The sequence below is a fragment of the Maylandia zebra genome, linkage group LG7 (genome assembly GCF_041146795.1).
Source record: "Maylandia zebra isolate NMK-2024a linkage group LG7, Mzebra_GT3a, whole genome shotgun sequence".
NCBI classification, from domain to species: Eukaryota; Metazoa; Chordata; class Actinopteri; order Cichliformes; family Cichlidae; genus Maylandia; species Maylandia zebra.
Window position 1 is genome coordinate 9,138,869 of NC_135173.1, and position 286,252 is coordinate 9,425,120.

The 286,252-nt window shown below is 40.5% G+C and overlaps 14 protein-coding genes and 4 long non-coding RNA genes across 33 annotated transcripts in view; 10 read left to right on the forward strand and 8 right to left on the reverse strand.

Annotated features, from left to right (window-relative positions):
- Positions 1-1,298: 1,298 nt before the first annotated feature.
- LOC112435190 (uncharacterized) lies at positions 1,299-12,553 on the reverse strand. Of its 3 annotated transcripts, XM_076885684.1 has the most exons (13): positions 12,470-12,553; positions 11,582-11,660; positions 11,251-11,372; positions 10,562-11,153; positions 7,508-10,435; positions 7,319-7,412; positions 6,528-6,884; positions 6,315-6,432; positions 6,149-6,240; positions 5,931-6,045; positions 5,471-5,572; positions 5,053-5,164; positions 1,299-4,828 (listed from the first exon to the last, which is right to left on the reverse strand). In XM_076885684.1, exons 5-10 carry the CDS (start codon positions 7,609-7,611, stop codon positions 5,944-5,946), a joined length of 867 nt encoding a protein of 288 aa, XP_076741799.1. In that variant the 5' UTR covers positions 7,612-10,435; positions 10,562-11,153; positions 11,251-11,372; positions 11,582-11,660; positions 12,470-12,553; the 3' UTR covers positions 1,299-4,828; positions 5,053-5,164; positions 5,471-5,572; positions 5,931-5,943. The 3 variants fall into 3 exon arrangements, with proteins under 3 accessions (XP_076741799.1, XP_076741801.1, XP_076741800.1); XM_076885686.1 differs by having other exon boundaries at positions 5,471-5,568; positions 7,508-11,153; XM_076885685.1 differs by lacking the exon at positions 12,470-12,553 and adding an exon at positions 11,827-12,263 and having other exon boundaries at positions 7,508-11,153.
- An 11,180-nt stretch (positions 12,554-23,733) lies between these two features.
- LOC105940596 (uncharacterized) lies at positions 23,734-27,076 on the forward strand. Its single transcript, XR_013099297.1, has 2 exons — positions 23,734-24,034; positions 25,561-27,076. It is a non-coding gene; the product is annotated as an uncharacterized LOC105940596 (long non-coding RNA).
- Positions 27,077-27,620: 544 nt separating this feature from the next.
- Positions 27,621-29,021, reverse strand: LOC111500492 (uncharacterized). Its single transcript, XR_013099296.1, has 3 exons — positions 28,872-29,021; positions 28,683-28,776; positions 27,621-28,282 (listed from the first exon to the last, which is right to left on the reverse strand). It is a non-coding gene; the product is annotated as an uncharacterized LOC111500492 (long non-coding RNA).
- An 8,382-nt stretch (positions 29,022-37,403) lies between these two features.
- LOC112435191 (uncharacterized) lies at positions 37,404-40,620 on the reverse strand. 3 transcript variants are annotated; one of them, XR_013099650.1, is made up of 6 exons: positions 40,537-40,620; positions 39,662-39,740; positions 39,332-39,453; positions 39,166-39,234; positions 38,644-39,007; positions 37,404-38,517 (listed from the first exon to the last, which is right to left on the reverse strand). It is a non-coding gene; the product is annotated as an uncharacterized LOC112435191 (long non-coding RNA). The 3 variants fall into 3 exon arrangements; XR_013099649.1 differs by having other exon boundaries at positions 37,404-39,007; XR_013099651.1 differs by lacking the exon at positions 40,537-40,620 and adding an exon at positions 39,894-40,079 and having other exon boundaries at positions 37,404-39,007.
- Positions 40,621-59,604: 18,984 nt separating this feature from the next.
- On the forward strand, positions 59,605-87,760 carry polr3b (polymerase (RNA) III (DNA directed) polypeptide B). Its single transcript, XM_014407916.4, has 28 exons — positions 59,605-59,805; positions 60,064-60,096; positions 62,486-62,542; positions 62,631-62,695; positions 62,820-62,895; positions 63,284-63,384; positions 63,647-63,738; positions 66,914-67,031; positions 68,234-68,342; positions 69,033-69,155; positions 72,323-72,439; positions 72,529-72,663; positions 73,727-73,888; positions 75,145-75,345; positions 75,635-75,797; positions 77,300-77,453; positions 77,605-77,679; positions 77,941-78,039; positions 78,147-78,274; positions 79,296-79,505; positions 79,613-79,771; positions 81,495-81,612; positions 81,727-81,869; positions 84,898-85,001; positions 86,188-86,354; positions 86,866-86,979; positions 87,069-87,242; positions 87,412-87,760. The coding sequence occupies exons 1-28, from the start codon at positions 59,734-59,736 to the stop codon at positions 87,539-87,541; spliced, it is 3,399 nt and encodes a 1,132-aa protein (XP_014263402.1). The 5' UTR covers positions 59,605-59,733; the 3' UTR covers positions 87,542-87,760.
- A 136-nt stretch (positions 87,761-87,896) lies between these two features.
- rfx4 (regulatory factor X, 4) lies at positions 87,897-108,379 on the forward strand. Of its 3 annotated transcripts, none has more exons than XM_014407917.3 (18): positions 87,897-91,765; positions 93,774-93,860; positions 94,030-94,090; positions 96,607-96,730; positions 97,993-98,054; positions 99,111-99,324; positions 99,799-99,876; positions 99,982-100,145; positions 100,679-100,779; positions 100,888-100,946; positions 101,057-101,201; positions 101,487-101,581; positions 102,038-102,155; positions 103,072-103,191; positions 104,638-104,799; positions 104,902-105,061; positions 105,165-105,303; positions 107,101-108,379. In XM_014407917.3, the coding sequence occupies exons 1-18, from the start codon at positions 91,723-91,725 to the stop codon at positions 107,371-107,373; spliced, it is 2,205 nt and encodes a 734-aa protein (XP_014263403.1). In that variant the 5' UTR covers positions 87,897-91,722; the 3' UTR covers positions 107,374-108,379. The 3 variants fall into 3 exon arrangements, with proteins under 3 accessions (XP_014263403.1, XP_014263405.1, XP_012775030.2); XM_014407919.3 differs by having other exon boundaries at positions 104,941-105,061; XM_012919576.4 differs by having other exon boundaries at positions 104,641-104,799.
- A 2,317-nt stretch (positions 108,380-110,696) lies between these two features.
- ric8b (RIC8 guanine nucleotide exchange factor B) lies at positions 110,697-121,120 on the forward strand. Of its 2 annotated transcripts, none has more exons than XM_014407928.3 (10): positions 110,697-110,972; positions 111,369-111,416; positions 111,502-112,131; positions 114,134-114,228; positions 116,478-116,628; positions 116,901-116,999; positions 117,103-117,247; positions 117,387-117,531; positions 117,799-117,918; positions 119,641-121,120. In XM_014407928.3, exons 1-10 carry the CDS (start codon positions 110,889-110,891, stop codon positions 119,747-119,749), a joined length of 1,626 nt encoding a protein of 541 aa, XP_014263414.3. In that variant the 5' UTR covers positions 110,697-110,888; the 3' UTR covers positions 119,750-121,120. The 2 variants fall into 2 exon arrangements, with proteins under 2 accessions (XP_014263414.3, XP_004553452.3); XM_004553395.6 differs by having other exon boundaries at positions 110,699-110,972; positions 116,904-116,999.
- A 113-nt stretch (positions 121,121-121,233) lies between these two features.
- On the reverse strand, positions 121,234-133,788 carry si:dkey-103i16.6 (SIRT1 domain-containing protein). 2 transcript variants are annotated; one of them, XM_004553394.4, is made up of 8 exons: positions 133,505-133,788; positions 126,826-127,048; positions 124,100-124,318; positions 123,707-123,939; positions 122,414-122,514; positions 122,169-122,330; positions 121,866-122,078; positions 121,234-121,751 (listed from the first exon to the last, which is right to left on the reverse strand). In XM_004553394.4, exons 2-8 carry the CDS (start codon positions 127,038-127,040, stop codon positions 121,563-121,565), a joined length of 1,332 nt encoding a protein of 443 aa, XP_004553451.1. In that variant the 5' UTR covers positions 127,041-127,048; positions 133,505-133,788; the 3' UTR covers positions 121,234-121,562. The 2 variants fall into 2 exon arrangements, with proteins under 2 accessions (XP_004553451.1, XP_076741803.1); XM_076885688.1 differs by having other exon boundaries at positions 123,707-123,957.
- A 2,472-nt stretch (positions 133,789-136,260) lies between these two features.
- tmem263 (transmembrane protein 263) lies at positions 136,261-142,806 on the forward strand. 3 transcript variants are annotated; one of them, XM_012919677.4, is made up of 3 exons: positions 136,261-136,304; positions 137,766-137,836; positions 141,445-142,806. In XM_012919677.4, the coding sequence occupies exons 2-3, from the start codon at positions 137,770-137,772 to the stop codon at positions 141,738-141,740; spliced, it is 363 nt and encodes a 120-aa protein (XP_012775131.1). In that variant the 5' UTR covers positions 136,261-136,304; positions 137,766-137,769; the 3' UTR covers positions 141,741-142,806. The 3 variants fall into 3 exon arrangements, with proteins under 3 accessions (XP_012775131.1, XP_023008253.1, XP_023008254.1); XM_023152485.3 differs by lacking the exon at positions 136,261-136,304 and adding an exon at positions 136,332-136,511; XM_023152486.3 differs by lacking the exon at positions 136,261-136,304 and adding an exon at positions 136,535-136,868.
- A 1,547-nt stretch (positions 142,807-144,353) lies between these two features.
- LOC101470822 (zona pellucida sperm-binding protein 4-like) lies at positions 144,354-147,376 on the reverse strand. Its single transcript, XM_004553390.5, has 8 exons — positions 146,420-147,376; positions 146,042-146,226; positions 145,852-145,949; positions 145,613-145,773; positions 145,333-145,525; positions 144,876-145,038; positions 144,713-144,788; positions 144,354-144,632 (listed from the first exon to the last, which is right to left on the reverse strand). Exons 1-8 carry the CDS (start codon positions 147,357-147,359, stop codon positions 144,532-144,534), a joined length of 1,917 nt encoding a protein of 638 aa, XP_004553447.2. The 5' UTR covers positions 147,360-147,376; the 3' UTR covers positions 144,354-144,531.
- A 3,938-nt stretch (positions 147,377-151,314) lies between these two features.
- cax2 (cation/H+ exchanger protein 2) lies at positions 151,315-166,252 on the forward strand. Of its 2 annotated transcripts, none has more exons than XM_004553389.2 (20): positions 151,315-151,568; positions 154,217-154,369; positions 154,460-154,566; positions 154,659-154,773; positions 156,184-156,300; positions 156,378-156,439; positions 158,170-158,322; positions 158,534-158,725; positions 158,814-158,913; positions 158,992-159,133; positions 159,216-159,399; positions 159,698-159,797; positions 160,193-160,326; positions 160,419-160,450; positions 161,823-161,935; positions 162,058-162,203; positions 162,277-162,371; positions 162,450-162,528; positions 162,633-162,741; positions 164,925-166,252. In XM_004553389.2, the coding sequence occupies exons 1-20, from the start codon at positions 151,499-151,501 to the stop codon at positions 164,996-164,998; spliced, it is 2,277 nt and encodes a 758-aa protein (XP_004553446.2). In that variant the 5' UTR covers positions 151,315-151,498; the 3' UTR covers positions 164,999-166,252. The 2 variants fall into 2 exon arrangements, with proteins under 2 accessions (XP_004553446.2, XP_004553445.2); XM_004553388.2 differs by having other exon boundaries at positions 151,316-151,568; positions 161,823-161,968.
- Positions 166,253-166,318: 66 nt separating this feature from the next.
- Positions 166,319-173,114, reverse strand: LOC101470023 (kelch domain-containing protein 10). Its single transcript, XM_004553387.3, has 10 exons — positions 172,851-173,114; positions 171,832-171,924; positions 171,385-171,606; positions 169,568-169,722; positions 169,339-169,487; positions 169,135-169,219; positions 168,984-169,050; positions 168,852-168,899; positions 168,637-168,776; positions 166,319-168,548 (listed from the first exon to the last, which is right to left on the reverse strand). The coding sequence occupies exons 1-10, from the start codon at positions 172,933-172,935 to the stop codon at positions 168,339-168,341; spliced, it is 1,254 nt and encodes a 417-aa protein (XP_004553444.3). The 5' UTR covers positions 172,936-173,114; the 3' UTR covers positions 166,319-168,338.
- A 6,461-nt stretch (positions 173,115-179,575) lies between these two features.
- On the forward strand, positions 179,576-188,590 carry LOC101469740 (ubiquitin-conjugating enzyme E2 H). Its single transcript, XM_004553386.4, has 7 exons — positions 179,576-179,874; positions 183,227-183,303; positions 183,405-183,479; positions 183,582-183,621; positions 183,810-183,862; positions 185,707-185,835; positions 186,066-188,590. Exons 1-7 carry the CDS (start codon positions 179,822-179,824, stop codon positions 186,188-186,190), a joined length of 552 nt encoding a protein of 183 aa, XP_004553443.1. The 5' UTR covers positions 179,576-179,821; the 3' UTR covers positions 186,191-188,590.
- An 11,495-nt stretch (positions 188,591-200,085) lies between these two features.
- On the forward strand, positions 200,086-206,125 carry LOC106674753 (uncharacterized). The gene is made up of 2 exons (XR_001341623.3): positions 200,086-200,356; positions 203,210-206,125. It is a non-coding gene; the product is annotated as an uncharacterized LOC106674753 (long non-coding RNA).
- A 549-nt stretch (positions 206,126-206,674) lies between these two features.
- On the reverse strand, positions 206,675-222,732 carry LOC101469478 (S-adenosylhomocysteine hydrolase-like protein 1). Of its 2 annotated transcripts, none has more exons than XM_004553385.2 (17): positions 222,639-222,732; positions 214,842-214,938; positions 214,331-214,468; positions 214,063-214,163; positions 213,731-213,833; positions 213,546-213,640; positions 211,964-212,070; positions 211,761-211,877; positions 211,488-211,551; positions 211,312-211,400; positions 211,117-211,187; positions 210,901-210,995; positions 210,720-210,818; positions 210,223-210,291; positions 210,030-210,108; positions 209,184-209,304; positions 206,675-209,096 (listed from the first exon to the last, which is right to left on the reverse strand). In XM_004553385.2, exons 1-17 carry the CDS (start codon positions 222,711-222,713, stop codon positions 209,090-209,092), a joined length of 1,527 nt encoding a protein of 508 aa, XP_004553442.1. In that variant the 5' UTR covers positions 222,714-222,732; the 3' UTR covers positions 206,675-209,089. The 2 variants fall into 2 exon arrangements, with proteins under 2 accessions (XP_004553442.1, XP_076741804.1); XM_076885689.1 differs by lacking the exon at positions 222,639-222,732 and adding an exon at positions 215,183-215,300.
- A 4,363-nt stretch (positions 222,733-227,095) lies between these two features.
- LOC101469188 (muscarinic acetylcholine receptor M2) lies at positions 227,096-235,359 on the reverse strand. Its single transcript, XM_004553384.5, has 4 exons — positions 235,254-235,359; positions 230,602-230,824; positions 229,522-230,385; positions 227,096-228,100 (listed from the first exon to the last, which is right to left on the reverse strand). The coding sequence occupies exons 2-4, from the start codon at positions 230,791-230,793 to the stop codon at positions 227,777-227,779; spliced, it is 1,380 nt and encodes a 459-aa protein (XP_004553441.3). The 5' UTR covers positions 230,794-230,824; positions 235,254-235,359; the 3' UTR covers positions 227,096-227,776.
- An 11,447-nt stretch (positions 235,360-246,806) lies between these two features.
- Positions 246,807-259,147, forward strand: LOC101468881 (guanine nucleotide-binding protein G(i) subunit alpha-1). Of its 2 annotated transcripts, none has more exons than XM_076885690.1 (9): positions 246,807-247,304; positions 250,016-250,058; positions 251,973-252,114; positions 253,037-253,194; positions 253,329-253,457; positions 254,283-254,412; positions 254,496-254,649; positions 257,818-258,011; positions 258,123-259,147. In XM_076885690.1, exons 1-8 carry the CDS (start codon positions 247,187-247,189, stop codon positions 258,006-258,008), a joined length of 1,065 nt encoding a protein of 354 aa, XP_076741805.1. In that variant the 5' UTR covers positions 246,807-247,186; the 3' UTR covers positions 258,009-258,011; positions 258,123-259,147. The 2 variants fall into 2 exon arrangements, with proteins under 2 accessions (XP_076741805.1, XP_004553440.1); XM_004553383.5 differs by having other exon boundaries at positions 258,119-259,146.
- Positions 259,148-265,648: 6,501 nt separating this feature from the next.
- magi2b (membrane associated guanylate kinase, WW and PDZ domain containing 2b) overlaps positions 265,649-286,252 on the forward strand; it is an 87,991-nt gene continuing 67,387 nt past the window's right edge. For all 3 annotated transcript variants that reach the window (XM_004553379.5, XM_004553380.5, XM_012919665.5), the window contains exon 1: positions 265,649-266,313. In XM_004553379.5, the coding sequence (XP_004553436.1) occupies positions 266,016-266,313 (298 nt within the window). In that variant the 5' untranslated portion in view covers positions 265,649-266,015. The remainder of the gene's footprint in view (positions 266,314-286,252) is intronic.

The following is a 286,252-nucleotide window of genomic DNA, read 5'->3' on the forward strand; positions in this document are numbered from 1 at the left end:
GCGTGATGCTCTGCGAAGCGTCCTGTAGTAGAAACAATGGAAAACTATCCACATCTCTCATTTTCAGCGACTCGTTTGATTTCTGATGCAGTACGCTCATTTGGCCACACAGCGGCGCTGCTGACTTGTTAAATAGCTCAGCAGAAACATTTCAAATTATTTCATTCAGCATTCGTTTCGTGTCTCACTATGAAAAGGCCTCATGCGTGACCTCATCAGAAGCTCAAATGCCATTACAGCAGCCATAAGTGACGCCCATGTCAGGAGCGACAAGTTTCTGGTCACCTTCTGGTGTGCTGTATACAAAAGCCAGCCGGCCCTCATAGATCCAGTTAAAATTTTTATTTTATCTTAAAAGCTGGAGCTGCTTTTATTTGAACTCATTTATCACAAAAGAGAAAACACATTAATAGAGGAAAGGGGAGGACGAGTCACAGATATCCTCGGTCCTGCTATGTTTTCTGAAGCGTCTCATTCTGTGGCTTGGAGCCACTGCTGGATGAAACACGAGTCGACTTTTCAGGAATGGAAGAGAACCTGCTTTAATTTTGCAGCTGTAACTTGGAGTGTTTTACAACAATTTGCAAGCAGCTCCACAGCAACAGTCGGGCTCCCTGGCTGCATAAAAGTCACTTTTTTTTTTGCCTTTTTTAGGTTGTAATTTGTACTCACACTGCTGCTTGGCTAAAGTAGCAGCTAACAGAAAAGACACACACACACACATTTTGTTGCTGTTTCTCCCTCTCATGTTAACTTTGGGCAGAAAAAAACAGGCTATGTGGTCAATCAAATTTAACTTTCAGTTGATCTCCAGTGATTAACAAGGCAAAAAAAACTTTAGATAAAATGATCATAATGCAACATTTTGTTTTATTATGCTGTTAGTGGTTTATCTTTCAGTGCACCGTTTCCTAGCTGCACTTCCTGCCGGGCTGTAGAAGGTTTGCTATAGAAACTAATAGTGTCAGTTGAATTATGATTATGGTACAAAAATTCCCTTGTCAGAGGAAACTTTCAATAAATCTGACTTTTGTCCAACAAATTACTATTTTTCATCCATCTCACCCTATCTCTAGCATCCTCCCACATCACACCAACCCTCTGTCCTCCTTCATTCACAAACCTCCTCTGAGGTTGTCTTCTTTTACTCCTGCCTGGCAGCTCCATCTTCAACATCCTTTGACAATCCTTCCTCTGCACATGTACAAACAAGCTCAACTTTGCCTCTCTAACTTTGTCTCCAAACCGCTCAACCTGAGCTGTCAATTTACTTGCAACCTCCAGCTCCTACAGTGATGGTGATAACTTTAGTTTGATCTTTTCTTACAGGTACCAGAATAATAACATGATTTTCCATTGCAGATGTAACCATGATCATTCCATACACATTGCAGTTTGTTGCTTATTCTAGAGTTGTGCTCAAGGTAATTAAAGGTTAAAAGCTACAGCCAGCGCGAGTCTGGCTGATCTATGGAGGGCAAAGGCTTTGAGCTTGGAAGGCCGCACGCGCTTACACAGCACTTATAAGATGTTATTCTTGGTGATTTTGTGCTTAGTCATGTTTTAATATGTTTTAAGTAGAAGTAGCTGATCCAGCAATATTCATTTAATATTATATACTTGATTTAGAGCAATACACACTGATGGTCTTAACAAATGAAAGAGTCCTTGTAGCTGCCATGTTGTGTCTTAGCAGGGTACAGACGGTTCCAGGAGCAGTCAGCGTCTGCCCTCGGGAAGGAGACAATGTTTTTATTTATTTATTTATTTTTATATATATCCACAGATATATCCACAGATATATCCACAGATATATCCACAGTTCCTCCGCACACACGCGTTAGTTCCACAGCAAAATACACACAGGGGATTCTTTTGAAACTGCCACGGTTCAACGTTCCAGCGGTGAGCTGCTCAGTGCCACTGCCTTAAATAGCAGCTGGGGAAATCAGCCAGATCAGCAGCAGGTGGACACAATCACACAGGTGCGTGGGCCAAGAGCGAGAGCCCGTAACGAGCTCCACCCAGGCAGAGAGGAGGAGGAGAGACAAAGAAAACAAAAACTAACAACAACAAAACCAGGGGTCCGTTCTTCGTACCTCGCTCACTACATCCAAGATCAAATCATCGCGCTAACTTTGAGCTCGCTATTCTGGTTCTCCGAACACACCTGTTGTTGACGATTAGTATAGCTGGATGAAGTAATGTGAGATCACTGGGTGGCTTAACAGGGGCTACGCATCGATAGTAGAAACATTGATCGGCAACCCTCTGATTGGTCGGCGAAAATGTCGAAGGAGCGCGCTTGGTATTTCTCGGCAGCAGAGCAAGAACTCTTGATTGAGGGATTTCAGGAGTTTCAGAGTTTAATTAAAACTCAAGGGAACACTGCAAAGGCTGCAAAAGCAAGGAGGGCTTGCAGAAAGTTGCTGACAAATTAAACTTGTAAGTAATTTAATAATAATAATGATAATGGAGTGGATTGATATAGCGCTTTTCAAGGCACCCAAAGCGCTTTACAATGCCACTATTCATTCACTCTCACATTCACACACTGGTGGAAGCAGCTACGGTTGTAGCCACAGCTGCCCTGGGGCAGACTGACTGAAGCCAGGCTACCATATCGCGTCATCGGCCCCTCTGGCCAACACCAGTAGGCGGTAGGGTAAATTTATTATATTATATTATATTACATTATATCCTCTTTCACATTAGAGCCACGACAGGACCCACTAGAACATGGGAACAAATAAAAGTGAAATATAAGAATATTCTACAGAATGGTAATATTTATCACTTATATTGCTTTTAGTCTCTTGGAAAGAGACCCTGAAATAATCTGTTTGTTTGTTTATAACAGCAACCAAGAAAAGGGCAGAGCAAAAAAAGACAGGTGGTGGTCCTGCACCCCCTCGTCAACAAGTTGGTTAGGTAAATAATACCCTCACGGGAAAACCGATATCTCTCTATGAGCACACTGTCGCGCTGAGCTAAAGGATCCTGTCTATCCCGCAATATACGCTGAATTCTGAGGACTCTCCTTATCAATCTTGCACCTTCCGCAATGGGTTGCTCGCGTATACGGACAGGACATGGCTGCAACAGGCTTCCCAAATCCACCTTCACTTTTATAGCCGTGGTCTCCCATCTTGATTACACAAAGTAATTTGCAATTACTACTCTGAAATATGAATTACATCTGAAATAACCAAATACATGTAATAGAATAATTAATAGTACATTTCCCTTTTTTTAGGAAATGACCTGTATGTATCTGTATGGAATCAATAAAAAGGATCAAGTGCTGCATTATCTTTAGTTACATTGATGTTATTTATTTATGGAAAAACAGTGGTCAAATATCGCTGTTGCTTTCGTATACATGAAGCGGACATATCTGAGTGGCCGCGATCTAATCTTGTTTACATAAAGTAAACCTGCTCCCGAGCAGGTTTACGCTTACGGATCTGTTGCTATGACAGCAAGTCCCGGATGAGCTTCGGAGAACCGAACGATCCAAGATCACGCGAAATCGTCAACAATCTAATCCAGCTAACTTACTTAGCGAGGTACGAAGAACGGGCCCCTGTAGCCAGCGTGGGCCAACCAGAGAGACACGGGGACCGTGACAAGATCTTTCAGATAAGATGTGCCTACAATAAAAAACCCGTCAGCCTCCCCCACCAACAAATTGGCTGGAGAGGTGGTCAGAGACAAAGGAATGTCTTTGATCCTATAGTTTCAACTAAGATTTACAAATTTAAGTAGCACAATGACAACATTTAACAATTTGACTCCAACACAGTCTAAAAGAGCTTCATCTGCATCTGACAACAATATCAATATAACTCTTTGGAATTCTGTTTATGATCATCTGGAACTGAGAACATTTCGATACACAGACCATAATGTTCTAGACTTAGAAAAGGATATAGACCCAGAAAATAATTTCTTCTACAACATCAGCAATAACTGCTGCTGCTTCACCGATGAACAGTTTAATTATAAAAAGTGTAAGGAAGCAAATAAAGGTCCCTATATATATGAATAACAGAAATCCTTAAATATATATAATTTTGAGGACCCTGATTTTAAAAATTCAATGCGAAGATAAGTTTAGCCGCTTTTGGAAGAGGCGAACGTTTCAGTCCGATTGAGTGTTACAGACACCCGTGCACCCACGCGTCCTCGGATGAGCTGAATACTGATTCACGGAGCCGGGCCACGCAGTGACCACGGCGTGGCACATGACTTTAAATCAGAAGGCATGTGGATGTAAACGTCGTTACATGAAGAGCGTTTTAGGCACAACAGTTTCAGCTTTCAGGAGGATTATCGGCACCCGCTGCCACTTTGTGCTTAATGGACAAAAGGAGGGAACGATCAGGGTGGGGGGCTGGTGGCAGGCAGTGGAGGTATGTGGTCAGGTCAGCTGGGATCCTGTTGGAGGATTTATTAATACATTTTCAGGTCTTGCATCTTTTGATTCTGTCCACATTTTTTGGCAGTTCTTGGGATTCGTGCTGGGGTGGTTTGCTTCCCGCTCACTTGAAAGATCAAAGTCACACAGGAACTCGGAGCACTGAGGTGCAGCGCTCTGTCTGCGTCCATTTATTATTCGGTAAACGCCTTCCACCCACGCTTCAAGAAACATCTCCAGAGATGACAGAAGAGCGGGAACTGTCTGCAATCAGTCCTCAGTCCCAGATGTTCAGTTAGGCCACAGCCTGAGCGGCCTCGGGTACGAGGGAGGAGAAGAAGGTTTTGAAGAAAACCCAGGCCGTCCAGCTGCTGGTTCATCCTGCTGTCTGTCGGCGTGCTCACCTGCCTGAGGAGACACACACACACGTCACACATCAGCCTGCAGCACTTAATTCACCCACTACAGCAAACATCAGGGCCTGTGTGCAGGTTAGAGACTCGACCTGACCCTGGTCTCTCTGCTAGCTCATTTCAAAAACATTCAGTCTTTTCTCAGTGTGCAGCATTTAGCTGGAGTTTCATCAAATGTAGGGAAAAGTGGACAAGAGAGAAAAATGATGAGTTTCTTACTGGATTCAGGTTTGGGTTCCTGTTCTGGTTCTGCTGGTTCTCGGGGGGCTGCAGCTGGTTGGGTTCTGGGACCTGCACTCTCCTTCTGAAGGGAAACCAGCCGACGGTGTGTCTGGAAAACAAGGCAGGAAATTCAGGGGTTACAAGGAAAAGCTAACTATCTATAATCCTGAAAGAAGCTCCAAAGGTTTGTAACGTCACATCGTGGTTGGATCTTCCTGCACCGTGATGCCCACATAGAGCAGCCAGTATAATGTATATAGTTACATTTTAATCTACACTCATCAATTTGTTTGCTAGAACAAATCACATCCAGCTTAAACAAACCTGGATCTGATTTTATTCTGTTTACAAAGTAGCTGTACAAGCTGTACAAACTCAGCATCAAACGGTCCATTTCAAAGAAACTGGGACGTACCATTTTGTCTGTAAAGACTTTGTGTTCGCACTCTGATGATGACGACAAGCTCCTCTATTCGTGCCTGCAACGCTCCAAGGCTGCCATCAGTTTGATCACTTTCTAAGTGAGAGGAATATTAATCAGAACACAGGATGAGTAACAGTCACCAAACTACAGTGGACTCTGTAATCACTGACTTGATGACATTCATTATAAGACATCTGGAGCCTGCATGTGCTGCATTATCATTAGATAACAAGTATGTTGGTGTTCAGGTTTATAAAACCAACTAGTACGACATCATTTCAACCCAGGTTCTATCCAATTTGATGAAACGCAACAACTCTGCCATAAATTCTGCTTTTACAAGGCTTATTTTTCATTGTTTGTTGACACTGTCGTAATTCTACCTTAAGTTCTTTAATGAGGCCATGGTGGGTCCCGTTGTTATACACGAGTGCATTATATTGAGACTCACCTTCAGCCCATTTCTACACATCGGCCACCCATTGCTGCAGTGTGTCGTCTTCTACACCCAGCTCATTTCTGGTCGCATTCAGGCTCTCCACTTGTTCTCTAAGGATCCTTATGATCTAAGAATACATTAATAAATGTCATTCATATTGACATTAAAAGAGTACGGGTGTTTTTCCCCCATTACCCCACACATTAAAATGGTTTTTGAAAAGAAATCACCTTTAGATATCTCTGGCTCAAAGTGCAGCCCAGTTGTTCCACTTTCCTTTTGTTCCAGCCCAAAGCCAGGAGGGTCAGCATGTCTGTTCGCCCTGCATTTCAGTTAGTATACAAATAAGAATGAATGAGCAGGAGACTGAGTGGAATCTCACACACAGACACATACCTAATTTAGACATGTACTTCGTTGTGATGGCCGCCCTAGACAGGAAACTGTTTACTTGTTCCACCTCTTCTCCAACTGTTGAACCGGCCCCATCCTCAAACGCACCTCCCCATTTGATCTATAGAAAGGAGGTCACAATACATGACTGCTGAATTCATTCAACCTTATAACAAAATGTCTCAAACTAATCCAAAATTACAAGCTGCAGTATACCTCGCATTTCCAAGTGTGAGCCTTTGCATGCATGACGGAGAGAAAAGGACGCATTGACAAGAGGTTCCTCAGCTCAGGGCACTGCTGAGCCACCTTGGTTAAATAGGGGAAATATTTACAGGCCACATCGGAGCAAAGGAACGTAATATGTCCTGGGAAGCTAGCTGCCAACTTCCTCTGGAGAAAAAGAGGGTAAGCAAAGATCTCCCCTCGAAACATGTTCAATGCAGCTAAGAGGACTCCGTGGTGACAAACAGCTATTTCCACGCCCTCTTCATCCAACTTCCCAGTGGACTTTTTGGACGACTCCTTTGCTGCAGTCCAAGATGAAGATCCGCACAACCCTTTCCCTGGGACCTATACACCCAAAGATTTTAACATAAAAGACTCGGCATGATTAAGCCCTATCAGGGACAAACTTTTTAAAACAAATGCATAACAATTAGCTGAATTAGCCTTAAGTTACACGAGACCTCATATCTCCCCAGGACAGCACTGACAACACAAAATAAAAATCATGTTGTTGTTTTTTTTTTTTTAAATACACATGGTGACAAAATTAAGTACACATTAAGATAAAGTAAAGTAAACAGTATTACGACAACACTAAGAGAAAAATAAAATAAATATCCACCCATCCATATATGTACACACACACACACACACACACACACACACACACACACACACACACACACACACACACACACACGTATGTGTATATGGTTATGGCATTAACGTCATTTTAACAAGATTAACGCTAACAGCACTAATATACATGTGTATCTTACATGATTTGTGTGTCTCTGGATGTATTTCACAAACTCAGAATCTTCCTCATCTTTTTCAATGAAGACACCTTCAAAGTTCCCCTGCTCTGAAGTGCTGAACGAACACAGTGACAGTTGTTTGAAAAGAAACATTAAAATACATTTTTCTACAAATCCATATTTGACTTATGTACACAATGCATAACGTACCTTGCATTAGACTGAAAGCGATAAAGCTTGCGGTTTCCATCAACTGAGACGGCAAGCATGTCTGCAGTGCAGGCAGGGCAGCTAAAGCATGGCTCCTTGCACATCCTGTCCACCTCAAACTTTACAGCACTCCACTCCAAGAAACTTTTACTGAAGGCATCAGCTGATATTCGGCCAGTCTTTTACATAGAGGACATACAACAGAATATTCAAGGACAGTCATCATAAACATTGATTTACACAATTTCCTTAAACTTGGCAAATTTAGAAACTCACCCTTCCAAAATGGCTGTTCGTTCATCCAGCACTTTGACAAATGCCTTAAGTGACATCCCTGGTGCAGCCTTCTTAATGTCATAGAAAGACTGAAAGACATCCATTGAAAACAGGGTGCAGAAATTTAAGGTGCCAGGCCAATATCCACTACCCAGGATGTCCTTAACTGAGGGGGACCACATTAGGCCACAGCTGGTGCAGCTCACCACTGGCAGTGCAAGGTTATAACGGCCTTTAGAAAGGATCAGGATAAATTCAGTCATGGCTCAAAGCATTCATTTTTTTCATGTTGTTTTCAAATCGGTCTGGTAAATCCAAATGACCTTTGACAGGTGCCCACATATACTGCGGGCCGAGGGTAATTCAAACCAAGATAGCAATGCACAATTTGCAATAAAACCTCCAAACTAGGGCTGCCACAAACGATTATTTTGATAGTCGACTAGTCACCGATTATTTTTGCGATTAGTCGACTAATCAGATCATCATCCATTGGACGTAAAGCGTACAGCTTATTGCACCAGCAGCGTCTGCTCTTATATAACTATCATTAGCTTACAGCTTTAAGTGTTTAAGGTACGTGCTAACTAAAAATAAAGACAAGATGATAGTTTATTAAATTTTAATGAAATTAGCAGATTGTCTCGGTGGAGTTTAATAAACTCCTTGCTATCTAAAATATAACAGGACACCGGAGTAAATTCTCGAGCATCTCACATAGGGCTGGGTATCGTCACTGATTTCTAGAATCGATTCAATTCCGATTCACAAGGTCCCGAATCGATTCGATCCACGATTCGATTTAATTCGATTCTATTTAAATCTGGGAAATTTTGACAGTCAGAAATATTATAATTCAGATCAGTACATTTACATATTTTTGTATCAATAAAAAGGAAGCTGACACACGCAAGACTTTATCACAGGTGTGAGCGTCACAGCAGAGGCCTTTGTGTCAAAGTAGCTGAAGATAAAACAGAAAAACATGAAGGTGATTTTCCTGGCCTGGGATTTTATAAAAATATTCTGCAGTACATCAAAAACGAAAGAAAACCATTAATCAATATATGAACATTACCTCTGAAGTTACAGCGGTTTTATTAGAGACACGGTTAAGCGTTTTGCATTTTGAATAATTTTAAAAAGTTTAAATTTGTTCAGTATTGAACGGCAGAAATTAGGTTTTCTTTTCGGAAAATGTAAAAGGGAAAAAAAACAGCGGCTGACAGCGCTGTAAACAACAGTAGACTGGTGTGTAACAAGCAAGCCAATAATGAAGAAAGGGAAACTGTTCTTGAAGTACAGAGAGAGAGAGAGAGGGAGAGAGAGCTGCGCATCGCGGTGGAAGCAAAACAGTGAAAGTCAGAGTGAATTCATGACGATGTTTATGTAAAGCGTTTGGATCTTCTTTTGCTGCTGGTTCGGTCAATATTGTTTGGAGAGAGATCAAAATAACAGCTTTAGAATCGGCTCATTAAGGGCGTGAACACAAAGCGCGATTCAAAGAATCAGCGCGCTGTCGGCTTTCACCCCCACCGTGAGAAAGGCAACATCTAACTGATTCTGATCCGCGGGTCGTGCTGTGTGTTTAAGTCTATGTGCAGAATCCGTGTACCTGCTCTCATTTACTGTCTTAGCTGTTTGGTGGTTCTTGAAATTTTGTGAGATGTCACCAGAGATTCTGGCATTTCGGGCAAAATAAATTTATATTAAAAAAATCGATTCAGGATTTTAATGAATCGATTTTACGTTATCCAAGCCAGAATCGATTTTAATCGATGAATCGATTATAAAAACCCACCCCTAATCTCACACTTCTGATAATCAGCTGTCTGCTTGATGTTTATTCAGCTGTGTAAAAACTATAACTTTAATCTCAGCCAAACCGATTTACTCAGGAACAAATAAAATACTGAAAAAAGCCAAATAACATTTGGAAGTTATCCACCAAGTGACTTCTATATCATGTTTAACCTGAGTAGCGAAATTTGCCGGGAGTCCGGTGTTCTCACGGCTCTTGAGCCTAGCCCCCGGTTAGCTATCGAGCTAGTGGGTAACAGACGGCTCCGAAAACGTAGGAGCGCTTTTGAAAATATGTGGTGTCTTGATAAACTGAGCCGATATTTGAGGTTTACACAGCTACATTCTCGCCTGAAAATATGTTAAACGTTTATTTTGTGACCCAGAAAGAATAATAAGAGTAATATTAAAACTAACTAGCTGCCGCCATTGTTGGAAACTGAGCTGGGCCGCGCTATGAATTCTGGGACACAGCTTCTTCTTCTTCTTCTTCGGGGTTTAACGGCAGCTGGCATCCTTGTACATGCAGTGCTGCCATCTTCTGTTTCAGTCCGTTATTACACTCTTAAATCCTACTACTTATACCTGCGTCTTTTGGGATCTTACAAAGCTTCAAACGACGCGTCGACTATTAAATCAGTCGTCGACGATTTTGATAGTCGACGTAATCGTGACTAGTTGACTAATCGTGGCAGCCATACTCCAAACACATCTATTGTGTATGTAGTGTGTGACAAAAGGGCAACTTACCATTTATGGTTACAAGAGCCACAATTGCGCCGCGTGAAACCTCAACGTTACCTGCTGGGCAGTCACACACATGTTCTGGCCTTTGCACAGGCAACAGCCGAACTAACATTAAAACACACAATATATATATAAAAAGGAATTGGAAATTAACTGATACACAACAAATATACAATAACAGCACCCACTCATAGTACATAGCAAGAAATGCATAAGACTTAAAAACCGTACCTAAACTGTGATGAAGGCTGCAAAAACCCTCCTGTTACTGCCTCTCTGTTGTGCAGGACAAAGCGTGTGTGAACTGCAATATCACAGTCAGCACAAAGGAATGGGAGAGGCAGGCAGTCCAGACACCTCACAACTACTTGTTTGCCACACTGACACACACGGTGTGACTGTGGATCCAGAGTAGCTAACATATTATCTATAAGACAAGGCCTGGCCTCTTTCCACTTTTGCGAGGACACCATATTTCTGATCGCCCAGTGAGTAGCAGCTGACTCAGACGACGTCTCACAAGTCATGGCTGCGTCCTCTTCTCCATCCTCCAACAACTGAAGGAGCTCCTGACGAAGCACCTCAGTTCCATACACTAACAGAAAAAAAATAAAGGAAGAAACTCTTCCACAAAGTGAAAAACACTCTAGGCAGTATGTTTCTTAGGACTGCACAAAAGCCCTGCCTAACTCAACTATAACAACAAATATAAAAGTAAACAGAAATCACAACATATACAAGAAGGTAAAGTACCTTTTTGTTGGGTTGACACTGGCAACATAACTAGGTTCTTCACGTGGACATTGATGCTGCTCTCTGGACACTGGGAGGAAAAAAAGAGATTGAAGAATATTTACTTACTGAAATTCTTTGGTGAAAACAAGTTGTGAGATAAAATCATTGGTTGTGTGAACACTGACCACGTGGCATGCAACTAGTACATCGACTGGTTGATGGTCTTTGAGGAATAAAATCTCCCTGTCTGTCTGTCACGTGTTTTCCAGCGCACTGGTCTTGGCTGAGGTTCACTCTGTGCATCATTCTACGCAATTAACAAGGAAAAAAGGGAACACCTAAAATACAGTCCATAAAGCAAAGATTATCAAACATCTTAAGTTAACCAACTTAATTTGACAAACTTATATATACACATATATAAAAAAAAAATTCAAATAATATAACGTTTACTCCGTACAAAATATTAGACAAGCGTGTTCCCTCTTTAACAACTGTTTCCACTAAAAATATTACCTGCATATCTTGAAGGAGTTCGTCAGCAGCCTGAAGCTCTTCCTCCAGCTCGGGATCCTCTGAATCGCTCATTTTCAAGCTAAAGAGGAAAGAGATTTTTGCAGAACTCTGTGACATAAACGCATAACTAACGCAACTCAAATGATTTTCAGTCTTGGCGCTCCAGTTAACGTTAGCAATTAACGTTAGCATCATCAGTTTATAAAAAGCTAGCAGAACTCTAATGCAAAAACTGCTTTACGCACCATGTGAGGGTATTTTGCAGCACACAAGTCCTTTAACGTTTGTAATAGATTTAATCCATCATCGTTGGATTAAATGGCTAATGCTGCAGTAGCCACGTGTAGTCGTTACCTAGCAAGCATGCTGACGGTAGCTGTAGTCATTTTTAAATGCATTAAACCGTTTCGAGATCAGTCACCTCTGTTTGTTTGAAGCTTTTATGAAAAACAAACTTTGAAACACACATCAAGATCCATCCATCCATCCACCCATCCATCCGCTTCCGCTTATCCTTTTCAGGGTCGCGGGGGGCGCTGGAGCCTATCCCAGCTGACATAGGGCGAAAGGCGGGATACACCCTGGACAGGTCGCCAGTCTGTCGCAGGGCTAACACATAGGGACAGACAACCATTCACACTCACATTCACACCTAGTGGCAATTTGGATTATCCAATTAACCTATCCCCACAAGCTGCATGTCTTTGGACGGTGGGAGGAAGCCGGAGTACCCAGAGGGAACCCACGCAAACACGGGGAGAACTTGCAAACTCCACACAGAAAGACCCCAGCCTGATGGTGGAATTGAACTCAGGACCTTCTTGCTGTGCGGCAACAGTGCTAACCACCGTGCTGCCCTATTACTTTAAATATGTATTTTTTACATACCTGCATTAGAATCAATCAGTTCCGCCTCATTTTCTTATTCTTATAAATGGGTCTCTCCATTCTCCCATCATCCTTTGCTTACACAGGTTGCATCTGATTGGTTGGAGCCGAGCACATCCAAAACTAACAGGAGTGGTGGATGAATCTATAAATGTGTTTTACGTGTGAAATGAAAATAATAAACCTAACAAAGGATTATGTACGTTAAATCTGAGCACTTTCAGCTCGTGAATCAGTTTGGAAAACACTGTGTGATGGCCACAACATGAAGCGATTTTATTGTTGCATTATCAGTGATACTTTCATGTGTTTTTGTTGAGAAATGTTAACGATGTCCATTAAAAGAAAGCATTAAATTAGGGAGAAAAACCCGTTCGCGGAGAGGGTCCCCGGTTCTCCAGTTAGATTGTGCTTCACAGCGTCATGTTTCGCTGTGACGGGATTATTATTGGAGTAAATGGATGGCTGGAGCCTCTGCTCGAAGCGTCTCTGATCGCGCGAGCGGGTTCATATTGGAATGAATTGACAACCCACAGCGTCACATAAAAACGTGGAAGGATACCTTTAGCGTCAGCATGAGAAGTTAAGGGACGCGACAAATCATCATTATTTTACGTGTCGGGAGTGAGAACGGGTTGCTCCAAGCCACAGAATGAGACGCTTCAGAAAACATAGCAGGACCGAGGATATCTGTGACTCGTCCTCCCCTTTCCTCTATTAATGTGTTTTCTCTTTTGTGATAAATGAGTTCAAATAAAAGCAGCTCCAGCTTTTCAGATATTTTAAGATAAAATTAAAAATTTTAACTGGATCTATGAGGGCTGGCTTTTGTATACAGCACACCAGAAGGTGACCAGAAACTTGTCGCTCCTGACATGGGCGTCACTTATGGCTGCTGTAATGGCATTTGAGCTTCTGATGAGGTCACGCATGAGGCGTTTTCATAGTGAGACACGAAACGAATGCTGAATGAAATAATTTGAAATGTTTCTGCTGAGCTATTTAACAAGTCAGCAGCGCCGCTGTGTGGCCAAATGAGCGTACTGCATCAGAAATCAAACGAGTCGCTGAAAATGAGAGATGTGGATAGTTTTCCATTGTTTCTAATGCAGGACGCTTCGCAGAGCATCACGCACACAGACAGACAAACGTCTTTTTAAATAAATGATATTAAAAGGCTGACTGATGTTAATCAATGATGTAACAAAGTAAAAATACTCCATTACTGTACTCACAGAGTTACAGTATTCGAGGAGTCTCCTGAGAGCTTTGTTTTTACACCAAACGTCTGAAGTCAAACGTCTCCACTTTCTCCCCCCTCACATTTCCAAAATGAGCTTCTTACTTTAGGTTTAACACATTTGATATGAATCATTTATTTTGTGGCCACACACCGTCCTGATTTCAAAATGATTTCAGCGTAAAACGATCCTGCTGGTGAATCATCAACAGTGCTTATCACGCATGACTGATGTAGTAGAATAGAATTAGTAGAATTCATGCATCATTTAATGTATCAAATGAAGGATATGTTTGAAGAAAGAGTTTCTAACAGTGTCTTTTTGTTCCTTACAGTAGTTAACCGTGTAACTTTAATGTCTCAAACTTTAAACTTCCAAACCACCAGATTCTTTTAACATTAAACAAAATACTGTTTGTAAATATTAGCTTTTATTTCTCCATATAAAATGAAACAGAAGCTTTTCAGGTATCTTGGAGGCATTTGTGATGAGATGAAAAGATGTGGAAATCTGTTCAGCATGGCTTATTTCTGTGTATCCTCAAGTGGCAGACCCAAAACACGACCCACATTTTAGGATTAGGATTTCAGTTTATTGTCAACACACACGGGGTGGCTGTAGCTCAGGTGGTAGAGCAGATCATCTCTGACATTCACACAGAGTGTGTGTGAATGTTACTTAGAAAGCACCTAGAAAAATGTGCTTGTGCGAATGGGTGAATGCACAAGTTGTGTAAAGAACAGTAGAAAGAGTAGCTCTATAAGAACCAGTACATTTGCCGTTTACCATTTACATGTATAAATACAGATAAGGCCAGTATAAATGGTGGAATAATTGGGCTGTTTATATCACCCGCTGCAGTGCCTTGCGGTCAGCAGCCGATCAGTTCCCATGACAAAGTGGTCAGGATTCTACAGAGCATCCTGGTATTACCTCACCCTGTGAGGATTTTAATATGTCAGATTATATTCTTTTTTTTTATACATTTGTCAACAGAACACAAGTTTCCACTGAAATCACAGAAAACATACCTGACAGAATCCTTTGGTTGTTCCATATCCACCTGCACAGGAAACACTGGCAGGAAGACCAGGCCAGTGTTTCTTACAGACCTTTGGTTCAATGACAGACACGTCCACCACCGTCGGCTCATCAACAGGTTCGCCACCAGAAACACTTGATTTTCTTTTAGGTTTATTTCAGCACGTGGAGGCTGAATTGTTTGTACTCTGTGAACTAATCGAACGTTCACACACAACTGGAGACACAACATGAAGTAAAAAATAGAAACACATTTTCATGTAACCAACGGCTGTCAGAAGTCAAAGGTCATTTTTATTTGATGCTATTGCACTTAATTGTGTTTTATTTTCCCTCGAAATAACATCTGCCTTATCAATAACTTCGAGTGATCTGATCAATAAACACAAGTTTGAAAAAGTTTGTTTTTGGATGAACTTCATGAACAGGAAATCTAACTCACAACCGGTCACAGTGTGCAGCAGTGAGCACAAAGTCTTCAGTGATGAGGAATTCTCCACAGACATGTTGACCCTTGTTATTCTGAACTGATCCCATGTAGGGTATCGAGTTGTCCGGAGCTTTTGTTCCATGAATAATTCCTGTTGAAAACTCTGGTAAATTAAAAAAAAAAAAGAAGATGATAAAGTTAGTGTGCCGTTTACAGCCGTAAGATAAATCAGATATATTTGATGTTCACACTGATGCCTTGTAGACATGGTAGAAAACAAAGAAGAAACTTGTGAAGACAGTGCATGGTGCCAGCAGGAAACTCAAACTGTCCTTTACTCAGTAGAAAGACTTTTATACATCACGCGTCTTAGTTTGAAGGCTGGTCTATCGTTATCATCTCGACTTCCTGTCATGCCAACCTCTCTGCAGTGCAGGTTTGATGTACCATTATCTAATGTCAAAAGGGGGATGGTGCGTTACAAAGCAACGAGAGAGACAGAAAGGCAGCAGAGTTCAGGTAAGAGTTGGATTTTAAATACAGGGCTCTGTGTGCGGGCAGGCGGAGATGAGGATCCAAATGCAGGACTCAAACACAGAATTGTAACTCAAAACCTCAGCTTTATTGCTGGAGAAATTAAAACATGAACTGAACAAGGGTAGTGAACACGAAAATACTGAACACAGTATAAAACACAAAGGCATAATCCGACGGTACGATGCAGCACTGAGCAAGGGCAAACACAGGGCTAATATACACAGGGAAGTAATCAAGGAATGGAAAACAGGAGGGAGACACAGCTGGGAGAGATTGGGGCTAACGAGTCAGGGGATCGAAGCTGGACACACTGACATAAGACACAATCCTTCAAAATAAAACAGGAAACAATACACACTAAACTAAGACACGGACAGAGAGAGACAGACTAGACACTGAACTAAACCAGCAAAAACCATGAGAACACAAAACCTAAGAACTAATCCCTAAACAAGAATAACTAAAACATAGATTAATAATCATCATCATCATAACCAACAAAAGCACCACAAGAGAATAAGAAAACTATCCATAATGCAAAAACACACCAAAACATAACAACTCAAAATACTGGGTCAAACTGACCCAGAATCGTGACAGGTAAGGAGATGTCATTTCAGGACTTAAACCAGACTCTAAGAAATTGCTGTGTCTAATTTTGCGATGCTGCGAGTAACAAACTGTTTTCAGTTTGGAGGTTGAAGAGGAACTTTCCCTCGCCAGGCCTCGACAGCCGTCTGTGTTTATCTCATCTCAGTTTATCTCATGCAGCGCAGGGCTAAATTTAAAATTATTAAATACTTAAGACAATGTATATTCTTCTATGACAAAAAAATACAAGTGTTCATTTAAGCAAATAAACAGAGCCGTAAGAGATGTTTTTCAGAAACTGTTGTCTTTATTTTGATTTGCAACTAACAAATTTTTTAAAAATTTGTAGTTTTTGTTGTGCTCTCTATTATGTGAACCCCTCACCTAATTTGTTATGTTTTTTAACAAATTAAACCCCAACAATCAAATGATCCCCTGTGAGCAAGCACTAGGCACGGTGGAAAGGAAAAACTCCCTTTAAACAGGAAGAAACCTTTGACAGAACCAGGCTCAGGAAGGGGCAGCCATCTGTCGCGACTGGTTGGGGTGTGAGAGGCAAAAGAAAAGAAAAATGAGAGCACAAGTTAGCTAAATGTTGCTTATGTTGTCTGATATGAACAACGTATGGTTTTCTGGACTGTGGATGAAAAGCAGTCCATCATTACTAGTCTTTAAAAAGGGACTAATCGATCACCAAGGTGGCAATATGGCTCAACGAGGCCATAGACAGAGTTAAATAGGCAATCACTGTTAAGCACTGAAAAGCCCCAGTAACCTGCAGCTATAATAAGGCCTACTGCGGCAACACCTAAACCTATTTTAAGTAGGCGTTTGGCACCATGACGCCATGAACCACTAGTCGGAGCCACGTCAGGAGATGGTTCTGAGACAGCAGAATCAAGCTCCTCAGGTTGAAGACCAAGATTCTCCTGTGTCGGAACCACGTCAGGAGGTGGTTCCAAAGCAGGAAAAAAAAGCTCCTCGGGTTCAGGAGCAAAATTCTCCTGTGTCAGGACCACAGGTGGTTCCAAGGCAGGAAAAAAAAGCTCCTCGGGTTCAGGAGCAAAATTCTCCTGTGTCAGGACCACAGGTGGTTCCAAGGCAGGAAAAAAAAGCTCCTCAGGTTCAGGAGCAAAATTCTCCAGCTGCAGAGCCTCCAGAGATTCCACCTGTGACTGTTGTTCTTGGTACTCAAGAGGCTCTAAAGTTTTCTTGAGTTCGTCTCTCTCCCTTTCAATAAGTGACAACTGAGCAGCAATGCTGCTGTTCTGTCTAAGGAGATATTCTTCCTTTTCCAGAAAGTCACGGTGCATCATTTGAACGGTGTTAACCTGTTCCTGCAATTTAGCCTCCAGAGATTCCACCCTTGACTGTTTGTCATCCAGAGCCTGTCTCACCCGACGCTGAAGAACACATATTTCTTTTTTCAGCTCAATTATTTGTTCAGTCTTGTGATCTATTTCTCTATTCTGTTTTTCTATTATCCCTTCTTTTTTTGTTATTTTGTGGTGAGCTTCTCCCACTTGGTGCTCAAGTCTCTCTAACTCTGCCTTGACATCACGATGCATCGTACTAATTTGTTCTTGTATTTTCATTTGAAGGTCTCTATACGATATTTCTCTCTCCACTAACCCATATAGTTCGTTTGATTCCGCTGGAATCGCTCTGTCAGACTGTGAATTATTGACTATTTCTCGTGACATTTCTTTAAAAGCTTAATGCAACGTGTCGAAAGAAAAATACGTGTGCTTAATTATTTAACTTTAAAATAGTCCCTTTCTGAAAGGTTTCTGGTTTGCTAAACACAACTCGCTGTTTCTGAAAATGTTCCAAGTAAAACTGTGTTTGCAAAGGTGAAGAGGGGCTATTTATAGACTTTTGTGGCAGCGAATTTGACGTCAGCGCTCTTTGAGCCTTTGATCCTTTGTTTCATCACAGGATCACATGACAGCTGTGCGTAATTCTGCGCATACTCAGAGAATACCCATTGTGACGCACGGTTTTGTTTTGAATTTTTTTTAAATACCCTGAAAACACTCCAAACAGTGTTTCCAACTTAGCGATTTTGTCGCTATATTTAGGGAGTTTTCAAACCCCCCTTAGCGTCGTTTTTTTTCTTTTTCTAAAAAGCGACTTGCGACAAATCTGGCGGCTTTTTCTGGTGTTATTGGAGGCTTATTTATGACGACTTTTGACGTGAAAGCGCTTGTTGCTCTTACTCTCAACAAGCAGCGGGTGCTTCCGTGGGCACCTCGCTCGTGCCAAAGCGCTCACAGGCGGAGGATAGTCCTCCTCCAGCCGCTGTCAGGGCAGGAGATGTTCACGTGCGTCCAAACTGCAAATGAATCGCGCACGAGCAAAGCCGCCGCTCCCGCACTGACTGTAACGCAGTCAATTCTTCTTTTACTGTTATGCTGTTTTGTGGATCACAAGGTTTAAAACTACTTGTAAACACACACACATACAGTAACTCCACCCTAACCTGCAGCTGCAGCGCAAATAACAACGAAAATTGTTTGTAAACGTGTCCTGGAGTTTACAGGTGCAGACAGTGCAACAGCTTCCAGGTCATTTATTCTGCCAATATGGCAAGAAGGTAGTGATGGCCCGCTTGAAGCTGACGCTCCGGAGCGTGTGTCGAAAATTAAAAAAAACACACTGGACCCAGTGTGTTTTGGACCCACACTGGATCCAAAGTAACCCAAAGGGAAAGCTGAACTTGAACATATTTCATCCAACCACAGCTTCTGGCACACATGACGACTCATTTCAGCACGATGACACACGGCACAAAGTAACCCAAAGGGTTACTTTGGATATTTACAAGTCTGCTTTAACTCCAAATGATCAAAATTTAGATATCTATAAATTTCTAAGAGATCATAGTCATGTTTCTGCAGTCAAGCGACTAGTCTAAATTATGCGTGGTGACACTGCACTATTTTACAGAACCAGACTTCTAAAGGTCCAAACTAATCCTTTAACATTATATAGAAACATATGCACATTTACAAAAAACAACAAAAAGCAAAACAAAACAAATCGAGAACTCCAAGGAAGATCTCCTCTATTTTGTTCGCTAGCTGTCTAGCTTCACATGGTCACGTGTCGTGAGGGCAGCATAGTGAGGCTGCACTGACTTACAAAGCTTGCTCTACCCTAGGCAGTTCAAACACAGAACATGTCTTTGTACAAGCACAAGACACAGCAGTCGCTAAATAAACTAGAAAAGATTTGTCACCTGAACAGAGTTTGTGTGGATTCTATCAGTCATGTGTTAGCAGGGTGAACAGCAGTGGGCTGTGTTTATTCCTAGTGAGTCCAACTTCTTTACCAGCTTCTGGGGAAGTTAGGTTATATATTACCAGTAACTTTTCAGATCAAAAGGTGATAAAGTTCAGATTTCTTTTCACCATATCATTGATGAAACTTACTTTTTTTTTAAATTTGAGCATCAGGGACAAGGCTGTTAATTGTTAAGGTCAAGGTTAAGCATGTGAATGTACTCTGTGTGAACACTCGAGAGCAACAGAACATGATCTGGGATGCACTGAACAGGTTCCTGAAAACTGTGGAACAAACCAAAAATGCTTATAAATATGTGACCTGGAAGCTGTTGCACTGTCTGCACCTGTAAACTCCAGGACACGTTTACAAACAATTTTCGTTGTTATTTGCGCTGCAGCTGCAGGTTAGGGTGGAGTTACTGTATGTGTGTGTGTTTACAAGTAGTTTTAAACCTTGTGATCCACAAAACAGCATAACAGTAAAAGAAGAATTGACTGCGTTACAGTCAGTGCGGGAGCGGCGGCTTTGCTCGTGCGCGATTCATTTGCAGTTTGGACGCACGTGAACATCTCCTGCCCTGACAGCGGCTGGAGGAGGACTATCCTCCGCCTGTGAGTGCTTTGGCACGAGCGAGGTGCCCACGGCAGCACCCGCTGCTTGTTGAGAGTAAGAGCAACAAGCGCTTTCACGTCAAAAGTCGTCATAAATAAGCCTCCAATAACACCAGAAAAAGCCGCCAGATTTGTCGCAAGTCGCTTTTTAGAAAAAGAAAAAAAACGACGCTAAGGGGGGTTTGAAAACTCCCTAAATATAGCGACAAAATCGCTAAGTTGGAAACACTGTTTGGACTGTTTTCAGGGTATTTAAAAAAAAATTCAAAACAAAACCGTGCGTCACAATGGGTATTCTCTGAGTATGCGCAGAATTACGCACAGCTGTCATGTGATCCTGTGATCGAACAAAGGATCAAAGGCTCAAAGAGCGCTGACGTCAAATTCGCTGCCACAAAAGTCTATAAATAGCCCCTCTTCACCTTTGCAAACACAGTTTTACTTGGAACATTTTCAGAAACAGCGAGTTGTGTTTAGCAAACCAGAAACCTTTCAGAAAGGGACTATTTTAAAGTTAAATAATTAAGCACACGTATTTTTCTTTCGACACGTTGCATTAAGCTTTTAAAGAAATGTCACGAGAAATAGTCAATAATTCACAGTCTGACAGAGCGATTCCAGCGGAATCACAAAGACTATATGGGTTAGTGGAGAGAGAAATATCGGATAGAGACCTTCAAATGAAAATACAAGAACAAATTAGTACGATGCATCGTGATGTCAAGGAAGAGTTAGAGAGACTTGAGCACCAAGTGGGAGAAGCTCACCACAAAATAACAAAAAAAGAAGAGATAATAGAAAAACAGAATAGAGAAATAGATCACAAGACTGAACAAATAATTGAGCTGAAAAAAGAAATATGTGTTCTTCAGCGTCGGGTGAGACAGGCTCTGGATGAAAAACAGTCAAGGGTGGATTCTCTGGAGGCTAAATTGCAGGAACAGGTTAACACCGTTCAAATGATGCACCGTGACTTTCTGGAAAAGGAAGAATATCTCCTTAGACAGAACAGCAGCATTGCTGCTCAGTTGTCACTTATTGAAAGGGAGAGAGACGAACTCAAGAAAACTTTAGAGCCTCTTGAGTACCAAGAACAACAGTCACAGGTGGAATCTCTGGAGGCTCTGCAGCTGGAGAATTTTGCTCCTGAACCTGAGGAGCTTTTTTTTCCTGCCTTGGAACCACCTGTGGTCCTGACACAGGAGAATTTTGCTCCTGAACCCGAGGAGCTTTTTTTTCCTGCCTTGGAACCACCTGTGGTCCTGACACAGGAGAATTTTGCTCCTGAACCCGAGGAGCTTTTTTTTCCTGCTTTGGAACCACCTCCTGACGTGGTTCCGACACAGGAGAATCTTGGTCTTCAACCTGAGGAGCTTGATTCTGCTGTCTCAGAACCATCTCCTGACGTGGCTCCGACTAGTGGTTCATGGCGTCATGGTGCCAAACGCCTACTTAAAATAGGTTTAGGTGTTGCCGCAGTAGGCCTTATTATAGCTGCAGGTTACTGGGGCTTTTCAGTGCTTAACAGTGATTGCCTATTTAACTCTGTCTATGGCCTCGTTGAGCCATATTGCCACCTTGGTGATCGATTAGTCCCTTTTTAAAGACTAGTAATGATGGACTGCTTTTCATCCACAGTCCAGAAAACCATACGTTGTTCATATCAGACAACATAAGCAACATTTAGCTAACTTGTGCTCTCATTTTTCTTTTCTTTTGCCTCTCACCCCCCAACCAGTCGCGACAGATGGCTGCCCCTTCCTGAGCCTGGTTCTGTCAAAGGTTTCTTCCTGTTTAAAGGGAGTTTTTCCTTTCCACCGTGCCTAGTGCTTGCTCACAGGGGATCATTTGATTGTTGGGGTTTAATTTGTTAAAAAACATAACAAATTAGGTGAGGGGTTCACATAATAGAGAGCACAACAAAAACTACAAATTTTTAAAAAATTTGTTAGTTGCAAATCAAAATAAAGACAACAGTTTCTGAAAAACATCTCTTACGGGTCTGTTTATTTGCTTAAATGAATACTTGTATTTTTTGTCATAGAAGAATATACATTGTCTTAAGTATTTAATAATTTTAAATTTAGCCCTGCGCTGCATGAGATAAACTGAGATGAGATAAACACAGACGGCTGTCGAGGCCTGGCGAGGGAAAGTTCCTCTTCAACCTCCAAACTGAACCCAGTTTGTTACTCGCAGCATCGCAAAATTAGACACAGCAATTTCTTAGAGTCTGGTTTAAGTCCTGAAATGACATCTCCTTACCTGTCACGATTCTGGGTCAGTTTGACCCAGTATTTTGAGTTGTTATGTTTTGGTGTGTTTTTGCATTATGGATAGTTTTCTTATTCTCTTGTGGTGCTTTTGTTGGTTATGATGATGATGATGATGATTATTAATCTATGTTTTAGTTATTCTTGTTTAGGGATTAGTTCTTAGGTTTTGTGTTCTCATGTTTTTTGCTGGTTTAGTTCAGTGTCTAGTCTGTCTCTCTCTGTCCGTGTCTTAGTTTAGTGTGTATTGTTTCCTGTTTTATTTTGAAGGATTGTGTCTTATGTCAGTGTGTCCAGCTTCGATCCCCTGACTCGTTAGCCCCAATCTCTCCCAGCTGTGTCTCCCTCCTGTTTTCAATTCCCTGATTACTTCCTTGTGTATATTAGCCCTGTGTTTTCCATTGCTCAGTGTTGCGTCGTACAGGTTATACCTGTGTGTTTTTGTGTTCAGTACTTTCATGTTCAGTACCCTTGTTCAGTTCATGTTTTGTTTTCTCCAGCAATAAAGTTGAGGTTTTAAGTTACAATTTTGTGTTCGAGTCCTGCATTTGGATCCTCATCTCTGCCTGCCCGCACACAAAGCCCTGACATTTCCAGCATAGAAGCATTCACAGTCATTACACTGTATGTACACTATATTTTGAAAAAAAGAAGAAAAACAGAAAGCCAAATAAGAAATACTTCTAAGCAGTAGAAGGTTGTTGACAGTAGCAAGCTACAGGTCTCTCAATATCTTACTGTTTAACTTTTGTGTTAACTAGATTGACATTATTGAAGTCAAGGTTAAATTTTAGTAATGGTGGTTTCAAAAATAGTTTCAATGCACTGAAAGGTGATCCAGAAGTAGAAGAGTCATCAGTGAATAATGAAACTGGAGATGTCACTTCTAGAGCAGGACATCTGACTTAAGTCTAATGAACCACGTGCCATTCATTCTTCTTAAATATTTATCACAGTAGTTCATTAAAGAAAACCCGAGAGTGCGAGAGAGAGAGAATATGAACTTAAATTAAATAAATGACTCCAATAAGTAAGAAAGGAAACATTCTAAAGTCTCATTGTACTGTCGCCTCTGTCAGTGCGCCCTAGGGTGGCTGTGGCTACAATGTAGCTTGCCATCACCAGTGTGTGAATGTGTGTGTGAATGGGTGGATGACTGGATATGGAAAGCGCTTTGGGGTCCTTAGGGACTAGTAAAGCGCTATACAGATACAGGCCATTTACCATTTTTTGCATCGCACAGTTACTTTTTTTGTGACGCAATTGTGAGTAACTGTGCGTCACAATACAATATTATATGACGTAATTTTTAAAAAGTAGAACGATACAGTCCTTTTGAGTTACAGAGTCGGAACGCTTTTCTTGGTTCCGGTCGTACGGACGTTTTAGAGTGCAACACAAAGGAGTCACGCTTGCACGATATCAACACTGACAGTTGGTACAGGTTTTTGTGTGTTTGCTGTTAAGCAGTGGAGTAAACCATGGAGGTCCTGGGAGGACAGTTTAGCGACATAACCCCACTGGAGCTGGCGGCTCCTGTCAACACTGTAGCTGTGAGTATGAAGACCGGAAAGGACCGAAAGTCTAGCAGCACGAGCACAGAGATGCTAACGCTAGCGTGGAGGCTGTTAGCTCATAGAGATGCAGAGTGAAGGGGAACGTCCTGTGTCCCAGTTTGTTGTTTCTGATAGATATTGTTTCTAGTGTACAATTTGGAGAAAGTGCATAAGTATGGACACAGTTCGAATAGTTTTCGCGTTATGAATAAAAACGGACTTGTTGTTTATTTGCTCGTTTTCCCTTTTTAACAGGAAAAATGGAAGTTGTTACCAGCCTCTCACCCCCCCAACCAGTCGCGACACCCTCTCTGTACAGAGTTGTCATGTAGGAAATACTATTAGTAGATTGCTCTATTTTTCGCTTTATGTCTACTTTTTACTTGCTTTATTTCCACCTCTCAAAAATGTAACTTGTAACTTACCCACAGAACTTGTGAACTGTTCAGAAAATATAACCCACAGGATTTGAGAGAAAAGGGACCAGTAAGTGCAAAATGCAAACTTATTTCAGGCATTTCAGCTTTGTTCTTGCAGCACTTTCTAGAAGCACATATGTAGCCTAGGGTTGCTTACTGTGCCCATTCTTAGATGGGTCTTTAAACCACCGTAAAACTACACTCATACATGAAGAATACAAAACTCAAACGTCATTAAAAACCTAGAAAGGATATGATGCAAGGGACAAAAAGTTAAAAGGAGGGACATAAAGCAATAAACAGCAATAAACTCAAAGAAATCTTTTTGACTTTTGATCTTCACCTTCTTGCTGAGTGTTATAAGAGCACTGCTGCCTCTCATGTTTGTGCAGGACATCTGAAGCTACAGCCAGTGTTTGGCTTGCTTATCGTAGCACAGAGGAGGCCTCTACGTGCTAGTAGTGCTGATTTTCTAACACTGGAAAATAACTCAAAATGTTAGAAATATTCCAGTGTTAGAAAATCAGCACTGCTCAGTGTTAGCCATTGTTAATCTTCAAAACTGACTAGGTTACTTTTAAACATATAACACTGTCAAAAGTGTTACAGGTTTTTTTTTTTGGTTTTTTTTTTTTTTTTACAGCCACTAGGACACATTTCTCAATACTTAGGTCACTTTTGCAAAACTCTTCACACAACTCCTCTAACTGACCTTCAGCTTGGCAAAGCAGTTCATTTCACATTCAAAATGCACTACAACTACCAAAACACTTTATTCAGGTCTCAAATAAACTCATTCTTCCAGAACACTAGCAAAGGTTGACAGCCGACAAACACACTTTGTCACCCACAAAACAATGACCTAAAAAACACTAACAACATGTAGCATTACACAGTGTTTTCTTGTGTAAAACAAGGACACATCTCTGTTTATAATTTCAATATATGTTACTGGAATGAATCAGACATCATGTATTTATGTTTATGTATTTTTATTTTTTTGCACTAAGTAATCCCAAAATACAAGAATTTGTATACACACCATCCACTGATACACATACAATAGTAATGCTAATCTACTCGGTCTTCTCCATTTGGCCACAGGTTCTCATCCACATCACATCTTATGTCATCTAGGGCGATACACCTAGGAAAGAATCTCCTGGCATGCCTGATCCATCCCTGGCAATCTTCTGCTGATATTTCCAGGCATCCAGCATTCATTGCATCCAGGAGGGACATTTGATCATGTGGATGATGGTGGTAAAGCTTCCACCGCCATGAGGAAAAGAATTCCTCTATGGGGTTGAGGAATGGAGAGTAAGGTGGGAGGAAAAGAGACTCCATTCTGGGATGGGCTGCAAACCACTTGGTGACTGCACGGGAGTGATGAAATGCCACGTTGTCCCATACAATTATAAATGTTGGCTGATTCCTTCTCTCTGCATCCCTTTCCTCACCTAGCACAACCCGTCCATAGAGATCATGCAGGAACGCAAGGAGCCGTTCAGTGTTGTATGGCCCAATTAGTGGTCTGTGTAACAGCAGTCCATCGGTGGATATTGCTGCGCACATTGTGATGTTGGCACCCCTCTGGCCTGGGACAGTCACTGTGGCTCTCTTCCCAATCACATTCCTCCCTCGTCGCCGTGCTTTGGCCAAGTTGAAACCTGCCTCATCCACAAAGATGAAAATGTGGTGCGTTTGCCTGCCTTCAATCTCCATGACTCTCTAACATAAATCCACAAGGCAACATAAGCTGTTACAGTAGTAAATTTGTAAAAATTGTCTTTGTGTGTGTTTGGTTTTGTTCAAAAACAGATCTGTATTTTATTGTGATCTTACCTGGACATACTGGTTCCTGAGTTGCTTGACATGTTCAGAGTTCCTCTCAAAAGGCACAGTGTACAACTGTTTCATCCTGACCTGATGTTTTTTCTGGACTTTAGAAATTGTTGTTATGCTTACACTGTGAATATTTGCGAAAGTAACGTTGTCTGCCAAGACTCTGTCTAATTTCAGTGAGTTTTATCCCATTGTTTCTGATGACCATATCAACAATGGCAGTTTCCTGCACATCAGTGAACATCCGTCCTCTCCCTCCTATGTGAGGTAACTGTTGAGTCCTAAGCAGAAATGCAACAAAAATTACACAAAAGCTTATTTACTTCTGAAATGTGCAAATGCCCCTGCAGAATACAAGTTACCTGTTGGTTTGCCGGAAAACTCTAACAATAGATGCCACTGTAGAGCGTTGCAGATTTGGCTGCACTCTCTGACCAGCCTCTCTCATTGAGTGACCATGATTTACTACATGATCAATTACAGTAGCTCTGATCTCATCTGAGACTACAGCTCTTGATCTTCCTCTTATTCTTCTTCCACCACGCATACCTCGCCCCCTCCCAGCCACTCTTCTTCCTCTTTCAGCCACTTCTCCATTTCTGGCTGGGTCCATGTTTACATCACAAAACAAACCTATTCAGCAGTTGTCTCCTTTTGTAATGAAATTGAAGGCGTAACACCTGTGTAGATGTTCATCTACAATGAGAATCAGCTGTTGCTGGTTAAACTGCACTTTTAGATTTAAAATATGTTTCAATAAAATATTGCTGTTGAATTTTGCTGTCTTATTCAGTTTTGCATTATGTTATTGTTTTGACCATAAGTTTAAGTTTTGAAAACAGTATGTAAGTACATGCAAAATGTCCTGTACGTACAAAGATTTTTGGCAGTTGTGTCTGAGTGAGAAAATAATTCATGAAATTTGAGAGATGTAGTCATTGAATGCATTTTGTGCCAAAACAATGATAACTGATCCTCAGTTTAGCCCACATAGACTTCTGTTGTGCTCACTGTGTGAGGAGTTTTGCAAAAGTGACGTAAGTATTGAGAAATTTGTCCTAGCGGCTATAAAAAACTGTAATTTAACACTCAACAGTGTTGTATTTAACACTCAGAGGTGTGGACCCATATATAGACACTCTATAGTGTTAATTTAACACTGGAGATTTTGCTGTGTGCTTCCACAGCCAATTTAGAAACTTATTCTCATTCTCATGTTTGTGTGACCTGCTGCTCACCAAAAGGATCATAAAAGCAGGAAGCTTACCACACAAGAAACAGATCTGTCATGGCTACTGAATGGACTCACGCGCAGACAGTTCTTTCTCAGAGAACAAAAGGAGATTTATTTACAACAGGGATCACCTCAGTGCTATATATATGTACAGTGAGTTGGGAGGGGGGTCCAGCGCTCCAAGGAGAGAAGGAGGGGGGAAATCCACACACACGCTTCCTCTTCCACACAGTCACCGCCACAGCTCCTCCGCACACTCGCTCCAAAACTCCACACACGCTGCCACACCCGGGCAGGTAGTGATGGGTCGTTCTGTATCGAGGCTTCGGAGCGTGTGTCGAGTAATGGAGGGGGCGTTTCCGCGAAGCGCGTATCGAGGCTGCAGTATACCTCGCATTTCCAAGTGTGAGCCTTTGCATGCATGACGGAGAGAAAAGGACGCATTGACAAGAGGTTCCTCAGCTCAGGGCACTGCTGAGCCACCTTGGTTAAATAGGGGAAATATTTACAGGCCACATCAGAGCAAAGGAACGTAATATGTCCTGGGAAGCTAGCTGCCAACTTCCTCTGGAGAAAAAGAGGGTAAGCAAAGATCTCCCCTCGAAACATGTTCAATGCAGCTAAGAGGACTCCGTGGTGACAAACAGCTATTTCCACGCCCTCTTCATCCAACTTCCCAGTGGACTTTTTGGACGACTCCTTTGCTGCAGTCCAAGATGAAGATCCGCACAACCCTTTCCCTGGGACCTATACACCCAAAGATTTTAACATAAAAGACTCGGCATGATTAAGCCCTATCAGGGACAAACTTTTTAAAACAAATGCATAACAATTAGCTGAATTAGCCTTAAGTTACGCGAGACCTCATATCTCCCCAGGACAGCACTGACAACACAAAATAAAAATCATGTTGTTGTTTTTTTTTTTTTAAATACACATGGTGACAAAATTAAGTACACATTAAGATAAAGTAAAGCAAACAGTATTACGACAACACTAAGAGAAAAATAAAATAAATATCCACCCATCCATATATGTACACACACACACACACACACACACACACACGTATGTGTATATGGTTATGGCATTAACGTCATTTTAACAAGATTAACGCTAACAGCACTAATATACATGTGTATCTTACATGATTTGTGTGTCTCTGGATGTATTTCACAAACTCAGAATCTTCCTCATCTTTTTCAATGAAGACACCTTCAAAGTTCCCCTGCTCTGAAGTGCTGAACGAACACAGTGACAGTTGTTTGAAAAGAAACATTAAAATACATTTTTCTACAAATCCATATTTGACTTATGTACACAATGCATAACGTACCTTGCATTAGACTGAAAGCGATAAAGCTTGCGGTTTCCATCAACTGAGACGGCAAGCATGTCTGGAGTGCAGGCAGGGCAGCTAAAGCATGGCTCCTTGCACATCCTGTCCACCTCAAACTTTACAGCACTCCACTCCAAGAAACTTTTACTGAAGGCATCAGCTGATATTCGGCCAGTCTTTTACATAGAGGACATACAACAGAATATTCAAGGACAGTCATCATAAACATTGATTTACACAATTTCCTTAAACTTGGCAAATTTAGAAACTCACCCTTCCAAAATGGCTGTTCGTTCATCCAGCACTTTGACAAATGCCTTAAGTGACATCCCTGGTGCAGCCTTCTTAATGTCATTGTTACAGGAAAAATGATTCTATGTTTCTTTACCTTCTTTTAAATGTACAAAGATGCCTTTTGTCTGCCCTTTGCCTATGGTTAGATTAGTTTAGAATTATCTTTTTAGACTTTCTCAGCAAAGACATACTGTTTTGGGACATATTGTTTTAGATTGTTTTATCTCTCACAGCCTTCTCCCAGCTCTCTGCTGACGAGACTAGCGCCACATATGGAGTTGTTTATTTTATTTGTTTTGTATTTTCTTATCCTGTTCTCACTGTCTTTCCTATAAAAATTACCAAGCTACTGTGCATGGTGTGAGTTGTCCTTAGCAGCTCACCCGTGTACACGTTTGATAAAGAAAGTAACTTTGTCTCATTGTGTCTTTATTTCTCTTGGGTTTTTTACAGAGTTTTCCCCCAACATTTCTTGGTCCTTCGACAGCCGGATCGCCTCCATCGTGTCCCATCTCCGTGACCAGTCCACGTTGCTCGTCTGTCGACAGCCCACACACTAGGTGTGTGGTCAAAGACCAAGGGCGTTAAATTCGAGTCTTGGCCAACGTTCTTAGAAAGCGACCCACGGTGGTGGGGCCCGATCGAGGTGGACCAGACCCGGCGACACTGACCAGGTAGATACAGACACACTGACACAATCTTGCGTAAAATCGTATTTTAAATTCAGGGAATTTAAAATAGCGAAAGTAGCTCGTCGCGACTGGAAGCTCCCCACTTCTGTGGGTTTAAAGTAGCTCGTCGGCTGGTAGCTTGGAGCTCGTCGACTGGAAGCTCCCCACTCTTGTGGGTTAGGTTTGGAGCTCTGGGTAGCTCCCCCAGCTGGGTCAAGGGAATAAGTAGCTCGTCTACAGAAAGACTGGCAGCTCCCCTTATGATAAGGGTTCCGATCGCGCGAATAAGTGTGAATGTATGTGTGTGTATTGTTTTAATTAACGGAGCAAGCTGAATTTTCACGGTCCAATAAGAGACTGAGCTGCTCCTACTGTGTTTTTCTTTTACTGCTGTTCACTGACGTGCTGGTGAGTTGAGAGAACGGTCGAGTTCCGTCTCGTAAAGTTCACACCGCTTTTGGAAATAGTCCGAAAGTAGAAGGGCGTGTGAGCAACCACTCTCGTCTCTAATACCAGCGAAGGTGATAGCAGCTGTATTGTGTATATATTACTTAAACAAAAAATAAGTAAATACATAAATAAGATGGGTAAACAAGCAAGTGAAATTAAAACTCACTCCTGCTGACGAGCAGTGGTGAGAAAAGAAAAGTCCAGACGCCGGACAAAAACAGTGTCTGTAAACTGAGAGATTTAAGAAAACAAAATATAGACAGTCAGAAGAACAGAACTCAACTGCCAGTTTAGTAAAACCAGAAGACGAGACACTGTGCAGTTCCCACAATCCTTTTAGTAAACCATCACTCACTCCTGCAGCCGCATCTGCAGCAACACCCATATCAGGAAGAACATAATAATCCCTTATTAAGTGAAAACTAGAGATCACAGTAGTTTTGTAGTAATTTAAAAGGGTTGAAAACAGACCCCACTGAGTAGATATAAATATACAAAGTACGAAATAAAGATAAACAAAGGGAAAATTACAGTAGAAATTATCTTTAGAGTATTTGAAATTAATAATAGCAAGGATAACAACCTGTAAAGTGATATTAACAATGAAACACAGTTGGCATGATGACCATGCCCAGCATGTATAAAATGAATATAAAGCAAATAATTCACACGAAAATATTTTAATAAAATAAATAAGGTATATTAAGGCTGTGTCATTGTTCAGCCAAGGACAGTGTGTGAAAAGGTAACTGTCTCCACCCTGGGAAAAGGATGATTCTGCAGGTCATCTGAAGCCCTTGATGGATACAAAATAAAATATAAATAATATATTATAATAGAACTGCCTGGTCCGCCATGCAACAGAGAGAACAAATGTGACCGCAGATTGGATGAATTCTAAATTATCTGTTTGCTGAATAAGATGATCCTAACTAACAAATTGGCTCAGGAGTAGTATAATGGTACACACTGATAAAATATTATAATATGCTATTGCTGTTATATAAGACAAAGAGGATAATATTAACAATGACATAATATTAATATGAAGAGGCACCTTAATCGGTTATGATGTAAGGTGGATAACTGTTAAGCAGTAGTCTGCATCAAGCTTAAGGTTTGCTAAAACTCAGTGTAATGACATGTGAGATGAAGACAATACGGAGAATAACTAAACTAATGAAGTGCATAGAGGCACTTGACCAGCTTGAAACTTATCATCCTAGAATGACACATTGCTGAGATATAGAGCACACCTATAATAACAACCAATAAGCAAAACCCTGTAGACAACAGCTAAAACTACAGGATTGAGAAGCTGAATTAAATATGTAGACACTGCTAAGCTGATGAGCATGTTCCACATTTTCTTTTCTTTTTATTTATTTGTTTCTTTTAGAGCAGAAGCTGCTGTAACACACCCAAAGAAAGACTCTAGGTCTGACCAACCGTCTCAGTCGTGGGCAAAAAGATGTCAGTCAATAAAATTCTAAAAGATAATTTATTGACGAAAAATATATCAAGAGATAAAAGACAAAACAGTCCAGTGTCCCACTTATGAATTGTATAAAAACACACAGTCCCAAGGCCAGAGCCAGCTATGCCACACGGCCAAGTTACACTCCACATGTTGCCTTTAACAGGGTTAGAAGTTGTCCTTGGAGACCCACCACCCTGCAAGCATATAGTCAGTGGTCACTCAAGCCTCTGGAACTCTGCTGCCTTTAGGCTGTGGCATATAATAGGCCCTGGACTGTACAGAGAGACAAAACAACACAGCAGTGTTTGTAGTGTGGGCTATATGTAGACCAGTGTATCAGTGCAATCAAGTACACCTGCCTCTAATTAGTCCAACCCCATTCCAGCCATTGGCTCACCAAAATGTGACAAACACAAAACCACTCCCAACCCAGTGCAACTTCACACAATAATATAAAACTGAATTAACACAGGCACATTAGTCTACCATGTTACAAGCTGCATGCTATTAAAAGCCAACATATGCAGACTTCTGCCTTGTTCGGGTGGCAGCATTTTTCTTTTTCTTTTGTGTCCTGACACGTTTATGTTTTTTGTTTTTGTTTGATTATTTTGTTGGTTTTGGAAACGAATTTAAACGAACTTGTGACCATACTTGAGAATCACAGTGACACATAGTGATTAGGCATATGATTGAAAAATGCCTAGGTTTAGAGCTGTGAGCTATGAGCTGTGAGCAATGCAAAGTTAAATATATATATTTGTATAAATGGGAAACAACCCTAACTTGAAAGTTTGAAATGTGTGAGATCCATGCATTGTTTGAAGAACTAGAAATTATCTAAAACTGCCTTAAGTGAAAATGTAGAGTTGCATCTATTCTCCCAAACAAAAAAAACAAAAAACAAAAAAAGGGAGAAGAAGCATTCTGTAACTTAGAAATAAGGCTGACGTGTTGACAACAGACTAAAACACTAATTCGCAGGTGGCTATCAGGAACAGAGAGGCGAGCAAAGTCACAAACACCAAGGCTGCAGACAGCCACGCAGAAACAGCAGATAACATAGAGACAACGCCTGCTAGAACCGTGGAGAGGAAGGTCACTTCACACGAGATTGTTGCGCATGTGAAATACACAAAGATAAACAAATAACCATTTATATAGACAGCCAGTATGTTTTCTCTGCTGTGCATCATTTTGCAAAAAATCTGGAAAACCAGAGGAATGATTACACCAACTGGCAAACCAGCATGCCAACCTCTTACAACGCCTACTGACTCTTTCATTACTACAGGCAACAATTTTGCTGACAGAGCAGCAAAATAGGCGGCACAACAGGCAAACATCACATTGATGGCAGTAAACACACATCAGATTCCACTGGATGTGTTGAAAAATGAACAAAAAAGCAGCAAGCACAGCAGAGCAGGCAAAATGGCTAAAACACGGTGCAGTTCTGACAAACGACTTAATGATGTGTTATGGCAAGCCAGTGTTGCCAAAATTCCTCCACAAAATGGCGGCATTAGTGACTCATGGCTGTACGCATTTGTCAACGGGGGGACTGACCAGTATTGTCAACTCTCATTTCTACACTGTAAATTCTACACAATACTCTCATTTCTACACTGTAAATTCTACACTGTAAATTTTGAAACCTCAGCAAAACAATTTGTCAGAACATGCATGACGTGTCAAAAATATAATGCTCAGGGAAACCTGAGACCACACAATCCATATGGACTTTATTGAGCTAAATGAATGCCAAGGGTAAAAATACACCCTAGTGGTTATAGATGTATTCTCAAAGTGGCCAGAAATCTACCCAGTGAAAAAGGCAGATACAATTTCAGTAGCAAAATGTATGTCTAAGTTGTAGGAAAATAAAGAGATGATTGTAAATGACGAAGAATGTAATGATGTCTATCAAGTGTCTTGCAGATCACAGCCCGGTGACTGGGTTCTGATCAAAGTGCTCCAAAGGAAAAACTGGAGCTTGCAAAATAGCGGAACGACCATCTTGCATCCATCAGAGCCAGTAAGTGAAGCCATCTAAACACAGCTGACGGCAGGCTCGCCCACTTGTTGTGATCTCGCCCGGTGGAGGGGTCAGCTTTCCTGGCCGGGGGGTCTACTCGCGACAGGAGGGTGTGTTCCGTCGTCATGAGGTGGTGGCTCTTAACAACTGCAGTGGCCCTGACCATGGCCGGGCTCCTCACCTTTGCTTCCGTGAGGGACAACAAGTCACGTTATATGGAGAAAAGGCAGACACTGTATGACAAAGGAAAGTACACCAAGTTTCCCCATGGCTATGCCACTAATTTCTGGTGGCAGTTTATGAACACTACAGCTTACTTGAATAATAAAACTGACTGCTATGCAAATACATATGCACTTTCTGCCCACCGAGGAACGAGAGGAAGTGTATGGACTGTTCACTCAACGAAACCTGTGCCAGTAACACGACGCTGATGAGCCTCAACTGTCGCTCAAACTACAGCTACCGAATGCCACTACAAACAAAGACTCAGTACCAGACAGGATGTGCACGGACGGCACCCAGCAGTAGAGGAACCAGAGTTTTGGCTGACTGGTACTTCCTATGTGGCAACAAGGCTTATCTGTCACTCCCTGAAGGTTGGGGAGGTCTGTGCGCCCTGGTGGAATTATCAGATCACGTTTTCTTCATGCAAAGTGTTGCACATCACCCAAGCAGCCGGCAGAGACGTGAAGTGGACATCGCCTCCCCCAATTCTTTCGGCATTACAGTGGACACTGGAGTGCCAGGAGAGTTTCGCATCTGGGGAGGAGGAGTGAAATTCTTACAGAGCTTGATCCCCGGCATTGGAGTTGCCGAGGTGCGGGATCACGTGGAGATCAACCGATATGCTCTGCTACGACACATCAACTTGACTAAGACCCTGGGAACCGTCTTAGCAGGAGAGCAGCAGGCCATCAGAACGATGGTGCTGCAGAACAGACTGACTCTAGACCTGCTAACAGCATCACAAGGAGGAGTTTGCAAGCTGATCGGGGAAACATGTTGCACTTTTATCCCTGATGGATACAAAGCTGGAGGAGACATTTATGAAGCTTTGCAGAATTTGTCCATTCTGCAAAAATATGTCACTGACCACACATCTGGAGCAGCTACACCGCCATGTCTAAGAGTAATGATTTCAAAGATGATAACAACTACAATGACTGCTTATATTGCCGTGCCTGAAGAAGAACAACATCCCGTTGCAATTCTGTTAGAGGAGAACTTGTACTAGCTGCTAATAAATGATGTGGTGATTAAAAATGACTTGTCAAGTGATCATGCACTGATTAAAACATTAGTAGGTTATGCAAGTTTTCATGCTATTATTTTTTGAAGTCTTCAGTTTTAAACATAAAGTTTTCATTTTAAATATGAAGTTTTCATTATTTTACATATAAAGTTTTCAATTTAAGGTTTGCATCATTTTAAATATAAGGTTTTCATCCTTGTATTTTTTGAAGTTTTCATTTTAGTTTTCATCCTTTTATTTTTTGTAGTTTTAGTTTTATTATTTTTTCTTGTTTATTCCACTTGTTATTTCATTTACTATGTTTTTCTTTTTATTATTTTCTTTTGTTTTATTCTTTAGACCAAATGACTGCCATTTCTGCTATGCTGACATTTTGAAGATTTTGGAAATTAATAATTGCCTAACATACTTAATAAATAATTTTCATAGACAATTGTTGTATACATTTAAAATAAGTTAAACAGGGGGGAATGTTACAGGAAAAATGATTCTATGTTTCTTTACCTTCTTTTAAATGTACAAAGATGCCTTTTGTCTGCCCTTTGCCTATGGTTAGATTAGTTTAGAATTATCTTTTTAGACTTTCTCAGCAAAGACATACTGTTTTGGGACATATTGTTTTAGATTGTTTTATCTCTCACAGCCTTCTCCCAGCTCTCTGCTGACGAGACTAGCGCCACATATGGAGTTGTTTATTTTATTTGTTTTGTATTTTCTTATCCTGTTCTCACTGTCTTTCCTATAAAAATTACCAAGCCACTGTGCATGGTGTGAGTTGTCCTTAGCAGCTCACCCGTGTACATGTTTGATAAAGAAAGTAACTTTGTCTCATTGTGTCTTTATTTCTCCTGGGTTTTTTACAGAGTTTTCCCCCAACAGTCATAGAAAGACTGAAAGACATCCATTGAAAACAGGGTGCAGAAATTTAAGGTGCCAGGCCAATATCCACTACCCAGGATGTCCTTAACTGAGGGGGACCACATTAGGCCACAGCTGGTGCAGCTCACCACTGGCAGTGCAAGGTTATAACGGCCTTTAGAAAGGATCAGGATAAATTCAGTCATGGCTCAAAGCATTCATTTTTTTCATGTTGTTTTCAAATCGGTCTGGTAAATCCAAATGACCTTTGACAGGTGCCCACATATACTGCGGGCCGAGGGTAATTCAAACCAAGATAGCAATGCACAATTTGCAATAAAACCTCCAAACTAGGGCTGCCACAAACGATTATTTTGATAGTCGACTAGTCACCGATTATTTTTGCGATTAGTCGACTAATCAGATCATCATCCATTGGACGTACAGCTTATTGCACCAGCAGCGTCTGCTCTTATATAACTATCATTAGCTTACAGCTTTAAGTGTTTAAGGTACGTGCTAACTAAAAATAAAGACAAGATGATAGTTTATTAAATTTTAATGAAATTAGCAGATTGTCTCGGTGGAGTTTAATAAACTCCTTGCTATCTAAAATATAACAGGACACCGGAGTAAATTCTCGAGCATCTCACATAGGGCTGGGTATCGTCACTGATTTCTAGAATCGATTCAATTCCGATTCACAAGGTCCCGAATCGATTCGATCCACGATTCGATTTAATTCGATTTAATTCGATTCTATTTAAATCTGGGAAATTTTGACAGTCAGAAATATTATAATTCAGATCAGTACATTTACATATTTTTGTATCAATAAAAAGGAAGCTGACACACGCAAGACTTTATCACAGGTGTGAGCGTTACAGCAGAGGCCTTTGTGTCAAAGTAGCTGAAGATAAAACACAGAAAAACATGAAGGTGATTTTCCTGGCCTGGGATTTTATAAAAATATTCTGCAGTACATCAAAAACGAAAGAAAACCATTAATCAATATATGAACATTACCTCTGAAGTTACAGCGGTTTTATTAGAGACACGGTTAAGCGTTTTGCATTTTGAATAATTTTAAAAAGTTTAAATTTGTTCAGTATTGAACGGCAGAAATTAGGTTTTCTTTTCGGAAAATGTAAAAGGGAAAAAAAACAGCGGCTGACAGCGCTGTAAACAACAGTAGACTGGTGTGTAACAAGCAAGCCAATAATGAAGAAAGGGAAACTGTTCTTGAAGTACAGAGAGAGAGAGAGAGGGAGAGAGAGCTGCGCATCGCGGTGGAAGCAAAACAGTGAAAGTCAGAGTGAATTCATGACGATGTTTATGTAAAGCGTTTGGATCTTCTTTTGCTGCTGGTTCGGTCAATATTGTTTGGAGAGAGATCAAACTAACAGCTTTAGAATCGGCTCATTAAGGGCGTGAACACAAAGCGCGATTCAAAGAATCAGCGCGATGTCGGCTTTCACCCCCACCGTGAGAAAGGCAACATCTAACTGATTCTGATCCGCGGGTCGTGCTGTGTGTTTAAGTCTATGTGCAGAATCCGTGTACCTGCTCTCATTTACTGTCTTAGCTGTTTGGTGGTTCTTGAAATTTTGTGAGATGTCACCAGAGATTCTGGCATTTCGGGCAAAATAAATTTATATTAAAAAAATCGATTCAGGATTTTAATGAATCGATTTTACGTTATCCAAGCCAGAATCGATTTTAATCGATGAATCGATTATAAAAACCCACCCCTAATCTCACACTTCTGATAATCAGCTGTCTGCTTGATGTTTATTCAGCTGTGTAAAAACTATAACTTTAATCTCAGCCAAACCGATTTACTCAGGAACAAATAAAATACTGAAAAAAGCCAAATAACATTTAGAAGTTATCCACCAAGTGACTTCTATATCATGTTTAACCTGAGTAGCGAAATTTGCCGGGAGTCCGGTGTTCTCACGGCTCTTGAGCCTAGCCCCTGGTTAGCTATCGAGCTAGTGGGTAACAGACGGCTCCGAAAACGTAGGAGCGCTTTTGAAAATATGTGGTGTCTTGATAAACTGAGCAGATATTTGAGGTTTACACAGCTACATTCTCGCCTGAAAATATGTTAAACGTTTATTTTGTGACCCAGAAAGAATAATAAGAGTAATATTAAAACTAACTAGCTGCCGCCATTGTTGGAAACTGAGCTGGGCCGCGCTATGAATTCTGGGACACAGCTTCTTCTTCTTCTTCGGGGTTTAACGGCAGCTGGCATCCTTGTACATGCAGTGCTGCCATCTTCTGTTTCAGTCCGTTATTACACTCTTAAATCCTACTACTTATACCTGCGTCTTTTGGGATCTTACAAAGCTTCAAACGACGCGTCGACTATTAAATCAGTCGTCGACGATTTTGATAGTCGACGTAATCGTGACTAGTTGACTAATCGTGGCAGCCATACTCCAAACACATCTATTGTGTATGTAGTGTGTGACAAAAGGGCAACTTACCATTTATGGTTACAAGAGCCACAATTGCGCCGCGTGAAACCTCAACGTTACCTGCTGGGCAGTCACACACATGTTCTGGCCTTTGCACAGGCAACAGCCGAACTAACATTAAAACACACAATATATATATAAAAAGGAATTGGAAATTAACTGATACACAACAAATATACAATAACAGCACCCACTCATAGTACATAGCAAGAAATGCATAAGACTTAAAAACCGTACCTAAACTGTGATGAAGGCTGCAAAAACCCTCCTGTTACTGCCTCTCTGTTGTGCAGGACAAAGCGTGTGTGAACTGCAATATCACAGTCAGCACAAAGGAATGGGAGAGGCAGGCAGTCCAGACACCTCACAACTACTTGTTTGCCACACTGACACACACGGTGTGACTGTGGATCCAGAGTAGCTAACATATTATCTATAAGACAAGGCCTGGCCTCTTTCCACTTTTGCGAGGACACCATATTTCTGATCGCCCAGTGAGTAGCAGCTGACTCAGACGACGTCTCACAAGTCATGGCTGCGTCCTCTTCTCCATCCTCCAACAACTGAAGGAGCTCCTGACGAAGCACCTCAGTTCCATACACTAACAGAAAAAAAATAAAGGAAGAAACTCTTCCACAAAGTGAAAAACACTCTAGGCAGTATGTTTCTTAGGACTGCACAAAAGCCCTGCCTAACTCAACTATAACAACAAATATAAAAGTAAACAGAAATCACAACATATACAAGAAGGTAAAGTACCTTTTGTTGGGTTGACACTGGCAACATAACTAGGTTCTTCACGTGGACATTGATGCTGCTCTCTGGACACTGGGAGGAAAAAAAGAGATTGAAGAATATTTACTTACTGAAATTCTTTGGTGAAAACAAGTTGTGAGATAAAATCATTGGTTGTGTGAACACTGACCACGTGGCATGCAACTAGTACATCGACTGGTTGATGGTCTTTGAGGAATAAAATCTCCCTGTCTGTCTGTCACGTGTTTTCCAGCGCACTGGTCTTGGCTGAGGTTCACTCTGTGCATCATTCTACGCAATTAACAAGGAAAAAAGGGAACACCTAAAATACAGTCCATAAAGCAAAGATTATCAAACATCTTAAGTTAACCAACTTAATTTGACAAACTTATATATACACATATATAAAAAAAAATTCAAATAATATAACGTTTACTCCGTACAAAATATTAGACAAGCGTGTTCCCTCTTTAACAACTGTTTCCACTAAAAATATTACCTGCATATCTTGAAGGAGTTCGTCAGCAGCCTGAAGCTCTTCCTCCAGCTCGGGATCCTCTGAATCGCTCATTTTCAAGCTAAAGAGGAAAGAGATTTTTGCAGAACTCTGTGACATAAACGCATAACTAACGCAACTCAAATGATTTTCAGTCTTGGCGCTCCAGTTAACGTTAGCATCATCAGTTTATAAAAAGCTAGCAGAACTCTAATGCAAAAACTGCTTTACGCACCATGTGAGGGTATTTTGCAGCACACAAGTCCTTTAACGTTTGTAATAGATTTAATCCATCATCGTTGGATTAAATGGCTAATGCTGCAGTAGCCACGTGTAGTCGTTACCTAGCAAGCATGCTGACGGTAGCTGTAGTCATTTTTAAATGCATTAAACCGTTTCGAGATCAGTCACCTCTGTTTGTTTGAAGCTTTTATGAAAAACAAACTTTGAAACACACATCAAGAGCCATCTATCCATCCATCCATCCATCCGCTTCCGCTTATCCTTTTCAGGGTCGCGGGGGGCGCTGGAGCCTATCCCAGCTGACATAGGGCGAAAGGCGGGATACACCCTGGACAGGTCGCCAGTCTGTCGCAGGGCTAACACATAGGGACAGACAACCATTCACACTCACATTCACACCTAGTGGCAATTTGGAATATCCAATTAACCTATCCCCACAAGCTGCATGTCTTTGGACGGTGGGAGGAAGCCGGAGTACCCAGAGGGAACCCACGCAAACACGGGGAGAACTTGCAAACTCCACACAGAAAGACCCCAGCCTGATGGTGGAATTGAACTCAGGACCTTCTTGCTGTGCGGCAACAGTGCTAACCACCGTGCTGCCCTATTACTTTAAATATGTATTTTTTACATACCTGCATTAGAATCAATCAGTTCCGCCTCATTTTCTTATTCTTATAAATGGGTCTCTCCATTCTCCCATCATCCTTTGCTTACACAGGTTGCATCTGATTGGTTGGAGCCGAGCACATCCAAAACTAACAGGAGTGGTGGATGAATCTATAAATGTGTTTTACGTGTGAAATGAAAATAATAAACCTAACAAAGGATTATGTACGTTAAATCTGAGCACTTTCAGCTCGTGAATCAGTTTGGAAAACACTGTGTGATGGCCACAACATGAAGCGATTTTATTGTTGCATTATCAGTGATACTTTCATGTGTTTTTGTTGAGAAATGTTAACGATGTCCATTAAAAGAAAGCATTAAATTAGGGAGAAAAACCCGTTCGCGGAGAGGGTCCCCGGTTCTCCAGTTAGATTGTGCTTCACAGCGTCATGTTTCGCTGTGACGGGATTATTATTGGAGTAAATGGATGGCTGGAGCCTCTGCTCGAAGCGTCTCTGATCGCGCGAGCGGGTTCATATTGGAATGAATTGACAACCCACAGCGTCACATAAAAACGTGGAAGGATACCTTTAGCGTCAGCATGAGAAGTTAAGGGACGCGACAAATCATCATTATTTTACGTGTCGGGAGTGAGAACGGGTTGCTCCAAGCCACAGAATGAAACGCTTCAGAAAACATAGCAGGACCGAGGATATCTGTGACTCGTCCTCCCCTTTCCTCTATTAATGTGTTTTCTCTTTTGTGATAAATGAGTTCAAATAAAAGCAGCTCCAGCTTTTCAGATATTTTAAGATAAAATTAAAAATTTTAACTGGATCTATGAGGGCCGGCTGGCTTTTGTATACAGCACACCAGAAGGTGACCAGAAACTTGTCGCTCCTGACATGGGCGTCACTTATGGCTGCTGTAATGGCATTTGAGCTTCTGATGAGGTCACGCATGAGGCGTTTTCATAGTGAGACACGAAACGAATGCTGAATGAAATAATTTGAAATGTTTCTGCTGAGCTATTTAACAAGTCAGCAGCGCCGCTGTGTGGCCAAATGAGCGTACTGCATCAGAAATCAAACGAGTCGCTGAAAATGAGAGATGTGGATAGTTTTCCATTGTTTCTACTACAGGACGCTTCGCAGAGCATCACGCACACAGACAGACAAACGTCTTTTTAAATAAATGATATTAAAAGGCTGACTGATGTTAATCAATGATGTAACAAAGTAAAAATACTCCATTACTGTACTCACAGAGTTACAGTATTCGAGGAGTCTCCTGAGAGCTTTGTTTTTACACTAAACATCTGAAGTCAAACGTCTCCACTTTCTCCCCCCTCACATTTCCAAAATGAGCTTCTTACTTTAGGTTTAACACATTTGATATGAATCATTTATTTTGTGGCCACACACCGTCCTGATTTCAAAATGATTTCAGAGTAAAACGATCCTGCTGGTGAATCATCAACAGTGCTTATCACGCATGACTGATGTAGTAGAATAGAATTAGTAGAATTCATGCATCATTTAATGTATCAAATGAAGGATATGTTTGAAGAAAGAGTTTCTAACAGTGTCTTTTTGTTCCTTACAGTAGTTAACCGTGTAACTTTAATGTCTCAAACTTTAAACTTCCAAACCACCAGATTCTTTTAACATTAAACAAAATACTGTTTGTAAATATTAGCTTTTATTTCTCCATATAAAATGAAACAGAAGCTTTTCAGGTATCTTGGAGGCATTTGTGATGAGATGAAAAGATGTGGAAATCTGTTCAGCATGGCTTATTTCTGTGTATCCTCAAGTGGCAGACCCAAAACACGACCCACATTTTAGGATTAGGATTTCAGTTTATTGTCAACACACACGGGGTGGCTGTAGCTCAGGTGGTAGAGCAGATCATCTCTGACATTCACACAGAGTGTGTGTGAATGTTACTTAGAAAGCACCTAGAAAAATGTGCTTGTGCGAATGGGTGAATGCACAAGTTGTGTAAAGAACAGTAGAAAGAGTAGCTCTATAAGAACCAGTACATTTGCCGTTTACCATTTACATGTATAAATACAGATAAGGCCAGTATAAATGGTGGAATAATTGGGCTGTTTATATCACCCGCTGCAGTGCCTTGCGGTCAGCAGCCGATCAGTTCCCATGACAAAGTGGTCAGGATTCTACAGAGCATCCTGGTATTACCTCACCCTGTGAGGATTTTAATATGTCAGATTATATTCTTTTTTTTTATACATTTGTCAACAGAACACAAGTTTCCACTGAAATCACAGAAAACATACCTGACAGAATCCTTTGGTTGTTCCATATCCACCTGCACAGGAAACACTGGCAGGAAGACCAGGCCAGTGTTTCTTACAGACCTTTGGTTCGATGACAGACACGTCCACCACCGTCGGCTCATCAACAGGTTCGCCACCAGAAACACTTGATTTTCTTTTAGGTTTATTTCAGCACGTGGAGGCTGAATTGTTTGTACTCTGTGAACTAATCGAACGTTCACACACAACTGGAGACACAACATGAAGTAAAAAATAGAAACACATTTTCATGTAACCAACGGCTGTCAGAAGTCAAAGGTCATTTTTATTTGATGCTATTGCACTTAATTGTGTTTTATTTTCCCTCGAAATAACATCTGCCTTATCAATAACTTAGAGTGATCTGATCAATAAACACAAGTTTGAAAAAGTTTGTTTTTGGATGAACTTCATGAACAGGAAATCTAACTCACAACCGGTCACAGTGTGCAGCAGTGAGCACAAAGTCTTCAGTGATGAGGAATTCTCCACAGACATGTTGACCCTTGTTATTCTGAACTGATCCCATGTAGGGTATCGAGTTGTCCGGAGCTTTTGTTCCATGAATAATTCCTGTTGAAAACTCTGGTAAATTAAAAAAAAAAAGAAGATGATAAAGTTAGTGTGCCGTTTACAGCCGTAAGATAAATCAGATATATTTGATGTTCACACTGATGCCTTGTAGACATGGTAGAAAACAAAGAAGAAACTTGTGAAGACAGTGCATGGTGCCAGCAGGAAACTCAAACTGTCCTTTACTCAGTAGAAAGACTTTTATACATCACGCGTCTTAGTTTGAAGGCTGGTCTATCGTTATCATCTCGACTTCCTGTCATGCCAACCTCTCTGCAGTGCAGGTTTGATGTACCATTATCTAATGTCAAAAGGGGGATGGTGCGTTACAAAGCAGCGAGAGAGACAGAAAGGCAGCAGAGTTCAGGTAAGAGTTGGATTTTAAATACAGGGCTCTGTGTGCGGGCAGGCGGAGATGAGGATCCAAATGCAGGACTCAAACACAGAATTGTAACTCAAAACCTCAGCTTTATTGCTGGAGAAATTAAAACATGAACTGAACAAGGGTAGTGAACACGAAAATACTGAACACAGTATAAAACACACAGGCATAATCCGACGGTACGATGCAGCACTGAGCAAGGGCAAACACAGGGCTAATATACACAGGGAAGTAATCAGGGAATGGAAAACAGGAGGGAGACACAGCTGGGAGAGATTGGGGCTAACGAGTCAGGGGATCGAAGCTGGACACACTGACATAAGACACAATCCTTCAAAATAAAACAGGAAACAATACACACTAAACTAAGACACGGACAGAGAGAGACAGACTAGACACTGAACTAAACCAGCAAAAAACATGAGAACACAAAACCTAAGAACTAATCCCTAAACAAGAATAACTAAAACATAGATTAATAATCATCATCATCATAACCAACAAAAGCACCACAAGAGAATAAGAAAACTATCCATAATGCAAAAACACACCAAAACATAACAACTCAAAATACTGGGTCAAACTGACCCAGAATCGTGACAGGTAAGGAGATGTCATTTCAGGACTTAAACCAGACTCTAAGAAATTGCTGTGTCTAATTTTGCGATGCTGCGAGTAACAAACTGGGTTCAGTTTGGAGGTTGAAGAGGAACTTTCCCTCGCCAGGCCTCGACAGCCGTCTGTGTTTATCTCATCTCAGTTTATCTCATGCAGCGCAGGGCTAAATTTAAAATTATTAAATACTTAAGACAATGTATATTCTTCTATGACAAAAAAATACAAGTGTTCATTTAAGCAAATAAACAGAGCCGTAAGAGATGTTTTTCAGAAACTGTTGTCTTTATTTTGATTTGCAACTAACAAATTTTTTAAAAATTTGTAGTTTTTGTTGTGCTCTCTATTATGTGAACCCCTCACCTAATTTGTTATGTTTTTTAACAAATTAAACCCCAACAATCAAATGATCCCCTGTGAGCAAGCACTAGGCACGGTGGAAAGGAAAAACTCCCTTTAAACAGGAAGGAACCTTTGACAGAACCAGGCTCAGGAAGGGGCAGCCATCTGTCGCGACTGGTTGGGGTGTGAGAGGCAAAAGAAAAGAAAAATGAGAGCACAAGTTAGCTAAATGTTGCTTATGTTGTCTGATATGAACAACGTATGGTTTTCTGGACTGTGGATGAAAAGCAGTCCATCATTACTAGTCTTTAAAAAGGGACTAATCGATCACCAAGGTGGCAATATGGCTCAACAAGGCCATAGACAGAGTTAAATAGGCAATCACTGTTAAGCACTGAAAAGCCCCAGTAACCTGCAGCTATAATAAGGCCTACTGCGGCAACACCTAAACCTATTTTAAGTAGGCGTTTGGCACCATGACGCCATGAACCACTACTAGTCGGAGCCACGTCAGGAGATGGTTCTGAGACAGGAGAATCAAGCTCCTCAGGTTGAAGACCAAGATTCTCCTGTGTCGGAACCACGTCAGGAGGTGGTTCCAAAGCAGGAAAAAAAAGCTCCTCGGGTTCAGGAGCAAAATTCTCCTGTGTCAGGACCACAGGTGGTTCCAAGGCAGGAAAAAAAAGCTCCTCGGGTTCAGGAGCAAAATTCTCCTGTGTCAGGACCACAGGTGGTTCCAAGGCAGGAAAAAAAAGCTCCTCAGGTTCAGGAGCAAAATTCTCCAGCTGCAGAGCCTCCAGAGATTCCACCTGTGACTGTTGTTCTTGGTACTCAAGAGGCTCTAAGGTTTTCTTGAGTTCGTCTCTCTCCCTTTCAATAAGTGACAACTGAGCAGCAATGCTGCTGTTCTGTCTAAGGAGATATTCTTCCTTTTCCAGAAAGTCACGGTGCATCATTTGAACGGTGTTAACCTGTTCCTGCAATTTAGCCTCCAGAGAATCCACCCTTGACTGTTTTTCATCCAGAGCCTGTCTCACCCGACGCTGAAGAACACATATTTCTTTTTTCAGCTCAATTATTTGTTCAGTCTTGTGATCTATTTCTCTATTCTGTTTTTCTATTATCTCTTCTTTTTTTGTTATTTTGTGGTGAGCTTCTCCCACTTGGTGCTCAAGTCTCTCTAACTCTTCCTTGACATCACGATGCATCGTACTAATTTGTTCTTGTATTTTCATTTGAAGGTCTCTATCCGATATTTCTCTCTCCACTAACCCATATAGTCTTTGTGATTCCGCTGGAATCGCTCTGTCAGACTGTGAATTATTGACTATTTCTCGTGACATTTCTTTAAAAGCTTAATGCAACGTGTCGAAAGAAAAATACGTGTGCTTAATTATTTAACTTTAAAATAGTCCCTTTCTGAAAGGTTTCTGGTGTGCTAAACACAACTCGCTGTTTCTGAAAATGTTCCAAGTAAAACTGTGTTTGCAAAGGTGAAGAGGGGCTATTTATAGACTTTTGTGGCAGCGAATTTGACGTCAGCGCTCTTTGAGCCTTTGATCCTTTGTTTGGTCACAGGATCACATGACAGCTGTGCGTAATTCTGCGCATGCTCAGAGAATACCCATTGTGACGCACGGTTTTGTTTTGAATTTTTTTTAAATACCCTGAAAACAGTCCAAACAGTGTTTCCAACTTAGCGATTTTGTCGCTATATTTAGGGAGTTTTCAAACCCCCCTTAGCGTCGTTTTTTTTTTTTTTTTCTAAAAAGCGACTTGCGACAAATCTGGCGGCTTTTTCTGGTGTTATTGGAGGCTTATTTATGACGACTTTTGACGTGAAAGCGCTTGTTGCTCTTACTCTCAACAAGCAGCGGGTGCTGCCGTGGGCACCTCGCTCGTGCCAAAGCACTCACAGGCGGAGGATAGTCCTCCTCCAGCCGCTGTCAGGGCAGGAGATGTTCACGTGCGTCCAAACTGCAAATGAATCGCGCACGAGCAAAGCCGCCGCTCCCGCGCTGACTGTAACGCAGTCAATTCTTCTTTTACTGTTATGCTGTTTTGTGGATCACAAGGTTTAAAACTACTTGTAAACACACACACATACAGTAACTCCACCCTAACCTGCAGCTGCAGCGCAAATAACAACGAAAATTGTTTGTAAACGTGTCCTGGAGTTTACAGGTGCAGACAGTGCAACAGCTTCCAGGTCATTTATTCTGCCAATATGGCAAGAAGGTCATAACTGCTTCAAGCACTGTCTATATCAGGGGTAGGCAACGCCAGGCTTCGAGGGCCGGTGTCCTGCAGGCTTTAGATCTCACCCTGGGTCAACACACCTGAATCAAATGATTAGTTCATTACCAGCCCCCTGGAGAACTTCAAGACATGTTGAGGAGGTAATTTAGCCATTTGAATCAGCTGTGTTGGTTCAAGGACACATCTAAAACCTGCAGAACTCTGAGACAGGAGAGTCAAGCTCTTCACGTTGAGGACCAAGATTCTCCTGTGTCGGGACCACATCAGTAGATGGTTCTGAGACTGGAGAAACAAGCTCCTCAGGTTCAGGAGCACTACTATGACAATTTCCCACATGCCAAAGCAACGGAGGAATGTGCTTCATTTGAGCACAACACACAGGGAACCAGCAGTCAGTGATGGGCAATAGAGGAAGCCTGGAAGCAAGAAGCAATCCTGGACTACAATAGGCACAAATACAGCTTGGATAACCTAGAGAGGATGTCAGTCAGTACAGCCTTCCCTTGTTAGCAAGTAAAACCTGGTTCCGTTTTGTTTCCTTGCTTTCGTGAATGAGAATAAGTTTCTAAATTAGCGGGGCCTGTGGAAGCGCAGACCTAACAGAGTGTGCCATGTGTTGTGCTGTGTGTCACGTCACATGTGTATTCATACCTCACAGTGAATATAAACCACTAAGCCCACCAGCTAAATCCTGCAACCACACAGACCATACTGATGGATTACCACAGAGTAAAAATGGCTTGAGCAAGAAAGATCAGAACTCAGCCTAAACCTCCTGTGAATGAGACGAACTGTGTTTGACCTCCAGTGGGACAGATCATCTTAGAATTGTAGACATATTCTTGCTCTATGACAGATTCCCCGACTCATCTTCAGCCTGTTTCCAGCATTTCCTTTTCTGTTAGCTGCCACTTTAGCCAAGCAGCAGCGTGAGTACAAATTACAACCTAAAAAAGCCAAAAAATTGTGACCTGTTCTCAGTTTTCTACCACGGTCTATCCATCTCTTAAATCTTAATGTTGATTCAGAGGTTTGCCTCTTATCTTTATTTAATTTAATAACAGTACAGTACTTTGTTTTTGGTAAGCATTGTTCTTAAGGTAAATATGTAAAAATTGTGTGTGTTTCAGTTCTGTGTCTTGTGTACTGTTTGTTCGTACATGTGTCTTTCTTGCTACTGTTACATCCAAATTTCCCCTTGTGGGACAATTCAAGGATTATTCTATTCTATGTCATTTGTTCACAGCCTCTCCCAGTCAGAGCTTTTCTCCATGCTTGTCTTACTGCACATGATGTTATTAGCACAACCACTTTAAAGGTGATAATTTAGGACTTCATCAATAACACAGACAGCAATGTAGTTAAACATCTTACACTTCATTTTTATTAGCAATGAACTTAACCTACATACACATTGTATTTATCACTACCACTCATTACAATATTCATTGTTTGCTCAAATGTAATTAATACTTTCATTTTTCTAAAAATACCTCAAAACACAATTGTATGGAAGTAATAAAACACAAACAAATCAGTAAAATATGTATTTTACAAAATTGTGCTAGATAACATTCTGCAGTATTGCACAAACTCTTTCCAATGACAAGTAAAATATAAACTATTTTGACCACTTTTTTCCATTTGACTGCATAAAAATGAACATTTACAAAGAGTTATCTTATCTTATCTAACTGTTAATTTAGACTTCATCATTATGCAATGCATACCCTGCTGCATCTAAGCCCAAACCAGTAACCAGGCAGAAGTACAGAACAGTGTCCCTGGTAAATGAAGAGGAATCAAACGGGGCTTGCGTTTGTGTGTGTGTATTTGTGTTTTAATACATGGTGGTGAAGCATCTTTTTTAAGACCCAAAGGGTTACTTTGGATATTTACAAGTCTGCTTTAACTCCAAATGATCAAAATTTAGATATCTATAAATTTCTAAGAGATCATAGTCATGTTTCTGCAGTCAAGCGACTAGTCTAAATTATGCGTGGTGACACTGCACTATTTTACAGAACCAGACTTCTAAAGGTCCAAACTAATCCTTTAACATTATATAGAAACATATGCACATTTACAAAAAACAACAAAAAGCAAAACAAAACAAATCGAGAACTCCAAGGAAGATCTCCTCTATTTTGTTCGCTAGCTGTCTAGCTTCACATGGTCACGTGTCGTGAGGGCAGCATAGTGAGGCTGCACTGACTTACAAAGCTTGCTCTACCCTAGGCAGTTCAAACACAGAACATGTCTTTGTACAAGCACAAGACACAGCAGTCGCTAAATAAACTAGAAAAGATTTGTCACCTGAACAGAGTTTGTGTGGATTCTATCAGTCATGTGTTAGCAGGGTGAACAGCAGTGGGCTGTGTTTATTCCTAGTGAGTCCAACTTCTTTACCAGCTTCTGGGGAAGTTAGGTTATATATTACCAGTAACTTTTCAGATCAAAAGGTGATAAAGTTCAGATTTTTTTTCACCATATCATTGATGAAACTTACTTTTTTTTTTTTTTTTTAAATTTCAGCATCAGGGACAAGGCTGTTAATTGTTAAGGTCAAGGTTAAGCATGTGAATGTACTCTGTGTGAACACTCGAGAGCAACAGAACATGATCTGGGATGCACTGAACAGGTTCCTGAAAACTGTGGAACAAACCAAAAATGCTTATAAATATGTGACCTCATGCAGTGTGTGCACTTAACAAACAATGAAAATAGAGATTTTCCATTATTAAAATATGTAAAAGGACTCTGATGTGTGAGTGACGTCTGTTGTTATATCTTACACCGATTAGTTTTCTCTGAAATGTAAAAAGAAGAAACAAACATGTACTCCCCCTCCGTCTGCTCTCACCTATCATTTTAGTGATAAATATGTCTTGAATTCTCGAATTGACTCGTTAAATATTTAACCTAATTAAACCCTAAAAATGGAGTCATAAGACTTTTGTCCAAATGTTACCTGCAGTCACAACAACAGTCACCGGAAGGGGCTGAATACTGCAAAGACCCCACAGAACAATCAGACAATCCACTGTCAGTAAATGTGAGTAAATCTGTGATTCTGTGAGTAACACACTGGCTCCAGTTTGGAGGCTGAAGTGGAGCTCTCCCTCGCCAGGCCAGCAGCCGTCTGTGTCACAGTTAATCTCATGCAGTGCTGATTTAAAAACTCACATATTTGGACAATCTATAATCTTCTAACACAAAAACATACAAATGTTCATTGAAGTAAACACACAGAACAGTAGCAGATTTTTTTAAATGTGTTTTATTTATTTTCATTTGCTGCTAACTGCCTTGTTTTCATTTGTAGTTTTTGTAGTAGGAAGAACTACAAAATCTACAAATAAAAGTGCAGTTAACAAATGTAGTGCTCTCCACTATGTGAACCCCTCACCTGAATTTTTTTTAGGTTTTTCAGTTCAAGCCAATTAAATGAAATCTAAAAATTCAGCCCCAACAATCAAATGATCCCCTATGAGCAAGCACTCTGGCAACGGTGGAGAGGAAAAACTCCCTTTTAACAGGAAGAAACCTCTGGCAGAACCAGGCTCAGGGAGGGGCGGTCTTCTGCCATGACTGGTTGGGGGGTGAGGGGCAAAATAAAATCAAACATAAAGGAGAGCACAGCGTATTTATAAGATAAAGTTTTATAAAAATTTTATAAGATCAGATTATTATCAGGGGTGCACATAAGTGGTCCGCAGGTGCACATGCGATCTTGAGGAGATCTAAACAAACTCCTCCTCCAGAAAATCTTATGTACGCAAACACGCATTGCAAATTCTTATCTGGTGCGCGTCTTTTATTTTGACAGCGCATGCGGACCACTTATGTGCACCCCTGATAATAATCATGACCCCACAGAGCGGGACATTCACTCAGCCAAAGAGGTTTGAGATGGCCCAGCAAGCTGCAGGAACAACAATGGCCACTGTGGCAACACCCAAGCTTACTTTACACCACCAAGTATGGGTCTCCACAGTTTCCTTGAGTTCTGCATTGTCTTTTCTAAGCTGTGCGTTCTCCTGCATGAGTTTATCTACCTTACTTTGGACCTCGCACTTCCAGCCTTAGTGGTCTTTGAGTACGCGGCCCTTGAGGACTTTAAGGCTGCAGACCCTGAATTGGGATACAGCCCATATGTGATAGACAACAGGAAATTCGCATGATCTGAGCATGCGCAGAATGATCCACAGCGCTCCTTTGATCTTCTCAAACGATCACTGTGACGTCATATTCTTTGCCACTAGTGGCAAAGAATATGACGTCACAGTGTCCATAGTCTATAAATAAGAGCTCGTTTAACACAGTTTACTTTGGAGCATTTTCAGAAACCAGGAACCTTTCAAAAAGCTAATACACCGTGACACTGTGCGGTCAATTTAAAAAAAAATGGCAGAGGAAAGGTTAAATAATTTACGCTCTGTACCAAACATTGATCAGCATTTTAACAGACTGAGTGGTACAATGCAGACGTTGATTACAAAGGCTCAGATAAAGGAAGAGGGTCACCTTAAGGCGATAAGGAGCCTTCGTGCTGAGGTGTGCGAGGTCCAAAGTAAGGTAGATAAACTCATGCAGGAGAACGCACAGCTTAGAAAAGACAATGCAGAACTCAAGGAAACTGTGGAGACCCATACTTGGTGGTGTAAAGTAAGCTTGGGTGTTGCCACAGTGGCCATTGTTGTTCCTGCAGCTTGCTGGGCCATCTCAAACCTCTTTGGCTGAGTGAATGTCCCGCTCTGTGGGGTCATGATTATTATCAGGGGTGCACATAAGTGGTCCGCATGCGCTGTCAAAATAAAAGACGCGCACCAGATAAGAATTTGCAATGCGTGTTTGCGTACATAAGATTTTCTGGAGGAGGAGTTTGTTTAGATCTCCTCAAGATCGCATGTGCACCTGCGGACCACTTATGTGCACCCCTGATAATAATCTGATCTTATAAAATTTTTATAAAACTTTATCTTATAAATACGCTGTGCTCTCCTTTATGTTTGATTTTATTTTGCCCCTCACCCCCCAACCAGTCATGGCAGAAGACCGCCCCTCCCTGAGCCTGGTTCTGCCAGAGGTTTCTTCCTGTTAAAAGGGAGTTTTTCCTCTCCACCGTTGCCAGAGTGCTTGCTCATAGGGGATCATTTGATTGTTGGGGCTGAATTTTTAGATTTCATTTAATTGGCTTGAACTGAAAAACCTAAAAAAAATTCAGGTGAGGGGTTCACATAGTGGAGAGCACTACATTTGTTAACTGCACTTTTATTTGTAGATTTTGTAGTTCTTCCTACTACAAAAACTACAAATGAAAACAAGGCAGTTAGCAGCAAATGAAAATAAATAAAACACATTTAAAAAAATCTGCTACTGTTCTGTGTGTTTACTTCAATGAACATTTGTATGTTTTTGTGTTAGAAGATTATAGATTGTCCAAATATGTGAGTTTTTAAATCAGCACTGCATGAGATTAACTGTGACACAGACGGCTGCTGGCCTGGCGAGGGAGAGCTCCACTTCAGCCTCCAAACTGGAGCCAGTGTGTTACTCACAGAATCACAGATTTACTCACATTTACTGACAGTGGATTGTCTGATTGTTCTGTGGGGTCTTTGCAGTATTCAGCCCCTTCCGGTGACTGTTGTTGTGACTGCAGGTAACATTTGGACAAAAGTCTTATGACTCCATTTTTAGGGTTTAATTAGGTTAAATATTTAACGAGTCAATTCGAGAATTCAAGACATATTTATCACTAAAATGATAGGTGAGAGCAGACGGAGGGGGAGTACATGTTTGTTTCTTCTTTTTACATTTCAGAGAAAACTAATCGGTGTAAGATATAACAACAGACGTCACTCACACATCAGAGTCCTTTTACATATTTTAATAATGGAAAATCTCTATTTTCATTGTTTGTTAAGTGCACACACTGCATGAGGTCACATATTTATAAGCATTTTTGGTTTGTTCCACAGTTTTCAGGAACCTGTTCAGTGCATCCCAGATCATGTTCTGTTGCTCTCGAGTGTTCACACAGAGTACATTCACATGCTTAACCTTGACCTTAACAATTAACAGCCTTGTCCCTGATGCTGAAATTTAAAAAAAAAAAAAAAAAGTAAGTTTCATCAATGATATGGTGAAAAAAAATCTGAACTTTATCACCTTTTGATCTGAAAAGTTACTGGTAATATATAACCTAACTTCCCCAGAAGCTGGTAAAGAAGTTGGACTCACTAGGAATAAACACAGCCCACTGCTGTTCACCCTGCTAACACATGACTGATAGAATCCACACAAACTCTGTTCAGGTGACAAATCTTTTCTAGTTTATTTAGCGACTGCTGTGTCTTGTGCTTGTACAAAGACATGTTCTGTGTTTGAACTGCCTAGGGTAGAGCAAGCTTTGTAAGTCAGTGCAGCCTCACTATGCTGCCCTCACGACACGTGACCATGTGAAGCTAGACAGCTAGCGAACAAAATAGAGGAGATCTTCCTTGGAGTTCTCGATTTGTTTTGTTTTGCTTTTTGTTGTTTTTTGTAAATGTGCATATGTTTCTATATAATGTTAAAGGATTAGTTTGGACCTTTAGAAGTCTGGTTCTGTAAAATAGTGCAGTGTCACCACGCATAATTTAGACTAGTCGCTTGACTGCAGAAACATGACTATGATCTCTTAGAAATTTATAGATATCTAAATTTTGATCATTTGGAGTTAAAGCAGACTTGTAAATATCCAAAGTAACCCTTTGGGTCTTAAAAAAGATGCTTCACCACCATGTATTAAAACACAAATACACACACACAAACGCAAGCCCCGTTTGATTCCTCTTCATTTACCAGGGACACTGTTCTGTACTTCTGCCTGGTTACTGGTTTGGGCTTAGATGCAGCAGGGTATGCACTGCATAATGATGAAGTCTAAATTAACAGTTAGATAAGATAAGATAACTCTTTGTAAATGTTCATTTTTATGCAGTCAAATGGAAAAAAGTGGTCAAAATAGTTTATATTTTACTTGTCATTGGAAAGAGTTTGTGCAATACTGCAGAATGTTATCTAGCACAATTTTGTAAAATACATATTTTACTGATTTGTGTTTTATTACTTCCATACAATTGTGTTTTGAGGTATTTTTAGAAAAATGAAAGTATTAATTACATTTGAGCAAACAATGAATATTGTAATGAGTGGTAGTGATAAATACAATGTGTATGTAGGTTAAGTTCATTGCTAATAAAAATGAAGTGTAAGATGTTTAACTACATTGCTGTCTGTGTTATTGATGAAGTCCTAAATTATCACCTTTAAAGTGGTTGTGCTAATAACATCATGTGCAGTAAGACAAGCATGGAGAAAAGCTCTGACTGGGAGAGGCTGTGAACAAATGACATAGAATAGAATAATCCTTGAATTGTCCCACAAGGGGAAATTTGGATGTAACAGTAGCAAGAAAGACACATGTACGAACAAACAGTACACAAGACACAGAACTGAAACACACACAATTTTTACATATTTACCTTAAGAACAATGCTTACCAAAAACAAAGTACTGTACTGTTATTAAATTAAATAAAGATAAGAGGCAAACCTCTGAATCAACATTAAGATTTAAGAGATGGATAGACCGTGGTAGAAAACTGAGAACAGGTCACAATTTTTTGGCTTTTTTAGGTTGTAATTTGTACTCACGCTGCTGCTTGGCTAAAGTGGCAGCTAACAGAAAAGGAAATGCTGGAAACAGGCTGAAGATGAGTCGGGGAATCTGTCATAGAGCAAGAATATGTCTACAATTCTAAGATGATCTGTCCCACTGGAGGTCAAACACAGTTCGTCTCATTCACAGGAGGTTTAGGCTGAGTTCTGATCTTTCTTGCTCAAGCCATTTTTACTCTGTGGTAATCCATCAGTATGGTCTGTGTGGTTGCAGGATTTAGCTGGTGGGCTTAGTGGTTTATATTCACTGTGAGGTATGAATACACATGTGACGTGACACACAGCACAACACATGGCACACTCTGTTAGGTCTGCGCTTCCACAGGCCCCGCTAATTTAGAAACTTATTCTCATTCACGAAAGCAAGGAAACAAAACGGAACCAGGTTTTACTTGCTAACAAGGGAAGGCTGTACTGACTGACATCCTCTCTAGGTTATCCAAGCTGTATTTGTGCCTATTGTAGTCCAGGATTGCTTCTTGCTTCCAGGCTTCCTCTATTGCCCATCACTGACTGCTGGTTCCCTGTGTGTTGTGCTCAAATGAAGCACATTCCTCCGTTGCTTTGGCATGTGGGAAATTGTCATAGTAGTGCTCCTGAACCTGAGGAGCTTGTTTCTCCAGTCTCAGAACCATCTACTGATGTGGTCCCGACACAGGAGAATCTTGGTCCTCAACGTGAAGAGCTTGACTCTCCTGTCTCAGAGTCCTGCAGGTTTTAGATGTGTCCTTGAACCAACACAGCTGATTCAAATGGCTAAATTACCTCCTCAACATGTCTTGAAGTTCTCCAGGGGGCTGGTAATGAACTAATCATTTGATTCAGGTGTGTTGACCCAGGGTGAGATCTAAAGCCTGCAGGACACCGGCCCTCGAAGCCTGGCGTTGCCTACCCCTGATATAGACAGTGCTTGAAGCAGTTATGACCTTCTTGCCATATTGGCAGAATAAATGACCTGGAAGCTGTTGCACTGTCTGCACCTGTAAACTCCAGGACACGTTTACAAACAATTTTCGTTGTTATTTGCGCTGCAGCTGCAGGTTAGGGTGGAGTTACTGTATGTGTGTGTGTTTACAAGTAGTTTTAAACCTTGTGATCCACAAAACAGCATAACAGTAAAAGAAGAATTGACTGCGTTACAGTCAGCGCGGGAGCGGCGGCTTTGCTCGTGCGCGATTCATTTGCAGTTTGGACGCACGTGAACATCTCCTGCCCTGACAGCGGCTGGAGGAGGACTATCCTCCGCCTGTGAGTGCTTTGGCACGAGCGAGGTGCCCACGGCAGCACCCGCTGCTTGTTGAGAGTAAGAGCAACAAGCGCTTTCACGTCAAAAGTCGTCATAAATAAGCCTCCAATAACACCAGAAAAAGCCGCCAGATTTGTCGCAAGTCGCTTTTTAGAAAAAAAAAAAAAAAACGACGCTAAGGGGGGTTTGAAAACTCCCTAAATATAGCGACAAAATCGCTAAGTTGGAAACACTGTTTGGACTGTTTTCAGGGTATTTAAAAAAAATTCAAAACAAAACCGTGCGTCACAATGGGTATTCTCTGAGCATGCGCAGAATTACGCACAGCTGTCATGTGATCCTGTGACCAAACAAAGGATCAAAGGCTCAAAGAGCGCTGACGTCAAATTCGCTGCCACAAAAGTCTATAAATAGCCCCTCTTCACCTTTGCAAACACAGTTTTACTTGGAACATTTTCAGAAACAGCGAGTTGTGTTTAGCACACCAGAAACCTTTCAGAAAGGGACTATTTTAAAGTTAAATAATTAAGCACACGTATTTTTCTTTCGACACGTTGCATTAAGCTTTTAAAGAAATGTCACGAGAAATAGTCAATAATTCACAGTCTGACAGAGCGATTCCAGCGGAATCACAAAGACTATATGGGTTAGTGGAGAGAGAAATATCGGATAGAGACCTTCAAATGAAAATACAAGAACAAATTAGTACGATGCATCGTGATGTCAAGGCAGAGTTAGAGAGACTTGAGCACCAAGTGGGAGAAGCTCACCACAAAATAACAAAAAAAGAAGAGATAATAGAAAAACAGAATAGAGAAATAGATCACAAGACTGAACAAATAATTGAGCTGAAAAAAGAAATATGTGTTCTTCAGCGTCGGGTGAGACAGGCTCTGGATGAAAAACAGTCAAGGGTGGATTCTCTGGAGGCTAAATTGCAGGAACAGGTTAACACCGTTCAAATGATGCACCGTGACTTTCTGGAAAAGGAAGAATATCTCCTTAGACAGAACAGCAGCATTGCTGCTCAGTTGTCACTTATTGAAAGGGAGAGAGACGAACTCAAGAAAACTTTAGAGCCTCTTGAGTACCAAGAACAACAGTCACAGGTGGAATCTCTGGAGGCTCTGCAGCTGGAGAATTTTGCTCCTGAACCTGAGGAGCTTTTTTTTCCTGCCTTGGAACCACCTGTGGTCCTGACACAGGAGAATTTTGCTCCTGAACCCGAGGAGCTTTTTTTTCCTGCCTTGGAACCACCTGTGGTCCTGACACAGGAGAATTTTGCTCCTGAACCCGAGGAGCTTTTTTTTCCTGCTTTGGAACCACCTCCTGACGTGGTTCCGACACAGGAGAATCTTGGTCTTCAACCTGAGGAGCTTGATTCTCCTGTCTCAGAACCATCTCCTGACGTGGCTCCGACTAGTAGTGGTTCATGGCGTCATGGTGCCAAACGCCTACTTAAAATAGGTTTAGGTGTTGCCGCAGTAGGCCTTATTATAGCTGCAGGTTACTGGGGCTTTTCAGTGCTTAACAGTGATTGCCTATTTAACTCTGTCTATGGCCTCGTTGAGCCATATTGCCACCTTGGTGATCGATTAGTCCCTTTTTAAAGACTAGTAATGATGGACTGCTTTTCATCCACAGTCCAGAAAACCATACGTTGTTCATATCAGACAACATAAGCAACATTTAGCTAACTTGTGCTCTCATTTTTCTTTTCTTTTGCCTCTCACCCCCCAACCAGTCGCGACAGATGGCTGCCCCTTCCTGAGCCTGGTTCTGTCAAAGGTTTCTTCCTGTTTAAAGGGAGTTTTTCCTTTCCACCGTGCCTAGTGCTTGCTCACAGGGGATCATTTGATTGTTGGGGTTTAATTTGTTAAAAAACATAACAAATTAGGTGAGGGGTTCACATAATAGAGAGCACAACAAAAACTACAAATTTTTAAAAAATTTGTTAGTTGCAAATCAAAATAAAGACAACAGTTTCTGAAAAACATCTCTTACGGCTCTGTTTATTTGCTTAAATGAACACTTGTATTTTTTTGTCATAGAAGAATATACATTGTCTTAAGTATTTAATAATTTTAAATTTAGCCCTGCGCTGCATGAGATAAACTGAGATGAGATAAACACAGACGGCTGTCGGCCTGGCAAGGGAAAGTTCCTCTTCAACCTCCAAACTAAACCCAGTTTGTTACTCACAGCATCGCAAAATTAGACACAGCAATTTCTTAGAGTCTGGTTTAAGTCCTGAAATGACATCTCCTTACCTGTCACGATTCTGGGTCAGTTTGACCCAGTATTTTGAGTTGTTATGTTTTGGTGTGTTTTTGCATTATGGATTTTTTTCTTATTCTCTTGTGGTGCTTGTGTTGGTTATGATGATGATGATGATGATTATTAATCTATGTTTTAGTTCTTCTTGTTTAGGGATTAGTTCTTAGGTTTTGTGTTCTCATGTTTTTTGCTGGTTTAGTTCAGTGTCTAGTCTGTCTCTCTCTGTCCGTGTCTTAGTTTAGTGTGTATTGTTTCCTGTTTTATTTTGAAGGATTGTGTCTTATGTCAGTGTGTCCAGCTTCGATCCCCTGACTCGTTAGCCCCAATCTCTCCCAGCTGTGTCTCCCTCCTGTTTTCAATTCCCTGATTACTTTCTTGTGTATATTAGCCCTGTGTTTTCCATTGCTCAGTGTTGCGTCGTACAGGTTATACCTGTGTGTTTTTGTGTTCAGTACTTTCATGTTCAGTACCCTTGTTCAGTTCATGTTTTGTTTTCTCCAGCAATAAAGTTGAGGTTTTAAGTTACAATTTTGTGTTCGAGTCCTGCATTTGGATCCTCATCTCTGCCTGCCCGCACACAAAGCCCTGACATTTCCAGCATAGAAGCATTCACAGTCATTACACTGTATGTACACTATATGTTGAAAAAAAGAAGAAAAACAGAAAGCCAAATAAGAAATACTTCTAAGCAGTAGAAGGTTGTTGACAGTAGCAAGCTACAGGTCTCTCAATATCTTACTGTTTAACTTTTGTGTTAACTAGATTGACATTATTGAAGTCAAGGTTAAATTTTAGTAATGGTGGTTTCAAAAATAGTTTCAATGCACTGAAAGGTGATCCAGAAGTAGAAGAGTCATCAGTGAATAATGAAACTGGAGATGTCACTTCTAGAGCAGGACATCTGACTTAAGTCTAATGAACCACGTGCCATTCATTCTTCTTAAATATTTATCACAGTAGTTCATTAAAGAAAACCCGAGAGTGCGAGAGAGAGAGAATATGAATTTAAATTAAATAAATGACTCCAATAAGTAAGAAAGGAAACATTCTAAAGTCTCATTGTACTGTCGCCTCTGTCAGTGCGCCCTAGGGTGGCTGTGGCTACAATGTAGCTTGCCATCACCAGTGTGTGAATGTGTGTGTGAATGGGTGGATGACTGGATATGGAAAGCGCTTTGGGGTCCTTAGGGACTAGTAAAGCGCTATATAAATACAGGCCATTTACCATTTTTTGCATCGCACAGTTACTTTTTTTGTGACGCAATTGTGAGTAACTGTGCGTCACAATACAATATTATATGACGTAATTTTTAAAAAGTAGAACGATACAGTCCTTTTGAGTTACAGAGTCGGAACGCTTTTCTTGGTTCCGGTCGTACGGACGTTTTAGAGTGCAACACAAAGGAGTCACGCTTGCACGATATCAACACTGACAGTTGGTACAGGTTTTTGTGTGTTTGCTGTTAAGCAGTGGAGTAAACCATGGAGGTCCTGGGAGGACAGTTTAGCGACATGACCCCACTGGAGCTGGCGGCTCCTGTCAACACTGTAGCTGTGAGTATGAAGACCGGAAAGGACCGAAAGTCTAGCAGCACGAGCACAGAGATGCTAACGCTAGCGTGGAGGCTGTTAGCTCATAGAGATGCAGAGTGAAGGGGAACGTCCTGTGTCCCAGTTTGTTGTTTCTGATAGATATTGTTTCTAGTGTACAATTTGGAGAAAGTGCATAAGTATGGACACAGTTCGAATAGTTTTCGCGTTATGAATAAAAACGGACTTGTTGTTTATTTGCTCGTTTTCCCTTTTTAACAGGAAAAATGGAAGTTGTTACCAGCCTTCCTGAAGGTAACAGAACACAACAGCCCTTACACACTTTTACTAAATTTTAATGCTGCTTGATTAAAATATGTTTAAAGTATGGTAGAAACTATAATAGTGTGCTGTCATGTTTATAAAAACAGTTTGAGGTGAGCTGAGCTCTGTGAGATGGTGCGTTACCCTGCTGGAAGCAGCCATACTGTGGTTAGCACTAATGCTTAGCAAGCCTTGGTGTTTAAATGGTGCTTAGTCAACTGGGGACCGAAGTGTGAGAAGATAATGTCCCCCAACCCATTTATACCACCACAACCAGCAGCCCCATGCTTTCATGATTTTCACACCAAATTCTGAAATCAAAACTCATTAGACCAGAAAACCTTTTTCCAATCTTATATTGCTGAGTCTGTGCAAAATGTAGCCTCAGTTTCGTGTAGTGGTGTAGTAGTAATTTGACTTACTGTTTCCTTCCTATCACTCCAAAGCAGTCAGACAATAACAAGGACATCTTTATTTAAATAGTACAGGTCATTACATAGAATAGAATTCAACTTTATTGTCACTGGTCAAAGGAGCTTGCAAAGAAAAGCGTCTGGACTTCTTTAAGTTGCTTGAAGACGTTTCACCTCTCATCCGAGAAGCTTCTTCAGTTCTAAGGTCAAATGGTGGAGAGTCCCAGATATAAACCTAGTGGGAGTAACCCCCCACAGAGGGACAAAAGGACCCCCTGATGATACTCTAATCGCCTGAGCCAAGGTGTGAAACTGGGCGTGGGTCCCAATCAGCCAGGGTTTCGGGTGAGCTCATTGTGAAACCTGGCCCCACCTTATCATGCGAATTCCTGAGGTCAGATGGCCCAGGATGTGAGTGGGCGTTAAGGCGCCTGGGAAGGGATCTCAAAACTGGATTATATAAACTGGATTGTGAAGTGGCTGTTTGGTCTCTCCAAACAGCCACTTCACAAGCGCATGGCACAACACAGAAGAGCCACCTCCACAGGACAAGACTCAGCAGTCCATCTGCATCTTAAGGATAAAGGACACTCTTTCAAGGATACCAATGTTCACATTTTGGACAGAGAGGACAGATGGTTTGAAAGAGGAGTGAAAGAAGCCATCTATGTCCACTGTGAGCGACCATCTTTGAACAGAGGCGGGGGTTTACGACACCAACTCTCTGCCATCTATAATCCAGTTTTGAGATCCCTTCCCAGACGCCTTAACGCCCACTCACATTGGGCCATCTGACCTCAGGAATTCGCATGATAAGGTGGGGCCAGGTTTCACAATGAACACACCCGAAACTCTGGCCGATTGGGACCCACGCCCAGTTTCCCACCTTGGCTCAGGCGATTAGAGTATCATCAGGGGGTCCTTTTGTCCCTCTGTGGGGGGTCACTCCCACTAGGTTTATATCTGGGACTCTCCACCATTTGACCTTAGAACTGAAGAAGCTTCTCGGATGAGAGGTGAAACGTCTTCAAGCAACTTAAAGAAGTCCAGACGCTTTTCTTTGCAAGCTCCTTTGACTACGATGACCTGGATGACTGAGAAATTATCGTATTTTACAGAATGATTATTTATACAGAATTACATGACAGCTGAAAAAAACCCTTTGTAGGTTTATGATGTCCTAAGGCATTAGAAACAATAAAATAAAACAACAGCATCTATTAGCTGTGGGCCTGTGTGGCTAAAAAGGTTTTGAGTCTGTTTTTCAATGTACACTGAGATGTAACTGATCTTAGGTCAGCAGCGTGCTCCAAGGAACAGAGCCAGAATATCTGAAAGTACCCTCAACACACTAAGATATGATTTTGAGAACAGATCTGAAACTGATGACCTGAGATGTCTGTACTGGGTACCAAATCATCAAAAGCTTTGTGATTTCTGTGTACCTGTAAGGATTCCAAGGCTAGATTTTAAATGAGTAAGGGAAATCCAACTGATGATTTGGGGAGTCCTGAAACTAGAGCACTGCAATAAACTAACCTTCCTTGACGTCCAATTTCTCAGTCAGTTTGAGATAGGGATTTTCTAACCTTTTTTTAAGTTACATAAAGCAGTTTTGGTAAGCTTATTGATGTGGTTATCTGGTCATTTTTCTTCTGATTCCTTAGCAAGATATTTTTGGCCAAAGAAAAACATTTAGTAAAAAGTGAAACATTTGAGTCCAGTATGGCCATGAAATAATGAAATATTGCCATAATGACCAAATATACCGCATACAGCGTGTCTTGTTCTTTTACCCTGTTAAAGTTTTAAGTCATGGACCTTCTTTAAATTACTTTTTTTTTTTGGTCATCAAATATCAAAGTATCCTCCTGTGTAATGATGAGAGAACAGTTGGTGGGTCTACATCTGTGTGAGTAATATTATTTGGGAGAGTAAACATGTATATCACGTTGTGTGTTTTGCAGGTGAAAGGTTTGGTAAAGCAGCACATCGACTCATTCAACTATTTCATTAATGTAGAGGTAAAACACGAGCATGTCTTTGTCCGTTGCTGCTTTTTCATGTACATTTGGATTTTGAGCATCGATGTCTCATTTGTTCTGCTTCTAGATCAAAAAAATTATGAAGGCAAATGAGAAAATCACAAGTGATGCTGATCCAATGTGGTACCTCAAGTAAGTCACTGTGTGCATCTACCATCACTGACTTTAACACTGCAGACATGCACAACAAGTTGTTTTTTTTATTTTTATTTATTTTTATTAAAAGAGGAAATAATGGATTTTTAAATATTTGCAGATACCTCAATATCTATGTTGGCATGCCGGACGTGGAAGAAAGTTTCAATGTGACCAGACCAGTCTCTCCCCACGAGGTGAGAGTAGTCTGTGTTTCTGCTGTTAAGTATGAACCATTGTTTACTGTGCTTTAATTAAAGTTGAATAAAGCTTTAGAGTAATCAAATACACAGCTTTAAATTAGTTAAAATATATATATATATATATATATATATATATATATATATATATATATTTATTTTGCACATTAATTCTCTACACTTTGGACAGATAATCACACATTAAATACAGAGGGAACATGTGTCACTCAGGCATCTCTAGACTCAGTTGGCATTTAGTTGTAGCCCTCATAGAGGTATTTCTTAATTAATTATTTTTGTTACTTATATTTGAATGCCTACACCTCCAATACTTTCCTTTAAAGATGATGAGATATAGCTGAGAGTCATCTGTTTCATCCCAAAGTGTCGTCTCAGAGATATGACCTACTCTGCGCCCATCACGGTGGATATAGAGTACACCCGTGGCAGTCAGAGGATAATTCGCAATGCGCTGCCCATCGGAAGGTATCTTTTTTTTTTTTTTTCCCCCTCCCCTGATACAGACATATTTATGTTACATCTATATCAAATCTACAAATTTAAAACCTCTCCAGCAAAGCTCAGTAAGCCAACAAGTGCTAAAAAAAGATTTAGCTTTTGTGATTTTTAAGCTTTGTTTGCTGATAAACTGACCTCCTTCACTCATTTGTGCTGACGCATTCTGCTTTATAACAACACTGAAGCAATATTCATATTTTATTAATGAAGATAACTCTGCTTTTCTCAGGATGCCCATCATGCTGCGAAGCTCGAATTGCGTTCTCACGGGAAAGACGCCCATGGAGTTTTCAAAACTCAACGAATGTCCCCTGGATCCAGGCACGTAACCATAGCACTCTCATTTTAACTCTTTCCCCCTGAAGGGCCTCACCTGAACCCTTAATGATGAGTTTTGGCATCTCAGTATATATATCAGTAAAATGTTTGATGACCATTTAGGGCTCTAGAGTGCGACTAATTTGGTCGCAAATATGACCAAATTTTTCAGTGGTGTGACTAAAAAAAATATTTAGTCGCACCAGTGCGACCAACTGTTCGGGTAACAAAAAAAAAATCGGCAACTCTCCGTGTGGTCAACAACAGACACACAGTATGCCCCTATCGTGGACTAAACCAATCAGAGATAGTCAGGGGCGGGACCTCTCTGATTGGCCGTGGTCCAGTTGAAAGTGCAGGTGGAAGTGGGAGGTGAGTAGCTTGAATAAAACGATATCGATTCATTAAATCCTGAATCGACTTTTAAATAGAACTGTGTTTTGCCAGAAACGCCAGATTCTCCGATTAAAGCCCACAAAACTAATTCAACAACCACCAAACAGCAAATGAGAGCAGGTACATGGATTCCACACAAAGACGTAAACACAGAGCGGACTCGACGCATCAGAATCAGCTTTCTCTTTCTCGGCTTTCTCACCTGATGGCCCGAACACGGACACACTGTCGGAGCTCACCGATTCTGATGCGTTGGGTCCGCTCTGTGTTTACGTCTTTTTGCGCTGATTCTGAGCTGCAGGTTTTGTTTTGAACCGAGCCAGCAGCAAAAGAAGCAGCAAACTACGCTTCACATTTGATAAATGTCGTCATGAATTCCCTCTTTTCACTTAAATGACCTCGGACAAGAAAGCCTCATTTCTGCTGTTCAATACTGAAGAAACTAAAACTTTTTAAAATTATGCAAAATTGCAGAATATTTTTAAGGTTATCTGCTATAAAAATCCAGGCAGAAAAATCTCCTTCATGTTTTTCTGTTTTATTCTCAGTTACTTTGACACAAAGGCATCTGCTGTGATGTTCACAATTCTGATGAAGTCTCACATGTATCAGTACTGATAAATGATCAGAATTATAATATTTCTGACTGTCTGAGGCTAAATTGAATCAAATCAGGACTTTGAGAACCAGAATCGAATGGATTATAGAAATCAGTGATGATACCCAGCCCTAGTGAGTAGCCTAGGCCTGACAGAATAATAATAATACATTTTATTTAAAAATGGCGCCTTTCAAAGCACCCAAGGACACTGTACAACAGATAAAAACACAAAAACTGGAAATATACACAATGATAAGAATAACAGATAAAAGTTAAGAGCATACAGAGGTTTAAACATAAGCAATTTTAAACAGATGAGTTTTGAGGGTGGACTTAAAAAGAGAGAATGAACTAATATTTCTGAGGTCAGGGGGTAAGGAATTCCAAAGTCAAGGGGCAGAGCAACTAAAAGCCCTGCCCCCCAATGTAATCAGACGAGCGGAAGGAACAGAGAGAGAGAAAGAGAAGATGAAGATCTGAGGCACCAGGATGGGAAGTTCATCTGTACTAAATCGGAGAGGTATGGTGGAGAGAGAGAATGAATAGCCTTAAATGTATAAAGGATTATTTTAAAATGGATGCGAAATTTAACCGGGAGCCAGTGTAGCTGCTTCAGGATTGGGGAGATGTGGTGGGTAGAGGAAGTCCTAGTAATAATACGGGCAGCAGAATTCTGGACACGTTGGAGCTTGTTAATGGATTTTTGTGTAAGGCCAAATAATCGTGAGTTACAGTAATCAATTCGAGAGATAACAAGATTATGGACGAGAATGGCAGTGGCATGAGGAGTGAGGAAAGGGCGGAGGCGATTGATATTACAGAGTTGAAAATATGCTGCACGTGTGACATTATTGATATGTGAATTAAAAGATAATGTGCTATCAAGAATGACACCCAAGCTTTTCACAGAGAAAGAGATAGGGACCAACGAATTATTGATAGTGAGAGAGAAATTGTTAATTCTGGATAGCAATCGTTTAGTGCCGACCAGGAGAAGTTCTGATTTATTGCTGTTGAGTTTAAGAAAGTTGGAGGAGAACCAGGAATTGAGTTCAGCTAAGCAGAGGGTGAGGGATGTGGAGGAAGAGTAGAATCAGGTTTGGTAGAGAGGTAAAGCTGGGTGTCATCGGCATAGCAGTGGAACTGAATGTTATATTTACGAAAAATATGTCAGAGTGGAAGAAGGTAAATGATGAAAGGAAGGGGCCCGAGGACAGATCCCTGGGGCACCTCAGTAGATAGAGGAGAAGGCTGAGAAGTGAAGGATTTTAATTGAATGAACTGAGTGCGGTCAGACAGGTATAAATGGTAAATGGCCTGTATTTGTATAGCGCTTTACTAGTCCCTAAGGACCCCCAAAGCGCTTTACACAACCTGTCATCCACCCATTCACACACACATTCACACACTGGTGATGGCAAGCTACATTGTAGCCACAGCCACCCTGGGGCGCACTGACAGAGGCGAGGCTGCCGGACGCTGGCGCCACCGGGCCCTCTGACCACCACCAGTAGGCAACGGGTGAAGTGTCTCGCCCAAGGACACAACGACCGAGACTGTCCAAGCCGGGGCTCGAACCGGCAACCTTCCGATTACAAGGCAAACTCCCAACTCTTGAGCCACGATCGCCCCTTAAAGGTATGATTTAAACCAGGCTAATGGAGTATGAGAGAGACCAATAGAAGCTAATCTGCTAAGAAGAATGGGATGATGGTGTCAAAGGCTGCACTCAGATCAAGGAGAATAAGGATGGAGAAGAGACCAGAATCAGCTGCCATAAGAAGATCGTTTGTTATTTTTATAAGAGCAGTTTCGGTGCTATGCAGAGGACGGAAACCAGACTGGAACTGTTCGTAAAGGTTATTATCTGTAAGGTGTAGATGGACTTGTGAAGCAACTATTTTTTTCAAGAATTTTTGAGAGGAATGGTAGATGGGGTTAGGGGTTAGGGCTGTACAGGCAGTGATCACCCTCACTAATGTCTGATGCACATTCAGAAAAGTTGTACTATAAGCAGGTCTGAAATATGACAGAAACGGCTCATTACTGAAAAGAGTTTCAAGGAGTAAAGAGTTAAAACTTCCTTTACACACTCTGAGAGTAATTAAGTAAAAGAAAATGACTTGTCATCGGGTTCTCCAGTTAAATTGATCCGTGTCCCTTGTTTTGTTTTCTCCACAGGGGGTTATTTCATTGTAAAAGGTCAGGAGAAAGTCATTCTGATCCAAGAACAGCTGTCCAAGAACCGAATCATTGTGGAGCAGGACAGGAAGGGTGCAGTTGGAGCATCAGTTACCAGGTACTGTAACAACCTATCCATTAGCAGCTGTTCATCCATGATTTTAAAGTCGCCTTCTTGGCAGACATGTAAAGAAAAAATCAGCTGTTTCTTTTCAGTAGCTGTCTTGTTTGACCATCTTAACCTTTTCCTTTTATTGGCTTCTTCTTTGCGATTCTGCCCAGAAGCGCAGAAGTGTGGAGACGACTCAACAGTGTGGATGCTGTGACTGGTGCTTGGTGGAAACCATAAAGTGAAGCTGCTAATTTAAGACCTGTGAAACTCTGATATATTCGTGGTCATTCCAGTTCATCAAATCTAAAAGGAAAAAATTTCCACCAGGACTGTGATCATCAGTCTTTCTTGAATTAATTCCAGGGAAAGATGCACTAATTACTAGGAATTATGCAACATTATCCTTGGAATGTTTTAGGGGAAATCCCTGGTATCTCAGGAGTGTAGCTTATGATAACATAGACTGATGGATGCTTAAAGGTCAGAAAATATTTGAGTGTCCTGTCTGTGATAGCAGATGTTGGAGGCCACGATTCTGCAGACTGGCACTTAGTTTACAGATTCTCGTACACAAGGTTCGTGGCATTATTTAAGTATGATTTAAAATAAAAGTTTAAATCACGGCAATTGTTTTATAGACATTAAAGCTTTAATAAGGAACAGCACTGTTTTATCTGGCTGTAGTGTCCTATTTCAAATCTCAGATGGTCACGTGGGAGACATTTGATGACCTGACACTGAATGACCCTTACACCCTTGCTCAGTTGCGCACTCGGTTCTCCAACTTTGCACTTCTCTTTTCTAAATGAAAAGAATACATCACTGTAGATGTTGGCTGGAGTTAAATATAAACCTTTGTTTTTTGTTTTGTTGTTGTTGTTTTTAAGATTATGCAAGAAGTAGATCTATGTATAGCTTAAGCTTTTAGTCTTATATTAGTGGATCCATCTAATTTCTGACTCATTTTCCAATTTGGGGTTGTGTTGGAGCCGGCTGTCATAGGGTGAGCTCTGCTCAGGTTCCCAGATCAGCAGAGAAAACCATTCACACCTTTGACCAGTTAATTATCACCAGTTAAGTTTTTGGACTGTGGGAGGAAGTCTGAGTATGCAGAGAGACCTCACACAGTTATAAGGTGAACATGCAAAAGAACAAGAACCTGACACTAAACATGCTCGTGTTTGCTCTGCTCTTTGTGTCCTCTCCAGCTCCACTCATGAAAAGAAAAGCAGAACTAATATTATTGTTAAACAAGGCCGTTTCTACTTGAGACACAACACGCTGTCAGAGGATGCCCCCATTGCAATCATATTTAAGGTAGGGGTGATTTTTTTTTTTTTTTTTTTTTTTTTTCTTTATGAGTCTGCTGAAATAAGTCCAGTAGGTGGTGCTATAGCACAGGTAAATGGTCAGAGATGAAGATGTTTGTGATGTTATTGCCTTACAGATTGAAGCAAAGACTTGTGAGTGTTTCCAAACTCTGTCTTTGTTTTTGCTACAGCTTGAAGTTGTTCCAAAGCTTAAGTTACATATATAGAGAAGTGTTTTTATATGAGATCGTGAATAGTTTTAGAACTCTAGTTTCAGTAGTTGCTCGACTGATTACATTTCTTACACCACCTCAGAATGAAAATGTTAGCTGACAGCTGGTATCATGAACTTCTTTGCCCTCTGAGGAGAGACCTCTTCAAACATGTTACCTTATGATGCTGCATGCTCGCTGTGTTTTCACTGCACGTGTTTGCCGGGTAACGTCTTCCCCAGCCCTCCCTCTGTTTGGCAGCGGCTGCAGAGACGATCTGGAATCAGTTCCCACAGCTTCACATTTCCATAAGCAAATGTCAGGCAACATTATGACTCCCTCCTCACCTCACCCCTCCCTGTGAACACTCCCTGTCTCATGTACTCCCCCTTCCCGGTTAAGCTTTTATCTAAATATAACAAGATTTTTATTTTTTGTAGTTGTACAAATATTTTACACACACCGTTTACATGTTATCCACACAGGGGATGGGTGTGGAGAGTGACCAGGAGATAGTTCAGATGATCGGCACAGAGGAGAGTGTCATGGCCAGCTTCGCCCCGAGCCTGGAGGAGTGCCAGAAAGCGCAAATCTTCACACAGACTCAGGTATTTTATCAATCCAAGAGAACCAGAGCAGGCCGGTGTTATTTCAAGCTTAAACAAACACTCTGGTCAGTTTAGCCCCATTTACTCGATGTTAGATTGAAGCTTTAATTATCTTTGAATTTTGATTTCCAAAGACAATATACTGGTAATATAAGGGAAAAAAGTAATATTACAAAACTGAAGGAGCACTAAAAAGCACTGAAAGTACAGTGCTAATGTTTATGCTATAAAAGAACTACAGTTCTAAGGGTTATAAGACTTGAACTTCACCACCACTAACAAGAGAGATGTCGTAACATGCATGGGATGTACATCTTGGTTAAATCTGTGCTGTAGGTATGCTGTAACCGTAGACTATTCTCTCACCTTAACCTTAGCACAGACATGGTCCTAGCACCACCAAAGATGACCAATTGGTCACGTAGCCCAGAACCTCAGCCTGTTGTTTGTTCCCGGCTGGTTTTTGTAAATAAGCTCCCCACCTTCATATTTACAGATGTGACAAGTTAAAATCACCCAATAAAAATAAACTGTTGTTGAAAACGACACCTTTTCATGCACATCTAGAGTGGAAGTTAATTTTCTGACTGTTTATTAAACAGAAATGTTCCTCGTGCTCAAGTGAATGAAATCCTGATTCAAAAAACTGTTTAGAAAATAATAATTTTTGGGTGAGAGCACGTAAAAGTCAGTGTGAATTGCTTGGCATCTCTAATGTGCGATCATTAGCTGCGGATGTGTGCAGAGCAGGATGTTGTTTCTGTTTCTATTGGCTGTCTGCTGTCAGAAGGTATTTTCTTTGTCTCTTTGAGATCAGATGACGAAGGTTTTGTCTTACCAGCCAGTTAAGTAATGCTTTTCATGGGGATTTCATGAGGCCCACGTGTTTTTCTTTGACATCGACAGATGAATGCAATCGGCCAATTTGTTTTTCATAAAGATTATGTTGTTAGAGGAACCGCTGATGCATTGATGAGTCCACATTTGCTTCCTAGCAACCGGTCGCCACAGCTCTCGTGTTCCTCTGTCTGCCAGCCTCCGTGATGTCTTTTCATGGTATTCATTGGGTCATTGTATTGTGCACAATGAGGCCTAAATCTATATAATTAAAGGCAGATAAGGCTTAAGAAACATTGTTATCAGATTATGATAAATAATCTGGCAAAACCAAATTTGACTGTCATCTTCTTTTCTTTTTTTGAATCCGGACACTGTTGATTACATCTGATTTCTTTTTTTAAAATTTCTCTAAATTAAACAGATTTTTTTTTTTTTACCTTTACCTTAAAGAAATATTAACAATAATTATTTTTATTTTTTATGCAGTTTTGAGGGCAAGTTGGGTGGTCCATCCTTATTAACCTTTGACCTTTGCTATAATTCTGTTGAGGACTCCAGCTGGGCGCTTACTCAGGTGTGGGTGATGTGCACATTGTTCCCTTTGTGGTTCACTTGACCTACCAAGAGTCTGATACACGATTCTCCGTTCTCTGTTTAAAAATTCAGAATGTTGATCTTTTACACAAAATATCTCCTCGAGACTGTAACATTAATTTATATTAATATTAGTGCTGTCAATAGATTAAAAAAAAATTAACTAACTAATCTCACAATTTTCTGTTATTAATTGCGATTAATCTCAATTACTTTATTAATAGCCTGGCTCCAATTACATTTTTTTATTCTTTATATTTTAAGTAATTATCGTTGTTCACCGAAGTCCAGTGGTCTCCGGTGAGAGCGACATTCCTTACTTGCACAAGCTTGCTGGACTGCTGAGCCCTCTGGTCCCCATACAAAGTGTGCAGTCTCGACACAATGGTTCCTCTCGAGGGCAGATTGTAACACTCATCTCCTGATGCAGCACGAATGACTTCTCTCAGTCCATCATCTTCTACTATGCTAACTGGTCGGCAGTTTTTAGCTATCCAAACAACCAAGGAACTGGTTACCTTTTCTCTCACATTTTTTGTTATTCGTCCACAAGCACCATACTCCTGAAGCGTAGACTGGCGAGGTCCCGTAGAGGTGGATTCAGTTGGGTGTTTTGCTCTCAGGTGATACGCCAGTGATGAACTGCTTCTGTGGTACTTGAATTCAGCGTTGCAAATTGTGCATCTTACTCTCGTTTTGTCCAACAAGCCATCAGGCAACTTCTTAAAGAGAAACTTTCCACCTAAAAGTCCACCCTCGTCCATGCTTGCGTGTGTTAGCTAGTGTTAGCTAGATAGTAGCATGGTGTCACTTCTTCTTCTTCTTCTAATCATTTCTGTCAGGCCAAATGCCAGCATAGCACACTGTTGCCCCCTCCTCCAGAGGTGCTCATGAATTTAAAGGTCTTAGATTACAGGAAATTAATAAAAAAACAAAATCAGCGTTAAATTTTTTTAATGCATTAAACATTTCGCGTTGATCTTAACAATTAACGCGATAATTTTGACAGCACTAATTAATATTTATTTATATTTGTTGTTTTGGACATTTTTGTTGGTTGGAAAATTAACTGATTCTCATGGTGCGTTCCTTGTCTGACTGACAGTTGATGTAACATATACACACAGCTTTATTAGGAACACCTGCTCAACTGCTTGTTAACACAATATGGCAACAAATCAGTGAATTTAGGTTTTTAGACTTGTTCAGAATGGCTGGCTGAAGTTCAAACTGAGGATCAGAATGGGGATGAAAGTTGATTTAAGTTCCTTTGAACATGCCATGGTTGCTGGTGCCTGATGGGCTGATCTGAGTATTTCAGAAAATGCTGATCTGCTGGGATTTCTCCACACAACCATCTGTATGTATCTGAAACAATCCAGTCAGCCGCAGTTCAAGCGGCTGACTTGAACTTCTTCAAGCTGGTAGGTAGCAGTACTCAAATAACCATTCTTTATACCTAAGGTACCAGAAGAGTATGAGTGCTGCGAACTACAGCAGCTGAAGACCACACCTACTGTCAGCCAAGAACAGGAAACTAAGGCTACAGTTCACATAAGAGTCATTAGAACTCGACAATAGAAGATTAGAAAAATGTTGCCTCATTAGGCTCTCTTCCACAGTGTGTCCTTGTCCTCCTCCTGTCTTCCTCACCCCCAAATTAGTCATGTTGGTAAAAATATTTATGTTCCTCAAAAGGTTGAATCAAATGTTGTTTGGCTGCTCTGTTTCAGGCCCTGAGGTATCTTGGGAATAAAGTGCGCAGACAGCGGATGTGGGGAGGCCCCAAGAAAACAAAGATGGAAGAGGCCAGAGAGCTGTTAGCATCTCTCATTCTCACACATGTGCCTGTATGTAAACAGAATGCTCATCACGATAACTGGCATTCACACTAAAATGTTACTCGAGAAAATGTAAAGACTGTATAACTTGTGTCCAGGTGAAAGAGTTTAACTTTCGGGCTAAGTGTATTTACCTGGCCGTGATGGTCCGGCGGGTGATCCTGGCTCAAGGGGACAACAAGGTGGATGACAGAGATTACTATGGCAACAAACGTCTTGAACTGGCTGGACAGGTAAGCTTCTGTGCATCTGTCATCCTTGAGGTTTTAATGCACTGCCTTTATTTAATGCTGCATTCAGTTCTGTTTTTGTTCTTTGACTTTAAAACCAAATGAGCCAGAGTTCAGTTCAGACTATAAAGTTTTATTTAAATGATTATTGATTTTTTTTTTTCATGTTTGTGAGCTGAAAGGTGTTTACTTCCTTTTCTTTACTCATAAAACAACTAGAAACAAAACATGCCTGATGCTTATTAATACCATACGAGCAGAAACACACCAACACTCTCGTGCTTCAGTGTGAAGGGATCACAGCACTACACCAGAGGACAGCGCCGGCTCCAGGCCTGATCTCTCACCTGCACCTTTGTTCCTGCCACCTTCTTTTAATAAGACTCTCATTATTTTCCCTCAGCTTTGTTTTTCCCTGTTTTGTTTTTGAACCCCCCTCCTTTCCCCCACTAGTATTTCAGCCTGGCTTTGTCGGGAGAGAGATATGCGGTGGCACCAAAATCCTGAGGCTGTGGAAGCATGGGGATTTTTCAGCACCGTGACAATAGAAATGCTGCCTTGACTGGAGCGATTGAGCTAATCCGCAGGCCCGGCTCTGATAATGTAATTACTGCTGTCTTAAGGCCTTTAATTTCCCCCCCCCCAACCTGCTCTGTATAAGGAGCAGGAGATGGAGGGATCGAGGGAGGGGGGAGCACAGAGCCCTGTTTCAATAGGGGGCTTACATACTAACAACGCCAGCAATCTCCTCACTCTCCAATTATGGTTCCCTGACATTCAACTAATTGGCCTGGCTGCGCAATGGAAGCTTAATTTCTTTATTAATTTCAAGCAGTGCTGCCTGTTTGTTTGGATGTATGCTAATGCACAGGTTGGGTGGGGGTTGTAAGAGAAGTTGCCTCCTGTAGACCGGACAGAGGACCACAGGGACCTGGCTTACTTGTGAGCTGGCACACCTGGCTATTACATCTGGCAGTAGATGCACGTGAACTGACACTGCGTGCCAGGAGACCTGAGATTTAAAAAAGCAAACAAAAAACATCTGCATTTTTTTGCTTCTTTTTAGCTCCTGTCTCTGCTGTTTGAAGATCTCTTTAAGAAGTTTAATGCCGAATTGAAGAAAATCGCAGACCAGATCATCCCCAAGCAGAGAGCAGCTCAGTTTGATGTGGTCAAGCACATGCGGCAGGATCAGATCACCAACGGCATGGTCAATGCGATATCCACGGTGAGAAAGTCATGGCTGCTATAGCTCAGGAGGTCGTTCCATCTCAAACAACATTTTGGAAAGTTTTCTGCTCAACCGTCTGCATGTTGCATCAAAATTTTATGGTCCAAAATTTTTGCGTATATAATGAGAATTTTAGCTTCATATGTCAGACACTTTTAAGATACATAATTTTAGAAAAGGTTCATCGCTGTCAAACCTTTTTTAATGTTTATTTATTTTTATGTTTAAATATAAATAGCTGAAAACTATTAAAGATAAAATCTTGACATTTTCCAAGTTACAGATCCTCTAATTTGCCTGCATCCAAAAATGTCTGTTCATTGGCTAGTTAAAGTTTAAAGAACAAAAAATCCCATATTTGAGTATGCACTAATAAAAACAAACAATAAAAACCTTTAAATAGGCTATTAGTGATCATTTTAAAATGATATATAGTTAAATTTCACAGCACTGTAATACAAAACAAGTGTACATGAAATTCTTTGTCACAAAAATGGACCAAATTCATTTTCATTCATCTTTTATTTTGGGTTGATCAAATATTGAACATAAAAAACTAAAATATCAGTATTAATGGTGTCCTGGTCGGCTGAGCTGTATTGCTTGCTGGCTGGACTCTCTTTAAAGTCAGTATCTGACATCAAACAGCTTGCAAAACAGTCTTGATGGATAAATAGAGCTGCAGGCCAAAAGAAACAGACGTGCAGGGGAAATGTTCATTTAACATATCAAAATGTTTATTACATTTATTAAAGATCCTTATGATAGCTAAAAAAAACAAAACAATCAAAAACTATCAGGCGTACCGACATCATCAACCGTAGTGCCTCCAATTAAGTAGAGGTTCAGTTTGTGTTCCTATGTGAGTGTTAACTTAAAATTTTCTCATGCTGTACTTGTAATAGAAGAATAAAGTGGTCACTGATCAAACAAAAATTAGAAAGCAGGAGTTACTTAGATGGAGATTTATAGATTTATATTAAAACAACATTAAGAGTGAAATCCTGCTTCCGCTTTCAGAATTTAAGCCAGAAATGTCTCTTTCTTAATTTGGAGTCATTGCATGAATTTTTGTAATATTAAAATGAAACATGCACCACTTATGAATAGTTGCTAATACTGGCACACTCTAGCTTCCATTTTTGGATGCTTATCAGTCATTAAAATGCATTAATGAGCAATAAAGTGTTGTGTACTAAGTAATATTTACTATGCAGTATGTAATTATTGGTGTTGATGTTTTCTTGCAACAGGGTAACTGGTCTCTGAAGAGATTCAAGATGGACCGTCAGGGAGTCACCCAGGTCCTGTCTCGTCTCTCCTACATTTCAGCTCTCGGCATGATGACCAGGATCTCCTCCCAGTTTGAGAAGACGAGGAAAGTCAGCGGACCGCGCTCCCTGCAGCCGTCACAGTGGGGAATGCTGTGTCCATCTGACACCCCTGAGGGCGAGGTGAGTGTGCTGCGGCAGCCACACCTGATGGCCCAGGAGGTTTCTCAAAGGCTAATATGCTGTGGCACATGTACTGCTATATATAGGAATAATGGTCAGCAATTTCTTTCTCACTTTAATGAGTTATTCTCATGTTATAACACTCCCTGTGATGGTTAGACAATGATCTACCTCTAAATGGGGATTGGAGGGGAGGTTACTGACACTGAGACTCTTAGAAAAACTCTTGTCTCTGTGTTTTTATGTATTTCCACAAGGATAATATTGGATTATATATGTGTATCTGTAGGCCTGTGGTCTGGTGAAGAACTTGGCTCTGATGACGCACATCACCACCGACATGGAGGACGGTCCCATCATCAAGCTGGCCTTCAACCTCGGGGTGGAAGATGTGAACCTGTTGTGTGGAGAGGAGCTCTCCTACCCGAGCGTGTTTCTCGTCTTCCTCAATGGTAAACCTCCTCCTCCGCAGTGGAGCCTAATTAATAAATAAACACAGAGAGAATTAACACCGGAGGCTTTTGCTTTAGATCGTTTGAAAAGAAAGTCTTAATCCTCCCTGTTTTGAATGTGTTGCTTATGAACATGAAGGGAAAAATATTCTGTTTAGTTTACAGAAGGTAATTTTGCATTTCACTGTGAGGCTGATAATTCATTCATTTCACGACAGCAGTAGGTATTATTCTTGAGTCAAAACTTGGCCCCTTAATTACTGTATATGTTTGTCTCGCCACTGATAACTGTCAAATTATATTAGCTGCCATACCATTTAATTAGTTGGTAGCAGCAGGTGTCAAAGCCCTTCAGAGTGTGTTCAGTGCAAATGTGTCCTCACACAGAGGCAGAGCACAGTGTCTCCTCTGTTCTCCAGTCATTTGTCTGTCAGACTTGATATGAACACACCCCTACAGGCAGTTAGAGCTCCGTTTCTTCCAGAGTAAGCTGCGGTGTCTTACAAATGCCGCCTTCACTCCTTCTTTGCATTTAAAGTTTGAATTTTAACCAAAATCAGCTGATGAATAATTTGTCGTGGCTTTTTTGTGTAAAAATCCCATAAATGTCCTGTTTTAGCCTCTTAGATGTCAAATGTGTCCATGTTTCTTGTTTTATATAATGGAGCTTCAGACAGGTGTTTATTGTACTGTGGCCATTGTTATATGGTTTACTATTCTTTGGCATTTTACTGATAATTTGACTAACTGAGAAAACAACTGGTAAATTATTGGATAAGCAAAATCCATGTGTTTATTAATGTGAACTCTAAATGTTAAACAAATGTGATGCAGCAGGTTAAACAGCTTCACACACAAACAACCAAGCAGTGATGCAATCAAGAACAATCCTACTGTCCCTAATGTGAACTGCAATATCTGTCAAAACTATGTCAAAAGATGTTGTTATTGAACAGTCTCTAATGCATAAACTACATTTAACAGTGCACTCTTTTTAGCGGGTTTACATCCAGCAAACATCTCTGCTGTGAGGGCAAAACCTTCACTCATCACAGCCACACACCTACAGACGCTACCTGGCTCGTCAGAGAGTGAAATGTAGCTCCTCAATGATGCTGGCAACTTTTCTGTCTCTACGCTGTGACAATAGTGTTGTATGCATTGTGATCCATCAGATGTTTTCAACATTGACAAACGTGCTACAAGTGACTGTGACATGAATTTGAAATAATGAAGTGAAAAAGTCACATAAAATAATCAAAGGAAGATCAATATAATGTGTTCTTCTTATCAAAGGGTTTTGTAACATCAATAAATTAAAAAAATTGGTCTTAGCCTGTTTTGGCGTGCTGTATCACAATTGCGTAACAATTGTTTGGTTGCTCTTAAAGATTACTGAATACGCAAAGTCAGAATGTGTTTAGCTCAGCACATCAGTCTTCTAACCCAAAAATATGTTTAATATTTAATGTCTATCCTCTTTATCTGTATCATGTCCACAGGTAACATCCTCGGTGTGATCCGAGACCATCAGAAGCTGATCAACACTTTCAGGTTGATGCGCAGGGCGGGTTTCATCAATGAGTTTGTGTCCATTTCCACAAACCTGAGCGACCGCTGCGTCTACATCTCATCTGATGGAGGACGACTCTGCAGGTGCGGAAGTTTAGAAAAAATAGCATAATGTGGAAATAAATGTTTGCTGAAGATCGTTACACACCAGTGTGTTTGCTTAGCGTAACATTGAGTTCTTTAGTTGTAAGAATGTTTTTCACACAGCTTTGTTTTGTTGTGTTTCCCTCTGCAGACCATACATCATCGTAAAGAAGGGAGTTCCAATGGTGAAAAACAAGCACATCGAAGACCTGTCTCAGGGCTACAGGTGAGGGTAGGAGTGCAGAGAGTGACTGCTGTTATTAAAGAAGCAGCTCTTTAAGTTACTGTTTTGTTTTTTAAACTCGCCACTTTGGCTTATTTGCTAACTTAATAAACATCAATTATACAACTGCTTGAAAAACAAAAGCCACTGGTTAGTATCGTGCATATTTGTGAAATTATGAGTGTATCCTCACACCACAATCACACCATACAGGCACTTCCCAAACAGTAGATTTTTATTAATAGTTTCTGTACTTTACTTCAGAACTTTTGAGGATTTCCTACATGAAGGCCTGGTGGAGTATCTGGATGTCAACGAGGAGAACGACTGTCAGATCGCCCTTTATGAATACATGATTAACAAGTCAGTGGCACATGATAAGCTGATTTCAGTAAAATGAAAAGATCATTCAGGTTTATGTCAAGTAAGTTATACCTGTTTTTTTGGGGTTTTTTTTTAAACCTCTCTAGAGACACAACACACTTGGAGATCGAGCCCTTCACACTGCTCGGGGTGTGTGCCGGCCTCATTCCCTACCCCCACCACAACCAGTCACCCAGGAACACATACCAGTGTGCTATGGGCAAGCAGGCAATGGGTAAGAGTGGGCTGAGCAGCTAGCACACAGGTCATCAAACTGCAAGGATCTCGAATCCTTTCTCAAACATCCTCCCCACAGCTGCATGTGCACACACAAACACGGCCTCTTACAGTAATTTAATCTTACATGAACACATGAACAGTGTTCCTAAGCCTCCTAAATCTGCCGGTTCAGAGTTTGCACTTTTATTTGCACAAGTTAAAATCATACAAAAGGGCATTAGAATAACAAATGGTATAGATACAAGCAGCCTGCTGGTTCGTCTCCCCCAAAACTCCACTCCTGCACCACTTCTTGTCAGAATGCATTTGTATGTGTGATTAAGTGTCTCATGTGTGTGTGTGAGTGTGTGAGCATGAACATCAAACATGGGGAGCTTGCGTAGGTTTTCTTTTGTGCTGTGTGTGCAGAGGCCCTTTCCCTGCCAGTCACCCAGAGTGTCATTAGCAATTCATTGTGTCTGCTCTGGCTGTGCTCGGGGGGTCAGTGTGCTCAGCTGCAAAAGACCACTGAGTGTGCACCCGGAGCTCCTTGGTAACCAGAACTTCCCCAAACGGCCCTGCTAACATTCATAAGGACTGCGGTTGCCCCCACCCCTCCACTTTACCTTCATCCGTTCCTTCCTCCCCGCCCTCCCAGTCTTTACAAAAACACTGACTGGAACTATATTTGGCCCAATATTCTCTGCCTTGTCTATTTTGTATGGACGGCTCTCATACATGTGCAAATCTGGCTGTGTGGCCCGGCCCTGTTATCACACGCAGTTTAATTGTGAAGCAGTATCATCTGACAAGTGTCAAAACCACACGGAGGCCAGACTTTAGGCCATAATATAAGAGAGGTCTAATCAGGAGGAAGTAACATCTATAATCCTCTAAAAATGGATTTATTGACAATTTTATATATTTTCTTATAGATGCCCTAAATCACTAGATTACAGACACACAGTGAGTTACATATAAGTTTTTATTAAAAATTCAGTTCTTTTTTTTTTAAAATTCGTGATTCTTCTCTCCAGGGACTATCGGCTACAACCAGAGAAACCGCATCGACACCCTGATGTACCTGCTGGCCTATCCTCAAAGGCCGATGGTCAAAACAAAAACCATTGAGCTGATTGATTTTGAGAAGCTGCCGGCTGGTCAGAACGCCACCGTGGCTGTGATGAGCTACAGTGGCTATGATATTGAGGACGCTCTGGTCCTCAACAAAGCCTCACTGGACAGAGGTGTGAGATCTGTCCAACTTAAAGAATTGCATAGTCGTTTTTAAGCAACAAAATACCAGAATAGGAGGTAGAAAATCTAATGTAACAGTAAATGTGTCTCCAAACAGGATTTGGACGGTGCCTTGTCTACAAAAATACAAAATGCATACTGCGGCGTTACACCAATCAGACTTTCGACAAGGTGATGGGCCCCATGTTGGATGCTGCAACACGAAAACCCATCTGGAGGCACAGCATCCTGGATGCTGATGGTATCTGCTCCCCTGGTGAGTACCAGCAGGACTGGAGCAAATCCAGCATGGTTCGCTGCTCCTTAACAGCCTCTTCTGTGGCATTCATTTTATGAGCATTATCTGTGTCATTAATAGTGGTCAGGAGTTTGAGTGAAACATCAGTAAAAACAGAGAGAAGTGAAGCCTATTTTGCAATATTTACACACACACCACTTCTTACATATCTCCATAGTTTTTCATCGATTGGAACAGTTAGAAATGTGTTATCAATATTATTAGTATGAAGAAGAAGAAAATAGGATCATACAGTACAAGTGTGGATTAATCAGGCATCCATTTCATGCATGCACAGTAGCGCAGGAAAATAGTTGCTCACACACTCGCTGTGGCCATTATTGAGCTCTTCACTGTGAGTGAACACACAGTTCCCAGAGTAAATCCTGGTGGAACCACCACAAAATCGTTTTTTACAACAAACCAAATCTGGCACCTAAATCACCCTCACCAAGCTCAATATGGACATTTTAAAGGAGTTAACAAAGAGAAAGTGCCTAAAGCTGAAGCTGTCCAGAGCTTATAGCCGGCCTGCAGCCATGAGATGCATTGTAAGCCTCGGTATGAGCAAAGTATCAAAGCAGTTACAAAAAAAATTGTAGAGACGAGTGAAAAGAAACGAAGGTCCTGTTGTCTGGTGACATTATAAACATGCTGAAAAATGATGTAAGTAACTGACGTTTGTTTTGTAATGTAAATCTGTTGCATCTGCTTTTGTTTCGTTATTATGTAAAGGTGGGTGTACAGAAACTTATTTTCAATTAATCATTTGTACCTCATGTGGCAGACCCCTTTAAAAGCATCCTGTGACTTACTGCTTTTATTATGAAAATAATATTTAAGATTCAAAAAGTTGATTTTTGTTTGTATATCCTGTATTAGCAACAGAGCCCAACTTATATAAAGCTCCTATTTGCTGATATATTAATTTTCATTTGTCAGGCAATAAATTAACAGTAAAGAAGAAACAGAAAAAAACACCCTTCAACCATGTTATCGGTGTTGACTTTGCATAGTTTGTCCACTAGAGGGCACTCTGCTACTTCCCTGTTGGCAACATGCTACAAACAAAACAGCCAGTTGATCTGAGCAGAGTCAGATGGATAATGAATAAGTAAAACAAACTTATTTTTAAACCTGCATTGTAACATTATGTTGGTAAGGACACATAAGTTACTGCACATAACAAGTATGAGTATTGCTATCTGATTTTTAAGTCTGCAAATTTCAGTATCAATTCCAGTATTGGTCGGGCTCTAGCGTGCGGATCGCTTCTCAGTCGGATCCACTCCTCGTTCATCATATTTAGTTTTAAAAAAAATAGCGCAGGAGACCACAAACCTTGGGGGGGGGGCATGGACATCAAAGAGCTTGTTTCTATCTTTCATATACAGTTTATGGTTTTAGTAGCGATTCAAAGTCATTACCAGAACAGTAGAGACATTTTTGAAGAAAGCAGATGTAAACAAAGCTAGCAAAAACAAAACAGGTAACAAGCAATTTAAAACTGTGTTAAATACAGTTTTAAATTGAGAGCCCACATGTGTGAGCTCAAATAAGTCTGAAAACAAACTTATTTGTTTTCGTTCTTTTGCTTTTGGTCAAAGATTTGACGTTAGCACAAGTTAAAGAGAACTTAATGGCCTTTAGTCTATGTAGGCCAGTCTGTCTAAGACTCTTTGATGTGTTTTGTGTGCTTCAGGTGAGAGAGTGGAGAACAAGCAGGTGCTGGTGAACAAATCTATGCCGACTGTCACGCAGACACCACTGGAGGGCAGTACCCAGCCAGGCCAGCCCCAGTACAGAGACGTGCCCATCAGGTGAGTCAGCTCCCAGCACCACGCCCACACACATCACTGTGGAACTATTTTTTTCAGCTCTTACATCTATGTAGAGGGAAAAACGGGACTCAGTCTGAATTCTCTTGTTTTCAGTTATAAGGGGTCAACGGACTCGTACATTGAAAAGGTCTTGATCTCGTCCAATGCTGAAGACGCCTTCCTCATCAAGATCCTCCTGAGGCAGACCAGGAGACCTGAAATAGGCGACAAATTCAGCAGTCGACACGGACAGAAAGGTGCCGACCCCATGACAGCCACAATGCCTGCTCTGTGAGACCAGAGCCTAAAGATTTTGAGCTCAAAGCTGGAGGGAGAGTACAGAGGGTTAGGGTTTTCAACCTGTTGCGAGAGATTTGTAAATGCCTGGACAAAAAGAGGAAAATCTTTCACTGTGCTTGAGCATTTGTTGAGTCAAGTCCCACTAGCTGCTGTTCTGTCACTGCCCCCCTGTTCTCATCTTTCAAGAGCCTTTTCAATTAATTGGCTCTTTGTCCTGTGCCAGACTATGCAAATTTATTACACCCCAGCAGTATTCTGGTGCTACTGGGGGGAAAAAAGTGTTTATAGCCTCTATTGTTTTGCAGCGCCTCCCCTATAGAGGGCTAGTATGATGTTTTAATCAAAAAGCTAACTGGCGCCATGCATAATTTACTCTCTTCATTAACATGGTGGGCACTGGGCGGTCAGCTCGGGATGGGACAATGTCTTCTGTCTCAGATAGTGACAAGGAGAGAGGTCAGTGTGGGGTTAGCTGGAGGAGTTTTGGATGGAGACACCCAGATGTGCAGCTGATGTGGAGCTAGTTTTAATCACAATTGCCTCAAAGAGGAAAAGTAAACCTTTTTATCTACATTTTTGCTTCACTGTGGTCATCTCTCTGTAAAAACAACCATTTATTTCTTCTCTGATGAGTAATTTGAAAGGAACAAACTCATTATTTCTTCATCAGTATATAAAAGTGTTTAATTAGAAGTGAATTTGGCTGCAGTGATGGATCTCCCAGCTTCTCATGACTACTCTCATAAGTCCTGGTCAGCAGAGCAGAATAAGTTAATTATTTACCGGTCACACACACATACACAGCTGTGTAGGTGGGGGAGGCGGCGGACGGGCTGTTAGTAGTAGGGGCCTATTGTGTGAGCCGCCACTGTGGAGCTGTATGAGCTGTGATGGAGGGCTCTGGACCCTTGCTGTTGTCTTGCCTTTCTCTGCTGATTTCATGCCTCTTTTATCATTTACTTTCACACAAAACAAACAACACCCAAGGATGTCTGCTGTTGGTAGTGTCTCTGTGGTGCTTTCCACCGTTTTCCAACTTCATTCTTCCTCCTCTCACTCCTCTTTTGGAGTACTTTTAACCTGATAATCAGCCTTTTTCTTAATGCCTTTTCTCTCTTTATGCTTTCTTCTGGCCCTGCCTTACCCGCCTTTTCTCTTTTCTTTTCACCTTCTTCCTGCCGTTGGATGACTTTCCTGTTAATCGCCGTACTTGTTCCTAGTCAACATCCTGTTGCAACATCCTGTAAGGCATCAGCAGTCAGCTGCGTCGCTGACTGGTCGGCTAATAGTGAATTTTTCCCACGTGCACTGATTCGTTTTCTCCTCTCGAGTTGATCCCCTCCACTTCCTCTGACTTGAACTGAAAATCATGGGTGTGTAATCCCAGTCTCCCTGTCCAGCTAAGCACCTTTCTCCACTTCCTGCTCTCCTTCACTTCACTCCTTTTTCCTTTTTTTCTTCGTTTTTTCATTTGCAAATGGACCTACAATCTGTTTACCATGGCCAAGGAAGAGTGCTTCGGCCCCTCAGTAAACATTTGCACTCACACTTAAACTCCTGGCTACCAGGGGTGCTTGTCCCCCCACATCATGCGAGTCAAAAGAGGTCCCTGTCTGTCCACATGAGTATGGAAATGTCATGCTCTGCCAGTGGTCCACACAGAGCCCCCACAGCACAAACACTATTAAGTTTGCTGAACTGGTGCTTGCAGTTAAGTCAGAAAGTCAGATTTTTTTGTCCTTAAAACCACATTAAAACTGCAGCCTACTTTTAAAACTTATCACTTTTATTTAACATTTTCTATTCAAAATATTATAAAAAGCCTATTACACATTCTGTGCAGCCAAAGTGATGTGTTAACACTAGGGATGGGTACCGGTGTCGGTTCTGACATAAACGGTAGTAACCAGACCGAAAAGCAGCGCACATTTCGGTTCTTTTTTTTCCTGAGCTGTGATACACTTCTAGCCAATCATTTTACGTTTCCGAGGATAGTAGGCGGGTCCAGGTACGTGCGTTCTTTTAGAGCAGAGCTACAGATTAAAAATGTCCAAGGCGAAGCGGTCAAAAGTCTGGCTGTACTTCACAGCAAAAGATGCAAACTCAGCAGCCTGCAACAAGTGCTTTAAGGTGATACTGTGATACTGTCAAAGGAGGTAACACCTCAAATCCGATGAAACACCTGGCGACGCATAGCGTTTTTTTTTTTTTTTTTTAAAAGCCCAGAAATGTGCCGTATTTGATAGCTTGCTGTGAGACCTCACACCGAGCACATCTACTGCGGGTGTGGTGCCTGTTATCGGACCCGGATTTAGCAACACCCCCAAAAACCCGAAGAATAGAGTCCTGGCCCCTAGCCCTGCCAGTGTAGCAGAAATGATGAGGATGATGATGCAGCAGCAGCCGTTCTTCTCTGCGTGAGTAGCTAATTTACGTTGAGTAGGCTAACCACGTTATTACATTAATGCATGTAAGGTGAACTAGCAAACATCATCATAGCTACATGCGGCTGTCTTCTTGTTTGATGGCAGATACTCCCTTCACCCTGGCCAAAAAGGCTAAAATGACCAAAGAAAAAGTGGAAAACAGCTAAACATGAGAGGTTTTTGGACAAAGTTTGTGTTTTTTCCATTGTTTAAGCACTGCTTCCAACCAAGAGTGATACCATATATGCCCCATAGCTGCAGAAAAGGCTAACATTGTTATCTTTTTACAAAAAACAGCTGAACATGAGAGGTTTTTGGACCAATTTTGTGTTCTCCATTCTTTAAGCACCGGTTTGAGCACCGTTTGAGCACCGGCACCGTTTCAAAAGTACCGATTTGGCACCGGTATCGGATAAAACCTAAACGATACCCATCCCTAGTTAACACTGCTGTAAAGTTAAAGTACAGCCTTGGATCCTCACATGTGGGAAGCTGATTGGTTTTCTCTTTGCCATATGTGTGCATTAATGTTTTTTGTGTGTGTGTTTGTGTGTTTCAGGTGTTTGTGGCCTCATCGTCCCACAGGAGGACATGCCGTTCTGTGACACAGGGATCTGTCCAGATATCATCATGAACCCTCATGGATATCCCTCCAGAATGACGGTGCGACACTTCACAGCTGTGGAAACTCAAATTCTGCAACATTTTTCTCTGTTGATTCATATGCCAAGTATTTTTTGCATTTTTTTCCATTGTTTTGTTCAGAAATAAACCAAAGGGGAAGAAATTTAAAAAATTAAACAGTAAACAACCATAATGTCAAAAAACGGTGTGAAATATAATCTGCAGATAACGAAACGTTTGCTAAACAGTTGATTAAACGATTATTTTCTCAAAAGTTTTAAAAGACCCCAAAGGCAAAAAAGTGATACCTTTAAACATCTTGGAAGATCCAATCATTAATGATCAACCCATTCGCTGGAGCTAGAACTTATAATATATTATTCATGGTATTTTTAGGGCTATTAATTCATCACTGGCTTTGTCATTTCTGCTCCGATGTTGTAACATTTGTCAGGGAGGTTAAGTTTTCTTTTCTCTTGGTGAAAAGCTGGTTATTTGCCGTCTAATTTGAGGACGTGCTTCTGGTTTTTATTTGTGGGTTGTTGTTTTTTTTTGTTTTTGTTCTTTTTGCTACGACTGGAGTCTGAGTCACGTAGGATGCTGTGGCTGTCGCTCTTTATAGGTTTGTGCCGGCTCTCCTGAGACAAAACCCTCATTATCCCCACTCCTCTTCTCTCTGGGTTATCATTGGCTTCCAGAGCACACGTCCATTGACGCCGTTAAGCAGCAATCTCACTGTTCACAAACAGATATTTGTTGCTGCGGAGACAGCTGCCAGTGAGGCCACCGCCTGTAGCGGTGTGTGTGGAAGTTTTATAAAACGTGGCCAGTACATGTGAACTGTAGGATGGTGATGAATGTGAATGACATGAGACTTGGCTCTGTTTCATACACTGTAAAAACCTGAATGATCTTTACTGCTGCTCACTCTGGTTTCCATGGAAAAGGCTCAGAAATGCTTGGCTCCAGAGGATGTTTCTGTGGCCTGGGAGTGATATGAGAGTAGGTGTTTCCCTTTGTGTGTCGGGGTCAGGGGTCCTCTGAGTGCGATCTTAGTGGAATTGTTGAACTCAGCCATCCTTGGACTGCTGTCACCAACCCTGAGGAGTACATGTGTAATCTAATCTCACCCTTAATATACACATTTAGTGCCAGGAGAGGATGTAAAGCACAAAAAGATTTGTGTAATGAACAGAGCTGCTGTTCTTTTCCTGAACTTCGTCAGGTGGGAAAGTTGATTGAACTCTTGGCTGGGAAGGCGGGGGTCCTGGATGGGCGCTTCCACTATGGCACAGCCTTCGGAGGCAGCAAGGTGAAGGATGTGTGTGAGGATCTCATCCGTTATGGATACAACTACCAGGGCAAAGACTACGTCACTTCAGGCATCACTGGGTAATTAATAGAGGATGTTTTAGGTTAATAGCCACACACAACACAATGCTGCTACACAAGTGTTTGCATTGCTACTCATGACTGTTTACAAGTCTTATTTCTCTTAATGCTGTGAAAAATTTCTCAGAGTGATGTTAACATTTTATCACCACAATATTAGTTCTTAAACAGTAGCTTGAATGTTTTCATTATGCAGAAATTGCATATTGTCATAGTGGCCTCGTTAGTGCCTGTCCATCCGGCACCAGCTGTATACAAACAGTACATTTAATTTCTGTGTAAAATCTGCTGTCTGAAGGCAAGGATCACGTGTACAAATCTTTCATTGTTAGTATTTCTTTATTCAAATTTATGGACCAGCAGTCCAAAAAGAAGGCAGATTTTTGTTGGAATCATCTCATGCTCTGCTTATCCACTATTTTATTACAAAAAATGATAGATTTTATATGCTTATGTAATGTATGTGTTAGCCTGATGTGCACACAATTCCTGACCCCTGCTTTTCCCTCAGAGAACCTCTGGAGGCTTATATCTACTTTGGACCTGTGTATTACCAGAAACTGAAGCACATGGTTCTTGACAAGATGCACGCCAGAGCCCGAGGCCCCAGAGCCGTTCTCACCAGGTAGTTTCTCATCTGTGGTGACGTTGAGATTCGATTAGTGCCTATAAGTGTTGAATTAAATTCTCCGTATCCAACTGTCCTGATAACAGGCAGCCCACGGAGGGTCGCTCCAGAGATGGAGGTCTGCGTTTGGGTGAGATGGAACGTGACTGTCTGATCGGCTACGGAGCGAGCATGTTGCTCCTGGAGCGCCTCATGATTTCCAGCGACGCTTTCGAGGTGGACGTGTGTGGGCAGTGCGGGCTGTTGGGATACTCTGGGTGGTAAGCTGTTTCTGCTGGTGAAACATGTTAGGGGGCATCACAAGATCTGGTGCACATTGATACGAACTGAAAGAAGGGGAAATATTTAAGTTTACACAGTGACTAAAAAAGCTTGGTAGCTGTGTAATCCGGGTGGTCCATAAACGTCTGTTCTGTTTCCGTGTTTCAGGTGTCATTACTGTAAGTCGTCCTGCCACGTCTCCTCCCTGCGTATCCCCTACGCCTGCAAACTCCTCTTCCAGGAGCTGCAGTCCATGAATATCATCCCTCGACTCAAGCTGTCGCGCTACAACGAGTGAGCAGGACAGAGACGGGACGTGTGAGTCACAGGTTTAGAGCAAGAGTTATAAGTTGATTTGTGAATGTTTGATCGAGCGACAAACAAGCAGAAAGAAGCTGACACAGGACTATTTTTGTTGTTGGTTAAAATCTGAAAACTTTTTTCCTGTTTCTTTTTTTTAATGTTTCTTTTTTCTCTGTTTGTGTACATAATAAATAAGTTGATGTTTTTTCTTTAACTTTGACTTCTTTCATTACAAATATCAAAAGGTTGCCCTTTGAGGGCAAAATCTCCAGGATGTCACCAACTTTAAATTGTTTGTCCTGAAACATGTTTTGACCGCAAGATCTTTTGAACATCCTGACCTGGGTCATATTTCCCCACTTTTTTTTTTCTGTCTGCTTTTCTCCTGTCTAATAAATGTTAAGTAGGATTTTGAAGCTGGAAACTTTGAGATCGGCTGTAGCAGTGCAGTGTGAAGAAAACATACCCTAGAGTCAAAGAGGTCCCATAATAACTTCTTTTCAGTAGATTCACTCTTCACTGCTGATTTAATCACTTAAATTCAAAAAGATAAAAGCAGGTGCGTGCAGCTACATGCCAGATATCCAACCCAAGGACGCTATAAAGCTAAATGGTAGAATTAAGTGAGTGAATCTAATCAGTATCGTCACCTTAAATATAAACTGATCTTTGTTACCCACGAACAGTGTCCTGTATGGCTGTAAACTTTGTCACTTACTGCAAATTAACCAGTGTAACCTGCCCCAGCGTTTTCATGCAACCTTTGAATAACATGAAATTAGCACACGCATTTGTTTTTCAAGGTCTTTCTCAAAGATATCATTCAAAAGCACATCATGTATAGATCCACTATCAGATAAATATACGAAATAATAGGACAGTACATTTGAGATTTAGTTTTCTAGTGTATAAAATATCAGCAGTCGTCCCCTTTGTGCTAACTTCTTTCTCGAGTCTTTCTCTACATTTCTTGACACCAGTTTAGTTCAGAAACAGTTTCTGTGTTTTCTGATATTTGCTGAGCCGTTTGAAAAGTATTTGACCCAACACGTAAAAAAGCATTACTTCTCTAATGCTGAATTACTGTGACTGCAACTTTACACCTGCACCGTGAACACATGATGTGTGTGTGTAAGGGGGCCATGGGATGTCATTGTTTTTTATTACCTGAATTAACAAATTCTGTTGTGTTATGCTTTAACCTGCCTTAACTTTAAAATTAATTAACTAGGAATCAACTAAAACTAGATGTGAAAACATTTTAGTTACCTAAAATAAAAAACTTAGTTATTTGTTTTTCAAAACTTTAATGAAACAATGTTGTGAAATTAGGAGATTAACTGAAAAAAAACCCCAAAACAACAAATTTAGATGACAATTTTGTATATGTTAGATTTATTCTCACAGCTTGTCTGATGAGGCTTTGATGGATGTATTTATTGAGGCTTCAGATGTCTACAACACTGTGAGACTTTTTTTCCGTAAATCTTACCTCTGGTATATGTCATAAATACGATACTTAGGACAAAAACTACCCTGAAAATAATTTTTAATAACTGCTTATTTTTAGTTGTAAACAATAAAATCTGAACTGAAATGAGCAAACCCGCTCAGGAAACGAAATCAAACTAAACTGGATTAAAATGAAAAACACAATTAAAAACTCCTTAGAAAATTCAAAGTAATAATAATGTTATTATAAAGTTGCTCTGTGGGAATCGTACTGAGTCTGAGAATTACCTGCCCAGGTGGCGGCCATGCAAACTCAAAACACATTAAAAATGCAACAACAAAAAATACAACGTCAGTAACATGTTATACTATACACAAACACCCTTACCTAGTGTTGCTTTAAAGATAAAGAAAGGGCTGTTTTCTGCAAGTGGTGACCACCATCCTGTCAAATCATAAAGAATCTGTAATAAAACAGAGAGATGCCTGAAATAAAAGTGAATGCACTGCATCACTGTAAATAATGTTTTCGTTATGAATTTAACCCAAGAAGTAATGAAAACAAAATAGTGTGCATTTAACACTTTGTGCATTTATACTGAGGTGTGTTGTCAAGTCTTTTTTTTATTTGGGAAGGAGTTAAAGTACAATTTTAAGACATGTATTAACCTTTTAGAATTTACAGGTGTGAATAGTGATTACTCACAAAGCATCAGCTGATGCTTGTGTTAGTTAAACGTATAAATGAGAATCAGAGCACAGTTTTATAGTTATCAATGCAGAAATCCTGATGATTTAAAGCCTTTTCGTAGAAAGAGCAAATAGTTTGTGCTCTGATATCAGTGCATCTTTATGCAGCTGATACACGCACAGAAAATGAGCATTCAAATGTTCTAGAATTCATCTCATGGAACAATAAGTATCTTTTTATTATTATATATAATCAGCAGTGTACAGTTAATTTTTTTTTACATTTTTAACTGATTTTTGGAAGATTAATTTTGTTTGATCACAATCAAAAACACGAGTGACTGAAGTCTCTCGGTAGAGAGAGCAGGATGTCTCCTGTTTGAATTCAATACGAGTGGACAGCTGGATGCTCGATGCAGCAGCTTTGTTGACGTTACCAGGGAGAGAGCAGCTTTAAGTCATATGATTTCCTCTTTAAAGTGAAGCCCTAATGCCACCAACTTGTCGTATGTGGCGTAACCACATACCCCCTACTCCCACGTGCACACACAACTCTATTGGGGCCTTTTCACTAAACAAAGCAGAGCACATCCGTTTGTGCGGGCAGAGTGTGTGAGAATGGGATTGGTGGAAAAGGGCTCTTTTTTAGTGGCTGCACCTGTCCTATTTTACGAGGCACTAATAAGCAGATAACAGTCACTAGGCTGGGAAAAAATGAGTGAGAGCCATTGAAATTAGGCTGAAATTAATTAGGTCCTCCTCTGAAGTCCTGACTTTGTGGGCCAGCATCTAGAGCTTTGAGAGTTGAGTCAAAAATTAGATTTCCCTGACCTTTCACCCAATCCAGCAGCTCTTTCCTTCCTGTTTGAGCCCGATTTGATGCTCACCCCTGTCCTAACTAAGCGTGGCCCTGTGTCCGTCACCCTGTCCTGTGCGTCGCTGAGTGTCAGCAGTGGTGTCCACGCCTGCGCACTGCGAGTGAAAGTCCTTCTTTGCGCTCCATGGTGTGGTGAGTAATTCAGCCATAATCCGCCTTTCTCCTCTCCCCTCTTCTTTCCCCTCTCCTCTCCCCCTCTCCTGCGGTTCCATTCATATTCTAATCACAGCTTTCCCTTCTCCAGCTCTCAGGCACTCCATCAGAGCCCTCCCAGCCTCGGGTTTTGCACTTTTACTTCCCCCCCTTTGTGACCGTTCCCTCTTCTCAGAGGCATACCAAAAATAAGGTTGCAAAAAAAAAAAGAGGTGAGAACTCCACCAAAACATTCACACTGGTGCAGTTTCATCATGTATGGATGTGTGTTGCGCCGCAGCTCTGGAAAAGTTACCACAATAGTGCTTTGGGTGGTTTGAATGAGGAGTGAGGAGCAGCACAAATGCAGGCAACAAGTGTGTGAGGGATGTGAAGTGGGAGTTAAAACCAGAAGGAAAGGCAAGAGTGGTGGTTGTGTAGAGATGTATGTTTATTCGGAGCTCGGGGGTGTATAAAAACGTATTAAATGCCATAATGGAAGACGGGGAGGCCACAGTGTTAGGACTGCGTAGATCTAAGCCTCTTTTTTTTTTTTTTTTTTTCTCTTTTTTTTTTCGTTGGGAGGGAGCTTTTCTTATTCAAAACAGCCCCACAAAAGACTTCCAGTGAGCCTTGCCACATCCCCATCTGACTTGGGGCCATTCATCAGCCTTCCAAGCCTATCAATGACATGTCCCCATCAGGGCTCCTATAAAATCAGCCCCTTTCCCATGAAACATCAGCAAACATTTTGACGGGTCTGGCTTTCCCCCCGCTGGATTTCTGGAGTCTCTACCCCCCCGCCCCACACCCTCACCCCCTTCCTTTCCACCCTCATTCCCACCTCCCCTCCTCTCCTCCGCCAACACCACCCCTCTCTTGGGCGAACCTCAGATCCTCAACATCTCCTGTGACGGGCAGCGGTCACGGAAACACAGAGCTAGACGAGGGGAGAGCCACTGAGGAGGGAGAAACGTGCGCTAAGCCATTTTCTTGGAGGAGTCAGTGTCGTTGATGGGAAGAGGATGCATTGCGGGCTGCTGGAGGAGCCTGACATGGATTCCACAGGTCAGTCCTGTTAAACTCTGCCTGCCTTGGATATGTTGAGGAAACCCAGCTTCTATTCACATTGTATGAGTTTTCTGCTGCGCTTATGCAAGTCTGGAACTTTCTCTGCAGGCATTCGGGTGAACTGTCCGGATGCTCATTAGCTTTTTAAATTTCTGAAATTACTTACGAGGGAGTGTTTTCGGTCACACTCGCTTACGGGAAGATGCAGGAGACACTTGATTAGAGAAAAGCAGGAAATGGACCTTCAGTCTCCACAATTGGTTTCTTGCTGTTATTTTTTAAAGTCAAACTAGAGAACTTGTAATTATGAGAGCAGCATTTAAAAACACAAGTGTACATCACAGTGCACCTGCTTTTTACAAAGGTTATTTACTAGGTACAAAACTGCTAAAGCAAGACATTTTTTCAGCTTTGAAACAGGTTTTTACTAAGAATTTATCACCAAATTAATTTTCTTATGGTAAGAAACTGAGTTTCTTATGGTAAAACTGAGTCCTCTCTGCAACGTTAATGACAAATCTAATTATACACACTTTCAGGCAATTTGGTTTGTTTTTTTTATGTGAGTCCTTAATTGTCATTTAGCATAGTTTTCAGGATGATGCAGTTTAGTCCCAAATGTGTGCTCATAAATGAGTGAACATCCATTTTCACTTGTTGATCAAATTTAATCCAATTATTTAGATCCCCAACTTATCTGTTCTTGTGGCAAATGAAGCTTGAGATCCGAGCCTCTGTGGAGAATTAGCTCCACTTCAGAAGATTCTCTTTTTCATTTCCAGGGTTTTTTTTAAGCTAGAGAAAGAAGCCAGTGCAGACGGGAACTGATGAGACACGATGAGGACCTGGAAATGATGTAATTTCTGTGTGATGCTATTTACCATCTGTCAGTGCTACAGTGTTATAACACTGTTAAAGAGTAAGCTATAAATATTTACGTACCAAAAAATCTTTCTCCTCTGGAGTTTTTAGTAGTTTTTTTTCTAGACAGGATTTTAAGAGCAGTCACTCCTTTTTTTTTTTTCCTCTAGACAGGACGTGCTGAAGATTGAAGTATCCACTCTTCATCGAATCTTAACTTTTAAAAGTTTTTATTATCTTCCTCGATGCCGTGCTCAGACAGCACCAGCAGCTGGTGCTGTGAATGTTGTCACTTGCAAATGAAAAAAGGTTCAATAACTTTAATGTGGAAGGATTTCCATTTGTTGCAGAGCCTAAAAGTTTGGTTTAGTTTTGCATAAATATGTCGGTGACTTTTTCCTGATCACATCTTCGTTTTTATGCTTATAATTCAGATTCTCTGTTTACGACATGCAGTTTAGCTCTAAACTTCCTGGTAGAGAAAAAGCTGTAGCTTAAAATCCAAGCAATTTTTACACCGAATTAAAGTAAAAGAATTTTGTGAATGCCTCTCATAAAAATAGTTAAAGAATTCGATTTTTTTCCACTCTACTCGGCTGTTTCTATATGAAAGCCTTGGTGTTTTGCTGCTGCTCGCTCACAGAAAGCACACCAGTTGAGCTATTTCTAAGTAGAAATTAAAACAGGACAATGGCTTCTATTCCCCCAGACTGCTTCAGTAATGTGCACAGGCTCTTTTAAGCAAGTGTGTATGCTCGTAGTCTCCTGAGAACAATGCTGGATTCCTGCCGTCCTGGTGAAAACATGTCAAATAGAGCCAGGGCTGCGCTGCTGCCCATACAATCGATTGTTGTCAGCTCACCCTGTCACATTAGCGACATTTAAAGTGTCCTGTATAGCCAGTGATTTGCAGTGTTTATGCAAATACAGCTTTGGCTCTGTTCCACTGCAGGATGACATTAGTCACTTCACAAAAAGGGATTTTTAAATATGTGGGTTTTCTTTAGTTAAATTAAAAGTTAATTTAAAAAACAAAGAACAAAACTGAATGAAAATGTAAACTAAACATTTTTTTAAAACTTATTTGTCATTTTTTAATTTTTTAAAGTCATTTCTAAGAGCTGATCTTTGGTCTTTTTTATAGAGAGCTGGATTGAAAGATGCCTTAATGAGAGTGAGAGTAAGCGATACTCCAGCCACACGTCTCTGGGGAACATGTCCAATGATGAACGTAAGCAGGACCGACTGTACTTGCACTGAATCCTCTGTCTGCACGTAGCTTTTAAACCTCAGAAAATGTCATTTAGCCAGAGAAGAAATGATAAGTGTATGTTTGTGCCACACTTCTGTCATTTTGCTGTAATTACTTAATTAAGCCCTACGTGTGCTGTTTATTCCAGATGAAGAAAAAGAAAATAACAGAGCCTCGAAACCACATTCGACACCGGCTACGCTGGAATGGTAAGTTATTAAAAAAAAATTTCTTTTATCATTTAAAGAGAAAAGCTGCAACATGTCAAAACACAACAGCCTATTTAAAATATTAAATATATTCTCAGATTAATGTAAAACTGATGTAACCAGTCCTTTAAATCAACCACTCACAAAAGAGTCTGTTTTATTCTTTTTAAAAATTAAATAATGTGCACATCAGAGCACTTTTTTTCATTGTTTTAATCCTGTGTTGTCTTCATCCTGCAGATTCTGTTATTATTTTCAGTAAATTTGATTGATTTGGTTAATTTAAATTGTCTTAAATGTCACCCGTACACACAGATGATAAGTTTCTCTGCACATTTTAGGGAAATTTACTTTATATCTGCTAGGCAGCAACAAATAATTGCACCTGCAGCCTCAACATGCACCACAATTCATTCATATCATGTATATATACATGGAATACCAACTCCAATTGTGACAAGTCTGTTTAAAATTAGAGAATTAAAAGAGAATAATTTTATACATCAAATATCCTGTAATAATAATGAACTTTTTTTTTTTACTTTTCAAAGTGAGTCTCTTTTTATTTTGTGTGATAAGTAAATTGTTGATTTAAACAGAAGAAAATCAGTCTAAAAATGTTATAATATATACTGTATGCTCTATTAGGAAATTATCAGCAAATAGTTCTTATGCAGCTAAGTAGGTAGGGTGTTGAATCAAGAGTAAATAATCTGTCCAGCATTAGTTATGCTTGTATATTTGTAATTAAAGAACAATTTTTTAACCTAAAATAATATATTGGGTCACGTGACTGATCACAGTTTGATTGTCAGAAGACTTAAATGTAGCTGTTTTACCGAAAAGCAGTAAAAATGGATCCAATTCAAAAAACAGTTTCTAAGTAAATGAACATTTATCTTAGTTCTTACTCAGCTTCACTGAAACAGACAATCAGCCAATGCAGAGGTCTACATGCAGTACCCAGACACATACAGTACGGTATGGCATATTACCCAGCATTAAAGTGCATTTAAGAGGTAATTATTTGGAGTAATAAATGAGGTCTCAGAAGCTTGGAAAACCATGGGAAACATTAATGTTTCAGGCTAATAATGAAACTTTTGTTCTGTAAATAATAATAAAAGTAATTGCAGCAGTTTCAGGATTTAACGTGTAGTTCAACCGTTTGAAAGGTCAAATTTACTTGTACTTAATCAGTCTGTTGCGTCTTAATGGTGTTTTTTTTATACAAAGTGGAAATAGTGCTTTCTTCTTCTGATTGTTGTTAATGAGTTACAGACATCACATTTAAGCGATTTGTTTGACGGCTGCACCAAAAACAGGATTTCTTAGGGACAGTTTTTACAAACGTGAAAAAAAAATCAGGCTGACATTGTTACCGACATTCATACCACATTCATACCGCTCTTTTTGCTTAATTCCTGCGTCCTCTGTAAACACATAGAAGATTAGCAATTAAGTGCTAATCTTATTGGTTAATTTAAAAATCTTTTCTAGATTAAAGAGACTAATACAGGGGCTGTGAAAAATTCCACTGCAATATAAAAGTGAACTAAAAAAAGGTGAACTACAAACAGAAAACAATAAAAACTACTAATTGTGATGCTGGTGTACCTCAAGGCTTAGTTTTAGGTCGTTTTGTATTTATCGTATTACCTTTTCTTAAGTTGTTAGATTTACACAAATAATATGAGGGATGAAATGTAAAAATGCACATGAGTTGTGATGTGCATTTCTTAAAAATGAGTGACTCATTCAGATATTTGAGTTTGGAAAAGCAACGCTGAAGTATTGAAGTCATTGCTTTGTTGAGCCACTGGGGGCAGAATACTTGAAACCATCTCTGAAATGCTAATTACGTCAGAAGTGTTCATGTCTCCTGTGTTGGCAAACAGTTAAGAGCACAAATGCTGCTTCTGTAAATAAGGGCAAATATTTCAATGTGAATCATTTAGAAATTATGACGTGCTCATTGTCGACGATCAAAGATTGATGAAATATGACGTCCAGTATTGGGAACACTGATAAACAGCTGTTCTGCTTTAATGTGAATTTGTCCACTGCAGCTGTTAGTGAGACGAGGTTGCAGGAAAAATGGATGTTGCAACTCCCGAGGGAGTAGCTGTTGTCTTTGTTGATGTGTTGTCATGTCTTGCATGACAACCCAATGCATGGCTGTTCCGTGAAACAGTTAGCTCTGCTGGGATGCAACAGACAGTTTGCTTTATAATAAACACTGCTACAGTGTTGTTACACTGGAAGTAAGATAATGATTACCATGATGTAGCTCTTTAATTTATATTGTGTCCTACTTCTTTCTTCTCATCTTTGAACTGAATTTGAGGCGGTACCCTAATGGCATATCTGCTTTAATCTGTCCTCTTAATAACATAAACTCTAACATCGTGCAGTTTAATATCAGATCACGGTAATTTTTAAACGCCCTGTTCGTCATAAAACCATACACGAGCTTCCAAATGTCCACCTGACATTTCCCCCTTTGTTATTCACAGGCTAGAAGAAAACTACGAGATAGCCGAAGGTGTGTGCATCCCCCGAAGTGCCCTCTATATGCATTACCTAGACTTCAGCGAAAAGCACGACACGCAGCCTGTGAACGCAGCCAGCTTTGGAAAGGTGAAATGCAAACTTGAGTAGTGATGAAGATCAGACAGTGTGGAGAGTCAACAGTCACATCTATTGTAGCTTGGGAGGAGTGTTTAATTTGTGAAATGCCTTTTCACAATTATTACTACTTTCTTTTAGTTTTTAGTGTTTTTAATATTCAGGTACGAAGTTAAAACTTATAGCTGATGTTGCAGATGCACCACAAATCGAAGCGGTCTTCTGCTCAGTCAGCCGCGAGCGTTACGCTGGGGCCGTTGCACGCCTGGGTCGGTTTTTGTGCGGCTGTGTTGAAGTTATATCAGATCAAAACTCAGTGTGAAGCAAAGCTCTCGCTGAACACATAATCTAGAGCCAAAGGAGATGTGCTTTGGTCTGTTCCCACAACCCCAAGAAGTTCCTCAGCCTTCCTACCCCCAGCCATCCCCTGTACCCTGGACTCCAGCCCCAACCCCCAACCCGGGCCTACCCCCGCCCCTCCACAGCTCCTGTCGGAAGATATTGAAAAAGAGAAGGGGCCTGGATTAATGTGTAATTAAAGGAAATTTGGAAGGGTGAGATGTTGCGGAATGTTAGATCAGTGGCTGGAGCAGTGTGGGGTGTCCTTTAGGAAGGCTTCATTGATTCAGGACAAAAAAACGAGAGAGGGCCCGGACTGCCTCCCTGTCTGCTCATTTATCAAGCGGGGCCTGACAGAAACTTCACAGCTTGGCCTCTTTTTTCATCCCACACAATGGAGAGCTACACTGTTTGCTAAAGTTTCTGCACCAGGAGCTGGACCGAGGAGCCAATCTCTTTGGACAAAAAAAAGAGAGAAAGAGAAAGAGAGAGGAAAGGTGGAAAGGAGGGAGTGGAAAAGGTAAAGAGGGAGAGAAGGAGTCAGGATGGGTGGGTGGAAAGATGCAGGGAGGCTGTAGATATGGGGGTAAGGGAGGGGGAGTAATACCCATGGATGTCATAAATACATAGACTCTGGAAGCTTTTCTTCTGCACGGCGCTCCCTGTGGATATGACTGCAAGACCAACTTTATTAAACACTCTCTCACCAAGAGCTAAAAATGAAGTGCAGCGTATTCTGTTGACTTCTGCGTGCTGTAAAGCCATATTATACAATAATAACAAGTAAAATGCACACACCTGCGACATAAGGTGCTTCCTTATGTCGCCTCTTTACACCATCTTTTCTTTTTCTTTTGGTTTTATCCAACGCAGACAAAAACACATAAATATTTTGAATCTATACTTGCTAACAGTATTTCTCTCACAATAAACAGATCATAAGGCAGCAGTTTCCAGCACTGACTACCAGACGACTGGGAACAAGAGGGCAGTCAAAGTAAGATGTTTCAGGGTTTTTATGTTAGAGAAGCTGAGTCAGTTCCTCAGCTTAAAAACATTTAACCCTTGTATGGTGTTCGGGTCTGTGAGACCCGTGTTCAGTTTTTTTCAAAAGAAAAATTAAACAATTATTTTTTCACGTGTAAATGTGTTGTGTCTTTCCACGCACTCCACTTGATTATAACTGATTTATTTATAACATTTTATATAAAAGAAAAACGAGAAGCACATTAATTCATAAATGTGATCTAACAAAGGTAAAGGGAAAAAATTAACCATGTTTGCTGTTCATATGTCTTGTAATTGGGATGAAGTAAACATCTGTTGAGTAATTTAACATAAAATTGTTTGATAGTGTTAATTTGGAAAGCCAAAACTCTAGCGGGTCCACCAGACCCATGAACACTGGCTGAGTAACAAAAATACGAACACCACACAAGGGTTAAAAACCACATGTTTAGACTGCATTTTGTGCTTTGCTGACATCAGTGCGCCCCAGGGTGGCTGCGGCTACAATGTAGCTGCCATCACCAGTGTGTGAATGGGTGGATGACTGGATATGTAAAGCGCTTTGGGGTCCTTAGGGACTAGTAAAGCGCTATACAAATACAGGCCATTTACCATTTACCATTTATCTTATGTTCCTGTAGTTTTCCTTTTTAAAAAATATTTTTTTGTCATGTTCTTCCTGCACAACAACCTGTAATGATTTGTTCACATGCTTTTTTAAATTAGTGGATATATTTATTTGTAAATTGTCTTTGAAAAGCAATATGAAAGAACTTATTGCTTTTCTGATAACGTACTTTTGGAAATATTCACCTAAAAAATAAAAAAACAAAAGACGTATTCAAAAAGCAAAATTAAAATTAATCAATAAAAAAAATTAAATCACACTTTGAGTATTATTATTATTATTATTATTATTTTGTAAATAACATTTATTTAAAAAAAGACATTAGAATTTTCAAACAATATTTTATTTTATTATATATCAGCCAAGTGATCCTCAAACGTCCTTGCCATTGATCTGTCCGTCGTCTCTGCTCCTCAGGTATCACTACTATGGAATAGCGGTGAAGGAGACCTCCCAGTATTATGATGTGATGTACTCCAAAAAGGGAGCGGCGTGGGTGAACGAGACGGGGAAGAAAGAGGCCACGAAGCAGACAGTGGCGTATTCACCGCGCTCCAAACTGGGGACGCTCCTGCCAGAGTTTCCAAATGTCAAAGACCTAAATTTGCCTGCCAGCCTGCCAGAAGAAAGGGTAAACAGGAGTTTTAAAAGTCCATCCTTCCAGCGCCCCCCTCAGCCCCCTCCTCCCTTCGCCGTTGCTTGCCATCTCACCAGCTCTGCGCCCCCTCTGGCTCTTTTATCTGCCCCGGGAGCTTCAGTGGGTTTGCGTTTAGAGAAGGACCTTGAGGACTTATATGCTGGCTCCTCTCTAACTCTTAATCTTTTGGAGGAGATAATAAGATCTAGCTGTGGACAAAAGGACAGGCACTAGCTGTCCGGCTTTTAAAGGGGGGCCATGATTTTAAATGGTTTGTGTTTTGCTGATCTCTAAAGCTCGTTTTATATTACTCCGCTCAAGCCTAGGCCTGTAACATCTATTTATTGGCTCCCATGCTTTGTTCAAGATTTATCTTCTTGTTTTTGCAGCATTTTTTTTTTCCCAAAGAGAAAAAAAAGCTATTAAGTTTGTTATGCAATTAGATTAATACCCTGCTGTTGCCCACAGGTGTCAACCTTCATCATGATGTACAGAACACACTGTCAGAGGATACTGGACACCGTTATTCGGGCCAACTTTGATGAGGCGAGTCCTTTTCTGTTTAAAATGACCACTTTAAAGTCTGTTTGAGCACATTCGGTGTTTGCCGCTTGTATGTTTGTAATATCACGTCGTGTGCAACGGCCACAGGTCCAGAGCTTCCTGCTGCACTTCTGGCAGGGCATGCCGCCCCACATGCTTCCTGTCCTCGGCTCCCCCACGGTGGTGAACATCGTCGGTGTCTGTGACTCCATCCTCTACAAGGCCATCTCAGGGGTGCTGATGCCCACCGTCCTGCAAGCACTGCCTGATAGGTGAGAGTGTCCCTCTACTGCAGCTCAGAGTTCACAGTAATATCCTGATTTAACCTCTCTTTTTGTGGTTTTAATATCTTGTGCACAGCTTATGCAGCTACACTTTTACAGTGTGTGTCTTGTAGGGTCACGTCATTCCATCTCCGATGATTTGCAGGCACATCTTCAGTTTTAAAGTTATCAGCTGTTTGGAAACACAATTAATTTATTTACCGTGATGTGTAAAGGCGGGGTGGCTCGTTTTCTAAAGCTTCAAAGTTTCAAGTAAAGTCTCATCTGGAAGACAAAACAAGAAAGACGTGCTGAAAAAATTAAATTTGAGTCTTTTGTGAAAAAACAAATTGAACAGTCTTACTGAGGATCAGTGCTCAATCCTGAGCTCCGAAATGGTTTTGAACTCATGGTCTGCTCTTTATGTTTCGTTTTTATGGCTCTAACAGTTAATTAGTTCTTTAGTTGTGACCCTTATTAAATAAAATCACGTGTTTTGACTCAGGTACTAAATGTGCTTCATTTTCTCCTCATCTGCACAGTTTAACTCAGGTCATTCGAAAATTTGCCAAACAGCTCGATGAGTGGCTTAAAATAGCACTTCATGACCTTCCAGAAAACCTGAGGAATATCAAATTTGAACGTAAGCATAAAATATGCCAAAGTGATTGTTTGCTTCTTAAGCACGTGTGGATTTTATAGGGTAACTTCTCAGGGATTTATTGTATTTTCTTCTCCTTTTGTATTTCAGTATCGAGGAGATTTTCGCAGATCCTAAAGCGGCAAACATCACTAAACCATCTATGTCAGGTGCCTATCGTGGTCTGAATGTTTTTAATAAAATCCATATGAAAGAACAAAGCTGATAAGGGATGTGGGTATGCTTAGATTTGTCATATTGTTGACTTATCTGTCCCAAGGCATCGCGGACTGTGATAAACAGCGCCGACATCACCTTTCAAATGCTAGAGGACTGGAGGAACGTGGACTTGAACAGCATCACCAAGCAGACACTTTACACCATGGAGGACTCGCAGGAGGAGCACAGGCAGCTTATTATCCACTGTAAGTCGCCCTGACTCACCCGGACGGGCACTTTACTATGACGTGAACGACTCGCCGAGGGACGGTCATTCCCACGGCCGGCAGAGTCAGAGCGTTAATGACGGAGAGCAAAAGGTTAAACAAGTTCAATCTGCTCTCAAACACCCTGCGGAGCATTTCCAATTCCCTGCACCCTCGCGCCTCTGCATTGGCCCGGAAGGGGTCAGAGGTCACACATACGTAGAAGCTGCTGTGTGAAGGTGAAGGTGCTGTTTGTGTTCTATGTAACGCTCCCTTCTCTCACAGTGTATCAGGAGTTTGATCGTCTGCTGGAGGAGCAGTCGCCGATCGAGGCTTACATCGAGTGGCTGGACTCGATGGTGGATCGCTGCGTCGTCAAGGTCAGACAGCTAACAGGCATTATCCCCTGTTTTTGTGTGGTTGTTTAGACACTTCAGTGTAAGCTGCACAGGTGAAAAGTGCATATTTTTTTATAATCCTCCCCTCACTGAGACACCTGTGGCTGAAAGCCCTCTTCCCTCTCTTCCCTGCAACTCTCTCTTAAACCGAGTCACTTAGGTTGCGATCCTCCCAGTTAATGATGTCTTCAAGCTTCCCATTTGCGTCCATTATGTGCCAGATATTGCCTTGTAAAATTTCCGTCTCCCCGGCAACGTCTTGGACTGCTCAGACAATAGTTCAATGGGAAGGCGTGTCCCCGGGGGCAAATTAAATAGTTGACTTGTTGACATGTTTTTCGTTCCTGAGGGTTAAGCCCCAATATGGACCCGGAGGTTAATTCTACCCCGGCGTCCCCACCCTTCCCCCCTCTTTTCTCATGGAAATGTTCTCTCTAGGTGGCGGGGAAGAGGCCCGGGAGCCTGAAGAAGGTGGCCCAGCAGTTCCTGCTTATGTGGTCGTGTTTTGGTACCAGAGTCATCCGGGATATGACCCTGCACAGCGCGCCCAGCTTCGGTGAGCTCCTCCTGCTTTTCATGCAACAGAAAACACACAGCGTTGACAGTCGTTTTATTTACTGTGTCATCCATGTAAACTGCTGAAAATAGCTCCGCTAATAATATCTTTAGTGAAATTTGAGGGTTTTTTAAGTATAAGTTTAGAGTTTCCCTCACTTGCTCATGATTTTCACATTTAAAAGCTAATATGAGCCAAATCAAACTGATATAAAGAGATGAAATGTCTCTTAATTGGGGCTAAATGCTCATTTAATGATTCCTCTGCTTGCTTAGCTTCGACTTTGAGACGAGGAGAGAGTAGGCACGAGTGAAATGGCTGCTGCTTTAACAGCTTACTGTTTGTGGTAAGCGACAAGCAGTAAAAATTAAAGAAAAGAAAATGGCTTTTCTCTCCCCTCCTCTGTCCCTGTCTGTGAATATCAAAGACACAGCTGGTTGCAGTGTTTTGATAAAGCAGGTCTCTGTGCACAAACAGCTAATTAACAAAGGTCGCCCCTCCCCTCTCCCCGATGCGTTTGCCTGTCTTTTCCCATTTTATGACCGGTCAGTGTTACACCCGGCTCCCCTCAATGGCCACAAGTGTTTATTATGCACACGGCGGCGGCAGAAGCGGCCGGCACAATGACACAATTGTGACACTCCCTCACATGCTCATCTTTCGTGCGACCCCCGGGGTCAGCTGACATATTTCTGGCACTGACTCGGTACACGGAAACAAGCGCGCGCGCTCCTTTTTAATAACAGCGGCCCTCCTGTCATGCCTGCAGGATGTGATGTCATCATCTCAATGGTTGTAATCAGTTACATGCTGGACAGATGTTTGTTTGGTTTCAGCGACTCACTGGAACTGTGCCACTCTAACTCCAGATAAATGCTTCTACTGTCTGATTGTGCTTTCTTGTATACGTCTGCAGGCTCCTTCCACCTGATCCATCTCATGTTTGACGACTATGTGCTTTACCTGCTGGAGTCCCTGCACTGCCAGGAGAGAGCCAACGACCTCATGAGGGCCATGAAAGGCGAGGGCAGCACAGGTGAGCGCTCCAGCTGTAGGTGCAGGTGGTAACCAGCAGCACAGCTGTTTGGTAAGGTGACTACATCAGTGGACATTTCCAAAACCCTGAACTTAACTTTGACTGATTGGATGATCCATAACCCTTGATGGCAAAAATCTTCCTTCAGCTAAATGATAGAAAAGCTGAAGTTGGCTTACTTTCCTCCGATTCCAATCCCTACAAATACCCAAACAAAGGCACGTTTTTATATACAGATCTCTGACTTTTAACAATCAGATCAGTGGTGTTTTTAGTTTATGCCACACCTACATCACCTCTCAGTGATGCACCTCTGCAACTTCCTCTGTAAAGGATCGTCCAATTTCACTTTTCCTCGATTGCAGATGCTTCAAAACACAGTTGGTGCACATAAAAGACAGCACGTCGCTCCTGTTTTAGCTCAGTTTCTACCTCCGAAACACAGAGTTGATTTTAAATGGTTTTCATTTGGTTTTAAAGCCCTCCAGGTCGGGCCTTTGCTGTTCTTGTCCCCAGGCTCTGCAGTAGTCTGCCATCCCACATAAATCCTCTCCAACCAACGTTTTCATGATTTTTTTTATTGTTGTTTCTAATATCAGGTTTAAGTTACAGGTGTTTAATTTTACACTATTTGATTTATTTCTCATATTTTGGTCATTAGTGTCATTTTTTTGCCTGGAAAACACTCTGGTTCTTTTAAATGTTCTACATAAATACAATTAACTTGAATTTAAAAAATCTGTTGAATATCTGTTAAATGAAAAAAGAACTGTTTTATTTATTTATTATTCTTAACTTCCAGCATAATTGATTTGTTTTATGTGAGAGCCACTTTTGGGTCATTTATTATGTATTATACTTTTTTTTAAACAAATGAGAATAAATTAATTTAACACTTGTTAGTCAACACTCAACATTATTATCAAGTAATATAAGGAAGCTTGTTTTCACAACTGGAAAAAAAGAAATTGTTATCATCCATAAGTAAAAATTTCCATCTGTTATCTCAAAAATTTTGACTTATTCTCAAGTTTGACTCTAGAAGTTGAACTTGAAATTTTGACATAGCTTTGCCTGGAAACCTTAGACATACGTTTGCGCGTACCCAGGGAGATTTGCACCCTAAATGTTGTGGTGACTGTCCAGAAAAGCCTCCGAAACACCAGCAGAGGTAGTTTATTCTTACCTGTCCAGGAATTCACTGTTGTAAGGTGTTCCTGTTCATTTCTCTCAATTTTAAATGTTTTTTTAATCTTATATATTATAGAATAAAATGTATACACTTGTTTGCAGTGACCTTGTATTGATGAATCTTTTAGAATGAGCCTGTTTTCTGCCACACAAAAAGACTTTGTTGTCTAACTGAAGATTTGTTCTGGCTCTTTAACATAGCATCCCTCTTTGCATTAAACTGTCTAACCGCCTGTTTCCTCCCGACACCTTCAGCAGAGAGAGAGGAGGAATTTACGCTGACAGAAACCGCCCCTGCCTCGCCGTCTCCGGGATCCTACTCTCCCGCTCGGTCAGTCCACTCTGTGGGCGTCTCCTCGGCCAGCTCCCCCACAGCAGCCGTGTCCCCGGAGTACACCGGAGTACCTGCCACGACAGGTGAGACAGGACTCGCGTACAAAAAGCCCAGAATAAGCAGAGTTTAACGTAGTTCCTCTGCGCCAAAGCGTCTGTCTCTGTGTCTATATATGTGTCTACCAGGCGCTGTTCAGTCATATACCTGGTCCCTTACATACACAGTGACAACAGCAGGCGGAGCCGCTCCAGAGGCCGGGCAGCAGCTGTCCTGTATGAGGAGCAGCGCTCCCGTACCCCCTCCATCTTCTGCCCACAGGATGCCAGTCTACAGGGAGGAGCATGGGTGATTACAAAACTATTGATCATTGCAGTATTAAAATACATTCTCAATTTATTTTTTGGATTCATTATATTTACTAAATTTCGACTGTTTAACTCCATTTTAGGTACACTGGTAGCTACAACTATGGCAGTTACGCCAACCAGCATCCTCACTCCATCCAGAGCCAGTACCCGAGTTTGGCCCACGAGCCGACGATCCCAGCCCCGCTGCACTACTCCGCCTACCACCGTACATCTGCACAGGTCAGGCTCTGATGCTCAGGAATGGGGTGTGGTAGCAGATCAGATGAATTCAGGTTTTATATTAATCTAAGGACCTGTTAATGCTAAATAATAAAAGTATTAGGTTTTAATAATGAAAGAAAATAAATGAAACACTTGGGAAGACATTTGTTAGATTCCAAAGATTAAAAAAAAACCCTCTGACTGTTTGGATGATCTGAAATCCTGGATTGCATCTATGCAGTGATAGGACACTTTTAGACTTTCACAGCGTGGAGGTAAAACTATGATTTAAACTGTATAAAGTAACTCAAGTAAGTAGCTAAGTAAGTCATAAGTATCAGTATGAAAATACTGGGGTTTAATACCTTGTGTGATGCCTAACTGCTACTTAAACTTTATGCATTATATGAGGCTGATACTACGTGTTAAAAAATATGTAGCATCTGATAAACTAAATGTGAGGATGAACTGACTGAGTTGTCCTTTTAGGGGAATAAATAGATTTAAATATGATGCTATTTAAAAAAAAAAAAAGAAAAAGAAAAGAAAGGTTATTAGAAAGAGATTGAGCCGCTGATGTTACCGAGTGAGTTTTACTCTTTTGGTGGCAATTTCCTGTCAAGGGTCCTCCAGCCTCTGCTGCCTTTATAGAGGGAGGAGATCAGCTGGGCCTCAGCGCTCGCAGTGTTTCTAAAAGTCCCTGAATCACCCTCTCCACACAGCGGAAGCAGACAGTGAAAGGTGGCTCGGCCGGGGCCAAGAGGGGGCCTTGCTCTGTTACTTCTCTTTCCAGCTCTCAATAGTCTCTTCATCTGTCTGAGCCAGTGGCCACGGAGCAGGGCAAGGGGGCGTTTATTAAAATATTGTTATTCAATGGTCTCTTTTCTGCTTGTGAACAAGAGGCAGCTGAGCCGCCTGTTCTGCACTGACTGTCTTTTTCCATGCCGTGATCCCTCATAATGGCTTCGACTGTCGTGTTTATATTTAGTTAAAAAAAGGGGAAAGGGTCTACTTCCACATTTTTTTTTTTTTTTAGCCCCGTCTGAGCTTAAATAGGGCACAATGCCTGCACTTTGTCACTGCGAGAGGTTGGACATGGAGCTGAAACGGTCTGAAAACTTTGCCGGATCCCCATCTGTCCAAAATATTTTTGTCAACAGGCAGATTTGGTCTGTTTGAGGTCAGTCACCACAGGCAACAGATCACACACATGCACGCACACACAAGGAGGGAGAGAGAAAAAGCACTTTTTTGGGTGAAACCCTCATTTTCTTAAGTGGCTTAATTTTCTATTTTGACCACTGTGCCACAACTTGTGAAGCAATTTCCCATGACAGGAAATTACCAGCAGCAGGGTCAGTTCAAACCCAATATTTTATGCTTAATACAGCATCAAATGAGATATCGGCCGGGTCGTGGTCACCTTTCAGGACCACGAGACCTGTGGAAAAGGGAATTTTAAGGTTCGTATCACTCTGGCAGCGCAAAGAGGGCAGCATTTAAATGACTTGCTGTCAGGAAGAGAGTTAGATCAGGTATCCTAACATAAAGGATGGAAAAAGATAAAATCCACGCAACAGCTCCTCTAATGCTCGCCATCACTTGGGGTTGACTGATATAGTTTACCAGTTAGAAGATTGGTGGTCTTCTTCGGGCCTTGGACAAGATACCAAACCCTGAGTTGCCCCTGATGGTTCCAGCGAAGAGTGACTAACTAGAAAAAAGCACTTTGAATAGCAGTCAAAGCCGAACAGCACCATAGAAGTACTGCTCCATCTTCTACTTAACTTATCCCCCTCCTTTTCCTCTCCACAGTACCAGCTCAACAGCCAGATGTCCCGAATGGAGCCGTGCCTGATGGGCAGCACTCCTCGGTTGCACCCCACGCCTGTTGCCCCCCGGTGGCCAGATGTGTCACCAGGTAACAGCTGTTACACCAGCCCGCCTATGCATTCGTCCCGCTATGCCACCTCTGGGGATATGTACTCACCTCTGGGCCCACGCAGGAACTCAGAGTACGAACACTCGCAACATTTCCCCGGCTTTGCCTACATCAACGGGGAGGCCACCACCGGCTGGGCCAAATAGCCTTAAATCTGAGAGCTGTGAACACTTTCCAATCAAGCGCATGAAAAAAAAAAAAGGGAACGGAGAGTAAAATGCGCCAGCGTAAGGTAAAACGAATCACGGCGTGGATGTTCTGACAATTTTAAAACACGCATTACATCAATCACATCCAATGATTGGCTGCAACTTGTGGGGAGGTTTATTAAAGTTTCTTCAGCAGTCGACAGAAGAAAAACAAAATAAGATTGCAGCAAAATCATTATGAGAGTGCAATGCTGCTGCCAAGCTGTGCCTTCGATTTAAGGAATGTACACCTCTGCCAGAGTTTCCCTCATCCACGAGGTCGGGCGCACACACGGTCCCACCAACCCGCCCGCCCCTCCGTCAGTGATGTCCAGCGACTGACGGCTCTGCGTGCTCTAAGCTGTACAATCTCAGTCTCCTCTTGTTGCTCAGCAGTATCCTGTCGTGAGCCCTCTGCAGCAGATGCTTGCACTGCAGCTCGATGATGATGATGATGATGATGGACTGCACTGCCTTAACGTTCTCCTGGGATACTTAACATCACAGGTGACCGATACAAACTCAAGAAAGACCTTGATGGGTGTGTTAAGGTTTCTTCATCTTGGATACTTTTTTAAAAAAAATGATGAACAATGTGACTTAGAAAGAAAAAAAAGTGTATTCTGTCGCAAGCCTTTTTGCTGTTTTTCTGTGACTATATATCTATACACACACACACACACACAAACACACACATATATATAAATATATATATATAGTATGTATTTTCTGTAACTTTGTAACATGGTGTATCCTTTATTTTCGATGTTACAATTGGTACTTTGTTCTCTGTTTTGTATCGCTAGTAAAGACGCATTAACCTAGGGTTGTGTGTTCTATATAATGCACTCAAAGCTACTGAGGACCTATTACCCTATGGGTATTTATAAAAAGGGAAAAATATCAAAGTGTACAGTAACATGAAGTCTAGTCACTTTTCTGTAAATAAAAGCACTGGAAACCATCCGTGGTGACTGTTAGACTATCACAGTTAAAACTGGTGTGTATGTGTGAAATATGTTGACACATAAATTTAAAACCATGAGACATTCTTGTCAAATGTCTTTTTTTTTTTTTTTTTTTAATCTCTTTTTTTCTGGAGGGAAGGGGGGTGGGGGGTGTCAATGCATTGTGGTACCTACTGAACGATCACAGCATCAGCGCTGGAGTAAAGTCTCGAGTTAGCCTCTTTCTAAACTGTTTTACATCGTATTCATTTAAATTAAATCATCTCCTGCCCAAATACATTGATCTTGTAACTGCTATTGTGTTGTTTTTGAAATTCCCTCATTCCTCTTTATCCATATGTCACATTTCTAATCCGTGTGCTGCTGCAGAAGTAGAAATGTTTCCTGAATTGGATTTTCCTTCTCGCTGTCCATGCACCGACACAGTGGGGGGCTGGGCGAGTAGCAGAAAGGCCACACTGCAGAATGGGTTACATTTCTAAGGACTGAATGTCCCTGCTGTGCTGGGGTCATTGCACTTCAGTCCCGTAACCTTTGACCTCTGACCCCTGTCCAGTTTGTATTTATTAGGGTGTAGATCCTCTGTGTTATATCTGATTCCCAACAAGAAACTTTGAATAAAGAAAACTTCTTTAAAGACACAAAAACAAAAACCACCAAATATAAATATATAAATATATATATATCATCGATTTAATCAGCTGACCTGAGTGTCAATATCAATATCCGCTGGAAATTTCAGACTGAGATCTGCGATCCTATCAGCTGTGAGAAATGTGCTGCCACAGGAGGTTTCATCTTTGATATCACCAAAGCATCACTTACACAGTTATTATAGCAACCACATCCCGTTTTGTTTTTAGAAATACATGAAAATTAGTTCCTTGCATAAACCACATTAGACTTCTTATGCAGTCCAACAGTTTGTGTGAAACTCAATCGGGAATACTGTATTATAATTAGAAAAAAACAGCTAATGAGGAGAGAAAACATTGAGTCTATGGAGCCGATGCTGGAGACAAGGCATGCTTTAAACTGAGGTGCACAGTCTCAAAGCAACACAGACTACACATAATAATAATGAAATATAATTTTAAAAAGTGAAACAAACACAGTTGCCAGGCACTTTACTGAGTACGCCTGTTCAACTGCTTGTTAAATGCCTGGTTGTTGGTGCCAGAAAGCGCTGGTAAGAGTATTTCAGAAACAGATTATCTGCTGGGAAAACCACACAACCATCTCTTAGGTGTGGAGAAAATGGTCCAAAAGTTTGAAAATAACGATCAGCAGTTCTCTGAGTGAAAATGTTTTGATTGCATCAGAGGTCAGACTGCTTCAAGTTACATGAAAGCAACAGTAACTCAAATAAACACTCTTTTAAATCAGGGTATGCAGAAAAGCATCTTCTGCATACGAGGGGCGACATCAGCAGAAGACCACTGATGCCACTCCTGTAAGCTACAAACAGGAAACTGAGACTACAGATGACATGGGCTCACAAAATTTGGATGATAGAGGACTGAAAAAAAATGTTGGCTCATCTGATGAGTCTTGATTTCTGCAGCAAAATATGGATGGTAGCATCAGACTTTGGTGTATTCAACATGAAAGCATGGATCTATCCTGCCTTGGATCAGTGTTTCGGGTAGCTGGCGATGTAATGGTGTAAGGCACACTTTAGACCCTTTAGTGCCAGCTATCATATGTGGGTATTGTCACTTATCCGTTATGACCACAGTCTATCTATTGATGTTACAGTTAGACCTAAAATTAAAATAAAATAACTGAGATGACTTTGTGAACTGAAAAAATATTTTAAAAATTAATTGATTGCAACCCTGATGAGGTACTGATGAACATGTTTCACTGATGAGCAGTAAAACCAATAAAATTAATCTAAAACAAGAAAAACTACTTTGGAAACTAAAATTAAATAAAATTAATAATATCAAAACCCGAAAATGACCAAAATGAGAACGAATTTTTCCTCGTTATTATTTCGATGGGAGAAAACATGACTTGAAAATAAAATGTCAGAGACAGAGTCCGGTTTTATGGGGGTTTATTGGTCAGTAAACTGATATTTTTCCAGATCCGACACACTTTGATTGATCAAAATTTGTTTTCACAAATTCCAAATGAATTTAAGAATTTCACGGGGTTTTTTTTTAGGTTTTTTTTTTAGTTTTTCCAGTTTTCTAAATGTTTATTAAAGTTAGTTGGATTCATTCATTCTACACGTCTTTGTTTATACGCAAAATACACGTCATGTATCCTGCCAGATAAACTGCGGCTCTCCCTATGACACATTTTGCCATCATCGGACTGTTTACTGGAATATGTGAATAGATAAAGTGGGAGCAGGTCTCTGCTGCAGCTGATGGAGGCAGTCAGGGGAGTTTCCCTGTTGACAGTAGCAGCCCTGAAACAAGTTAGCCTGTCATCCAGCTAGCTGTGGCTGCACATCACTCACCGGTAACTCTCCGAGCTTTTCAGGTAGCCCCCATGGATCTGAATAATATTTTATCTCAGCTTGAAACTGCCAGCGAAGAGGACATCGAGAAGCTCTTGCAGCAGTATAATGTAGAGGTGAGTCGCGCGTTTGCTCGTTTTTCTTCAACCAAAACAAACGCCCGTGCTAACGTTAGCTAGCCACCTAGCCAGACAGCTAGCTCTGGGTGACATGAACATCTTTCTGGGCTGCTGAGCCGAAATGTTTGGCTCCGTCAAATGAAACTTGGTTTCGCATTAGCAGAGAAAAAAGAACACACACATTGAGCGAAGCAAAAGTATGCAATATGGCCTTATTTACAGCGCAAAGAGTAGAGCTAAAAATGCTAATCATGCATCATCCGTGAAAACTTTGCATGTTTCTCTGAGGTTTCCAACTTTAAATCCGTTTCATAGCTTCTAATATGTGATAGTGCACGCTTGACACGAGTCGATCTTGTTTGCTGTCGACACTGAGCATCCTTTCTGTTGCAGAACACCCAAACCTTCACTTTTGACCCAAAGGAGGAAACCCTGCGGAGTGTGAGTACCATCTAGCCCAGCAGCTTCTTATTACATGAAATGTGTGATAGTGACGGTGTGTGTGTGTCTCTGTGCGTCCTTGCAGAAGCTGTGCCACGGTGTGCTCACAGTCCTCGGGAGACAGGTGCAGCCCAGCTGTCAGAAGACATGCTTGGAGACCCTCCGCATCATGTCCAGAGATAAGCGTGTCCTGGCTCCTGTAGCCACCAAGGAAGGCATGTTGACCCTGGCAGGGATGGCGAGGCTGCGGGCTGGAGAGGAACAGGATGCTGACAAGAAAAGCTCTCAGGAACAGACACTGTCAGAGGAGAACAAGAGGGTGGTGGTGGAGGCCCTAAAGTGCCTTTGCAACGTTGTATATAACAGCCCTGCGGCTCAGCAGGTCTGCGTGGATGTGCAGCTGGTTCGTGGTCTGTGTGCCAGCCTGGCCACGGCCCGTACGTGGTCCCATGAGGTGGGCCTGTTCACACTGCGCCTTCTCTTCCTGCTGTCTGCCCTCCAACCTGCCGTGAGGGGGCTTTTGAGGAGAGAGTGGCATGCTGTTAGACTGCTGACAGAGGTGTTGGAGCACACGCTGGATGTGCGCTGGGTTGGTCCGTATGAAGCTGCCCGTCCAGATCCGCAAGCTGTGTCCATGCCTGCAGAGAATAATGAGCGAGCGATGGAAGCACTCAAAGCCATGTTCAACCTCACACTGTCTGAAACTGGTGGTGAGGTGAGTATGCGGTGGTTATACAAAACAATGTTACAGTAAAGGCTCACTCGGTGCTAATCGTTTGTGACTAATTGCACTACAGTCTTAATCTGAACTACAAAGATCATATATGCTGTTCCCAAGAGCAGCCAAATTGCATCTGTCATGAACTGCTGGTTCTCAGGAAGTCGCTCTTCCTCTCAGTGATTTACTGTGAGTGTGTAACCACATTAACTCAGCCTGAGTAAAAAAAAAAAAAAAAAAAAATCAGTAAGAATGGCTTTTATGCAAAGCTCCTCTGGTAGCTTTGCATGATTCTCAGTCAGAATAATCCTTATTTATCTCAGGTGCAGCACTACAACAGAGAATGTGTTCATTCACTGTGTGAAACAAGCTGCCCATCCGTTATGCCTGATTTAGACCTTTGCAGGAAATCTATACCATAACTTAAGAAGTAACTGGAAACCCCTTTTAACCCAGTGCTATTGGCCAGTTAAGCCCCGTCGAATCCTCCTGTGCATTCCCAGCTTATTTTTGCCACAGTTTTTGACATTATCAATGAGAGAATAATGGTCATCAACTCGGTATAAGCAATAATAATCATAGCATAAATATAATTACTCACAAAGTTTAGCAGATTCCTGTAAGGAGACTACGAAACTATAAAAATGGATGTGAGGGAATATGCGAAGAAGTGGAAAAACCTGAAGGATAAATATGTTTGCCTCTGTAAAAAAATCTCCCCAAAAACTGATCACAGCTATGAAACATTGTTACATGATCACAGTCTAAAACGGCCCTTAAAGACCATAGTTCTAAAATTGCACAGCAATGTTAAGTCAATATGTTTTCTGATGATTTTGCCCTGACCTTCAAATAAATTTGAGCTGGAATAATATTATATATTAAAGATGTTAACGCCTGATAAAAATCTTATTGGCTTTAAAAGTGAAGCCTATCAGAAAAAGTTTGAGGCTGCCACTTTGACCATCATTAAGGAAAATTTGTCCTGCTGTGTTTAGACCAGTCTGAAGTTAGGCTCATTGCTCCTTTATTACAAAATCAGTAAGTCCTTCCACCCACACACACACAGGCCACTCAGTATGAACATGACTTGAAAAAAGGATGATACTTGGTACACATGCTTTTCATTCATGATGTACTTATTGTATGATAATTTTTGCATCTGATTCACTGTCAAACTTGATCGTCTTGTCTGAGGAGGCATTTCAAAGGAGAAACGCGACTGCAAAGGCAGCACCTGAGGCAGTGTAAGTCCTGCTGACGCTACGTTTAGTTTTAAGATTCCCATTTGGCCCTGCTCTCCTCTTAGAAATCCAAACTTCCTCTTCCTCAGTCTCACCACAGCCTCTCTGCTCCTGTCACTATTAGACCAGTAACTCCTCCTCGCGTACTCCTGAGTTCTCAGGTTACTTTTTGTTGTTAAACTAGTTTTTTACTTTCAGCCTAGATACTTGCAGCTCTGCGCTGAGCTGAGAATCACCCCATTCTCATATTCAAAATATCATCAGCAAAAGTACCAACACAGCAATTTCTTACTTATTTTCTTGATGTATTGGTGTCAATCTTGATATTTATATTTAGGCACTTTTAACTGCCCTCCCTAATTTGTCACTTAGTGACGTGAATAAAAGTTAATTAAGGAAATAAAGAAGAAACTTGCGGGAGCTAAATGGTAGATGGTGCTGATAGGAGGGAGAAACAAATGAAAATGACACACATAGTGACCCCTTCATGCCTTTTTATTTTATTCCTACTCAGTTACACAATGGCAGCATATCCCGGTAGTTATAGCAGTAGCTACTTTAATATTAGAATAAAAATAGCCACTTTATTCCGTACCACTGATGCGTACTTGCACGGATGATTGATTAACTGAAGGTTTTAGCCTTTGCTTCCAGCCTCATGCCCTTGTAGCGTAGGTATTTTTACCGTACTGCTTTGCTGTGCATAAACAAAACCCCTGGTTGGACTCGGTGTTTTTGTGTGCTCGGCTCGACAGGAAGACGATCACCAGCTCCGGCTCATTGCTGCCATCCTGCGTCATCTCCTGATGCTGAAGACCGAGACCGAGGAGAAAACGGAGGAAGCACACAGGTGGGAATCTGTTCCTCGCTGATCTTCATATGTTAATAATTTATTGTAGCGGACTGCACCTTCGTATTTGATTTAAACCAATATACTTGTTTGGACCTCTTAAACACAAAGAGGCTCAGTCCCTTTGTGTATCCGTGTCCTGTAGCTTTCATGTGTGAATGAGTTATAGCCTCAGACATGACTTGAAAGTGATTTACATAGAAAAGCAGACTGCATCGCCGTGTCTGTGTAGGAAAATCACCTTGTGAGATTTGCGTGTGTCGATAGCAAAGTGCTGTGTAGTTGTATTTTATATTATCTATGAGCTTTTTTCTGTCATTGTGCGACAGCAGTGTTTCTCATGGTAATTTCACACAAGAATGCCAAGAATGTGTGGTCTTAGCCTGAAATTTAAACAGTGTCATGTAAAAGTGAGTGATGATCCTCTTGACCTGTCAGATTGGTGGCTGAATCAGTCGTGGGAGGTTGACCCATTGACCGACCCAGCTGTAATTTGAATGCAGTGTAACACAGAGCTAATTTGAATAGAAAAGGGTAGCACGAAGGAGAGAGTTAGTTTTAAGCCAAGCTGGCAGGCGTTTTAAAGTTTGTTAGTCGGATGATCGTCAGACTAACACATAAATATTTTCAAATGTAGAGTGTTTTGGTGCTACGCGTTTATGACTGACGGACTTCTGGTATCAGACTCAGTAATTCCTACATCTGTGCTCCCTGGTTACGCCATAAAACTGTTGTCTTTTTAAACTAACCGGCTCAAGGATCACCTCATTTCCAGAACTACTCTTACTATTTTTTTTTCTTTTATTCCTACTTTTATCTCTTTGGGTACCAGTAATTGTAAGTATTGCTAACTTGAGAAAAATAAAGTATTTTAGATGATCTCTGGTGAATCTCTAGTTTAGGAGGTATAGATGTTAAAATGCAAACTTACCACATGACAGAGACACGATTTGTCATATTTTTATTCCATGTGCTCTTTTTGAGCTCCTAGTGATTTTTCTCTCCTTCTGGTCTCAAACTGGAAAGCATTAATAACAACAAATGCGAAGAAAGCAGAAACGTATCAGAAAACAAACAGGAAAAAACTCCTTTATCTGTCTATTGCTGTTCCTCCTGGGTATAGGTCAGATTTGAGTGAAACTTGATTACAAAGATCACTAAACGATGCTTCAACCAAATTATCATTTTTGCTGTTCCATTTTACCAGCATAACCTTTCTGGAGACGACTTACGAATCTCGCCAATCGCTTGCTCCTGATACACTGAACAATATTCAATATTCAGTTTCAACAAATTGGCAAAGACAGTTTACTCCAATTCAATTCAAATCAACTTTATTTATATCGTGCCAAATCACAACAGCTGCTCTATATTGTAAGGTAAAGACGCCACAATAGTAGAGAGAATACCCCAATCACTTGGCGACAGTGGGAAGAAAAAACTTCCTTTTAACAGGAAGAAACCGTTGGCAGAACCAGGCTCAGGGAGGTGCAGGCATCTGCTGTGACCGGTTGGGTGTGAAGGGACGAAGAGAGGACAAAAAACAGACTGTGGAAGAGAGCGAGATATAATAACTAACGATTAAATGCAGAGTGGTGTATAAACAGAGTGCAAAGAGGTGTGAGAAGATGAAATGCATCATGGGAAGCTTCCGGCTGCCTAGGTCTATTCCCATTTAACTAGCGGAGGGTTCATACTCATCTGGACCAGCCCTCACTAGAAGCTTTGTCAAAAAGGAAATGTTTAAGCCCAATCTGAAAGTCGTGACATAAGATTCACACGTTTAAGAAGAAAGAACTTTAGAAAGTACCAAATGATAGGAAAGGTTGAACTATTGCATTGCTATGCATTTCACTTATATATCATTAGACTGTGATGATTTCATTGGTGGGGATTAGGACGGAAGGGGTCCTGTGGGTTAACAGTGCCATGACATGCGGGTGCACTCACATATTTTCATGGTTTCTGCTGAGCATGTCGTCTTAATTCTCCCGAACTCTGACACATTCATTTGGTAGTGAACTACAGTGACCTGTCCCAGATGTTGTTATTTAATACAGCCAATGAGTGAGAAGAAAACATGTCACTTTCTTTGTGTGCTTTGCACCTGTGAATTGTGGTGAATCCTGAGCAAAACCTGGTATGTCTTTTCAAAAGTGTTTTAACCTTTTTGTATTTCGATTTTATTCTCCAAATACCCTAAAACCTCTGGATAATTAAAAAAATATAATGTTTTTAACTGTTTGCAGCCATGCCGTGAACCTGCTGAACAACCTGCCCGTGTCCTATCTGGATGTTTTAATTGACGTCCCCGTGCAGGGAGGGCAGGAGAAATATGCCGGAAAAAACATGGACGCGATCGAGGTGTTGCTGGACTTCATGGAGAAAAGAATCGACAAGGTAAAATTCAACTTCTGTCACGATGACGATGACGCGAGAATAACGGTTTAGCATCCATAAAGGTGTTCTAACTCCACCTGGATGTTTTTGTTTTTATTTATGATTAGAAGGAGAAGAAAGCCTGAATAAAGGTCATGTCCCTCAGGTTCTCCTCTGTTATTCAGTGTCTCCGTCATCTTATTTCTATTAGCTGCGTGCTTGTGTGTTAAGGATATCTATCCAGCCCCTGAGTTTGTGGAGACAGTGAAGTTTTTGTGGTCTGTCACTCCAAGCAGGGGTCCAATTACAAAGAGGGTTTGACTCCAGTACTCAGCCTTTTGACTGAAGGATCCAGACACCACAGGGAGATCCGCAGATATATCAAAGCTCAGGTAATCACGGTTTGTGGGCTCAGCTTTAGAGGCGTGTTAAAATAGAAATATTGATGCACTATTAAGCCTTATATCCTTTTTTTTTTTTTTTTTTTTTTTTAAGGTACTTCCCCCACTGAAAGATGTGAAGAGCAGGCCAGAGATTGGCACCACCATCAGAAACAAGCTGGTTCGCCTCATGACACATGTGGACATGGGCGTGAAGCAGACAGCTGCAGAGTTCCTGTTCGTCCTCTGCAAAGAAAGCGGTGAGTGATTTAAAATGGAGAAGAAGGGGACGAAAAATGTGGCCTTTTCGGTTGAGTGCAGTTTATGAGAATAATTACCTTAACACATCAGGATTTATGTGTAGCAATACCACCTTTTAGTAAATGTGTTGTCTTGCAGTGGACAACCTGTTGAAGTACACGGGGTACGGAAACGCAGCAGGACTTCTTGCGGCTCGAGGACTTCTTGGAGGAGGGAGAGGAGAGACTCAGTACTCTGATGATGAGGACTCAGACACAGAAGAATACAAATCTGCCAAACCTTTGTGAGTCCTCCACACTGGGATTACAATAAGGTGTCACATATTTAACTGTTGTGTGTACTACATTTGTGCTGCACCGATTCAAAAACTGCTGGTCTAGTAGCTGATGTTGATCCTCCCTCTCTCTTTTAAAAAAAAAAAAATTATTTCCTTTTATTCTCGTGGAACAAACTCCAGTAATTTAATCCCAGATATAACAAATAGCTGCCATTAGTTGAATTCACTTTGCAGCTATACATTCAGCGTTCTCATCTATTTCTTTTTTTTCAGCATCAACCCCATCACCGGTCACGTCGAGGAGCCGATGCCGAACCCCGTCGAAGAGATGACCGAGGAGCAGAAGGAGTACGAAGCCGAGAAGCTGGCCAACATGTTCGACAAGTTGTCAAGGTAATAAACTAGAGAGCTCGCTAACTAGTAGTGAGGCATGCTTCAAAATCTACAATGTGCTGTTTACAACACTTAGAAAAGTACCAGAGGATTTTCAGTTGCAAAGTTTTTGGACCGAAAACAGCTGTGTGTGTTCTGACTTCACCGCAGTTTCTGATGGACTGAAAAAGGTTTAGAGGTCATTTCATGCTCTGCCTCAAAGCGCAAGTATATAAAGCAATCTGCTGTCTGGGAATTTGCTTTTTCATATTTTAGATTAGCTTTGGATGCATGAATGTGTTTAAAAAAAAGTCTGTGTAAAATGGAAAATTCAGTATGATAGATGCCTCAGAAGTCTTGTCGAAATATTTTTTTTCTTTTACCACGCCTGCTCAAAATATAAATACACAGTTTCCCGAGCAAAGGGTCGTGCTGTGTTTGTGTTGACCTTTCCTCAGCGAGCGCAGAGGCCAACGTTAGTTTGCACAGCGCCTGCACAAAAGTAACACTGAGCCCGCTCCCTGCCAACCGAGTCATCGTTGGAAGAATCTCTTGCCTTTTAGGTGTAGCTTCAATTAGGACTGGACTTTGTGCACGCCGCGTCATTCAGCCGGTGTAAATGGGGGAGCTGCTGCCACAACGCACCAGCGGCATCATTACCTCCGCTCCTTAATTATCACCTAATTGGCTCACACAGTCGACTTGTCGTTTCCCTGTTCCTTTATTCGGGTTTTTAATAACACACGTCCTGACTTTATTCTTCTTTTTATTTGACAAGCAAGGCGGTGGTCAGACAAGGAGTGGACTGAGACAGAGGCACAGCTAGACAAAGCTATTCGGGTGGAACGTGGATCAAGAGACGTAGGTGGATAAATGCGCAGGCATAAGAAAGCCGTCCTCGCCTTTGTTGAGCCAAAAGAGGGCGTTGAGCTGTAATGAGGCACGTGCACCCAGAAGAGGAAGATTCCTTTCCGAGGCCGCATCCCCTTTCTTCTCTTCCTCTGCAATGAAGGAGAGGTGGTCCCTTGATGCCGACTCTAAGGAGATCGGTCAGGTCCTTGCAAGAATGTGCCCCTCTAACTGTTTAACTGGTGCTCCAATTAGCACATACTCTGCACCCCCACCCCTTACACCTGCCAGACTCCCCCCGCCCAGCCCTCTGTCACTCCCGAGGAGGAAGGAAGACATTTTTCGCCCTCTCTAATTGGAAGAGATGATGCCACGTTTTTGTTTGTTTTGTCACGCTGGTCTGTATTGTAAATGAGCCAGTGATACCGAGTCACGAGATTCTGGTTCTCTTTAAAGAACTTTAACCTTTAAGAATTAAATGATATTTAATTCTAGGAATCAGAAGGAATTACATGGCCATTTGTGTTTGAGTCTGTCAAATCTTTTGACCGATAATTCTCTGATAAATCATCTCGGAGGGAGTGGTGACACACGGTGCAGGTATAATTGGATTAGGGTGAAGGGGCAGCCGTGGCTTTGAGGAGATTAGGCTGAGTACTGATCCTGTAATTAAACTGCCACTGCAAAGGAGGGGAGGGAGGATGGCCAGACAGGGGCGAGTGTCCATGAAAGGAGGGGAGGGAGTTGTTGAGTGAGGGTCCTTGAGTTGTGTATGCAGAACGTGCAGACGCATGCAATTGAAAAGCCCTTTTTAAAAAGAAAAATGTTCTTCCAGCTTTCCTTTAGCATCCATCCAGCACGTCATATCTGATATCTACTTCTTTGTGTCCGCAGGCAGCACGTGATTCGACCGATGGGCGTCAAACCCGACGGGACGTTGGCACCTTTGGAAGAAACTCTCTGCAGTCCACCTGAGGAAAACTCGGACTCAGACTCGGACTAGTGCTGCTGAATATCTCAGCCACGTTTTCCAGACTAAGCCCGATGGGCCCCACCCCCAACAAATCTCGAGCTGTGATTATTGAAGGTGGGTTCTGTAGCTGGGCTTGAATTTGTGCCTCCATCCTGAATGAGCTGCTGCTGAGTGTAGAGCTGTGTCCAAAAACTTCAGGTGCTGGATGGGAAAGTCCCATTTATCACCTCAGGGGCTGTAACTGGGACAAGTGGTAGTGATTAACAGAAAGCTGAACAAATGGTGATGGTGAAAAATAAAATATTTATGTGTAAGTTTATATCAGGCTTTTATTGCGCTTTGCAGGGCAATCAGCTCCTCTTTGGTTTTTCTTAGTGATATTGACTGACGGCCACTTAAATGCAAATAAAGTGTTATTTTGCAATCATGGACTGGACTCTTAGCAAAATCTTAGCCTCTTTTTTTTTTTTTCAAATAGGACAGGCACTTGCTGTAATAAATGAAATCAAACCAGTCCTGAAGTAGAATGCAGCTAAACATTTCACAGCAGGCTCCAGAGGCTGTCTCGCGCTGAAGCGGAGTCGTGCGTGGCAGGAAGACTACTTTCTGCTGAGTTTTGCTTCTTGCTGGAAACACTGTTTTGTTTAAAGTGTAGTTTTGGGTGTGAATAAACATTCCTTCACTTCTCTTTTTTAAAAATATATACATATAAAAAATATGACTAGAAGGTGCACAATTTTAACACGAATCATAGTAAACACTGTTAGCGGTAAAGCTGCTGGTACTGCTGGAGCACAGGACTGATGTGTTTGTGGACGGTTTAAACCTGCAGCTCACTTTGTGTAATCAGTTTTTACCATGGACAAAAGACAAATGTTAGTGGTAGTTCACTTTTTTCTCTCTGGTACTCGATGACGTTATGGAGAAAAGAAAACAAGTTTCATTAAATTTAAGACTTGAGGCAATGCAGCATTCTCCACAGGTCGATGGTGGTTTTTGCCTGTTCGGGCTCTTGATAATGAAATGTGTGAACTACGATGATTGTTTTCTAATCTCTGTTCCTTTTGTCATCTGCATGATGTTGAATCAAAAAAAAGAAACCTATGAAAATGTTGTTTATTTGACACTAAATGTGTGACTTTATATAAACAAAGTAATATATTTTCTGTGTCTTGGTATAATTTAATTTTATGCAGATCTCACATGCTTGGCTGGTTATACACATAATTTAACTGCTTGTTACATCAGCGTTTCTCATTGTTAATCAAATTTGTGCAAGTTGACTTTACTCTTTTCGATTTGCCAAAGTTGGTTATCATTTGCTGGGTTTCTCATGTCTGTATTTTTCCCCGCATCGCTGTAGATTTGTTTTGTGCTCAGCTGTAAACAATTATTCCACCACATTCAAGTTTTCTGTTCGTGTTTTTCTAAGTGGAAAGCATTTATGAACTGGCATCATATCATTTCCACAAAAGTTAATAGACTGAAGAATAAATGTCTTTTTTTGGACAAAGTGCAAATTACACAATACTTTTATTAAATACGCTCTCAAAGACAGTGTTATACTGATTATAAAACATTAACACATTACACTGACTTAAAACACCTTAAAATTAATATTTTTGATACAAGGCTCGAATGTCTACTAGTGTTCTTGATGGATGCTGTTTGAACTTGATTAACCTTTTGACGCGTTCATATAACCATGATATAAACATCACATTACTGGCTCTTAGATGAAGAGGTAAGACTCTAATCTGATTAGAGGTTACAGTTAACAGAACAGTCTGCCATGTGAACTATGGATAGTGGAAACTTCAAAATCCTTCAAGTGTCGTAATATTTAGTTGCTTAGGGTGGACGATGCAGAGCTCTTGCTGTCTGTCTCAGAATCTGTCTCCTCGCCACCGCTGCCTGCTGCTCTCTGAGCTCCTGGTATGGACCTGGATGTCTCCGTCCTGCCTTGAGGCTCTGCTGTTGCTCTGATCGGACATGTCTGTGATGGCGGACTGCTTACCAACGCTGGGATGGTCTGCAGAAAGAAATGAAAACCACTGAGTGCCACAGGACTATGTAACAATCATTCTGCAGCTTTTTTCCTTTTTAACTGAGACATGTATGACCTGTGAGAGCTTTTAGAACCCACCAGTGTTTCCTGGTTCCTCATCAGCTCTTCGATCTCGTTGTTCCAGCCGAGCATTTCGGCAAACTTCCGCACAGTATCCTCCAGGTTTCCTAGCTCCATGTGGTCCCCTCGCCGGAGCGGGACCTTCTCAAAGGGACCCACAGCATGTCGGTTCAGGAGGAGACGTGGCACAGTGGAGCGCACCGTGTTCACCAAGCTGGCAAATGGCTCAATCTGAAACATTTTATTTAACATTTAATGGAATGTGCCTTTACACAAACAACCTGTTTTTACTATGATATCATATTAAATTTTAATGTTTACCTGCAAAGACGTGCCCATAATGATGAGCAGGTCAGCTTTTGGGAAATCTTTAGTGTGCAGGAAATACTTCTGAGGAAGGTCCTCTCCGAAAAACACAACATCCGGTTTGACTGTTGCGGCACAAAATGTGCATATGGGGACGTTGTCATTCATTATCGCCCGCTGTTAGACAAAAAACACGCAGGAAAGATTAACGTGGCATCAAGCGCATGGGATTCATATATAATATAAAGAGGCATACGAACCTTGGCCTCCTCAGCGGGGTAAGGAGTGTAGCACAGGTGACACGAAGCAGTGGCAAAACTTCCATGAGCTTCTACGAGTTTTTCATCAGGGATGCCACACACTGAAGGTTTTCAAATATGATCACATTAGGAGCGAAACAGGAGCATTAATGCAAACAATCTGAGTTTGTCCTATTTGACTTTTATTAAAGTCAGACAATAATGAGGGGGAATAAAAATCTTACTCTAGCTCCCTCAAGACAAATCTTAACATCAGGCGTGCTGACTGAAATCTTTTACATAACAAGATATTCCACATAGTGAGGGTTTATAATTATTGTTAATTAATTGTATTTTTGGTGGGTTTTTAGGGGGATATCTAAAAGCTGTTTTTTTAAGCACAGTGTTGCATTTTGCCCAGATGTCTCTGTGGATTTCTGCTTCTAAACTTCTTTAAAAAACAAAAAAAGAAACTAATTATAACATTGATTTTAACTGCTAAATATACTTTTAGGCCAAGGAATTCAATAACAGCAACAAATTAGCTTGAACCGACTATGACACAGGAGAACGGAGAACAGGCAGCCAGCTTTGGGTCCTGCAGAGCAGCTGTCACCAGTACCTTTGTTTGAATATGAACTCTCAAAATGTGCTGCTTTAGAGCAGTGACGGACTGAGTTCTCACCTTCTTCTGCATTCAGCTACAGAAAAGATGCCATTGCAGTTGAGGGTTGTCTTAATGTTGATACGCTGCTTGTAAAGAGAAAGCCAGTGTTGATGGCGTTTCTTCGATCGCTTATATAAAATCATCCACAGAGCACAGATAACATCACTTGCTGTACGGGGGAAACCTGTTTTTCCTGCACTGGATTCCTTGGCCTTGAAAAAGTAGATTTAGCTAAACTCAATTTTTTTTTTAGCTGCAGCCACTTTGTAAAACCCGAGATAGCCGCTACATTGACAAATCCCCCACTAAAAAAGGTAAATTAAATTACACATCTTCTCTGACTAATGCACTGAAGAACTCACAGATAGCGAAGTACACTGAAAAATGAAAGCTACCAAACAGCAGTGGACAGGGAGCCCCTTCAAAGACACCTTATTGTTAAATCGTCAAACAACAACCCTTTACAATTCATCCCTGCTGGCAGATGCTTCAATAAAAAAAGGCAGCCAAATCTTCCAATCCTGTAGCTGGGTTTTTCAAAAAGTCACATTAATGGTAATGAGGCATCTCGAGCTTAAGTCAATGCACAAACCACTGGGCAGCTTCAAAACAACACTGATGCTGTAGCCCAACTGTTTCTCACTCACATTTCTCCAGTCCGTCGATGTTCTGGGTGTACAATCGGAGCAGGAGGCCTTTGTGATGAAGCATGCGGATGAAGTAGTGTATGTAGTTTGGACGATGGCTGCCAGGATACAGAGCCTTAGCCAAGGAGAAGAACGGCTGCGGGTCATTGGAGAAGTAGTCGATGTTGAAAATGGCTTCTGGGTATGGGATGTTATACTTTTCCAAGTTTGCGTAAAGACCTGTTCCTGGAGTCCTGAAAAATTGGTACATTCTGAAACACAGATTTTCTGAGGTTCAAGTAATGCAGATAAAAGTGAGCCAGTGGTGGATTTCTTCTTATGGACAAGAAGGTTGAGCTGCTACACAGCTTTCACAGTGAAAATCTGCAGATTGGTGAGGTTTTAGACACCAACCTAAAGTCTGGGATCCCACTTGCTGTGCTGATTCCTGCTCCAGCCACCACCACTACGTTCTTACAGCGGCCGAGCTTCACCAGCCGAGCCACAGATGCCAGGCCTCCCTGGGATGATGACTTAACAGCGGGCGAAGATGGAGCAGTCTGATCAGATCTTGGTGCAGAGGGCTGAGGTGCCGGCACAGAATCACTGCTGGCTTTGGGAACCTTTCCTTTACTGGAGAAAAAGACAGTGTGTGCTTTACTTTGCAGCTTTCATTATTTCTTTTTATAGTCTCGTGTCACATGGACCACACCAACATTACTTTAGACAGTTATCAGTCAGGCCATACCGCCAAGGAGGTGTAATCTGCCCCAAATTCATTATGTTTCCGCTCATTGTTGCAGGACTCTCTTCAGCACTGTGAGTCCTAAACTCCTCATGAAGTCCGTGTGTCATTTTTGTTTCATAAAACAGTGCTGAACTTCAGTAAGTGCATGTGATGCAAACACTGGCTGTTAAATCTTTCACCTGGTGGCTCAAATAATAGAGCAGTATGTAATAGTAATGCAGTGACTTCACAGCTAGTGAATGGTCCTACATCCTGCATGTTCTACTCAAAGACCACAGGCACCTCAACCAAAAGGAATCTCAAACAGATCTGTGATCTTCAGCACAAATCCAGCATCCATCAATATTTTATTACAATTATACCTGTCTGAGAAGGCCAGCACGCCTCAGAATGTTAACACTAGGGCTGGGTCATATTATAACGTTCACGGTAATACCGGTATAATGTTAGGCGACGATAGGAAAATGAAATATCGCGATAGAATATGAGTAAAACGCGCACGCGCAGTGCCTTTGTTTTCATACGCACATGGCCGATTGTTGAGTGAAACAGATGAACCAGAATTGGTTTGTAAAAATGGTGCAACTTCAGTGATGTGGAACTGGTTTGGTGTTTGTCCGTCAGATACACAACAAAGCACATTTTTTGCAGAACATGCAAGCGGCCGTTGTTATTGTCGTATTTGTCGGACTAAGATGCTCTTAAATCTGGGAGTAATCTGGGTCCTAAACTCCGTACTTTCAGGTCAAGCAAACACTGCAGCATCACTGAGAGTTAAACTGTCTAAATTCTTTCATCTTTAATAAAACGATCAGCATTGCTGCTTTACCAGGTGTAACTATGAAGTTTAACTTCCAGGCATCCATGAAAACAAAACTAACGGAGTTAGAAGTTAGCAGGAAGCTAGCGGAAGTAAGCTCGCTAGTTTTGCTAGTTGCCTAAGCATGATATAGCATGTTCTGACTGAGATTTCTGGAAAAATTCAAAGGTACAGCTCTGCTATCACTTCCAACATAAATGAAGACAAACTACACAGCAGTGAGGTTTGTAGGGTTACTGAAGTTGGGCTAGCTGGTATATAATGATGTGCTACGTTATCGCTAGCGACACAGCTATGTTAGCATAACATAAACAGTGAAGCTGGAGGACGAACACTAACACTTTTACACTTATAAAAGTTAACGTGAAGGTTCCTCATGGTTAGAGACAAATGCAATCGCATGGCAGGATGCTGTAAATGCCCCAAACTTCAGTCACGAGAACAACTGAGATAATCCATCCACAATACGAGGTTAGTCATTAATATACTGCAACAACATGGGAATAGAGCAGCTGCCAGAGAATTCAACATTAATGAATCAATGGTACAGAAGTGGAGGAAGCAAGAAGAATGAGTTTAATAAAGTTTGATTTATCTGACTGCTTTGTTTCGCGTAATGTGCCTTATAATCCCGTGCACCTCATGGTCCGAAAAATACATACTGCACACTGCAGTTTAATGTTGCAAAGCACCTCTTTTTAACTTCAGTGGATATTATACATGGTTATGCTCAGTATATGTCAGCCCATTTCTACTGGAAATGCCTTTTGGTTAAACTTTCAGCAAGGAATATGCATTTGCACTGTTACATTTTTATAAAGCTTTAATGTACATAAAAACCAGCTTCTTGTTTAAGTGAAAATAAATGGAAGGTTGTCTTTTTGCACTAGTAATGTTGTGGAGTTGTATTTTGTCTCGCATCAATTATATCGTCAGTTATATCGTTATCGCAAATTTTCAAATATATATCGTGATAAATATTTTTGGCCATATCGCCCTGCTCTAGTTAACACATCTTTAAATGACAAAATATTCATAATTTCATCTCTGTCACGTTTCCCAAATGTTAACCAACAGTAAAACCCACAGAATCAAACAAAAGGATTTAAAACTGAGTGTAAAGAAACCAAGACTCAAGACATTTTGGTGGGCGTGGGCTGAAGCATACTTTTAAAAATAATAATTAGTTCATAGGCAACCATTTCACTGCTAGACAAAAATACTTGATATGAACACTTCTGTACATAATGATGATGATCATGCCTCAGTTTTAAAGCATATTAAGGCCACACTGCTGCAACACTTGCACTCCAATTTCTTGATCATATTATGTTTTTAAAACCTGATTATTTTTATTTAGTGCTCATAGCATAGTGACATTTCTATGTATATATTAGTAAATGAGGGCCATTGTCTTGATGTTTCCTGATGTTCCTGTGGAAAAATGGCTTGAGAGAGCCAAAAGTTCTCCAAGACACTGAACATTTTCCTATTAATTAATACACTGCTGTACTGGACTTGTGTGATGTTAAGTGGTTTTCTTTATACAGGATCACTGTTACATGTCCTTACCCTGTAAACAAAGCATCCTGTCCACTCACACTCATCTGACTGAGGTTCTGAGCCAATGCCGAATCAGTTTGCTTCCTCCTTTGTTTTCCATACAGGCTCGGCCCGGAGTCCGGGGGCTCTATGTGGTTGGTGTGCCTGGCCTGAGAGCTGCGGGTTATCCTGGTGACTGAAGCTTGGGAGGTCTTTTTATCCCAGCTGGACCTGGACCTGTTCATTCCAACACCTGTTGGCGAAAACAATACACAAATTAAACTTCAGTGACTGTTCATGAGCTGTAATTCAAATTTCTTCCCTCTGTCTTATTTGTATGAGATTTGTCTGTGTACTGATAGCACAATGGACATTTTTTTTAAAGAGGCAATTCATAAGCTTGTTTTTTTTTTTCCAATGCACGTTTTCCTTTCAATTCACATCTTTTTCTGCTAATTAGTTATGAATGTGTATTCTCTGATTTTCCTTCCTTCTCCTCCCATATTTAAAAAGCTGTTACACTCAAATCATCGGGGCATCCTTTTCTCTTCAGTTCCTCTACACACTGAGAAGCTGAAATGTTTTAAAACTGTCAACTCTTGAACAAAAGGTAATGACTGCAATATATTTACCCCCCCAGCAGCTATGCCAATACAACCCACAGCTGTGGCAGCTTTACTGTTCAGTCGAAGCAGAGAGAGGAGCTGCGAGGTGGGGGGTGAGAGTTAAAAAGAGGGGGAGCAGAGGTGAAAGAGAAGCGTAGGTTGACTGTGTGTCAACAAACCCAGCTGGGAGAGAAAAGAGGATGCCCCCTAACAGCCCCCACAAATGGGCAGACAGGGGTGAGGGGGTGTTCAGAGATAAATGATACAGAAGCAGGATTCAATAAAAGGTAGCAGAGGAGAAGAAGAGGACAGAAGGGAGGAGGGGGCTTCTCCTCAAAGCTATTCTAGGCCTTCAAAGAACTTCCACGAGGAATGACCACAGAGAGGTTGTGAACAAGAAAACAAAAGATGTACAACCCATAAAACAAGTCCATTTCAGAAAGCAATGGGAGCAGCAGGGAGATACGATGCACCCTCCTCCAGAAGCTCTTTATCACCCTCCAGAGGTGAGAGGAGAAGAGACACCTCTGCAGGACACTACTTTGCTAAAACTACTTTAACATTTAAAGGCTTGAAGCAAAAAATAAACAATAAAAATTGAGAAAAAAAAATGCAACTTTTTTCCCCTCTTAAAATAATGCATTAGTGATAAAGAACATGTTAAAGTTCACATTCATCAACCTGCTTTATATTTTAGACACATTCTTTCCCTCCATAAAAGACTGAAGCTCCCACATTACCTAAAGAACTATTAAAAACAGCAGGAGGCCGAGGGTCTTGGCTTTGTCTGGCCCCCTCTCAAAAAGACACTGCTGAGTACAGGCAATATATCACCAGCCCAATTACTAAGATCTCGCACAGACCGTGTTGTGTTGCAGCACTCAACTCAACAACATGATATTAACTCTTGTAGCAGAATCACATCTGGAGATGCTGCACAAACTGCTGTAGTGAATCTTAAGTTGAGCAAATGACTCTGACCTCTAAACTTCAGAAACAACTCTGCCACAAAAGGTCCACAAAGTCATTTTTTATGACATCACCACCACCACCACCATCACGCTGACTTTGACTTAAATGTTGATTTTAATTCCCCCCCCCCCCCCCAAATCTAGCAAAAAGTCTAAACGTTCCACAGATGCCGTTATCACTCTTTAATGACAAATAAATCCCTGAATAAATGACAAAAGGCTTAAAACGGATTTGAGTGCCCCCTTCTCTTTGCTTGGCCTTTCACTCTGCTTGTTCTCACTCTCCCTAGTTGAAAATCTGAGCCCAGAGAGTCCCACTACCAGACCACCAGGCCTGTAGCTGCTCATATGAGGGTTACAGTCATCTAATTAGGTTTGAGGACACCTCACTGATCACCACGAAACCCCCCTAAAAGAAAGTTAGGCTGATTGATAATCCTTTTAACATATAAAAGACTGAGAGCAAAGGCCAAATGCCAACCAAGAAGTTTGTATAAAGGGAACAAAGGCAACAGCATCCCCACGATATTTACTGATCAGTAGGTAAACAAGTTCTACCTAAATACTGTGTTAAAAAGGAACACAAATAGAGATAAATCAAAGGAATAGTAGAGTAATTTATATTTTAAAAATAAAAAACAGCAAACATTTCCATAAGGAACAGGATTAAGAGTGTTAGTTTCGTGTTTAGTTTTGACATTCACAGTGCAATAATGTTAAAGCTGCTTAGGTATGTTTTTATGATTACATCATCGTAATGGTGCTGCAGTTTATCCATTTTCTGTGAGCGGTGCAACTGAAACTTCAAAGAAAGGCTCAGGTGTCCCTTTGATTAAATTTAGGTATGTTTAATGAGGGGCTTCCCCCTGCAGCCCCGGCATTTAACCCTCCACTTGCAGCAGAGTTGACAACTGCCGACTCTGAACTCTGCCCCCTCCCCAAGCAGACACAGCAGCCTGGTCTCCATAGAAACCACTTCATTACTTAATTGGAGAGGCAGCAGCTATATGTCCTCCCACCCCACCTGCTCACTAATGACATATCACTCTATGTAGCATCTTTGTTGGACTCTCAATTGACACAAAGCAGCAAGTCCTAATTTGTGCTGCTATATTGTTTGCATGTAGAGAGGAAGGTGGGCGGTGGAGAGCTAAATTTGCCCAGCAGGTCGATGGCTGAATAATGACTCTTGCCTTGCTGCTCCTCTGAAGACGCACTCGCCTTAAATTAAGAACCAATGAGCTATCAATACAAGCTTATAGCTTGTACCGAACAACCTACATTCTCTTTAAAGTCACTGCATCACTTTAAAATTCAAATGACATTATTTTCACAATAGTGAAGCTTAGTAATAAGAAACACTTTCTAATTAAACAGTTTAATTCTACATTATTTTCACTCCATATGAGAAAAAATAATAATTTCAATAATTTGAAATATGTCCAAAAATGTTTGAAAAACAACGTGTGGTCACTTGAAGGTGAATCTATGAAAATGCCAAAGACAACACAATTTGACAGACATAATTTTATTTATTAATTTTTTTTCCAACAAGGTGAGTCACAACAGGAAACCGGATAAGTGAAGAACCAGAGAAGAAGTGGCTAGAATAAACATGATCTACAACAGTTACACAGCATCTGAAAGCTGTGTCTTTAAGAAATAGGGAAAAAGAAAAATCCAGCAGACTTTACACAGGACCTGAGATGTACACCTCTCACCTTAGTTGATTCATCTACTGTTCACTGAAGTCTCACAGAAATATTCTCAGAAAGGATAGCTGTCTAGAATCTATTCTTAAGGAAGGGAAACAGGGAGAAAACGCTGAGGTAGCCAAATTACACAAGAACTGCACTGAAAATCAGTGGCAACAGGTCTTAATTAATGTAAATTTGAAATTTCTGATTAAAATTGTCGTCAATATGTTTGAAGAACCTAAAGAGAGAGGTACAACTGTGTGTCTACAGTCATCTGTAAAACATGGTGGAGGCTCTGTTAGTGCTGTGTTACACACAGTGAGGGTACACTGTCACCTGCTGGCACTTCTCAAGCATTACACATAACATTTTAGTAAACAACAAACTAACCACAAACTAGGACTGTGCAAGCACCAAATTTCTATCTCAGTTAGAAATTTGGCTTCAGTTAATTATTAAAAACAAAACAATGCAAAAACAGTGACAAAAATTACCAAGATTCTTGCCATAACAGAGAAGCCCAACCATAAAAATGAATGAAGAAACCGTGATTGTGGATAAATGTTAGACCCCCAAGTAAAGGCGGACACATATGGCACCAACAACATAGGGATAATTTCAGCTACACTGTGGTAAGTGCATTGTATTGACTACAAACCTCTGTATTCTCCAAGCTACATCAGTACAAACTGATATAGTTTGTACCAGTGGGCTAGTTTGGATCTGCTGTGGTTTTATACATTTAAACAATTTTAGGGTGCAGACTAACACCTGCACCAAGTGCAAACATTACTGGGGGGGTTTTTTTTGTTTTTTTTTTAAATATTTCACTGGAGAAAACAAACAAAAAAACAAAGCACTTTGGGTAAACAGTCAAGGGTCATATGAGCATCACTTTCCCCTACATTTAGATATACATGAATCTGTTCTGTGTCAAAATCATTTCTGGCAGTCACATTTTTAACTCATGGCTATGAAAACACTGATGTTTGTGTGTTTTATAGAATAGTTTGGTGATATCACAATGATCCAACAACTTCAGATTCTGAGGAAGTTCTCCTAGTCCAGGGGTGGGCAACTCCAGGCCTCGAGGGCCGGTCTCCCTGTAGGTTTTAGATGTGTCGTTAATCCAACACAGCTGAAGCCTGTCCTAGTCCATGAATGCAAAGGATCCACTGATCCAGACACCCTTCTGTGTTTTTTTATTTTTTTATTTCAAAGCCCAAATACTTGTAAGTGTTAAAATGACTATATTAGATATTTACTTTTGAAACACAGGAAATGGATGTATAAGATGAGCCTGGTGTCAAAAATGATATGATCCTTGAAAATTGACCCAGAAATATGTTTTTAAACGTTTAACAGAAAAATTCTAGTCCAAATTTGTTTATGAAACATATTTAAAATAACAAAGTTGACCAGTGTTGCACATGAAGCAGATAGTTACACAATAAAGAAAGATGCACCACGCACACATGCCCACACTTATCAGTAATTAACACAAAAATGCAAGCGACAATACATCAGCTTAAATATCTAAGCTTTCACGCAGACTTTAAAGTCAAAGAATAAACATGAGTTTGAAGGCATACTAAAGGTGGGAGCCAGTTTAACATGAGGTGGGGGGCAACTTATTCAACAATTTAGGGACTATAGCTGAGAAAGTTAGACTTCCCCTCCCTGTTCTTAAGGCTAGTGTTTATAGCTGGTTAGCAGATCTTAGGGCCCTTGCAAATCAAGTTTGCAGATGACACCACCGTTATTGGACTCATCTCGGACGGGGATGAGTCTGCCTACAGGAGGGAGGTTGAACGTCTGGTGTCCTGGTGCAGCCACAACAACCTGGTGCTGAATGCCCAGAAGACAGTGGAGAATATTGTGGACTTCAGGAAGCACACAGCCCCCCCCCCCCCCCCCATCATCCTGACTGACACCCCCATCACCTCTGTGGACTCATTCCGCTTCCTGGGTACCACCATCACCCAGGACCTGAAGTGGGAGCCCACCATCACCTCCGTCATCAAGAAAGCCCAGCAGAGGATGTACTTCCTGAGGCAGCTGAAGAAATTCAACCCGCCAACACGGACGATGATGCAATTCTACACTGCAATCATCGAGTCCATCCTCACCTCCTCCATCACCGTGTGGTACGCTGGAGCCACTATCAGGGACAAACAGAGACTGCAGCGTGTTGTGCGCTCTGCTGAGAAGGTGATTGGCTGCAAACTCCCATCTCTGCAGGACCTGTACACCTCCAGGACACTGGGGCGTGCACTCTGATCACAGCTGACCCTTCACACCCTGGACAGTCTGTTTGACCTGCTCCCCTCAGGCAGGAGGCTCCGGTCCATTCGCACCAGAACCTCTCGCCACAAGAACAGTTTCTTCCCCTCTGCTGTTGGACTCATGAACAATAACCGTATGACTGTTCCCACCACTAACACATGACCCTACGCTGTGTTCACTGCATCATTCCATGTTTGGCACTGATCACCACCTGCACTCATGTATATATCTATCTACGTAGCACTTTTAATTCTTATTCTTATTTTCATTTTCATGTCTATTTTAGCGTAATTTATGACAGTATGTTTGCACTGAAGCACCGCAGCAATTTCCTAATGTTGTAAACCTGCTCAACATTTGGCAATAAAACCCTTTCTGATTCTGATTCTGATTGGAGGCACATAAGGTGTTAAGAGATAAGCAATATATGGTGGGTTCAACGCAAAAAATAAATCTTAAAATCAATCCTAAGATGCAGGGGAAGCTACTGAAGAGAGGCCAGATCAGAGGAATAAGTTGCATCTTATGCTTTCTGTTAAGAAGGTGAACAGCAGCATTTTGGACCAACTAAAGGTGTGAAAGGGAGGCCTGATTTACGCGAACAACAGTTGAGCTGTAATAAAAGCACATATAACATCCAGGGTGCCAATGCTTATTTCGGTTTCTCTGTCACAGGTGTTGATTTGCTTTTTCTGGACAAACCCCGATGTATTTTGAATGCTTGTAGCTCAGAAAATCTTTACACTGTCACTAAAATGATGGGGGAGACATGTTAGCGTGAAACTTTCCACATTTTGGAAGCAGACATCTAGATAGGCCTACCACTTTCTCAGAGAGGAAAATCAGCCCTTTCTTCGACTTAGCATAAGTGCAAACTACGTCAGATCACACTGAAAATGTGGGGTTTTAATTCACTTGAAGGGCCCATGGACTCGTTTCATGAAACTGTATGTGGATCCATTTAGTAAAAAAAAAAAAAAGGAAAAAAAAAAAAAGCTTTCCCTAAAATCAATTTGACGTCATTTCGCTTCATTCTGCAGGAAACCATGGGAATTGATATTAAAAGATGGAAGTGCAGTGGTAGCACTAACAGTAATGCCACTGAAAGGTTATAAGAGGGCTTTCATTTCATTTGCATGTCATTAGCTACCTGTGTCTTTCCAGACGGCAGAGGTTCTGAATGACGAGCAGACGACGACGACACACTGCAGACTTTTGTTGAGCCACTCGTGATGTTTTACATCCAAAAAAATAAACAAAAACTTTCGAGCTTCCCGTAAAATGTTAAAGCGTAGCCCTCCAGCTGCGGCAGCCAAACAAACAGCTGTTTAAACTGTATTAAGGGTGTCTCCTTCTTCTCAAAGCCATACAGTGAGGTTGCACGCAGCCTGAACGGGAAGTTTTTACAGAGCGAGATGTCACTCTGCTGCCGTTTCCGGGTACTAAATTACTGTGTACGAATACAGGCGGGAAACTAAACAGGAGTCACGTGACACCACGTTTCCGGTAAAGTCCTATTCAAATTAATAGTAGGTCTAAAAGTCACCCAGCGATACATTTTGGATGTTCAAAGAGGTGTTTGTAATCTTTTTGGAGGCTGTAGCTTGATTTGCTGATATCATACAGAGAGATGTTTCCTTTATTTAGCCTGTGCTCACAAACATGTGACAAGACCAGTAAAGACACAAGCAAAAAAAAAAAAAATTGGCCCTGATTAAACCCCCATATTATAGTACTGTAATAGTTAAAAGAAATTTTAAAAAAAAGAAATTAATTTAAAAAATGAACCAAAACTAAACATTTTGTAAATATAAAAACTATCATGATTGACTACAACAGTAGTTTCTCTTTGCCAACATAGAAAGGCTGTGTTTGACAGCACTCATTGGATTGATCGATACGCAGAAAAATGGGAAAGTCCAAGGAACTCAATTAAGATCTAAGAAGGAGAATTATAGATTTATACAAGTTGGGAAAGTCTCTTGGAGCCATTTCTAAACAGATTACAAGATCATTAATTCAAGATCAACAATTTAAACATCTTGTTCTGGCAAGACAAGGCCAGGACAAGATATTCAGATCTGTCATCTGTTTGTAATGTCTGGAAAAGAGCCAAACTGTTACCCTCAGACGACAGGAAAAGTTTAGGAACAACCCAGCAGCCACCGAGGCTCAAACCTGCCATGACCTGGAAACTGCTGAAACATCAATGTCCTCTGCCCACAATTAAGTGAATTTTTGCATCACTATGGAACAAGATTGTGTCAGTCAAGAAACAATCCCCTGCTCTAGAATCAACATCTTCAAGCTTGACTGAAATTTACAGCTGTCCATGCTGTCCAGCTGTCCTCTGAAGAAAAGTTTTATGGTCAGACAAGGAAAAATCTGAGCTCTTTGGCCACAATGACAAGAGGAATGTTTAGTGGAGTAAAGGTGAGGCTTTTAAATCTGCAAAGTCTGTACCAGCTGTCAAGCATAGTGGTGGTAGCATGTTGTTTGCAGCTATTTTGCTACCAGGGGTACTGGTACATTACAGAAAATGGACAGAATAATAAAGGAGAACTCCCTTTAAATTCTTCAAGTTTACCTCAAATCAACAGCTTGATAGTTGAAACTTGGACAAAATTGGGTGTTTCAAATGGACAATGATCACAAAGACACATCAAAACTGGTTTTGGAGTGGAAAATGCAGGCAAACATTAAGCTGCTATAAACATCTTTCCAAACCTTTCCAAACCATAACTCTATTGAAAATGTGCAGACTACACCTGAAAGTTAGGTCCATGTATCAAACCAACAAATTTCAATTAACTACCAAGCGTGAAATGAAGAGTGAACAAATATCCAACGGAAGCTGTAACCAAAGCTTTTTGATGGCTACCAAAAGCATCTGGTCAAGGTGCAACTTGCTAAAGGAGATTTAACCAAGTATTAGTGAAGGTCTATGAATATGCAAGCCTGTATGTGTACTTTTGACCAAGTGTGGATTAGACTACTCCAGGGGTAGGCAACTCCAGGCCTCGAGTCCTGCAGGTTTTAGATGTGTCCTTGATCCAACACAGCTGATTTAAATGGCTAAATTACCTCCCCAAAATGTCTTGACATTCTCCAGAGGCCTGGGAATGACCATTTGATTCAGGTGTGTTGAAACGGGGTGATGTCTAAAATCTGCAGGGCACACGAGGCCTGGAGTTGCCTACCCCTGGACTACTCTTATCTTAATGTTGTGATAAATGTTTGGATAACTTTCACAAACTCTGTGACAAGATTTAAAATACAGGACCTATACCCTTATTCACTTCAGTTCGGTTGATACTAAGTTTTTAATGTGTATATTTCTAAAATTAATAGCTTATTATCATATTTCATACCACCTTTCACCTTTAACAAATTTCCCACGTGTGGGACTAATAAAGGTTAGGTTATCTTATCTTATCTTATGCCTTTACGCACAGAGGTTGCATTTGTTTTCAGGTGAGACGTGACCATCTATTTAAGACAGACGATCTCTGGTAAACCTAAACATGTACGTCACTTCCGCCTCGAAGGGAGGAGGCGGTCTCGAGGTATTTATGTCCGTGTCCCATCCCACCAAAGTCTGGTTGTGTTTTGAGGCTGCGTATTATTTAAACCCATTGTTTCTACTACATATAAATGTATATTTCGAAATACGGTGTTCCCAATCATATCCAAAATAAAAACATTTTTTAAATGTGAAAACAACCCCCTGTACACTTCTTAACCGTTTAGATATAATCGGAAAACACTGTTTAGGTTCTTAAACGTAAGGGCCTCACTGCATTATGAAATTATGCTAATTAATTTCGGAAACATGTCAAAAAGTGGACTAAAATTATAAACAGGAACAGTCTAATTTTAGATCCAGTATTTGTGAGCCGTGTGTTTTTCTCACACGGAGAAGCAGCTGGGGATCCATCTGCAAACAGTGCGTAAGTCTGTTTTTTTATGGGTGGAGACTGAGGTCCTCCTCCTCCAAAAAAAAGAGTCAGACAGACAACACAAGCTCGCTTCGCCATCAGCAGCTTCATTGTTGAGGATTTTGGTCCTTTTAGAAATAACTGTGGTCATTTTTTTTAAAGAACACAGCCTTCCCCAAAAGTGGGTCGCTCTCTTTGCTAGCTGTACGCTCGCGCAAGGTAAGTGTTGGGTTAGCTGTTTGGGATTCAGTTTGTTTGATGACAGTCAGCCATGAAAACTTCAGCAGAAGCACGAGCGTCACTTTTGAAAAGAAAAAAAGGAAAAGGAAAACACCTCAGCCATATTTCCTTAAAACAACTCCCGAGCGAAAACACCGCAGACCCTTACTTTATACGGGACGGCTAGTTTAGAAATGACGACGCACTGTCGACTATTAGCGGGAGAAAGCTGCTGAAAGTGGCGTTTCCCTGGGGAGAGATGTGACGTTTGAGCTAGAAGATTCTACAAAATAACATTAATCAGCGCGTGACGTTCAGGCTCCGCGTATAAGTCACACAACTATGACGGTTATAAAGGTTAGTAATACAAGTTAGCGTACTCTTCGAGTACTGACTGGAAGTTACTGTCGCATTTTGCACGTAGAGCTCGATCTGTTTGAACCCTATACAGAGTTGTTTCCACGACAGCTTTCAACCGTTATCCGTCGTTATGTTTACAACCCATTTAAAGAAGATGTCTTTTGAGCAGGTTTTTATAAGTTCTTAATGGTCTGTTTTTGAAATGGCCCTTTATTTATTATGTTTGTTGTTTTGGCCAACGTCTGTTCTGAAATAGGCTTGTGCAGACATGAAAATGCTTTAAATAGTTGTGCACAAATTAACTAACGAATTCAACAATAGAATTGGAGTGATTTGGAGTGAAGGTGTACACAGTTCATATTTTATCTCTTTGTGCTTTTTTTTTTTAACCTGCTCTGTGAGAAACACCTGAACAGGTCCGCCTTGTTTTAAGGATACGGAGCACGCCCAAAGCAAGCTCCTTTATTTTCTGTACACATTGTGCATCCAGCAGCCAGTTATTTACGCTGACGTTGTAAGTTAAAGCTGTCTTTGTAGGCTGTCTTACATACATACATATTTTATTTGGAAGAAAGGCTTTCAGTAAGCTCAAAACATTGTCACAGACGTCAAAACTTACACCAACGTGTTTGTGGTGGAGCAGTTTTGCACTATGTACTTTGTTGTTCATAATGTTAAGGACATAAACTGAAAATACAGCAACTTATCACATTCAGCATTACAGCTAAACGTGCTTCAACATGCACGGAAACACTTCAGTCAGTAACAAGATAACTTTCAATAGTTTCAGTGGGATTTTCAAGTTAAGGCAGTCTCTGTTTAGCTGTAGTTCAGTACACTTCATATCTGCGTTGCTGTGTGACATGTTGATAATTGTGTCACTTATTTTCCCAGAGAGATGAGTCAGGCAGAGCAGGCGCCTTCGGACATGCCTGCATGCCATGAAGATGAGCCAGCAGCTGCAGGTAAGTATAGCGGGACACCTCCTTTGACGTATGCTAACACGTCTTTTAAGCTTAGCATAGTAGCACACTGTTTGGTTAAAGATGTACACGTGGGGGAAATTATATGTAATTAGGACCGTTTTTACCACAGTGATTAGCTGTTTCTCCAGGAATCAGCTATTAAGGGCACTGTAATTTTATTAAAATTTGATTAGCGGGTGTTCACAGGGTAGCCTGTATACAACAAAGAGATTTTAACTGCTCTGTTTGAAATCCTCATGTCCTTTTGCTACAGTTTGTCAAAACTGGGAAATGTTATAATTAAATATCCCGTATGAAGGGGGAAAGTCGTAATGGCTGTTCCACACCGCCAACATGTTTTCTATAATAGCATTGCTGTACTGGGCAACAGTGTTGTCTACATTTATACTCTTGTTGGTGCGTCACCATTACTCTGCCAGAGTCCAACTCTTTGTATTGGACTTTTATCTAATAAATCTTGAACAGCGGTTACTTTTACAGAAACACAGGTAGGGCTGTGCGATATCATTGATATTGTCGGCAATAACAGTGGTACAAATTTTTAAAATAGATAAAAATATCATGTTACGATATATTTTCTATGTTTCTTGGTACTCGCAAAGAGACTAGCCAGGGATGCGTGAGAGCAAGAGCTTCCTTTTAGCCTCCAGTGACAATTTAGTACCTAGGAAGGGAGGTACTCCAACCGCCTCTAAAATATCACAGTACTTTGCAAAATATGCAAGAAAGCAGTTTCTGCTAAAGCTGGCAACAACAAACTTCTTTCACCACTTGAGGCAAAAACACACCGTTGAGTTCAGCCAGATTATGAAAGAGGAGATGCTAACACCTGTGGATGTGTGACCCAAATGTCAACATATGACTCCACTGAGCCTTGCTAGTTGCACTTCATATGACAGGAAAAGCAATCAGTAGATGGAAATTACTGATGTTGTTACATGGTGAAATAGCAGGTTTTGAAACAGCTGGTTCATCCCACGTATAGAAAATACTTCAGTTTTCATTTATTTTTTTATCATGTGACATATTTGTGCAGGTCCTAAAGAGTTATAAGGTTACATTACTTTAGTATTTGTTTGTTATTATTAGCTATTTGCTTTGAATTTCCAGTGAAAAGCACAACCTAGGCTAATTTTGGGCTAAAATTTGTCTTCTGCTCTGTCACTGAATACAATGTCGTGTCACTGCTATAGTGCTGCTGCTGCTGCTTGTGCCAACTTGTTTCAGTAGATTTACATTTTAAATTAGGAAGTGTGTCATTAACTATAATAGCTCGTTGGAAAAGAAGAATGGAAAATGCCTTTTATTTACTTATACTTATAAATTCTGCTGGATGTAAGCGTCAGTAAAATGTTCACCTTTTTCTTTTCTTTTTTAAAATTTCATCAGAAATTTTATTGCAATTTTTACCCCAAGTAGGACTGGTACTTGGGGTAGAATGGTACTGTTATACTCTTAACTGAGCACTCAAGGCACTTTTCACTGAAAGACACACACACACACTTATACTGCATTTTTTGTCACATGCCTTCAAGAGCTTTTGTAACAGTCACACACGTGCAAGCGCACGCACGCACGCAAAGACATGCACAAGCACACGCACAGAGACTCCAGCAGATGCATTGGGGCAATTTGGGGCTCAGTTTCTTGCCCAGGGCCACATCAGCATATGGACTGGAGGAACTGGATAACCTGCTTTATCTCCTGAGGCCCAACCACCAGTTACAATATCATTATGGCTGTTGATTAGATTGTAATTTGAAGGTTTCAGCCTGAGCTCTGGGACATCTTGATTAAATGATTATATATTTAAATAAACAAAAATACAAAAATTAATCATTAATAAACATGATAGTTTTAATTTTATTTTTATATATATATATATATATATATATATATATAGATAGATAGATAGATATATATATATATATATATATATATATATATATATATATATATATATATATATATATATATATATATATATATATATATATATATAGATATATATATATATAGATATATATATATATTTATCAATCACGAGCAGTCACCTCAAGGCACTTTATATTTTTAGGCAGAGGAATCTACAGTAATACAGGAAAAAAACCCAGCAATCAAATGACCTCCTCTGAGCAGACACTTGACAACAGTGGGAAGGAAAAACTCCCTTTTAAGAGGACGAAACTCCTTCCTCAGCCATCTGGTGCAATTTAGGGCTGCCACGATTAGTCGACTAGTCACGATTACGTCGACTATCAAAATCGTCAACGACTGATGTCATTTGAAGCTTTGTAAGATCACAAAAGACGCAGGAATAAGTAGTAGGATTTAAGAGTGTAATAACGGACTGAAACAGAAGCACTGCATGTACAAGGATGCCAGCTGCCGTTAAACCCCGAAGAAGAAGAAGCTGTGTCCCAGAATTCATAGCGCAGCCCAGCTCAGTTTCCAACAATGGCGGCAGCTACTTAGTTTTAATATTACTCTTATTATTCTTTCTGGGTCACAAAATAAACGTTTAACATATTTTCAAGCGAGGATGTAGCTGTGTAAACCTCAAATATCTGCTCAGTTCATCAAGACACCACATATTTTCAAAAGCGCTCCAACGTTTTCGGAGACATCTGTTACCCACTAGCTCGATAGCTAGCCGGGGTTACAGGCTCACTACTCAGGTTAAACATACATAAGTCACTTAGATAACTTAAAAATGTTATTGTTTGGCTTTTTTAGTATTTTATTTGTTCCTGAGATTAAAGTTATAGTTTTTACACAGCTGAATAAACGTCAAGCAGACAGCTGATTATCAGAAGTGTGAGACACTCGAGAATATACTCCGGTGTCCTGTTATATTTTAGATAGCAAGGAGTTTATTAAACTTCACCGAAACAATCTGCAAATTTCATAAAAATTTAATAAACTATCTTGTCTTTATTTTTAGTTAGCAGTCTTTCGCTACTCAGGTTAAATATATGGAAGTCACTTAGATAAGTTAAAAATCTTATTGTTTGGCTTTTATCAGTATTTTATTTGTTCCTGAGTAAATTGGTTTGGCTGAGATTAAAGTTATAGTTTTTACACAGCTGAATAAACGTCAAGCAGACAGCTGATTATCAGAAGTGTGAGATGCTCGAGAATATACTCCGGTGTCCTGTTATACTTTAGATAGCAAGGAGCAGACTGCTGAGTTTATTAAACTTCACCGAACAATCTGCAAATTTAATTAAAATGTAATAAACTATCATCTTGTCTTTATTTTTAGTTAGCACATATCTTAAACACTTAAAGCTGTAAACTAATGATAGTTATATAAGAGCAAATGCATGCTGGTGCAATAAGCTGTACGTTTTACGTCCAATGGATGCATGATCTGATTAGTCGACTAATCAGTGACTAGTCGACTATCAAAATAATCGTTTGTGGCAGCCCTAGTGCAATTATGTCACAAATAATTTAGATTTATATGTGAAGCAAGAATTGTTGCTGTGGGTGAAGTGTTATTTTGTATAATATAGTTCAGGATGGCTCAGAGGATTTAAAAAAAAAAAAAAATGTAAGATGATATTTTTGATGTTTCTAATCAGACAACAAGGACCATCCAGTGGCTCAGCCGGGCATGTTCGGCAGATTGGCGGGGGGCTTATACGGTGCCACCAAGGGAGCTTTGGGAGCAACAGTAGGCGGTGTGACCTGGATAGGAGGAAAGGGTCTGGACCTCACCAAAACTGCTGTCACCTCCGTAGTCGCCGTGCCTGTGATGGGAGTAGGACTGGTTAAAGGGGGAGTGTGTGCTGTTGCTGGAGGAGTAACTGCTGTCGGCTCCGCAGTAGCCAGCAAAGTTCCTATAGGGGGAGGCAAAAAGAAGGACAAGTCTGACTGATGCAGAGACGCTCAGCTGAGTGGTAACGCTGGCACGGCGTTTCACCTGATTCAGCACTGTTGAGCAGGAAAAGAGCAACGTGGGACTCAGAAGTTCAGTGTGCACGTTTTGCTGTTGGTTTTGTTTTGTTTAGTTTCATGTGTGTGTTTGTTGGTAAAACCTACATCCATAAAATTAAATGGCTTTTTTTGTATAGAGCGGCATAATAAACACTCCACTGCTGCTGTTAAATGCAAACACCAGAACTTTCGGCTGTGCCAATAAAATGTTCGTATGATGTTCAGTGATGGTCCGCTACACTGCTTCCATTAGTAACTTTTGTACGGGAGGAAAACCAGCACTTATGAAGTCAAATTTACTTGCAAGACAATCAGCGATCTGTGATGATGTGTTTATTCATATTTTACTGTTAACTGGCAAACACTGTTACTTTATGTGGAAATTCTTAGGTTTCCTTCATGTCCTTTCATTTACTCAGTTGTTCACAAATCAGAAGGTATGTCTAATCAAAGATATATCAGACCTGTAAAAGTCATTGCTGGTTGTTGATATTTCATTGGTGGGTTTTTGACTGTCTTTTTTTTCTGTATTTTTCAGCTTAGTGAAATGTTTTGTGCTGTCATACCGATCCTGATTTATTATAATAAATACAGCATTACAGTCTAAAATTCAGAGCTTGTTAATTGCAATGAAACCTTTTCCTGTTTCATACATTCACTACTTCTGTTATTTAAACATTTTTCCACACACTGTCTGCAGTCCAGTAAAGTTTTCATCAGTGCTTTGTTTGTTTTTTGTTTGTTACTTTGTTTACTGCTGTGTGGTAAAACTCTGACAGCTGGATTTCTTGGAATTACATTCTTAGTTTCAAGTGTACATTTTAAGCTGAAAACCTGTGAAAGTGCATACCTTTGAGCTCCAGTTAAGTAGCTTTCAGGCTTTGTATCATGGAGAACTGAGGTTCCACAGCTTTTGTATGATCAGTGTTACAGATTGTTAGAAGCCTTTTCAAACATGGCAAATATATACTTAGAATTTGTTTTTGTAATAAAATATCTGAAAGTCATTTGTTTTCTGTTTCCTCTGTTACTAAATAAGATTTAATATATGTAAGACCAAATTATTGCATTTACTAGCGTTACACTATTAATACATTTGTGATTTAAATTCAGAACTGCACCAGCATCTCTGAACATTCATCAATATATTTTGTAAAATTCATGTCACAGTTTAAAGCAGCCTTATTCCTTCATGTTTTTGTTGTAGTCTACTAATGTTACTTTAAATAGAGGGCTTTAACATTTATTTTATTTTTCTTCTACCAGTATTTGTTCGTGTGTTGTTGTTTTTTTTGTTTTGTTTTTTTTTTAAGCACACTGAAAAGGCACAATTTTTATTATTTATTTTTCAGTTTATAACATACACTTCAGTAACTATACTTTGCTAGTATTGGGTTGGACCCACTGTTGTCATCAGAACTGCTGTTTCATAAGGTAAATCCAATGAGGTGCTGAAAATTACTCCGGGATTTTGGTCCGTATTAACATGATAACATGACGGAGTTACTGCTGATTTGTCAGCTGCACATACATGTGTGACAGTCTCCCATTCAACCACATCCAAAAGGTGCTTTACTGGATTGAGCACCTTAGAATCTCTCACCTTATTATCTTATCCTACTGGCATCTGAATGTTACAGCCGACATCAAATCTCTCTCTTCATAATTTTTCCATGTAGTCACTGGATTTTTCCAACCATTTTCTGTAAACCTGAGAGATATTTGTGTCCAAGTAAGTCAGCAGTTTCTGAAATACTCTGACGAGCGTGTTTAGAACCATCAACTATGCCACATTCGAAGTTTCTTAAATAATCTGTCTTCTCCATTGTGATGATCAGTTTGAACTTGAGCAGACCACCTTGACCACTTGCACCTGCCTAAATGCATTGAGTGGCTGTCATGCCATTGGCTGATTCGATTTTTTCATTAGCGAGTAGTTAAACAGGTATACCTCACAAAGTGACTGGTGAGTGTGTATTACGCTAATCTTTCTGAAGATTTTAAACTTTCTGCACAATTTTCACCTTAGTTTATAATTTGGAACATAAATTACGTTGCAAATTTATTTAATTTCTGTTTACTTTTGATCTCCCCAGTCCTGTCCGTCTGGTCTCTATGTGTTCTGCCTCCATGTTGCCACGTTCATCTCATCGTCCCTGTGTCTCCCCAATCTGTCATGTCTCAGGATCTGTTGTTTAGCTTTTGGTTTTTGTCACCTGTTTACCAGTTATAATGCTGTGATTGTGAGTTTAGTTCTGCATTCTGAGTCCATATACCTGCTTACAGATTTGCTGTGAACCAATATCTAATATCTTGTTTTTTTGTTTTTGTTTGTTTTTGTTTGTTTTGGGAAGGTGTCTGTTATCTGTTAATCTTTTCTAAAAATTTTCTTAAAATAAAGGGATGTGGTTGGGGAAAGATGACTTTTTGTATTTTATGTAGGATTCATTATAAAGGCATGACTTGGGTACTACAGAAATTGGTTCTCCTTTTTAGGAATGTCACTGGTAAAAAAGGTATAGTACAAGCAAAAAACAAACTAATTTGCATCATGTTGGAGCCAATACTTCTTTAATATAAATCTCAATGACATCATTAGACATATTTCTTCCTACAGCACACTTGAATTCTTTTCTCCTACATTATAATCTAATTTCCACTTCATACTACTAATAACCGTTTCATGTTGCAGATTTTTTTTTAACTTGTTGTTCTCAGCAAAGTTCTTGAGGTCAAGCTGTCAACTGCTCGGGAGAAGTCATGATCAGTGGCCCAGAGGAAACCACAGTCTTTGGTTCATTCGTCTTTTGGTCTTCAGCCTCGACATCTCTCCCTACACATGGAAATAGAAACATGATCAGATTGAAGGTCATTTTGCATTTGAATCTTAGAGACTATGAATTTATATCTTACTTGTCCTGTGGCATGCTGGCTCACAGCTGACAAACTGTCCGCTAACACACACGGCTGTGCTACAGTGAATGTACAGCTGAAGGAATAAGGATAAGCGTGTTGGTTAAAAGGGAAAAATATTTAGTTAGTGCAGAAACACTGCTCAAACTGATGTACTAATTACCTTTTCATGCAGTGGGTCCATTCCCTTCTGGTCCTTTACTGAGGAACCCACAAAGGTGAACATTTTGAAAACGAAACGCCGGTAATGACTGGGGAAGTCCAGGCCAGAGTTAGCACTCACTGGTACCAGTGAGGACAAGTAATTATCATCCCGGTATGGACATCTGGATGGAGTGCATGGAGAACAATTTTATTTAAGAGAACACTAGCCAACAGTTTTTTTGTCTTCAGCAATACCAGCTACGGGTAAGATCGATTATAAATAATATACTGTGTGTCCACTACAGACGAACCTTTCAGCTTATTAGATTATTGGATGATTTATCAAAACCATGTCTTTATTTCATTCCCAAATATTAATAAAATTATTTTCTTCAAAAATCTAGCATTAAATACATTTTGATTAAAATTCTACATGTTGTCACAAACAGGACTGAGCACACTGGTATCTTATTTACCCGTCTATCAGAATGTCCCACTGGGGGAAGGAGTGAGGGAAAGGGCTTGTGGTTACCCAACAGCGACCAAGAGTCAAGACAAGCATCGGATCTGTCTTTTTGAGAAGCTGAACCTCCACGTACACAGGGTCCCTCAGGACTTTGGTCACAGGGTAGTCTGCTTCCGTATAGAACGAAGTATAGGCCACATCCACTGTGAGAGCAGACACGTCAATTATTATTACAAGATTTTACATTATCTTGCAAACGAATGGACTCTTTTAAGTTGGAATACACTTACATTCATTACAACCCTTTGTAAGGCATCGTCCATTGGCCAACCTCAAGACTACATTAATGGGTCCCATAGCAGAAACTGGCAGAGGGGGATTTTGTAACGGTAGGATTTCTACAATCACAGTTTCAACATCGGTGCCGATGTACCTACACTGGAAGATGAAGCTGAAAAAGAAAGTGATATCATGCTACACAGTCCAAAACTTTAATTTAATGTCAGGACACTCTAAAATGTTTACTTACTGAAAGTGACTGTCTCGGGTAATAGATCCACGAGGCCCAACCCCCACCTGATATGAGGAAGTCATTCTGTTCTCATAGATTATTACACCAGGCTCCTCCTGCAAAAGGTTAAACGTGGTTGGTAAGATAACAATATTTACAAATATACCCTGCCTGACTGGTGGAAAAGTAGGAGAATACACTGTTTTACCATAAAGGTAGTGCCACAGGTAGTAACAGGAAACTGATATATGGCAAAGGCTGAATTGGAGTCAACATATGAACAGCCAGGACCACCTGTTGCCAGCGAGGTTGTCTGGAGGTCAAGGTGGGGTAGAGTAACATCTTTGGCGACAACAACAACAAATTGGGCATCCCGAGTGCACTGGACAGTCACTGGTGATAAAAAAAAAAGTTGGCAGATAAAGGATTTGATGTTGCTGACAAACTGTAAACAACATAAAGATTAAGAACACCACTTTTACTTGAATATTTTTAGTGTAATCAGACTTCAAGGTTTTGTTGACAACAGCTTTGGATCAATTAATATAAGCCATTTATTAGATAAAACAAACCAAAGAAACCTCACCTGCCTTTCCAAAGTAGCACTGATTGCCATCAAAACAGCATTTTATGGATTCACACTGAGCACCTGAAATACCAGTAGTTCCGCATGGGACTCTCACACTTCTTTCCACATCACAGCTCTGAGCAGGTGGCAGCGTCGGAGGCAACTTTTGATTCTGTGGGACTTTTGGTTTTTGGGGAAAGTAATCATCGGATACTTGAGGAAAAGGTATGGCTTGCCCTGGAGGTGGTCGAGGTTGCTGGGGATTTTGTGGTATAGGAGGGATGTGCGGTGGAGGTGGAGGCGGAGGTTGTTTCTTGGGATTCTGCCACGGAGGAGGCTGATATGGCGGTGGAGGAGGAGGTCGAGGCTGTTGAGGATCTTGCGGTGGAGGAGGTCGGTATATTGGAGGGATCTGAGGGTTCTGGGGCTTTGGAAGAGGAGGAGGCTGGAATGGTGGAACTTGAGGGTTCTGGGGTTTCTGCCATGGAGGAGGCTGATATGGCGGAGGTGGAGGAGGAGGTCGAGGCTGTTGAGGATCTTGCGGTGGAGGAGGTCGGTATGGTGGAGGGATCTGAGGGTTCTGGGGCTTTGGAAGAGGAGGAGGCGGAAATGGTGGAACTTGGGGGTCCTGGGGTTTCTGCCATGGAGGAGGATTGTATGGCGGAGGTGGAGGAGGAGGTCGAGGCTGTTGAGGATCTTGCGGTGGAGGAGGGCGGTATGGTGGAGGGATCTGAGGGTTCTGGGGCTTTGGAAGAGGAGGAGGCGGAAATGGTGGAACTTTGGGGTCCTGGGGTTTCTGCCACGGAGGAGGACGGTACAGTGGAACTTGAGGGTCCTGGGGTTTCTGCCACGGAGGAGGCGCGAATGGTGGAACGTATTGAGCCTCCACCTCTGTCCCAGCTAAAGAGCCTAGCCAAGCTAGTGCCATGAAAAATTTGGCACTCCAGAACTTTGCCATGGTTTCTCAGCTGTCTGATCTGGACACTTCCAAAGTGCACAGTTTCAGTCAGCTGTACCATTTATTTGCTACCAACCCTAAAGTTTTTTTTTTTCTTATAAACCCACCTCCTCGGGCAAAAAAACCACCAATCAGAGCTTAGCAACTTTCGACAGTCAGAAACATTTAAATATCTGTTGACAAATCCAAAATCTGGGTCACACAAACCTTTTAAAGGTCTTCATAGCCTCAAATTGTATCTGTCACCAAATGTTTTTAAAACTAACACTGCATGGATCCAAACTGATAGCATGTCAGTGCAGCCTGATTTCGCAGTGACAGTTAAGTCCATAAATATTTGGAGAGAGGCTACTTTTTTTCTAATTTTGGTTCTGTACATTAACGCAATGAATTTTAAATTTAACAACTCAGATGCAGTCAAATGGTAGACTTTCAGCTTTAATTCGCTGGGTTGAACAAAAAAGACTGCATAAAAATTTGAGGAACTAAAGCATTTTTAACACAATCCCGTCATTTCTGGGACTCAAAACTATTTGGACAAATGAAATAACTGAAAATAAAATGTTTATTTCTGGTTTCAGGCAATGACAACCTGAATTCTTGAACTCATGGACATCACCAGATGCTGGTTTTCCATCTTTTTAATGCTCTGCCAGGCCTTTACTGCAGCAGCTTTCAGTTGCTGTTTGTTTGCAGGCCTTCCTGTCTGAAGTTTCATCTTCAACACGTGAAATGCGTGATCACTTGGGTTGAGATCAGGTGACTGAGTGTGTCATTCAAGAATATTTCACTTCATTGCTTTAATAAACTCCTGGGTTGCTTTGGCTGTATGTTTTGGGTCATTGTCCATCTGTATTATGAAAAGCCCCCAATCAGTTTGACTGTGTTTAGCTGGATTTGGGCAGACACTATCTTTGAAAACTTTAGAATTCATTTGGCTGCTTCTGCCCTTTGCCATATCATCAACAAACACTAGTGTCCCAGTGCCATCACACTGACTCCAGTATGTTTTACAGGTTATGTGGTATGCTTTGGATCATTAGCTGTTTCACACCTTCTCCATATGTACTTCTTAACTGGGTGAATGTGGCTCATAAGACAGACTGGGTCGTCTACCAATCGGAAAGTCTGTGGTTTGTGCCCCAAACTTCCTCATTCTGCATGTTGAAGCATCCTTGGACAAGATACTGAACCCTGAGTTGCCCCCAGTACATCCACTGGAGTGTGTTTGTTAAACAAGGTTCTTATCTATAGAAAACAAGGACTTTGCCATGGTTTGATCCCAGTTTTACCCAAAGAGCTCTAAAGTGAATGATTTATATTTGCTGCTACATTTACATGTAGGCATGAGATCTCAAAAGCCCCTTCCTATGTTGTATCAGCCTCCTACTCTTCATTTTTTTTTGGTTATGTGTAATATAATTTTGAGAAACTTGATAAGAAGTTGTATTGGTGGGAAAGGAGATGAAACTACAATAAAAGATCAGTGTGCTGGTCACAGTTTGAGATTAAAGAGTTTATTTACAGGTCCAACTCTGGGTCACAGAGACCTTTTTAGGGTCTGCGTGGCCTCAAGTTTTATTTGCCAGCAAATGTTCATTTTGCCAGAACGCAATAATCCGGACATCTCACATTTGACCTTGTCAGCTGTTTATCTTACTCCTCTAACAGTTGAACATTTACACAACATCGACATGTGAAGACAGGCCAACACAGTGGATATATGCACAGAATCTTAAGCTAAGCCAAATGTAATGCCAAACTACACATAAGATTAGTCAAATAATAGATTCTTATTTTGAATGCAAAAGATTAGTTAAAAACTATTCCCCCCCCCCCCCCCAAAAAAAAAATTTCTTAAGATGCTAAATATTTTTTTCACAGTAAGCAATCTTTACAGATGAAAACTATGTTTGACTTGAACACAGCAGCTGAGGTTGAATAGTTTGTTTTCATACTTAGTAACAGTGAAATGACCTAGAAGTGGTAGATGAAATGAGAGCCAGTTTTTAAATGTAAAGGAGCAGTATTTCCCAGTACTTTCTTTCTTATCTTCTTCACCATACTGGACCAGCCTCCATTAGAGGAGAAAAAGGAGATAATGTTGACCCAGATTAAGCCTAGCTCACATAAAATGTGCAAGAGTTTTCAATCATCAGTCTCTAGTTTTACACGCTGGTGAGTTTAAGCAAATTTTCTGTGGGATCTTTTTGATTGCACCGTCTCTCATTCACCAGTCAAATCAGTGTGCACTGCTTTACTCTGAGTCTGCCTGAGTGCGACCATTTCCTTCTGAAATGCAAAGGTCTCTAACTTTACACTACAATGTAAAGCTTGTTTATCAGTTGCGGCCATGTGGCCAAAATTCAAATTCATGATTCCTCTGATTAAGTTATAACACTAGTTAAACCTGCTGCAAATGATAACAGGTTTATCCAGTGGAGGAGACGAGGACTGACAGCACTGTGTCTGTTGGGGACACATTTAAAAAATTGCCTGATAGATACAAACTAGCTCGTCAGGATTTCTATTTCAGGACCTCCAACTTAAACATCACTTTGACAAGAATGTTAAAGGACGCATATTAAATATATCAGATAATACTGAGACATTCATTTAAGCATTTATTTCTGAAATGTATAAAAGCACAAGTGGATAATTATAGAGGATCATTATTAATTTGAGGGGCCGTTCAATAAATTATATGAAGACTAAATGTGAATTGGCAATTGCAGTCACCTCTATAATGGACATCTATAATAAATATCAAAACAACTACAACAGCCATATATGTGGAGTGATTTTCATTGAAAAATTGTGTAGGTTTTTTTTTTCCTAACTCCAAAAAACTAAAGTCTGGACAGCTCAGATGGTTTCTGGAGCTGTCTGATCCTTAAACTATTCTGGGACAGTGTGCAGTATAGTGAGGGAGTTTCTGTGCTACAGTTCTAAATTAATTTATTTAAAATTTATTTAGATATATTTATGGTAGCAAGAAAGAAGCTGATAATAAGGCACTGACTTTGCAAAGAACCTCCTGTCTGGATTTAGAATGTAACCATTTTAAAAGTGTGTTTGGTGCTTATAGTACGAAACCTCTGCTAAAACCTAAAAACAGGACAAACCGCTTCATGTCATAGCTACATGTGACCATATCGTGGAGCTATTTGCTGTGTTTCTGCTGGCCTACAGTCATTTTCAAGTCAAACGCACCACATAACTGTGCAGTTTTGTTGTTTAGAAAATCTACACTCTTTAACACATATATACAACTAAATTGGCCCAGTTTATTATTATTTTGTTTTTCAGATATAGCAACCGCGATCGTTTGTATGCCCACTGGATGTGGAGCATGAATAACCAAGAGAAATATATTGAGTGAAACTAAGCTGAAGGATGTGACCTTTTTAGTGAAAAAGAGCGATAAAAACAGAAAGAGAAACAGCTGTTTGTTGGTCCTTGGTATTAACGACCTGGGTTCTGATGCATTTCATAACATTTAGTAAGTTCAGTGCTGTCATTTATCTCGTTTTCTATTTACACCGAATTCTGTATTTTACCAAGATTCACAAACCTAAAATAGTCTCGTTGTATACCACACAAACCATGCGATATTTATGAAATACAATGTTTAATTCACTAATATGCCAGCATCATTATATAATTAATAAGAAGTGTTTGTTTCACGACTTGCACCGGACACCGGGAGTCCTTTCAAATGAATTAACTAAACTGGCAACACCTTCAGTACCAGCAACAGTTCAAGAAGGGTAAAAGACTCCATGCCACTCACACTTAGCCTTTTTAATAACAAAATGTAATTATTGTAAAGTTAAATAGCTGAAATAAAAACAAATATACGTATATTAAAAAAATATTTATTTATTTAGTCAGACGACTTTGTATTTTTATTTTTCAGTTAACAAAGGCTCGGCTGAGCTGAAGTGAACAGTTGTTGCGTTTTATTGTGGCTTTTCCCTTTAAGACGCCAGAGGCCTACATTTCCCATAATTCCACGCTCCATAACACTCATTAAATCAAGTGAGTCCACGCGACAGCGACAGCAGCATCCGAGGAGATGATCCGGTCAGGCTCCGGTAACACACTCAGCAAACGGTGAAGTGTTTTTACCGGCGGAGATGTCTCTGTCGTCCACGGGGAGCCCGGACACGACCAGCCGGAGGAGGAGGCCGGCTGAACACGCGCAAGGTGAGCGGCACGAGCTCATTATTTAGCGTCTTATAACTTTATTTGTTATGTGTCGCTAACAGCACCGTTATTACACTCCCCATTTTAACTGTCTCCGCTTTATTTCTGTCTGCGTAGGCTTTGTTTACACTGATATTTACAGGAGCTCATTATGGAGTTATTGCACGGTTGTGCTCTCAACTAATCAATGATAGCGCTCAACTAATTAACATATATTTCAGTTAATTTTTAGATTAATATAGACCTATAAATGTCATAAATAGTGCCCTCCTGTCCAGTGTCTTTATATGTACCTGACAAACGTTCCTGAAAGCCAAATATTACAACAGCCAATGTCCAGTTTTCACGCCATAGAGGCTTACACAAAGAAAAAGAAAAGATATTAATTCATTACTGCATATTTAAAGAATTCTTCCATTCTTACTCAAGCTTCTCTGTTACTTAAAGATAACAGCATTTTTAGTTACTTGTATTTGATTTCACAGGAACAAGGGTGATTTCTTTCTTAAAAGGCATTCTCAGTGTTCTCAAATACTCATGCACACTAAAGAACAAAATCACGATAGTGTATCGAGGTGATGCTGTGTGTGTGCACAGTCACTAACACCATCATATAACACTGCAGCTGCTGTATTTGCAGACACACTTAAGGAAGCCAACAAAAAAGCAGAACCAGGATAACAAAACAAGACTACCTAAAAGTGTGTGAGCCAATTTGAGCTGTTGAAAAAGGGAAGTCAGGACCGATGTGCCCACATTGCCTTTGATGCATCTGGTTTGTTATGTATCCATTCATTCATCAATCTTCTGTATCTTTCTGAATGGCTGCAGGCGCTTTCCTTGCTTTAATTGCTGTCACAAGTCTGGTTTCACTGTAACAAATCTAGCTACTTTAATCAGGTCAAGTTAAGATAGATAGAAAGCCTTTTATGCCCCTCAGGAGATCTATGTACACGTCTCATCATGTCATTGAATAATAATAATAATGAAAAATTTAAGAGATGAGGTGTTTTGTGTGCAGCTTTTGAAGGGACATAGAGGGAAGGCAAATCAGAATCTCCTCATCTACACTGACAGGTTTACAAAGCCCCTGTTTGTATGGCATGAGGGGGTCACTTAATGGTTCAGTTAGTAGGAAAATGATGACAGTCACATGATATTTCATTTGAATTCACCAGAATCACCAAGGTCAATATTTAAAGCAACAGATGAGGGGATATCTTGCAAAGAATTGTCTTCCAATCCTCCTGTACTCTGTGGTCCTGGAGGACGAGACAAGGGAAGTAGAACTAAATACAAAGCATATGAGGCAAGAGACCATCAAAATAAAACAAGAAGTAACTAACACTGAGAAAAAAGACAAACACATGGAGACAGGAGTGAAAGAACAGAATGGGGAACACAAAAGGCAAGTAACCTATTGCCAACAAAAGCTAAGCAAAGGACTCAAGGTGTAGAATAACCAACAGCTCATAAGAACAAGGGGCACATAAAGTCTAATCATTAAAAGACTAAAGAGCTCAAACATAAATCCCTTTTAAAAAGCAAAAAGAAATCATGAAACCACAAAAACCTCAAAACCTGGCGTTCACTGTGACACAGTGTATCTGATTCTATATGCACATCATACTTTTTGACCCAGATGCAATATGTGCAAGTGGGGAGCAAGATACTTAAAAACTGGCCTTCTCTGATTACTGTTTTAACCAGTGTGTGAATGTGTGTGTGAATGGGTGGATGACTGGATATGTAAAGCGCTTTGGGGTCCTTAGGGACTAGTAAAGCGCTATATAAATACAGGCCATTTACTTTGGAGAATCGATTGAGAGTCATGCTATTTTGATTTTTCTTCATGTGATGATTTTCTTGCTGAAGTCTTTTACAGAGTTGGGGTTACGGTGATTAGTGATTTTTGAAACAGTTTCCATGTGATGTCTTTATTTGTCTTATCAGTTCATAGGAGCGAGTGTTGGAATAGTTTGGCACAGCTTAACTGTTCGTGACATGCTGCGTTATTCTGCTTGAAACAGCCATCAGTGATGGGTGCTGAGGGGTCCTGAGTTTGTACTGAACCATTAATACACAGCAGGATGGATCCATAGTTTTCATGTTATTTACTCCAAATTCTAACTGTACCTGAATGTTCGCAAGAATTACAAATTGTAATTCTGCTTAGCTCAGATGTAACGAGTGGTTCTTTGAGATAATGTTGCCTTTCTGCATTCTCCTGTGATCTCTGGGCAGTGGATGTTTTTTTCAGACCATTCTCTATAAATCTGGAGATGGTTGTGGGTGAAAATCTGAAATACCATGAGTTGCTGAAATTGCTTTTTTCTCAGATTGCTCACTTCCAAATTCCAAATTGTTGTGATTCCGTGCTATAAAAATACAATTGAAATTAAATTGTCTGATTATTCTAAAAGTCATTGTAAATTCACTGCTGTGCCACAACAATATATTTGATTAAAACCTGATTGAACACAAAATGCTGCCTATTACCATATATTATGGGATGTCCTTTTCAGGCCCATGGACACCTGGCAAAAACAGCTCATGCTAAGTTCCAGTCTGGGTCTTTTTAAGGATGGCACTTGGTGTATGAATGCTGTCTTTGACATCTTTCAGTTTTTGTTTCTTTGGTGTTACAGATTCTTCAAGCGAGCATGATCCTCTGTTAGGTTACAGTAATGAACAGGCCCATGATCGACTGTGTGGCGCTCAGCACGCAGACTCCTCCACTTCATCTTCACAACACTCCTTATATTCTGCAACAAAATGCACTGCTGCATGTGCATGTGCATGTGAGTGTAGTTTACCAGTCTTTATATCCATATTCAGCTCTCCTGTTAAGAGATATTTGCAGCCATTTCTTGGTTATTTTCTCATTGTAGGTCCGAGCCATCATGCATGCGAAGACAGCTGGGAGGAAAGCCAAAATAAGAAAACCATCAGAGCCGAGAATGAAGTGGAAGCCAACAAACTGGTCAACAATTACAGAGTAAGAAACTGGAAGAGTTTTGCACAGGAAAAGAAAGTGAGCCGAGTTGAGGACACTGGAGTAATTGCTGTCTGTGTGTGCGTTTTTATCAGTTTGGGTTTAGAAAGTGGAAGAGCCACGTGACGGAGCGGCCGTTTGAAGGCCGGTCAGATGTTGTGAAAGAACTATACTCTGAGCTGAATGTCATAAAACCGCATTCAGGTCCAGGTATGTTTTGTTAATGTTTTTGTTTTATGTAAAGTTTGTGTTGATGCATGATATCAGTCTGTTAAATCTCGTGCATTATTTGTCATGTTCATTGAAGTTGAGCACAAAGATAATTGCTGAGAAACACTACAGCTAAATTACTGTAATGAAAGGGTAAATGTATTTAAAAAATGTATTTAAAAACTAAAATGTTTTCTTGTCCCTACGTCTCGGTTTAGAATAAGAGAAATAATAATAGTGATAGATTTGAAAGTTTGATGTCATAAATCGGCTGTGTGCAGGCAGGAGAGGACCCAAACGCAGACTCAACTGAGGCGAAACGTGAACTCAAAATGCAGCTTTATTGCAGAGAATTTAAAAAAGTGATAGAAAACTATACTGGGAACATAACTAGGAACACAGTGAAACACACGCAACTATGAGGGAGATCACGACACAGAACTGAGGGAGACGCTGACATAAATACACAGAAGGAAAACGAGGGAAGTGAGAACGCACGGGGAACACAACTAGACAAGAAAACATGGGACCTTCACAATAAAATACGAATCGAAGGAACATGACGCAAGAGTGGAGGAGAGGGAGCGAAGAAACATGAGGTAGAGAGAGGAGACATAACGAGCTGGGGAAACATAGAATAAACATGATGGAATAAAACACAAGGAGGGGAAACAAGGCACAAGCAACCACACAAAGACACAGAGGGAGACACAGAGGGCAAAAGCACGAAAATAAACGAAATAAACGAAAGCTAAACAGAATAACCAAGGTACTATAGAATAAACCCTTAACAAAGTGGACTTAAACATAATACAAAATGAGAAAAACACAAGAAACCTCAAAATGCTGGGTCAAATGACCCAGGATCATGACATTTGATCAAAGATTCAAGTCAGATTTAATATTGTAAAATAGCATCATTCTCCTTGGAAAAAGTGAGGAGTGAGTCAGAGGGAGTAAGACAGTTGTTACCATTTAACCAATTTACACACATTTTTTGTGCCTCGTTTTAGTTTTTAGTTGAGAAAATCTTTTATGAATGTTACTTTAAAAAAACCTTTGAAACCATCTTTGATATGAATTAGTTGTAGAAGATAAAACTGGCTGTCAAGTTCTTTTGAACACATTACATGTAACAACAATGAAGAAACTGATAAGACTTACAAATCCTTACCTGAACTAAATCTGATGACAATAGAATTTTTTGTTATTATATTTTGAGGCTTTAGTAACATTGTTAATAAAAAAGTGTCTGATAATAATAATCTGGAAGTGAAATCTGTCTATTTATTCTGTTCTTTTTTGCATTAATTAATGAAATTTAAGTTAAATTATATTCATAAATCCTAAAAGCGTAAAGATATTTCTGCTGAAACACTTCTTTCATTCTCTGTGTCCTTCTGCTGTCAGGTCATTTCATCACATGTGGAAACCTAGCCTACGTGCTCCTGTTTGGTTGGTGGGTTTCTCTGGCATATTTCCTGGTTGGCACACTGATGTTCATCACTGTTACTGGGGTACCGTATGGTAGGTGAGGTAATAGATAATGATAATAATTGATCATCTGCAATTCCCTTTGTTCTTCACTCTGTTTCTGTCTTCAGGTAAACTGTGCTGGAAGCTGTGCTGCTACTTCCTGTGGCCGTTTGGCAACCCAATCCACGAGGTGCTGTTTGGGTTGAGTTAATATTCCTGCTGTTGTCTGTGGTTCTTTTCATTTAGCCGGCATCAGACTGATTCACAGTAAATCCGGTAGTTTCTTCATTGACTCGTGGTCATTAAAGCAGAAGTCGTGTTTTTCTGAATGATGTCACAAGTCTGCAACAGTGCATTTGCAACAACTTGTTATGGCGACACGTTCAGGGTGCAAGGGCGACTTTGAACACCCTCAGTGAGTTCCCTCAGTGTGTCCCTAACGCCTCCTTCCTCTGACTTGTTATTCTGTTTTATGTCCCTGTCCTCCATTGCTTCTTTGTATCTTTGTCTCCGTGTTTAGTTTTTGTTTTGGTACTTCCTGTTTGAAGGTTTGTTTTCTGTTGTTTATGGATTAGTTTTACTCCTGGTCTAGACGTTTTCACAGCTCAAACTACATATCTCTCAGACTTATACTTTGATTTATCCCTTTGATTAAGAATAAAGTTACTATTAGCAAAATAAGAGTTTCAATTATCACTCCAAAAATGAAAGTGAAGATTGTGAAAAGACTGGATTTTAACCCTTTTCACCCTCTCTCAGATGTAATGAGAGGTAAACCAGGAAACTTCAATCTCTCTCTGTCCCACTTTTCTCGACAGTCCCCTTAATTTTCCTGATAATCTTCACTTGTATGGGATTGTGCTTGTTATCCTCCTGTTCGTTATTCCTTAATCCCCTCTCTCTCTCCTTCTCTTAGTCTGTGTCACAGCATCTGTATTTGTTCCCCATACACAGAGAGGTGTACTGTGAAGTGAGATTAATGGCTCAACGAGCTTAAAGTCAAAGTTTTCTGTGTCATGAAACTGTCTTTATATATTACCTGCTTAAATCAGCATGGTAGCGTATGCCTAACACATAACCTGGGCCCTATACTACGAATTCATTCAGCATTCCCAGGGTATCTTTCTGTTATCTGGATTTACTTACCCTAAAATTGGAAATCAGGATAAACAGTCACATGAAGCTGGTCATCAGTTTGTTACGTTAACCCAGGCTTTCTCCTGCGCATTCACATAAAAGGGTGTTGGCAGCATCTGACCAATCAAAAAGAGGGTGTTTTAAGGGTCATTTGACTCTTCTCTCCTCCACAGAAAATGATCCCTATGACATCTATTTTGAAATATTATCAAATGGTGACTAAAAAACTATGAACAACGTAGAATATCTAATAGTAAAACTGAAAAAAAAGAACAAGAGATGATGCTTAATTGTTAATCTGGTGATTTAATGCACAGCATGGAAAAATAAGCTTTTTAATTGCAGTTAATTGGTCAGTAGGCAGTAATTTTATGCCATGTTTCCACTGACTCTTTCATTTACAGCATGTTTTAAGTCAGGCTTGGCCAACTCCAGGCCTCGAGGGCCAGTGTCCTGCAGGTTTTAGATCTTACCCTGGGTCAACACACCTGAATCAAATGATTAGTTTATTACCAGGCCTCTGGAGAACTTCAAGACATGTTGAGGAGATAATAGCCATTGAAATCAGCAGTGATGGATCAAGGACACATCTAAAACCTGCAGGACACCGGCCCTTGAGGCCTGGGTTTGGACACCACTGTTTTAAGTACATTGTAGAATCTTTGCTGCAGGAATACCTTAAATGTGTGCATGTTGTTAAGTTGTACCTTAATAAAACCACTGAATAGACCTGAAGCATGAAGCATGATTGTAAAAGACATCTTTTTGGTTGTGTTCCTCCAGATGGGAAATACACTGAGGCGATGCTGTGAGCGCGCACCAGACTGTGAATGCAGTATGGAGGCGGAAGAAGATAACTCACCATTTCTGCTGCCATCACCCACAGAGGTGCCAGTCCCAGAGATGCCAGACCGACCTCTGCGCACTCCTTACTGGGTAAATGTTCACACTTAAAAACATATATATAGATACCGGAAATTCACAAGTAAGACTTTGGCATTTAGTGCAGAGGGTGTTGCTTGCTGTAATTTTCAGTACTGGGTTATAGAAGTAAAACTGACCTAGCACTGAATACATTGCATGTTTAGCAGATTTTTTGCTGCAAGTGTAACATATCGTTATACAATGTGCCCTTCTTGTTGTACAGCGTCGTTTTGCCACCTATGTGTGGCTGCTGCTGGGATATCCTCCTCTGGTGGTCGTTCACTCTCTGGCGTGCTTCATCTCCTGGATCCTGGTCTTCACCATTCCAGTTTTCAAGATGAACGCACGAACTCTGGGCGTCATCCTCCTGCTGCCTCCTGAGGATGTGTCTATCTCTGCTGGCTCACAGAGGAAGGTACAGGTGACACGTAGTGTTTATTGGTCACTGCATAGTCCTGGGGAGTTCCTAATGCACCATTTTCTTTGGTTTTCTTCACTTTTAGCATCAGGGCTATGAGACCAGAGCGCTACTGTGTTGCTACCACGCTGCCAACTGGTACTACTACAAGTACACGATTGATGGGATTAATGTGTTTGCTGCCAGTATCCTTTTACACATAAAATGTGTGTGTTTCCTTCTGTGATATAAAGACCTGTTATTATCCTTGACTCCTGTCTCAGACCTCCTCCCTCTAGTGATAGTTGCCCTGGTAACTGGATATATTGACAGAGAAAACAAGTACGCCAGCTCCGATGTCAAATTCACCATAGCAATTGGCTCCATCATACCTCTGTCATATTACATTGGCATGGGAATTGCCAGGTAAGTATTTTTCATTAACCATTAACACCTCGAGAAGCAGAACAGAGTCTCTGATTTTTATATTTCGTTTTTGCATTTGCAGCATTTCAGCTCAGAGTAACTTTGCTGTGGGCGCTGTGGTCAACGCCACCTTTGGTTCCATCACAGAACTGACCTTTTACATCACAGCCCTGCTCAGAGGTCACCAGAAAGCTAACACCTGTCTGGAGGAGGTTGTTAAGGCTGCGCTGACTGGGACACTGCTTGGATGTATCCTCTTTATTCCTGTGAGTCAAGCTTCATCTTGTTTAGCTTGCTTAGCTTAGGTTTGTTAGTTGGTTAGTTAGTAGGTAAGACTTACCTACAGCCTTTTGGCACTGCACTGCTGTGCACAACAACATGAATGGCTAATATGTTGGAAAGTCTACCTGTACAAAAAAAGAAAAAATGCTAGTACGTCAGTTTTTAAGTAACACAGTTAGTGCCAGCACCAGTATACTTTATATATATTTTCAAGGCGTAGGTTTGAGAAATGTGTTAAATAAGCATGTATGAGTGAGACGTCATGTTTTGTTTGCTTTTCAGGGCATTTGCATGATAATTGGAGGTCTCCGTCACAGTGAGCAAAGGTTCAACAGCCGTTCTGCCGGAGTGAGCTGCGCGCTGCTTTTCATCTCTATAGGAGGCACGTATTTGAAAATCAGCACACGCAGAAGGCTGCAGAAGCAGTTCAGACTGCCACATGAAAATATGTGAATAGCATGTATGTGCCACAATCAGAAAACAAATGTTTATGCCTGCGATAGTTTTATTTCATTGTTTTTGTTAGTAAGTAACACCCGCAGCAGATGTCGGCCATTATAATCTCTGGATATTAAATAATCAAATGCAAATACCATCGAACTGGTGCCCTTAAAACACCGAATACAAGCTAAGTCTAAGAGGATTGTCTTCATGAATCAAGTCAGCTGAAAGCAGCACGAACAGTTTGTTTTTATTCTCCCCAGAAACATCTTATAGTTTAAAAACATTACAAACAGTGTTAAACACTCACTTCCCTCCTCTGAATGTTATTGGCAGGTGTGTTCGCACCCACGCTCTTCTCTAAGGCTTATGGGAACTTGGTGTGTGACTCCTGTACCAACTCTACCGGGGCAAACAGCACAAGCAACAGCAGCGGGCCGTTTGTCTGCCACAACTGCCACTATGACCTGGTAGGTATCATTAGCCAGGAGGACACCCTGTCCGTATGCACTGTACTGCACATGTACAATGTTTTTATTGTTGTTGTTGTTGTTTTCAACAGAGCAATGGTACACTGTTTCACAACCATGTCCAGTAAGTTATTTTTCAAATTTATCTACTAATAAAAATTTGTTTTAGAACTGCACAGTTAATTTTCAAGAACTTGCTTGGACCCCCTTTTTCCTTCAGTTCAATAGGGAGAAATCATTTGTAAGAACTGAAAAAGATTTTTGAGATACAGAATTAATTTAAGCCATTTGGCAATTAGACTCCGATGTCCCATCATAGCAGAACAAAGCCCAGCAGTGAGGAATTATGAGAGGACACCTGGAGGATAGGTGAAGATGAAGATGAAGGCTTAGATATTGAGCTGGATATGGTGAGGAAGTGGCCTGTAGGAATGAGACCCAAAAAAACAGAATGACAAAAAAGGATGCAGGCTGGAGAAGGCGAGCAGCAAAATGATTGGACTAAAGCAATGACGTCTGCTTTGAGCGCAGGGAAAATGGAAGCGATGTAAAGAAAGGTTAGCAGCTGAAACACCCGAATGTTGTTGCAGAAATTGAGACTCATTGGACCATGGGAACAACCATAGTGTTGCTAATTACATATTTGAATTAATAAGCAATTAAACGGGTGTACCTATCAAAGTGGCCGGTGAGGTGTTCTAAGCGGATTCTCCAATTTAACGCACCAACTTAACTTTTTATTAAAGTGATCATTGTTGGGTGGTGCAGTGGTGAGCACCGTTACATCACAACAAGAAAGCTCCTGGTTCGGACCTGCTGGCCAGCTGCGGGGCTTCTGAGCATCATCCCTGTGTCTGTGTCTCACAGTTCAAAGACATGCATGTTAGTCCGAGTGGTTATTCTGAATTGGCAAAGGTGTGGACGGTGTCTGTCTCTCTTTCCCAATGTTACTGGGATTGGCTCCAGCAGTTAAAAGTATAGATGGATATAATTGGGAATTACTTTGACATTGTAATTTGAAAGTGACTATCTGATGTTGCTAAATCTAAATATTCCCTAAATTACTTTTAGGGCTTTTCTCTTTTCCTAGCCATCCATTTTCTTTACCTCTATCCCAGCAGATCCAAGATTAGAGGCAGGGTTCACCATGGATAGGTGCCCACTCTGTCAAGGGACCTAAACCGCAAAACCGTTCAGGCTCCCATCTAAACCTAAAGTCAAATTAGAATAAACAGTTCACCTCTGCAGGACGCGAGGAGAACACGCAATCTCCACACAGACAGTCCTGACCCCACCAGGAGATTCAAACCATGGACCCTTCCACTGTGAGGTAGCAAAGCTAACTGCTGCACCAGTCTAATGAAACAAATCTTCCTGGAGAGGAGTAATTCAATCTGAAGCTGTAGAAACTGTGTCTAAAAACCACACATTAAGGCCTCATTCATCATCATTTTGCTGCACTTGCTGCTCATTAATTGTGCAATGTTTGTTTTTAGGCCTTTGGTGTACACCGTGTGTGCCCTCCTGCCCGTTGCCTACATCATCGGTCTGCTCTTCACTCTGAAGACGCACTCCCACATTTACAACATCCACGTAGGAGAAGTACAGGGTATGAATCACTCTAACGAGTCACACTTAACAGGTCAGCCAAAAATTTCATGTTACATTTTGCTATTTTAGAGAAAAGTGAGCTGTGTTTGATGCTTACTTACAATACTATAATCTCACCAGTGAGTGGCCACCACGGGACGGTGGTCCACTGGTCACGCTGGAGGTCTCTGGTCATCCTCATCTTGGCTACGGTGCTCACGTCTGCTTGTGCCGATCTTGCCACCGAGCACATTCAGCCCATACTAAGCCAACCAAACATCTCTCAGGTAAGTACACGGATCTGAGCACGCTCAGGCTGTTTGTATGTTATAGCTTTAATGTTTTCTTCTCTCCCGGCAGTATTTCATCGGGGTGACCGTTCTGGCTATGGTTCCTGAGATTCCCGAGATTGTTAACGGGATCCAGTTTGCACTCCAGAACAACATCAGTCTCAGGTACATCCCGTCTCATCAATAAGCTACAGGAACAGTTTGAAGAGCATCATTTGTATCTACTTTTCTTTTTTATTCCAGCCTCGAGGTGGGAAGCTGTATCGCTGTGCAGGTCTGCATGCTACAAATACCAATACTGGTCCTATTTAATGCTTTCTATGTAAGCCTTCATTTTAATCCTTCATTTATTCATATATAAATACAAGTCATTCTGCTGCTTTACAGTGTTTTATAATAGACACAATCTATCTCTGCCTTTCCCAGGATGTGGGATTTGTGTTGATTTTCAGTGACCAGCACCTGTGGGCCAGCATCTTCAGTGTGATCTTGGTCAACTACATCTTCATGGATGGCAAGTGTGATTATTTTCAGGGTAAGTTAAAGTTAGTAAGTTTAAAAGATTTTGGAGCTGAAATTGTGGATAGCTGGCTCTTGTATCATATACAGTGGGATGCAAAAGTTTAGGCAACCTTGTTAATAGTCATTATTTTCCTGTATAAATCTTTGGTTGTTACAATAAAAAATGTCAGTTAAATATAACATATAGGAGACACACACAGTGATATTTCAGAAGTGAAATGAGGTTTATTGGATTGTGTGCAATAATTGTTCAAACAAAATCAGGCAGGCGCATAAATTTGAGCACCACAAAAAAAGAAATGAAATCAATATTTAGTAGATCCTCCTTTTGGAGAAATTACAGCCTCTAAACGCTTCCTGTAGATTCCAATGAGAGTCTGGATTGTGGTTGAAGGTATTTCGGACCATTCCTCTTTACAAAACATCTCTAGTTCATTCAGGTTTGATGGTTTCCGAGCATGGACAGCTCTCTTTAACTCACACCACAGATTTTCAATAATATTCAGGTCTGGGGACTGAGATGGCTACTACAGAACGTTGTACTTGTTCCTCTGCATGAATGCCTTAGTGGATTTTGAGGAGTGTTTCAGGTCGTTGTCTTGTTGAAAGATCCAGCCCCGGCGCAGCTTCAGCTTTGTCACTGATTCCTGGACATTGCTCTCCAGAATCTGCTGATACTGAGTGGAATCCATGTTCCTCCATGCATAACGCCCCTTGTTATGCACAAATAACTCAATTTTAGTTTCATCAGTCCACAGCACCTTATTCCAGAATGAAGCTGGCTTGTCCAAATGTGCTTTAGCATACCTCAAGCGGCTCTGTTTGTGCTGTGGGCAGAGAAACGGCTTCTTCTGCATCACTCTCGCATACAGTATCTCCTTGTGTAAAGTGCGCCGAATAGTTGAACGATGCACAGTGACTCCATCTGCTGCAAAATGATGTTGTAGCTCTTTGGTGCTGGTCTGTGGGTTGACTCTGACTGTTCTCACCATTCGTCGCTTCGGTCTATCCGAGATTTTTCTTGGTCTGCCACTTCGAGCCTTAACTTCAACTGAGCCTGTGGTCTTCCATTTTCTCAATATGTTCCTAACTGTGAAACAGACGGCTTAAATCTCTGAGACATCTTTCTGTATCCTTCCCCTAAACCATGATGGTGAACAATCTTTCTCTTCAGGTCATTTCAGAGTTGTTTTGAGACCCCATGTTGCTACTCTTCAGAGAAAATTAAAAGAGGAGGGAAACTTACAATTGACCCCCTTAAATACTGTTTCTCATTATTAGATTCACCTTTGTATGTAGGTCAGGGGACACTGAGCTTACCAAGCCAATTTGAGTTCCAATAATTAGTTCTAAAGGTTTTGGAATCAATAAAATGACAACAGTGGCCAAATTTATGCACCTGCCGGATTTTGTTTAAACAATTATTGCACACTTTCTGCAAATCCAATAAACTTCATTTCACTTCTCAAATATCACTGTGTGTCTCTCCTACATGATATATTTAACTGACATTTTTTATTGTAACAACCAACGATTTATACAGGAAAATAAAGACTGTTAATGAGGTTGCCCAAACTTTTGCATCCCACTGTATGTGCATTTAAGAAACAGAATTTTTACAATGTGCTCCCCCTTTGTGAAATACATCACATAAGACTATAAAAGGGGTCCATGCACTGTATTTTTGCATTACTAATGGGTGTTTTGAAATCTAAAACTTTAACCAAAAACAAAAAAACCAGAGTGAGCTGTTTTTCCCCTGAAGGGCGGGAGCATGTAAAAATGTGTAAAATGTAAAAATAAAAACTTTATACTGCCCAGTTTTTTTATGGATGGTCTTAAAACTTCAAAACAATATACTAGGCCTTGGGGGACAGGAGTACCCTAGTTGGCTAAGCTTTTGACCTTGAAAGTTGATCATTGCCAAAAAAATTTAAAGTAACCACATCAAGTCATGAAATTCGATACGACTCCCTACAAAATCCCTACAATAACGGAACAACAGGCTGACATTAGCATATTGTAATAAAAACATCATGGATATAGCCCTTGCCCTTTGGAAGGAGTTTTGCTCTCTAGTTGCTCTTGTTTACTCCTTAGGCATATCTGGGATCTGATACTAATGGCAGCTGAAAGACCTGAATCTTATTTTAGGGTGTTTTGATCCAGTGTGGTTTGGTGTTTTTTTTCTCCCAGGTACAGCTCTGGTGGTCGTCTACCTCATCCTCCTGGCTCAGTACTACTTTGCTCCATCTCCAGCCGGCTGTTGAACGTTGGATGGGGATTTTTTGCACAAATTGCCGATTTTTTTTTTGGCAGGTTCTTATCTTGTCAAATTATGCATAAATGTCGATGGGGGAAATCCCAAATGGAACCTTTAATTTTTTTAATCTATTTTATTTCTTTTATTGTAATCATACTTGAGACAAAACTAAAAATTGTAAGCTCAGGATGGTACTTTTGTGACTAGTGCTGTTAAAAAAAAAAAGTATATTTTATAAACTGACATAATTAACAGCAATGAGAGATCAACTATTTTTACTGTACAACAGGAGTTTCTGCACTGATCATACTTTAAAGCAACAATTGTGATGAAGTCTGTATATTTTAACTGCAGTAAAATGTGTGTGTGATGTGACATTTTTAAATGAGTCGTGTGAATTATGTTAGAAAGTTTACCCTCTTTTACATCACACAGTGCTTAACAGATTTTATGATTCAAACACAGCCTCAGATGAACGACAACAGCATGAGATATTACACAGTGTCATTATTTAACCAAAGCTACGCCAAAACAGAAGCAGTGTGTGAACAACTACCACACACCCCGTTTGTTCATGCACAGCTCTCAGTCCCGGGACAGGATTTCAGTTGGATGCAAGTCTGGAGTTTGAAATGTCATTGCTACACTTCAATTTGCTGCTGTGCTTCAGATCATTTTGTTGCATTACCCAATTTGGCCACGACTCATCAGTTAGATGGCCTTGTATTCGACTCTAAAATACTTTAATATTCAGAGTTCATGGTCGACTCAATGACTGCACGTGTCCCAAGTCCTGTGGCTGTCAAACCACCATCCCTTGGAGACCCCTTTGTGACTGAGTTTTATTGTACAGCACTTTAGTCAACCTGTGTTGTTTTTAAAATATGCTTATAAATAAAACAGACTTACCAAAAGGAGTTCTTCCTTCCCACCATCAAGTACATTTGATTAGCAGCATCTGGCTTGTACTTAGCCTCTTATAGAGGCAGTAAGATGGTACCTAGCTTTTCAACAAACTGCTTCTACATTTTTTTTATTTTATTTTTTTTATTTGTTTTTTTTGTTAAATAAATGACTGTATTATTCTGCCGTTTGTTCATTTTAGGTTGTATTACCCAATTGTAATGTTTCAAATGATATTTTAAGGTACACACTGATATGCAACACCTTAGACCTGAACGCTCGTGTACTGAATTTTTCAAAAGACTAACTGGAAACCAGGCATGGCAGGCTGTGCCAGCAAAGATTTGTTCTCTATGAACAGGCTAGGGGGGGGGGGGGGGGGGAAAAAAAAAAAAAAAAAAAAAAAAAGTGAGTCAATACAATGTTTTGAAAAACCAGCTGCCTGCGTTTTTAATTGTTTGTACACAGAAATTACAAAACATATTGCAGCCATATTTGCCTTTTATAAAGACATTCAACTTTTCTCCCAAGAGTTTAAAGTGACATGCACACCATACCGACATGCAACAGATCATTGAGCTTTCATTAACATCAAAAAAAATGATGCAAATATTGAACATGTCAATCTGAAGCAACGTCGTTACTAAGTTTGAGCACGCAGTGAAGCAGAATGCTTCAAAATAGAAATGAATAAGGCCATGACATGATTAAAGGAACTGAGGTGTGGCGCAGTGTACAAAAGGGATCGTAGTAGAATAGCCGTCAGATTAACGCAGCTCGAAATCGAACCAGCACAGTTGCAGTTAACGTGAATTCAAATGCTCAATGCAAGGCAAAATGTGTTTTTAAAAAATAAAATAATAATAATAAATTGCATGAAAGCAACTAGGAGAACCACAACAGTATCAAAGACTTACAGTCCACAGTAACTAAAACAAAAAACAAAGCTGCTGGTGTGCCTAGATCTGGTTTCACACTGAACCTGCTGATGTTTCAATGATGAGTGTCTGCACGGCTCATCAGACTGATCACAGTATTTCACATCCTGAGTACACCTTCCACACCTTGTTACTAGTTTGTTAATGTTCCTTGCCAAGTACCAAAGCACAGCATCTCTAAAAAAACAACAATGTAGTAGTAATAATAATAATAATAATAATAATAATAATAACAATAACAACAACAATGCATGTTGCAGTACAAAAAGTTGAAATGGATTCTTGGCTTTAAAGTGGAAAAAACTGAACGTGACAGAAATGTTGGGTTGGGGTTTCTGGGGAAGTACAGCTACAAGTAGGGTGCAGTTCAAAGATTTCTAATAGAATAAAAACAGCAGCACAGTGATTTAAATAGTAAAAATGGCTTCGTGGGTTTAAAATAACAGACTAGTTAAGCATACATAGCTTGTGAAGAGCACCGACTAAAACCTAGTGGGCGAATAACAAAACAAAACCAAAAAAAAAGAAAAAAAAAGAAAAAAAAAAAAAAAAAAAAAAGGGCTACACACTGAGTGAAATAAACTTGACTCTTGCAGACCAATTTGTACACCCCACTTTTTGAAATTCAAAAGGCACTAAATAAATAGATACTCTGGAGCTACGGGCGTTCAAAGCAGGTTTTTCATTTTTTCCCCTCCCCCCCCAAAAAAAGAGGAATAAAAATTGAAGAGGCATAAGATATTTCACAGTGATGCCGTGTCACATGTTTTCATCTGATCAGAAGGCCTAATTGTGACCGGCAAGAGGAACATTTTTCAATTTGAACGGTCGAGTTTTAATCGCAGCTCCAAATCAGCACCCTAATCAGTGAGTCTTTGAGGCTGAAATGTGTTACTTAAACTGTGAAAAGCAATCAGAAATACAAGTCTGCTTTTTACTGAGAATCTCGAAACTTTCTATTTAAATGTCAGGGCCTACAAACTGGTGCCTCTGCTGGGTTTGAAGAGGGAACAGCAGGACTGATTGAGGGTAGTGCTGCACAACCTGTTCCACTTCAGGATTGGGAAAAGAAAGAACAGACAAAAAAGTCTTTGCCTCTAAATAAAAGCTAAAACTTCACTACTGTACCAACATTCATTTGGCCTTTTAACAAGTGGTCTTTGGAGTTTATAAAATATCTCTCAGGCTCCACAAGTTTCCACGACCAAAAAACGAAGAAAAACCTGAAGAAGGCAGAAGTGAAAAACAAACAGCATACAGTAATTTCTATTTTCTACACAGTTTGATGGATGCGTGCACATATGACACACTGGGAAACTAAAAAAAAAAAAAAAAAATTGCACTTTTTTAAAACAACCCACACATTTACATCAGACTAATGTAAAAAGGCAATCAAAGTATTTTCATAACTATCTGACATCATCAGGCTTACTTTGTCCTTTTACCCTAAATCGTCAGACATCTTAGAGTCCGTGCTACGCCATCACATACCGCTGCATTCAGTCTTTATTTGAGCCGCTGGATTAACGTGTGCGTCAGTCCCAGGCTGAGCAGCTGGAGGGTGGACAGCTGGGATAAGTGAGGGAAAGTTTTCAGCAGTTTCTCCCAGGTCATTTCCAGCAGGCTGGGAACCACCAGCCACACTTTATACAGAGAGCCAGTCCTTCGATTCCCAGACATGTTGACGACTCCGCCGTGGACGTACATGCAGCCGGCCTAAAGGAAAAGGAACACCAGAGGATGAAATCTGAGTCTACTCTATGACGATTTAGTTTTTGTTCTCTCAGTGTGCGATGGTACTGACCGGAGTGACCGCAGCACAGTGAAAGTAAGCCGGCTCCGGCATGATCGCAGGAAGCTTTGTCCACTGAAAAGTCTGCAGGTTGAGCTTCCAGAGGTCTGACAGGATGCGCTCTCCGTTATAACCCCCACATATAAAAACCTCTGCACATAAAAAGAGGCATGAAGCAGAAACATTTCAGAGAAAGCCCGTTTGATGATGTCGTGTGAAACACTCACCCTCTTTGACCTGTACACAGCTGTGACATCGACGGGCGGCAGGATATCCTGTGAGAAGAAAATGAAATGAATTTGACTTGTGGCAGTCAAAACGCTTTACCGCTGTAAATAAAAGTTGAACATGAGTCAAACCTATTTTTTCTTGGGGTTTTGTCATGATATCCTCCCAGTAGTTTGTCTCCAAATTATAAGCATGAATCTGATGAACACAAATAACCTTAATTTAAAGACAGGACGACAACAAGTTTGCATGCAATGGCGTTTAAGTGCCAGTTACTCTCACCTTGTCTAGTGGATATGATGTCCAGGAAGTCCCGCCTCCAAAAATATATATTCTCTGCCCGTCATGAGCTAGCTCATGTCTATATCTGCAAAATTATTGATTCATTTTCAGAAAATCTGGAGCCACATGTAGAGAATTCACTGTGTGTTTAACAAAGTGTGCCTGCTGCTTTTAGCTGTGTATGAATGACCTAAGGTGACTGACCTCTCCTCAGGTAGGTCTGAGGGCGCGTTATTGGGTTTGATGTGGGTCCACTCCCTGGTGGTCAGGTCCAGCCTGTGCAGGTCGGTGCTGTAAAGGTAGCCCGTCGTCCCTCCAAACACATAAAGGTAGCCATTTATGATGACCATGGCCTGGAAAAGGAGGATAAATGGTTGTAACAGATGGGATGGGACAGAACATTCAAAAGGACCTCATACACAAAAACAGTTACCTGTCCATAGATCTTGTTGGGCTTCTTCCCTCTGCAGCTGAGCAGGTTCCATCGTTTGTACTGAACGTTGCAAACGTGGACGTCGTTGCCGTTGTTTTCACCGAATGGAATCCCGGTGCCACCGAACACAAGCAGGTTGTTCCCATGTAGGACAGCTGGGGAAAGATAACAGCATCAAACTCAGTTTTGTTGATTAGGAGTGAAGTTTGGGAATAAAAAGAAACAACAAAACCCTGAATGTTTTGTACAGGAGTCTTCTGTTATAAAACCTATAGGAAATCTGAGTCAAAGTGTTTTCTAGATCTCATCTCGCATGAATGATGTAAAGTCATGTTGAGCCAGAAAAGAATATTCCTGTCACGAAGAAGCTGCAATCAGTTTTTGGCAAAGTGACTTTTATATATCTTTTATGTATCCAGCCAAAACGTTTCTATGATATTAAAAATTTATATTTTTTAAGAGTGATCTTGCCAGGAGGGCGAGAGACAAATAACATAGCAGTTGTATAAAAACATTAAAGTCGATACAAAGGACTGATTATAATGTAGGTACAAAAAAGCCAAGTCACAAAGATACTTGCAAAACGGGTCATTTCCTTATTTAATACATAACCTTCATAAATCCTGAGACTACACTACAGTTTATTTACCAATAGAAGCAACACACACACCAACACACACACCAACACACCGAGAGAGAAAATGCATAAACATTGGAAATCACTTTGACACAAAACCAGAAAGACATTAAAGTGCAGGGCACGGCAGCCACCGTCAGGTCATTTTTGGCTCACGTCCGTTAGTGAGACACACTGGCGCACACAAACCAGGCTCAGTGGTTCTCAGGCAGTCTCATCTTGATGCAACACAGTGAATCATCATGCAGACTTCTGTCCTCTGAATACTGTAGTTTTTTGGTTTTTTTTATCCCAGAAGAGACACCTCTGCTAGCTTTGCTTTCTCTGCTAGTGCCACCTAGTGGTGAGGCTACAGATTTCAACCAACTAAATGGCCTTCACTGCACACTTCTGCCTATGCTGTGGAAACATGACAACACAATGTAGTGTGGAGGTGGACCTCCCTCTTATATGGAGTAATTCTAAAAATAAATCCGAATACATTTATGCCAAAAGGTCCCCCTAAAGTCTACACAACAGTCAACTGTGACTACACAAATAATGAATTACAAACCAAAGAGTTGAGTTTTTGCAGGACTTTGCATCTGTTTGTTGACTAAACAACGATAAAACTTTAGTTATCAGATAAAAGTATGAACTTGAGAAATATCATTTAGAGCAGAATATTTTATTTTTATTGCTAAAAAAAAGACATTGCTATAAAATGCCAGAATTCACACATAAATTAACTGAGCTGTAAATTGCAACCAAAAGTCTCACAACTTGCTGAGAAATGCAGGCCAGCTTCTAGCCTCAAATGTGATGCGTCCTAATTTATTTGTGTGAGTTCAAGAAAAAAAAAAAAAAAAAGTGTGCAGGGGTGAATTTAGAGCTGCTTTTCAATAACAGCTAGACTAACCACATGTGCTCAGTGTGTATTGCATAAATGAAGGCAGGGGTGTGCATACAGCCTTTAGAATATGCTGATAAAAATACTGGAATAAGTCAAAAAATATTTTCATCAATCCAGCAGAACCACATCACATCATTTGAATACCATCCATCCATCTTCATCCGCTTCATCCGGGTCGCGGGGGCAGCAGCCTAAGCAAAGAGGCCCAGACCTCCCTCTCCCCAGCCGCCACCTCCAGCTTGTCCCTTATACCAAGGGAATAAAAATAAAAGCAGCATCAGTCCTTACCTGACATAGAAGCCAGCTCCGTGGGCATGTACCCCTCTGTGTGGACCTGCTGCCAGGATGCTGTGGCAAAATGATACCGCCAGAGCTCCCTGAACAGAGGGTAGTCTTCGTTCTCTGAGCCGCCTGCCTCATCAAAGTCTGGGTTGTAGCCTCCAAACACATACAGGTTGGTGCTGTCTGCTACACAGCGGTGTCCACTGCGGGCAGGAGGAATGCAGTGTCCTGTGGGGGGAGGAGGAGTTGTAGAAAGACACCATCAGTCTCACCGCCACACACCACCATGTAAATCATCACGCAGACTTCTTTCTCCCCTCTGAATAGTTCTATTAGGAGCAATATAACACTTCTAGCTTTGCTTTACAGGACATTAACTGCAGCTCCTGCACTTTGAATTCTACTGTTTATGAGTTTAGACCGTCCAGTGTGGTGTCTGTGCAGGTTTAGTACCTTCTCTCAGAAACCTGTTGGGGATCCGCAGGTTTGGGCAGGAAGGGGAGAAGATGCGCCGGGCCTGAAACCACCGTGCTCGCTTCTTAGTGGCTGCAAGATATACAGAGAAAAAGACAGATTCATAAACCAATTCTCTCATGTTCTTGTCAGGGTTGAACTAATTAGCATCTATCGTTTCATTTTAACTTCCAAAGGGACATTTCTTTCCCCTTTTCACTACAGACCAATTACAGGATCTCACAGATTGCTGTGAGCAGCTGGTGTTGTCCACGATCCTTCTGTCATGGAAAAGATTTTCTGGAGCTCCTGGACGATCATTTGATAGCTCCACCGCCGTCACACCTGTTTATTTTACTTCAACCACACTGCAGGCTTTACAAATGTTGAACAACCACAGTCACGTATATTCAGCCAAGCGTCACACTTCCAGCAAACCGAGGCTGATGTTTCTGGGACGATCCCAGTAAAAACCGTAGAAGTATATGAATACAGTCATCGTATACTCCCATAGTTTTTTTTATTTTGTTTTTAAGCCACAGCTATTGTACTTCCTCGGTGAATCAAGATACTCTGTGCACTGCTACACTCAGAGAAATCAGGATTACAGGTGTAACCGCTCTCATTTTCTATTCTTAAGTATGCTTTGTGTAACCGAGAATCCACTTCATGTATGGGAGAGCTTACAGAATATGAAAACCATTGCTGTGCCTTTGTCTTATTTCCATTTAAATGGGAACATAAGCAACAATAACACTGAAATATTCAGTGGCTGATTTCTGCTGGCTTCCGTAGCAACGTTAGCAACATTTGGCCTGTGTAGCTGCTGTAGCGATGCAGAATGCACACAAAGCTAGTATGGCTAGCTCACAGACAAAGCCCAGCTAATGCAAATGAGCAGCCAGCTCTGCCCAAAGAGGCAGCGAGCTCTGAGCAGCATTACCAAGTATTTACATTAACTTCTCAGGAAGGCTTGCTGATTGGATCCAGCTGCAGAGCAGTCGCCTGTGTTTACAAACCTGAGTCGCGGATGGAGGGCCTCCACGACAGTTTCTCAAACTTATTGAGCTGACTGAAAGTTTCACCGTGCTCAGGCGAAGACATGATTAACCTGGGACACGCCGACCGAAGAGGCTCACACCCAGACCCGGACAGGAATCCGCCTCAGTACAAACAAACGGCGCGACATGAAACCACCAGCTCTGGCTTCAGAGCAAAATAAAGAAATATGCTAACTCCTCCAACTGTCCACAGCTGCTGCTGTCCGAGACGTCATAGCCACGTGGTCTGAACTAACCAATCAGAGGAGAATAGGACGCTCAAGTGGCGTTCAAGAGTCACATGGAAATGTTTATAGTTTTGTTAAAGGGCCTCGCCGCAATAATCTAGCAATAACAAATAAATAAAAGAGTCGGTAACAACTGACGTGAATACCCTTTGTTTTGAATGAATATGGCTTATCAGAGATATATGGATAATGACATGTATATGTCAGAGATACAGCTTCTTCCACCAGGCCATCAGACTGCTGAACACGTCATAGACACCTCAGCTTCACTACTGGAACTTTAACATTATGCACTCCATACTGTACAGTAATGCCACTGTTTTGCACATGTCTCAACTCTGTATATTTTTATATATTTTATTTATTGTTTACTCTATTTAATTTGTAAAATATGTGTACACACACACACACACACACACACGTAGAAAAATATTTAGTATACACATCCAGAAATGCATATACTATTATATATTGTACATATATTTATTAGTTTCAGATGTAGCCATTCTTGTATTTTGCTTGTTTACATTATTGTATTTTGCACAACTCTGTTGCTTGTGAAGCTCGCACACAAGAATTTCACTCACATGTGCTGTACCAATGTACCTGCACATGTGATGTGACAATAAAAGTGATTTGATTTGATGTTTGTAGATTTGCATGTTTACCTTATATTATATACTTAATGCACATACTAGCCATTAAAAACAACTGTGATTTTAAACTTGAGGGATTAATAAACGGCTATCAAGTGAAATACAGACTTTTTTTCACAGTACTGTAATTTTTTTATGTAAATCCCCAGATATTCAGAGGTTCATACGTCATTGGAGAAACTAACATATTTTGGATTTTAGAAATACAGTTTTTAGTTAGATGAAACTCCTGTGTCGGAAATCATTTTTGGACATCGCAAAAAGTCGTCCTTTGGGATGCTCTGATAGGCCTTTACAGCAGCCACCTTCAAATCCTGTTGTCTGTGGGTCTTTCAGTAACTGAAAAGCACGCTCCATTGAGTTGAGATCATGTGACTGACTTTGAGATTGAAGAACGTTTATATCTCGAAGAAACTCTTGCTTTGCTTTTGCAGCATACTCTAGGTCATTATCCATTTGCACCGTGAAGCTTGGTCTGATCGGTTTTGCAGCATTTGGCTGAATCTGAGCAGAAAGCGTAGCCCTGTACACTTCACAATCCTGCTACATTTATCAGCAGTCATGTTATCAATAAACACTGTCTTACTGTCTCCATCACTAACAGATTCTGTGGTTGTTTCAGATCATGAGCTATTTCCCTCCTTCTCCATACTTTTCTCTTTCCATCAAGTCAATTTTAGTTTTATCAGTCCAACAATTTGAATCAGTTTTCACTTTCCTGTAAACCCACTGTGTTTCTATTCATGAATTTAAAAAATAATGTATCAATATAAGGAGCTAAAACAGATGCAACACCTAAACAGTTACTTCAATGCTTTTGTTAAAGGCCTTGAATAAAAGCTGAAATTCTGCATGTCAATCATATATTGATTGCATTATTTGTTTGTCAACACATGGATCTAAGTGTATTAAGAAATTAAAAAGTGACAAACTTTGTTTATGTCTTCCAAGCTACAAAGGATAATTAACACACAACTTAAATAAGGGATATTTGAGCCAAACACGTGGTTGGAGTAACTCCTTTTGATCAGCTGTACCATGAGTCAACCTTTCGCCCACATCTTTGGGAGCTGCAATGCAGACATGTTATAATCTGGATTTGAAGCTCACTGGGAGTTGCAGAAGGAGCAAAACAAACGCATGACTAGCCACTGTTGTTAGGATGCCTGGGTCGTTGACCCAGGGTTTTTGAGTTTATTATATTATTTATCATTTCTAGTCTTTGGGTTTTTGTTAGAGTCATGTCTTATGGTTTGTCTCTGTGTAATCCTTAGTTGCTGTCTCCCCTGTCCGCTATATCCCCGTGTCCAGTCAGTGTCTGTGTCTGCCCTGGTCCCACGTCTCTGTTCCCTCTGTTGTAGTGTCTGCATGTGAGTCTGTGTCTTTTGTTCAGTCTGTATTATGTGTTTCCTGTTTTACTTTGAAGGTCTCTGTCTTATCTCAGTGTGTTCAGTTTACGCTTCCTTGTCTCGTCAGTTCTGATTTGCCCCAGCTGTGTTTCCCTCCTGTTGTCCATTCCCTGATTGCTCCCTCTATGTATTTAAGCCCTGTGTTTCAGTTTTTCATTTGTTGTGATCTATGCTTATCTACCCTTATCTTGCTGTGTGTGCTGGCTGTGTAGGTGTATTCTGTATTCTTAGTTTTGTTACCCTTTTGAGTTCAGCATTAAAGCTGTTTTGAGTTACTTTCTGTCTCCGGAGTCTGCACTTTGGGTCCTTTTCCTGCCTGCACACAGCCGTCACATAACAACTGTAGCTTGTTTACATGGACCATGTGTAAATAAACAGACTTAGAATTGTAATAATTGCTAATTCTCACAGTGAGTAATGATCTGGAAAAGATCAACACCCTCTTTTGTTTAAGGTACAAGTGCAAATACAGCAGGCGTGCCCAAACCCTGTTAAAATGCAAGAACCTTTTGAGACAAAGGTTTTTACACCTGATCTCTTTTTATGGGACAGCTACTCCCAATGCAACAATTAATCAAACAATCCTTCTGCTGGTGTTTTACAATGTTCACTCGTTTACAGACACGTTTTTTCTCATCTGAAGCTAAAATATTATCCCAAAGAGTACATTCAGAGCTCACCTAGAGGCAGAAAGATTCTCAGCCACTGTTGGTCTCATAATGTAACACAGACTGTCCAAATAACCCTTGAACAGACTGGCGGCAGGTAGACAATGAAGGGAGTCTGTGAAATGTCACAGACAGTAAGAAATTCCTGAACAATGAGCCACTGCTGTGTTAATGAGATCAAACAGGAGATGAGTCGGCAGCTTTTTGTTGCTTGCTGTGATCTACTTATTGACTTACAGAGGTCAGGACGTGAGATCAACCAGCTTGAAAACTGATTAGACTTACTGGAAGATGCACCACATTGATGACATTTCTATGTTCCTCCATGTAAAGATTAAAGATAACTGAACTATCCAACTGGATGATGTTGTCAGAGTGTCTGCTAGTCTTCCGAATAAGTCAGGCTAGACAAAGTGCTGCTTTATTGTGTTACACATGAATATGTCATATGTATCAATCATAGATGAAGTTTAATAAGCTTCTATCAGAGCATGATTTCAATGGCTTACTTCTCTGTTTCACATGATATACAACAGACTTCAATGATCTGTAGTTCTGTATGCAGATGCTAAGAAATATAAAAATATAGTAACAATGAAAGTATAGTCTAACTTAGATGAAAGATTTATCAGCACATCAGAAAACATGACGTCTGCGTGTCTTTATCAGACCCTTGCATCGTTGTGGAAGAATTTTCGCCCACTCTTCTTTACAGCTTCTTTCATTTGTGCACAGCTCCCTGAAGCTCCTGCCAAAGCCTGCCTTTTCTTTTTCAGTCATTCTGTTGCAGATTTGCTGCTGCTGTGGTATCCAGAGGAGTTCGTGGTCAGCTCAACGACAGCAACCTCTGGTTTTCTTGCTGGAAAACAAGCCTAAATAAAGTTTTGTTAAACAAATAATGTGTCATATCCTGGAGATCCTAGAGAGGGATAAAATTATCTTTCAGTTTAACCTTTGGTAGGGTAGCTGAAATAAGTCAAAACATATAAACCAAAACCAAAAGTCCACTACAGAGGAAATAAATGATTTTAGGAGGATGTGCTGTTGTTCAGTTGAGGTTGCATTTAAATAATCTTATAACCTGGTATGGAGGAGATTACTTTTTAAAAAATATATTAAACCTTAGCAACCTTTCTCACATCACTATATTAAAGCACAGCTGGCACAACACATTTGTGGTGAGGTGTTACCAATAATGGAAACAATGAGTTAATACAAAACCAGAATGAATCAGTGATCAACTTGATATTCAAAGGCATCTATGGATAGATTTCTGAGTGCAGATGTCGCTGTGCAAATACGTCTCACTGGTGCATAAAGACACATTTTTATCTCTTTTATGTCTGCGCTAGATGTCTGCACCTTTTTAAACCTCACCTTTGACCATCTGTGTTTACAGCGAGTGTGCTGGCCTTCGCACAAAATGTCGTACATGCCAATCTTTAAAACAAGAAATTATGGACAAGCTGATCTTTGTTTAGCACTGCTTGAAAGGTTTCATGTGCAATGAACGTTCGTGAGAGTGCAACAGAATAAAGTCAGATTCTGAAACAAAAACAAATGGTGCTGCCATATTTTGTGAGGTGAAATATGGCAAAAGTAGTTGTGGGTGCTTATGAGTCTAGTAAGAGACTGAATAAATCTAAAGATGGGCTGAATTTGCAGACAGTCAACTGTGCAAGTTTAGTCCAAGAGCAGACAGTTTAATGCAAGAAAAGTGCCACCTAAACCTAATAACTGTTTGTACCATCCTTGGCAGAGGAGTTTTTGTGATAACTGCCAATGGGTCTTTCACATGATCGTGGAGGGATTTTGTCCCAATCTTCTTTGCCTAATTGTTTTAATCCGGGTACATTAGGTTTTTCAGCATAAACATCCTGTTTAAGGTCATGCTAAGGCATCTCAATCAGACTTAAAACCAGACTTTGCTGAAACTACTCCAAAACCTTTTTGTTTGTTTGTTTGTTTTTGTGTTTTTGCAGCCATTCAGAGGTGCAGTTGGTGGTGTGTTTCTGGTGGTTGTCCTGCTACATAACCCAAATGTCCTTGACCTTCAGGGCATAAACTTTTCTGGTGGAGAGCAGAAATCATGATTCCAACAGCTAGTCATCCCGAAGCAGCAAAGCAGCCCCGGAACATCACATTACCACCAACATTTTTGACTAATGATGTGATGACCTTTTTATGAAATGCTGTGTTAGTTTTACACCAAATATAACGGGACTTAAACCCTCCAAAAAGTTCAACTTTTGTCACAGTCCGCAGATTATTTTCCCAAAAGTCTTGGGGATATTTTCAGGATGTGTGATGAGCCTTTGTGTTCTTTTTTTGGTCAGCAGTGGTTTTTGCCTCTGTGCTCTCTCATGCATGCCCAGTCTCTTTCTTATTGTTGAATCATGGACATTTATCTTTACCAACCTTAGATGTTGTTCTGGGTTATTTTTTTGATCTGTTGGATGAGTCGTCGATGGCTCCTGGAGTAATTTTGGTAAGCCAGTCACTCCATACGTGGATAATGACTCTTTCTGTGGTTCACTGGAGTCCCAAAGCCTTAGAAATGTGTTTGTAACTCTTTCCAGACTCATAGATAGTCAATTTGTTTTTCAAATTTTTCTTTAGATCATGTGAAGTCAGAAAGTAAAATCAGCTTTTCTGAATAAAAGTTTTAATCACAGTTAAGCCATGATTGAACAGAGGGAGAGCAATTTTTTTTCAGAAGCCAGGTAGGTTTGATCACTTTTCCCCCCTTAATAAATAAAATCATCATTTGAAAAACTAAATTTTGTATTTATGGGGGTTATCTGTGTCTGATGTTAGATTTTGTTTGATGAAATACAACAAAAAATACAATACAACAATGCAACAAAAAAAACTAAGAAATCTAGAATGGAGAAAATACTTTTTCATAGCTTTTAGGACAACCGTCAAGCCTAAAACAAGTCTACCTCTTGCCTTACTTCACTTCCCTGGAAACGCTGAATGGATTTTAGTGAAGAGAATGCTGGAAAAGGGTAAAAACCTGAGCAAAGGAAGAACAATACTAACACAAGCACGGCTCTGAGGAAGACTGCATTACAAATCGGATTTGGCTTCTTTACCTGTTATATTGTAAGTCTTTTTCTTATTAATAAATCATTAGTGTTTCGTGTTCTTGAGCCTCTTTTGTAGTTTGTGTATTTGTCTTCTTGTTAGAAGTCTGCAATCCATTTAACTGTACATATCAATAAAGGAATATTGATTTCAAAACAAATAGAAAATCCATTAAACACCAAGGTGCATTACAGGACGGCTGTGTTGGATTGCGTCAGTCATTAGCTGACTTCTTACTAACTGTTTAAAACCTGCTGGATGTCATAGCAATGTGTGTGCAATAAGCACCTTGAATTAACCTATATCTACTCCTTTAAATGATTCATTCAGCGCTTCAAGAAACAAACAACTTCGGCCTAATGTACTTATTGCAGCCCCTCAATAATGAGATTTTAACATAGATCTACACACGATAGAACAGCACGCACTTTCTTTTTGAGTTTTATGCGAGCAGACTCGTTAAAATGACCCAGAAGTTAATGTCTCTCCTTAAACCTTATCTCCTCCTGATCTCCTGTCTTTGCAGAAAGGCTCCACCGCAGTAAGTTAAAGTGGTTGAGAGGCGGAATGCTGACAGTATGGCCCTGTCCTTCGGCTGTATTTCTATAGCTCAGCCCCTCCTCTGCTCGCTCTAGTCGCTGGAGGTTGATGTCACTGGCAGAGAGTCTTCAGGACAGGACACAAGCTGGTCAGGCAAGGAGCCGCTGATAGAGGGAGAGGAAAAAAGTGGGCGATGTTGCAGCTGGGATATCGTGTATGGACATTGTGGAAAGGCTGCTGATAGAGACCGGGGAGCTTCTCTTGGTATTTTCAAGCTGAGAGGTTGAGGTAGCTGAGTAGCCGCAGTATTTTTAGCTCACTTCTGAAAGGAATACAAAAATGTCGTCTCCAAGTCCGGGAAAGAGGCGAATGGATACCGACGTGGTGAAACTGTATCCTTTACAGTATATAAACACAAGCTGGTGGTTTTTTTTCTTTTATCTTAATGATCAGCTGTTAGCTTTGTGGTAGTGCTTAATTACATAATTTGCTCTCGATGGGTGCTCTGTAAGTGTGTATGTGTGTGTGTGTATATATAATATATATGAGGTGGCTGGCAGCTGTGTGAGATTGAGAGATTCTGAAAAAAAGTATGAAGACTTTAACGTTAACAGACAGCTCTGTGTCTCCACCGAGTCTGGACGTTAGCTCGGTTAGCAGAATGGCGAACAGGACGCTTATTTAACGTTTTTTGAGTGAACTCCACCGCCTGTTGTGAAGCGTTAGCTCGCTGCTACGTTAGCATTATCGTCCTGTTTGTATCGATAGAGAATTAGCAGCGGAAACTGTCGCAATACAACGCTGGCTGCTAACTCTTGTGTTAGCTTTGGACACTGTTAGCGTTAGCCTGATAGCGTCTATAGTTAGCCCACTGGCTTCTAAAATGTGATTCCCACAGGACTGACAGCACACTGGGAAGTCATGGCGAAGGGTTTTGTACGTTTTGGAAACAAATATGTGGAAGGACACGTTCCTTTATTTGTGATTTGGTAGCGTTGACGCCGAGGAAGCTAGCTGTGTAGCATGCTATCACCAAAGAAAGAACAATTAAGGTCGATGTGGAGACGATCTTTGAAAAATGCAGAGCCGACAGCTAACGACCTTTCGCTCTTTAACATCAGAGAACATAAAACAATACTTTAATAATTTTTGCTTATTTATTATTTATTTATTTAATTTGTTGTCCAAATGAAAACAATCCTAACTGAAGACAAACAAATCACAAATGGTACACACAGTAGTCACGGATGGCGTATTTGGCACAGATTCTCCAGCAGGATGTGAAGCAAAACTAGTTTAATTTCAGTCTGAATGAGGGGGAAAAAAAGGAATACAAACCAAAGTGATCGTGATCTTTATTTTTACATAATTACTCCCCCTCTCCCCCCTCCGCATTTATCGACTTATACCTGCGTTTCTTATATTCGTATAAATGCTTGTGTGGTTTAGTAATTGTTTGCAGTGACCTGCTGAAGTTTCTGCTTGAAAGGTTTTTCTGACAGCGTGAGGCTCAATTGTTTTGTTTTTGTCCTGCAGCTACATGCTGCGCTCTCATTGGCCACCTTGTTACCATCCGGAACATGGTAGAGGGCGGGGCTTCTTTCACACAGCTGATCGAGGATCAACAAGCATGCTCTGTGTGTGTTGGGGGGGCAAAGGGGGGTGGGGGCTGGGAGCAGGGACAGGGCTGCACTCACTCACACTCATCTATCACCTCCACAGACACACACCTCGGGAAGTACATGACTCAGTATTGAACAGCGTTCATTAAAAAACCAAACAAACCGAAAACATCTACTTTTCCATTTAAAGAAATGAGGTCGCCATAAAGTTGAAATTTAACAAGGTTTTTTTTTTTTTTTTGTTTTATGGGTCAACAATGCCTTTTGAGGGATGACCTGTGCATGTAAGCTCAACTGATCCACAGATAGTTAAGGCAATAAGTCTTTGTTACTTTATTTAGCAGAAGTGTGTATTACATGTGGTTTTTGTCTAATGGATAACCAAAACCATTTTATATGCTTCATTTTTTCCTTGTGGTCCAAAAAGTTTTCAACGTACATATTTAGAAGATCTAATAAGTTCTTATTAATGTCAATGCCTTGATTAATTTTAATTAAGTCAGCACTTCCTTTCGTTCCTTGAAGCTTTGCCACATTCATACTATCGTTATTTTAATATTTTCCTGATAACTGTGAAGTTTTTTTTAACTTAGCAGGAGCCACATATAAGGTGTACAGTGGGTTTAATGTTTCATAACACCAATGTAACCTGGTATTAGGAAGTAAGAATGAGGTATTTTGTATGTGGATTGCAGCCTGGTAAATTTTAACCACAGACACTGAATTGTGCCAAAGAGTCACATCTATAAAAAGAGGCGGCGGGGGGGGGGGGGTTGGTACAAAATAAGATTCCTGTGTTTTATTAGCTGAGTGAGATGAGAAATTCAGTATTGGATAATAGGAGTCACTGAGGAAAAACATGTTGGGACCCATCAGGTGTTGCTGCTGTGGATCTCGTTTCACCAGTTCCCAAACAGAGAGCGCCGCAGCAGCAGCGTGTAACAGTAGATGCCTTTCATAGTTTCACGCTGTGTCTTTAAATCGAATATGTAAGACTGAATCACTGTGACAGATTATATCATTCGAAATGTACTTCCACATGTGCTGTAGGTGAGGCGATTCTGTATGGCTGGTGTCAGGTTTAATTGTGCCAGTGAAGATGGGAAAGATGTGCTTGGTGTGATGAAGAAAACAATTAAAAGAATAAATAAATCCTTCATATCTTTGTGTCAAAAGGAGCTGATAAGGTGCTCTGCAAGCTTCTGTCCAAATATAGGAATTGCCTTGTGTAATAAATCTTGGTGAGGTTTCTATGGATAACCCTGTAGGGGCTAAAAAAGCACAAGAGTTTCTCTGCTTTGCTGCACAAGCGTACATCTACAACAGGTTTTATTTATAGGAGCTGTTCCCTCGGATCACATTTAGAGCTTCCCTGTCTTGGTCAGTGGGTTTTTTTTTCCGTTTTTTTTTTTCTAAACCACCGTCTGCTCTGCTGGATGTTTAGTCTCTTTGCTTCTGGCTATTATGCATTCAGGCCGTGTAGCTCTATTTGTGCTTGAGAAATGTAACTAAATTAGCATGTGAACATTGCCTTGTTCAGATTGTTGGAATGGTGAGGACAGGAGGATTTACGATGAGGTGATGAAACAGGGCGCAACTGTTACTTTTGTGGTTTCTTCCTTTCTGTTTTTCCGTCATTGTGTCACATTCACACAGTCACTGAGATTAAACCCACTCCACCTTTCTGCACCGCTGTCAAGACAGCTGACTCAGTCTCTCGCTCTCACCACATGCTGTGATTATTAACTAAGCAGAACGTGTCACAGGTTCGTGTTTGTGCCTTTCTCTGCGCTGAAAGGATGTGTGCAGTAGAAAACTTTCTGCCCTTGCTAGTATCTTTCCATCCTGTCTCACCGTGAGCCTGTTTTCACTTTAGAAGCAGGCTGCTTGTCTGACAGAGGCCGCTGCATTATTGATCTCATTATTACGGCTAATGTTATTGAACCCACGCGTGACCTCTGCCCAGACAAATTCACATGGAAAGAGGCAGACACAGCAGCCCAGCTGGGAAAAATAAACAGAAAACAACCATATGTGATCATGTGTGACTTTTCCAGCTTGTTCGCTGTTGTTTTTTGTTTGTTTGTTTTTGTTTGTAGCATTTTCCTTAACCCGGCGTCAGCATCGAGAGCAAGCACGAGGTTACCATCCTTAGTGGACTCAATGAGTTTGTGGTCAAGTTTCACGGACCACCTGGAAGTAAGACCCAGCGTTAACCAGCTTTTTGTCATTTCACTTATATTAAACATATATTAAAAGCTTCATGTGACATGTGGATAATTAATATGTTTTTATTTTAGCGCCGTATGAAGGAGGCGTGTGGAAGGTCCGGGTGGACCTGCCTGATAAGTACCCCTTCAAATCACCTTCAATAGGTATAAAACATTTGAACTCACCTTACACTGTAAAAAAAAAAAAACAGTAGACAACTTAAAAACGTGGGGAAAAAATCTGCATTTTTTTTCTTTTTCTTTCAGGATTCATGAACAAAATCTTTCATCCCAACATTGATGAAGCGTAAGTAGGACAGATTCAAACATCAATGATCATTTATCCGGTGAATATGGGGAAGATTAAATGCACGGCCTGACGGTTATGTGATAGGAAATTGTTTCAGCACACAAACACTCCTACATAAAATCATTGGTTCTATCTAACGATTTGTGTGTAGTTTATTCACTGTTTTGTCTTTTTTTTATTTTTAGGTCAGGAACTGTATGTTTAGATGTCATTAACCAGACGTGGACAGCTCTCTATGGTAGGTACACACATACTCTGACTGGTGCCAATAAAAACAATGACCGAGCGGCCTGTGCTGCACCTCTGCAGCGCGGTTTCAGGCAGAGCGTCTCGGTTTAATCGGCTTACACTTCAGTGATAACCGCTGCTGCTATTGAGGTCATGCATTGAGCACCAGTAGATGGGTCAGGTCTCGAGACTAAGAGGTCTTTACACACACTCAGCTGGAGTGGAGTTGTCTTTTATGTGAGAGTGTAAATAAACTCAAAGTTTCATTCATGGACACAAGGTACATTTCTGTTTTTCAGTCTGCTTGTGATCCACAGCTGTGTTTGTTTTCTAGAAGTGCTGTATGTGTGAAAACACCTCTATATGCGTTTGAGTGTTTTCCGTGGGTGCTGTAACACCACTGTGACGACAACTCCACATAGATAATAATCTTAAGCTGTAACTGACTCAACATCTACACAAATGGAAGGTTACAGTCAGTAGCCCCAGTTGAAGCATTATCATTGTAGCATTACAGTGACGTCTTTGTGCCTCCTTAATACTGATTATACTGGCTTTCAGCATGTATATTTAATGGATGTTCTCACTGAGAACAGTGCTTGCTTAATTATGTATCTGAGTGTAGTTTTAGCCTGACGGCGTGAAAGAGGCTATCACAATGACATAATAAGATATTAAATTAGCCAATAATTGGTGTTACATCTTCAGTCTGTCCTAAAGTTTCCTTGGCTGCTCTAAAAATACTTCCTGATGATGATGATAGAGTTGTAATATAGGGTGCTGTGATGTGACCTTTTGACCTTTTTTCTTTAAATTGCACAAGCTGGTGACAGTAGCTCCTGTTCTGCTCTGAATCCTTGGAGTAAAAAGCCTGAGGTTCTCCACCTGTGGCAGGTTCTGGTTGGAGAACTCACAGCACTTCTACAGAGCAGAACAGAGGCTGCCGTCACTGCCTGCAGTTGGAGTTTGTCCGATCAAGTGGAAACGGAGAAAGAGCTGGTTTACATTCAGTGCTGTAACAACAACCTGACCAGTCTGCCTGCAGGGAAATGTTACACTGGAAGCTCCAGAACTACCTGGTTAACAGCAACTGAACTTTCAAAATAAGAGCCAGTGTATTGTCCAGTAGTGGCCACTTTGGACAAATGAAAAAATAAATTGCAAAATATTCTAGGTAAAGACTTTTTTGTAGGAAACACTGTAATTTAATATCCATATAACTTATATGTGGTTGGTTTAGTAGATTAGTAAATGAGAAAAACGCCTCACCCTGTGCAGTGCTGTATGTACAGTGAGCTGAATGCTGCTATAAAGGTCATTAAAGGCTGAGCAGTTCCTTCGTCATCATCCACTCACACTTTGAAGTGAAGGTTGCTTATAACCAGAGAGGAAACAAAACAGCTCTGTGAAGTGAACTTTTCTTTGCAAGGGAGACCCCTAGTGGGCGTTTTTATAGGTGCACACATAATGGACGGACTGCTTCAAATAAAGTCTGCTTTAGATTTCCTGTGATTCTTTGTAGCACGTACAGCCCAACTTATGTAAGTAGCTGATGTAATTATCAGCATTTAAGACTCTACATGTGCTAATTACCTTGTAGTAATTTCCTCTTGTTTTATACTTGGTCCAAAGCATTTTTTATGTTATCTTTTGCTCCTGGGAGTCAGTGGTCTTGAACAGGCCAATCAGAATAGTTGCACTGCACTGATGTGACGTGTAGTTGCATTTCCAGGGAGGTTAAACACAGAAGCATAGACGAGCACTAGTGAGGAGTGCTCGTGCATGTTGTTGGCGTTTCTCTGCAGCTTTGTTATTTTCTGGACTGACTGTAATTTTTCACCTCACATCCACCAGACCTCACCAACATCTTTGAGTCGTTCCTCCCTCAGCTGCTCGCCTACCCCAACCCCATCGATCCTCTGAATGGGGATGCAGCCGCCATGTACCTGCACCGGCCAGAGGATTATAAACACAAAATCAAAGGTAGTTTGCGCACACATGATTGAAAACACAAATGTTCATACAGCGCTGTAACATCAAACTACGAATTTTATACCCAAAATGTCAGATTTGTACGTCAACCTGCACCAGATTTTCCAAAATTTTGTATTTAAAATCATATTTTATCAATGCTTAGCTTGAAAATGTGCACGGAATGGGTTTGTGCCACGTTTGTCATCATCAAGTCTGCTCGACTTGTGCGTCTCTTTCAGAGTACATCCAGAAGTACGCCACGGAGGAGGCGCTAAAGGAGCAGGAGGAAGGAGGAGGCGACTCATCTTCTGAGAGCTCCATGTCAGACTTTTCGGAGGACGAGGCTCAGGATATGGAGTTGTAGTGAAGGTGGAGCCGCCTTCACCTCACAGCAGACTGTCATTTCCTAAAAAGAGCAGAAACTCAGTACTATATTCATATTTAAACAAGACAATTTTTTTACAGCAACACAAGGATTTTTATTGCTACACGAGGATTTGCAGTATGATATTGCAGAATATTCACTCTTACTTAGGAAGTCATTGCCACCTGCCCTTCCTTCCTCCTTCATCTTCCTCCTCCTGTTCTTCTTCTCCTCCTCCTCCTCCTTCGTCCCAAGCCCCAGTTTAGACCGGGTTGATCTTTTGTGGCTCGAGCCGACGTTTATACATTGCTCCGACCGCCGAAACTGAGCTGTGAGGCCGGCAGAGGAGGAGAGCCATCAGCACAAAACTAGACTGTGTACCACAGGCCTCACCTCGCCACCTTTCGTTCTAAAACGCTCAAGTTTTTCTTTTTTTTTTCTTTTCATGAGGCATTTTTTCCACGCTGACAGAAGACTGCCAGGAGGACATCCATGATTCAGAGCAGTCTCTGCTTCTAAGGAGAGAGGAATCCTGTTTTTGTTTTTTGTTTTTTCCTTTTTTTCCCCCTAAGTTACCTGTGCCCCATCTTCATCTTTTTGACACTGCCACGATGAGGAGTTGCCATTAAAAGCATCACTTTGAAGGAGCAGAAGGCCACAAGCGTGCGGTCATGTGTACAGACCCGTGCCCTCTGTGCAACCTGCAGGCACGTCACACACTTAACAAGCAAGCGGCACATCAACCATGAGCCACACAAAACACCACAGCATGTGCGTGTGTCTAGATGTGTGTGTGCGTGTGTGTGCATGCATGAATGTAATCCATTGATAATCTGTGTTGTTTTGGCGCCCCGGCTCCCCCTCCGATGCTCAGGAGAAACCAGAAGAGGAGGTTCAATAATCCCGACACTTCTTTTGTTCAGCACCCGTCTCCTTCTCCTCTTCCTCCTCCTCTTCCTCTCCGTTTTAGGAAAGCGTTTGTCATTCTCTGAGTATCTTTGTATATTGTGGCATGACACAGTTAAAGTTTGTGTAGGGCTTTGTGGAGCTGTATCGCTATAGACACGAAGGGGACGCCTCTGTGAGTCACGCGTTATCCGGGTTTTCTCGGTGAATCGTCGGACTTCTTAACTTTGCCTATTGCTTGTGTTGAACTATAATAGGTGTTTGACTTGCGTAGGGATAGTTAGTTTTTCGCGGTTGGTGAATCCTATCATAATGTATGGTTTAATACTTACACACTAGTTTAAAAAGACTTCTTGTCCTGATGAAGACGGGGAGAATTGCAAGTCTTTAGAGGCGTGTTGCAGCCCTGCTCCTCTGCACCCCCCCCTCCTTTTTTTTCCCCTCTTACATAAACATCTCAATCAAAAGCGATTTCTGCTGCCAGACAGAAGCGCTCTGTTTCCAATTCACTTTTTTATGCTCTTGGTGGCCTGTTTTTCCGAAAAATGGTGGGACCAAAATCTAATGAATCTTACAGGCTGTAGTGTCATGCCCCCCCCAGCTTAAACTGGGTTATGGATAAAGAGTGAAGCTGAGTAGATAAAAGTTCCTCAAATGGTCAAACTCTCAAGTGGTGAATCTCAGATTAGTTTAAACTTCAATTTGGACACAACACTCTTCAGAATCTTCTTCTTCTTCTTGAGAGGACACTTTCAGCGTTTTTCCTGCTTTATGAAAAGCTTTATGTGCCTGCTAGCATTCGTGTGGCGGAGGTGTTACCAGAGCTGTGATGGCACCCTGATCTGAAGTCTGACACTTGTTTGCAACCTGTGCTCATTGCATTACAGATCAGTTTGCTGTTTTGTTTTTTCCCTGTGAAAGAAAACATAATTAGAGTCATATCACCATCAAAAGGAGCCATTTCTCGTTTTTTGAGTCAAAAATTCAATGAATTTAAAAACAAAAAGAAAGAAAGAAAAAAGATCCGTTTCTCTTTCGTGGTGTCTTGCAAGAGGGTGATACCTTAATTAAGGTGGTAAAAACTGCATGTCAGACTTCTTCTTGATATGGTGATTTTAAAAAGAAAGGTGAGAATTGCTCTAATTCGGCTCGATAACCAAATATATGAGGGTGTTGGTCTTAAGATGACATGATGTCACAGTTGGTTTTCATTTGCAACAGAAAACAAACCACTTGTTGTTTGTCAGCCCTGGATTCCTTGTTGTGTTATGTATTTTACTGGAACGCATATATTTGATGCCTAAATTTGTTTGAATGTGTATTTTTATTTTTTGTTTTTTGTTTTTTTTGTTTGGTTTTTAAAATACTTTTTTTTTTTAGTTTCCTATGCCCTGTTTCCATGATACAGTTCAAGATATCCCAAAATTTTAAAAGGCAAAAAATGAATATATGTGCTTCCCTTGTAACTTGAAAGAAATAAACAAAAAAATTATTGTTTAGTGTGATTTATTTAAAAAAAACTCTTTTTTTTTTTTCTTTTTTTTTTAAATGCTTCTGTGGATGGTAGTTTTAACGTCTGGATGCATGTAGCGTTTTCAGTGGGAGAAACGTTTCGTCACTCATCCAAGTGACTTCTTCAGTCTCAGCTGACTGCAGGTGACCTCCCAGCCCATTGTTCCTTCAGTGGGCTGGTTCCAGTCATTATGCAAATGTGGCGTTTATAAGATTGGGGAAACCTGCAGTAAGCTGAGACTGAAGAAGTCACTTGGATGAATGACGAAACGTTTCTCCCACTGAAAACGCTGCGTCCAGATGAACAGAATCAACCTTTGGAGATGGTAGTTCTATTTTGATTTCTTGAGCATTTGGGGAGCGATCATGGAAGTGAAGTGAGTGTGTTATGTCATCTTAACCTCATAAAGTTCAATATTTCTGTGTTGACAAACAAAACGTTTGTCAACACCTTTTATGAGCATTCAAATACAAACAAAACATGAGCCTCAAACTATGAAACTCAGTGCAACAAATGAGAGTACAGTTGTGACCGCTGTGTGTGGAAAAACTTGCTGAGACTTTATCCGGACTGTTAAAGGAACAGGGAAGATCAAGTCAACAATGAAACAGTGTTTCAAAAGTGGAAACAAGCACCAGAATTTGTGTGTTTGTTCCTGTGGCACACTTTTTTTGGAAATGATCCAACTTGGCAAACACTTAAAGTTTAGGGAAAAAGTATTTTACTGCAGCATCTCTGAGTTAAAAAAAAATCTGTGTTTTTGACTATATTAAAGTGAAACTAGTAGCTGGACTGGTGCTTACACTACCCGTCAAATGTTTGGACACACCTTCTCATTTAATGTTTTTTCTTTATTTTCATGACTGTTTACATTGTAGTTTCTCACCAAAGGCATCAAGCCTATGAATGAACACACATGGGGATTATGTAGTAAACAAAAGTGTTGAATAACTCAAAACCTGTTTTATATTTTAGATTCTTCCAAATAACCAGCCTTTACTTTGAATATGGCTTTACACACTCTTGGAACTCACGTGATGAGCTTCATGAAGGAGTCACCTGAAATGGTTTTTCTTGGCTCCTCTTTTCCACACTGTAAAATAACTCTTACACTTACGCTTATCTCAGTTTAATTAACTTAGATTTATTAGTTAATTCAAATGCTTTTACAGTTTTTAACTTTGAGAATCAGTTTCAGGTTAATTAGAACAATCTGTTGATTAAACTCTTAACTTAGTTTAGTTGATTAAGGTCTGTTAATTACCCAAACGTCTAGTGTGAACTTGTAAATCAGTTTTATTTGATCTATAAAGGTTACTGGACCAAGATGTTTTTTTTGTGTATGAACTTAAGATCTTTAAGCCTTCAACATCAACTTCAGCAAACCTGTTAGGTTTACCGCAAATCTTACATTTAAATTTGTGTTTAAATTGATTTTTAGTTATTCATACATTATAAAAAATGAATAAATAAAACAGATTCAAGTTTATCTCATTATTTCACGCATCAAGTTTGTTACAAGGACTCAACAATTATTTCATTTATTGCTCCATCTTACTCATGTTAGAAACAGATATCAGAAAAATCATTAATGTTCCTTTTTGGGTTCACAATCCATCCATTTATTTACTCATTAGGTAATGGCTTTGTGCATGTTTAATTAAATTCTGACCAATACTCCGGGAGGAATAACGATTCTTGTGAACTGTGGACAGCTGGACAACAGAACCTTTACCATGGCATGAGCTAAAAAACTGCTGCATTAAAGTTCACAGCATAAACACTGTACTGCAGATCAGTGTGTGAATATAAACCATAAAACACCTCAAACTCTGGTATGTGACTTCATTTACAACCTCAATAAATTCCAGAGAACCAATTGCTTTGAAAATGAGTGCATGCTTCTGAAGCATAGCTTTCAGTGTGCTTATATGCAAACAAAACCCTATGAACTTGCATGAGATGAGCACTTGCAGAGTCCACCATTATACTGTTTTTCACAGAAGTACGTTTCTTAAACCATGAACAAATACGTAAAGGCATTTGCTGTGGAAAGGCAAACAGTAAAATTGGAATTTAAGAATTACAACAATCAGTGTTGATAAGAATCTTCTGAATGACTTCAAATGTGTACCTAAGCTCCTCTGGATAGTCTATGTTGAGGGCAAAAATAAGATCCATCAGCATGGCAACGGCACACGGGACATCACTCAGATCACACAGGATTACTGCATCCTCGAGACAACCAACACATCAATGATGCCTTCTTCTTTTACCATCACAGTGCAGAATTCCATCCCCTTGATTCAATGTGTCTTCATTGTCTGTGGGCTGTAGAAGATTTCGAGGACAGAAAAACTAAGCCTTTAGCACTTACCATCCTTGTGCTTAAATGGTTGCATCTTTAGGTGAGCCTAAAGGGAAAAAAGTCTGGGGTTTCATCTGAGATTAAAGTGTAAACCTTTAACAAATCTTTCTTGCATGTTAATTCAAATTATTCTGGTTGATTTAAAATGTCTCTTGACATTATTTTATTTTTTATTAGCCCTCAGCTGTAAAAGGCTGACTAACATAAATTGTTTGTTTTAGCTTTGGAATGTACTGACCAAAAGTCAATAAGTGGGCTAAAGCAGTGATGTTAAGTTTAAGAGCCCAATTTTCATGCCCATTGCCCCCAACAGTTTCACATACAAGTATTTGAAAATGAAATTTTCCGTGTACAGTTAGTTTTGTCAGAAAATTTATAGGGGAAGCATTTTATTAAGTAAAGTATGTAAATGTAAAGTATTTCTTTCTAATAACATTTTTCAAACACAATCAGAGCTCCAAAGGTACAATACTTTCTAAAACATCGTGTCAAAAGTACCTTATACAGGAAGTGCAGAATTATTAGGCAAATGAGTATTTTGTCCACATCATCCTCTTCATGCATGTTGTCTTACTCCAAGCTGTATAGGCTCGAAAGCCTACTACCAATTAAGCATATTAGGTGATGTGCATCTCTGTAATGAGAAGGGGTGTGGTCTAATGACATCAACACCCTATATCAGGTGTGCATAATTATTAGGCAACGTCCTTTCCTTTGGCAAAATGGGTCAAAAGAAGGACTTGACAGGCTCAGAAAAGTCAAAAATAGTGAGATATCTTGCAGAGGGATGCAGCAGTCTCAAAATTGCAAAGCTTCTGAAGCGTGATCATCGAACAATCAAGCGTTTCATTCAAAATAGTCAACAGGGTCGCAAGAAGCGTGTGGAAAAACCAAGGCGCAAAATAACTGCCCATGAACTGAGAAAAGTCAAGCGTGCAGCTTCCAAGATGCCACTTGCCACCAGTTTGGCCATATTTCAGAGCTGCAACATCACTGGAGTGCCCAAAAGCACAAGGTGTGCAATACTCAGAGACATGGCCAAGGTAAGAAAGGCTGAAAGACGACCACCACTGAACAAGACACACAAGCTGAAACATCAAGACTGAGCCAAGAAATATCTCAAGACTGGTTTTTCTAAGGTTTTATGGACTGATGAAATGAGAGTGAGTCTTGATGGGCCAGATGGATGGGCCCGTGGCTGGATTGGTAAAGGGCAGAGAGCTCCAGTCCGACTCAGACGCCAGCAAGGTGGAGGTGGAGTACTGGTTTGGGCTGGTATCATCAAAGATGAGCTTGTGGGGCCTTTTCGGGTTGAGGATGGAGTCAAGCTCAACTCCCAGTCCTACTGCCAGTTTCTGGAAGACACCTTCTTCAAGCAGTGGTACAGGAAGAAGTCTGCATCCTTCAAGAAAAACATGATTTTCATGGAGGACAATGCTCCATCACACGCGTCCAAGTACTCCACAGCGTGGCTGGCAAGAAAGGGTATAAAAGAAGAAAAACTAATGACATGGCCTCCTTGTTCACCTGATCTGAACCCCATTGAGAACCTGTGGTCCATCATCAAATGTGAGATTTACAAGGAGGGAAAACAGTACACCTGTCTGAACAGTGTCTGGGAGGCTGTGGTTGCTGCTGCACGCAATGTTGATGGTGAACAGATCAAAACACTGACAGAATCCATGGATGGCAGGCTTTTGAGTGTCCTTGCAAAGAAAGGTGGCTATATTGGTCGCTGATTTGTTTTTGTTTTGTTTTTGAATGTCAGAAATGTATATTTGTGAATGTGGAGATGTTATATTGGTGTCACTGGTAAAAATAAATAATTGAAATGGGTATATATTTGTTTTTTGTTAAGTTGCCTAATAATTATGCACAGTAATAGTCACCTGCACACACAGATATCCCCCTAAAATAGCTAAAACTAAAAACTACTTCCACAAACATTCAGCTTGGATATTAATGAGTTTTTTGGGTTCATTGAGAACATGGTTGTTCAAATTCAAATTCAAATTTTATTTGTCACACACACACAACCATACACAGTATGACATGGGGGTGAAATGCTTGTAGCTGTACAATGCCCGACCATTAAATGACAGAAGAAAAGTTTTACAATATTTACAATTTACAGTTTACTACAAAAATTTACAAATTAACTTAGGAATTTACAGTAAAGAATGTGCAAATAGCAGAAGAGATTATAAAGATAAGGATTATAAATTATAGGATTATCCGGTTGTTCAGTCTGACGTCACTAGCCGTGTCTGGGTCTAAACTCCGCTGCAGGTCCATATATCAAACGATCACTATGGCATTACTGAGAGTTGAAAAACTGTCTAAAGTCTTTCATCTTTAATAAAATGATCAGCGTTCTGCTCTACCAGGTGTAACAATTGAGTTTAACATCCAGGCATCCATGAAAACGGAATTTATGACATTTAACGGAGTTAGAAGTTAGCAGGGAGTTAGCTCGCTAGCTTCTATCTAAATACAATATAGCATGTCCTGACTGCGGGGTTTTGGAAACAAATTAAAACGTACAGCTCTGTTATCACTTCCAGCATAAATGAAGACAGAAAACTAAATAGCAGTGACGTTTGTAGGGTTACTGAAGTTGGGCTAGCTGGTATATAATGATTTGCTACGTGACCGCTAGCGACACAGCTATGTTAGCATAATATAAACAAGCTAACTTTTTTTCCACTCGATAAAAGTTAACGTGAGTGTTCTCGGTGGTCAGGAACAAATGTAATCGCATGGCAGGATGCTGTAAAAGGACCAAACTTCAGCCAGGAGAACAACTGAGATAATCCATCCACAATACGAGGTTAGCCATTCATATACTGCTGCATGGGCTGGGCTGTAGTTACATCCTAAGGTTTTAAAAACTGAGCTTAAATAAATGATTAGCGGTAATAAAAGCCGAGGGAGGTCAACAGTGGTCGCTGACTGTTTTAGGAGCTTTTTGAGATCAAATAGAAGAAAATACATAACATTAAACATGTTAACAACACAAAAGCCATATTAAACGCAGACTACTTTAGACCCGGAAGTAGGATTCGTCGCGTCATCACTGAACAACCGGATAGGAAATGTGTGGTGGTGCGTGTGGTGACGTGTGTGAGAGTCCAGTCTTATAGTGACGTGTTTGGGAGAGTCCAGCCCAACACCTGGTTCAGGCCCCGAATAGCCTGGGGGAAGAAGCTCCTCCTCATTCTCTTTGTTTTGGCCTTAAGGGAGCGGAAGCGCTTCCCAGACCTCAACAGTGAGAAGAGTCCGTTGTTGGGATGGGAGAGGTCCATCATAATCTTCCTAGCTTTGGACTTGCACCGCTTGGTGTAGATGGACAGCAGGTCAGGGAGCTCTGATTGAATGATGCGTTCGGCCGAGCGCACCACCCTTTGCAGGTCTCGTCTGTCCTGCTTGGTGCTGTTCCCAAACCAGGTGCAGATGTTTGCCGTCAGGACGCTCTCGATGGTGCAGGAGTAGAAGTTCTTGAGCACCTTCAGTGGCAGATGGAAGTCTCTAAATCTTCTGAGGAAGAAGAGATGTTGACGGGCTTTCTTAACCAGGGTGTTGATGTGACAGGACCATGACAGGTCCTGAGTGATGTGGACACCCAGGTATCGGAAACTGTCCACTCTCTCCACTGGCGTGCCACTGATGATGAGGGGTTTGTAATTTCTCGCCTGCTTTGTAGTGAAGTCCACGATCAGCTCCTTAGTCTTGCTGACGTTTAGGAGGAGGTTATTCTCCTGGCACCAGGTCTCCAGGTTCCTAATCTCCTCCAGGTAGGCCGTCTCGATGTTGTCGGAGATCAGGCCCACAACAGCAGTGTCGTCAGCAAACTGTTGTTCAATAATAAAATTATTCCTCAAAAATGCAACTTGCCTAATAATTCTGCATTCCCTGTACAATGAAAGCAAGACAACCTGCTGAATACACATTTATTTTTCACCCCGTCAGCAGTTTGCATTTTCACATTTTGTCTGAGCTTTGAAACACTGACATTATACAACTCTTTGGTTCTCAGTGAAAATGACCCACTTTGCAGGGGACAAACAGATCCGACAAAATTTATCAACATTAAATGACTCCTGAAAACCGACAAAGGAATGTGCTCCTAAATGATCAGATAACACATACAACACTGTAACCATAACACTGGTTCCCAGTTGTAGGTTTCCCAGAAGTGGGTTTACAATCTTCTGTTATTGCCTCTTGTCAATAACATCATCCTTATTTAACAATCCTTGCAGAATTTTTAGAACTGGGACATAAACAGTTCTAAATATATTCAACTGGGTCTACAACACCAAATTTGTCTCTGAAATAAGACAACCTTTTCTGTTCTGATCCTAGACATCCACTCTTTAAAATGCAGCAAAGTTATAGTGTCGTGGGTGATATCTGAAACCTGCAGCACACTGGCCGTTGAGGCCTGGAGTTGGACACAAAAATTATTTAGTCAGCCACCGATTGTGCAAGTTCCCCCACCTAAAATGATGACAGAGGTCAGTAATTTGCACCAGAGGTACACTTCAACTGTGAGAGACAGAATGTGAAAAAAAAAAATCCATGAATCCACATGGTAGGATTTGTAAAGAATTTATTCGTAAATCAGGGTGGAAAATAAGTATTTGGTCAATAACAAAAATACAACTCAATACTTTGTAACATAACCTTTGTTGGCAATAACAGAGGTCAAACGTTTACTATAGGTCTTTACCAGGTTTGCACACACAGTAGCTGGTATTTTGGCCCATTCCTCCATGCAGATCTTCTCGAGAGCAGTGATGTTTTGGGGCTGTCGCCGAGCAACACGGACTTTCAACTCCCGCCACAGATTTTCTATGGGGTTGAGGTCTGGAGACTGGCTAGGCCACTCCAGGACTTTCAAATGCTTCTTACGGAGCCACTCCTTTGTTGCCCGGGCGGTGTGTTTTGGATTATTGTCATGTTGGAAGACCCAGCCTAGTTTCATCTTCAAAGTTCTCACTGATGGAAGGAAGTTTTGGCTCAAAATCTCACGATACATGGCCCCATTCATTCTGTCCTTAACACGGATCAGTCGTCCTGTCCCCTTGGCAGAAAAACAGCCCCATAGCATGATGTTTCCACCCCCATGCTTCACAGTAGGTATGGTGTTCTTGGGATGCAACTCAGTATTCTTCTTCCTCCAAACACGACGAGTTGAGTTTATACCAAAAAGTTCTACTTTGGTTTCATCTGACCACATGACATTCTCCCAATCCTCTGCTGTATCATCCATGTGCTCTCTGGCAAACTTCAGACGGGCCTGGACATGCACTGGCTTCAGCAGCGGAACACGTCTGGCACTGCGGGATTTGATTCCCTGCCGTTGTAGTGTGTTACTGATGGTGACCTTTGTTACTTTGGTCCCAGCTCTCTGCAGGTCATTCACCAGGTCCCCCCGTGTGGTTCTGGGATCTTTGCTCACCGTTCTCATGATCATTTTGACCCCACGGGATGAGATCTTGCGTGGAGCCCCAGATCGAGGGAGATTATCAGTGGTCTTGTATGTCTTCCATTTTCTGATGATTGCTCCCACAGTTGATTTTTTCACACCAAACTGCTTGCCTATTGTAGATTCACTCTTCCCAGTCTGGTGCAGGTCTACAATACTTTTCCTGGTGTCCTTCGAAAGCTCTTTGGTCTTGGCCATGGCAGAGTTTGGAGTCTGACTGTTTGAGGCTGTGGACAGGTGTCTGTTATACAGATGATGAGTTCAAACAGGTGCCATTCATACAGGTAACGAGTGGGGGACAGAAAAGCTTCTTACAGAAGACGTTACAGGTCTGTGAGAGCCAGAGATTTTCCTTGTTTGAGGTGACCAAATACTTATTTTCCACCCTAATTTACGAATAAATTCTTTACAAATCCCACCATGTGAATTCATGGATTTTTTTTCACATTCTGTCTCTCACAGTTGAAGTGTACCTCTGGTGCAAATTACTGACCTCTGTCATCATTTTAGGTGGGGGAACTTGCACAATCGGTGGCTGACTAAATACTTTTTTGCCCCACTGTACACATATTACCTGATTATTGCAACTTTGAATAAAAACGCCCACTTGTGACTATTAAAATGCTCACAAGTTACACCAACATAACCCAAATGGAGAACATGCATCAATTATTTGGGCGAAAATGAAGGAAAATATTTATTGAAACTTTTCCACATTATTTCTGAAACATAGGAGAGCCAGACACGAGGGAAATGAGTGGGTAACAGGAGCTGGTTAGTGGCAGACCACACAGTTTATCTCATAAAAAGTCATTTAATGCTGATCTGTAGACCACATAGTCTTACTCCTCAATGCACTCTGGTAGAGGCAGTAAATAACAGAAGTGATTAGATAAGGGTGAAAAAGGGGACAACAAGAATAGCAGTCCTACCAAGAAAGATATTTTAGGACCCAGTCAGTTATTAGACACGTTGCTGAAATGAACGTCCACCAAATTATAACAGCCTGTGAACTTAAAAGACATTTTAAGAACACAGACGATATGAAAGTTATTATTAGCCAATTATTATATTAGTTAGCCGAGTTAGCCTGTTAATATCGTATTAATTTCTTTATAAATACAAAGAAAAAGGTTGCACGGATAATAGCCCTACCATAAGTACGAGAAAAGTTGCGCAGAGTAAAATAGAAACTGTCCTTCGAAAATGTAGTTGTAGATCTGTGTCCTAATCCGGACCGCACTCCACCTATTGGTGACCTAGGATCTGGGCTGAAAAGTGCTATCTGTAATTACAACCCTGCATCCCTGTTAGTACTGTCCTGTTGACTCACCAGCTAAAACAGTTATATTTTCCTCATCTTCATTTTTCAATTGCGAAGGGACTTCATCAAAAAAAGAGTAAAAGTTGCATGTGCCATTTTTGGTAGTTATATCCATCTCTAAAAGATTTTGAATATGAAGTTATCTGTTTTACAGTGAAGTTCAGTTGTAAAAATAATCACTAGGTGTTGATAAAAAGAGCCACAGTCTGGCTTGGAATAACAGGTGAGTATTTCAGACTTGGCACAAGGATTATCAGTGAAAATCAGCAAGAGAGAAATTCAGTACAGCCTCTGCAGTGAAACAGGGAGGAGATGATGGAGTTGCATCAGCGAACTCATCACAATACTGAAAATGCTGGCTGTCATGAATGAAGCTCAGCGTCAGAAGTTTATTCCAGTTTATTCCAATCCTGGGATTGACACTGTTTTCTAAAAGAGAGGTGATCATTCACACCTGTGCTGTTATTAGAAACATGAGCTGACCCAATATGCACTCTGTCACTCCTGTGTTATCCCTATTATATAAATTTTAATTCTTGATGTTCTGTAAAGTCTTGAGGTTTAATAAAAATGGTCTTATTTTGGAGGAAACGTCTCACACAGAATAACCATTATAGCGTGTGTCCCTCCTGTGTCCACTGGATGGCAGTAAACGTTGACGTGTCTTCACAAAAGAGCACAAAAAGAATTCTTTTTTATTCTTTTTATCGTAACTTTGGAGGTTTATTATTTAAACGGGTAAGTATGACGAAAGCTATTAAAATGCCTCTGCATGTATATATATACATATATGTTCCGTTTTTATATTTTATTCATGTTCTATGTCATTGATGGTTGATTTCCTTTTCGATGCTTCAGGTTCAGGGAGTTATTAACTCCTGTGTCTACTGCTTGTATAAGGTGAAGCTTGAGAAAGTGTTTGTTTGTTGTTTTTTTTTTTGTTTTTTTGGCAGATAAACAGTTTTGATCTTAACCATTATCCCGGGAATTCGGCTAAAATGCCTCATCATATATACACATTGAGCCTGAAAAACTACAAACTTGGAGGTATTCTTTTTAATCCGATCATTTTAAGATTTTCAAATTAAAGACGAAAACAAATACCCGAAGATGGTCCGTGTGTGTGTTGAGGAGATGCTCTGAAGACTAAGGCCGAACGTATAAGGATCCTATGAAATAATCATCGGTTTTCGGACAAGTAGCTCGCTTCTGAGCTCATTCTGGTTTCCAGTTCCTACATCGGTTTAGTTTGGGCGCTTTACCACACGCAGTATTACGCAGGTTATTTTGTTATGAATTTATTTTCTATTGAAATGTGTTACATAAACAAATGAACAAACCAACAATAAACAAAAATGAATAGTTTGATGAACTATTCAATTCTGGTCCTCGATTCTGGGGGATGAATTTCGCAAATTTGACTAAACTGATCCTTCTGTTCGTAATCCCGGTTTGCAAATGTTGCTAAAAGGGGCGGGGGGAGCAGGTAATTATAACAGTAAAGTAGTACAGTTTGGTTAGTTAGTTCAGGGTAATCTGAGCAGCAGGGGGAGAAGGAGAAGGAGGAGATGCTGCTGACCGGCTGGGCATCCTTCATAATGTATGGAGAGGACAAAGGGCGCACGGGTGGATTTCAGCCTCAACTTTGACAGAGCCGTAACCCAAACCTGTCTTATCCCACTCCAGTGGACTCGCGTCAGCTGAAAGGATGATGACACTTTTTCCACTTGCAATCTGTCTAATAATCACCGACAGCAGGTAAATGAGCTCTGGAGGAACATCTGCGTGCTGGTATAAAACAAGGAGTAGAGGAGGCCTAGGTTAGGAGACACTTTCGGACCTGTGCAGGGATGAGAGCGCGGAACTTGAGGCCTGGCTGCGGCGGTGAGCCACACCCGCTGGATGCTGGTAGGTCTGATTGCAGATATTACGACGGTTGGAGTTTTATCGGACACTAGAAGGTAAATAAGAGCCAAAAAAATACTCGTTTTTCTTGTTTGCTTTATATATTAATTACACAACGAAGCTTTTGTTCCTCTGTGGTTTGTTTTTTTTAACCACAACACATATTTTGTTAAAGTAAATATGGGCAGTGTTGGATTACTAGTCCTGCTTGACCTCATCATTCCCACTGCAGTGCGCGTCCAGTGCGTAAAGGGCGCAGGGGAAATTTTCCGTAGACCTGCGTGTGAAGGCGGCAGAAGGAAAGGGAGGAGGGCATAATGGATTACTATACTGCCACTGAGTTAAGATGCTTACCAACTAATTACCTGTCCACTAGAAAATCCTCTGCTGCCCCAAACCAGCAAGTATCCGCGAGGGAGGGAGACGTGGAGCCCAGGAGAATAATCTGATCCTGTTTGGACTCTGAAGGCTGAAGAAGTACAAAAAAAGTCCATCACATGCTGCCCAGTCGGGAAATTTTGTCACCTTCATTACAGTTTAAAAATATTTTGAAAATATTTTACTCCTGGATTGTTTGAAGGGTGGGTTCAGCGAAGAAGCTTCTTCAGTTTTTCTAACTGATGGGGTTTTGAGCGCTATAAGGATACTACATGATCAAGGTAAGGAGCAATGTCCGGCGCAGGACTTTAATAGGCAGAGTGAAATTTAAAAACAAAACAAAACGGGGAACTATGGTCTGTAGTCAAGTTGAAAATGACAACTTAATGATTTTTCCCTCCAGATTACTGCAAATTTCATGATGTAAAGATGTGAGAATTTTGCATAAAGACACAGTTATAACACAAGGCTCAGTGGACTTAGCTTTCACTGTGGTCTGATTATAAAAACATGAATGCATTTTATTCCATTTATAGAAAATCAGGTTTTTTGGAAATGTGTGACCTAATAATTATTATTGTTCAGTTGTGAGATACAAACTAAAAACAACCAGCTAAACAGAGTAACTTCGGATGTTTTGATCTCTCTCTCTCTCTCTCTCTCTCTCTCTCTCTCTCTCTCTCTGTCTCTCTCTCTCTCTCACTCAAGCTTTTTACAGTATCGATCTCTCCCGGAAACGGGAATATGAGCCCTGCTTTGGGACCCATTGAAAGCATCTCAAAAATCACTTAGCACATCATTCCCTACAGCCAGAATCAATTCGAACAGCAGACCTTCAGACCGTGTTCAGGAAGGCTCTCATGGAGGCCATAAATGCAGTGCCAAGACCTCCCCCCCACCCCAGCTACCCAGTGCTAACATTTAGAGCTCAAAGACAGTGGGTGAACTGGGATAAACAGTCCGATCCAGTAGCCCAGCAGCAGATGGCATAGCTGGATTTACTCACTATCCTGTGAGCTATAAACAAAACAGAGATGAGGGAAGGACACTACTGATTCTGATACAGACTCTGCATGTGACTGCAAAACCACTGGCACCAAAACACAAAACTTCAAAAGGTTAGTGGTAGCTTCGCAGAAAAGACACAGGACTCAGGATTCACACTTGTGCTGTTGCTCTATTGCAGAATAGTCAGACTTCACTTCCTTCTCCTCCTGTTCTGTGTATGGCACTGGTAGAATTCACTGTCACAGCACACTATCAGTGAATTACCATAGGGCCATAAACAGAGTAGAGACAGAACCACACAGCCTACATTGGTGTCCTCATTCTGATTCTGAAGTTTGTGATTGATGGATCTACTCTCGACCTCACGCCAAGTCTTCTTTGCCCATTTTGGCACTAGCACATTTTTGCTTTGTTTCTCCTCTTTTGAGCAATCATGTGTGGTGCCAATATAGGATGAGACAGACGTGCAGCTTTTCAGATTAAAGGAATCCAAACTTTTTTCTAATGCCTCCTGTGTACTATCTTTGTGCAACAGTGAGAACCACAGAGAGAGGAGAGGGAGGGATGGGGAGGTTGAACTGTGGATCTCATCGATTGGGTCGTCTATCTCAGATGTCGCTGGTTGCCATGGAGGCTTTATCTCTGAGATGCTGCTCCATGTAACAGATCTGGTGGTGGTTACCGGTGCACTCTCCCACAGTGTTTGGCAATGGTAGAACTCACTCTGGTGAGTTGGAAGGATCCGGTGGTTCTAGACTTGCCAACAACTGACTGAGAGCTTTTGCCCATTCACCCTCCACAAGGGGACTCACTGCAGGACAAGGTGCTTGGAAAAGGGCCATAACCTTTTTTTTTTTAAAATCCTGGTGTCAAAAAAGGTCAGCAGGTTCAGGTGTCGCTTGTGTGAGTGACTGCAGGCGGAGCAGCATGGGGTTAAAACTGATGATCCCCCCCTGAGCGTTCTTGCAGTCTCAGAACACTTTAGAAATCTGCAAGGATGGAGAAAATTTCCAATATTTGGAAGGAACAAGACACAAGGACAAACACTGCTGAAGTCCACCCAGTCTGTCTCTAAACCTCCTGAAGCTGCGATGCTTCTCAGAGTTTTCTTGAACGCGGTTTGTCGATCACAATATCTAACTCTTCTGTAATCTCAGGCCTTAAACACTCAAAGTACGAACCAAAGGACACTTTGATTATCAGGCCATGAGACAATAATCCATGTGCAGACCATTAAGCTTTGAACTGACAATCATTTGCCCTGATTGAGAAATCAGTAGTGCTCGTTTGTCTGAAAGGAGCAGCTGTAAATAGCTGTAGCTGCAAATCTGCTAACAGCAGCAGCAGATACAGAAGCTGTGCTGATGGTGCAACCAGATCTTTCTCAGTCAGGAAAGAACTGAAGTGAAGCGGTGCAAAATGATGTTAAACTGAGGCTAGATGCATTTGTTACATTCACAGGGTTGTAACTATCTTTGAGGGCTTGCAATAAAATCCTCAGTTCTACTTTCGGGAAGTTAAAGAGACAAAAGGTGATGCTTACAATCTGCAGTTTAACATACAGTGCACATAGTGATAGTGACGTTTGATATGTACACTTTTTGAGACCTCTACATGTTAAAATAAAGAGTTTATATTTCTGAAATTATGATTTTTTGGGAGACTTCCAAGTAATAATCGAACCTTTATGTAGAGATAGTATGTTTAAACAGTTAAATAAACGTCCAAAACATAAAACAGGTGTTTTACAGCTTGGAAAATTCCAATAAAATGTATCTAAAATCTGTTACGAAATGAAATTTGTCTTTAAATGTTTCCATCATTAAACGTATTATGTAGATTTCAGTGTTTCTATAACGTAAGTATGCAGATGTACAAAAATGATTTAGCTAAACACCTGAATTTGAATAAAAATGAAGTCAAAACTAGGAAGAACACATGGTTTAAGAGTGATGTGGAGAAAAGTGAAAAATCTGTGTTCTTAATTTAACACGTCCATAAAGTAGCTTAAGGTTATACTGAAGTACAGCGCATTCATAAAAGGACAAAACATATAGCTGGCAGGGCTTCATCTGTGCAGCACCGCCGGAGCAATGAGCGGCTGATGTATGTTCATCATGTTTCAGTCCGAATGCCGTGAGAGTCCATTATGGCCGACTGCAGAGGACCTGAGGTTAAGTGGTGCCAGAAGAGAGAGGAAAGAGGGAGGCCGACATGCTGACAGCTGGTACGAGTGATTAGACCGTGCAGTGATGCAGGGAAGGCATCAAAGCTCTTTAGGGAGAATCCCTTAGTGGGAGGACACAATGATACACACACACACACACACACACACACACACACACACACACACACACACACACACACACACACACACACAGAGGAATGAAATCCTGATACACAACTTCCTGGTTGCTAAAACTGCTTACAAACTCAGCTTACCACATCCAACAGCATAGGCTGCACTGACCATCTGTCTTCTGCAGATGCATCACCAACCAATGGATTATCAGCAGCTCTGCCCTAGGACACACACCCCTCTTTCACACACATACTAACCCCCCTCTGATTTCGAGAGTCTGGTAATACAACAGAATGAGTGGTATCATTAGATTAGATTGGGTGTGGAAGTTATGGAAGGATCTCCTCATTAATCACACGCGCTAATGGCAGTTTAATAGCTGTTGTCTCAACTGCTTCTTTCCGTTGTACATCACTGTGCAGCTCCTCTGTTACAATAAAAGTGTTTTAATCTCAACAGGATGGTAAGTGTTGATTCATTTGAGATTATCTCACAATACAAACGACCAAAAAATGCTTGAGGAAGTCAAAGAAAAGCTGGGATTTGGAAGCAAAACTTGTTTTTCGGGTAAATTTTATTGTTACGTTATCAGAGTATTAGATGCAGCATTGTGAGCTTTAGTCTGCTGCCATAAAGAATCGTATTATATAGTTAAAGAAGTATAGAGGCCATGCACTATAAACACACACGCGTACAAAGAGGAAGACTGGATTACAATAATCCAGGGACTGGGGGTATTTTTAGGACTACATGACCAGAGGCAGACACTTGAGGAAAACAGATAATCACTGTCATATGACCAGCTGGATTTTCTGGATATACAGTTAATTACGTAGTGTCTGCGAGGAACACATGTAGAGCGAATGATGTCAGTACAAAATTATTTTGACTGCCTCAAATTATCTCAGGGAAAGAGGTTGTTAACCCATCTAACTCCCCAGAACTTTAATAACAGAACCAAATAGTGTATTTATTGGTTTTCTGATTCAGCCGATTAATTTAAATTTAAATTCATGCAACCTCATATTGTATTAGTTTACGCCTAACACAGGGGTGTCAAATATTTTACCGGTGCTTTTATAAATGTTATTTTCATACTGAAAAAGGCCTCCCCCGTGGCTATTCATACCACACAAAATTTATTAACTAATAGATAAACAATAAAATGACAGAAAAGGTTTTGTTTTTACACAATCTATTAAAGAAATTTGTATTTTTTACAATGAATCCACATTAAAAAAAAATCTGCAAAGCAACAAAATTTTTATGTGTTATAATTACAGGACAGATTGAGCAACAAACTACATATAGTTTATTTATAGTTAAATATGCTATATAAGAACAAGTCCATTTACCATTAACCTTTCCAGCAATGCTTCTAATTTTGCTGGAAAGCAACATAACCCAACTTTAAGACAGTCTACAGTAAATATTTGCGTTTTATCTTCCAACAAAGGCTTTTGTAAATGGCAGTGCAAATGTTTACATCTCCCATTCGTTATTTCCTCTAGGTCTACACCTGTGGGAATGGGAGGCAGAGCCTTCAACTTTCAGGCCCCTTTTCTATGAAAACCAGCTTCCAATTTGGATTTTGGAGAAATACACCCTCTCTACTTTTAAGATTAATCTTAAAACTTTCCTTTTTAATAAAGCATATAGTTAGGGTGACACTGAATCCTCCCTTAGTTATGTTGCAATAAGTCAGGGCTGCTGGGGGCTTTATATTAGCAAGCCAAAGTGCTCATATGGGGTCTAATTGTTGGGGTTTCTATGTTTCCCATGTTTCCCAAGTACTAAGTAAATTGTTACACTACTCACTACAGTACTTTCTCATTACTCCATAAAATGACCTCAAATGCAATGTCTCATAACTATCACGTAACAATATAAAACTTTAGGCTACAGTCCCACACACTAATACCAACATGAATCCCTATCCTAATGAAGACACACGTACAATCTTTCTTTTAGTATTTACATATGAACGTGAAGGTGTGACAACAAAAGTAAAGATTAAAAAAATCTTTACTTTTGTTTGAACTTATTGTGATTGTTTCTGTCCTGGCAACAGTTTGCCCGTTACCATCACACTTTTGTCCCTTTTCTGGAATAAAAATAAAAGTGCTGTCTATATTTCTGCTCCTGAAAAGCTGTGTCTCTGTACTGCGCCACAATTTTCCTCCTCCAGCATACGAAATGAAAGCATCTGAGTGCAGTGCAACCGTGCAGGAAAAAAAAATGCATGTTTGCTTTATGATTTTTTTTCTATCGACCTGGCGTGCAGATATCTGAAGAATCTTTGTGGCACAAGTAACAACATAAATGCAACTTTAAGGTAATTACTGAATTTAGTAATACATTCCATCAAGTTACAGTACTGCACTTTTACCCTAACCTTTAGCAAAGCCTTCACCTTAAAATTTGGTGATATATGTTATGGGGACTTATTGACCTCACAATGGAGGTAGCCCACATATTGTGACTGTGTGGCTTCATGTCCCCAAAGCACAGTATTAACACACACACACACACACACACACACACACACACACACACACACACACACACACACACACACACACACACACACACAGGTTTCAGATACTCCATACAAGGATAGCAGCACTGAAGGCTCTGACAGTGACACATTGTTGTGTCCACACATACTATTGCATTTGTTCTGTAGATGCATTTACCAGAAGCGCTAGAGGGCGCTAGTGAGTATGTTGTTCTGGTTGTGGTTTTGAAGAAGAAAAAAGAAAAATAAAGAAAGGAGTCAACTCCGGTAATCCTCTGTTCCTACCTGCGTGTGTGTGTAATGCTTGCTGAACTAACACCACACAACACACATACAAGCAATTAGGACCACAGCTTACCAAACGATAATGTTACTATTCCTCCTCCTAGTGGGTGAAACTCACAGTGCACAGTCTTTGTCAAGCTCTGGCTAAATTGTTAAGCTGGTAGTGCAATCCCTGGCAACTAAAGTGTGAACCCCAAGTTGCTCTCAGATGCATTTTTTTGGTGTGTGAATGTTAAACAGAAAGCACTAGCGTGAAGGGGAAACATGGCTTTTGTGAATGAGGCAGAACCAGCCCATTTACTATATATTTTAATTCTTGGAAACCAGAAGTAGACCTGAATATACAAGGTTGTACACAACTGCAACCGTATCTATCAATACAAATAAGTCAAATAGTGTTCATTAAGTTGTTCTATGGTTTATAAGTTAGAAAGTTCATTGGTGGTTTTGGTGTTTTCAAGTTATAAAGCAGAAATGCAGAAAGAGTAAAATGTATTTTTTATTATAATAATTATTTTATATTTATATGTACAAAAGTCTAACAACTTGCCTGTTAGTTAAAATTAATTTATCTAAATGTTAGAAAAGGATGGGGGTTTTAGGTGATGTGACAAGAGTACGTTTTCAGGTACTCCATTCAGCTGATAGAAAAGCAACTCCGTCCCATTCAGAACAGTTTTTCATTTCCTCCCTCTTGAATTAAGACATCATACTGATTAAATTCTGGTTACTGTGGACAATGTGAAAATCTGGAACAGTGTACAATACATAGGAATACAGAAAAGTCAGTCTTACAGTTTTTTACAGACGCTAGGACACATTTCTCAATACTTAGGTCACGTTTGCAAAACTCCTCACACAGTGAGCACAACAGAAGTCTATGTGGGCTAAACTGAGGACCAGTTATCATTGTTTTGGCACAAAATGCATTCAATGACTACATCTCTCAAATTTCATGAATTATTTTCTCACTCAGACACAACAACTGCCAAAAATCTTTGTACGTACAGGACATTTTGCATGTGCTTACATACTGTTTTCAAAACTGTTAAACTCATGGCCAAAACAATAACACAATGCAAAACTTGAAAAGACAGCAAAATGCAACAGCAATATTTTATTGAAACATATTTTACAGTTTTTCTCAGTCGCTTTGGCGCGTTTCTCAGAACACCATTAACATTTGTACAGCAGTTAGTGCATTTCCCAAAACAATTAGTGCAAACTGCAAAACCTAGTGGATAGCCTGCACGTCACATGCACAGAATTGATTATCCATACCTCAAAAGCAAGTATCCATGTCAATGAAACTGTCAGTGCCATCAAAATGAAAAGTCTTGACACCATCTTTATGAACAAGATAGTCAAATGGCATTGTCATGTTTCCACTATGACAGTTTATAATTTCAGTGTTTCCCATTGCAAAAACAATTGGTGACACCTGAAAATGCTGACGACAGCACTATGGCCTACCTGTACAGCCATCTGAAATGTGCAGTAAAGTCACTGTAGATGTTATGGGAGTCTTGGGAGTAACTGAGACACTGAATACGTACGTTTCACATTTCCATTGTGTAGAAGTGTTTGTAATCCTACAGAATTGTGCAAAAGAAAAATATGCTACAGTCACTTGTTCACTGTAGAATACATGTAAACATAAAATCACCAATTTGGTAGAGCCTCCTCATGAGTGACAGCTGTAATTCACCTGAGATCAATTGTTCAATTTCGGAGACATTTCCAGGAAAAATGATACAGAAAGGTATAGGATTTGCTTGACAGATGGCCAATATTTGGCATGTGATAACTAATTCAACAATTTTGTGTGTGATGACTTAAGCAATGGATGTATGACTATTAGTTTTATTGGGAACGACTATTCAGCATCCATAGGTATGATTACTTTTGACTGACATGACATAAGCAAATGGAAATGTCAGAAAGCAGCAGGGAAATGTATGGAAGCAACTGATTCATGTCCAAAATCATTTGCAGTTTGTTCAGAGAGAGGAGAAATTGCTACTATGATGTGCACAAATGACTGAGTGTTGTGGAGGTTGAACTAATAGTTATGAGAATTTCAATTCTGATCTGAGAAACGCACCAAAGCGACTGAGAAAAACTGTAAATCTAAAAATGCAGTTTAACCAGCCACAGCTGATTCTCATTGTAGATGAACATCTACACAGGTGTTACTCCTTCAATTTTTCAACTCCTTCAATTCTGGCAGCCAGAAGATTCTTTCCTAGGTGTGTTGCCCTAGATGACATGAGATGTGATGTGGATGAGAACCTGTGGCCAAATGGAGAAGCCCGAGCGAGTAGAATAGCATTACTATTGTATGTGTATCAGTGGATGGTGTGTATACAAATTCTTGTATTTTGGGATTACTTAGTGCAAAAAAAAAAAAATACAGAAACAAATATTAACGAATTCTGCATGATGTCTGATTCATTCCAGTAACATATATTGAAATTATAAACAGAGATGTGTCCTTGTTTTACACAAGAAAACACTGTGTAATGCTACATGTTGTTAGTGTTTTTTAGGTCATTGTTTTGTGGGTGACAAAGTGTGTTTGTCGGCTGTCAACCTTTGCTAGTGTTCTGGAAGAATGAGTTTATTTGAGACCTGAATGAAGTGTTTTGGTAGTTGTAGTGCATTTTGAATGTGAAATGAACTGTTTTGCCAAGCTGAAGGTCAGTTAGGAGGATTGTGTGAAGAGTTTTGCAAAAGTGACCTAAGTATTGAGAAATGTGTCCTAGCATCTGTAAAAAACTGTAATATGCTGTTGCTTCAGATACACTCTGTAAAGCTTCAGACTGTAGAGGGCGTCAGCGCTCCTGTTTTCACAGCAGCTTTTCTGAAGATCGTCTGTCCGTCAATTTTGTGAGCAAAACATCAATACCTGTTACAACAAAAACAGAAAAAGATCAGAAACATTAAACGTTAAAATGTGTGTTAGTGTTTGTCTATGTGAGAGAGAAGTTTATGCCTGTAATAGTTTGGTTTGAAGGGTCCGTGTTTGCTGATGCCCATGTACTTGGCCTGATCATCTGACAACTCTGTGAGGTGTGCGTCAAATATCGGCAGGTGAAGGCTGGCCACGTATTCATCTGAAAATATGGAGACACAAAGATTATCACACCTTAATTTTCTTCTTGGCTATACTGATAAAACAGGAAAAAGAATAATTAATGACAAAATAAAATTATAATGGTCTATAAAACATTTAATATGATTTTCAGGCTTATGTGCAGCCCTGAGACCCATTACAAATGTATTATGTGAATGTTTTCAAGCTTGATTTTGTGTTGGATAGTGCAAAGTGCAAAAAAGTATTTAGACTTTTTTTTTAACTTAAATTAAATAAAATCCCCTTTAAGTAGCTTAATAATTATCATGCTATATAATATAAAAAACATATTTAAAGTATCTAGTAACACTAAAGTAAATGTAGTCATTATGTAGAATGGCACTTTTCCACAATCAATACTTTATATTATTAGATCATAATTATTAATTCATTTATATGCATTTTAATTTTGTAACTTTTTAATGACTGTATTACAGGTATTCACTTATATAATGTAGATTTCCAATACAAAATGGTAAGTAACTAAAGCTTAGTATCGAGTACAAGATACATTAACAGCTGTGGGATAGAAAGAGAAAGTAATTAAATTAAATTCAGTTTTAATTGTATAGCACCAGATACAACAACAGTCCTCAAGACACTTTATATTAAAAGGTAAAAACCCTACAACCAACATGTGCAAGCACTTGGCAACAGTGGGAGGGAAAAAGTCCTTTTTAAAATGAAGAATGCATTGTAACTTGCCCATCTTCTTTGGCAGCAGGTAGACATCCTTGTTGTATCTTCCTTCTGGGGCATTGTACAGCTCTATGAGAGCCATGGCCTGAAACATAACAGCGAACGTTAACTAAAAGTGACTGCGAGCAGCCTAATGACTGACAGAGCTGCTGTGATGCATTTAGAAAAGAATAACCACTTTGTAAATCTGTTTTCTTACCTGGGTAGCGGCAGTGATGGAGAGGACAAATGAGGGCACGGTAGAGCAGCTCAGATTCAGCAAACGACCCTGAGAGGAAAGTCAATACTAAATGAAAACAAATCACGTAAGAGCGGCTATGATTACAACCATTTGAAATAATATTTCATCCCAATTGAACTGTGGTTTGTATGTACTAAACAGGATAACGTTATGATTAGTGTAGTATGAGCCCCCAGTTTAAAGCACAGCGTACACAAATGCTCTTCCTGTGCTGTCTGATGTTATTATTTACTTTTGGAGGATACACACCTGGTCTTTATATCATAATTGCTGCTTTTCTTTTCTGAATTTCTCTCTATTTTTATCTCAGAATCTCTCAGATTCATCCATCTGTTCCTTATAATACATTAAGAAGAGCGCATATTTCTCTTGCTAAATAAGCAGTGTACTTTAAGGTCACACATTTAAAGTCCTTACATGATTTGGGCCTCATTAGAAGAACAGAGTATCCTCACCTCTGCCAGCAAGACAATTCTCTTGCCATCAGGCCAGATGACGTGATCCACCCGAGGTCTCACATGCACCCACTTCAGATCTAAAGACCGCAGACCAGCCTGAGACATAGGAATCTATAGTTTAACGCCAAATCATTCACATATAGAGGCCTATACACGCACACACAACATGTGTCTTTACCAAATCTATCTCACTGCTGGAGTGTCCCATGTTGCAGACTATGCAGCCATTCTTCATTTTGTCCAGATGTTCTCTCATCACAACATTTTTATTCCCTGCAGAGAAGCAGTGAGTAAAAAAAAACAAAAAAAAGGTGAAAAAAAAAATTAATTAAAAATAATATTTTGATTGTTTTGTTTAAAAAAAAAGTATTAATCATAGGATGACAGCAGTCACCTGTGCAGGTGATGACCATGTCTATATGTCTGACTATTTCACTCAGTTTAATTACTCTGAAGCCATCCATGCTGAGTGGAGTGGGGGATAAGAGGACAGGGTTAAAACAGTATTTCATCATGTTTTTTTCATGGTGTGGCGTAAGAGGAGGGAACACTTCACATCTTGGTTGATAAAAGCTTCTTCTATTCATACCAGGCCTGAAGGGCACAGATAGGATCCACTTCTGTGACATACACTATAGCACCCAGTGCTTTTAGGGCAGCGCAGCAGCCTTTTCCAACCTACGAGAAAAAGAAATTCAACACAGTCTGGCCGAGTGGCTTAAATGTGGGTTATTTCACGGGGCAAACACTTTATATCCCACTAACCTCGCCATATCCACACACCACCACCTGCTTTCCTCCAAACATGATGTCAGTGGTCCGCTTCAGCCTGGAAGCAGAGTTGATCATGGTCAGTTTGCTGCTATGCTGGTGTTTTTATCTGTTTATTCACTGGCTGGGCCCATGACCTCATTTTAGGTTTGACAGACAGTTTGTCAACCTATATAGATGACAACCGGAAGGAGCGTGTTTGGAGGCGTGGTCCTGCTCCTGAAATTCCGATACATAATCTCCAATAGTCGCAACAGGATTAATTACCCTTCCAGTACAGACTCCTTGCAGAAGTACAGGTTGTCAAACTTCTGTTTGGTCACCGAATCGTTGACATTCATAGCAGGAACAGACAGTCTGCCTGCCTTTGACAGCTGGTACAACCTGAATCAGAGGCACGGAAACACCCACGTGAGCTGCAGATTGACTTTGTAACCTTAAAGTCATTCGAGCTTCGTGTTTACACTCACCGATAGATCCCTGTGATGCTTTCCTCCACAACACCTTTGAGATTCTTAAACAGTTCCGGATACTTCTTATAGATCCAGTCAGTCAAGTCACCACCGTCATCGAGGACCTGGGAATAATAAGAAAAACAAGCTCGAGGCACCTTCATGGAAGCATTTGTAGATAACACACTGAATTGTAGGTCAAATGGTTCTTGGCCCACATAAACATGAAGCAATAATTTTCAATAAAATGCATCTGAAATATATAAAATCAAAGGTTCATGTACTCAAATAATTATTCATTAAGATTCCAATAAATTCCAATAAATTGCGTTGAAAATTTGAGTGTAAAGGAACAGTTTACCAAGTATTAATTATATTTGAAATACTAACGGTGTTTAAGATCTGAGGCTACAAAAAGTCTTCAAACACGAACAGTATCTTCTGAAATACCACGGAGGATGTGAGTACAAATACACTCCTCCTGAAATGTATGCTTAAATATTACATTAATCTCTCTTAAAAGAATCTGCACATGAAGCTATCAGGTGAAAGCCAACATTTAGGAGAAAGTTAGCTCAAAGAAGTTTATTTTAAGACTCCAGATGAGGCTGCAGGAAAACATAGCTAAGGATATAGAGCTGGAAATGTGCATAATAGACCTGCTTTGAAAAAAACAGGACACATTATGCATACAGTGAGTGAAAATAATTATTCAACCTCTTGTTGAATTTGTAAGTTTGCTCACTTAGAAATAAATGAACAGTGTTTAATTTTCATGGTAATTTCATTTTACTGGAGAGAGACCGAATATCAATAAAAGATCAAGAAAAAATAACAAAAAACCCCACACTGAGTGAAATGATCCCCTACAACCCTGCTGTAATTCATGCTGGTTGTGAGTCCATATAGCACACAGATTATAATCAATCAATTACAGATAATTCTGATCTTAAGAAGTATCTGCACAAGTCTGGAATGGCCTACAAGTCCATCAGCAAGAAGCGCGGTTCGAAGACAACAACTGCTGGCTTGATTATTCGAAAGTGGAAGAAATATAAAATGATCACTAGTTGCTCTCGGTTTGGAGCTCCACGTGAGATCTTGCCTCATGAGGTGAGATAATTGAAAAAGGTGGTGAATCATCACAAAATTATATTGGAGGAACTTGTTAGTGATCTGAAGTTAGTAGGAACCACACTCACCAAAAACACCATTGGTAACACACTATGGGGTAATGGACTAAAATCTTGCAGTGCCTGCAATGGTCCTCGTGTTCAAGAAGCCACATGTGCAGGCCTGTCTTTTTAAACGATACAGAAACGTGCTGTGGTGTACACAGCTGGTAACCAGCTACAAGAAACACTTTACCACTGTGTTTGCCAACAAAGGGTTCTCCACCAAGTACCAAATCTCATCTTGGTTATGAAATACTTATTTCACTCAATGACATGCAAATCAGTTTATAACTTGTATGTATTGTGTTTTTTCTGGTTCATTTTTGGTTGCTAGCCTGTCTCTCTCCATCAAAATGAAACTACCATAAGAACTGTGTACTTCTAGGGGAAGCTATGTGACGTGTAAGCAGAATCGATCATCATACCATGTTGGGCTGCCAGGTCTCAGTGCCGACACAATGGTCAATACACCACCAGAACTCATCCTCCGATTCTCCTCTCCACGCAAACACTGAGATGCCTGAGAAGGGAAGTGGCATGAAAAATGTGTGATGGTCAAAAAAGTAAGAGGGAGGAAGAGTAAAACCAGGAGCTTGTGCAGAAGCTGTACCTGCTTTAACCAGAGCAGCTGCCACAGCATTCTGAGTCGAGAAAATGTTACAAGCCGCCCAGCGACACTGCGCCCCCAACGCAGCCAGAGTCTCAATCAGCACCTGCAGGACACCATAAACACACAGAGGCCGGTTCTAGACACTGAAGTAGTGCTAATGCAGAATTATATGATGCACTGTGGATAATATGCAATATAGAAATAAAATAAAATCTAAATAGTGATATTCTTCTCTTTATTTAAAGAAACAAACCAGATCTGTATTTGGCACTTTGTAAATCTCTGTCAGTGCTTGTTTCTTTATTTGACAGCAGTGTGTGTGTTGAACTGACCGCTGTCTGTGCAGTGATGTGTGTGCAGCCCACTACTTTGGCTCCAGCCAGCGGTTTCTCCCCACCTGCCCTTTTCCTCAGGTTCATCAGAGCTGGCATTTCTAAATATCACAGATGAGAATCAAGACACAAAAACCAGGACAGTCTTAGATCCTCCTCTTGTGCATTTCTCTACAGAGCCTCTTTAGATGGGCAGTAACATTCATTTTACTGTTATATTGTAACTTCTGCATAAACTGTGGTTTGAAGGCCGTTGGTACTGGCGTACCTTGCTCTGCCATTTCTATTTCTTTGCGTCCAAAATCAGCCTGACTGATGTTTTTGATGCAGAAGTCAGACGGGCCTTTGGTGGATTTCTGAAGCTTGTCTCGAGGAGAAGACTCATCATCAGAGGTGTCACTGTGCACTGCAACACATAATTTAGACTATGTGAGACAAATCATCTGGCTGACACATGAAGGAGTATTACAGAAACACATGATTCTTTGGCTCAGGTTTTCCAGCCTTTATCTTGTTGATAACTAGGTGATTCTTTTCTCTGATCTCTTTGAAGTCTGCACATACTCTGGCAGTGACTGACATTTTTGAGAAAGGCTCATGGAGCAGATTAGGACCAAATTAATGAGACCTAATTCTGCAGAAGACTTTTCACTTTAATTAAGGTTTGGCCTACAGGATAATCCTCAGTTTGCGATGCTGGGATCAAAAAAACAGCTCAGTTTATATATCAGAGACATGTGATTAGACTTCACAGCGAGTCTGTTTTCATGTTTCCATACCTGAAGCGAAGCTATCCGTAGATGACTGAGACATGGACCGAACAGTCCTTGTGGGAGGTCTGTTGAATTCTTGCTTCTGGCCAGTGAACGGTATTTGCTGAAGAATCATAAAAGGAAATCACAGACAGGCTCAAAAAGACAGATACCAAATATTTCAGTTTTACCTCTCAGCAGGTCACAAAAGTTTTTTCCTCTCTGTTTGAAGCAGATAGATGCGGCAGTCAAAGCAGATACATTTGCTCATAAAACACCAACTTTCTTTTAACTCTCTTCTCACAGCCTATCTGTGTCATTAATCTTTCTATTTCTCTCTTTTATCTCTGTATCTGTTGCAATCTCACCATCCAGTGTGGCTGTTTGAAGGCTGGGCTGCTGCCACAGGAATCCCACTTGGCCATGTCTGCTCCCTGGCTGCACGCGTAGACTTAAACCTACAGCTCAGCCTTACTGAAGGCTCACCACCTGTCTTCAGCTTTTCTGTGGATGGCAGATTTTTTTTTCTGCTTTTGTTCTTTCTCTTACATATGTGCACACCCACCAAGACCAACACGCCCACACGCTGACCTCAAGTGTTTGAAGCTTTGCATTTAAGATATCATTTGATTGCATTCTGGAAAATGTAACATATTTCTGTTTTTTGCAAACTTGATCATTAATAAGCCTCAAATGGGAACATTAGCACCTTGTGAGATGCATTACAGGAAAGGAGAGGGTGCTTATTTTTTGTAATGTAAAAAATACAGTAACATATAGCTCCTAAAGTAATGGGGGTTTGACTAACTTGTTTCAATTCTGTTATTAGCTGTCATAACTCGTCAGCTGCTTTCAAACCCCACAGAAGGAGAAAACAACAACTGTGAGCAAAAAAGAAGAAAAAAGCAAGAAACTGCACTCATGGCTGAAACACAGCAGTCATGCAACTAAAAACAACAAGACAGAAGCGATTAACACATATGTTTGAGGCTTTTTTATGACACAAAGCAAAGCAATGAAAAAGATATTATGCATGGAAAAGGTGTCTGCCTTCAGGAAAGCTTAGTGAAGCACGAGTTCAGGTTTCTAATCTCATCTCAGAACACCTACAGTGTTATGCAGAATTGATTTGGTTTGCCATGTATTTAATGATGGTAGCCTATGGTTTTTATATTACACATTTAAAAAAGCATTGGTCTGGGTTTACGTTCCTGAAAAAATCTTTCTTTTCATTACATGTGATACAGTTTAATTCCAGGTATCTTTAAGTCCAGGCAGGGTAATATTTTTTAAATCCCCCAACTTAACCACACATTTAAACTAGACCGAGGGTGCAAGAAGAAATCTAGAATCCAAATAAATTTTATAATGGCATAAAATACTAAGTCAGGGCAGGCAGTCATGGAAAGAGACTGGACACCCTGAGGTCCATTAAACTAAAGTAAGAGAGACAGACAGACAGGCAGATTATCGATCTCACAAGGGAAATTACTGAGGAAACTACAGGAGCTGCTGTGACAGACTGTCCACTCTCACGATGCCACTCCTCTACACGTCAAATTCTTCAATGAATGAAATACAGTCCACATACATGAACATTTATTTCATAAACCTGCTGATTTAAAACAGCCCAGCATTGTCAAGTTCCTGGTCTGTTGACCCAGCGTTTTGAGTTTTAGTTTATTTGGATGTTATGTTTAAGTTCTTTAGTGTAGCTAAGTTCATTTGTTTATTAGATTCCCTTTGTGTTTTCTACCCCTGTATTTAAGTTTCCCTCTCCCTTTATGTGTTTCATGCTGCGTGTCTTATGTTGTCAAGTTTATATTGTCATGTCTGCGTCTCATGTCTCCTGTTTTATTTTGAAGGTCTGTGTCCTATGTCAGTGTAGTCAGATTTGCTTCCTTTGTCTCATTATGTCAGACTAGTGTCAGCTGTTTCCCCATGTGTGTATTTAGTCGGCGTGTTTCTGTTCATTCTTTGTCAGGTCGTCTGTTGTTCACGTCACGTTCTCCACACCATGTTTCCAAGTTTCATGTCCAGGTTTTTTTTTGTTGTTTGTTTTAGTTTGTTCACTCCATACAGTCTGCCTCCGCCAGACTGTGACAAGCATGCCTCATTTAAATACTTTGTTTGGCAAAGGTCTCTTGTCAACATTAACAACATTAGTAAACTTTGCTGATCTGGTTTAAATATACACTTTATGGGCAACAGTACTGGGTCACGCCTCATAATCTCTGAAATTAGGTATATAAAATCCAGCACCTAGCCGTGCGCTCTGCCTGTGCAAACATTTATAAAAGCATGAATTGTTCTTAAGAGCTTGCTAAATTAGGGTGTGGTACTGTAACAGGATGCCACCATTGCAACAAGTCAGTTTGTGAAATTTCCTCCCGCTGAGATATCCCACAAGTGGTATTATTGGAAAGTGGAAGTGTTTAGAGACCACAGCAACTGAGCCATGAAGTGCCATGAAGTGCCAGACCAAGTAAAGACACTCTAATGAATGGTGTGAAAGAGAAACCAAACACAGGTCTCTGAAGCGGACAACAAAAGAAAAACAAAGGACGAGCTTTGTTACATAAGGGGCAGCAAGCCCAACCAAGTGGCAACCAGAGATCCACCCAGGGAACACAAGTAGGACACAGGACGAGTATGCAGATGCTAAAACACTGATTCAGAACTGTGGGTTTTGTGGTTTTTAACTTTGAATTAACCCTTTGAGGTCAACACCAAGAAAAAACAATGGATTTTTTTTTGTTTGCATTTCTTATTGATTTGGGTGAGTAATAACCACAATCAATATATATATTTTTTCAATAGACCCTGTAGTTTTTAAAATATTGATCTCTAACGGTTGAGATGTCACGTAATGGTAAAAGTATGAAATGTCATACAAATACATTAGATAATACAATTATAAAAAAAGGCCAAATTATAATTAAATTGATAACAAAAACTATCCAGGGCATTGGATACAGTTTATTTCTAGTAGCATGCCAGTGAACATTGCTGTTTTCATTCCATCAAAGGAAAGTATTATATCAAACAACAAAATACATTGTTTTTTTAGTCTGCAAATGTGAAAAATGTGCTGCAGCACAAAATACTCCCATTCAGGCCATTTCTGATTGAATGCTACTGTGCAAAATCAAAATCAAATAAAAACAGTGCAAATCAAGCACACCTGCTCATGGTTTTGGTCGTCGGGGTCTTAGGGTGTAGCATTGATTCTGTGGTCTTGGAGAGCTGAATCATGGTCCTCCAACTCTAGATGCTGGCTTGTTAACTTGGTTCAGACACAGCCAGGTGGAAACCTTTTGAGAGCCATTGGTTTCTGGTCCAGTAGGGCACAGTCCCTCTTGTAGACCAGGTATTCAAGTCAAGGATGTATCCGAACAGTGGAATATGCCATCTCCTTAACTTGTAACTTATAACTTGTCTTATACAGGTGTAATATCATATCAGAAAGCTTAATTCTTCCCATATGCTAATTATATACAGGGATGAGTGATGGGCATTGGTCTTTGCATTGGGCTCTTTGCTCCACCGTTTGACCAATGAAAGAGGCATGAACCCACAGGCATTGTTTAGAAGGTTAACACATTTCTTGTCAAACCATTTTATTGCAATCATGGTAAAATGGTAAATGTCCTGTATTTGAATAGTGCTTTACTAGTCCCTAAGGACCCCAAAGCGCTTTACACAACCAGTCATCCACCCATTCACACACACATTCACACACTGGTGATGGCAAGCTACATTGTAGCCACAGCCGCCCTGGGGCGCACTGACAGAGGCGAGGCTGCCGGACACTGGCGCCACCGGGCCCTCTGACCACCACCACCACAATCAGACCTTCATCAGACCTGTAATAACAGGTTCCATGGCCCTTCTTCAACAGGTCTTTGTCTGCCATCAGGGGAGCTCCACCGGTGCAGTTTGGTCATACATGACCAAAACTGAGTATACATGAGTATCATGCCACAGGACTATGTGATTTTTAGCCATATAATTGTTTAACGTCCATATAGTACTTGTTAAACATGAAATTATAATTTTGAGAACTTAGTAATATTAATTTACCAGATACTGTAATTTGGTTAAAAGGTAATCAGTTGTGATATTTGTGATTTCCACATGTTAGTCTTGATTTTTACAATATTTAATAATATTAACTCAGAAAGTTACAAAAATGACTTACTGAGGAAATTATTTCAGCATATTCTTGCTGTGCTAACACTTAATGTGATTTATCAATAGCAATGGATAAAGAAAATGGGTCTAGTGGTAAATTTAAAAAAATTTATTAAACATTTAATTTCACTTTTTTAATGCTGTCAAGTGAAATACATCTGTTTAGTAAGTCCTCTAACACTGTCATATAAGAAAAAATTATATCTTCCTATCTTAGTTTCATCAAAAACACTCAAAATTAGTGATGTGCGGATCGATCCTGAAATATCGATTCCTCCGATACCAATCATTTATGTTCTAGAATCGATTCTCACATTAAAATATCGATATTTTAGTAATTTAGGGTAAATTTGTAGTTTATCATTAATAGAAACACAGTGGAAAGAAACTATAACATTCGGATTGTCTACATTCAAAGGAACTACTTCCTCTTCCACCTTTCACAGTCATTTGAGAAATAGGCTGTCTGTCTCGCAGGCCCTTGGCGTGCACACTCACAACAATGACTGAGCGTAATTGGAGTCATGTGCGAACCTATTTTACCTCCACAAAAACAGAGACGTGGTTTGCGATGCATGTGGAAAAAAGGTGAGGTGTTGTGGCCACACTAGGGAGACATTCAAAAAGGCTGTTGGGGGGGGGGGATAAATACATTTTACAGTGTTTATTTATCGGATAAAATACGTTAAATGTCCGGAAACAGCGGGGGTGTCCAAATTCAGAGGCTGCTTCCACCTGAGGACCCGGCCTTCGCGGTCTAAAGAAAGCCGGGTAGTACGTCATGAGTTCCCTCGGTGGAGTGAAACTGCCGTCTGCTCCTTGCTATCTAAAATATAACCGGGCGCTGGCGCAAACTCTCCACCGTCTCACACTTCTGTTTAATCAGTTTATTCAGCTGTGTGAAAACCCCGAGGAACCCTCCTGAGGGATTAATAAAGTTAAATTTCATTTAATCTAATCTAATAACTTTAATCTCAGCCAAACTGATTTACTCACCAACAAATAAAACACTGAAAAAGCCAAACAATAACATTTTTAAGTTATCAAAGTGACTTATATATCATGTTAGCGAGTAGCGAAAGACTGCGGGGTTTGAAAACAATGTGTCGATGGGCTCAGATATTTGAAGTTTACACGGCTACATTCTCACCTGAAAATATGTTAAAAGTTTTTTTGCGACCCAGAAAGAGAAATAAGAGTAATATTGAAACTAAGCAGCTGTTGGAAACAAGTACTCTGATGTCCTGTAATCGTTATGATGCTATAATTTGAGATACAATAAATAAAATAAGTTTTAGTACAAAGTATCGGTATCGGATCAGTATCGTCGATACCACCCTGAATATTACTTGGTATCAGATCGGAAAGGAAATCAGTGGTATCGCACATCACTACTCAAAATATGTTGGATGTTTTTTTGTTTCTGACTTCCTGGTTGGGAGGGGTATAAGAAGAGCCAACAGTTTCCATTCACAGTGCCTTCTGGTGGACTTTTTTGGCATTACAGATGTAAACCAATTGGTAGAAAAGACTCAACATGGTAGGTCAATTTCAGCAAAAGCCTCAGTTAGATAGGGCCTGAAAATGTGCTCTACCAATTGGTTGAGCAGAACGCTAAAGGGTTTGATATTAAATATTTTCTGTTTGGTTACAGTTTTAGTAACACTATTAAAGTTAAATTTAGTTCAGGGTTTTTTTTTTTGTTTAGAATTTTTAGTGGGTGGTTCAAGTTTTCATTTCTGTGATGAATTTCTTGTGATGTTCATATTTTCTTTTGCCTTGGCCTCTGTTTTATTTTATGGTTTCTAGTCTTGTGTTTAGAGTGATATGTGTTACTTTGTGTTTTACTTTGTAATTCTCCTATAGTCTCTCGTATCTTGTTAAGTATTTGTAAAGTAAAAAAGTCAAGTAAAATCTTATCTATATAGCACCTTTCAAGATAAAAATCACAAAGTGCTTCACAGGAGCTAAAACATAAAGATAAAAATCAACCAAAAGCAAGTTAAAAAACATGAGAGTTAGGTGTTAGGAGTTTCTCTGTCATGTTACCTCCTGTTGTATTTTGATAGTCATTTGTCTCTTGTGGCCTGTTTTCAGTTTGGCTCCTGGTCTAGTTCAGCTGTGTTTTGTTACCCACTCTGCCGCACTTACCTACTATGTATATAACTGCAAGATAATAATTGCACTGCAAGGCACTACATGTCTTGGAGTATGGGAGAAGCTGGAGTGCTCCTGACCCAGGACCTTGCTTTGAGGCAACAGTGCAAACCACCACACCATTGTGCTGTTGCAATAGCTCCCTCAGTATAAGTGAATGTGTATATGCACTGATATATCATTAAATTCACAGTAAAAACTAACACAACTGTGCACTTGTGTCTTCAAGACAGCTGTGGCGGATGATGGGCAGTAAGGGCGGATTATGACAGCACATGTCAGTTTGATGACAACATTATTGTATGGTGCTGTTTGCCAGGCACTGCAGGGTATAACGAGGCTTTCAGTCTGTTCAACTTGTCTTAAAATGTGCCTCTGGAGCTCAGGAAGATTTTGAACTTTGCTATGAATTCTTTGGATTTTTATCCTTCACCTAAATAAAGGTTTTGTTGTTTCTTGAAGTTTGCCTTGAGATTTCAGCATTTGATTAAAGACAAGACATAGGAGACAATTAACTAGCAAAATAAAACAGGCAGTGAACATCGATAAGAAACTTGAACAAACTGTACAAGAAAAGACACATGAGGATGAGATGGAAGTAAACTCTATAGCAGACTGGGATTAAAGCATAATCAGAGCTGAATTGTCTAAAACACGAGTAACTAAACTCCACAACTCCTAACCTTGACCTAAAATATGACATGCTGAAATAAACATGAAACTAACAGGAATCAAAAAGCAGCCTAGCAGTAAAAGGCATAAAGGAAACTAGAATTTAAGACGAAACACAGATAACAGAAGTCCACAGCAAATCCCACAGACCGTGACAGTCACAGAGCAGGATCACTGCTCTACTGAGGCACATAGTGTGTCAACAACTGCAGAGTTCAAACCTCCCCAGGCATTAACATCACCATAAAAACTGACCAAGCACTTCCTGTAAGTGGCCCAGGGCTTTTGTACATGGGGTGTAGTAATACCAGGTACAAACAAAAATAAATTATATTAAAAAGTCACCAATAAATATAAATAAAGCTGTATTTTAAAGTCTGGGGGCTTTTTTTTAAACACATGGTTATAAGAAAACCTTGTGTTTCGTAAAATCACTTAAATACCGCCTTCCAAAAATAGCTGCCACTTACACAAGCCACCAATCATTAACACAAAAGCTATTAACCTTTGACTTGGAGCAGTGTGAAAGTTAACTTAATGAGGTACAGGTGGACATTCAAATTCAAAGCAGCTACTGCACAGATACTCTTCAAATAAATCTCAGAATTACATCTTAATGTGTAAAATATCTCTCTCTTTGTGTCCAACCACACATTTCCTCTATGCCAGTGCAATCGACAAAGACCAACATAACCAATGTAATATTGCTTAAACCCTCTAATCTTAAAAAAGCTTGAATTGTAATTACACATCAAGTCCTCGACTCGCTGCCCTCTGTAAAAGAAAGAAAAGTTGTGATACCTTGATACAGATGGACTGCACCGCCTCCTCACTCTTGCCCTTAGATATATTCACTAGATTATACGCTTTCTTCATGCTAGCACAGTGACTCTCATGAACCCTGCAGAGCTGCAAGCCGATGCTGTTCAAGTGACGCTTGATGCCACTCCCTCACCAAACAGGTGACAAAAGAAGGTGGAAGTGAGAAATGTGACCTCTGTGAGGCTTTCTGTGTGTGATTCTGAGAAAATACAGACAGCAGGAACTACAAAGATGAAGAGCGAGATTTAAGGAAAGAAAATCTCAGTTGAGTGCTTTTTGAGGCCACAGATGAAAATAGTTTAAAATAAACAGACAGCAGGGAGGTGACAGTTTTGCAACGTAATGACAGTTATTGCAACATAAAGAAAAACGACAGAAGAACTGGTCACGAGGAAAGAACATTATTCTTAACAAAAGGGTTACAGAGGTAAGCATGAGAGGCCATGTGACAATAGAGCATGAATTCATTGTTTTCTGTCCACAGAATGACCAAGCAGCACTGCAGTGTTACTGAAGTCTCTTAGAGTGGCATTTGACTGATTTAAACTGTGACGGAAAAGACAAGAGCCTGCAGAAACAGTTGGTTATTGTTTTCTGTGGCTACAGGGCAGCTCTGTAAAGTCACAGGACCTAAAACAAAACTGAGGCCATGATAGGAACTTTGGGATTCAATATTTTTGGAGCTTGATCGGCAGCAAGAACAGGATATATTGCCCATTTCTGATTGTACATAGGTGTATCTCTGATAGGCTCCCAGGTTTGTGGTGACACAAGAATGAAATATGTATGTATATATATATATGCTTTTTAAAAGAGACATTTGGATATGTCAGAGCAGGGAAGGGCCAAATGTACTAAGTAATTGAAAAAGATCTGCCATTTTTATTTGCCCACACTTCCCACGAGTAGTTCCCATAAACGTTAAGATGTTTTATCCTTCTTTCACAAACATTTATTCAGAGGTCCTGCTTTTAATGCTGCAATCATCAGACATGACACGAGTCAGTTTGTTAGCTCTCTCGTTTTACATTTTCAGAAAGGGAAAGCAAGTGCAGTATTTGCGTGAGCGTACTGGTCAAACATTCATGGCGACTAAATATCATTAACATCTTGAGTAGATGCACATTCACGCTCCCCGTGGTGTAGTCACAGGTGCATGTGTGATGTTATGTGGGCCTAGCACTTTTATAGTGATAGTGAAAACGCTGTCTCTGCTCACCATGGTAGTCTTCAGCGCTTCAGTAACCGGTTCTTTCGTCACAACCTTGGATACCTCTAACCTGTCTCTGTCCCGACTTTGCTGCGCCCTCCTCCTCTCTGCCGCTTTTAGCATCTGCAGCAGGTTCGGACTGCCTTTGCTTTCCCTTGTTCCACCATTAGCACTCTCCATATCCTCCCCATTAAGTTCAGCTCTGTACTCCTCTAGTGGTTTCAGATACCCATCAGCTAATCCCAGGATCTGGTTCTTTTCCATGTTTCCTCTGATAGTAATGTGTTGAATTAGCTTCTTTCTTCTTCTTCTCTACCCACATATATCTGATATTTCCTCCTCCATAGAGTGTATTTACTCTAAACAGTAGCAGTTCTTGGTTACTTTGACTAAATGTAAAGCAGATAATTGATTTTGGATGCAGTGTGTACAGTGTAAACAGAGATATGAGCACTGCTGCTCGACACGAGGCAAACGTAACCTGGAAATGCAGGAGTGTAACTCACCTCCATCAATAAGTAGATGTCAGTTTGTGCCGTCATACAGTCTTTCATGCTAAAAGGACACAAGGAAGCCCTTGCATTCAAGATCTGAGTCATCTGGACTTGCATTTCTTGTTTTTGTGTTGCCTTTGATAACACTGACTCAAACCCCATTAAGGCACATGTGTAACTCGATCAGAGGGTTACATTATAAACAACCAGGCATGATGTCATGTTTACATTAAATGCCACCAGCATCAACAGAGGCCCCGTGGTTCCTGATCACCTGCTCCAATGCCAGGCTGAAAGACACGAGGTGGGATTTTGCATGTAGGTATGGGCAGAAGTGCCTGGGTTTCTCAGATAGGCTGATTTTTGTATATATAAGGGGTTTGAAACAGTTATAAATCGCACTTAGTGTTCCCCTGATGAACTGCACTTACAGAAAGAAAAAACTTTGCAGCAAAACAGCAGAAACTTTGGATGATAGCCAGTGTACGGCGAGCTAATACATAATGGCCACTGTGAACCAGACGAATAAATATAGCAAGACAGACAAGTCTTAATGTTCATACAGGGGCACCTGACTGGTGTTTGAAGACAGATTTTATTAACCTTTGTTTTAAAAAAAAAAAAAGGTCCTTTAACTTTAGTCTGTACAATAGTTTTGTTATGTCTGGTTAAATAGATCGCAGTAGGAAGGTCCCTACAAACAGAATAAAAGGTTCTTCTGTGCAGTATCCAGTGAACTGGACAGAGTTGGTCTTTTCAGGTTTCTACCTTTTAACCTCCAGGTACATGTTTTTTTTTTTATCCACTAGAGGGTGTAACAGCTCTGCAGGTGTTGGGAGGTGTTTTCCCATCAGCTAAGACAGAAAAACCCTCTGAGAGAGAAGACTTTAAGATGATGTTCAGGACGTGTTTGCAGTACCATGATCGGAGACGAAGCGCCTGGATCTTTCTCTATTTTGAATGATAATGTTATCAGATTTGTAATCTTTTTTTTAATTGTACACTAAATACAGATGGCAATACATTTAAATTCTCATCTATAAAATGGTGTACTGTTTAAACATTTTTATTTATAATACTGAGTATTGTCAAATATAACCTAAATACTCATTTGGATATCAACTTTCAAACAAAGTATTGCCAAATAAAATATGTCTGTCCTGAAACCTGTGAAACTCAAATAGGTTTTAATCAGTTTTGGATCACTGAAAACTCTCTCACCACATGCAACAGTCCCAGGCAGTGTACAAAATATAAACAGGATAGGTTATAATTATAATGTATTATTATAACACAATAAATAAGTCTGTAGAATAAAAACCTGTCTCCCAAACCTCTTACCGCTGCTGCTCGGCATCAGCTAGGAGCGCGTGCATCTGGACCAAACCAAATCAGGGAATTAGGAGGGGTGAGGCAGTCGGAGGCCACGTTGTTGCCAAAACCAAAATAAAAGTAATGCCAGGAAACAAACATGTTTCTAAGGACCTTGAGGCAAACATTATTTTATGGAGACAGGTTAATAATGTTTTTTCTGCTGTTTTCTAGGGCCCCCGTCAGTCATGGGCTCTTAGCCAAAATGATCGTCATCATTTTGATTATACAATTTGAACAATATTAACCTACTAAGCTTCTACCTAAGTAGGATTATAGTCTATATAGTTCAAGTAGAAAGTCTATTTACTTCTTATTTTTATGTCTAAACTCTTTTGTGGGAGCACTTTTTGAGTGATAAGTCTGTAACAGGACAGAGGACTGCACACATCCTAATGCTTACAGCAAATAACTCTTCTCGTTAAAAATGTGAAGTAAATTGCTTTTGGCTGGTAAACTGGATTACAATCTTTCAAACACTTATCTGTATGTGACTTAAGCAACCTCAGCTTGCTGTCTAAGGCCGTGTTCACACTAATATGTTTTTGTTTGAAAATGCATCTTTTTCGCTCCGTTTTGGCCTTCCGTCCACACCGAGACGTCGTTTTTGGTCAAGGAAAACAGACCTTTTTGTAAACGCTCTCCAAAGTGGATACATTTGAAGACACCGTTTTAGCGTTGCAGTCATGTGATCAATTCAACTAAGATGGCGGACGGCATTGTGCAGCAGTTGTTTTGTTTGCTCTCAATTTTGACAGCCTTTATAAAGATTAATATCAGTTTGTAAATGCTCCAGATAGCTCCAGATAAAACTCAGCACTTTTCCTTGACTTTTCAAAGAACCAGAAAGTAAATAAATGGCAGACAGAAATGACCCAGCTCAATCGTATTACTTTTCACACATGCACAGTACAGGAACGTAGGGTTTTCAGTGTGGAAGAAAACAACTGAAAAAGATAGTGTGGACACAGAGCGTTATTAGACCAAAACGCCGTTTTCCAATTTATCTGGATTAGTGTAGACGTAGCCTAGGACTCCTGCAATGGTGTTCAGACCCAAAACCTACAGTTCTTCTAGTGAGTCTGGCTCTAAAAACAAATTAGTCCCTAAAGACTCCCAGCATAAAAAACATGACTATGTTATTTACAGCATCTAAAACAAAACAAACAAACAAAAACAAATGGGTGACATCATCATGGGTGATGGCTACCTCTTTCTTTCGTATACAGCCTGTAATCTTGTGGCAGTAATTTGGTCGGTTTGGTTAAGTTTTTTTCATATCGGATGATAGCCAATGGGAAAAAAATAATATTAGCAGAAATGAAGGAAAAAAAGAGGACACCCAGGTTATGACAAATAACTCTGATTCCAAACTGTCATCCTTTTTATTTACACAAATCAGAGAAAAAGAGGGAAGACACAGGCACGTTTAATAGTCGCACACGTCTCACAACATCACAGATTACAGGTTCCATTAATGTGAAATGTAAGTTTAGCACGACACACAGGACACGCATCACTTCACAGCTGCTAATTCTCTTTTCTCCCGTGGATTTAGTATAAAGACATGGTTCATTTTTAGAGCTTAGCTCTAATGCTCTCATAATAGTATAATTTTCAATCACATCTTTTTTAAACTACCTTCACAAAACCATCACAACAAGCACATTTTAAACAACAAACTGCACAAGTTTGTGTAGAAGTAGCAAAAAGAGGAAATAAAAAAAGAAATAAAACTCCAAGTGACTGTTATGCAAAAGTATTTTTCAGACAGTCAGTAAAGCTCATTGAAATTAGTTCCATTTAAGTCTTTGAAAGTTTGACTTTATAATATGATTATGAGTTAAATCACAGTTTTATTTTCAGTGGAAGAAGGGGGCTGGGGGGGATTCTACCACCGAAAAGCAACATGAAGTAATTGCACAACAAGACCACACTTTATCTATGTATCTATGTTTCCAACTTTCGAAATCATTCTTTAAAAGATTTGTCACATTATTCAGATTCCACCACAAACACAGTAAAGCATTTGCACCCCCTGCTCATCGTGAAGTGCGTATGTTCTTGTACTGGCACAGAAGCAGCTGCTTGAAGGTGTTCTTGAAGGTGGCGTTGCAGAGGGCATAGCAGGCTGGGTTGATGGTGCTGTTGATGTAGCACAGCCAGTAGCCAATGGTCCACAGCGTGTTGGGGATGCAGATGGAGCAGAATGTGTTGATAAGCACCATCACGTTGTACGGCGTCCACGTGACGACAAATGCAACCAGGATGGCCATGATGGTGCGTGTGACCTTTTTCTCCCTGGAAGAAATTCCCCTCTTTTTCCACTTTGCCACAGCGTTTTCACTCATCGCGCGCATTGTTACCTGAAAAATGACAGTAGAAGAAGAAAAGAGTTCTATTGTTTCTTTTTAGTGTGTTTGTGTGTGTGTGTGTGTCACTCCTGTGTAAGTCCAACATAACCTTCCATACCTGTGTTGGTACCAAATGAGCTGTTCTGAGTATTTCACAAACTGCTGGGATTTTCCCACAACACCATCTCTTGGGTTTACAGAGAATGGTCCAAAACAGAGAAAATATCCAGCTAATGCCAGAGGTCAGAGAAGAATGGCCAGACTGTTTCTAGCTGACAGGAAGTCATCAGTAAACAAAATAACCAATTGTTGCAACAGTATTCAGAAGAGCATCTCTGAATGAACAACAACACAGAAGACCTCACACGCTTGTCAGCTAAGAACTGGAACCTAAGGCTCAAATCATCTCAAACTCATTTTTCGAACATAATGAGTTCACTGTATTCAAATCTCCTCCACAGTCACCAAAACTCAATCCAGTAGTGCACCATCTGGATGTGGTGGATCATCATGGATGTGCGACTGACAAATGTTAAGTGTCTGAAACAAGTGTGTGATGCTATCATTGCAATATGGACCAAAATATCTGAGAAATACTTTCAGTATTGAATCTCTGTCAAGGAAAATTAAAGAAAATCTGAAAGTGTATCAATTTCACACTGAGATCAAAGAAAAGTAAGAACGACCCAAAACAACAACACGGAAGTTTCAACCACACAAAAATGCTTCATAGAGCTGAATGAATGCAGTCATGCTAGCAACTCTGTGAGGCTGCCATCAGGCACAAAGATCACTTAAATTAAATCTAATATCATTTTATTCCTTTTTTTTCTTCACCATGGTTACCATCTTCATTTATATGGTTACCAGTTTACTTGAATAAGTAAGAGTGGTATTTGGTTAGCTGCTACCTATCTGCTAAGTTACATCAACGGACAGAACATATCGACTATGTTTGTGGTGTTTAGTAATTCATTTTTACTAAAAATTATCTGACTAATAATATGTCCTGTTGTGCTGTTAATTACACGACCTAAATACTTTCTGCTCATTTGAGTTAAATTCAGTTATTTTGTTTAATTTATGTTTGCTGCACCCTTAGCACCTCTTTGTGTGTACATTAGCTAGCATTAGCTTACAACTCAGCACTGGACTCTCTTGTCCTAATACTTATTCCAAAAAAAAAAAAAAAGATTGTGAACTTCTAGATATTTTCTTTATGGTCCAGATTATAAACTGTTCCAGATGTATTCTTTAAACTACAGGCACCAAACTTATGATGCCTCTAAAATAAAGACAACTTCTGCTGAGCTATTAAATATGGTGATAAAAAAAACAAGTTTTAATTAACAACAAACTTGACATGACCAAACCCATGACTGCTTTAAATTGTAATAAATCTGGCCAATTAAGGATGAATATCTTTTGATTACCTTAAACAGAGTTTTCGTGACTAGCATTTGAGCGTCAGCTGCTGAGTTTTTCCGAGAAGATGGTTGGGCTTCATTTTTCCCAATATTTGAGTTTTTCCGTGACGAAGGTGGAATCTCAGCATCCTTGGATGTCGAAGCCTGAATGCTATCTGATGTGGAGTCCACCTGGTTGGTTCGGTCTTCCTTGCACGGACCGATTCCGTTCTGTTGCTGTTTCGGCTGGAGCATTTCCTTCTCCTTGCCATCTGCAGCCTCTTCCTGAACCTTTTTTGTTGCAGTGGTGTTCTCACCTCCTTCCTCCTGGCTGTTAGAAGGAGCTTCTCCCAGACTAGTGCCTGAGGTCTTCCTGCTGTCTTTCCTCATGCGGCTGCGACTGGCCTTGGAGATGCGCCAGTAAAGGTAGATCATGATGGCCACAGGTAGGTAGAAAGCCGCGATAGCCGTCCCGAAGGTCACCGCTGGGTTGGAGAAGAACTGGATGTAGCACTCATTGGGTTTCACAGTCCTTCCCCCAACTATGAACTGCCAGAACAAAATTGCAGGAGCCCACAGGATGAAGGACAAGACCCATGCTGCTGCAATCATCAGCCCTGCTATTTTGGTGCTGCGCCGCACTGGGTAGCTAAGCGGTTTGGTGACACAAAAGTAACGGTCAAAACTGATGATGAGCAAGTTCATGACTGAGGCGTTGCTCACAACATAGTCGACAGCCAGCCACAGGTCACACACCACTGCTCCTAGGGGCCAGAACCCAATCACAATGTAGACGGTGTAGAGGTTCATGGAGCAGACACCAATAATCAGGTCTGCGCAAGCCAGGCTGAACAGGAAGTAGTTGTTGACGGTCTGCAGGTTCCTGTTTACCTTTAGAGGAACAACATAGAGGAGGCTGTCAGATGCTAATCTTTTTTGTGCAATGTGATGTGTGTTTTCTCGTTTCTATTAAATTACCACTCTGTGCTGGGTTGCACATGTTCAAGTCTTATCTGTAAGTCTGGCTGTGCTGTTCAAGGTGTCCAGAGATGGATGTTTGAATCACACTCATTAATCATGAAGGATCAAAACAGGAAAACCCCAAACCTTTATAGAGAGCATGACCAGGATGTTTCCGATGACAGTGATCAGACTCAGAGATCCTGCAACGAGAATGATGAGCACTATCTCCAAAGTCGTGTACGGGCTTTGAAAGAAGAGGCCAGTGCCATTGCTGACACTGATGTTGCTAGCGTGGGATGAATTGAGAATCTCCATGCTGTCCAGCATCCTTTGCATGCTTCAAGCGTCGTTCACATATGTGCAAAACCTGAAAAGAAGAGAGATTATAAAACATAAGTTTTTAGTACTATAGGTTTGTTTTTGGTTTTTTTGGGGGGCCGGGGGTGTTCAAATTATTCAGTATCTTTCTATGTGTAGATGCAAAATCATGCAAAATTGTGCAGAACTTGCAGCATGTAAATGATTCGCAGGTGTTTTTGTGCTAACAGCTTGCTCCCGGTGAAAAGAACGGACAGGTGTGCAAATAAAGGTCACAGCAGCTTTGTTTACAAAGTCACAGCCACATCTCACAAACAGGAATAACATGTTAAAACGGCTTTGATGCTAATGGAGATGCTGACATGTTGATTCTGAAAAATGAACAGTTTCAGTAGAATTATTGTGTTAATTTACTTTTTTAAGAACTCTTTAAAATGGATATGCTGCAGTCTTTCCCAGCCTTCACTGTGCGACAAGCTGGTTACATACTGGAGTTAAACATGCTTGTCTTTGGGCTTTAGGAAAAATATGGACCACACTGAGAAAACACACACTGTCAGCAGGTTTGAAGCCAGAATCCAGATAACAGACCACTGTAACAGATCGCTGTAAAGCACTGCAGCACCACGGAACAATATCAAATCTTTCATGTTGGTTAAACTTTGCTACATTTTATCCTTTGCTAATATTTATTTTCCCTCTTTTTCTCTTGTATGTTTAAACTATGTAAATCTCAAAGGATCTAAAAATAGCGTGTGTGCCCACAAAACAACTTTCAAATGCCACAAAAAGAATGCATATGCAAGTGTGCATGAATCTCCAGCTTTGAGCTTTGTGTGTCTGGCTCCCAGAAATCTTAACCAATCCACTCTTTCCTGGGAGCTTGAACGAGGACATCTACAGTTTACAATTTTCAAAAATGCCCTGAGAGAGTGTCTAATCTTTGCAGGAAAGTCATTTCAAAAAGATCAAGTTGGTCGCTTCATGCTGCAGGCGTCATTTTCTGCTCCTGGATATGTAAAAGGGACTGCCTGGCATATTTGGGTAAATTCAAACATGTGTGTGTCCACATGAGCTTGTGTGTTTGGCTCTTTCAGACAGATGTCCAAGTAAGTCTTAATAGAAGCTGCGGTTTTTATGTTAAGACAGGACAGATTCTCTGAGGCTAAAGAAGTGTTATCCGCAGACTTGTGTCTGCAGTGAGAAAAAAGGGAGGATGGGGGTCTTTTCTTTGGCACTGGAACTGCTTGTTCTGCGAGTTATGAAAGCCTGTTTGGGTGAGCGTACAAACAGATTTCCACTGGGGCCACCCACGCTCGAGATTCAGGCGCTCGTGGTGCTGTCAGGTGATTTAGATAAAAGCATTCAGTAAATAACAGATGATATGCATATGGGGATACCGCTTCTTTTAAATTACTACCGAGCCGCGTATTTAAAATGATCCCGGGCAGGCAAAACATACCAATTATGTATCTCAATTGTTAAGCATCATTACTGTTACTATTATATTAAAAATGAAGAAACATCAGAAATAGTGGCAAAACAACGTGATTAACTAGTCTGTTCTGATCAGAGAATCAATAAAAAGATACTTAGTTGAGACCACGAGGGTTGGTGCATACTGCTAAAACCCTGTAAGTGACTCCATTAGGCCACATGATAACATCATACTGTACCTGAAAGATGTTTCCTTCCTGCTCTTACAGCCAGATTAAACTCTATTACAGCATGTTGAACTCCATTGCTTACTCATTAAAGACCCATTCCGGGTCTTTTCAGTCACAGATACAAAAAGAGTGTGTGTGTGTGTGTGTGTGTGTGTGTGTGTGTGTGTGTGTGTGTGTGTGTGTGTGTGTGTGTGTGTGTGTGTGTGTGAGAGAGAGAGAGAGAGAGAGTTCAGAGCCTAACGGTGATGATTTGTAAAGTCAGAAAAATGTAAAATTGATGCACATCAAAGGGAGGACAACAAAAGGTAGGATGTTACATTTGAGTGTTAAGGACTGACTTTGGCTCAAGGTCAAATTTATGATCATATCATTCATCAATCACTTCTCATTAATGAATTGAGAGCAATGAACTGACAGTGGTCCTTTTAAGTAAAAATACTTGTACTACGGTACATAAATATTATCATAAAAGTACAGTTTGCTTTATGGACATGCTGATGGGAGCCTGTTCTTACTTTGTTGTTAAGTCAGTTATATTCATAACAGCACACTGCATTTTAAAAGCAGTTCACGTGTTTTTTTCTTTAAAGAGTTTTTAAAGAAAAATATAAAGTCTCTTATATTTACAGAAAAAGCTGCACGAAATGTGATATTTGAAAGTGAAAAAAGAAATGACAGCTTATATTAAAAAGAAGCTGCAAGCAGCCTGACTCAATGCTCATTTCTTTATGGGCCCCATGATAAAGGAGCCCATAAAAATTTTAATAGGTCAGCTTTATTCTATGAACAATAAAGATATCTCTATCTATAAAAGGGTATTTTTGGCTACTGCTTCATTTCCTAAGAATAATAAATTCACATGTTTGATTTGGCACATGCCCTTCCTGATGTGATCCTCTTATATGTCCGGGTTTGGGACCAGCATTAGGACACAATAGCTTGTAACACCCTGAGGCTGGCTTTGTGCCTCGTCCCTGTCAAACTGGGGGTCTGTTGCTGTAAAGCAGTTGTGTCAACCACTACACCTTGTAGCCACAACAAATGTCCTGTATCTATAGAAGAGCAATAACACGATTCTTGGAGAAGAAACTCTCTCGACATGCCAAGCAACTGGTTGTACAAAGGTTCACAATACTTAAAATAACTGGATGCATTATTTTAAGTAGGTAGGTTTTGACATTAGGTATTCTCTTGCAGTTGTACTTGAATGCAGCACTTATGTGTCAGTCAGATGTGTTTAACTTTATGTAGCTGTTCTAGTGACTTTACTGATTAACCGAGTAAATTATCTTAATTATCAAGTTGCTCAGTGGGCTTCGCCAGAGATTTTCCAACGTGATGTAGAGTTCGCTAAGGAGATTGTTGCCTCCTCTCAAGGCCATCCTCACTTCTTCTCTCTTCACACTAATAAGACCTACATTACTGGATCTCCCTAATTGGTATGCAGGGCTACTGGAAAGAGTCACAGAGGCAAACCATATTTCTTTGACAGGCACAGAAACATAGTAATTAGATCCAGCAGATGCTGCCTGCAACAGCTGCACCGGTAATATGGTTCTAGGATACAGTCCTCTGACTGGGCGAGCTCGGTTTAAAAAAGTCTTTGATACCATGAACGATACACCGGGCGGCTGCAGACTTACTGCCGGATGAGACGTGGGAACAGCAGGTTTGTTTGCAGAGAAAAGAGCAGGTATGGAAACACGTCTGCAACTGCAGATGTTTCACAGCACTTACGGGATTTAATGGCTATAGGGATCAAAGTGTGGTAGCTCCGTTTTATATTGATCTGTGCCGTAGTTTTATTGTTCAGTTCTTTAGAAGACAAACATCCGTCTAACTGTAAAATGCAACACCACACTGAATGTTTAAACAGGATTTTAAATGAAATAAATACGTATAGCACAAACAGTTTCAGTTAGTTTAATTTGTAAGGTTAACATTTCATGAATTTAAAAAGTGTTTTTTTTTTTCCACCATCACGTTTCGCAGCGAATGTTCCTTATGTTATGGCACTAATTCATACTTGTTTTTTTCATCTCAGAGAACTGTGTCTTGAATGTGAAAAGTGGGAAATTTCACATCAGCCTGAGCTTTGGCTTCACAGAGCGGTGCAACTGAGAGAAGAGAAAACCACTGAATGCCCAGTGTAGCACTGAGAGTGAGAAAACACAAAAATACCACAGCAACTAGAGAGTGAAGGTTTATAAAAATAAAACTGAGAAGTTTCAAGTTGGTGAGTTAGAGGAAATTTCCCATTTAAACAATTTGCTTTTTGTTTTTTTTTTTGTAATAAGGGGATTCCTCGGGAGCGGGGAAACCAGGGAATCCAGAGTCTGGATCTGATGCTGAGTGAAACCTTTTGTGTCAGGAGAGAAATTAAGATTAAACATCTCCTAAAAGGTCTCAGGGGAACAATAGACGCCAGGTTTACTTTGCTCTCAATTCAATCTTTATCAGGAAACTGAACTGAACAACAAGCCACGGATAAAATGTCAATCAATATATTGATGTATCATTATAATGCTTTAACATTTCATGTGAGACTGTTTCTTTAAAGAATATCCTCAGCTGACTTTGTTTCCTTTGAATCAAAGTGGTTATACATTTTTTTTACATACATTACATACAAAGTTCCCGTGGGAATAAAAATTTAGGAAAACATTTCCCATCTTTTGACTCTACCGCTGCCTCAGCGAGCAGACATTAAATGTGTTCCATGGAAGTTTTTCCAAGTCTGCATAATTTTTCTAACAGAGTGTTCTTACCTGCAGGAGTTTGGTAGAAATCTGCAGAAAAATCTTATCTTACCTCATCTGCAGAGAACGACACAGGTGAACTGTTTTGAAGTCGTCCATGTTACTCTCTCTTCTCCCGACACACTGGAGCGGAGAGCAAAGCAGAAAGTAACCTGACATTCATGACACTCCTCCTCTGACAAGAACCAGTGTGTGTGTGTCTGTGTGAGAGAGACAGAGAGAGAGTTTGCTTGTGTGTTAGAAATATAGACGGATAGAGTAGGGAGGGGTTTGTGGGAGCTATTAGTGACTGTGGTGCTGAATCCCTCAAGCTAGGGTTGCAAGTTTCAGTAAGCAGGAGATGGAGACGGACGGAGAGAGAAAGAGAGATGTTTGTTTCAGGACCATGGAGAGCACTTGCCTCTGTGGCACAAACACATCATATTCTCCAGAGCTGTAGGCAATCAAGTGGAGAGAAGTATGAATGGATCTGGGATGAGATAAAATGGTAAAGCACTATTAAAAAAGAGGACAAAGAGAGAGGTTCGCTCTGTTACTCTGTTGCTGCAGGACGCTAACCTTTCAGACTGTTGTTTTGACCTTTTAACCAAACTGGTGACGCAGACTGCCCCAGTTGGTAGATGACCTTACTTTGATGGAATTACCACTGAGGATAATGGTCCCTCTCCACAAAACAATACAGTAAATGAAACAAGGACCGTGCTATCAAATAAACCAGAGTCCTGCATGTAACATAATTGCTATGAGAAAATATCAGATGATTTATTGTGGTTGTCCCATCCAGACTTTGAGCACAACCACAGAACATTTGAAATTCTGAGTATCATCACAGATGTATTTTTGTTTGTTTGTTTGTTGTTATTTTTACAGTAATATCTTTGAAAACTGCATTGGTAAGGACATAAGCGCCACCTCTACTATTTCTTCATTTGTCAAGAACACAAATCAATATCATCGTCTGTCTGTCTGTCTGTCTGTCTGCAGTTGGGTGTGTTTGTTTCCTGTCTCCTATAAGCCAATTTCTCCGGTTTCCAAGAAACTCTGGCATGTCTTATTATCTTGAGTAATTTTAAATATTAAAAAAAATATATATACGGTGGTAGGTATGGATCATTTCATCTTTCATCTTTTACAGCAATAACAAATTTCCTCAAAAAGCAGATCTTAAAGAGGATGTGTAGGCTAATGCTAATTTTCAGCATCATAATTTTATCCTTGGCCTCAACTAGAGCAGCTATGCATGAGTTACAGATCAAAATAATCCTTCTTGCTTGTACAGTGGAGTTTAGTGCACCTGAAACAAGTCATTTGAGTTCCCATCTCATTCCCTTTAAGCTAACTTGTTTCTTATTAGCTGCCACTGAGAAACAGAAGGTTTGAACAGCAGGTAGGTGAGACTTTGGTTTTCACTGAGTTGCGTGGCTGAGATGACCATACTAGGGATATCTTCACTCTGAATGAATAAATTATAGTTAAGATAGAAAAAAATGGTGAAACAAAGCCTTTAGAGCTCTCTGATAAATGTTTGGCTCATATGGATAGTTAGAAAAAGACACAAGTAAAAGCGTGAAATATAAACATTTATCCATTTTTATTATTTTTATTAATTTCAACAAAAAAAAGGTAACTTTTTTTGTCATTAATTTTGACAATATTTAATCTTTATTTTAAAATTTTTTTATTTTTTCAGTATGACCTGAATACAAGCAGAGACATTATATTAATGATACTTACAGGAAATTATTATTTGTAACTATAGCTGCATATTTTTAAACAGTGCATTGATTTTTCTGATTTGAAAAAACTGATGAAGACTCAAACATTCAATTCAATTTTATTTATATAGCATCACAAGAACAGTTGCCTCAAGGCACTTTAATTTTGTAAGTAAAAGCCCTGGAACAATACAGTGAAAACAGAGAATCATGTAGAAGGAAAAACTCCCTTTTAACAGGAAGAAATCTCCAGCAGAACCAGTCTTAGGGAGGACAGCCATCTGCTGCGACCGTTTGGGGTTAGGTGAGGTAGACAGGGCAAAGACATGTTGTGGAAGAGAGACAGAAGTAAAAAATAACTAATAATCAAAAGCAGAGCAGTGTATAAACACAGTGAGTGAAAAAGGTGGCATTTAATGTAATTTACATTGAAAAAAATTTGAGCTATCATCAAATGCTAACTTGACAATATCAACTAATGATTAGAAACTACATGTAGTTGAAAACAGCTGATAGACATTTATTGAAAAGCTGGACTTGGAGAACAATACATAAGAAGACAACACTTTCACACATGTGCAGCTCAAAAACGTAAACGAACACACCAGATCTCAACAGGGAAAAAAATAATGCTCTATACTGATATGGAGTGGTTGATGTGAATGTGTTTGTAAAGATTTGGCACATTTACATACGCTTGGAACATTGTTCTGTTGGGGCATCTTGGACTAGAACTGGGCTAACTTTAGCTACGTGTTCATCTGTTTTTAACTAAGAGGATCTAACGTTCAGTCCTGAGAAAAACTAAGCACCCCCAAGTACATGGTAGAACTGCCTTAAGCACTAATGACTTGAATTAGTGGTTTTCTGGATGACTTTATTAGCCTCTCCAATCACAGTGGAGGAATTTTGGTCCACTCTTCTTTGCACTTCAGTTCACTGAGGTTTATGCACAGCGCATCGTTCCAATGAGGTGAATTTATTGTGACGTCAACTCATGGAGCAGTTGTGTCACTTTATTAAAATGGAGACAATAGGGAGGTATTGATCTTTTCCCCTAACACTGGGCAAAACTATCCTGGCGTGTGGTTAATTTGGACCTGAAACACAGACTTGAACTCAACCTTAATAAACAGGAAATGAACCTTTGTTTGGGTGCAGCAGAAAATCCAACAGGCAGCTGAAAACGTATTCCATACATATTTTTTTTAAAAAGTGGGAAGGGGGTTTAAACAGAGCACAAAGAAAACAGCAACAATATGACACAATAAGTACTGAAGCCTTAAATACATGCATGAGGTAATCAAGGGAAGCAGACACAGGTGGGAAAGAAGACAGAGATGAAACTAATTAACACATCAATGCCTGTACATACACATTAAATAAAAATAAATTAATAAATAGAAATATTGGTGTATTTTACTGTATATAGTAACCATTTGTACATATTCCAGTATTCTTGTTTGTCTGTGTCTTCATTCAAAAGCCCAATATTCTTTCATGAAGTATACATGTATGAAAGGAGGACAGAAAGAAACCATAGTGGATCTGCTGCTTTAGGGTATATGATATATATTATTACGTAACAGCATGTGTGATAAAAGCTACATACATTGTCCTCTCGCTCTCCCTTCTCTTGCCAGTTCCCAAACTTCTAAAAATGTGAACCTTGCTATGAACCACTCATGCATGCAGTGAAAGAACAGAAAACAATGAGGCTCCTCTCTCTCCTCGCCTCCTCACAATATGACGAAAAGCTCTGAGACAGCAGGGAAACGAGGTCATCTACTTGGAGCCCCAGCAGCTATTTGAATGGAGAAGGGTCACACACAATACCATGCATTTCCTACTGCATTCCGCTCATAGCAAAGATGCAGAACGTATGTTTTAAAAGTCGAACGGACTCGTGATCTCTGGTTAATTGCATGCTGCCTCGTGTGCTAATAGCATAATGTTCATCATGATCCGCGGACATTTACTGTAAGTCTTCACCAAGCCCCGAGCAAATCGTGACTTTCTAATCTCCTCTGCTGATTCATTAAAGAAAGGCTATAATTCATCAGTGCGTTTGGGCACAGTTGAGATTTGGGCCACTTGGATTATTGTCAAGCGCTGGCACTGATATGACCTGTACATAAATTAGTGCTGGATTGCATATCTTGTTCTTTACCATCAGCTAATGGGACAGACAAACAGCTACACACAAGATGTCCTAAAACAAATAAATGCTTCATGAATTTAGGAGCTCTTCCCTGTCTCCTCAAAGTACGATCAGATCCCTCAAACACGTGCCCATGATTATTTTGTATGAGACTAGAAAAGAAACAAAACAACAGCAATATGTAATATTTAGAATCACACGTGTCATTCGGTTTTACCGCAGAGATTTCTCTTCTGGCTATAGAATTTTTTGGGGGTCACGATGGAGGAGCATGTGACTCTTATTGTACAAAAGCCTTTTATTGTTTCTTGTTTCTTGTTTGAGAATTCTGGAAATATCTTCTGAAGGCTTTGCACTGTGACACTGTTATTGTAGCAAGAGAAGCAGAAACTTCTCAGATAAATATCAGTTCAGAACTTCCAACGTGTCAGCAGCATGTAAACACAGAATATATCAAATGAATGATGGGAATATTCTGGCTCCATGCTCACAGCTGCTGTTGACTTATTCCAACATTAAAGTCTGTCACTGTCCTGTTGTTGAGATTTGGTTTCTGCTTTGATTTTATTCTTGTATTCTTGTGTTCCCTGTGGTTTACTTCCCGCTATCTTGTCATCATGTGCTTTTGTCCTCCATTTTCCTGTGTCTTTGTCAACTTATGTGTCTTGTTCTTGTTTTACTCCCCTCATCATATCCGCTGGCCTCCTTAAACCTTTGTTATTTCTCAAATTTGTGCCTCCCATGTCTGCTTTGGCCTCCTGCCTGTGAACTGGAAAGGAAACTTTCATATTTGAGGATGTGTCAGTTCCTAAAATGCATCAAGAGGACAGAGGAGTGACGAGGCTTGCCAGAGGAGCTGTAATTGAGGATGCATAGGTGTATCCTTTGTAGAAGTGTTTTTACCTTCAACGTGTAGAAGAGGTCCTGTACAAATCCCATATTTTATTCACATTAGAAAATACAAAACATACCAAATGTTTAAAAGGAGAAAATGTACAATTTTAAGAAAAAAATACGGTGCCTGTGAATTTGATGGTGTAAACACGACTCAAAGCTGCTGACAGGGCCATGTTTACCACTGTGTATGTGCATCCCCTCATCTTTTAGCCTGTAAACATCTGGGCACTGAGGAGACCAGCTGCTGGACTTCTGGGAGAGGAATGCGGTCCTATTTTTGTGTGATGTAGGATAATAACTGTCAACAGTCCTGGATCTTCTTTGTCGTGTTTTTTTATTTCAGGATGGCCCAAGTGTTATCAGTTGGTAAAAGGTCTTGACTCCAGGCAGGTCAGGTTCTAATAGCTCCAGTAGGCAGTTTAGCATTTTCTTGCTGAAATATGCAAGGCCTGAAAAAGACACTGTCTGAATGAGACTGTAATTTGATCCAAAACCTGTATATACCTTTCAGGCACCAATGGTGCCTTTCCAGGTGTGTAAATTGCCAGTTCCATGGCCACTAATACACCCCCATGTCATCAGAGATGCAGGCTTTGAGCTAAGCACTGATAAAAGGCGGATGGTCTCTCTACTCTTTAGTTTAGAGGACACAGCATCCACGTTTTCTAAAAACATATTTAAAATTATGATTCATATGACCAAAGAACAATTTCCACATTGCCTCAGTCCATTATAAATGAACTTTGGCCCAAAGAAGACAGCAGTGTTTCTGGATCAAGTTCACATATTGCTTCTTCATTATATGACAGAGGCTTAAACTGTATTTGTAGATGGCACGGTGAACTTTGTTCAAATACAGTGATTTCTGGAACAATCAAAGGCATCCAATATTGATTTGGGGTTTTAACCCTTGCACACGCATTTTCTGAAATGTTTGACATTAGTATGTACTGCAGATAATGAGATAATTCATTAAGGAGCATTATTTGGAAATTCTTTGAGGGTTGGTGAACATCTACCCATCTTTTCTTCTGAAAAACTCTTTCTCTCTAACAGAAACTCTTTCTATAACCAGTCATCTTACTGACCTGTTGCCATTATAACACAATTAGCTGCAGAATCTTCCTCCAATTGTTTCTTTTTTGTATCACCTACCTGTCCAGTCTTTTGTTGCCACGCCTCAACTTTTGTTTTGTTGCTGTCATCAAATATCAAAATGAGCTGATATTTTTCATTGGGTCATAAAGAAAATCTCAGTTTAAACATTTGATGTTTCCTTTGTTCTACTGTGAATAAAATGGGTTTATGAGACTTGTAAATCGTTGTATTATTTCCATTTTAAACAGTGTTCTAATGTTTTTGCAATTGGTGTTGTGGATGCTCAACTTCATCATCAAACGTTCTCCCATTTGTTGTGTGTGTATGTGTGACAAACAACTTTCTAAGTGATCCTGAGTAATCTTCATAAAAACACAGATGAAAGTTTTTCTTTCTATTTAAACACTCACCAGTTCTGAGCTCCTGCTGATGAGTTGTTTCTTGACTCTGGTGCCACCTGGAGGGCTGATTGTGGAGGGCCAGCAACTCCTGGTTCTGCCCCCTCTGCCTTCTTGATCTGCAGATGACTATCATGTAGAAGTGGGTGAACCATGCTTCACCTTTTAATAATAATAATAATAATAGATTGCATTTGTATAGCGCTTTTTGAGACCCTTAAAGCACTTTACAATTCCACTATTCATTCACTCTCACACACTGGTGGAGGCAAGCTACAGTTGTAGCCACAGCTGCCCTGGGGCAGACTGACAGAAGCGAGGCTGCCATATCGCGCCATTGGCCCCTCTGGCCATCACCAGTACGCGGTAGGTGAAGTGTCTTGCCCAAGGACACAACGACCGAGACTGTCCGAGCCGGGGCTCGAACTGGCAACCTTCTGATGATAAGGTGAACTGCCAACTCTTGAGCCACGATTGCCCCAAATTGTCAGCAAAGTCATAACACACAGAGCAAAACCAGAAATATTTGAACATTTAAGTTTGTTATGGTGTCTTGGGTTTGTGATTGAAACTTTCACAAAACTAATTCATGACTTCCTCCTATTCTGTGGCACAATTATGGGGTTAATAATGTGGTTAGCAAGAGGTGAGGGTCTTTCTTTGGTTGTGTGTGTGCGGGGGGGTTGTACCACCACATGCAGATTTATGACTGCCAATGAAAAGCTTGTGGTGTTTACATAATACCAATGCAATCCGATGTTGTCACCAGTACATTAGGTAGTTAGTGATTATTTTGCCATTTATTCTTGATATTTAAGGCTCTTTGTGCAAAAACACAGAAACCCATTTAACACATATACGCATGCAAACACAATAATAGTCTCCCTCAGAGTCCCTGATCTCTATGGAGCAAAGTGAACGTGCTGACACGCTCACTTTGCACTCAGTTTAAAAAGTTCAAAGACTTCTCGCGAGTTACACTGACAGGAAGAAAAAACATGCCACACCCTCCTCTGAGAGCCTGACATATGTTTTCTGACGATTATTAAAACCGGGGGGTTTTCCTGTTGATTTTTGCACATTGTACATGCAAAAGGGGAATCTTTCCATGATTACTTAGTGTAGACTGAAAAAATGATGGTGCTAGTTTGCATGACATAGCCATCTCCCAAGGAAATCACATGTAAATTGAGGATATGAATTCTAACCACATCTGTACCCTGTCCCATCCTGTGTATAAACAAAATGATTACGCGTACAATGGTTCACGAAAGGTCGAGCTGACATTAGGAGAGCAGGATTTTGATTTCATCGCCCTCCGTATTCACAGGTCTATGCGTGTTTCAAATTATTAAATTCAAAATAATGGCCCATAAAATAAACTCCTAAACACGACTAAAATCCTGTTTTCATACTCTACTTTTTTCCCCTTTTTTTTTAGCTGCACAGATTTCAGGTGCTTTGGTCACAACACTCATTTGAATTCTTGGATGTGGTCATTGGGAGAGGTCAACCACAGGGTGTAGCCCTCATTTGTGGACCTAAGCTTATCCGTTCACCACCTGACAGCCGCACAAGAGGCCTGACGGTGTCCCAATGATTGTCCCATTGTCCCAATAATTTCTAACTTATTTATGGCGAAATCAAATCGCATTCACAATTCAAATGCTGGTTATTCAGAAATACTTCAGACTGTCATCGACTGTCTCCGCCTTTATCACCTGTAAGACCTATAGAAACTAGTAGGAGGAATTCATATATTGTGTTTTTAGGTTTTTGAAATGTTGTTTTTATGTTGGAAGAAAAGACTGTAGTCTTTATAAATAGATTTGACATTTTTCACTGTAGACCTTTTTCATTTTGACATGCAGAGTAGGGAAGGCTCACGTGTGATAATTCAATTTGATTAAGCGTCCTAAAGGGCCATGACCATAAACCACGATGCACAAATCCAGGACCTACCCACGAGTAATATACCTGTGGGTTCCCTATCATGACCAGTCAAAATATTCGTGGTGAAAATGATCTCTAAGGAATACAACTGATAATAGAAATTATATGGACAAAAGTTTATGAAAGGCAAAAATCTATATGTGAAATACTCAAAATGAGCAAACTTTTCTACATTAAAAGCATGTCACAGCTTTTTTTCTCACAAGCTTCATATGCAAACATGTTACTGAATGTCCAGAACTCACGAACAGAGGCTTGCAATGCAAAACAGCCCCGACATCACAGGCAAAGTGTGAATTATTCTGCGCTCTCTCACACACAAACACTTCTACGTTGCATAGTTCCACAAAACAAACAAGTGCCACCTAATTGCAGCTGATTTGCCTAAATTATCATGTGATTTTCAGACACTACAGATGTTTGCAACATACCAGAAAAACTCTCCAGCTTCTCTTTTTTAAGACCTGACATGAAATCAAGAGCTTTTCTGTCAGCAGTGTAAATGCATGAATTCATTTCTAAGAACATATTTCACTTCATAATACAACGTGAAGTTCTTTGTGTTAGTAAATTAGTATTTGCTAGTTTCATTTGATAGTAATTCAAATTAAGAAATGTTATTGTAAGCATGCTATCAAATTCGTGCAAAGATATTGTGGATGTCACACTCAGAGGACGTTTATTTATAAGTTGTTTATCCTTGCTCATGAAAAATGCACAAGGTCATGGGAGAGTCTGTTATCAACAGTCAGGTCACAGATGAGTGTGACCTCACTAAGAGTGCATCCAAATGTCTGCAAACTCTACATTGCACCTACTCTGGATCCCAGCAACATGACCAACATGCCTCAAGAACACTGCATGAATGAAGAGCAGCTGCTTGAACATTACCGAGATACTCGTCATACAGAGTCCTCGTGGCATACAATATGCAGAAATGTTAAGATTTATCTAGCAAAACATGTTTCCTAACCAAATTTTAGTCGTTATTTTGACATTTTTTAACTGAAATATTTGCACTCTATTTGCAATAAAAATGGTTGAGCTACAGCTGGTATAAAAAAATTTACATACACTCATCATAGGCATGAATTTCATGGTAATTTGGAGCTATTTGTAATCTTTAAACAGTTACTTTTCCAGCGTGGAATGATTGTAGAAGAGACATCTTTAATGACTTCAAAAAAACAAGAAGTGAAATTTGAGTTTTCCCTAATCCACATGGTCAAAAATACACAAACAGGCTAATATAATTCCATACACTTTAGATCTGGATGAATGTCCTTTAGCGTTTGCATCTTGCACCAAACACGATCAACAAGCTTCTGCCATAATCCTAGATGGCTATTTGATCATTCCTCTGCTACCAGAATTGGTAGAATTCATTTAAACTGGTTTGTTTCTTTGCACATACCACACTTTTAGCCTACTTTATCCATTCCAAAACCAGTTTTTTGTGTGCATTTGGGACAGGGGCGTAACTTCCAGGGGGGTTATGACACCCCCCTGGAAACCCTACCCCCCCCCCCCAATAGTCAGACCCAACCAATATAACCCCCCCAATAAAATTATGAATTATCTTGCATAAATGGGCTGCTGATTTGCTTTCTAGTTGCGTGTTTAATCATCTGGGAATTTACCCAGATTTATTTATTTATTTAGACAGAGATCTGTCTAAATAAGACAGATCTCACCAAGCAGGAGCAGCTTCCCCCCACCCCACCCCACCATACACTGATGGTTTGGGAACACTGTCCTCTTGCAACTCCCATTTGTGTCTGAGTTTTAATCCCCGAATGTTGATTTGAGGTAAATTTGAAGAACTAAGATGTAGTCGTCCTTCTTTGTTAGGCCATTTAAGTGCATTGTACTAGTACCACTGGCAGCGAAACAACCCCAGAATACAATGCTACCACCGTCATGCTTGAAAGATGCCACAGTGTTCTTAGGTTTGCAAAGCTCACCTTTACTTCTCTGAACATGCATCATTGTGGCCAAATAGCTCAATACTTGTCTAACTAACCATAGTACTTTTGCCCAGAAGGAATTTGGCTTGTCCGTGTGGGCAACTGCAAATGTTAGTTAAACTTTAAGGTTCTGATTTTGGAGCAGGGGTTTCTCTCAGTTCACAGTGATGTAAAACTTGCTTCGCTGTGACCAGTGACCCTGGTTTTTCAGCAGTCTCCAGTTCATGGCAGGCTTGAGACATGGTGGTTCCTAAGTTGTACTTGAACATCCTAACCCATTTCCTCTCATGTGAGGGTGACAGTTTGTCTTTTTCCAGACTTTGGCAAAGTGGTAACACATCTGAACATCTTGTACTTATGTACAGTTGTTTGAACTGATGATGTTAGGATCTGCAGTTGTCTGGAAATGGCTCCTAGAGACTTTTGTGACTTGTTTAAATCTGCTATTGTGTCCAATTAGTGTTGTCAAGCAAATCCTTTTTATGCTGCAAGAGGAAATAACAGCTGTATTCAGTCATAAGCACAAATAAGACACATTTTAACCTTTAGCACCACTTATTGAAAGATTTAAGTGAGTGTATAAGCATTTATTTGAGCCTCTATGTATAATTTTGAACCTGTATGGATTAGAAAAAAATTTAAGTCATTAAAAATGTCTGCTGTACAACATGGAAAAAGAAAAATTCAAAGAAATCCCGAAATTGCCATGACATGCATAACCATGATAAGTGTAGACAGATAACCACAAATGTACCACTGTAATTTATATTTCTACTTTTCTAATTCTAAATAAACGTTTTTTGTTTTCTTTATCTAAATAAATGGTAAATGGCCTGTATTTGTATAGCGCTTTTCTAGTCCCTAAGGACCCCAAAGCGCTTTACACAACCTGTCATCCACCCATTCACACACACATTCACACACTGGTGATGGCAAGCTACAATGTAGCCACAGCCACCCTGGGGCGCACTGACAGAGGCGAGGCTGCCGGACACTGGCGCCACCGGGCCCTCTGACCACCACCAGTAGGCAACGGGTGAAGTGTCTTGCCCAAGGACACAACGACCGAGACTGTCCAAGCCGGGGCTCGAACCGGCAACCTTCCGATTACAAGGCGAACTCCCAACTCTTGAGCCACGATAATAATAATTAAGCAAATTAGCAATAAAATCTGTAAATTCACATTTTGCCTTAGTACGTGTTGAATTAATTTTGTGTAATCTGAATTTAAACTCACTTAGGGAACGTTTCAAAATTGTTAAACTGTTAAGCAATAAAGCGTGAATGCTTTCGAGTTTTGACTCTGTGTCTCGTGGTTTTCTTTCTTTTCCCACAGTGGTCACTTCCCAAAAATAAGCTTTCTGCTTTTTAAAAGAAGAAGCTTGTTGCGTTTCGCGCATGCGTAGTTTGCAGGTATGTGAGCGGAACACAGGAAGCGAACGTTTTTCGGACTGCTCCGCAGATGGTGCCGTCTGTTTTGCTTTAATGTGACTGACTCCACCTGCTTGACCAGTCGACTAATTTAAACCCTAGACGAAGATATCAGAAACGCGACACTTTGCTTTTTAACTGTATCTGAGAAGCCTCGGCTGATAAATCCGGAGCTTGAGTGCGAGGTTAGGGCGTGTTTGACTCTTAACTGTTAGACAGACTGCCCCCTCCTCCTTCTTCTCCTCCTCCTCCCCACTGGATGCTAACTCGGTAGCCTTTGCATGTCGTTGCAGTCGTAGTCAAAAGTTGTGTTTTCGTGTGCGTTTATTGTATTTATTCGGAGGTCCGTTGAGGAACAGACAAAGATGGGGTGTACGCTGAGCACGGACGACAAGGCGGCGCAGGAGCGGAGCAAGATGATCGACAGGAATCTGCGAGACGACGGCGAAAAGGCTGCCCGGGAGGTCAAGCTGCTCCTGCTTGGTGAGAGAAAGATGGACGGACCGAGGGAGGGACGGGGACTGGGTCTGTGTGTTTCTGTGGGACTCTGGTTGCCCAGGCGTAAAAACAACCCGATAAAGGTTTAAATAAGTTTTTGTAGCTGCTAAAATTCAAGTTTTACCCAGCCTATGAAGCAACAGAGGCAAAGGTGGGGAAATGTCGGGGCTTTATTTGAATGTTACGGTGGTGTTAGCTAAAAAAAGTTTGAGCTAGTGGAGTTCCTATCTTTTATCCCTTGTTGAATTACCTCTAATTGTAACTGTGCTGTTAACTAACACTAGATAAGAGCACACTGATTAGTTGCTTCCACAGAAGCAAACCGCTAATACCCAGCGGTAAGTCGGTAAGCTAATTTAACTAAGCAATTAGCTGCTTAGCTAGTGTAACGCCTCGGTGCTAGCTTGGATTTGTTAGCCGTCAGAAAGCATCAATAACTTTCTGTAATCAAGTGTCTGTGTTGCTGTCTTTCGTGACTCCGACTAATAGCACATCTTTTAATATGGCTTAAAGTACAATAGCTAGCTAGCTCCCTTCCTGTTTCTTCGTGACGTAAATAAAAAAGAAAGTAGACGTGCCCTTAGATCGGTTATCTGTACTATCCAGCAAATATTTGAAACTAACACTTGTGAGCAGTGTTAAAGTTGTTATCTGTTGGAACAGCATTAAAGTATGTGCGAGCTCCACTATTCAACAGGTCTCGAATAATACGCCCCCCCCCTCCTGCGAGACATGTTTGCTCTTCTGAAGCGTTGTACACACAATTTAAACCCTCTGTATCTATACCTGTTTGTATCTCTGTATGACTTGCTCTTATGTCATCCAAAACTGCATTACCCAAATGCTGTGTCGGGGGTGGGGGAGCATTAGTGCTGCCATTTGAATATGTTGGCCTACCATGCAAATATGTTCAGAAAATTGCATACTTAAACTACTAATGCTGCTTAAAAAATGTTATGGCCCAGCTTTCAAATTATGGGATGTAAACCATAGATAAGCTTCCAGTTAACATAACCGCATGTCACATTTCTCCAGGATTATTTCACAGTTTTAAGGAAAGCTGCCACACCTCTCCATTCTTCCCATTACATGACCACTCTCGCCTATCTCAGCATGGATAGATGGGGTAGAGGTTGCATAGCAACCTATGCAGCCGGGCTGACAGTAATGCACGCACGACAGAAACGGTTAGTGCGTGCTAATGGGATGCCTGCCACAGCCATGCAGTCTGCAAGCTGTTTTTGAAAATGCAGTCTTATTCTGCATCTCGCAGCTAATCTCTGCTCAAGCAGGGCTGTGGCACCAGCTATTCTCCAGCATGGCTTCACAACCCCATACGTCCTGTTGTCAAGCCTGTGCGTCATTTGAGATGAAACCTTATTTGAATTTTCATGGTGCTTTTACCTGTCACGATTCCCACAACCACCTGCATGAGATGCAAGTTTGGTTTGTGGATTCATCATCTAATGGTCTGGCTAATCTGTTTAAACACAAAGATGTTTTACATCCACATTTGTGACGTTGAATATCTGGTGTAATGTTCACGTCTCTGAGGGAGACTGATATGTTCTCACTGCAGTTTGCTGCTCTGTAATGCTTCCCCGCTGGGGATGTATGCAATAATACAGTAATCAGCAAATGACAGGCTCTTGCAATCACTGCTTTGAGTGGGAGGGCTGTCTTAATTGTAGAGTTTTTGCAAGCAGCTTAAATGCAAATATGAGACAGGTTTTTATTTTTGTGTAGCATTATTTTTGCAAACAAATGACAGAAAAAGCAGCATAGGTGCAAAAACTGCAGAGATATCTGCATTTTATAAGTGTGTATTTTGTTTTCCCTGTCATCTCGTCTCTGTGGCAAAACATTAACCATTTTACTCCACCAGTTTTTGTCATAATTGGTTTCTATTATCCCTTCAATTTCAGCAGCTCAGTCAGGCGCAAGCGTGTTTGCAAATTAAATTTAAGTGATGTTTTCAGTACTGGTAGCTCTATTGTGTGTTGCTGTTTTCATATGGGATGATGAAGTGGCAAATCGCTCCAGCCACTGGGGAACTAAAAGTCCCGGGAGGGGCAAGCTAATTAAAATGTTGTGTGCTCATCTTAAAACATGCCTTAATCTCAGATGGAGTTGTTGAGCTTTATGTGAAATGAAACAGCATTGTATTTTTCTTATATTTTGATATGTGTCACCTAAAAGGCAGTAGTGGTATCACGCTGCCTTATATACTGTAGTGTTGTAGTCATACATAAATCATTGGAGATGCAGTTCAGAGTCCTGCCAAGCTGGTATGGGATGAATTTCTTACACAAGGAAGTTTAAGCTGTCTATAATCTCATTGACGAGACGATCCAATTAATTAATCCAATTGCGCTTTGTGACTCAGCTAAATCTGACCTCAGACACCGCTGTGGGTGTTCATACACCACAGGCAGAACTCACTTAAAACTTGAAAAAAGTGCATTTAACAGAAGCTAGTCTGGCACCATTAACTTATCTTAGTGTTTTAAATGTAGGGCTGCACAGATACTCGAAATGAATCATGCAGTTTGGTGTTTAAAGGTAAACTATGCGTGTTTATTTCACACTGGTTGGCATTTAATGTAATTTTGTAGGTTTGAACTGTACCCGCTTCTGTTTTGAAATAATTAACACAATTGCTGTAATTTTTCTCTAACTTCTGTTCTGTGTTTCAGGTGCTGGGGAGTCTGGGAAGAGTACCATTGTTAAACAGATGAAGTAAGCATGAATGAATCAGTAATACAGTTTAGAATACATCAAGCACTAAGATACTTGATGTATTTTTTTATTAAAAAGGGTGATCACAGTATACCAGTGCCAATCTCAGTGAATTCCCTTATGATGCATTAAGAGTATGGATTATCTAACGCAACTGTGATAATTAGAAATTATCACATGACACTCAGTTTTTGTTTGTGATGGAAATATTTGTTCTTTTTAATGTTAAACATACAGTATAAAATACACCATGTGGTGAATAGGCAATATGTGGAGCACAACCATTTCCTTCCCGGACAGGCAACAAAAAATGTTCTATTTTAATGGGCATGTCATCCTCATTCTACAACAGGGGTGGGCAATCTCAGTCCACGAGGGCCGGTGTCCCTGCAGGTTTTAGATGTCCTCAAACCAACACAGCTGATTTAAATGGCTGAATTTGCTTCTCAACATGTCCTGAAGTTCTCCAGAGACCTGGTAACGAACTAATCATGTGATTCGGTAGTGTTGACCCAAGATGAGATCTAAAACCTGCAGGGACACCGGCCCTCGTGGACTGAGATTGCCCACCCCTGTTCTACAACATGAGAGACACACACAGTCAAATCTGAAGAAGAAGAAATAATCTACTCTCTAAATTATTCCCCATTCTTTCAGGGCAAAGATGTTTTAACTCTAGATTTAAATATCTGAGACTTCTTTTTTTAAAATAAGTGCAGTTTAAATGATACACCTTTGTTTTTCTACACTGTAAGGGAATGCAGGTGTAGCAAATCTAAGAAGCCCTTTTTTTGACCATAAACTTAAACATAAAACCTTAAAAAAAATACATAAAAAGCAGCAAGTCATTAACCAGATTGTCCCATAGTTAATTATTTTTAATTCCCCCAAAAACATTCAGTAAAAAGTAATTGAGTAGAGGCTTACTCAAAAAACAATTGAAAGTTGTTCTGTTTTTATTTTACTTAATATCTGTCATATATGCTGCCAGAAGCTCAGGCTTCAAACTGCTCCAGACACGCAGTTTAAGATATTTATTCTGCTCTTGGCTCTGTATGATGTCAGACTGGATATTCCTAATATTTTCATCTCAAGCACACCACTCTGGCTGTGAATACATAAGCCCCACATACCTGTCGTTTAGACCTTCAGTTTGTGAGGAGCAGCCAGTCAGAGATAAATGTCCTCATAGGGGGAGGAGCTACAATGCTTAAGATGATCTGAGAACCTGCATCATATCTCATCGAAAAATAAATAAGGATTATTTTCAACTGGAAATGATGCGGTACTACTCTAAAAATAGTCTAAGAATAAACACTAAAGAAAATAGAGGCATAAGAGCTTGAATTAGAATTTGATTTTAATAAGTACGGTTAATCATTCAAATTATACAAGTGATCAGTAAAAGTATAACTCTCTATATATTTTTAAGTCTGTTTGACAGAGCGTTGGTACCAACTTTCAGCCCATTGTTTAACTGAGAAGGCTCCTCCATTAGGTTGGTTCATTGTGTCATTTCTATTAAAACAAAAAAAGCAGCCACCAGGTTCACTTAGCTGGTGAACATGGTGGAGTATTAGGCAACTAATGAGCCAGACATTTCCCTCGGGAGCTGGGAGAGACCTAAAACAGAGCTAGAGCAAACGTGACTCCAGATGAGCAGCAGCATTTACTTGTATCTCCTGGATTTCTAAAGCAGTTGATTGCTTGTTTGGCCTTGTTGCAGATTTTAATAGCAATCTCTAACATGAAATGGACCATTATTTATACATTTTATAATCTATTTTGATATGTTAACTATCAACCAGTTTACCAGCATTTAAAGAACAGATTGAATCCCATTGTTTGTACTTATTGTATGAAATTAGAATTAACTGTGGCACGCCTGCTAATGTTCTCTCTTTTGTGTTTCAGGATCATCCACGAAGCAGGCTACTCAGAGGAGGAGTGTAAGCAGTACAAGGCTGTGGTCTACAGCAACACCATCCAGTCCATTATTGCCATCATCAGAGCCATGGGACGCCTCAAGATTGACTTTGCTGATCAAGCCAGAGCAGTAAGTGACAGAAAACACAGCATCCAGACAACCTCACAGATTGTCTGTGGTAACAGCGGCTTAGTCATTTGCCTTATGGGCAGGGTTCTTTGCATTGCAACCTTCTAGAGAAAAAAAAGGATTAAAAAACTAGGTCTGTGCTTAATATCACATTTAAAACATTTAAAAATAAGAATATATCCCAGCTATCTATGGAGATTAAGAAATATTTAAAGATTATGACCAGGACAGTGGGGTGGGAGAGGGGAGTTTAGGAAATTTAAGTAGAAGATGTGCAAAGTCCATGTAATAAATCCAGTGTACAAAATTATTATAGCCTGATTTATAATAAACAGGCAACATTTCTGTTTTTCTCTCTCACTGGAGACGTCGTGGCCATTGTTTTATTTCTGTTTTCACAAGTCTAGTTTATTAATATCCTGTTTGGCAGATTTTTTTTAAACAGACTCCTGTTTCTTTTTGCAAATCTGTTTCTCCTTTTTTTTTTTTTTTTTTTCTCCTTTCCTTTTTCTTTTTTTCCCCTCTTGGCATAACGAAAGAGCTAGTCATTGTGTCTGCGTGACTGGCCTGGCTCTCTCATCGTGACCAAGTTTAATCCTGAAGCCTTTCTTTTCTGATTTTATGCTCTCTCAAATATCAAGGTTTTTGCCTCTGGCGTTTAGACACTGTGCCCCTTTTGAAATCTAATTTTATGTAAAGTATAACAGGTGAAAGACTGGGAAAAACACAGTTAATTAATTATTAATTTATCACTTTAGTTTGCACGGCCCGTTCGGCTAAGGAGTAACGACAATAGATGAATTGTGATCTTTCTAAATATAGAAAAAAATTAGCAAAACAAATCTAGTAAATCTTTGTTTCTATTTGATAATGAGTTAACCTTCTTTAGGCTGTTTTCAGTTAAGTGTCTCTGTGTCTTTAGGATGACGCGCGGCAGCTGTTCGTCCTGGCGGGCTCAGCAGAAGAGGGCTTCATGACCAGTGAACTGGCTGGGGTCATCCAGCGGCTGTGGAAAGATGGAGGAGTTCAAGCCTGCTTCAGCCGCTCCCGAGAGTACCAGCTCAACGACTCTGCAGCATAGTGAGTAGGATGCACGGACACGCATACTTCAAACAGCAGGGGACTGTCCTTGGAAGAATAACTCCCGCTCTTACGTCAGTGCTTTAGCTTGTTGCCAATCTTTCTTTCTCTTGTTGATTTTTCTCTTTCCAAAGTTACCTAAATGACCTGGACAGGATATCCAACAGTGCTTACGTTCCAACCCAGCAGGATGTGCTGAGGACCAGAGTCAAAACTACCGGTATTGTGGAAACACACTTCACTTTCAAGGATTTGCACTTCAAGTGAGTATAGCCACCATCATTGTTTTAGTTTTGTTTAAACACAGCAGTGTCTCGTGGTGCTCCATGTAAAGTCTACACTGACTCACATATGCCTGCCTTTATTTTTCATTTATGACTGTTAACCTTTAGAAGCCAAAATGGCTCATGGCTTTAAAAAAAGATAGTATTAGTGCATCTGAAGTTTTCTAAACAATTTAGACCAAACACTGTGACAGGAGTGCCTCCAAGAACCAAAATGTGACATGTAGTAGGTAATGGTTTATGGCTTTCTTATAGCCATCAATTCTTTCCTCATTTTCATAGCTCATAAAATCATTTGGTGTCAAAGGTCTCTCATTTGCATTGTTATAGTTTCAGAAAAAGCTGAAATGTGTTGCTTGTCATGTTTTAAAATAAACACATGGAGACCCAGCCACCAGCTAACATTTATGCATAAATCTATATTTAAAAGTAAGAGAGAGAGCACATATTGCAAGGATCAGAATCAGCAAATTCAGGAGTTTGCACTTTGATAGAAGATGTCCTGCTGTTCCTATGTGAGGCAACCACTAGTAGTTGATGCCTTGTTCATGAAAAAATGAAAAGCTACGAGTGGTCGGACAGCATGTAGTCTCGTCACCTAATATCACACTGAATGCAAGAACACAGTAGCTTCATACTCTTGAAAACTAACTGAAAAAGCGGCTTTTAAAAGCTCTGACAGCTGTCCACAGTATTTTACACATTCTGAAAGATTTGCGTGTGTTTGTGTGAAAATGTCATCACCCAGATCATGTGAGTGTGTGAGAGTTGCATTTATTTAACAATATCTTTCTGTGATCTCAGAATGTTTGATGTTGGTGGACAGAGATCAGAGAGGAAGAAGTGGATTCATTGTTTTGAGGGCGTCACTGCCATCATCTTCTGCGTGGCTTTGAGTGACTACGACTTAGTGCTGGCTGAGGACGAGGAAATGGTAAGAGTTGTCTGACCCCGGCACACTCTGCCCACTAGTACGTCTCTGATCGGTAATCACTGTGCACTTCTCCTCCCGCTCAGAATCGAATGCACGAGAGCATGAAGCTGTTTGACTCCATCTGCAACAACAAGTGGTTTACAGAGACCTCCATCATCCTCTTCCTCAACAAAAAGGACTTGTTTGAGGAGAAGATCAAAAAGAGCCCCCTTACAATCTGCTTCCCTGAGTACGCAGGTCAGTCATATAAACAAACACTGACATGCAGAGCTGGTGCTTTATACATGCAAATAATGTCCTTTGTGTGTTGGCGGGGTATATAAATCATTAAGCCCAACTATGTATGCAGGATTTGGGCTTTTAATCGTGGATTTGTAATGATGTGTAGAAAAATTTAACCTTATTTAAACTGTTGTTTTTGTGTAGCATGACTAAGTCATATTTGGATTCCTTTATACTGTCAGAATCCTGTGATTATTGCTTTTAGAGCCTAACTTGTTTTGTAGCTACACAAAGGTGTGGCAGGCCCTGTAGATGAGACAGATGTTTTATCCCACTGCTCTGCTCTGGAGCTGTGTGGGCTGCTTCATGTTTAAACAATGCATTTTTGTCAGGTTCACAGATACAGATTAAATAGCCATGATTTTGGTTTGAATCTACACTCGAACACCATATCTGTAACATCATGCTGTCATCATCTATTTATATCGATGTGACGTAAGGATCCAGAGATTCAGTAGAAGATAAGTTTTAACCTTTTCTTCCCTAGGAGGCTCGCCGGGTCACGTTGTATTTATTGTGAAAGGACATTTTATGGTTTCCAAATGTGGTACACTCACTCAAGGGACCATTTCTGTGCCTAAAATAGATGTGGGGTTTGTCGTGTTTTATTTCTGCTGGTAAAGATTGAATTTTAGAACCAGTTCAGTAATATTGGTGTCACACTTCTCATTACTTTGTGGTGGCCGTTTACTTCCTTATTTTACACACTGATAACTCACGTTAACTTTAAAAAAAAAAAAAAAAATCACACTCAGCTGTGATACTAAGCGAAAGTTTTTCAATTCATAAAGCCAGATGTTGTTCATTTTGACCTCAGTATTGACTTTTAAGTAAGAAATTTTAAGTAACAACCATAAGCTTAAAGTACAACTTCCTTTTTTTTAAAGGGGGCTGTGTAAAATACGAATGAAAGCAGAATGCAGCGATTTTCAAATCTCGTGAACTTCTAAAACTGCGAACAGTTATTATTTGAGGAAATATACTGGCTTATTTTAAATTTGAAGGCACATCTCAAAAAAGCTGGGACAAGGCATGTTTACTACTGTGTGGCATCACCTCTTCTTCTAACAGTGTGTAAATGTCTGGGTACTGAGGAGACCAGATGCCTGTACTGTGAAGCGGGACTTTGGCTTATCCAGTTAAATTGAGTGTTAACGCTGAGTTTCCTGTATTTAAATCAGTTTCCTTATTGCATGTAGTGTATGACATTTCAAGCACACCTGCTCTTCATCAGACCACTGTACTGGGTGCATTGCCATGGTAACTGATGCTGTGAACCATATTAGAGATGGACATGTATGAAATCACCACCTACTGACCAGTCAGTCCTCCGAATAATTGTTGTCATTTCTGGAAGATTCCTTAGATGCCTTTGTACTGAGACTATGAGGGACTAAAGTCTTTATAAATTCTGCAAATAATTTATTTAATGTTAATAATATTATATGGTCACATAAGCATAAATATTTGTAGGCTGCCTTTTGTATTTTAAATCAAATTTTTCACCTATTGTAGCTTTAAGCCCACGTTTGGATTCTGTTTTTAATATTCGCATGTTACACTCAGAATGTTAAACACCACAGAGGCTGCAGCTGAAAGAATAAAAACTAAGACAAACACCCAGTTAAACATTAATCTGATTGAGCACTCGATTATAATCCATCAGGTTCTCCTGTGTTTTATTGATAGAGCTGTGTGTTAACTCACAGTTTGCCTTCCTCCTTTTCTTCAAATATGCAAGACTTTTATTAAAATATAACAGATTTCCCATTTTACTGACCAAAACAGCTAAAGCCCTCACACATACAGTGCTGTTAATACTAAACTAGTATCCAGCGTCTTTCCTCTCACACACGTAATCGCTGATTTGCCTGCAGCAACTTTGCCACTTTCACTTTCAGTTAAACACATCATACTTTCAGTATTGTGTCTTACCTGTTGGTATTTTACTTGCTGTATAGTTTTATCTGCCTTTGTGAAGTCAGCCACACTGTTGCCAGCCCACTTATCTGTAATTGTGACTTGTGAGACAGTGCCAGGGAACTCCAGGGAACTCCCGGGATCTCCCGGATTAACTGCTTAAGCAGGACTTGCGGTCCAACAGAGGTAGCACATATGCTGTCCTCTCCAGTCTAAGGATGACCTGTCTGCCTGCAGGGAGCTCTGCTGTCAGATGGAGGCATTGTACAGCTTATCTGTGGGCCACTCTTGCTTGTAAAGTTGTCAGGACTTTTAGAAGACCTCTCTCTAAGACTGCCTTTTTTTTTTTTTTTTAAATACCCAATCACCAAAGTGATTGACTTGTTAGCAAAATTGTAATTCAGATGTTTGGTTTTTGGGTTTGTTTGTTGTTTTTTTTTGTGGTTTTGTTTGTTTGTTTTCCCCTGCCTTTTGTTACCCTGTCCTAACTTATTCAAGACATGTTGCTGCAATCAAACTTGGAGTGATCCTAGTTTTATCTCATCTGTTTCTATGTTTTGAACAAAATTAAATGTGGGCTTGTGAGATCTGCACTTCCTTTTGGAATTAGCGTTATGGTAAAACATGCTTTTGCCCTTCTGTTATTCTCCGTAACCTGTCAGGTGAAACCCTTGCTTGAATAAATGTCAAATTATAAACAAAGTCAGCCGAGAAGTAAATATTCTGCAGCCAGGTTGGAGAAAAACAAGGGCAACAATAAATCCGAATTGACACTGGAGCGGCATTTTTGGAAAGCATAATTAAATTGCAGCTTGACACCAGGCTGGAACTGCTATTTAACGGCCTTCACGGCCGGGTAGTGCATGCTGTTTATTTGAGACTGAGCTCAGGACAGGTGCCTGTTGAACATTGAACCACACAACACTGACACTCAACCTGTACGTCACTGCAGAGTGAAACGACTGGAGGTCAGCAAAGGAACAACTTTCACAGGGCGTTAAGTTTTATAGTCTTAAGTAGAACTCTAAAAGTGCGCACAGTCATATTCAGTTGATGAGAAACTGAAAAATAAGTGCATCTATGCATTTTTTTTTTTTTTTTTTTTTTTTTTATATATATGATGGCAGTGGAAAGACGGAACAGGCTTTAGATCTCATTTCTCCTTCTATTTCCATTTCCTCTTTATCCCCACCCACTTCATAGGCGCCAACACCTACGAGGAGGCCGCAGCATACGTCCAGTGCCAGTTTGAGGACCTAAACAAGAGAAAGGACACCAAGGAGATCTACACCCATTTCACCTGCGCCACCGACACCAAGAACGTGCAGTTTGTGTTCGATGCCGTCACTGACGTTATCATCAAGAACAACCTGAAGGACTGTGGTCTTTTCTAAAAGGTGACGTGTCATGTTTTGTCTGTGAACAGGCCGCCATATTTTCTGCCACATTTTCTCCTCTAACCAGGTTTTGGTTTGTTTGTTTGTTTTTTTCCCCCCCTGTTCAGGCAGCTTGGTGTCCGGTTTAATGAGTGACTTTATTCAAGAGGAGTGGAAGAAGCTTGGACTGATGTCACTTTTAACCCCTTATTAACTTATGTTCATCTCTAAAAGTTTAAAAATGGTATGTAGAGAAAACATTTTGTGTAAAATATTTGTACAACTGTCTATGGCCAGGGATTTTTTTCCTCTATTTTTAAAATGTGCTTCTTTTACCTTATTTTTATGTAAAAAGGGGGGCCTTTGCTTTTTCTTTTTTTGTCTGTGCATCACATTTTCTTTTTTGTAGTTGCTCGTGCCTTGCATGCCTTAGTTGCAGTGTTTCTTCTTCATTGTTCACTTGTTTATTTAGATGCCACCATTTAACTCTTCTCGAGTCCCTTCAATTCATACTATGTTTGTTTTTTTTAATAATTCTGGCCACTTCACTGTTATATATACATATTTTTGCCTCCTTGTATAAAACAAGCAAGACCAATTCACTCTGATGCTGACATACTGTGAGAGCTGTGTGGAAACTGATGTGTGGTTTGCATGGGTGATACGAGCGAGGGCGTGTGTGTGTGTGTGTGTGTGTGTGTGTGTGTGTGTGTGTGTGTGTGTGTGTGTGTGTGTGTGTGTGCGCGCACAATATAAAACAAAGGGACTTTATTCCTCTACTTGTCATCCTCTTTCAAAGTTTTATTTTTCTAAGAGACCAAAAAGGAGCTCCTCACGAATCAAAAAGTGCACCTTGTCGATGCGCTGCTACAAACATTCCCGATTGAACCATGAAGGAAAGGGAAGCTTTGAAAAGAGGATGCCAATGGTGGCCTTGTAGCAGACAGTAGGACCATATGTAGATATGTGTTCAGTGCATAGACACAGTTGATTTGGTTACAAGTGCACTGTTACTCATTATGATCTGTGAAGGTTTAAAGTTACATGCCCCCCCCCCCCCCCCTCCTCCTCAGCTCTGTTTCCATGAGATGGGGACTTTAGTGGACTAATCTCCATGATTTTGCTAATAAAAGGGTTGCTATGTTGAAACCATGGCAACTTATGCAAAAAAAACATGTTTGCCTCCTGTTTTTTTGTGTGTGTGTGTGTGTGCGTGTGTTATTTTATGAAAGGTAAGAAGCATTTTTAAATGCTTTTGAGAAATGTAGACCTTAAAAACCCATAACAGATGGTTTATCTCAAACTGTTTTGATCATTGTTTAAGGTTTTAAACCCAAGGGGGGGAAATAAACAAAACGCACTCTGGCTGGTTTTTTTGGGGGGGGTTTTCTCTTTCTTTCTTTTTTTTTTTTTTTTTTTCTCATTTACATTGTAAATTACATGTGTAAGAGTTTTAAATCGTTAACCCGATATTATTTGAGTTTTCCAGAATGAAGGAGGGGGAAGCACATGCAGTTAAATAAGCTCATATGCAGCCCGGTGTCCTATTGCAGATTTATTAGGTGAAAAGTGGGGAAAAAAATTAAACAACATCCTGTGATAGGTTTTTTTTTTTTTTTTTTGTTTAAGTATTTAGACTTTTTACATAAGTCAAAGTTAGAATCCTGCTAAAGTGGCTTAATGGCACCCAGATTGTATATTGAAATGTACTTAATTGTATTTTTGTATTTCCTTCATATATCTGTACTTGAGCTGAGGTGATGCAAAAACTTCCCCGTTGTGGGATAAATAGTCTTATCTTATCTCTATATTTAGAAAACCTTGTTTTGAAATTGCATATCAAATTTCAGGGGGGCTGGTGGCACCCCATGTCCCCCCCCCCCCCCCCCCCCCCAGGCATGCCGCTGTATGGAGAGAAATTTGCCTCAAAAGGGTTGCAAATGCATTCAATATTATACACAAGTGTAAACTAAGATTTACAAATCTCTACAATGATTTGTGTATAACTTCTGAGGGCTCACGAGGACCTGCTTCAATCCAGACACAAATACAAAGTAATTTGACCACATAAAACTATTTTACAAATGTGCACATCCAAACACAAACAGACACTACACAGTAGCCTATAAAAGGTTACTATATGGTTTAAATAATCTTATGGACTTCTGCTGGGAAAAGTGAGCACTCTGCTGCAGATGGGGGGGGGGGGGACACCATTACTGTACATTACTGCAGATCATCCTCTGGAGTGAGTATGCTTACTAATCTGTATATTTTGAAGATATGTTTCAGGTCAAGTGGAATATCACTTTGATGTTAATCTTACCATCCTCTAATGAAAGCAGTCTAACATGTTAGCTTAATGAATAATCCTGAACATTTCAGGATGTGGCAGGCTACTGTGTAGTTTCTGTAATTGGTAAATCTGTGTTTTCTAGTAAAAGGGTTACGAGCTGTTCCGTTCCGTTCCGTAGAAAGGGAAACGAACGTATGTAGTGGAAACCCAGATGTCCAAGCTTTACACTGGGACGTGAATGCATCTTACATTTGTGCGTCTTTGTGAAGCTTGCAGCGATAAATTTACCCCACGTGATCTGTGTGTGTCAGGCGATTCGTGCACACGTATTTAAGGTTTTAAAGCGAGGGGGAGATGCTACGTTTAGTTTTAGACGTTTGTACGCACAGAAAGGTTTTCGAAAGTCAAAATGATCGGATTCGTGAACTGAACGTAATAAATTATGCGTAAATGATCAGTATTTATTCAGGTTTGAATGTACGCATTTGTAAAATAGTTTTACGTGGAGAAACTGCTTTGTATAGCGTGTGGATTAACGCACACGCAAATCATTGTACACATTTGTAAATCTTTGTTTACCCTTGTGGATCATATCCTATACATTTGCAACCCTTTCGAGGCCCATTTCTCTCCATACCCCTGAAGCAGAGAGAAATGAGTACCTCGTCATCTGCTGAGCCACTTCCTTTTTGAGGGTTGTCTTGTTTTTGCTTCAGCAATGTACCTGTCGGTGGTTTCTTCTCAACTGGATAGACTGAAGTTTAACTGACTTTGTGTCACTATCCAAATGCAGACAGGATGTGGCTGATGGAAAAACCAAATTCTAAAACAACTGTGAACCAGGAACAAAGCTAAATATATCAAAGAATACACAATGTAAGTATAAACATTAAACAAACCAGGGATCACAAAGAATATTACAATAAACTGAACTAGAAAGTCCAAGACTCAGAACAGATAGATAGATGGATGGATTCCTCCAGGAAATTCAGTTTCCAGTTGCAATAAATAATAATAATAATAACAATTAGAATAAAAAAATAAAGGGGGGGGAAATAAAATATGAATATATGTATAAATATAGCATATGAGCAAATTATACTGTGATTGAGTGTTCCCTTTAATTTTTAAGCTGTGTATGCTCCCAAAATCACTAAGAATCCATAAAAAGGGGACAATTTATATTTAAATGTATTTCTTTAAAAAGAACGATGCAGTTTAACATAGTTTCAACACGGAGCATGAAACTGATGTGCTGCGCATATAGTTTATAGATATTTCTAATTTCCAAATCTTGAACCTTTTCACATTCATAATCCATAAACAAAACTACAATATTTAATTAAATTACTAATGGCTTTTATTGCCTTAAAAACATACAGAATATACTACAGAAAACAGCTTCCATTACAAATATACTAGGCTATCTTTGGCACAGTGATCAGTAAGTCTGTGATTGTAGTTAATCTGTCAGAAATGTGTCTGTTTCATTAAAGAAACGGCTACATAAATAATATATCCTAATATTAACAGCTCAGCATAGGAAAATAAAAGCAACAACTAGCCCATCTAGTGTACGCTGTTAGTAACAGCATGTAACTAATAGACTGATGCCTGCTTGATGGTTATACAGGAGACAAGGGAAAAAATTTAATCAGCAGTTTGGATATAATTAACAAAGATTGCTTGTGACAAAGATGCATTGGGCCTTCATATAAAATCTCCACTGGAAAGCCCCCGTGATTAGGGCTAATTAATCTTGAACTAGAGCGAGAAAGTGATTTTCTATCAAGCTGTGGTAATTTAAAGCAAGAACTGAAGCCCAAAATTATTTCCAGCATTCACAAGCTGATCAAAGGAATTAGTTTAGAGATAGTGAAAGGATTATCAGAACAACTGTCACATTCCAGTCTCTCTCCATATTTATATATTTAATAGACAGCTAGATGATGGCAAGGAACATCCCACAAATGGGTGGCAGCAGCAGCAGTGCCAAGGCTGTCTCCTATCTTGCAGACTTAGCTAAGCCATTGCCACTCAAGCACAATGATAGGGCATTAGCTGAGAGGAAACCATTTTTGGGGAGGCATTGTGTGATTTTAAAAGCTAATTGCAGGGTCATTTAGCTAATCCCTAAAGTCCTCCCGGGGAGATCAAACGGTGTGAATAACTTACTCAAAAACAAGGTATGTGTTTAAGGAAAAAGAGAAGGAAGGAACAGGGTGCCGGAGCAGACCACAAAGGGATCAAAAACCAGATGAGTGCAATAACCAGCACATTTTATATAAAGTTTGGTAGACTTGGAAGTATCAGTGTGAGATTCGTAAAGAAAAAACTTGCATTTAATGTAAAATATTAAGCCCACTAAAGCCAAGGAGAGGTTCTTTGCAGGACCACCTAATCTAAAATAACTGGTGCAGCTTCAAATCTCTGCTTTTGAGTAACATTTCTGCACCGAGCCGACACTGACACCACCACAGATCCACAGAAGCGAATATGATCTTAATCCTGCTGAATTTCCAGCCTCCTTTGTCTGGTTTGGTTTGGATTCAGTCTGGATTTTTTTTCTTTTTAACAGGTGTAATCTGGCATCGCAAGTTTCCCTTCATAATTAAATCTCATTGTGAGCTCGAAGAAAAAGCAAATGTGATTCAGTTGCCAATTCCCTAAAGCCATTCAGTCTAATTAACTTATTCTGTGTGTGTGTGTCTTGCGTTTGACTGTGAGTATGTGTGAAACAGATTTTTAGCTCCACTACACCCGTGGGTTCCTCATAGATGCGATCGTGTCATGTGCATGTGTAATTTTTAAAGTGTAAAATGCATGTCCCAAATATTGTTACAGTCTCATGTTTGCAGATGCATGCAGACACCCCTGGTCCCTTTTCCCTTAATCTGTGGATTGAATAAAGGTGATAAATAGTGGAGGAGACTGTGTGCGAGTGCCTGTGTGAAGGTGACCCCTCTCCCCCTCTGTCCTCGCTGAGCAATAAAAACAACTTAGTGTGCATTTTTTTTCTTTCCCCCGAATAGCAAATGCACAAAGCAGAGTCAATGAGGGAGGCGGTGAACTAAATCCATATAAGCTCTATTGAAATTCCCCCTCTGAGTGCGCAGGCTGCCTCGTGTTATTGTATTTTTGCCTTCTGTTGTTGGCAGTCTGCTTTAGGATGCTCATTACTTTCTGTCTATAATGATGATATAAAGTAATATCCGTATCTTTCTTCTTCCTCCCCCGCCCAGCATGCATAAACACGGCCACAAGCGTGTTTACAGGCCGCCTGAGATGGCCTGTATGGATGCCTTCAGGGTGCAGATTCACTGCTAATTCGACTGTTTTCTTCTGTTATTTGGACAATTCGGAGCAAACATCAGCATCAAAGTGACACTCAAGAAAAAAAAAAGGCGTATGTGTTCCTCCTCTTCAACCTCCTCCTAACACTGAAGCTGTGTCATTGTTCTCGAGTGGCCATACAGACACAGAGAGCTCCTGCTCTACTTTAGCATCCTGTCAGTAAAAAAAAAAAAAAATCTTGAAGTGCCAACGAGCCGCCGAAAGTGACTCCAAATTTAGCTGCTCGAGTTCAAAGCTTCGACAGCTGATGGCTTTTCTCTTTGTTCTTCTATCGCACTTCTGTTCACAAAGAGAAGGTCCAAAATAGTGAAAAACTCTGATCCAGATATAGATATATGAGCACAGGGGAAAAATTTAGTGTATGATTTATCCTGCCTGCACAAATATACAACTTATGTAACAAAGAGAGCGCCAGAGCAAGAGACTGCTCCACATTTGTATTCTCTTTGAAGGCAGCGTGAGCTGGTTTCATAATTTAGTGCAACCAGACCCAATAAATGAGCTGGTGTTGGAGTGAAAATGAAGAGTTTCAGTCCAGGCCAGAGGCCTCATGATGCTGCAATTCTGACGTCCACCAGTAGAGCAGAGCAAAAGCAAAACTGGGATTCATTTCCCCCATGGGTGTCTAGTCTACTAATCCAGCCAGTTTTCTGGATTATTCAGTAATATTTCTCTACTGCGATGGAGAAAATGAATCTAGTCTCCATCATCTGCTTAGAATTAGTGTCAGTGCCATCTGAACATCTGTATGACCTGAATGCTAAAAGAAACCCAAGTATGTAAAGATAGAGTCCACTGCTCCTTGTGTTTTATTCACTGGCTGCTTTCTGTGTACAGTAATGTTGTTTTGTAGGGAGAATGCTCACATTACACACACACACACACACACACACACACACACACACACACACACACACACACACACACACACACACACACACACACACACACATCCAGAGTGGCAGTAAGAGGGACCATCCTCCTCAGTAGATTCAGACCAGCAGCTCTTGACTGATGCATTAAATATTGAACGCAACTTTACTTCACCCACTTTCAGAAAGTCACGCAAGTCATGAAAAAGTAATGGCAACAAACGGATTTGTCGTTTTGTGTTGAACTTGGATTTATGTCATCATAGTTATGTAACTGTGACCAACACAGAGATGGCGAACTTTTAACAAAGCACAAGTCAGGATGCGACGCTTTTTTCTTCGCATTATAACATTTAAACAAACAAAAACAAATAAAAAAAACATTAAAAAAACAAAAACAAACTTTTGTTTCTGCTCAACCATCCATGCAATAAACCTGTTATGTGCTGTGTGGATGAATTACAAAATTCCAACAATGAATCCACGAGGGATGAAAAGCGCTTTTTGAAGCGCAATATTTAGGAATGTATGTTCATGTAATGGACAGTCGTGCATGTCAGAACCAGGTATTGATGCACGAGGGAGGGTGTCTGTATGGATGTGTGAGGGAGGCGGTTACTGACCAACTACAGCAGTTTTACTCTAAACTGCGTATTAGTTTAACCATAGTTTGGCACACCTCTGTGCAGGTTTCCCCGCGTACTGTGTAGATATTATATTTATTTAGCAGAATAAAATCGGCATTAATAAATCCTTTTGTTACCCCAAGTCTTATATATAAATAAAGCCTTTTATTAATTCTCTCTAATTTTTAGATACAAAATTTTGTACTTAGTGTTAACAAACAACCATTAATCTCGAAATCACCACATCCCGGTGAACCTGCTGTCCCTGGTGTTGTCCCGCGTGGTAATGCAGCCTTTGGGTAGTCTTTACAAGCTTGTTGCATATTTTTTAGAAAGGGAATATTCTGGCAAAGTCCACAGATATATGAATTTTGCAGCGCGAAACCTGCTGTTTCTCACACTCCCCAAACGCACTTGCGTGTAAATTGCGCGTGAGCAAGTTTATACAGGCTATCACGCAGCGTACCATATTTCGTCCTACATGTGTGCGATTACAGTGAGCCCGAGGAAGCTCCCCTGGCAGTGTAGTAAGAGTGAAGCGCCTCCTGTGCTATTTCCCCTCCTCTCCATCCCTTTACGCCGAACCAGAACCATTCATCTCTCCCCTCCTTCAGGCTTCACATCCGGGTCATCCGCCAGGATCTGTCTCTTACGTCTGTGTGTCTGACAGAGTGATAATTATTTCAGTCCGCTGCCGTGCTGTACTGCAGCTCTCTGCCCGACTGCGCGGCTCGCAGAGCGGACACTGCGCCAGCGTGCACCGGTGATGATGGAGCCACGAGCGCCGTGAAGCTGCAGCCGCTCGCACAAAAGGCAGAGATGAGACGGTAGGAGGCTTTTGCAGGGGCTAGCCCGCGGTGATTAACTCGCCCTAACGATGTCGAAGAGCCTCAAGAAGAAAAACCACTGGACCAACAAAGTCCACGAAGCGGTGATAACCCGGGGGAAAGAAGGCGAGCTGGGGTTCGAGCTGAAGGGGGGCGCGGAGAACGGCCAGTTCCCCTACTTCGGCGAGGTGAAGCAAGGGAAGGGGCTGATCCAGAGCGGCAAACTGGCCCAGGATGAACTGCTGCTGGAGGTCAACGACATGCCAGTAGCCGGGCTCACTACCCGGGACGTGCTGGCCGTGATCAAACACTGCAAAGACCCGGTCCGCTTCAAATGTGTCAAGCAAGGTGAGATATGCGCTGGACGGGAGAGGGGCCAGGAGCGCGGATCCGCGGAGAGGCGTGCGTGTGTGGCGTGTTTGTGTAAATGAGTGTTGCTGGTTTGATTAAGATGTCATTCGTGCAGTCATCTGTCAGTCTGCATTAAAGCGAGAAGCCGGTGTAAACACGGACCTTTGCTAGGCTGCAGGCCTGTTTTGTTGCTGAAATACAATTACGAGCCGTAATGAAGGGCTCAGTCCACCAGGATCAGCAACTATAATGATTACATCGCAGCCAGGAGCAGCCGCGGTCTGTTTATCGCTGGTTCGATGCCTCCAGGCTGGAGGGGGTGTGTCCGTTTAGGCTTGATGCCACAGCCTGCGGTTTTCTCCTTTTTTTTGGTCGAGGACGCGAGGCCTTCGCTGTGGATCAAATGTTTTTCTTCTTCTTCTCTCTCTTCTCTTTGCTGGCTGCTGTACAGTCTGAGCAGACAGACATGCTTCACACAAACAACTGCTGCATGCCAGCCCAGATCAGTGCTGTTATTCCACGATACCTGCACTCCCATGAAGCTTTCATATTGATCACCCCCTTTAAAAATTCACTGGCATGTGCACATGTGGTGCTCATGAAATACTCAATAATTGTGCAGGTCATGCTTAGGGTAGCTTTGAGGGTGCTTTGATTAAAAAAAACAAAATCAAAACCAAACTGTAGCCTCTGAAGATGGAGGGTTGTTGTGATGTTCCAGTGGATTTCTGGCAGCAGACTTGACTGAGTGACCTGCTTCTGTCAGCCAGTGTAAGAGCAGTCAGGGTGTCTGCGCAGAGAGAACATTGGATAGAAGTTAAAAGTGGAGGAGATGCTTATCATCGCACCCTCTGAGGTTCAGTTAAGCCCCAGTAAGTGGCTAAAAAGGGCTGCGTTCCCAGCTGCGAAATAAGCCTCAGTGTAGCTTGAAATCACGCAGTTTTTTAATTTTATTTTTGGACATTGCCGAGCATGTTTACAGAGGATTCGCCTGCTCTGTCTCAGTCCCTGTGTTTCCATGGGTTGCATCAACGTGATTGATTACTGAGTTGGAGCTGCTGACAGAGTGGGAGTGTGGTGTTGTGATGTGTGAGGGGTTAAAATGCTAATGTGCCCCTAACAGACAGGTCTATTCTCTTCCTCCCTCACTTATGCATTTAAACATGAGTCTATGCGTGTATTGAACTTCCCACCTCGCTGCTCTCCAGATGAACGTCGTCTTTGCCGAGAACGTCCTTGAGCCCTCTGCTGTTTGTGCACAGCTTCTTGTCCCCTTCACTACATATATTTTTTCGCTCCCTCTCCCTCTTTCTCTCCCTGTCATATTAGTATTTGACTTCCATCCAGTGGAGAGCGGAGTATATTTATGGAAGACAGTTGCTGACACACTCACGGCCCGCCGAGGAATCATCTAGAAGGAGTCCAGCCGCTCGACTCAGAGGCCACACACAGCCAAAAAAAAAAAAATCAGAGATATGGATGTCCCGTCTGAGTGCACAATCACGTCTGCCCGACCATGCAGACATGCACGCACTTACACGTTTTAACAGGCTATTTCCAGTCAGGTACACTGTAGAAAGCCCCGCTCCAGTCCCAGAGGGATCACTGCACTGGCAGAGAGGCCTGATGGACCTCCACATTGAGGTGACTCTGCCGTCACCTCCTTCATGTGCCTACATCACAGTCTTTTAGGAACTACGGCATTCAGACATGTTTTCACTGTGCTCTCATTTAAATCGATGGGACGAGGGAAGCCAGTCATGCAGATTTTACTGGAACAAACATGCATATTTGTTTCCCCCAAAAAATATCTGTGTTGGCAAATTTTTTTTGTGTGCATTGCACCACGCAGGTGTGAGCTGTCATTTAGGACGTATCACTTTCTAAAAGTGTCCATAAACATCATGTGTCAATCAGTCAAACTGCTTTCTTTTATACAGAAATTATTTAAGCGTGATAGCTGGATTGCCAACAAAGAAACAATTTCAAGTGCAGATCTCAGGGGAGTTGTTATTTATTCCCCGTCTATGTTTGTGTGTGTGTTTAACTGCTTCAAAATTCTCACCCCTCTGTCTTGTAAATGAATGTGCTGTAAATAAATCTCACCATCAAAGCAACAAACTGCACCACAAAATACCAACAAAGCATAACAATTTCTACATTTTTTAAGCAATACTCTGGAACTTCCTGGCTGAACGGATAGCTGAGTGGTTAGGTCAGTCACTGCGTGGGTTCAAATGCTTTGTGTCATCTTCCGCTCTCTCCTAATTCCACCCTCCACCCCCCTAAAAAACCAAAAGCTTAAAACAAAGGGCCTTTTCACTGATGACACTGTGTCGTGTCATAGCTGGAGAGTCACGGATGTTATAAGAAAACGAGTGAGTCCACGCTGGTTCGCTGTTGACGTGACACGAAACGAGGCCTGTTATGACAATTAGTGTGTTGTTGTTGAGCTTAAACTGCTCGTTTGTACATTAGATGTTGCTTGTGCCCGTTTGCACCTAATGATTTTGATGTAGAGCTCTCCTCCATGTTCATCACCTCATCCGGAGCGAGCGTGAGTGAGGTGCAAACGGCTGCTCGACTCAGTGAGGCAGATTTATAGAAGTGCCATGAAGATCACAACCGCAGAGGTGTTAGAACAGTATGGAGTGGAGAGAAGTGTGAATAAGTGTGTGTATGTGTGCGTGACAAAGTGAGAAAGACAAAGGTGGAGTTTTAAGAGAAGAGTGTGGTGGAGATGTGAGAAAAGACACTTGGCAAAATGGACTCTGTTCCCTCTTGTTGTTATTATTCATTCATTTATTTATTTATTTTACAGACGATGTCTGGCAGGTTCTTCATTCTTAGGCTACGTCTACACTAATGCGTTTTCAAACGAAAACGCATCATTTTCTCTCCGTTTTGGCCTCCCGTCCACACTCAGATGGCGTTTTCCTCAAGGTAAAACGCAGCGTTTTGAAAACGTTCTCGAAAACGCATTCATTTCAAAACGGAGCTGTCCCGTCGCAGTGTGGACACTCGAAAACGCAGACTTAGTCATGTGATGCAGTCCATCCATCCATCCATCCATTCGCTTCCGCTTATCCTTTTCAGGGTCACGGGGGGCGCTGGAGCCTATCCCAGCTATCATGGGGCGAGAGGCGGGGTACACCCTGGACAGGTCGCCAGTCTGTCGCAGGGCCAACAACAGAGACAGACAACCATTCACACTCACATTCACTCGCACATTCACACCTAGTGGCAATTTGGATTATCCAATTAACCTATCCCCACGAGTTGCATGTCTTTGGACATGCAGCTTGTTTCCAGTCATGTGACCAATTAAACAAAGATAGCGGAGTGCATTATACAGCAGTTGTGTGGATTGCTTTCAATTTTGACAGCCCTAAAAAAAGATTAATATCACTTTGTACATGCTCCAGATATCTTTTCTTCAAATTCTTTAATTCTCACACGCTTTTGCGCATGCGCAGGACTGGAACGTAAGCGTTTTGGGCCGTTTCAATGTGGACGCGCAACTCTGTGAACATGACTGAAAACGCTAGTGTGGACGCAGAGCGTTTTCAGAAGAAAAGGCAGTTTTCAAATCTATCCGGGCTAGTGTGGACGTAGCCTTAAAAGCAAAATAATGTGTTTATGTCTATACCTGTGATGTTATCTTTCTCCCCTCACCCCAAATCAGTCGCAACAGATGGCCTCCCTGAGCTTGTTTCCTGTTAATAGGGAGTTTTTTTTCTCCCCACTGTCACAAGTGCATTGCTCAAAGGGGTCATTTGATTGTTGGGGTTTTCCGTATTACTGCAGAGTCTTTACCTTACATCTTGAGGCGACTGCTGTTCTGATTTAGTAGAAATAAAAAATGACAGCATGTTGAAAATGTTCAGTAATGTTTGGAATCTCATTAATTTTCACTGCTGTTTTCAGTTTTTTGGGGGGAAAAAGCCCCTGAAAAGTTATATGACTAAAACTTAATCGATAAACTTGGAGACAAATAAGACAAGTGGTAATATCAGCTGTTTTGGGAGCCTTTTTTCTCTCATTCAGATTCAGGCTGAATCTACAACAAGTCCTGATATAATTTACATACCAATAAGCAGAATATCAGAAATGCCCTTTTCCCTACTTGAAGATTCCTCCATATAAGAAAAGAAACCAACGCTGTCACTGCTTGTCTCTCTGAAATTTAATTTTCTCCCCTCCAAATGTAGTATATATTTTTGGCTCGCGGAGAAAAGTGTGGAGGTGGAAGACCCCGGGATGTTTTATGCAGTTGGGTTTGTGAGCACAATATGTGTTCCTTCTGAGGGAAAACAACATGAATTCAAAATGTTAACATGGCCTTTAACATCTAAGTGGAGCACAGTCAGCCTCCGTCACACTGTGCAGCACTCGCCCACAGCTTATACGGGGCAGGCCAGCAAGCTCGCGGTTCCTTAATGAAACTGTTAACTGGGATTCTGCAGACAGCAGTAAAAACATATGTTCGTCCTACTGATTGCATAAATTTGATGATCTGCTTTGTGAAGTTGACTGTTTCAAATCTGCAGTTTACAACAAGAACGCGGGCTCATTTGATCGCAATTTTGCTTCGAATTCGTTAAACATCACATCTTCAGTTTGACACAAAGGTCTTCTTTTAGATGTATGGTTGAGATGAGCGAACATTCATGAAGGCTTAAATGTGCACCTGTTAACTGCGTATGCATAGATGGAGTGATTATATGCTGCCTAAACAACCTATCAGCAAATAAAAATGATACTTATTGAAGTTTCTGTGTTGTGTTAACATGAATTTTGCACTGCTCAAGTTCAGACATGGTGTGATGAAGACCAAACAATTGACCCATTTCTTAGAATGAAGACTTCTTTGTTTCATAAGAATAATAGGGGAATAAATAACACCAAAATAAAGTAAAATATAGTAGCGTTAGCCTTAAAAATCTTTGTATTAGTAAAAATGTAGTTTTTTAGATGAACCTTAATTTTTTTTTTTAATCCTTGAAAAAGAAAAACATGCAAAAAGCTGAGACTGTGAGGAAATATTTCCTTCGGGATTAATAAAGTATTCTGATTCTGAAATATCTTTATTTATCAAAAAGGGATATTTTCAGGTTTTACAGCTGTGTGCAGACAGGGAGGTAGGCAAACCTTCAATTTGGTGGGTGTACTGGAATTTAGACTTTCCTTGAATAAATGAAGTGCGTAACAAATACTTCATTTTACCCCTAAAATCTTTTATAATAGTATGTTTGTTTTTGTGTAGCGGTATCCATTTTCCACAAACAAATGCAACAGGCTGTTAAGCTATTAAGGATATTGTTGTATGCGCTAAGCTTTTTAAGCATGTTTTCCAGTTTATTTCAGAGCAGAAAAAAACACACATTTGAATATTTTCATGAGTCTTTTCTGATGTCTTATTGCAATTTTTTTAAGACTCTAAAAAAGATATATTGATCCAAACACAGCACGTAGGAGAAATTGGAAAGCTTGACAGGCTTTCCAGGCATGGTTATGGTTGCTAAGCTCAGACTGAATAATCACTCTTTGGAGGCGTCGATGGTCACAAAGCACAAATCTCAAAGCTACTGTCCAAGCAAGGCCATATAAAACTGCTTATATAAAAAAACTAAACAAAATAGAAAATACAGCCACAGCAGTGTTGCAGCACAAAAAAGCTTAATGGTTGTTCAGTTAGCTTTTAATCTCTCTAAAATCTACACTTTGGGTCATTTTCTGATGTTGTCAAGTTTTCTGACTTGGCTGTCCAAGTGCTGCCAGTCCTCTTAATGATGTAAAGTACAGTATTGGGGGACAGATGGAGCAGAGGGAGAGAAGGCGACCTTCTTCTGCTCTCATGTCGCTTTGTTGATGAGAAGCTTGAAGAATCAGTGCATAACATCCTGTCTGCTCCGTTGGTATTAATAACTCACCAAGAGATGAGTTCTGTCAGAGGCGGAGGATGATTTTATTGAGGCTAGAAGCTGCTGGAGCTCAGCTCAGAGGATCAAACCCGAGCTCAGCCAGCCAATGACCAAATATCTAACTGGTCCAGTTAAGTGAATTAGGTCAATGTAATTCTCCTTAGCGTGGACACGCTGCATGGGACTGCACTGGGACTGTGCTGCAGCATGTGTTTGTGAGGTGCAGATAGAAGCCGTGTCTTTGTGTGAAAGACGTGACTGAAAGAAGGTTTTTGTCAAGTGATTTTCCCTAAATGTCATTCGAGTCATGATGTGATCAGAGTTTTTAAGAACCGTGACACCAGTTCACCCGCCGTTCAGTTATTCTAATGTCAGGATGTGACTGGTTATGATGCCAGTTTTAGCATTTTTGCAGAATCTGTGACAGCACAGATTTTAGTGATGGATCGATGTGGCAATGCGACCATATGATGCTGTGTGAGGCTGCATTTCATACTGGCTGAGATAAACATCAAATTCTTATGATTATTCAGGATGAGTGTGTCTGAGTGCTGAGAGAGGGGGGGTGAAATATGCTGAGAAAGGAATTAAGTGCGAGTATGTAAAATGTATGCATGCACACATTCATTATGGGAACAATAGAAAGTTGTCTTTGTGTGCAAGATTTCAGCAATGAATCATCTCTTTTGATGAAATAACGTGGACACAAAAATGGTAAAAATATAAAGACGAAGCTGATTTTGGGGCATATTTGCTCTGACGGTTGTTTTCCTTGTTTGTTTTGTTTATATGACATATTACTTGACATTATGTTCATTGTTTATTTTACACTGAATTCTGAAAATTGGTTTTAAAAGCATGGCTGTATAAATAAATCTTAATTTGTGGGTATTTATGTTTTACACCTTACACCGCTGGCCACCTAGTGGAGCTTCTTTATCTTGTGACAACCGCAGTGAAAGTAATGTAATCAGGCTGAGGTGATTTTGCTTCGTAAGAGAAAAATGTTGTGCCTGTGTGAGATTTTTTTTTCCTTTTTGGTCTTTTACTGAATCAGCAACACGCTGCAAAATCCTCAGTAAAAGTAAAAGTTATGAATTACAAATATTGCCTAACTGCAAGTATATTAGGATACAAAACCTAATAATACAAGAAAATATTCTGTTGGTTGAATGAACATTATTGCGCAAAGCTTCTAAATAATCCCTCATTTCTTTATATTTTGCTTCCAAGGAGAAGGACTTTCTTCTATATCTTCTAAAGAGGCCCTGAGCAATACTTCTCCAGGCTTTCTCAATGTCTTTCAAAGTTTTTGAATATTGGCTCCTTTTTCACTCATTTTCAGTACAGTCCTTGTATCTGGCCTTTCAGAGGATGTTTTATTTTTTTTCTACCGTTTAGGGTACGTAACACTGACCTATGAATCATTCAAGCATAAAAAAGGCACCAAAATCACAGGAAAAAACAGTGATGTGTCTGTATATAACAGACAACTTAAACTGTATATTTATTACTAGCAGTCTGTGACAAAAAATGAATTAAAGGATTATTCTATTCTAGCCTGTGACAAAAACTCATAATTTGTTCCCATTCCTTTAGTTGAATCTATAAAGAATGACAAAAACAAACTTGGCATATTTTGGCATGGTGTGCAGTGCGTTCTTAAAGAATTAAAGGAAATTGGACAAGTGGAGGACAAAAGAAGAAGTGGAAGGGCTAAAATCTATCTACAGCAGAAGAACAGCACCTGAATGTCATGTCCTTAAGAAATAATACAGGATCTGAGAGATGCATCTGAATCTTTGGTTGATCGATCTACTAGCAAAGCCTTATCAGAAAAGATGTAAAGATGCCATTCTTATGCCATTCACAAGGAACTGGGCTGAAAATCACTGGTAACAGATCTCTTTTGTTAAAGAATCTAAACAATTTTACATTTTGGCTTCACATTGTCATCAGTATGTACTGAGAAACTCAGGAGAGTAGTACAACAGTGAGTGTTTACAGCCATCTGTAAAACATCATCGAGCCTCTGCCATGTTTTGGGGCTGCATTTCAGGCAGTAGTGTTGGAGAGGTCAAAATTGATGGAATTATGAATGAAGAAAAGTGCAATCAGATCTGCAATTCTGGCGGGCGCTTGTGTATGTGTGTCTGATCCATATTGGTAACCACTGGTTTAAGCTGTATGATCCGGTCCATATGTTTTTCATATGAAGTTTTAGTTGGCTCTCAAATTTTTTGTGGTCTAAAAAGTACACAGAAATAAAAAGTGGCAAAAAATGGAAGTCCTCTAGTGTTTACATTTGTACGTAGACATGTATATTCACTACACTCTCCTACTGACATTCACATGCAACCCCTGTCACTTTACTCTTTTTCTCCCACTGTCTCAGTCAGCCGAGAGGTCTGAGGGTTTAATGAGGCGACTGTACAGCTGAGAGACACCACCACCTCTCACCTCCAGAGGTGGAGGCAGACAGCTCATCACAGCTGCCGCATGTATTTAGAGTCACTCGGTTTGTCTGGCTTTGCGCATACAATACCTCTCTGTGTGTTTTATAAGTCAGCAGGTCTGCTTTGAAAATGATATCTGCTGTATTTAGAAAACCTTCTCAGGGAGTCAGGGCTGTGGTGAAACAACAGCTTCCCTCCTACTTTCACTGAATCATATCTTATTCAGTCAGGCATGGCAGCACAGAAGGCAGCGCATGGTTTTCATTCATTGACATAGTGTGTATTAGCCAGCAGCGCTAATCTGATAGCTTCACTGTGGGCTTCAGATCTGAATGAGAAGGATTATAAAAGCTGGCGTCAGGAGCTACTCCGGCTGCTGCACTGAAACTGGTGGATGGCTACCAACAATGGCGTGTGATTTTCTGACTTTCTAAAGAGGCTCACTTTCATTCCCGAGTTGAATAGCTTGAAGAGTAGCCAACTCATACGCAGAGTACTGTGACACACGTCATGCACTATATATATAATATGTGTATACGTGTTTTTCATAACCACACCTCAGCTGTTTTGAAGACCCTCTAATTTTTTTGCTCTGCATCGGTTTATGCACATGATCATGAGTTCATTTCACTGTTGTACCTCCATACAATAAATTAATGGGGGGAAAATCCCTTTGTGTAAGGCTGCTCTGCTTAAATATGAATTTAAATTCCACTGCTGACTCAATCATGCTCATTGCAGCAGCAGGCAGCTTCCTGTTCTACTGGAAGAAATCTCGGCTGACGTGTTAAAGTGCTTCATTTACATTCTGGATCGTTTCATAACTGTAGCTAATGCTTCCTACCAGTAGAGGACAGCATCTGTCTAATCAGTTTTCAAAGGAGCAGCTCTCTATCTGCTCTGACACTCTCACAGGAAGTTTAATAGTAGCAGACTGAACTCCACTGAGTTCAAAAGTGTTGCATTCAGTAGTTGCACTGAAGCAACTCTGCTGTTTGAGATGAATGTGCAAGTTTCTGTGTATAAAGGCGAGCCTGTCACTGACTAATTCAACATAAAGAGCATCAAAGATAGCAGGAACTGTAAGTTGTGTCTTTTAAATTGTAAAAAAAAAAAGGACCAAAATCATGTTCTTATAGGCTACAGAGACACAAGTTTCCCACCTGAACTTATTTAGTCTTCTAGTTACGAAAGTTAAATCCTTCTCTGAGCTCAGGGGCCAAGATCCGATCAAACTCATACAGTGCCTTCTGATATCTTTAAAAAATGCCACTAGACACAAACCTTTTCCCAGAAGAGACATTCTTTTGGTTACCCTGAATGATCCGCAACACCCAGCAGAGACAGACATCTGTCTCTTTGTGGGGGATTTTTAAGGAAAATTGAAAATGGTTTGCATTAAATTCACTGAAGCAGAAACCTAGCCTGCTAAAAAAAAAAAAAAAAATTCTAATAATATCTCTTGTGACAGGGCTGAAACCTTATTTGAGAAGATCTTTGAGAATAACTCAAACCTTGGATGACTCAACCTGTCAGTCCTTTACTTTGTTATGTGCTTTGTCATTTTCTAATTTTGACTCTTAAAATTGTGCTTATGGGAGAGACTAACAAGGATGCTGTTTATACATGGTGTTTGTAAAGGTTTGATCAATCAGAAGGGAAGATGCACTTTATTGGCAAAAGTATTTGCTCGTCTGCCTTCACATGCATATAATCTTAAGTGACATCTCATTGTTAATCCATAGGGTTTAATACGATGCCAGCTCAACCTTTCCAGCTATGAGAGCTTCAACTCTTATGGGAAGGCTTTCCACAAGGATTTGGTGTGTTTATGGGAATCTTTTGACAATTCTTCCAGAAGAGTGTTTGTGAGGTTTGGATGTGAAGGCCCGGCTCACAGTCTCTGCTCTAATTCATCCCAAAGGTGTTCTGTTGTGTTGAAGCCAGACTCACTCATCCATGTCTTTATGGACTTTGCTTTGTGCACCCGTGAGCAGTCATGTTGGAACATGAAGGGGTCATCCCCGAAACCTTCCCACAAAGTTGGGAGCATGAAATTGTCCAAAATGTCTTGGTGTGCTAAGCATCAAGAGTTCCTTTCACTGGAACTAAGGGGCCGAGCCCATCTCTTAAAATATAACCCCACACCATGCTCCCCCTCCACCAAACTTTACACTTGGCACAATGCAGTCAGACATGTACCGTTCTCCTGGCACCCACAAACCCAGACGATCAGATTGCCAGGCTGAAAAGTGTGACACTCCAGAGAACACACCACCACTGCTCTAGATCCAGTGGTGGTGTGCTTTGCATCAGTGGATCCAATGGATCCAAGCCTTACATCACCAAGCACCAATGTTTACATTGGTGCCTGGTGATGCAAGGCTTGGATGCAGCTGCTCGGTCACTGAAACCCATTTCATGAAGCTCTCCACACACTCATCTTGAGCTCAGCTGAAGGCCACATGAAGTTTGGAAGTTTGTAGCAACTGACTCTGCAGAAAGTTGTCGACCTCTGAACACAAAGCCCATTTGCATCTTCTGACCCTGCTCTGTGCTTTTAGGTGACTGAGTTGCGGTTGTTACCGAAAGTGAGGAAACTTCATAACTGGACTTGTTGCAGAGGTGCCATCCTATCACCGTACCACGCTGGAATTTACTGAGCTCTTGAGAGGGTCCAATTCTTTCAAAAATGTTTGTAGAAGCTGTTTTCATCCCAAGGTGATTGAGTTTATTCACCTGTTGACATGGAAGCTATTGGAACACCTGAATGATCAATGATCTGTATGAGTGAGTGAGTACTTTTGTCAATATAGTGTATGTTGCTGTCCTTTAACATTAGCATTGACAAATGTTCAGTGTAGCCTGGTCAGACCAAGATATTAAGTGTATTATGCTTAGCTGTTTACTGCTCCAATTGTGGAATTTATTAAACTTCTGGACTTTTACTGCCAATAATTTGGAGTTGATCCTAACGAAATGGTAATCACCTTGATGATGAGTCAGTGGAGCATGCCTGAGCTTAAAAGTATTTTCCACCTGACTTGTTAGGGTCAGAGTTATGGCCATTTCTCGCAGACTTTATGAGCATGGTGTCTATTACATTCTTGTTCATATAGTTCATCCTTGCAAGCTGTAATGGAGAAAAGAAAGGAGCAATCAGGTCAGTACAGTGGAGTTGAATTCAATTCATTTTAGTTTGGATTTAGCAGCATGAAGGGCCCCTTAATCACTACAGACAGGGTTTATTAGACTATCAGACCATAGCAGCCAAGTGATGCATTGGAGAGCAGAATCATTATGATGCTCAGAAGGTGGCCTTCTCTCAGCCACAGTCGCAATTATTAATTTTTTGTATTGACAGGAAACACACCCATGCTGGTTTTAACCCCTCAGGGAATCGACTGCTGCACCCCCAAACTGATGAGTTTCTTATTACTCTCCACTGCCTCTGGGGTTTCTTCATATCTCACTCTCTCTGTGTTTTCTACCCATTATTGTTACTCAACTTTCCCACATCTGCGAACCAGCGGATGAAGCGCTTGAGCCGTGCACATTTTACCCTGTTTTTGTCTTTTAATTGGTCTTTCTTTATTTTCCATTAAGAGGCATGCTGCTTGTTTCCGACTGAGTCTTTGGAGCGCTGCTTGAATACAATGAGGAGTGACGGGAGAAAGAAGGCAGTACAAGTCTAACAGAGTTTTTTTTATAGTATGCGAATCCAATTGCCATAATTACCACAAATTTGATAGATGTGTATCTGTGGAGTTGTATTAGCTCAGCGTCGCCAAGCAAAGAACTGTGAGGATATATTGTGTATTATTTGTCCACCAAAGAGCTACAGGTGGGTTTGCTGCACCTTTTAAGTGTTGACCGCTATGCATTCTGTTCTTATGCAGATAATAAACCCCAGCACAAATAGATAAACAATCCTTCACACATAATTTTCAACACAACGCAGAGTGGAGGGGCTGTTTGCTAACAGTGAGGTGTAACTGAGCATGGCTACATGAGGAATTAGGAATGGCAATTCCGTTAGCTCTACCTCTTTTAGTCCTGAAATCTCATTTGTAGTGTGAGCTTGTTTCCCTTTACAGTGACTCAGAGGTTGTGTCTGGCCTTGATTATGGCACCGTAGAGAAAGACATAGAGGAACATCATCATTAAAACTAGTCTGAGGATGGGGGGGAATCAATATTAAGACCTTTAGGAGAGATGCTCTGTCATTTACTATTAATAATGGGCCCTGCAGCCTGCTGTAATAACGCCATTAGGAGTACTGGAAACTGATGCTTTATCCACAGCTAAATGGCCTTTTTACAATACACCCACATGTGGCGACTATAAATGCATACAGTATCCAGTATCATTCTCACACAAACACACACGCACACACCGTATCGCCTGCTTTATCTCACACAGCCCTTCCTGTGCCTAATTGAGAGGGTTAGACAAGAAAAATTGGTCCAAGTCCGATCTTAGTATTCTTTAACTGGACCACAGGAGATGTGGACAAAGACACCGTGAAAGTAAAATGTCAGATATGACAAGGAGATAAAAAGAGGTAGAAAAACAGAATGATAGAAATGAATGTAAAGAGGGAAAGAAAAAAGGTACTGTATGTTCTTTAAAGAGACAGTAACACACATTTTGGCTTTTTAAAATTTTAGTGTTCACAATGTAATGGACTTACGCTATATGTAGCAAATGAAAAATATACTGTAAACAGCCCCAAAATAAAAGAGCAATAGTATTACAGTTAGGGCTGTTCGATATAACGATATATATAGGATGACGATATAAAAACGTCTATGTTTCATTTTACGCTATCGTTTGTTTCGTGGTGTCGCAAAATAAACTGTTTACGGCAATATTTCACTGTAGTGGCTATATTAATTTCTTAAAGTTCTCTCTTTCTCTTATATTTTATATAACCACACTATGGACCACAAGAGCCTGTTTTTGTTTTCGGTAGCAACAACGACGGTAACAGCATCGCGTGTCCGCTTGTTTATGTTCCACATAAACCTTTCACAATAAAGCTCAAGATCCTGTTGAGACTTTTCAAAATAAACGGAATCACGTGAAAGAGCAGATTATTTACGGATGAGAATTAAAAAAGAGCCACCAGGTGCTAAAAAATAAACCTTAGACTCAAACGTTAGAACAGGCTTTTCCCCGCAGCACGCCGTGTAATAAATACTCACAAAGAAAACTGCGGCCTTTACAACTTATGTCTAAAAATGTATAGTTTCATGCATCGGTTAAAACACTCGACTCCAGCTACATGACGCGCAGCTGGAAACAGTTCCTGCAAGACGAGCTGCCCGAGATTCACAGAATTTATCGGGATGATAGAATTCTTATATCGGGACATGAGATTTTGGTCATATCGCAAAGCCCTAATTACAGTATAGAAATATTTATAGCTTATTAATATACCTTAATTAGTTCTTTCTTCTTTTTTTAAAATCTGAAGTGTGTAGAATTTGTCATGCTAACCCCCTTTTCCATATATTATTTGGCTAGGGTCTTATTCTGAAAGGAAACGTAAAAACTGAAATTGACGGTATCAAAAGTAAAGACTGTAACTGAAGATCAAAGCTCAACATTCAGGTTTGAAAACCAAGTATTTGAGTTCATTTCAGTTCCTGCAGTCGAAAGTAAGAGAAAGGTAATAGCATGCTGTGCTAAGCGTGGCCTATGCAGTAGCTGATATTTTACAGGTCAAAATTTAGGACATTTTGAATGTGATGAAAATAATTGTGGTGGCCTTTTTCAGAAATATACAAATGCACTGTAGCATTTTATGTTATCACCTTTGTTGCTGTTACTGTCTTTGAAGTTCATTTATCTGCTAAATAAAAACCAGCATCTTCAGTTTAACCTCACATTTAATGCCGTTCAATTCAAGTTTATTTATATAGTAAAAGCACTTTATATTGTAAGATAAAGACCCTACAATAATAGAGAGAAAACCTCAACAATCAGACGACCCTCTATAAGGAAGAACAAGACAAGATGTTTTCTGAGCATTCAGTTAGCAAACAAACATGAATAACTTAGGTTTGGCTAACAGCAAACCTAACTTAATAATATATTTATTACATTGTATTAATTAATAAAGAAAACACTGGACATGTTGTTTGACACATGATCTTTATAAATGGGCACCCACACATGAATATTTAGAATCTGTAGGCAAGGAACAAGACTTCTGATACTAGGAGTTTTCTAGTTTTCATATATAGTCTGTAGTATTGACTAGTCAAATTTAAACAAGCTTTGGCTGCTTTCAGCATGTGTGCAGAGCAAAAGACAAAACACACTGACCCAAAAGCAGTCTCAAAACTCAAGATTTTCATCTCTTTTAAAAAAGTATAGTTAGGAAGTCTTGGACCAGATATCCCCTGGCCACACGGAAAGCTCCAAAACATTAGCTGTTAGAGTTTAGCTCATTAGATGATAGCTGATGGATTGTCTGGCTTTGATTATCCTCTTCCTTTTTAAAAAAAATTCTTTCTGTTCATGTTGGTTCCTGACTAGAGCTTCATCTGTGCTGTCCCCCCTAAAAGACATTATATGACTTTACCCTTAATGACAGATTTTGACACCTCGGTATATATCAATGAAGATGTAAATTGATGACCATTAGAACACGTTCTGGGTTTTTCCAAGGGTATATGGGAAGCTGCATAGGCAGAGATGACCTTCACTAACCTTTATGCACATCTGGCCATTTTTGTTCTGTAAGCAGGCCTGAAATATGACAGAAATTGCTCAGGTCAGAAATAAGAAATAAAGGTTACCTAAAGGTAAAGGGGGAGTGAGTTAAAAGAAACACCTGCAGTGTTTAGTCCGTTTAAGTTGAACTCTGGTTTGTTTCCCACTTTGGTGCGATTTAGATGAGAACACAGTAATCACACTCAGGTCCAATTGGAGGAGGTTTAGGTCTAGTTTCAAATGAACTCCATAGCAGTATGTTTATGAGGTGAACGTAATCTGACCTAGCTCCCAGGTGTACGTTGCAAGTTTAAGCTAAACTCAGGATACCATAGATACCATAGATCAAGAAGGTCAGTATGAGTTAGCGACTAGCTGTGGAAGGTATCCAGAGCACACCATATTTATTCTTCAACACAGCCTGAACTCTCTTAGCTTTCTTTGCATTTCTTTATGCAGTCTTCAGGGATAGTTCTCCAGGCTTCTTGAAGGACATTCAAAGCTCTTCTCTGGATGTCAGCTGCCTTTTTTTTACTGTACTCCCTCAAGATGATCCCAAACTTCTTCAATAATGTTAAGGTGTTGGCTCTGGTTACTTGAAAGTCAGGGTCCAACTGAGGTCTCTGTTGACGAACCTTGCATGGTTTTTCTTATAATACTCCTGTCAAGGTGGTGGTAGCTGCAGCGCTCAGCTGCTTGGTCAAAGCTTGGATGAGGAAACAGATTTTTTTTCTCTCTTTTTATTTATGCATGTTTATGAATGTTCATGTCTCAGAGGTGCAGCCGGATATGCGATGCCTCCTGCCTTACAGTGTTTTACTCCTCTGTAACCTGTATGACCTCTTGTGAGAATAAGGAAGCATTATCGATCAACACGTCTCTTTTTGGGTTTCGTTCTCCATGACAACCTCTCTGGTGCAGCAGCACCACTTCACCTCAGCTCTCCTTACATTCCTCTGACCATCACAACAGATATGACCCATTTTACTCAGTGTACTAGTGTGTGTGTGTTTGTGTCTTTGCCAGTAGGATTTAATCAGGTGTGGTTTGTCCTTGGCATGAAATATGAGAAATGTTTGTGTTTAAATGTAAACATGTCTCCTTGCATTTGTGTGTGTGTGTGTGGATATACAGTAAGAGTCCGAGTGTGCACGCAGGTGTGAGCTCCTGAAGCATAACTGTAGGGTTGTTTGCAGTTAAGAGTTTAGCAGTTAAACTTTGTGAGGAGAGAAGCTCAGAGAATCAATGTGGCAGGACTGCGCCTGCCTCCTCTCTCAGCCTCCCAGGAAAGTGGGCATGTCGGGTCTAATTATGCCTTCCCAAATCAAACAAAATGGCTCCCATTGGTGTCTGCATCAATATGCTCCCTTCTCCAAGCTCATATTCATACAAACAGTGCAACCCATTAGCTATGCCATGTAAACAAAAGTGGTGCTCAGCAATTTGTGTTGTGCATAACAAAGTCTGAATAAAAATCTTTTTATTATCTAGCCACTTCTTTTAGGCTATAAAAAAATATTTTAATTTCAGCATGCTGATGTTTAACTGGTCCTTACTCACACTATAAGCTTAGACCTGAAACAGTTAGTTGATTAAGAAAATTGCTGCTTTTATAATCGGTTTAGAATTAATTTTTCATGTCTTTTTTTTTTTTTTCCAGAATGACTGGAAACTGGAATTCTTTTTTTCTCAGAATTCTGAGATTAAAGTCAGAATTCTTTTTTTCCTCCCCGGTGGCACTAATCCTCTTCCGTATATCCGTACATAGACCATAGAAGGTCGGATTAACGTTTACAACCCAGCTCTGAATGTGACAGAATCTAAAACGCTACTCTGTTTTATTGGCCAAGTATGGGTACACATACTATGGATTGTAATAATAATACATTTTATTTGAAAGCGCCTTTCAAAACACTCAAGGTCACTGTACACAGTAGAATAAAAGCAAGAAGTTTACAGAATCATAAAAACATAAGACATAAACAAATAAAATAGGAGTTGAGTTTGGACTTAAAGAGAGAGAAGGAAGAGATGTTTCTTAAATCAGGAGGTAGGGAATTCCAGAGTCGTGGAGCAGAGCAGCTGAAAGCCCTGCTCCCCATGGTTACAAGATAGGGGGAGGGGACAGAGAGTGAAAGGGAAGAAGAAGATCTGAGACAACGAGATGGGGCGGTGGTCTTAACCAGGTCAGAGAGATATGGAGGAGAGAGATGATGAATAGCCTTAAATGTGTGCAAGAGTATTTAGAAAATTGATGCGATATTTGACCGGGAGCCAATGAAGCTGCTGCAGGGGAGGAGTGATGTGGTGGACAGAAGGGGTCCTGGTGATGATATGGACAGCAGAGTTCTGGACGCGTTGGAGCTTGTGGATGGATTTTTGAGTAAGACCAAAAAGAAGTGAATTACAATAATCAATCCGGGAAGTAACAAGGCTATGGACAAGAATGGCAGTGGCATGTGGGGTAAGAAAAGGACGGAGCCGATTAATGTTGCGCAATTGAAAATATGCAGACCGAGTAATATTATTAATGTGTAAATTGAAAGATGGAGTACTGTCGAGGATGACACCCAAACTTTTCACAGAGGAAGAAATGAAGACTGGTGAGTTATCGATAGCAATAGAGAAACTGTTGGTTCTGGATAATGTTGATTTAGTGCCTACCAAGAGGAGCTCGGATTTATTACTATTGAGTTTGAGAAAATTAGAAGAGAACCATGAATTTAGTTCAGCTAAGCAGAGGGTGAGGGAGGATGGGGGAAGAGCAAAATCAGGTTTAGTGGACAGATAAAGCTGGGTGTCATCGGCATAACAGTGAAAATGGATATTGTATTTACGGAAAATATGTCCAAGCGGTAGAAGGTAGATAATGAAAAGAAGGGGCCCCAGGACAGATACCTGGGGCATGGCAGTGGTCAGAGGAAGGGGCTGAGAAGTAAAGGATTTGAGTTGAATGAACTGAGTGCGATCAGACAGGTATGATTTAAACCAGGCTAGTGGAGTATGGGAGAGACCGATAGAGGCTAGCCTACTGAGAAGAATGGAGTGAGAAATAGTGTCGAAAGCAGCACTCAGATCGAGGAGAATAAGAATGGAAAGTAAACCGGAGTCAGCTGCCATTGGTTATTTTTATAAGTGCTGTTTCAGTGCTATGGGGGGGGGGCGAAAACCAGACTGGAACTGTTCATACAGATTATTATTAGTTAAATGTGAGTGGAGTTGTGTGGCAACTATTTTCTCAAGAATTTTTGAAAGGAATGGTAGATTGGAAATAGGCCAAAAATTCTCAAAATTATTGGGATCTAGACCAGTTTTTTTTCAATATTGGGGTGATGGTGGCAATTTTGAGGGAAGCAGGAACAGTTCCAGTGGTAAGTGAAGAGCAGATGATGGCAGATATGAGCGGAAGCAAAGAAGGTAGACATGCCTTAACCAAAACTGTAGGAATGGGGTCTAGCTGACAAGTAGAAGGTTTTGACTTACAGATGAAATCTGAAATATCAGTAACTGAGCGGAGCTGGAAAGCAGAAAAACAGTGTGATGGGAGAGGACTTGTACTTGTTTTGTCTTTGCGCTCACTGTAAACAGAACAGAGAATATTGATAATACCATGTATGGCTTCACGTGTGCAGTGGTGCAAAGTCCAAAGACTTTCAACAAATAAAGAAATGATGGGTAACTGTTACCATGGGAAGCTGACAGTGGGTATAATTATATATATTACATGTATTACATAACTGTTTACTAATATATCAGTATATAGTTATGTAATGTTAATATTAGTGGGTGTATACACATGGACCAGTCTTTTTTTCACAATTACATTAATACATTAATGTAGAAATACATCTTCTGCAGCATTATAAGGGACACACACAATAATACATCATAGTAATGATTAAACTGTGTTTAATCTGAAATTCTGAGCAAACCTGAAGCTACTTAAATAGTTTAACTTTGAGGTTGCATTAATATATTAGTTAGTTAGCTTATGTCAAGTAAGTCCACATCTCTTTAAAAAGCATTTAGCAAAAAGAGGTATTGTTCATGCAAAATATCAGATTTACGTCCAGCTATGAAAGAAAGTAATCTTTGTGACCTATGGTACGCTCTACGTTACAGTATGAGGTAAATCTGAGTCTTTTTCTGGTTTGACTAAAGAATGTCTGCCTTCTGATTTTTCTGTAAGCCTGTGGTTTGCATACTTCACTAAAAAGTAGCTGTTGCCTGGAGGAAGACGGCTTGTAAAGATGAATAAATGTTGTTTAAGTGTGACCTTAAGGTGCTGAGGGAATCGTGGGCAGGGTTTTCATCTATAAGCCTCCGTGACAGAAGTTGTAGTACTCTCAGTTCCACAAAGCCAGAAAGACGAACACACAGAAAGGTAGTTTTTGCTTTGTTTTTTTAGTAACTAAGATAAGAGAGATTGGATGGACATTTGGACTAGTGTTGACAAACATGACTAAGTGTATATATTCAGTGACATTTGGGAACTGAATGTGTGGGTACAGAGCTAAGCTATATATAATCAGGAAAATCTTACTTGTGAATAAATTGCACTTTTAAAGATTTTAGACTGTGAGAGGAAATGTTCCATCTCACAAGGTCTATCAGGAAAAATGTGACCTTCCTCAGAGAGAGACTAAAAACCTCAGCAGCTGTCCGTAGCACTGGTGAGGTGATGTCAGGCATCCTTGTTTCCGTGAACTGCTGGAATTGAAATCACAACAAGCCCGTGGCCTCTGGAATTGGTTGTTCCAGTGTTTACGTCAGTAATTAGTGGAGGAACAGAGCCTTAGTTTTTGCTGTAGCCTGCTGAGCGTTTATTGATCC

Coding starts and splice junctions, on each gene's coding strand:
- LOC112435190 (XM_076885684.1), bottom strand. CDS start 7,611: ATGTGCAAGGAGCCATGCTTTAGCTGCCCTGCCTGCACTGCAGACATG. Junction 7,413..7,507: donor CGCTTTCAGTCTAATGCAAG/GTACGTTATGCA, acceptor GTGTTCGTTCAG/CACTTCAGAGCAGGGGAACT. Junction 6,433..6,527: donor CTCACACTTGGAAATGCGAG/GTATACTGCAGC, acceptor TCCTTTCTATAG/ATCAAATGGGGAGGTGCGTT.
- polr3b (XM_014407916.4), top strand. CDS start 59,734: ATGGAGGTCCTGGGAGGACAGTTTAGCGACATGACCCCACTGGAGCTG. Junction 73,889..75,144: donor TGGTCAATGCGATATCCACG/GTGAGAAAGTCA, acceptor TTCTTGCAACAG/GGTAACTGGTCTCTGAAGAG. Junction 87,243..87,411: donor CTGTTGGGATACTCTGGGTG/GTAAGCTGTTTC, acceptor TCCGTGTTTCAG/GTGTCATTACTGTAAGTCGT.
- rfx4 (XM_014407917.3), top strand. CDS start 91,723: ATGCATTGCGGGCTGCTGGAGGAGCCTGACATGGATTCCACAG. Junction 93,861..94,029: donor GAACATGTCCAATGATGAAC/GTAAGCAGGACC, acceptor TGTTTATTCCAG/ATGAAGAAAAAGAAAATAAC. Junction 99,877..99,981: donor TTCGGGCCAACTTTGATGAG/GCGAGTCCTTTT, acceptor CAACGGCCACAG/GTCCAGAGCTTCCTGCTGCA.
- ric8b (XM_014407928.3), top strand. CDS start 110,889: ATGGATCTGAATAATATTTTATCTCAGCTTGAAACTGCCAGCGAAGAG. Junction 114,229..116,477: donor AAAACGGAGGAAGCACACAG/GTGGGAATCTGT, acceptor AACTGTTTGCAG/CCATGCCGTGAACCTGCTGA. Junction 116,629..116,900: donor TGGAGAAAAGAATCGACAAG/GTAAAATTCAAC, acceptor TGTCACTCCAAG/CAGGGGTCCAATTACAAAGA.
- si:dkey-103i16.6 (XM_076885688.1), bottom strand. CDS start 127,040: ATGAACAGGTCCAGGTCCAGCTGGGATAAAAAGACCTCCCAAGCTTCA. Junction 123,958..124,099: donor AGTGGGATCCCAGACTTTAG/GTTGGTGTCTAA, acceptor TCTGTGTTTCAG/AATGTACCAATTTTTCAGGA. Junction 122,331..122,413: donor ACCCCGCTGAGGAGGCCAAG/GTTCGTATGCCT, acceptor TTTGTCTAACAG/CGGGCGATAATGAATGACAA.
- tmem263 (XM_012919677.4), top strand. CDS start 137,770: ATGAGTCAGGCAGAGCAGGCGCCTTCGGACATGCCTGCATGCCATGAA. Junction 137,837..141,444: donor AGATGAGCCAGCAGCTGCAG/GTAAGTATAGCG, acceptor GTTTCTAATCAG/ACAACAAGGACCATCCAGTG.
- LOC101470822 (XM_004553390.5), bottom strand. CDS start 147,359: ATGGCAAAGTTCTGGAGTGCCAAATTTTTCATGGCACTAGCTTGGCTA. Junction 145,526..145,612: donor TACAAAGGGTTGTAATGAAT/GTAAGTGTATTC, acceptor CTGCTCTCACAG/TGGATGTGGCCTATACTTCG. Junction 144,633..144,712: donor GCCAGCATGCCACAGGACAA/GTAAGATATAAA, acceptor TTCCATGTGTAG/GGAGAGATGTCGAGGCTGAA.
- cax2 (XM_004553388.2), top strand. CDS start 151,499: ATGTCTCTGTCGTCCACGGGGAGCCCGGACACGACCAGCCGGAGGAGG. Junction 156,301..156,377: donor TGTTACTGGGGTACCGTATG/GTAGGTGAGGTA, acceptor TTCTGTCTTCAG/GTAAACTGTGCTGGAAGCTG. Junction 160,327..160,418: donor ACAACTGCCACTATGACCTG/GTAGGTATCATT, acceptor TGTTTTCAACAG/AGCAATGGTACACTGTTTCA.
- LOC101470023 (XM_004553387.3), bottom strand. CDS start 172,935: ATGTCTTCGCCTGAGCACGGTGAAACTTTCAGTCAGCTCAATAAGTTT. Junction 169,051..169,134: donor CATCATATCCACTAGACAAG/GTGAGAGTAACT, acceptor TGTGTTCATCAG/ATTCATGCTTATAATTTGGA. Junction 168,777..168,851: donor CTGTGTACAGGTCAAAGAGG/GTGAGTGTTTCA, acceptor TTTTATGTGCAG/AGGTTTTTATATGTGGGGGT.
- LOC101469740 (XM_004553386.4), top strand. CDS start 179,822: ATGTCGTCTCCAAGTCCGGGAAAGAGGCGAATGGATACCGACGTGGTG. Junction 183,304..183,404: donor GTTTCACGGACCACCTGGAA/GTAAGACCCAGC, acceptor TTTTTATTTTAG/CGCCGTATGAAGGAGGCGTG. Junction 183,480..183,581: donor CTTCAAATCACCTTCAATAG/GTATAAAACATT, acceptor TTTTTCTTTCAG/GATTCATGAACAAAATCTTT.
- LOC101469478 (XM_004553385.2), bottom strand. CDS start 222,713: ATGAAGAAAGCGTATAATCTAGTGAATATATCTAAGGGCAAGAGTGAG. Junction 213,834..214,062: donor ACATCACTGCACAGACAGCG/GTCAGTTCAACA, acceptor GGTGTCCTGCAG/GTGCTGATTGAGACTCTGGC. Junction 210,819..210,900: donor CCAGCAGTGAGATAGATTTG/GTAAAGACACAT, acceptor CCTATGTCTCAG/GCTGGTCTGCGGTCTTTAGA.
- LOC101469188 (XM_004553384.5), bottom strand. CDS start 230,793: ATGCAAAGGATGCTGGACAGCATGGAGATTCTCAATTCATCCCACGCT. Junction 230,386..230,601: donor TGGTCATGCTCTCTATAAAG/GTTTGGGGTTTT, acceptor GTTCCTCTAAAG/GTAAACAGGAACCTGCAGAC. Junction 228,101..229,521: donor TCACGAAAACTCTGTTTAAG/GTAATCAAAAGA, acceptor GTCATTTTTCAG/GTAACAATGCGCGCGATGAG.
- LOC101468881 (XM_076885690.1), top strand. CDS start 247,187: ATGGGGTGTACGCTGAGCACGGACGACAAGGCGGCGCAGGAGCGGAGC. Junction 252,115..253,036: donor TTGCTGATCAAGCCAGAGCA/GTAAGTGACAGA, acceptor CTGTGTCTTTAG/GATGACGCGCGGCAGCTGTT. Junction 254,650..257,817: donor CTGCTTCCCTGAGTACGCAG/GTCAGTCATATA, acceptor CCCACTTCATAG/GCGCCAACACCTACGAGGAG.